The sequence below is a fragment of the Cnephaeus nilssonii genome (genome assembly GCF_951640355.1).
Source record: "Cnephaeus nilssonii genome assembly, chromosome: 10".
NCBI classification, from domain to species: domain Eukaryota; kingdom Metazoa; phylum Chordata; class Mammalia; order Chiroptera; family Vespertilionidae; genus Cnephaeus; species Cnephaeus nilssonii.
The window spans coordinates 14,404,966-14,692,396 of NC_137081.1; the positions used below are offsets into that span (position 1 = coordinate 14,404,966).

A 287,431-nucleotide genomic window follows, 5' to 3' on the forward strand; every position below is an offset into this window, starting at 1 on the left:
CATGGAGACTTTGCTGCAGACAACCTCAGGGTCCCGGGGCTGGGGTGGGTGGGGGAGGGCAGGGAAAGGTCCAATATTCCGTGAGTCTCTAAACCGAGGGGAACGTGGGAGAGGCTGGTGAGAAAGGGCTCTGAGAAAAAGGATGGTGGAAGGATGGTGGAAGGCCGGCACTGAGGTTCGTGAATCCCCATTTCAGCCACATTTCTGAGTGAGGGGGGAGGAACCCAGAGAGGGAGAAGGCTCGTCATTTGTGGTGTGGGGCGCATTAGACCTTCCGAGTCTGGGAGCCGCAGAAGGCGAGTCTGACCTTCCCAGTGGCCTTACAGGGGAGGTGGGCAGGACGGTGGAGAGAACACCATGGCAGACAGGTAATGTTGGGGGGCTCTCAGGGCCACGAGGATGCCCGAGGAACCCCAGAATGTCACCTGGGACCTACAGGGAGCTCAGAGCCACCTGGTCCGGCCTGTACTCTCCTTACATGGAATGACTACCTGCCCAGACCAACCCCAAATGAGCCCTCTGGCCTGGCCGGTGGCTCAGTGGTTGAGTGTTGACCTATGAACCAGGAGGTCACGGTTTGATTCCCGGTGAAGGGCACATGCCTGAATTGTGGGCTCGACCCCCAGTGTGCGGCTTGCAGGAGGCAGCTGATCAATCGTTCTCATCGTTGCTGTTTCTTTCTATCTCTCTCTCCCTCCCCCTTCCTCTCTGAAATCAATAAAAAAATATATTTTTTAAAAACAACAAAAAACCCCAATGAGCCCTCTCCCAGAAGCCTTTGCTGGTCAGGTGAGAGTGCACACCCTCTTTCGTCCTCCCCTCTGCACCCTTACCACAGCAGGACCTGACGCCGCCGCCCTGGGGGCCGGCCCGGTGCTCAGGGCCTTGTGCACATCACTCCAGTGCCATCTCGCAGCCCCTCCATGACCGGACAACTAGCACCATCCCCACAGAGACAGAACGGGGAAGCTGAGGCCTCTTCCTGTCTCTAAGCCAGGCGTCCTCAAACTGCGGCCCGCGGGCCACATGCGGGTGTTTTGACCGTTTTGTTTTTTTACTTCAAAATAAGATATGTGCAGTGTGCATAGGAATTTGTTCATAGTTTTGTTTTTTAAACTATAGTCCGGCCCTCCCACGGTCTGAGGGACAGTGAACTGGCCCCCTGTTTAAAAAGTTTGAGGACCCCTGGACTAAGAGGTTAAGAAACTTGCCCACGGGCACCCAGCAGGAAGGGGGGCCTGGGGGTCCGGGGAGGGAGGGAGACCTGGCGGCTGCAGCGCTGTCCCCGCTGCCCCTCCCTGTTCTCTGTCTGTGTTTCAGGGGCCGTGTCTTTGCTGTCGCTGCACCCCAGCACCCAGCAGAGTGCTTAGTGCCGCCTCCCCAAAATGCTTGCTGACTCAAGGGGGAGGCAGGGAGGGCTGAACCACAGGCAGTCCTCTTCTGTGACCCGTGGGCCCCCCGACTTCAGCCTGCCCCTGAATTCCCGGGGTGGGGAGGAGGAGGTGTTAGAACACAGACCCCTGGGCCCCTCCCCGGGTCGAGGTGGGACCCGAGAGTGTGCCCTTTTAACACCTTCCCAGCCGTTGCCGCTGCTCCGGGGACCACAGTTTGAGAACCGCTGTTCACAGTGCCGCAGGGAATTCCATTCCTTCCATGATCTCTGTCTCTTCATGGCCGGAGACCAGAAGTTTTATTAAGGAGAAATTAAAGTTGAAAGTTTTGACCATAATGAGAGATAATCTTAGGCTCCTGCCTGCATTAGATTACAATCTTAATCAAACAGTCATTAATATCTGATTAAAAAAGGGTGATCAACGATGTGCCCAGCTAACCACCCTGCACTCAACGGCATTTCCTAGACAATGTCTCGACAGCCTTTTATTTGGGAGGACTCTTAGGGAGAGCCCTTCTAGCTCACTGAATCTTGGGCTTTTAAATTTTAGTTAAAGAATATCTTAGACTTTAAAGTGAAATAGTCCTCCCACAAAAGAACTGAGTCAAGAATTCTAAAGTCTTGCCTGACTGGTGTGGCTCAGTGGTTAAGCATCAACCTGTGAACCAGGAGGTCACGGTTTGATTCCCCGTGAGGGCACGTGCCCGGGTTGCGGGCTCGATTCCCAGTGGGGGCATGCAGGAGGCAGCCAATCAATGGTTCTCTCTCATCATTGATGTTTCCATCCCTCTCTTCCTCCCTGAAATCAATAATCTATCTATCATCTATGTGTATGTACGAAGAATTCTAAAGTCTTTGGTGAGGGCCTCTTGGGGGACGGGTGAGGAATGGAGGGATCTGCCCACAAGGATGAGGGTGCTGGCTCAGGAACATGGACCCCTAGGAAGCCGACGGGACCTCTGTACCCGGGGGGGCAACTGCCGTGTCTGCAAATAAATGGTTCCCTCCACCCAGATCTGCAGGAACCAGTTGTTTCTGGAGCAAGTCATTTCAACAGTCAGGTATTCGCACCCTTGGCTACGCGGCGGCGGGGATGTGGCAAGCTCCTGCAGGACCTCTCCCAGCTGGGGTACTGCTTTCTGAACACGGCAGCCAGAACCGGCCGGCAGGCCTGCGCACGCGGCTGTCTGCTGGGTGCCCAGGTCAGGATGAGGTTGCAAATGCAGGGAGACGGGAGGAACTGCAGGGAGACGGGAGAAACTGCAGGGAGACGGGAGAAACTGCAGGGAGACGGGAGAAACTGCAGGGAGACGGGAGGAACTGCAGGGAGACGGGAGGAACTGCAGGGAGATGGGAGAAACTGCAGGGAGACGGGAGAAACTGCAGGGAGACGGGAGAAACTGCAGGGAGACGGGAGAAACTGCAGGGAGACGGGAGGAACTGCAGGGAGACGGGAGAAACTGCAGGGAGACGGGAGGAACTGCAGGGAGACGGGAGAAACTGCAGGGAGACGTTGCATGGGAAAGACGTTGTGTCAGAAAGCAGCTCTTAACTTGAGAGGAGCCATTGGCTGCCTCCTTCCTAGAATCGGAGCAATAAAGGCACAGGGCTCACAGGAACTAACGGACAGCCCTGCAGACGCTGCAATCAAGGTGTGTGCTCCCCTCTAGATTAAAATTCTTCCTGGCCCAGCTTCGGCTGTGGGTCCAAAAAGGAAGGGGGCTTGGATTGACAGCCCACCAGGTCCCCCTGGGATGGGGGGGTACTGTCCTCTGAAGGAAACGTGGGCACCTGTATACTAATGACGAGGGAGGGAAGCTGGGGAGGCACCAATTTATGTACAATTTATCAAGGCGGGGCACGCATATTCTCATATTTATTTTGTAAAAGTCCTACTGCGTGAACAAACACACAAAGAAGACCTTTTTAAGACAATGAGATCATTTTAATTTGGAACTGAGCATCGGACGATAACAAGGAATTGCTGTTACTTTTGTTAGGTGTGTAATGGCATTGTGACTAGGAACAAAAAAATAAACGTTTCTTTAGCTGCATACTGGAGCACGTGGGCATAAATGTCATGTCTGGGATTTGCTTTGTGATATTTCTGCAAAGTGAAACACTGACCAACGAGAGGAGGTGGAACAAACCAGGCAACATCTAGTCATGCTCATTGCAACCCCTCCCCCGCCCCCGGGGTGGGCTGTATGAGCTGACTCTCGGGTGCTGGGGGGCAGGTCTGGGGCAATTTGGGCAGGGCCGATGCCGGACCGCATGTCCACACGTGTTCACTACATGCACTGGCACTTGGCACACTCCATCGGCTGGTGCCTGCCCTCCCTTTCCCCTTGAACATGCAGGAGTGGGCGCTCCTTCCAGACACAGTGGTCAGGCGTCTCCGCTGGGCACTGGGGCTGTGAGGGCTGCTGCCTCAGGTGCCTCCCTCCTGGGTGGCAGCGAGAAAGCCCTTTGGGGAGGTTGACCCAGTTTAGAATTCTAATTCACTTCCCTGCCTGTGCAATTGGAATTTATCTCCTCTGCAAAAGGCTCGCATCTCAGAGCAAAATACCTCTGCTGGGCTTGCGCGCGCGAGCGGCGATCCTCGCGGAGAAAGCTTCTGGTCTCTTTTCCTGACGGCGTGCACCTCGCGTCCTCGCAACCTGACATGATTAAGAGGGTGTCATCACGATACCGCCTGGGAGCGCAGGCAATTTGGATGTCCTCGGGGCCCAAATTAATATGTGCTTTGTATAGTCTTGTAATTTGGAAGGCAATTTTCCATAACACAGTGAGAGATGTTCCTTTATGCGTTTGAGATAATTTAGCTCAATGTTCATTTGAAAAAATTACGGTGCTAATAGCAGCTTTTCAGCGGCAGAACAACAGACGGCGCAGGGAGAACATGGGGGTCCCTGAGAGTGGTTCTGTACCGGTCTGTCTGGGAGCGTGGGGACAAAAGCTGGAGGAATGTTCCCCGGCCCACAGCTGCCTGGGGGTGTATGGCAGCATCTGAAACAGTGTATGAACTCGTGAACTCTAGCTGATTTGCTTAAAATCAAAAGCCCTTAATGGAGGGGTGTGAAATAAAGGTGGAGGAGTCGTGGGTTTCCCTGTTGTCCAGGTAAATTGGAAGTCAGTGCACATAGATCGGAATGTCTGTATCCTCAGCCTGGGAACCGCGTGTTCTCCCGCTGGACTTCCCTGCCCAGGCTGTGAAGAAATGGGTGCAAGCGGGAGAATGAACGTGGTCTTGCTGCTGGGTGTGTTTGCCTGGGGCTTCCTGGGTGTGGCGCACCCAGCCTTTGTTCTCCTGGGGGAGGAGTTGTCCCCAATCAGAATTCAATCCTATGTAATAAAAGGGTAATATGCAAATTGACCCTAACGGCGGAACAACCAGGACGACCGGTCGCTATGACATGCACTGACCACCAAGGGGCAGATGCTCAACGCAGGAGCTGCCCCATGGTGGTCAGTGCACTCCCACCGGGGGGTCCCAGACTGGAGAGGGCACAGGCCAGGCTGAGGGACCCCTCCGAGTGCATGAATTTTCGAGCACTGGGTCTCTAGTGTAATAATAAAAAATATATGGAAAACTTTTTTTTTCCTAATCCAGGAGTGTAGTTTCTAATGATGATGCTTTAGAACAAGTTCAGGTGAGACCCTGGTAGACCCAAGGTCACGTCTAGTGCCTTCCTGCCCCTTGGCACTGCCAGCTTCCTGCAGTGATTTTGTTTGTTTGTTTATTTATTTATTCAAAATACATGCTTTGCTGCTGTGGTGTTCCCATGTGGTCACATCATTTCTAAGACTCTGAACCCTTTGGAAAAGCGTCCCATCAGTGAGGAGTACTGTCCTCCTTACGGCACTGACGTCATGAAGGAACGTGAGGGTGAGAACTGGCCTCGTTTCCATTCACCTGTAACTGGCAGTTGGGGTTGAAAATCATCAGTTCGGTAGGTGCCGGGTTTGGAATGGCTCTGGTTCACTGTGAAGTCCTTCTTCTACGGACCAAGGCCAATCTGCACACAGCTCCAGACTCCCGGAAGTTCCCAGACCTTTCTGGGCGAGAAGCACCTAGTGATTTTCCGTTCCTCCAGAGGGATGAGGTTCACGCTCATTGGCTGGGACTCTCCTGGGCATGCAGTTGAGGACAATTGCAGCCCAACCAGGAAGCATGGAGAAATGAAAGGGAGAGCGCAGACTCCCGTCGTAGGCCCGCGCAGTCACCTGTGGCCGTGACCTGGCCACGTCTGTTTACCAGGCTGTCTGGCGAAGGTATAGGCTGCTTAAATGGAAACTGACCACACCCTGGAAGAAAGTAAAAAGGATACAAAGGTAAGGTTTTATGGGAGCGATTGCAGTCTGGGAGCAGCAAGTTCCACAGGACGGTTCTGCTCAGAGGACGGGAAGGGGACAGCCAGAGCCACCCTCCCTCCACCCCCTTTGACGTCCTTCCCTCTGTGGGCGCCAGGGCGCCAGGCAGATGTCCACTCAGGGCACCTCGCTCCCTTTACCCTGGTGGGCCTTAACTTTCGGAACACACGGGCATCGCTCAGGGAGGTTTAAGAAGTACAGATACTCAGGCCTCCTCCAGAGAGATTCGGATTCAGTGGTCTGTGATGGGTTCCTGACGTTTGGCTTTTTTTTTTCTTGTGTTTCTAACGTGGGAACCACTGATTCAATCCACCACCTCGAGCCACTGTGGACAGGACAGGTGGGGCGGGGCAATGAAGGGAGATTGAAATCCCGTCTCCGGAGGGTGGGAGAGACCGTGGTATTTCTACCCCACCCCCCTCCACCCCCCGGAAACGCCTTTGCATGTCTCCTCTGTGATAATGCCCACACTTGCCGGAGTGACCCAGCCACTCCTTCCCACAACTGGGGCAAAGCAGACTCGCCCTGCAAACCAGATGAATCGGGGCTCTGACTACGTCGAGTGTCTAGCTCGGTTCAGTGAAACATTAACTCGCTTCTCTTTGTCGTGGGCTGTGTCAGGTTTCCTGGGAGGATGAAGTCCAGGTGCTCCTCGGACAGCCTGGGTGTGAGCCCCGGTCGGTTTCCGGCGGGGGGAGGCGGGGCGGCCGGGCACGAACGTGTCTAGGTGTGTCTTGGGGAGTGAGGCTCAGGGCTCACCTTGGGTAAATGGTTAACCAGCAGCACCTTGTCTGGTCTCGCCAATGTCTTTCTGGGAGAAAGCGAGTTTAAGTGGTGCTTTTGCAGGTTCCTCGTGGATAGCAGTTGCAACCACGGCCTTTCTGGTGGAGAGGGAGGGCCAGTCCAGGCAAGGCAGGGCGGACCTTTCTAATCGCGCCTCACCTCCCAGAGGGCCGCTCTCGCACACAAACTCCTCCTCTTTACTTTTCACTCTTGGCTCCCATGAGAGGGTCTGCCCGGCAGGCCCCTCTGATCTGGGAGTGCAGCGGCGAGAGGAAACCAGGGCAAGAGTCTGGGGACAGGGAGCTCCGGCAGCAGGACACATCACGCCTGAGCTTTGGCAGATTTGATCGGAAAATAAGGCCCGTGGCACAGTATCTGCATTTAAAACACGTCATGCTCTGGCTTCCGTAGACGTGGGAAGGGCTGGTGAGAACGTTATAGGTGGACGGATTTAGAAAAAACCCAAGTCTCTCTGTAAGAGCAATAGGAAGAGATATTTTAAAGTCCCAGTAGCTCACGTTCAATGAAGCTCAAATCTTGACTTTGACTAAACACCCAGGGCTCATCCTGGGCTTCCACCCCCCTGTCCCCCGGACAGCTCCCCCTTAAACACTAATTTAATGAAGTGGTTACGAGAAGACAAAGTCCTTCCTGCGTTGTTTATTGAGGGCGAGATAACTTTATACATTAGGAACTGGTGCACTTAAATTATATAACAGATAGCCATAAAAACGAGGGGTTTGGTCAATTATACAACTTCATTTCATATTATTACAGTTACTGATATTTAAAAAATGATGTAAACAAAAATATGGATAAGAGACACCAAAACAAAAGGCAATGAAATCCAGAAAGCAGAAACAACGCCTATGTAAGTTAGCACATCAGCTAGTCCACATCGCTCAGCACAGAGTGATACGCTAGCACAACCCCAACATTGTGGTCAGTTCTGTGGTGCCCGAGCAGAACCGAGGGGCAAGGACAGTTCTGACCCAGGAGCGAGACAGCCAGCGTGCAGGCCCTCCGCGCCGTGCTCGGCGCTCCTGCTCTGCAGCCCTGCGTTTCCCTTCTCACCCTCCCTGCAAGGCAGGTTTTTTCTCGTACATTTTCTGCGGCAGGCCACTGGCTGTCCACAATAGGATGCTGATAGATGACCAAAAGCAGCACCGAGGCCTCCAGCAGAGAAAGCCCAATGTAACAATAGCTCAGTGGCCTGCCTGACCCACACAGACACATTTTTATCACCATTTCCCCGAGAGGCTTCCCACTTCTCACTGGAAAACGGGTGGCAAAAGAACCAACCTCTATATAAAGAAAAAAAATCCTCATGTTTATGTAACTTCTTAACCTGGAAAAGGCCAAGTTCACTGACTTCCCAGATTCAAATCTGGATCACTGGTTTGATTCCTCTCCCCACTGGCCTTGGTGACATGGTGACGTTCCCCTGAGTTTGGTTAATGAGAGCAAGCAAGCAAACAAACAGAGCGATTTAAGCAGCAGCATCAGATAACGTGAAAACACTATGTGGTTTGTGTCTCTTGTGTTTCCTGGTCGAGCAGAGCTAAGAAGCCAACGTTTCTGCCGTTCTGCTGTAACCGTGTGTTTCCGGCAGGAATCCTTTTCACTGTGAGCATAAGGCACCAGGTTAGCGAAGGTGAAAGGTCAGACGTGCGATGGCGTGTGCAGGCTCTGAGGGATCTGTGTGAAGAGCAGCCAGCAGGGCAGAGCAACGGGATCCATGTTCAGGCAGAGGGCCCTGCAGGCTTCCCGGGGTCAGATGGGCCAGAAGCACTGGGGGTTCTCTAAGGCACTCCTACGGGGGAAGGAATGGGGTGGCCGGTGTGGAGGAGCCACGGGCCCAGCTGGGCACTAGCTGGGGTACTAGCCATGAGGCCGAATCTAGGCTGGGGCTCAGGATGGGGGGCAGGAGGGTCAGGGCAGGGAGGGTGGCTGGTCTGCAGCTCTAGCGCCAGCAGGAAGGACGCTGCTCTGGGCTGAGCTGCTGGGGCACCTGACCTTCTACCTGCAACTACTGGCTTCCCTCCCGGTCTTTCTAACGAGACGGCTTCCTTCCTTCCTTCCTTCCTTCCTTCCTTCCTTCCTTCCTTCCTTCCTTCCTTCCTTCCTTCCTCCCTCCCTCCCTCCCTCCCTCCCTCCCTCCCTCCCTTCCTTCCTCCCTTCCTCCTTTCCTTCCTTCCTTTCTTTCTAATATATCTTTGTTGATTTCAGAGAGGGAGAGGGAGAGATAGAAATATCAATGATGAGAGGATCACTGATCAGCTGCCTCCTGCACGCCCCCTACTGGGGATCGAGCCTGCAACCCGGGCATGTGCCCTTGACTGGAATTGAACACGGGACCCTTCAGTCTTTGGGCCAACGCTCGGCTAGGGTGAGACAGCTCTCTTTCCAAAGGGAGGAACCAAAGTGAAATGGCAGCTGTTTCCTTGGTTGAGCTTAGCAGCAGTTTAGCAATGCCTCCTCCCACACCCAGGCCACTTCATCAGGCAAAAGCCACGATCATGGTCTCTTGGAACCCATTTTAAATAAAACCCCTGACAACAACTACAGGGGTGCTGAGGGGTGGGGTATTTCACACATTTCTTTTGACGTTTACCTAGAGTTTAACAGTGACTTGGATTTTACCTGCTAAGGTAAAATCTCACTAACACACATGAAACCCCCCAAGTTAGAGACAGTTGAATACAATGAAATTAGAATTACCAGTAAGAAGGCTGCTGGGCGCTGGACTAACTGTCCATGTACCACCCCGCACGAGAGCAATCACAGTTGTCTGTTTCGATGAACTGCGTCGGGCTTGTTCACCCATCACTGGGTTCAACCCCGAGCAGTTAGTTCCGCTTGACTGGGGTGAGGGGCACGGGCCGAGGAGCGCTCGGGCAGCTCCTAACGCCCGGCTTGAGCGCGTACCACGGAGAGGAAAGGAGTGCGTACTTCTGACGACGATCCACGCCACGGAGGGAGGTGTTCGCTTCTGTCCGCCTTGCCCCCAAACCTCTACTTCTTCACATTATCTTAGAGCCGTGGTCGGCAAACTGCGGCTCGCGAGCCACATGCGGCTCTTTGGCCCCTTGAGTGTGGCTCTTCCACAAAATACCACGGCCTGGGCGAGTCTATTTTGAAGAAGTGGCGTTAGAAGAAGTTTAAGTTTAAAAATTTGGCTCTCAAAAGAAATTTCAATCGTTGTATTGTTGATGTTGGCTCTGTTGACTAATGAGTTTGCCGACCACTGTCTTCGAGTAAGAAAAGTAGTGAGACGGGAGACTCCAGGAAGAGAGGGGGGAACGGCGTGCATGGCTCTTCCCTGGGAGAAGGAAAGGACGAAGAAAGGAGCCTTTGTGCGGACTCCAGGAGTGGAAGGGTTACTTCATATCCGGCTACTCCCGTGGAGTGGGCAGCTCAGGGCCATGAGTCACTCGGCCTGACGCGAACAGCAGCAGCAGCTTTAGCCAAACCAGGGCCGAATGCACCTGGGCTTCCCCGGGGGGCGCTCTTTGCAGAGCAGCCCGCGTGGCATCTCGGTTCCCACCCTGACAGCGGTTCCCACGGCCTTTCCGGCCGGGCTGGGCTGGGGGGTGGGGGGTGGTGGTGCAGAGAACAAACCCAGAGGTGTGGAAGCCCAGCCTCTTCCAGGCGGCCCGGGAAGGAACTCTCCGGTGAGACTGTTCAGTGCGGGCACACAGAGACAAGCACAGAGGCCGGCCCCGTCCCGGGCCCCCTCCAGCTGAGCAAAGGCTGCTCGCAACAGCCAGCGATGCCAGGGCCTCGGTCCGCACGCAGCGGGAGGACACCCGGGCGCACGCCGCCCCTTTGCCGGAGGCTGAAGGGCACCACTGAGCTGGTTGGGAGCCACACATCCCAGGTGCCAGCACCGGCCTTTCTGGGGGAGGCCTGGCCTAGAACAATCAAAGGGTGTTCCCGTCTCAGCTAATCAAATAGTACAGCTCCCGGGAAGACGGGCCGTCAGCGCCGCAGACATGAAAAGGCCTGTGACACGGGCCCCGGAAGGCAGCGGAGCACGGGGAGACGCGTGTTTACGTGGTTTTCATATAAAGAGGCTTTGAAATGTGGGGAAAGGCAGGCCTGGAAAGAACACGCGTCGCATTCCAGTTGACTGCTTTTTAAGCGCCGCGTGGCCTTGTGCAGCCGTGCAGCGCGGGCTATTTTGGGAGCTGGCTCCTGCGCTGCAGGGGTAGGTGCCAGCCTTCCCCAGGGTTGGACGGGCTCACACTGGGCTTCTGGCGCCGGGATGGGCCTTTCCAGCGAAAAGAGGTTCCCGAGGGGGCCCCCAGCTCTGGGAGGCTCACTGCCGTCTTCTCTTGGGCTTGATGTGCGAGAGGCGGGCGTCGGCTGGGGGTGCGAGGTGGTGATCACAGGCCTGCGTTTGTGTCCACGGTTTCTAAGCAGCGGAACAAGGCCCGGGCCGGCCACCCGGCGGCTTGGGAGAGCCGGGAACAGCCGGGGCGTTCATGTGGGCGAAGGCGTTCTGGGCCGAAAACAGCAATTTTGAATTTTCGGGGCAGACCCGGTGCCCAAGCCGGCTCGGCGCTGGCCTGGCAGGCGTGGTGGTGGTGGTGGCTGCGAGCATCGTGCAGGCCCACGCGGGCACCGGCCAGGCTGTCAGAGCCGCACAGAACGGAGAGAAAACAGAGCGCCTGGGAGGCGGTGCCAGTTCTGGGTGGCGATAGCACATCTATTTTTTTTTTCCTTTTGAAAATAAGCAGAAAGCTCCCCAGTTCACAGGGGCTGCGGACGTTGAGCAGGGCCCTCCAAGCTGGCCCTGCAGCAACAAAGGCCTTTAGAACGGGGACCCAGGGTTTTACCCCGACGCGCCTGGCGCCTGGCGGCAGGTCTGACCCCGGTGCTGGGAGGTGGGACAGGAAGTGCTGTGCGCGGGGCCAACGCTCGGAGGGAGGAGCGGCCCTCACTCAGGTCTCCAAGCGCAGAGTGCGGGTCGCCCGCTGACAGCTGGAGTCGCAGATGCATTAATTACGGCTGAGGCGGGAGGAGCTGCAGGGACAGGACAGGCGAGGGCGAGGGAAAAGGCACTTTGCCACGGAGCACATCTGCTTTGTAATAAGCAGGCCCATAATTCTCCTGTGAAAGGTCCTGATGGGCTATCTTCTTTGAGCTGAAAAATAGAAACTCTGTCTCACGAAGGGGAGGAGGCAAGAGGAGACGATCGGATGTGCTGGCCTGTTGGCCAAGCGCTTGCTGAGATTCCCACCCGTTTTCTTCCTCCGTGACGGCGGTGGGGGAGCCAAGCTGCTTTTCAAGAGTAAAAGGCACCGCCAGGCGTCTCGTGCAGGGGCCCCGCCTCTTAACACGTCTCCTGCCTTGGATCCAGCTACTGTGTGATCAGAGAGCAAACGCGTGCGGAGCGCTGAGCTGTGAAGGGGAAATGTGGGGTCCGGGGCCGAGGGGACCGGCACGGGTCGGGAGGCGAGATGCTGACACCTAACAGACTGCACCCGAGTCAGTGGGAGCAGCACGTCCTGAACCGGGCAGAGGGGTCCTGGGCTGGGCCTGGGGGGAGCAAGGCGGTGGGGTTCCACGTACCATCGTTTCGATATAAGCGTGTTTTTCTGTCCTGGGAAGAGGTGAGGCGGAAGGAAGGGAGCCACGGTTTCCAGGGCCCTCGTGCCCGCCGTTTCGGGCACAGCGCTGCCCACGAGGGCACAGCAGTGGGAGGACTCTCCCCGGCCAGGCGGCCAAGCGACGTTATAGTCCTTCTTCCTATCGTTTCATTGTAGCACTTTTCGTTTTACTTTAAGATGGCAATTATATACATACATATGTGTGCATTTAAATGACATTAGACTGAATTCGTTCATTATATTTATAAGTTTGGTATTTTCTTAATAGTCTAAGGTTGGTATTTTGAAGTTCCAGGTTCCTGTGAATTTTTTTTTAAGATTAAGAAAAGATGAAAGTAGAAGTGGTTAACTTGACAAAGGTCAAAATGAGTGCAATGAAGAACAAGGAGAAACAAAGCATTTACAAGGAACAGGGAGGAGTTGCCCACCCAGGATTCTGTGGAAAGAAACTGCGGACGGTCTGCTGGAATGCATGCACTCTCCATCTACCAGTCTACACACCGACGGACCGACAGCCCTCGGAGGTTTCCCCAGCCAGCTCCATTCCCGTGTCATACACGTCACCCCCGAGCCCGGAGAGCTGCTCACGGGAGAGCCGCGGGGACAACCTGGGACTGTGGCGGCCGCTGCCTCACTCGGCGAGGCGGGTTCGTACCAGCAAACAGAGCAACCACGGCAGTAATTGGCTGTCGAGGTCTCTTCTTTGTCAAGGAAAAGACTTTTCTGACATGGACTTCCAAACCAGGATTAGCTCTCCAATCACGTAGGGGTGCATGTTTTCTCTCAGGGGGAGCTTGCACTCCTGATTTCCAAGCCTTTTGGCTCAGCAGAGGGGACCCCCACCTCTGGGGAAGCGCCGAGGCTAGGATGCCGGGTCCTGGAAGGATCCAAAGTCACTCCTGGGTTTAGAAGCCTATCTTGGGAAACAGGGGCTGCCGGGTGCCTGCCCCATCGGCTATGAAGGCTAAAAATAAATAACACAAAAGTGGCCCAAGCCTGCTGTTCTGTGTAATAATACTTCCTTCTGGGCCCTGTGTAATAATGTGGCCCCGACAGCCAAAAGAACAAGAAAAACAAACAAAACAAAACAAAGAAAACAGCCCCCAACATAAAGCATTGCGTGTAAACCACGTTTTGCCTGGGAGCGAGCAGCTGAAGTTCATGGCTGAGTGTAAGTGGCTGTTGGTAGCTTTCTGAGCCACAGGGGCTCCATGGACCTTTCAGACATGGGCGTACACAGAACATCCATACGGGTGTGTGTGTGCATGTAGACGTGTAAGTATGTATCTATGTCCAGCTGGAGACGAGACGCACTCTTCTTTGCAAGGGGCCTGACTGGCTCCCAGGAAGCCTCTGGGCCAGTGGATCACTGAGAGGTCACCCTGACCTTGGGCCCCGCCCGGTCAGGTGTTCGGGTAGGACAGCTCGAACATGCTGCAGGCCTCCTCCAGGCTCTCGTCCACGTTCAGCCTCCGCCAGAAGGACTTCTGCTTCTTCTGCAGCTCCCGGCGGACACACCTCGGGCAGGGCACCGACTTCTCTTTGCACTCGGAATGGAACACGGCGCCACAACTGTCACACCTGCAAGAGCCAACCAGGGACACGATGAGCAAGACACACATGCCGGAGACCCCGGGGCCTGCGCGCCGCTCGGGACACAAGATGCGCTTCCAGACAGCCCTGCCGCTGGGAAGAGGAATGACTCATGGAAACGGGCGCTTCCGTTTTCCCAGTGTTCCAGGTTGAACTGCACTTGAACATGTTTGTGTGTGATTAGAACTAGCTGGGGAAGACGCCTGGGGCTTCCCTGGACGGGAGCCAGCAGGCAGCTGACTCTGTGGCCCCCGGGACCACGCACAGACCTCTGGAAGCTCCGTGTCAGTTTCCCCTCCACCCGAGCGAAGGGTGTTAGTAACTCTCGGGCGAAGTGACAGAAAGCGAGAGGGGAGGGCCCCCGCGAGAGAAAACACTCCCAGCACCGGGACAGCCCCCGTTACCGCAATGAAAGCCAGTCCCCTGCAGGCACCGTGAGCTGGGCGGTTCCCCACGAACCCCACCTTTATTGGACGGTATCGGGAGGTAAAACTGAAAGGAGTTTTAGGGATAAAATAGGCAGGTTTAGTGGGTTACCCCCTGGGGACCCCCTCCCTACCTGGGAGTCTGCATTTGCTTCCAATAAATTTCCACCCTTTTCATCTACCACCTCTTGTCTGTGGCTTCATTCTTCGAATCCATCTGGACAAGGACCCGGGAAAGAAATCACCCTTGCATCCTGCTCAGGAAAACAACCTGGCTCAAAATGACACATTTTCATTTTTGAATGCTCTCTGTGGTCTGTTGTTGTTCTTAGTTTTGTTTTTTAATTAGGGGACTCCCCCTTTAAGTCTACCTTTAGAAAGCAAGTGGGAACAGTAAGGATGAGAGCGCGAGGAAGAGAACAATGTCAAGCAGCACACAGATACTCTGATTTGTGAGGAGACATTCCGGGGGGATGCCTGTCTGCGGCTTGGCTCGGTGCTGGAAGCCTGAGCAGGCGTCTACGCGGCTGTTTTTACTGCAGAATCTTTAATAATGAGGAACCGACGGGCACAGCGATGGCTGGCTCAGTGGGTGGCTTGCCCATGTGCATTAACTTCTCATCCCTCCACGCACGCGCAACAGGCGACTATTACCTTGCCCCTGGAGCCCAGGAATTGGGCCCACATGACTGTGTTCAACCAGCAACACCAGGGAGGGGCCAGCCCTGGGCCTGGTACAGAGCCGCTGTGGCTACAAGCGGACAGCCCTCAGGGCTCAGCCTTGTGCTTCTTTTGCTTTTCCTACAGTAGCCTGAGTTTTGTTCCTGGGATCCGGATGGTCTTTAAAAAAAAATTACCAATGAGAGGAAGAGAGAGAGAGAGAGAGAGAGAGAGAGAGAGAGAGAGAGAGAGAGAGAGAGAGAAATGAATCATTAGTCGGACGCCTCCCACACATGCCCCAGTCAGGGTTGGAACCTGTGACCTTGGTTGGGGTTGACGCTCCAACCAACTGGAACATGGCCAGGACCAGGATGGGCTTCCAAGCGCCTTCCCTAGCCTGCACCGACTTACCCCGGCCCCAATCAGGAGCCAGAACGTTTGTCAAAGGAGGATCTTCCTAGCCAGGCCTGTACCCAGGAGGGAAGGCAGCAAGTTGGAAGGAGAGACACTGGGGAGGGTCCGCGTCAGTGATGGAGAGAAGCTCCACGGACCCGCGGAATCTGCCCAGCCGCACTCTCTGGCCCAGGGAGCCTCATGGCCAGGAGAGCCAGCAGTGGGTGAGGTGGCTGACCCCAATGCCACCCCGAAAGCTCTGAACTGTGCCCGGCCCCAGCCCCTCAATTCCCATGTTGAAGCCCTAACCCTCAATGTCACTGCAAGGAGATAGGGCCTTTGGGAAGTAATTAAGGTTAAACCCATGGTAAGGGTGGGCCCTGCACTGACAGATTCGTGCCCTACAGGAAGGGACCACAGGACCCGGAGGAAAGGCCTGCAACCCGGCGGCCTCCACAAGCCAGGAAGAGGGCTCTACCGGGCCCAGGCCCTGCTGGACCCGGCCCGGGCCCCAGCCTCCAGAACCGAGAGAAAGGAACACGGTGGGACTGCGTCTGACAGCTGGGCAGACGGAGACATGGCCTTGAGCAAGTTACATCTCTGAGCTTCGTCGGTGTCCTTATCTGCTAGGCAGCGTTCCCATGACCATGCACTCACAGGGGTGCGGGGAGGCTCAGATGAAGTCATGAAGAAAGCACTTAGCACAGCCAGCCCCTGGCGGGTGGAAAGTGCTTCCTGTGAGTGACCTGAGCCGGGGACTCCCTTCCTTGGTGCTGGGCTTCCTCATTTGTAAAAGGCTGCTCCCCGTGACCGGGGTCTGCGAGACCGAAATGGGTGAATGTGAGGAGGCACCTGGGAAGGGCCAGGGCTCTAGGAGCAGGCGAGTGTGACACCGGCTCTCACGGGGACTCCAGTCTTCCTCACACCGGCGCTGCCCTGCCCCGGGCAGCTGACATCCGGGTCATCGCTAGCATCTCCGCCCCAGCCCCTCCCTCCTTGCGGGGAGGGGTGGGGGGAGAAGGTCGGCCCAGGTCCGCCTGGAGCCTCTCTCGTTCCTCCCAGTGGCAGTGGCTTTGTCCCCACGGGGTCAGACCTCGGTGGAACCCCTATCAGTGAAGTGACACTAATGGTAGCTTTATCAAATAAATTTCCTCCTTCCTGCCCCTTGCCCTGCGGGTCAGTCAGCGATTTATACACTGAGGGATGTTGCCCCAGGGCAGTGATTGATAAGGAGGGAGCCGCTGGGTTCCTTCAGTGCCACCCCTTATCTCTGCTGACACCAGTCCCCCCACCCCACCCCACCCCACCCCACCCCGTGGTCGAGGTTGAGTCTTATCAAATGTTTGTGGGGCAGCAAACACCCACGGGTGATGGAGGGACGGGCGCACCTGCTCTTTCTAGCCAAAGGTCAGTAACTGAAGAAAAAAAAAAGGTGAGATAAAAAAATTAATGATTTCAAAATGGAACCAAGTCCTATTTTCTAACAATTTGTAACTCAGCAGGCGTCTTTTGAACTGTATAATGGCTAGACTGATCAATGACCTTCCTAAATTCAGAGACTCTATTGTTAATTTCTCCTGGTTTTTCCTTTAAAGGGAAAGAATAGGGGCAGGAAAAGGAAGGAGGAAGAGAAACTGTTCTCTTATATCATTTTTATGGAGCTCTGAGATAGAAATGTAATGCACAGGAAAAATAAAGTATTTGCATTAAAAATGCAACCTATAGGGATGCTCCTCTTTGAGAATAGGACTTTATTTAAAAGGACCTTTCACTTTAAAAAGTCACTATTTACTGAATGTCCTGACTGTACTTAAAATATGATTTAACGAACGCAACTTTTCAGGAACGTGTCTTTTATATAAGGCAAATCTACTAGTGCAATCATCTGTGCAGAAAATTGCCACAGATAATGAAAGAGAAACGGCCCTTTGGAGTCCTGAGGGATAAATCAAAGGCAGGCCAGCCCCTTCGCGTCGGAGCCATCCAGTCCCGCCATCAGCGGTTTCCTTGCTGTCGCGTACGGCTGTCCAGCCCAGAGAACAAAGACCCGTGGCCTCCCTCTCCGGTGCCACGGAGAATGCCACTGCAGGGACACACCGGCTGCACAGCCTCCAGCGGGTTTTTCCTGAAAGCATCCACGGCTCCACTTCATCCAGGCATCTCCGCCTCAGCACGTCTCACATTTGGGCCGGATCGTTCTTTGTTGTGGGGAGGCTGTCCTGTGCATTGTGGGATGTTTAGCAGCATCGCCGGCTTCTACCCACCGGATGCTGGTACCCTTCCTCCATTCCCTCCATTTGTGACAACCAACAACGTCTCCATTCACTGCCAAACGTCCAAACGTCTCCGGGGGTGGAGGTCATCCCAGCTGAGAACCACTGACCGAATCTATCTGGAGAAGGCATCCCAGAGGAGGTGCCAGGGGCTAAAACAGCCCCATTCTCCCCGTTATACTCACACTAATCAATAAAGCCCACTATATATATATGTTTTTATTGATTTCAGAGAGAAAGGAAGAGGGAGAGAGAGAAAAAAACATCAATGATGAGAGATTAGTTGATGGGCTGCCTCCTGCACGCCCCCTACTGGGAATGGAGCCAGCAACCTGGAGATGTGCCCTGCCCGGGAATCAAATCATGACCTCCTGGTTCATGAGTCAATGCTCAACCACTGAGCTACACTAGCTGGGCACAAATATATATTTTTAATACATCAACTGATTAAAATAGCTGAAACTCACTAGCAGTAACCACCCTGTGGTTGCTAAAAATAATTTTCTCTTGTTGCTCAGGAACCCAACTTTCTCTCGGCTCACTCTGATTTTTAGTCCTCCCAAAGCCCTCTCGGTGGCTGGCCCTGGGTCGCCCAGATCCTTGGGGCGGTTTCTCCGCGGCACCCTTTGCTTCTTCAGGCTTGTCTGGGCATCTAGTGAATCAAAACCAAAAAGCTCTGTATTTGCTTCATAAAATAAGTTGCTTTTATGCACCCGAAGCAGCTAGGCTTCAGCAGCCACGGTAGAGAAGGGGAGGCCAGTGAGTACCAGCAAGGCCACGGACTGCCGCGGGAGAGCTGGGCTGCACGGAGGTGCCCCGAGTTCTTGGCCCGGGTTGGCCTAGCATCACTGCGGTCTCTGCACCTCGCTCTCCACAAAAACAAAGGGGAAGGTTGGATGAGAGAGGAGCCAAGCTGCCTTCACCTTGTAGATTTTTACAGGAGGGAAAGGGGCTACTCTGGGTTTTGTCCTCCTCTTTCCAAATGTCCCGGCCCCACGGCCGGTGGATGACAGAGGGCATGTAGCCCTGCTGGCCGCTCGGGGGAGAGCCCCCGCTGGAGGCGACGGGCCTGCATGTGAAAAGCGCTACTTTAAATTGCATTTATTTGCACTGATTAAGCACAAGCTATGAAATAGTTTAAATTAATCAGTACATGCAGCTCTGACTATCAGGAAGTTGGCCCAAAGGAGCGGACGCTGCCCCTACCCCATGAGATTACGAAATATTAAGGGTTTCTCTCGAAGCCTCTCCCACCCTCATCACACCAGCTCTCTCCAAGGGGCGGGGGGGAGAAGTGTCTGCAATCCCGGGGCAACGCGAATCTCCCTCTGTGTCTTAGTGAAGGCACCTTGGCACGAGACTATACACGTTATGAACAGTCGTTCACCTAAAAATGAGCTTCCTGACTGACCGGCGGCCAGTGAGGGAGAAGTTCATGACCCGGAAATCCAATAAGCGAATTGCCAAGAGATGGGACAGACACGATGTCCTTCTCACAGCCCTCAAAGCCCAGGAGACCCACCTGCTGCAAACCAACAGCAGCAGATAGATGCAGGGGAAAGGGTCACTTCTCCAATATTATGGCACAGAAGCAAGACTTCCCGGCTGCAGACAGTTTCCTGTTCTGGAATGCTGATGATGTGAGAGCAATCAGAGCCAGGCACGAGGTGCTGTCTGCCCCCTTCCAGATTCTAGCTGCTCCGGGGTCACAGGAAACTGCTCCGGGCCGCTGCCCCAGGCTGAGGTCACCGTCCGCTCCGCTCTGTCGACGCTGGGTCCTACTCCTGCTGCATTTTTATTTTTGGCTCCGGCAGTGACCTCGGATATTAAGCTGGGATTCAGATTCAGGCTGGAGTTTGGCTGGACCTCTGACAAGCGAAAGGACAGGCCCGCGGCGCGGGGTAGCGCTGTGGCTGCTTCCCCCGCAGAGCCCGCGGCGAGCAGGGCGGTGCAGAAGAGGGCCCACGTTATTAGGCCCGCGAGTGTGGTTTGGTAGACAGCGCTATGGAAGGCGCCCCACAGGACCACGAGCCGTTATTGGTTTTTCCAAGAAACCAGGATGATGATTTAAATCTCTTAGCTAAGGAAGGTAGTTATTGGGGCCTGGTTATTTTAATGTTTTGGGTTGGTGTTTTCTTCTGTTATTAGGTAAGTAAATGACATCAGCAAACAACTTATAATTTGCTTGAATAGGAAATCAGCCAATAGTACCTACGCTGTGTGCCTGTGTAGGTACGTATGTGGTATATATGTACTTACTTTACATACATGTCTGCTGTTTGGAAGAATACACAGACATGTTACTAAATATCCTAAGATAAAATGAATTCGATATGATTAAACAAATGTTATAATGTAACAGATTCACTTTATTGGGGGGGGGGGAAGGAATAGCTGGGTTAAGATAAAGACAGATTAACACACAATTTCAATAAGAAACTGATTATGACCCGGTTGGTGTGGCTTGGTGGTTGAACATTGACCTATGAACCAGAAGGTCATGGTTTGATTCCTGGTCAGGACACATGCCCAGGTTGACACTGCAGGCTCAATCCCCAGTGTGGGGTGTGCAGGAGGCAGCCAATCAACGATTCTCTCTCATCATTGATGTTTCTGTCTCTCTCTCTCCCGTCCTCTCTGAAATCAATAAAAATATATTTTTTAAAAAAGAAACTGATTTGGTTGGTGCTGATGGTGAGGAGGGCCCAGGTTCACGCCTCCCCCTGCAGCCCAGTCTGCGCCAGGATGACCAGAGGCCCCTCACGCCGCCACAGCAGCAGCGAGGTGGGGAAAAGAGCTGTCTGGAAACACTGGATTCCAGAACGATCGTGGCTCCTTGTAGAGTGGGAAATAGATACACTTGGGCCTGTCACATTTAGGAGTGTTCCTTGTAATTTGTTTTCTTTTTTTGGCTCAGGATAGGGATATGGGGGCTAAGCAGGTATCCATCTGGTTTGACTAGAATTGTAAGAGACTGGAAAAGATCCAGCTCCTTTGGCCAAATGTCTGGCCGATTAAGGCGTTTCTGTGCTAGCTAATAAAGCGAATGCAATAGTTCTGTATGGTAAACGCAAATACAGCATGATCAAGATTAGACATCTAAATTAGGCAGTTTCTGTATGGCCCTCTGCCCCCGTTTTTGCATAAATTATCCTTACATTAGCTCTCTGAGCTAGGCACTATTTGTTTTCCTATTTTTAACAAGTCGGTCAGTAAACAGATAAAATGAAGTGAAAGAATAAAACAACTGGTGGCTTATCTGGCCCCAGAACTAGTAAGTGATCAGCTGTGGACTAGATTCCAGTCTTCTGACTTGAAACCTGGCCCTTTTCCCTGTTACTGGCCACATGCTCCTTTAAGTTATTCAAAACATCCCTCAAGACCTGCGAGGACTCAAATCTGAGAAGAACAATTGGGATGTCCTGCAATGATCTTTTTATTTACCTCCTAATCCCCAGAGTTAATTAAGGAAGCTTTTCCCCTGTTTGTACCCACAAAGCATTTGGCTTTCACAGGTCTTGCACTTTTAGTTTGTAAACCCAGCTCAGCTAATACCTTTGACAAAAGCTCTACTTAAAATCTTGGCTCTGAAATAGAATGTAAACAAGGGTTAATGAATTCATTTGCTAATTTTGCTACCCTACTGGGGACAGTAACTCCCCGTTACCTTTAGTGCAAACGCTTAATAAATGCTTCTTGGTGATTTGTAGACGGTGACAGCTTCTCAGCAATAGTCTGTGGCTGTACAAAGCCATAACAGCTTTGACCTGAATGAAATAATTTGGGGGGGATAGGGAAAAACTGATATTTCTGACACTTCTAAGTTTTGTTTTGTTTTATGGTTCACCTGGCAGTTAATACAATTCTCAACAATTAAATATCCATCTTTTGGGGGGACTACTTTAAGAAAATATTATTTAATATTAGAAAAGTAAAGGAGCTGCAGGAGGATTTTAAAATGTTCTACAATTTCTGTCAAAAACTAGAATCAACTATAATTGTGCCATAGAGAACCATAACTAAGAGCAATGGCTTTCTGCAGGAATTTCTAAGGTAGTTCAACACCTAAGGGCCCAAGAGATGTTCAGAAATGCCCTGCTACATCTAAGACAAAGGGCGTGAATATGAGAGTATTACCAGGCTAATGCAGATTAAAAAACAATAATCTTGAATAATCTCGGCTTACATATGAATTCCACTGATTCACCAGTCTACTTTCTGTATGTAAAAATGAAAACTTTAACTGTCAAGTTTTGAAGTAAGCCTCTTTAAAAGAAATAATAATTTATAGGGATGATAGGTATCTAAGACTCTGAATAGGATTTACTTCTATTAACATATTATATTTCAATTCCTCAAAGTACTAAGACATTTACTGGAGCAAAAAAACCCCCAACATTTTCAAGCATGAGTACATTAGAAAAATGTAAAAAAGTTTAGAAGGTAAACCAAATCTAATTTTATGAGCAGCATGATTGGTTGCTTAGGAATGAGGTAGTGATGTAAATTTAGAAGGAGAAATGCTTTCAAAGGAACAACTCAAAGTGTTTTGTCATAACTTTGGACTAATCCTGTCTGTCTCTTCTCACCAATACAATTCTCTTAATGAGATGGCATTACATGATTTTCTAATACTCCGTGTGTTCTAAGCCAGAGACTCTCAAAGTGTGGTCCCTGGACCCGCCAAACCAGCATCACCAGGGAATTTGTGAGAAATGCAAAATATCGGGACCCAATCCAGACTTACTGAATCATAAACTCAGGGGTGGAGCCCAGCAGTCTGTGTTTTAACAAGCCCTCCAGGGAATTTTATGAACGTGAAAGTTTGAAAACCACTGTTCTAGGCCAATCATTTCCAAAGACAACAGGCTAATAGAGCTGTTCTAAATGTTTAAAACAAAAATATGGACTTTGCAAAATGAAATCAGAAAATTATTAATGTTTTTATATAAGGCTTTACATTTTGTATCTATTATTTTCTCAAAGCTAATAGACAAATCTCATTTTATTTAATTCCAAATAATATGTAGTAGTTTCTGTATTTACTGGCCACTTGCATATTTTTTCCAGAATTAGTTAATGCCCCTTGCCTGTTTTATATCGACTTTCACTTACTGACTTTTAAAGATTTTTTACATCCAGGACATTAGTACTTTGTCACATCTGTTGAAAATGTTCCTCCAAGTTTACTGGTTAGCTTTGTCTTTATCTAGAATTTTTAAAGTTTAATATTTTTTGTGTTTTTAAAAGCATTTAACTTTCATGGCTTCTGGGTTTGTGTTAGGCTTAGAAAGACCTTCCCCATTTAAGATCATATAAATGTTCATCCATCTTTTATTTTAGTACTTTATGGGTTTAAATGTTTTTCATGAAAATATTTGATCAACTAGATATATTTTGATGAAAGGAGAATGGTAAAATCCAGCACTTTTCTTCCTACAAAAGCCTATCTAGCCCCCAGCTCCTTTTGTGGAATGATGCATATTTTGTTTCACTAATTTGCTGTGACACCTTTCTCATATACTGAATTCCCATTTTTCTTGGGTCTATTTCTGTACTCTTGAAATCATGTCCCATTGATCTGTGTGTTCTGACGCCTACATTATGCTGTGTATTTTATAACATACTAGAGGCCCGATGCACGAAATTCATGCAAGAGTAGGCCTTCCTTCCCCAGCAGGCACCGGGACCCGAGCTTCCCTCACAGACCCAGCTTCGTCCAAGGATGTCCAGTCTAATTAGCATATTATGCTTTTATTATTATAGATTTTTATATCTGGTAAAAATAGTCTCCTCTTATGTAAACAACTTTAGAAATCAATTCTATATTGAATATAATAGGAAAGTTTACTGGTGTCCATATTTATATTAAATGAAAAATATTTGGAATGTATATAATCAATCAACTATTTAAAATTTATATTATATAGTTTTATTTATAAGGCTTATTTAAAATGAGATGCAGATGCACTGGTATAAACATCTCAGGTGGTCAAAGATTAATCCTTGCTTAGATATTTAATGTATTGAACATCTCAGATTTTTTTCATCTTTATATAGTGATAAAGGTGTTGTGCAAATTTGGTGAGTTAAATTAATAGCCTGATTGTTTACATGTTTATAAATTAAGAAACACGGTTCAATTGTGTAATGATGTATAAATATTTACTCATTAACATTATCCTACTGTGCATAATCCAAGAATGTATTACCTTGGACAAATACTGCAATAAAGCGTAAAAGCAGGTAAATGTTAACAGTGAATGAGGGAAGGGGACGTGAGCAACCGTGCTTGCTTTAGCAGCCCCTTTCGCTGAGTTAGAACACTCTGTGGAACTTGGGTTTCCACTCTGCATATTAGTAAAGTTGGATGGAACTGATAATCACAGTAATAAAAATAGTTTTGCTATGTAAAGCAATAAACAGGTAAGACACCTCAAAGTCACTGATCATGTTATTTCTTTCAACACGATATTTACTCATAAGACAGGAAAAGGAGGAAGGCTGGATGATGGTATCTCAGCAAAGGAAAGTCAGAGGCGACGGCACAGTCGCTCACGGAGGAAATCCAATGAGAGCCTGCGGCTTAGGTCTGGTGAGCAGTGAGCTGTGCTGACCAATAACGAAGCCTTTTCTCTTTCACTGTCTCTGGGCAAACTCTAGATTTTCAGTGAGAAAAGCTGAGTTAAGAAACTTTCAGGTGGAGCTAGGCGTGGGGAAGAAGGGTTAAGTACCACTCCTAGGTACTTTCTAAGTATTAAGGTCTCTCTCTTTTAAACAGTAGACCTTACGTGTGCTCTCAGGGCAGTCAGAGGAAGGGAAAAGCCATCTTTCTAGCTTGCTGCTTTGACATTCACATCACTCCCCATCACTCCACTCTGTCCTCCTCCTCCGCCCCAGTTTTCCCTACCGCCAAGGATTTCTTGCTTCTCTTTTCATTCTCAATTCTGAACTTTTTCTTCCACATCATTGATGCACACTGCTTTCCAGCTTTTAATTTAAATTTTCTTTCCCTTCACCAAGGATTCTCTTTCTAGCAAAAAAGTATTAACATCTCTCTTAGAGAAAGGCTGTAAGATCCTTCCAAGTCCTAACCGTCAAGGCCAAATCAGATCTTTGAGTTAGAGTTAAATCAGTTCAAATTAGTGGTTTCCAGTGTTCCCACTGCAGTCTGTGGAAACCATCAACCATCACCAGCAGTGCCCGAGACTAGTGAAGGGTAGGCAGTGGAGTCTTTTGCCCTCCTAAGATGGTTTGTGGGTCCCTCAAATTTCAGGCTAGTGTTCTGACAAAAAGAGTGAGACGGAAAGAGTATTACACTGGATTCAGCCGCCTGAATCTTCCTCTAGCGATGGCTATGGTTTTGGGTGGGGATGCTGACCTTGATGGGGGTTAAGGGTTGGAAATGGGGTTGGGGGAGGGGAGGGTGTTACAGGGAATGAGAGAATGATTGCTAAGTTCCCTCTGACTCTACAAAGGGTCTGTGCTCTGATATAAATTCAGTCCAAATGCCAACTTTTGTACAGAGTGTGAACATCTCGGGGCTGGGCCTTTATCTACATTTTAAGTGATTCGAAAGGCATCCCGAACTGAACAGATGTTTATTAATGGTAGCTATTGGTAGCACATGCAGATGCTTCCTGGTGCAACATTGAGTGTTTTAATATTCAGAATGCTAAGGGGTTTAATAAAATTACGATAACGTACACTAGATATTACAATAAAACCAAAAAGGATTTTTTAAAAAACAACTTTAAGAAGATATTACTACCTGTACTCCCATAATTAGTTGGATGAAAAAAGTCTCAAAATATCATAAACATACACTGACAAAACCAAGATACGATTGTACCTTTTGTAGTTCTACAGCATAAAACAGTTCATTTCAGAACATATTGCTCAGTCTGAAAAGTCAACATTTTTTGTATGCAAAGGTAAATACTCCTTCTCTTGCCTATTGTGTATTTCGGGTTACTTATTTACAGTCCCATAGGGCAGGAAAAAGCACACACTAAAAAATGACCTAAGAGATGTTCTGAAAATTAAATTATCTGAGTAGCTTAGCAAAGCTCATATTTTTGGCATTAAAGTTTCCACTGGGCCAGTAAAACACATCTGTCCCTAACATGCTGCATTATCACTCATTCAATAAAGTCACATTACCTTGGTAATGTCTACACTGAAGTAGACAGTTTCCCTGGAGTTAGTTTAAAGGCTATTTTAAAATAAAAGAAAACATGTGAAGTACAGATTCGAAGAACTAAAAGCAAATTCTTCATTTATTCATGGGATATTTATTGAGCATTTACTATGTGGTATTCTAGATGAAGAGATGGGGCAGTGAGCAAAACAGACAAAGTCAGTTTCCTCAGGAGGCTTATATTATTTCCAAATGGACTGAATCGCAATTTCAATTTCGATCTTACTCTCTCTGGGTGAATTCTGGCAAAATCAGTCAACTTTACTGAAAACACTACGACAAACTATCAAAAACACTAATACAAAATGCTAAGCAATAAAACTGAAGTAAAGCTCTTACTCCTTTTGTCAGTTGGGGCTTAAATCAGTGCCATAACCCTGGGGTGTAGACCCTGTGGGGGTGGCTCATCAGAGGTCACACAGCAAGTTAGTGGCAGCGTCAGGAGTGACATGCAGACTTCTTCATTCCTAGGCCAATGAGCTTCCTGTGGACTAGCCTGCCTCTATTTATTAAAAGAACCTTAATGATTTTAGAGCCAATTAAATGTATTCTTTCCAGTAAAATAAAATTTATAAATGAAATGTGAGTATTTTCCTGGATCTGATATGATGTGACAAAAAAGCTGGATATACAATTATGTATTCAATATGATTTCAAGTTGACTAAACAAAATACATATATATGTGTGTGTGTATATATATATATACACATATATATATATATGCGTATACATATATTTGAGAAACTTTCTTTATACTCTTGTGTACTTTTCAAAATTTTTATAATGAACATCAGTTAATTTTGTAGTTAGAAAGTTGAAATACGAGTTAAACAATGGTGAACATTTTCCCCTCCAACAAAAAATTAGGTTGTCTAAAATGTTTAGAGGTAAGATGACGAACACAATATTAACCAGACACGTAATGAGATGCCTGGTAAGTAATGTGTCTAGGTGGAGATGACAGCCATCTATTCAAGTGACCAAATGGTTTCAAAAAACAATGGTGGCCTCGCCAGCTAAGACCGCGTTTATAAACGCACCGTATTTATCAAGGGGCTTAATGGCATAAAAGGTCAGGTCAGTCCCGCGGGTTTCACAAAAGTCTTGTCTGTGTGAGACATTCCGAGACATTTTGACACGTGAATATAGGAGCCACCAGGCCAAGGTGAAATGTTATTTACCAAGTTACTCTGTGACCAAAGTTTAAAAGCCAAAAAAAAACTAGCATTGTGCTAGAGTTTTTATCCCAGAAGACCTTCACCGACACGAATACCCAGAGTCGAATTCCATCCTGGTCAGTCACCAGCCTGCTCGGCCACTCACCACCTCTGGGAGCTCTCGGCCTCAGCTTCTCTCCTCTCCACATGCCTAGCTGCTCTCCACACTCCCCTCGGTCTCTGCCGCTTTCTGATTCTAGAACGCAGGCAGGCGTCCTGTCTCCACCACTAGTGTCAGAGGGCCCTGGGGAAACTCCTCCATGTGCGCCCCTTCAAACCAGAGAGGAAAGAGCGAGGGGATGGAGACTCCTGCTGCCTCCGCCCGGCCCCACTCCCTCTAGCTGCTTCGCGGATCCCACACCTCATTACAACGCTCACCGAGTGGCTGCCTCCCAAGAAAAGCCACAGAAAGGAAATATCATTAAAAAAGTGTATATGCTTAAGGGAAGCCGTTCCCTCCCTTAAGCCGGGCCGAGCCAAGGCTGTTGTTCTCTATTGTTGAACAGGATGTGACAGGACTGCCAAGCTCTGCCCACAAACCTGCTAATTAGATGCCCTGACAGTGTTTGTTTTGGAACCTTTCCCAACAAAGGAATGTGTCAGGCTGATTAGTGAGAAAAGGGTATGTAATGTATGTGTACTCTAGTCCAGATGAGGGCATAATCCAGGTATTCAGTCTGTTTGCGCAAGGACTCACACAAAAACGGAGGCTGAGCAAATAGGAAGCCACAAGGACAGACCGGCTTCTGGGCAATGCTCTCTCCCCGCCTCGGGAGTTTTGTTTTACGGCCCCCGCCCCCACCGAAAACATTCCTGCCTAAACATGAAGCTCTAGTTCAAAAAATGACAAACTATAACTGGCTCCCCAGAAAAATGGGAGAGCCTTTGTGAGGTTGCTGGCAAATCTGGGGTTTGATGATTTTTCTAGGCACATAAATAAGCGACGACTTTAGGCAAAGCCACCTCCACAAAATTCAAGGGAATGAGGGCCACCGAAAACACAGCTCTGAGTGGACTGTTCAGGTTGAGCTGAGAAAACTGCGTCTCAGCATCTGCTATGGGAAGAAGTAATCCTATCCTTTACAATAAAGCAGTTTCTTCCTCTTTTGAAACACACCTTTACAAGGTTTGACTACAATTAGCTGCCGGAAGCTTCGTGTGTACATGAAGCTTAGAGGAGGGCAGAAAGTGCCAAGGCGAAGAACAAAGTCCGTGCCCCAACAAGCCCAGGTCCGCAGGGGCAGGGGGCAGGGGCTGCAGTGAAACGCACAATGACAAAGACCGATTCACAAGGTCAGGTGTGTTGGGACGAATCCCCACGTTCTTCGGTGCAAGGTGGACGTTTCCGGAGCTGCCAGTTCTTTGGAGGCCTTCTTTCTCTGTCAGCTAACCTGACAACGTAGGTTTTAAAAAGAACACAGAGGATAAGCCCTGTGGGAAACGCACTTGCTATGGACGTTTCCATGAGGCCAGTGTCCCTGCTCACCCGAGAGGTGTAGGGAATGTTCTTGAAATGTGTGCAGGTTTGATATGGTGTCAGAGTATGTGAACTCAATTGGGAAGAGTCTGGTGCCGATAAGTTTAAGGTCCCGTGAGCAATCGCTATTTCTGGGAGGCAGGGAGGGCGTGGCCAAGTATTGTGCGCAAAGAAAAACTGGCAGGTGATGCTCAATCTGCTTCTCTAAAACCCAGTGCTTTAAGAACTTATAGGCATAACCCATGGGCACAGACAATGGTGTGGTGAAGGCCTGGGACGGGAGGAGGGAATGGGCTAGAAGGGGTCAATGGGGAAAAAGGGGTACATCTGTATTACTTTCAGCAATAGAGATAAATTTTTAAAAAACCCACATAACCCTTTCAGAAGAGTGGCCCCTGAGCTGCAGATGCCCCCAACACTGGGGGAACCCTCCGAGGATGCCTTCCCTCGGGCAAGTGAGTGTGGCTGACCTGGGCAGCTGAGGCTGGTGCCGAGAAATACTTTAATGGTAGATTAGTTGCTCCAGCCTTCTGGGTAAAGCTGTAGTGTTGCTTCGGACTTTTACTATGCTCCTCTATCTTTGCAAGTATTTTTCCCCCCATTTGTACTGAGATAAAATTGACATATAACATTGCACTAGTTTCAGATAAACAAGCATAATGATTTGATATGTGTGTATATTGTGAAATGATCACCACAGTAAGTTTAGTTTACATCTATCACCACACAGTAGTTACACATTTCTTTTTCTTATGATGAGACCTTCTAAAATCTACTCTCTTAGCAACTTTCAGATCTGGTACAATATTGTTATCTTTAGTCTCTGTGCTGTACATTGCATCCCAGAACTTATCTTACAGCTGGAAGTTTGTACCTATTGACCATTTACACCCGTTTCGCCCACCCCCTGCCTCTGGCAACCACCAATCTTTTCTCTGTATCTGAGGTTGTTTCTTTGGTGTGTGTGTTGTTGTTTTAGATTTCACGTATAAGTGAGATCATTTAGTATTTGTCTTTCTCTGATTTACTGCACTTAATGCAAGCATTTTAAATGCTAACTCATCAGTTTTTTTAAAAAGTTTTGTCAATGTTCTTAATGAGTGCTCACAATATATTTGGGAGAGCTGAACCAAACAGTACATTTTAATGGGATGCCTATCATATATGTAACACACCAAATTCCATGTTAAGCATGACCACATTCAAATACAGCCGACGACGCACAGGGCTCAGAGAGTCTTGGGTGTTTTCCCTGTTGGGAAACCTGGAGGGATGATTTGTATGTCACATGAAAAAGTCAACAAAGCGAATGCGTCAGACAGAAAGGATGGCACCGATCCGCGGGAGCCGGCACATTCTGTAAGTCCCGTGTTAAAATGCGCTCTGGGTGTTTTTAAGAGGAAGTCTTTATGTACTTGGGATCTGGACGCATTTCAAGATTCAGGAATGGCATCTTCCCAGGGACGTGTGAAGCAGCATTACGTTCTCAATAACGAGAGAAGACTGGTGATCTGTAGAGGTGTCAGAAACGAAGCTGCTGGATGGGAGGCAATTTAAGGATTAAAAGAAGTCTATGTTCTGGGTCATTTTGTGGATTTATGCGACTTTCTTGCTTTTCATCGTTCTCCCTTACATCTTAGAGCAGTATCAGCCTAACCTTCTGGTTCAGAATCATGGAAAGTTAGAGGTCTGGTTTCTTATTCTCAACCAGGGAGGGCCCGTGTTGTCATTTCTGTTTCGTGAGGACGTGGAACTTTCTCCCTGTGTTCGCAGAATGCTTCTCTCTCCTAACGCTGGATTTTGGCCTTCGTCCTCTAGGAGGGCAAATGCTGGATGAGTTTTAACTCAGTCTGCTGCTCTGGATCTTCCTATTGCATTTAAATCCTTGAGATTTGGCTTTTAGAGTTTTCCTACTTAATTTGAGAGGTATGTATTTAACTTACACTTGAGAAGAACGAACATCCCCGGGGACACTGTCAATGTTACCTTCTCAACGGAGGGGAGGTGGAAGCCCTGACTAAGGCAGCCCCCGGGCTCCCAGGCCCACCCTCGCCAGCCGCCAGCGGAGCCGCCGGGGAGGCTTGCTGGGGTCTCCTTCCCCACCCAACCTGACGGGCTCAGGGCTCGAAGTGTAAAAACTCCCACGGTGCCAAATAAAAGAAAACTCAAAGTAACAGTTTTGGGGGAAGCTTCTTTCATGAGAGGCACACGGTCCCATTCCTTCCCACCCCCCAATTTCTTTACGGGGTAAGCTTGCACAAATGGTTTGAAGACTACAGGTCCAGAAGAAACAGTGATGTATAATGAAAAAAGCCTGGGTTTTAAAGTTCTATATGTTTGGGTTCAAGTTTTGGCCTTATCTCTTGGGCCAAGGTTAATCGCCTTCTCTGAACCTGCATTTCCCTGTTACTAAAATGAAGGTCAAACTTCCCTCAGACCGCTGGCATGAAATTAAGTGAGAGATGTAAATTGCTAGCATTGGTACCAGTGAGTATTGGAGCCATGCCCCCTACAATCCCCGAACAGTCTCTCCGTTTGCTGGAGATGGTGTTCTGAAAATTACTAAGGTTCTATTTTTAAATTACACATTTATGACGTTTCCTCCTGTATAACAATTAATTTGACAAGGAAAAAAGTCTGAAGAGTTGACCCATGTTTGCTAGATGGTCTTAGTCAAATAAGCATGTTAAAACCAAGTATAGTGGAATTCTAAATACCTAAATCAGTGCTTGAGAGTCAGAGAGAGAGAGCCCTCTAACGCTCTGGTGGAACTTCTTTTTCATCTGCAGTGTACATCATTCCTGTTGATGACACACCACCTGTGGGAGCTTCGGGTTCACACCCCGGCTGTGGCTTCTCCCACACTCCCATCAACCTCCTCATGGCTTGGCGAGCGTCTCTCCGGCCGGAGGCTGCCAACTATTCATGAGCAAGGAGCACGCCATGTTCACGAGCCTAGCCCAACGCACAAACACAGCCGACTCAATAAATCGCGTCCTGAAAGAATCCAATAGTTCTAATGCTTGTAGAATTTTTAAAAACTGACTTATGCTATTCAATGATATCTGAATCTCAAAGGATGTTGAGTATAATTCTGAGGACACGGAGGGGCTGAATTTATCAAGCTGGGCAAGGATATGTGTGGTAAGAAATTCACTACATACTCCATTTCTGCGATTTTTTAAAAATCCTCACCCGAGGATATTTTTCCATTGGTTTTTAGAGAGAAGGGAAGAGAGAGGGAGAGACAGAGAGAAATATCAATGTGAGCGAAACACATCGATGGGTTGCCTTCTGCACTTGCCCCGACCAGGGCCCGCACGAGGGTTGGGGGAGCGGAGCCTGCAACCGAGTTATGTGCCCTTGACCAAATGGAACCTGGACCCTTCAGTCTGCAGGCTGACACTCTATCCACTGAGCCAAACCGGCTAGGGCCATTTCTGAGATTTTTACACATAGCTGTTTAAACATGTTTTATTATGGAAAATTTCAGACATACTCAGAAGTAGAGAGAAGAGTATAATACACTTTTGTATACCTATCACCTAGCTTCAACAATGATCAATCTTTCATCCATATCTGTTCCCTCTCTCCCACTGTCAGACTATTATGAAGCATATCCCAGATACCATCCAACTTCATCCATAAAGATTTCAGTTACATATAGATTTAAAATTTAACCCCCTTACTCAAATTTATTTTTACTTATCACATTTATTAACTTAGCACATCTTTATGAACATGTTTTACATCTGCAATTCTATTTCTGGTTAAAGTTTCTTTTACTAAATCATTTATTAGTGTTTCTTTCTATCCTTTCCTATAGACTTGTATAAACCGCTCCCAGTGTTTAACTGGAAACTGAACATCAAGAAATAGTTCAACAGGTTCCTGAAAAGCATTATCATCCTGGAAGTCCAGGGAGGCGACTCAGATGGTTGTGCAAGCTTAGAGAGGTGCATTGGAGCAAGGGAGAAAGAGAGGGTCCAAAACAGCATGAATTCTTTTTTCCTGGGTAAAGGCTCCCAGGAGCCCACAGGCATTTGCACTGATGTCATTTTGGCTTTGAGAAACCAGCAACCCTGACTACGACCACAGCTACTTTAGAGGAGGTCTACCTTCGGGCTGTGATACAGAACCAATCACCTGGGGAGCCTTTGAAGGTAGAGAGTCTCAGGGTTAAAAACAACCAACAGGTCTCCCGGGAGATTTTTATGTGCAGCCCCTTAACCCCTGTGCTGTCTAAGGACCAACTGTACCACATTTTATTTACCCATCCACCCACCAAAGAACATTTTGTTTGTTTCCAGTTCAGGATGATTATTTAAAGCTGCTATAAATATCCATGTGCAGGTTTTTTTGTGGATATAAGTTATCAATTTGTGTTATTTAGAAGTACATTGTTTACTCCCCAAATATTTTGGAGTTTTCCAGGCATCTTTTTATTATTGATTACCAGTTTAATTTCATTGTGGTCTGAGAGCATACTTTGCATGATGCTTTTAAGCTTGTTCAGATGTGTTTTAAGCCCAGAAAGTGATCTCTCTTGGTAAATGTGAGCTTGAGAAGAATGTGTGTTCTGTTGTTGTTGATGAACCACATGAATTGACAAAGATGTCAATTGGATCCTGTTGATTGATAATGCTTTGCAGTTTAGCTATATGCTTACTGATTTTCTGTCTGCTGGTTCTGCCAGTACTGATAGAGGGGTATTGAAGTCTCTAACTATAAATAGTGAAGATATAATTGCATTGAATCTAGATTGCTTTGGATAGTATGGACATTTTAATGATGTTAATTCTTCTTATCCAGGAACACGGTATATGCTTCCACTTATTTGTAGGGGAGATAAATGATGATGGAAGGAGACTTGACTTGGGGTAGTGAATACACAATATAATATATGCAAATGATGTATTGTAGAATTGTACACCTGAAAACTATATAATTTTACTAGAGGCCCAATGCACGAAATTTGTGCAAAGGGCTCGGCCCTTGCAGCTGCAGCAGCTTGCCTCGGCCCTCGCAGTCCCGGCTTTGTCTGGAAGGATGTCCGGAAGGTTGTTTGGCTGTCTGGTCTAATTAGCATATTATGCTTTTTTTTAACTATAGATTAGCCAATGTCACCCCAATAAAATCAATTAAAAAATAATGGGGATATATATATATATATATATATATGATTCATATGTGTCTCCTTGCAGTTTTTTCAGTTTTTGCCTCATGTGTTATGTCTTTTTGGGTAATGTCAATTACCCTTTATCATTACATAATGCCCCTCTTTATCCTTGTATGAAAGATTGGTATTTTTTCTTTAAATATTCAACAAAACTCACTGGTAAAACCATTTGCCTTTTTTATGGGAAGATTTAAAATTTACTAATTCAATTTCTTTACTTGCTATATGTCTATTCATATTTCTATTCTTGAGTCACTTTTGGTAATTTGTCTTTTTAGAAATTTATCCATTTCATCTAAGTTGTACAGCTTATTGATATGAAGTCGTTGATATGGTACTTCCTTATAATTCTTTTAATTGCTGTACCCTTTTAAATTCCTGATTTGGGCAAAAAAGAAAGTATACAATTCACTGATTTTCAGTGTATTCACAAGACCATGTAACTATAATCATAATCTAATTGCAAAACATTTTTACCATCTCCCAAAAATATCCATATCCATTAGTAGTCCCTATTCTCCTTCCCCCAAACCCTAGGCAACCACTAACCTATTTTGTCTCTGTGTATTTGCTTATTTGGGACATTTCATATAATTAGAACATACAATTTATGGTCTTTCACTTAGCATAATATTTTCAAGATTCATCCATATGGCAGCATGTATCAGAACCTCATTCCTTTTTAGGCTGAATAATATTCATTACATGGACATACCACATTTTGTTTATCCCCTCATCAGTTGATGGACATTTATGTTGTTTCTACTTTTTGGCTATTATGAATACTGCTGTTATGAACATTTCTGTTTAAGTTTTTGTGTGGTGCACCTTTTTAATTAGCATATAATCTCAAGGTTATGAGCTAAGTACCTAGCCACTCAGGAAACTGGAGGCTGGAGAGTATGTTTTTTATCTGTGTGTTTATATGTCTGTCTTTCTATGTGTGGGAACAACCCAAGTTCCTGGATGTTTACAAAGAGTCGTTGGGTTTAAGAAGAAGCCAGAAGGGCTGAGTCAACTCGTAATATCTTAACTCTGCCCTACATGCTTCAGCTCTCCCTGGCTCCATCCTCACCTTCTGTTCTGAACCACAATGTAAGTGAGGCCTGCAGGGTGGGAAATGGGCCATGACATTCATGCCCAAAAAAGCCAGTGTACACACACACACACACACACACATACAAATGTATATTTCTATCATGCTTTTCAGATAAAGGGAAAAGTGGTATGTATCATTTTGTTATTCAAGAAAAGCCATGGTTAAAAGCCCTGCTCTCAAGTTAGTGGGAGGGAAAAATCATCTGTCAATCAATAGATGTGATGATGCCCAAATATTACTTTGGTTAGAAGAATAATCCCACATAAACTCCCACTTTTCTCTCTTTTGGTCCTGAAACTTTCATCACTGTACTGCAGTGCATCTGTGGATAAGAGCGTGTGGTGAGCCAGGCAGCTGTTCACCAGGGTCCTCTCGCTTGAGTCCTCGTAATCCATCCAGTTTTGGCCTTCCTCCGAGACTATTCCCCATCATCTATCACTTGGCCCTGAAATGGTTGTGAGGATTCCTCCTCCCCAGTCTTTGTTCTAAAATTGAATCTGAACACTCTTTGTTACCTAATAAGGCAGAGCCAGGCGATGTTTCTTTGCAACTCTGTTATCTCATTCTGGATAAAGGTAGTGAGGTGAGTTACAAATAAATATAGAAAACCAAAGGGTAAAAAATGTTCTCTAAGAATAAGGGAAATCTGATTCAGGATAAGACAAGAGATACAGTACTTGACTGAAAGTTGGTCTGATCTGGCCAAATAAGACTGCATGTGACACATTCAGGTGTACGTTTATAAGACGAGATTCCGTACCTGCTTGTTGAAATATCCTCAAAAGGGTAGAGGATCTCTCCATTGTTGCAGATTTCACAGATGAACCCCTTCTGGCTGCAAAGACTGCAGCTGTACACGTGAGCGCTGGCAAATTTAATGACCTTGCCCAGGAATGGAGCCAGCTTTCCCTCTATTACCTGCAGAAAGAGAAATGGAACAGGGAAAGTCATTGAGCACAGAAATCTTGCAGATGAGGAGAACTGGAATTCCTTTCCTTTACACAACAGGAAAACCTCTAATTATAATTTCTCAGCAACTCTGAGAAAGAAAAGACATAGTATTTTCGCTCCAAAAGAACCCTCTGGTTTAAACCACTGGAGGTTGGAAAATGAAGATGTTGAAACTTCTTTTGTATTCTTCTTTCTTTGTAGTGGGGTGTAGGGGATTGAAGACCAACAAACGGGGAGCCCCACTTGCATGGACCAACTCACAGTTATGGTGTGGTGTAAGAGGAATGCGGTGGGGTTCCCGAAATAGACTGAAAACATCCAGGGTAAGTATGAATGTAGACCTTCATACTTTATGTTGTCTATTCAACAATTCCCTTTCTCTGATGAATTAATAGGATAGTTTTTTTCGCTATTTCCACCAAGAACACAGAACAAATGTGGAAAAATGGTTTCTTTTGCTGGCAAGTATATTAATATAAAGAGGTTGCAAATTTGGCAGGCAGAGGGTCATATTCAGCCTGAAGAGTTTTTAAAAAAAATCTCTTAGTGTTTTAAAGAATGAGCCATTTTAATAATTGGGAGCCTGGCTGGCGTGGCTCAGTGGTTGAGCATCGACCTATGAACTAGGACAGTAGTTGGCAAACCGCGGCTCGCGAGCCACATGCGGCTCTTTGGCCCCTTGAGTGTGGCTCTTCCACAAAATATCACGTACCCTAATTAAGTTAATAACAATGTACCTACCTATATAGTTTAAGTTTAAAAAATTTGGCTCTCAAAAGAAATTTCAATCGTTGTACTGTTGATATTTGGCTCTGTTGACTAATGAGTTTGCCGAACACTGAACTAGGAGGTCACGGTTGGATTCCTGGTCTGGGCACATGCCCTGGTTGTGGGCTTGATCCCTAGTATGGGATGTGCAGGAGGCAGCCGATCAATAATTCTCTTTCATCATTGATGTTAGGGTTAGGATAAGGGTTTGGGCTAGCTAGGGTTCAAGCTCAGGTTAGGGCTAGGTTTAGGGTTAGGGTTAGAGGGTTAGGGTCAGGGTGTAGTAACATTGGGTATTCACAATGAATGAGCTTCAATCACTGGACAAATTGGACGGTAGCACTGAGAATCCCTCTCCCTTTCTCTCTGAAATAAATAAAAATCTATTTAAAAATAAATAAAATAATTGGAATATTTCACATAAAAATGAGTATTTGGGGTTTCTTTTGAAAAATCATTAGATCTAGCAGAGCTAGGCCTGAACTCTAGCATGGTGATATCCTGCCTGCCACAGGCAGCTTGCTCCCCCCGGGGCACGTGCCTCCTGTCGATAGCTGCTCCCACCAGGCCCTCATGTCCTGCATCTGCCTGCCTCCCACAGGTACCACACCTGCACACAATCTGGCTTTTGGAACCAATGGTTAGTCTGATCTCTCCTCACTTCACTAAAATGATGGGCTTCAAAGTGTTCAGCAGTTCGTGTACCAACAAGATAAAACCTGCCTTTATTTCTCTCTATTAGTGCAAATATATATACATGCTGATTTTAATAAGAAGAAAAAAAGAAAGATAAAATTTAATTTGAAAATAGTTAACAATATTTGGAAATAGCTGTATGCTTTCAAATGAATTTATAGTTTAAGTGACAATTTTACATAAAAATAAGATCCAAGGGCCATGCAAATCATACCTAAATGGAAATTACAATGCCAAGGTGAATAAATTAGTAGTAACTAACATTACAGAAATGTAAGTCTGTAAGGAATGTAACAATGTATTTTGCTAAAAATGAAGCTATGCATAATACTGGAGATAAAAACTTAAGTGATTTTAAAATATATATATATTTTTTTTCAAATTTTTTTTTATTGATTTCAGAGAGGAAGGGAGAGGGAAAGATAGAAGCATCAATGATGAGAGAGAATCATTGATCTGCTGCCTCCTGCACACCCCCTACTGGGGATTGAAACCACAACCTGGGCATGGTTGTGCCATGTGCCATTGACTGAAATCGAACCGGGACACTTCAGTCCGCAGGCCTATGTTCTATCCACTGAGCCAAACCGTCTAGGGCTGAAGTGGTTTTAAAGGTCACAGTATAATCTCATGATGTTTTCAAAATAACAGTGGTTAACTTTAGGGAAGGGAAGAAATGGGAAAAGCAAATCTTTCACTTTGTATACAGTTGTCTTTTTTGCATTTTTAAAAACAATGTATATCATGTTGCATCAAGGTACAGAAAGTGAACAGAAAAATCAGGTTTACTGCTTTATAAAAGTGGATTTTTTTTTCTTAATATAAGAGGGTAGAAATTATGCTGGCTGTTTTTCTGTCAAGCAAGTCCGTTTTCCACCATTTTAAACTTATTTCCTCTTTAGAAAGCTATAGATAGAGCTCTTTTTATTTTTATTTTCTCAAGGACCATTAACTTCGATAAACCCCAGTAAAGCGTACTCCTAATACCAACACATGACACACTTTCTAAGAAATAACCACTACCAAATCATATACCCAACCACCAGTAAACACTTTCCAATGTGTCATAGGGTTATTTCTAAATTGTGGTGACAATACTTTAGTTCCACTTGGTTTTGCTTACATTACTCTTTCCTAAACAACCAAGATTAATGACACATTTAAAGAGAGGCGCAAACTATAGTCCACTCAGGGGAAAACATCAGGATGTAGAACAGTTCTGGACAGCAGGTGAGTAAAGGCTGCTTGAAGGAACCGAGGGTGAGAAGAGAAAACCTTGAGGAAGGACCTGACAGTTATCACCTGGGATCTACAGGAGCAGCCTGGGCATCTTGTGCATAAAGCTTTCCCCATTTTATTTATTTATTTATTTATTTATTTATTTATTTATTTAAAGTGAAATCCCCAGTTTAAAAAAAGAAGGGAGAGAGATACAGAGTTAGAAACATTGATGAGAGAGAAACATTGATCAGATGCCTCCTGCACATACTGGGGATGTGCCTGCAACTAAGGTACATGCCCTTGACCGGAATCAAACCTGGGACCCTTCAGTCCATAGGCCGATGCTCTATCCTCTTAGCCAAACCAGTTAGGACAAGCTTTCCCCATTTTAGATGATCTCCTTGAGGCAAAGGGTATGAGAATTTTGCAGGCTTTTGAAATATCTCACCAAACTTATTTAATAAGCTTTAAAAAATTAATTTGGGGACTGATAGCTTTATAATAGTTAGTCTTCCTATCAAAGAACCTGATATAGATCTCCATTTTATTACATTTTCATTTATTATAGTTTTAATAAAAATTTGTTTTCTTTCCTTGTATATGCCACTCACATCCTATCTAATAAAAAGAGCAATATGCAAATTAACCATCACTCTGCTACACCCATAAGCCACACCCACCAGCCAATCAGTAGTGAGTATGCAAATTAATCCAACCAAGATGGCTGCAGCCACAGAGCAAGCAGGAGGCTTGGGTTTCCCCGGCAATGGAGGAAGCCAAGCTTTCTGCACACCCTGGCCAGCCCAGGCCTCCACTCAAGGCTACAAAGTTTCAATTATAGAAGATAAATAAATCCCAGATACCAGGGCCTCACCTTGGGTCGCTGGGGTCGTGACCGGCCTGCAAACCACCACAGGCCCCTCACCCAGGCCACCCCACGCCCCAAGAGAACCCCCACCCTGATCCAGGACACCCTTCAGGGCAAACCAGCTGGCCCCCACCCATGCACCAGGCCTCTATCCTGTCTAATAAAAGAGTAATATGCAAATTGACCATCACTCCAACACACAAGATGGCTGTCCCCATGTGGTCAAAGATGGATGCCCCCATGTGTACACAAGATGGCCGCCACAAGATGGCCAGCAGGGGAGGGCAGTTGGGAGGGACCATGCCTGCAAGGGAGGGCAGTTGTGGGTGATCAGGCCAGCAGGGGAGGGCAGTTAGGGGTGACCAGGTCGGCAGAGGAGGGAAATTGGCCTGCAGGGAAGGGCAGTTGGGGGGGACCTGGCCTGCAGGGGAGAGCAGTTGGGGGGGACCAGGCCTGTAGGGGAGAGCAGTTGGGGGGGACCAGGCCTGCAGGGGAGGGCAGTTAGGGGTGACCAGGCCTGCAGGGGAGGGCAGTTAGGGGCAAACAGGCTGGCAGGGGAGCAGTTAGGCATCAATCAGGCTGGCAGGGGAGTGGTTAGGGGGTGATCAGGCTGGCAGGCAGAAGCAGTTAGGGCAACCAGGAAGGCAGGCAGGCAGGCAAGCAGTTGGGAGACAGCAGTCCTGGATTGTGAGAGGGATGTCCAACTGCCCGTTTAGGCCCAATCCTACCGGGATCGGGCCTAAACGGGCAGTCGGACATCCCCTGAGGGGTCCCAGATTGGAGAGGGTGCAGGCTGGGCTAAGGGACACTCCCGCCCCCCCCCCCCCCCGTGCACAAATTTCGTGCACCGGGCCTCTAGTTTATTATATTTAGGTTATTTCAAAATTGCATTTTGTGTAAAATTTTTTTCTTATTAGCCATTGCTGATATATTAGAATATATTGACATTTGTGTATACCTTATATATGACTATAATTTTACTGTATTTTCAGGGATGCAAAGCATTTTTAGGGGATTCTTTTGGGTTTTCTGAAAGTAATAAACTGGTCCCTTCCTTTCTAATATTATACCTCCTATTTACGTTTCATGTCTTATTGCATCACTCAGTGCTCCTAACATAATATTAAGAAATAATGGTGTTAGAATCAAACTGGAAATTATGGAGTTAGTGAGTGGCTCATTTTCTCCATGAGGAACATATATATTGTCATTCACCACATTTTATTGATTTCCTCTGTTTTCAAATTACAGCTTTAGTGAGATATAATTCACATACCATGTAATACACCTATTTAAAGTCTACAATTAAATGGCATTTAGTTTATTCACGGAGTTGTATACTATCACCACCATCAATTTTTGAGCATCTCTTCAATTCTTCCAAAAAACCTTGTACCCATTAGCAATTACTCCCTTTCCCCTAAACTGCTCCCCAAGCCCTAACCAAGCACCAGTCTAGTTTCTGTCTCTATAGATTTACCTATTTGGGGCATTTCATATAAATGGAATGATACAATATGTGGCTTCTTTCACTTAGCTTAATGTTTTCAAGGTTCAAGTTGATTCTCTTCTAAATATCTCTAGTATAAGTCTCCTTTTTCCATCCTGCCCCACACTCTTATCTCTCCTGTCAATCTTCTAGTTTTATTTCCAGATGCCTGTCTTTTTCCTTTGATCTGACCAAATATATATACTAATCAGTTTTAGATACCACTTTTATCATGTATCATCTCTTCCCTCAAACCTTGGTGAATTATTATTTTAACATTATTAAAAACTCTTCACTCATTCATTTCAGAGAATTATATTGAATTACTATGTCCCACATTCTCCATACAAGAGTGAACTGGGCCAAACTGGAGCTTACATTTTGCCTGGTGTGCAGGTAGTCCATAAGCTGATTCCACACTACCTATCCAAATTCATTTTCCATTTCTTATGATGTAACTTCTGTTGTGAGCAAATGTTTCCTCATGTAGAATATGCTTACTCTTGTTCTTGTGCCTTCACCCATGTCATTTCCTCTGTCTGAAGTTTTGCTTCTCTTCTTAAACACTTTTTTGACTTCACCTAGGCTTCATGGCTCCGATCTATTCTGGCTTGATCTGGAAAGCCATCTTTGGCAACTTCACTGTTTGGATCTCTTGTGCTTCACATAAATTACTTTTACATCATGCACACCATGTAATTTAATATAAAACTTGATGCTGTTTTGTACTCTTTACTAATGCTTAACATGTGATTGTTTTGCTTATCCAACTGTTGACTGAATATCTTGAAATGGTGATCCTAACTATAAAATGGTGATTTTACTTAAAAAATGTAAATTTTATATGGAGTAACCTAAGAGAATGTAAATTGCTTGGAGGCAAGACTGAGTCTCATACTTGTCTTAAATATCCCATTTCTGCCAGGCACCTAAGTTCTTGTTGATTGACCAAGGATGCTTTCTCGTCTTTTTCCTTGGCTGCAGTGGTTATATCTTAGGGCTGTTTTTGTGTCACAAATATTTTCAGTCATTGTGCTGGGTGATTTAGGGAGGAGCATAAAGAGTGCATGGCCCTGGTGGAAGCTCAGCTATTCAGGGACTCCTTTGGCTTCTTTTCATTTGATTAATTGCTCTTCCTATTTGTCAGCTTAAGTTCATGGCCATGTTCCAAAGGGCTAAAGCTGCTGAAAGATTTCCTTCCAGAAAGTGAGGTAATAGTCTATGTTTTAGAATTTACAAACATATCTTTAATATTTCAGAAAGGAAAAGTTTATACTTATAATTGTCCAGGGATAAAGATATATTTAGAAGGTTTAAATCTTATCTTTGACTACAACTACTAGCAGCACTGGGAACAGGATCCAACTATTCTGGCTTCTTGTCTAGAGGTTTCATCACAACAAAGTAGTAGGTTCCAAATGTGACATCTCTAAGGGTTCTTTTAAAAAATCAAATATATTAATACAAATTTAAAAAAAAGAAAAATCAGATAATATCTTTACTTTGGATAATTGTTTAAAAACAAAATCAAGTGACCTGCCTCCCATCATCTGCTCCTGCCCCCGAGTCTTACAACTTCTAATCCCATTTCCTAGCCATCTTGGTGGGGGCTTAGGGTTAATGCCATATTCCACAAACACCAGGAAGATGGCAGCCTTAAAGAAGACCAAAGCCCAAGGAGCTCCTACCCTTAGTTTCTAAATGAGAATGAAAAGTACAAAAGAACTATTAGAATGCCAATGGACCTGGAAAATGACTATGGGTTGGGCAAGGTCAAATGGCCAACAAGTGAACAAGTACACAGCCTGAGGGAAGTCAGATTTGAGAACCCTAACCTGGAGTGCATCCCTAGAGTGACAATAGTCCTCAGTGAGGCCCAGCATGGGGAACAGTCCTACAACAAAAAGAAAACAGATTCCAAAAAAATTGAGAATAGTGTAAAGAGCCTCTGGGGCAACTTCAAGCATACCAACATTCATATCATGTGGATCCAGTAGGAGAAGAAAGAGCACAAGAAATTGAAGACCTATTTGAAAAATTAATGACAGAAAACTTTCCTAACTTGGTGAAGGAAATAGACATACAAGTTCAAGATGCACAGAGATTCCCAAACAAGATAAACCCAAAGAGGCCCACACCAGGACACATCATAATTAAAATGCAAAAGGTTAAAGACAAAGAGAGAATCTTAAAAGCAGCAAAAGAAAAGCAGTTAGTTACCTATAAGGGAGCTCCATAAGATTGTCAGTTGATTTCTGAACAGAAACTTTTCAGGCCAGAAGAGATTGGCAAGAAATATTTAAGGTGATGAAAAGCAAGGACATACACTAAGATTACTCTACCTAGCAAAGCTATCATTTAGAATAGGACCGATAAAGAGCTTCCCAGACAAGAAAAAGCTAAAGGAGTTCATCACCACCAAACCAGTATTACATGAAATGTTAACCTTTTGCACTCAGATGTCGAGTGTGACTTGACATGGTTAGCATTAGAATAAAGGAATCGAGAAAAAAGCAAGCGAGTGCAAAGGGTTAAAGGGTCTTCTTTAAGAAGTAGAACAAACAAAAGATAAAAAATATGAACAATAAAAGGGCAATAGATACATATCTATAAACAATTGAATCTAAAAAACAAACTAGCCCTGGCTGGTGTGGCTCAGTTGGTTGGAGCATTGTCCCATACACTGAAAGGTTGGGGGTTCAATCCCTGGTCAGGGCACATGCAGTTGATGTTACTCACATCAATGTTTCATTCTCCCCATCCCCCTCTCTCTGTCTCTTTCTTTCTCTCTCTAAATCAATAAAAACATATATATTCTCCAGTGAGGACTAATACAATAATCTATAATAATAAAAGCATAATATGCTAATTAGACCAGACAACTGAACGACCTTCTGGACGTCATTCCACACAAAGCTGCAGTGGCAGGGCCGAGGCAGAGGAAGTTAGGGGCGATCAGGCAGGCAGGGGGGGCAGTTAGGGGTGATCAGGCAGGCAAGCAAATGGTTAGGGGTGATCAGGCAGGCAGGCAGAGTGGTTAGGGGCAATCAGGCAGGCAGGTGAATGGTTAGGGGCAATCAGGCAGGCAGGTGAGCAGTTAGGGGTTATCAGGCAGGCAGGTGAGTGGTTAGGGGTGATCAGGTAGGCAGGCGAGCAGTTAGGGGGGATCAGGCAGGCGAGCGGTTAGGAGCCAGAGGTCCCAGATTGTGAGAGGGATGTCTAACTGCCAGTTTAGGCCTGACTGGGCCTAAACCGGCAGTTGGACATCCCCTGAGGGGTCCCAGATTGCGAGCAGGTGCAGGCTGGGCTAAGGGGACCCCCCCCCCACCACCCTGTGCATGAATTTCTTAATAAAATAAAAATAAAATAAAGGAATAAGCAGAACAGAAACAGACTCACAGATACAGAGAACATTTTGATGGTTGCCAGATGGGAGGGGGTTTTGGGGGGATGGGAGTAAAAGGTGAAGGGATTAAGAAGTACAAATTAGTTGTTACAGAATAGTCATGGGGATGTACAGTACAGCATAGGGAATATCCTATATAATAAAGAGCTAATATGCTATTTAGACCGGATGGCAGAACGACCTTCCGGAATGACCTTCTGGAATGACCAGTGGGCAGCGGGTGGGGCTGTGGGGCCATGAGGCAGCCGGGGCCATGAGGGCCGAGGCAGCCAGGGCTGTGAAGGCCTACTCTTGCAGGAATTTTGTGCATCGGGCCTCTAGTAGTCAATAATATTCTAATATGTATGGTGTTGAATGGGTATGAGATTTATCAGTATGATTGCTTAATACGTTATGTAATGTCTAATCGTTGAGATGTACACCTGAAACTAATATAATAATGCATGTCAATTGTAATTTAAAAATAATGAAAATGATTTTTTAAAAAGTCACAAGACCATTAACCAGGTGGTCATTTGGATATGTCATAAGTGATTGCAAAATAGGCCTCTGGATGAGGTTTAGTTACCGCCCTATTATTTTTCCCCAAAGTGCCTGCCTCCATGAGCAAAATCATGACAAAGTAGTTAGCAGAAAGCTTCCTCCTCTTCCTCCATCTCCTTAACCCCCTGCACTCACCCTCCTTCACCTTCTCCATATACCAAGTTGCCCTGTCTTCTTGAGAAAAGGCAGATGTCTGAAACAGGGCAAAAGAGTTTGTTTCTGTTTTCCATTCAGCTTAATTTCTTGTACTAAAGAAGGGACCGGTCTGATTTTATTTACTTGGAGAGCATGCATAAATGAATATGTCAGAGGTATTTTCCTGACCGGGTATTCAAAGAATACACACTTCCATTTGTAACTTAGAATGATTTGTCCTCTTATTGCAAGTAGGATAAGGACAAACTGCAGCATCACACTGATACCTTCTTCTTCTTCCTGATTTTGCTATTTTTCACTTTTGTGGTCTCTCTCCAATTCTGTTCACTCTATCATTTCAGGTACTTCTTCAGGAACCATCAAATATTACTTTCCATGCTCCAGTTAGCTGACAGATACACCCACTATGCTTCCCATGGACGCTGCCTGGTTGAACTTCCAGTTCAGGGATACACACATTCATTCTCTCCCTCCCCCTCTTCTATTCTGGTCAAGATGGTCAGCATTGGAATTTGAGGCCTATGGCTTTCTTGCAGACTAAGACAACAGACTTTATTTGATTTGCTTTCTTGCAGACCAATCAAAAATTACAATTAAGTTAAAAAATAACCTAGTGCTGCCTTCTCCAAACCACAGTTTCAGAAACAGCTGCTTATTACTCATGTGTGGCACCAGGAAATTGCAGTGTCATGTTCAAGGCCTGCAGCCAATAGAGATCTGTGGGATTGGGAAATGGGCACAAATGATTCTTTTATGTCCGTTACCTTCACTCCCTTGGCACCACCACGGAATTCAAAATCTACAGGGGGAGAGGGACAGGGCACTAGTAACTTGGACAAGGAAAAAAACAAAAACAAAAAAAAGCTCTTTCTCATTGCATTCCTGTATGCATTGGCTAATTCCTTCCCCCCGATTTGTCATTTACCTTCCATGCGCATGCGAGCATTCCTCGGCCATTGTGCAGCAGTTAGAATCTGGGCGACTGTTGGGGAGACTTTGATGAAGAGGCTGCTGCACTTGACAAATGGCCCCTCCTCTAAAAGTCCAACCAAAAGACCCCATTCACCGAACACAAAGCCACCTGCCACTCACTAGTAACAAGCTCGCTGATGACATGGAAGAATCAAAATGGTCACACATTGTGAAATGATGTCCAGTATGATTTGGTTTGCATTTGCTTGGCCAGAGGCCTGTGGAAGTTGGCCCTCACTATTTTCTCTGCTTGTCATGTCTCCGCATCGACAGGTGGGTACAGTGAAATCTAGGGATCTGGGCTGTGCAAGTACACGGAGAGTGAAGGAAAAACAGTCTGTGGATTCTGCTCAAGTTTGAAAACCCCAGCACTCAGTGAGGATATTCTGAGTTCTCATTCAATTATAAATAGTACTCATCGTAATCATAGGTCCTTGAAATTGGAAAATAAAAAGCATAGGGGATTTTCCTATTTCAAAAAGTTTTGCTAAAACCTCATTTTCCCATAATTAACCTTTGAGCTCCTTATCGCGGCTCAATGCTGGGATGTTTGTATATAAACAGAAAACTGTCTTCTCTAATTAGCTGCTCCCCACCCCTCTTTACCCATCATGGAGCTGCTCTAACACTGCTGGGCTTCTGGCTAAGCAAGCACTTCTCTGAGGGTGGATTATGATGTCACCAATTAGCTCTTATCTGATCCTTTCCCAAAGGTGACAATTTCTACTTAGACTTAGGAAACTATGTGATAATTGAATTTTGAGTTGATGTAATTGGGTAGATTTGTGAGTGGTCATCAAATTACATTTTGCCTCCTGCTGGAAACTAAGTCTTAGGGAATACAAGATAAAATAATTTCAATTTTCTTCAGTTGTTGAATGGCAAAGATGAACCCAAGAACATAAATTTCTTCTTTATTTTTTAAATCCTCATCCAAGAATATGTTTATTGATTTCAGAGAGGGAGGAAGGAAAGAAGGGAGGGAGGGAGGGAGGGAGAGGGAGAGAGAGAAAGAGAGAGAGAGAGAGGGAGAGAGAGAGAGAGAGAGAGAGAGAGAGAGAGAGAGAGAGAGAGAGAGAGAGGGAGAGAGAGAGAGAGAAACATTGATGTAAGAGAAACATGGATTGATTGCCTCCTGTATGCCCCCTGACCAGGGGTCAAACCTGTAGCCTAGGTATGTGCCCCGACCAGGAATTAAATCCACAACCTTTTGGTATACGGAATGACACCCCAACCAACTGAGCCACCTGGCCAGGGTGAACATAAATCTCTTATTCAGAAGAATATATGGGATGGGGGCCACTTCATCCAGTTTTTCTGTACTACAGAAAGTGCCTCAAGGGGTGTGGACTTGTCAAGACACAGCCTCATGGAACTTCTGTGGGAGCATTTGCAGAGAGTAAAGTACAGTTACGTGATCCACCATGTGCTGAGCTCCCAAACAGACCACATAGTCTGACATGGTACATCTGGATTATCTGGGAGAGAAATGATTAAATCATTTTCAATTGAGACAGTTCCAGAAAATCCTCATGGCATGGTCAACAGGATTGTACTTCTCTGTTGAATTCATTGGTTATATACCTGAAGTAAATGTGATTTAGGTCTCTATTCATTTTGGTCCTAGTTATGACATTATTGACGCATCAAATAGTAAACAAGGAAAGGCCCCAAGTGGTCTTTTAAACTCAGCTTCCTTACTTCATAGGTTCTGAGGAATCTGAGGCCCAGAGCAGTCATGTGAGCGGCCTAAGATCACCCAGCGGATTAGTGACAGACCCCGACTCCCCTCTTCAACAGCCTTCACTGCTACAGGGAGAGGACTTTCCGAGGGCATCTGGGGTCAGAGGCAGCTCTAGGGTTTTGGCCTGAGAATCCTGACCCACCATATAGAAATGGAAGATTTCTAAAACGGCCTCAGTCCCTAAATGGAAGCAAGATGTGCAGTCTAGATCGACCCAGGTTTACACCCATAGCTTTGATCTGAACTGGATCTGCCTTTGGCTTATAGGAAGATTTATTGTCCAACCTATTTACTTCTAGTACGAAAATTCTCTTAAATGGTCATATCTTGTGTAAATTTCTAAATATGAAGATTTTGAAGAGCATTGGTCAAATGACTGGGAAATTTATAAAGTAACAAAATCGTGACAAAAATGGACTTACTATCCACATAAACACTATTCTATTTACCAAAACTAGAGAAGCAACTCTAGTTATATAGAGAAGCAACTACAACTTGAAAAAATTAAGGCAAAACAAACAACTGCCTGGATGCATGTATGTGGGAGAAATGGAAGAAATATGGCTTTTCAGAGAAGACCTGAGCAGAGGCCAATGTAAGACACATTAACCGAAAAACAACAAAGACCCCAGGTTTAAAAGGGACAGAAAAATAGAGGAGAAATAAAAGCAACATTCCCTGATCATGTCAGATGACCCATTAGGAGAGGCAGAAAGCAAAGGAAAGGAGAAGGAGGAAAAAGATGGAAGCAAAAAATAAATAAATAAAAAGGTTAAGGAAAAGAAGGGGAAGGCAAGTCAGAAGCTCACGAAGAGGGAAAAACCAGGATGCAGCTGACCGAGACCTGGAATGGTCATTAGAAACCTAGGTTTCTATCCCCTGAAAGCTGTGTAAGTCACTTCACTTCTCCGGGCCTCAGTTTCCTCATCTACGAAATCAAGTGATTGCACCAGGTCATTCACAACTAGATGACCAGTAAGGATCCCTCTCTGTTTGAAAACTCTATGATTTTGTGATTAATGAACAGGGGAAACATCAAAAGAAGCTCGTTGAATACCCCCAGGAATGAAGAAAGGGAATATCTGGGGAGACAGATAAAAGGTGAGTTTAGCCAGACTAATTAGAAGATACCCAAGGACATTTTCAAAAGGAGTGAAATAATGTCAGCAGCTTTCTATGCCTCTGCTTGCTGAGTGCCATTCAAAGAGGACTTAATGCTTTTTAGGAATTGTCCCCTCACAGGTGTGCAACCAGACACCGGTTTTCCTGAAGAAGCTGGAAATCCCTTCCTTTCATTAATGCATTTAATTAGTTATCATATTTAGATAGCACTTAGGGATGAAAAGTACAATGTAAGTGCTCAACATTATTATTACTTAATCACTTTTATGAGACTAGCAATGCCAAAGATTAAATGGGAAAACAAAGTAAGTTCCTGGCTAGAATGCTGTGATCTAATAAATAGCTGGGTCGCTGATGTGAGAAAAAGCAAATCCTGCATATAAAGTGAGAGAGGCGCTCTTTATTAGCTTGCATGCCATTGTGTTAAGGTTGTCGGTAATTTGTATTCTTTGCCTTCAGGTATCAACAAGCAGTAAACCACCACTTACACACAGCACTGATTATGATTTCACACATCCTGTTTTTCAAGAATATCATCTGCTGTGTTTGTGGCGTCTGTATGCTGGGCAGCTGTATGTCCAGGATATGGACTGGAATACACGTGGGAATTTAGTATACAATAAAAGTGGGGAAATAAGTTATTTAATAAATGATGGTGGGGCAGCTGGTTCACCATCGGGGGGGAAAGAAAGCTGAATCTCCAACTCATTCCATAAAAAATGTAATTCCAGATAAATCAAAGATTTAAATATAAAAAGAAAATCATTTACAAAGTATTTTTAAAACGATAGAAAAGTATTAGAGAAAAATGTCAGAGAAATATTTACATGGGAGTAAATATTTTATTATCCTAGAAACCATAAGAGAGTCTGAATATATAAAATTTAAAATTTAGTACAATACAAAATACCATTTGTAAAGTCATGTGATAGGAAACTGGGGAAAATATTTCCTATTTATGTGAAAAAGTGCTAATTTCCTTAATAGAAAAAGAGCTCTTTCAAATTAATAAGAAAAAGATCAACAATATAATTTCAAGACAGGTTAATGAAATTAACAGACAATTCACAAAAGCTACAAATGGCCAATAAACATAGAAAAAAAGATGCTCAACCTTACTTACAATGGGAAAAAATACAAATTAGAGTAACCGTATGAGGTTATATTTTATATTTTAGATTGGCTAAGATTAAAAATATTGCCAGTACGGAAAGTTAATGTGGGTGTGGGGAAACAGGCATTCCCAAGACACTCAATGAAAGTAGAAATTGGTCCTTCCTTTTTAGAAGGCAAGTGGCAATAGTATCAAACTGCAGAGCAGGCATAGCCTTTGACCCGGCATTCTCATGTTAATGCTTTTACACTACAGATACATTTACACACGTGCACAGGAAATGGCCAAGGGTGTTCACTGCAAGACTGGTTCTAATAGAGAAAACGGCACAGGTTAAACATTAAGGGAACTCTCAACTCTGCAGCCGATAAAAGCAAGGGGTAAGCTTTTATGTGTACTGAACACGCTCATGGACCCACAAGTCCACTGTTTACTGTCCACTGGAAAAGGCAAGATGCAGAAAGATAGTATAGTTTGATCCTTTATGCAAAGGGAAAGAAAGAAAAAACAAACAAACACCCAAAAAACAAAAAACAACCACACTTAGAAATGTGTAGAAATGTATAGAAGAAGACAGCAAGCTGGCTAGAGTTAATAGAAGCTACCTCTGCAAAGTGGAATGTGGGAGAGAGAAGGGAAGACTTTAAAAATAGATTTCTGTAATAAACTGGATAAGAAATTAAGACAAACAATTTTATTTACAATTGCATAAAAAAGTAAAATAAAAATTCCTAGGAATAAATTTAACCCCAAGGAGGTGAAAGACCTGTACACTGAAAACTATGATATTGATGAAAAAAAATTGAAGACTATGCAAATAAATGGAGAAGATATTCCATGATCATAGATTGGAAGAATTAATATTGTTAAGTGTCCATACTACTGCAAAGCAATCTATATATTTAATGTAATCCCTATCAAAATAGCAAAACAAACTAAAACCAACAACAACAAAACAAAATCTGATTAAAAAGTGGGAAGCAGATCTAAAGAGACATATTTTTCCCCAAAAAGACATACAGATGGCCAACAGGTACATAAAAAGGTGCTCGATGTCACCAATCACCAGGGAAATGCAAATCAAAACTACTGTGAGAAATCACCTTGCACCTGTTGCAATGGCTATTGTAAAAAGTTGAGTGTAGGTGAGGATGTGGAGAAAAGGGACCTCTTGTGCACTGTTGGTAGGAATGTAAATTGGTGAAGCCACTCTGAAAACAGTATGAAGTTTCCTCAAAAAATCAAAAATAGAACTACCATATGATCCAGCAATCCCACTTCTGGGTATTTATCTGAAGAAAAGGAAAACACTAACTCAAAAAAGGTTTATGCATCCTCATGTTCACTGTAGCATTATTTACAACTAGAGGCCCAGCGCACGATTAAATCGTGCACGTGTAGGGTCCCCTAGGCCTAGCCTGCCATCAGGGCCATGTCCGCCGCCCTGTGACACCTCGCATGCTCTGTGGACGCTGCCGGCACCCCACCCCATGACGCCTCACACACTCCACAGATGCTGCCGGCACCCCGCCCCGCCTGCTGCGAGGGCTGCTGCTCGTTTGGTTGTGATGCCATAACGGGGTCACGACCACAGGCCTTTTATGATATAGATAGCCAAGATATGGGAACAACCCAATGTCCATGCTGGATAGTAGATGAAGACAATGTGGTATATTATGCAGTGGACTATTATTCAGCCATAAAAAGAAGAAAATCTTGCCATTTGCTACCACATATGCAGATCTTGAGGGCATGATGCTAAGTGGAATACATCAGACTGAGGAAGACAAACACTGATCTCACTTACTGGTATATGTGGAATTTAAACACACACACACACCCAACCAAGCTCACAGATACAGAGAACAGATTGGTGGTTGCCAGAGGCATCCGGGGGTGGGAGTGGGGGGTTGAAAAGGGTGAGGCTGGTCAAAAGATATAAACTTCTGGCTATAAAATAGATAAGTCATAGGGATGTAATATACCGCATGCTGGCTACGGTTAATATTGTATTGCATATTTAAATGTTGGTAAGGGATCTTAAAAGTTCTCACCATAAGAAAAAAATTACTGTGTGGTGATGGATGTTCAGTAGACATGTGGTGATCATTTTGCAACATATAAAACTATTGAATCAGCTTTTCCCTGTGGGAGCCACGGGCCTGAGAGGAGTGTGGCCTTCTCTCCGCACCATGGCGTGCTCATCCACTGGCACCGTGTGCTCCGTAAAGGGGAGTCATCTGGCAAAATGTCACTGTGCCTGCTGTGTTCAAGGATCCCATTCAACCAGATACTGGGAAGTTTGTTCACACAACTTGCGTAAAAACACCAGGCAGCTCTATGCTGTCAGTGAACTGGGAGGTCATCAAACCAGTGCTGAGTCTGGGGGTGCTGGCAGAGCTGTGCCTCGAGTTCCCGGAGTTCGAGGAGGTGGGACTCACCGTTCTGGCCAGGTGCTTTTGGAAATATGAGTCTTGAGGGGGGAGGGGCGTGTTTGCATAAACCAACATCTGGCGCCATTGGCACCGTAGAGTGAACACAACACAACATCAATGTGCCATCGGCTTTGCCCTGGCTGCCCTGGCCTTCCCAACGTTGGTCATGTCTAAAGGACATCGTATTGAGGAAGTTCCTGAGCTTCCTTGGGTGGCGGAAGATAACACTGAAGGCCACAGGAAGACCCAGGAGGCTGCTTTGCTTCTTAAGAAACGTCTAAGGCCTGGAATGATAGCAAAAAGGTCTATGCCTCTCAGTGAATGAGAGCTGGTAAGGGCAAAATGAGAAACTGTCACCGTATCCAGCACCGGGACCTTGCATCATCTCTAATGAGGACAACGGTGTCATCAAAGCCTTCAGAAACATCCCTGGAATTCCTCTGCTTAATGGAAGCAAACTGAACATTCTGAAACTTGCTCCTGGTGGGCAGGTGGGCCGTGCCTGCATTTGGACTGAAAGTGCTTTCCGAAAGTTAGATGATCTGTCTGGCCCTGCAGAGTAACTGCACCTTCCCATGCACACGATGCTCAGGTCAGACCTGAGCAGAATCTTGAAAAGCCCAGAGATCCCAAGAGCCCTCCAGCACCACGCAAGAAGATTCATGGCGGAGACCTGAAGAAGAATCCCCTGAAAAACCTGAAAATCATGTTGAAGCTAAACCCCTATGCAAAGACCATGCACGGAATCACCATTCTCTCCAGGCCAAGAACCACGAGCTCCGGGTGGATAAGGCAGCAGCAGCGCTAGAAGCTAAATCAGATGAGAAGGGGGTTCCAGGCAAGAAGCCTGTGGTAGGGAAGGAAGGGGAGGGGGTTGTTGACGCTACGAAGCAGAAGCCTTGGTGGAAAAAAAGGCTGCAGCTACCAAGAACCCAGCAGCCGAGAAGGCTGCAGGGGGGGAAAACCCACCATGGAAGAAAAGATATCTGCGGCATAAACTTAAATGTGTTTATTCTCTAAAGGTCAAATCACTTTGAATAGCCAATTTTATTTATTTTATTTTTTAAAATACATTTTTATTGATTTCAGAGAGGAAGAGAGAGGGAGAGAGAGTTAGAAACATCAATGAAGAGAGAGAATCATTGGTTGGCTGCCTCCTGCACGCCCCCTACTGGGGATCGAGCCCACAACCTGAGCATGTGCCCTTGACCGGAATCGAACCCGGGACCCTTCAGTCCGCAGGCCAACGCTCTATCCACTGAGCCAAACCAGCTAGGGCTGGACAGCAAATTTTAAATAAAGACCTGATCAAAGGTAGTGAGAAACATGAAAAAAAAATTGAATTATTATGTTGTACACCTGCAATTAATACAATGTTATATGTCAATTATACCTCAATTAAATATATCATTCACAGGAATTCAAAGATGACAACTTCTTAAAATGAAAACAGGATAGTAAGAGTGGAGAGGGAAGAAACATCTGGGTGGTAACAGTGGGAGACCATGGTGATTGTGTGGATAATGTCGGTGGTGGTAGAGTTAAACCCTATTTTGCGGTTTGACTGCAAACAGCTGTGAAGGCTCACACCTGCCTCTCCTTGCCCCACACCTGGGCAGGCTGCTAGGAAGCCAAGTGTTCCCCCTTCAGCACCTCAAGGAGATCAAACCACCAATCTCCTGTCTACCTATGGGAATCCTTACCCAGAAACCCCACCCCAACCACATAAAAGCTCACGAGAGGCTGCTTTCCTCTCTCCAGGCATTGGGGATCTGCGAGAAGATCTCAGCTCCACCCCAGGGACCTCAATTAGGTAAGTCATAAACCTTTTTGTAGCTTCAAAAAGGTCTGTGCTTTTTTGGATATTTAAATAAGGAATACAAATTGCCACTTTTATAATAAATGTTTAAATTCTTTAAAAAACCAATGACGGCTTGATAAAGAATGGCTTTAGAACTATATACATGTAATTTGATTATGCGTGTGTAAGCATTCTAAAAATGTAGAAAAGCCTTCATGTTTTTGGTTTTATATGACTTGTGCTTTCACTCGTCCACAACATGTTTATTTGCACAAAAGTTCTTTGGAAGTTGCCTATCAGTGAACATATCGCGCCTGCATCAGACTCAATGCTTGTATCCAAGGAGACCTGTGTGTCTAATCGAATGTTTCCTGACTTACGGTTTTTTTAGGTTTTGGAAGGGAACATTGCCCCAATTAGAATGACTTATAAGATATGCAGAGTGTCAACAGCCGTATCTAATGCCAGGCAATTTAAGGTGGTTTTTGTTTACATAATTATCACTGAATTCTAGACATTTAATCTTATCTCTTTAAATACCTAACTGGGAGTTAGTGAGTAAGCAATCAGCTAGAATGCACGTTTCGTTTTTCTATGAATCTCACCTAAACGTTTTCAATGCCTCTTCCCAGCTCTGCTGGGCCGGGCCTTTCTCCTTCCGGCCTCTAAGGAGTGACTTACCCGCCCGGCTCCATCCCCGCAGGCACATTACTTGATCTCCGTCACCTGGTTGGTCTGGAAATTCCAACAGTTTTAGATTGTGTTTTGTAGTCCACAGGAGGAGAAACAGTATTGGTATCAGATTTTAAAAAGTCCCTTCCCCATCTGTTCAAAGGTCTCAACCATTTCACGTCACTGTGCAGAGGAAGGATGCTACCCAACCTGCATGTCTTTAACCACTCAGTTTGGTGTCACTCCAAAGGAAAGTCTATGAACTGACTGACCTGCCTTAGACTTGGCCTTAAGAAAGAAATGGAAACTGGTTTTACAACAGGACATTCAAATGTAATCAAAGAGAAACGAGTTTGGAATAGTATGTCCACCTGTGAGTGACATGTCAGAGGCTTGGTAAAACCTAAATGGAAAAGTGCCCCAAGAAAGGAAGCCCCGTAAGCAGCCAGCTCCCAGGGGGCTAAGGACAGAGGGTCTGTGATCTGGCCCAGCATCTAACGTCCTTCTCTGTGCCACCCCGATGGCCGGCCTTTCTCCCTTCTGCCGTCTGTGTACGCCAGGCCAGAAAGACGCTCATCAGCATTCATTCGCTACTGCTGGGAGCTCTGGTAAAGGGAAAGCTTTCAAACGGGTCAGAACTTTGTATGAGTGTAGAGCAGGCGTCCTCAAACTACGGCCCGCGGGCCACATGCCGGTGTTTTTGCCGTTTTGTTTTTTTTACTTCAAAATAAGATATGTGCAGTGTGCATAGGAATTTGTTCATAGTTTTTTTTTTTAAACTATAGTCCGGCCCTCCAATGGTCTGAGGGACGGTGAACTGGCCCCCTGTTTAAAAAGTTTGAGGACCCCTGGTGTAGAGGTTTCAGTTGTCTTTGGGCACCCTGTCCTTCAGGAGCATGGGTAACTGAAAAGAATCAGTCCCTCACAATCGTGTGTGTGGAGAGAGAAAGAGAGAGAGCGAGAGAGCGAGAGAGCGAGAGCTCGGCTAACTGAAACTCGAAGCAGTTGTAGAGTAGCTTACGAAAACTGGGAGAAGAGGTTTCATTGGTCTCTTTTATTGTATTTCCTTAAATTGAGGTATAAGATACATAGGTGAAGTGCACAGATCTCAAGTGCACAACTCAGTGAATTTTAAACATGTATGTGAAACGACTATTGCCCCATGTGTGCTCTTGGCCTCCAGCTCCAACCGCTCCAACCCGTGCTCTATGCTACCACCAGCGGATCTTAGAAAATACAGATTTGACCAAACAGTAAGAATAATGGCATCAGCTGTTACATATCCCCCACAGCAGTGACTGACTGTTTAATATGTGCCAGTTGCTGCCCTGAGCTCTTTAATGCCTTATCTCCTTTAAGATAAGACAAGTCATGCACTTAGCACATTGCCAGTCATACAGTGAGCATTAAATAGTAACTGTTACTATTATTATTTATTCACAGGAGCCAAAGAGGTCAGTATTTTTATCATTACCAATTTATAGGTGAAAAACTGAGTCTTACAAGGCTTGAGTCCTTTGCCCAAGGTTGCACTTAAACGTGCAGAGGAGGGAGCTGGACTCCCGAGCCTAGGGCTAACCACTAGGCTTCCGTGCCATCCTAGAGCTGGCATTTCTTCAATGAAGCCCCTGAAGCCTCTTCAGCTGCTATAGGATAAGGTCTCAACTCCTTCGTGTGCCCTGCCCCGCCAAGTCTTCCCACAAGCCTGTCTTCCCACACTTGCTTCCAGTTTCTGTCTACCACCTGTTCATCTGCTCTGCGGATGGCTGTGTACTCATTATTCCCTGGAAAAGTTTTGATCTTAGTAAATATCATTCACTGCTATCATCCTGCATGAGTTCTGAAAGCTTTCTGTTTTTATTTCTAATTCTTACTGCAACTACCCAAAATAAGTAGTACATAGTCATTTTACAGCTAAACAAACGGAGACACAGAAAGATGAAGGTGAGAGCTAATACCCATCACAGCTGGAGTCTGAACCCAGGACACCTGATTCCAGGGCTCGGTCCTTCCCACACCACCACCCCCACCTTTCACTCCTGCCTCAAATGCCACTTACTTTCAAAGGCCTTTGGTACTTAGCCACCAGCTAGGCCCCTCTTGCTCTGTGCCGTCCACAGGTATAAACAGGCCACCAATTAAGGAGGAATGGCTCTTGCTTCATTTCCAACCTAGGCCCCTTCCGAGTGCATGCAACTTTTGCATTAAAAAAACCGAAACAGAATATTTCTCGAATATTCCCACTGCAGGCCCTAGAAACAAACATTTAAATTGCAACTTTGTCCAAGCAAAATGGCAAATCTTTGGTCAGATGGGGTTACGGTCTGATGGCATGAAGGCAGAGGGCAAAAGGAGAAGTTGCTGCCAGTTAAACACCACATACACTTTAGCAGAACCTCTAGGGGACGTGGGATTCACGAGCTCCTGGGACACTGTAATTCCTGAAGGATGAGCCGGCGGCTCTCCAAACATGAGGACAATGGAGGAAGACTCTGTGGGCAGCCAGAAAGGCCATGCCGGGCAATTTTTGAACTGATCTTGAAAAGCTTTTTATTATTGGAATAGCTAACATTCTTGTTGATGATGTAGGATAAAAAACCACCAAAGCATCTGAACATTTGGTATATGTTCAGCTTCTGTATCTCAGGAGTGAATGTTAACGTGCAATCTGTAAAGCCGCACAACTCGACAGGAAGTGGCTGGCTCTGCGATGGCCTCCCGACAAGATCTGGCAGCACTTGGTTGTGATTACCCAATCGTACTTGCATTTAAGATGGCTAAATGCCTTTTTGCAGATATTTAAACTCCACATGTATATTTTCAAGCTCCAAGCTAAAGAGTCTCATTGTTGAGGAAAAGAAGTACAAGTATCCAATTTGGAACAGCATAATTATTGAAATAATTTAAAAGGTAAATTGGGCTGACAGGGTGATTCCAAAGTCGATCTGGAGGAATAAAAGAGCAGGCCTAAGTCAGACAATTGTGTAAAACAATATGTGGCTGTATTTGGGCTATCAGACATTAAAATATATCATAATATTTAAGTAATTGGAACTGGCATTGGGATTGGGATTGAGGAAGTAGAAGTGATTGGTCAGAAGCAGACTCCAGGACACATATGTAATTAGATTATGATGAAATTGAAATCAAAAGTCAATACAGAAAGCACGGATCGTTAAAAAGTGGAGCAAAAATGACTAACAGTTTGGCGCAGGAATCAAGCTATAGCTTCACAAAGTAAAATAAATCCCAGAAATTTGTTATTAAATGTGTAAATAAACTGTTTTAAAAAATAAAAATATCATTTATCTGATCTGAACATGGGGAAGGCTATGCAAGTTTTAAAGCTACAGAAAAAAACCACACAAGGAAAAAGTGAACATATCTGAACACATACACGTTGTAAACTTCTGTTTATCAAAAAGAAGTCTATATATATATAAAAGCCTAAGCAACCGAAACAACCTAACAGATGACCGAACAGGCTGTGTGGGGCGACCAGGCCGGCAGGGGGTTTAGTGAGGGACGACCAAAATCCCTAGTTTGGCCTAAACTGGCAGTTGGACATCCCCCGAGGGGTCCTGGATTTCAGAGGGTGCAGGCTAGGCTGGGGGACCGCCTCTCCCCCCCCATGCACGAATTTTGTGCACCGTGCCTCTAGTCACATATAAAATCTAAGGGCAAACAATAAAACTAGTGAACATATCACACATAAAGTGTTGATAGCCTAATATATGAGGAACTTATATAAATTTACTGAAAAGATAGTTTGCCCTCAAATGGACAAAAGACATGATCAAACAATTCATAAAAAATAGCCCTAGCTGGTTTGGCTTAGTGCAGGTGTCCTCAAACTATGGCCCGAGGGCCACATGCCGGTGTTTTTGCCGTTTTTTTACTTCAAAATAAGATATGTGCAGTGTGCATAGGAATTTGTTCATAGTTTTTTTTAAACTATAGTCCGGCCCTCCAACGGTCTGTTTAAAAAGTTTGAGGACCCCTGGCTTAGTGGATAGAGCGTCAGCCCATGGACTGAAGGGTTTCGGGTTGGACTCCCGTCAGGGCCTCGGTTGCAGGCTCAATCCTCAGCCCTTGTCAGGGTGCAAGTGGCAACCAATCAATGTGTCTCTCTCACATGGATGTTTTTCTCTCCCCCTCCCTTCCACTCTCTTTAAAAATCAATGGAAAAATATCCTTAGGTGAGGATTAAAAAAAAGTAGTAACATAAAAAATATTTAGACAAGTAATAAAAAAATAGTCAAACAATGAGAAATCTTTTTTTTTTTTTTTTTGGTCTCTAAAATGACCAAAACTATGTGTGTGTATTTTTTTAAATGACATGGCTAATCGTTCAGTGATATGAGGGAGAACGTGTTTATACTGTTGGTGGGTATAAATATGGTAAATTGTATCCAGAACTTTTAAAAATTTCAAATCCTCTGACTATAGTAGTCCTTCTTCTGAATATATCTTAATCAGAAGCTAAAGTTTGTACAGGATGTATATCATCATGCTATTTATAATACGAAATCACCTAAATGTCCAACCAAAAGGAGAAGGTATTTAACTATAGCCGATGAGATCTTATACAGGAATTCAAAATAGCTAGTGCTTCTGAAAATTATTTAGCATGTTAAAAAAAAAGCTAAAAACTTACATGCTGTGAAGAATGAGCCACGTTTTATATCTAGACATGCACAGAAAAGAACTAGCGGATGGGTCCCTACCTACATGCTCACTGCGATGGTGGGCTGATAATAACACTGACACAGCAGCAGCGGCCAGCACTAGCCGGGTATGTCATCTGATTCAATCCTCTCATCCTCTATAAGGATCTCACTACCCTTGCCTTACAGATGAGGACGCTGGGAAGTGGGACTCAGACTCGGGTCTGCCAAGGGCTGGGATCTGAACCTCTCTGCCATGCTGCCTGATGACTATTTTCTCTTTAGCAATTTTCTCTACTTCCCCAATTCTCTGTAATGAGCATACATTTATAATCTGGAAAAACTTTCTAAAAATCGATTTGGGGCCAAGAGGGCCTGTGACTCTTGCCCTTGACAGTGGGTGGCTCTTCCATCTTCTTTCCCTTTCTCCTCCTCTCTCCACAGTGTAAACCATGGAGTCACTGGGCCTGGCCTGGTGAGGGGGGCAGGGAGGCCTCCGTGCAGGGCGGCGCCCTCCGATGTCCAAGGGCCGGTTTGGTCTGCTGGCTTTTCTTTCCTCTGCCTCCCTCTTTTCCTTCCCTCCCGCCAACCCTTGGGCTTTCTAGAACCCCTGGGAATAAGCCTGGTTCAAGGTTCTGGTTTAACAAAACAAAACAGGGCATCCTGGGGTTAACTCTGGGCTGGCCTTTCACAGTTCTATGATTAAATAGCATTTTTCAGTGGTTCTGCCTTTAAACTCAAACCCTTTTAAAGAGAAATTTAAGGAGAGCAAAACATAGGAAACAGTGCCAAATGCCAATAACATATTTTAGTCGTTTGGGGAACGGGCGGCTTTAGAAACCACAAATTCCCACTTATGCAAGGGCGGCTTGAGCTTTTTTCCTTATTGCTTAGTGACAGCAGCCTGGCTTCAGACCATGGTCAGAGCTGTTCTCTCTTGTTTTCTTTCTCTCTCTCTCTGAAAAACAGTTAGAAGAGGTCTCCGTTATCACAATGAGAGTTGGCTAATCAAGTAACAGAAATCATCTTCCGCTGATGATGTGGTTAGTTCAGGCTAAAAGGCAGATCCAAGTCTGTGTCTTGGTACCTGTTAGACCTGCTCAGCAAGCTCAGGTGTATTGAATCATGCACTACACCTGGGAGGCTCCCCATGTGACTTCAGTTGGCAAGCCTTTGGTAGCATGTGCTCAGCTGTGTGTTCTGGGTCCCTGCTTGCAAAGAAAGTGACTGAAAGGGGAAGATAAGATGTGTGTGCTGTTTTGTGACTGTGCTTTCCAAAACCATGGCCTACACAATAGAAAATGGAAAGAATCCCAGGGAGCTCTTTTCTGTAGCCTTAGATCTATTCTATCAGGGATTAGAAACCCAAATAACAGAGTCCAGAGTCTTCTCAGCGCCGCCCCCTCCCCCCCACCCCCGCCCCATCAGAGTTAGATTAAGGTGTGGCCGAGCAGTCCAGGGCATGAACTAACACACTGTACTACATCATAACCAAATAAACTGCAAATAAGGTGCCGGTGAGCTCAGGTTCCCACAGCCACTCCTGAAATTACCGGCAAATGAACTAGTCCCACCTGAAGGTAAGTAGATAGCAGTGAAAATTTAAAAAACCCACTGGCCTGGCCGATGTGGTTCAGTGGTTGAGCATCAACCCATGAATCAGGAGGTCACAGTTCGATTCCCAGTCAGGGCACATGCCCAGGATCTGGGCTCAATCCCCAGTGTGGGGCATGCAGGAGGCAGCTGATCAATGATTCTCTCTCATCATTGATATTTCTATCTCTCGCTCCCTGTCCTTTCTTCTCTCTGAAATCAATAAAAACATATTTTAAAAAACATAACTTAGCTATATATTGGGAACTAGCATTTTGGTGGTAAGCATGTGTAAGGTGCATAGAACAACTGTAGGCCATGGGAATAGTCCTGAAATGAAGCAGCTGACAGTCATCTGAGTAAGCAACCAACTAACATGGGTGCAAGAGAGTAATTTTATTACATAAAGGTTAAAGTGGTCTGATTTGGTAAAAATTGCAAACAAGAAACAAAGAGGTATACATGTATTTTTATTAATAGGAATTAGATTCCCTTCCCCTATCTACTAAATATATTACAAACTATTTTAGTACATATTTGAAAATATGTTTAAAGAGTATCTGTGAGTAGGATGCTAACCAATTAGCTTGCCTGGTGTCCACATACTTTATCTGGCCCTGCCTCTTGCAAGTACTCGAGGTCATGGCTCCTCCCAAGAAAACAAAGATCCAGGTCCCCTTGTACTAAGTCATGACAGACTTAGAGTCAGACCAGAAACAAGGCATTGGCATCTGCTATTGAAACAGGTCATTGGGTAGAAGAAGATGAGAACTTTTACAAAGAAAAGCCATGTAAGAGACACGGTTACTTGCCTTAGCCACCTACTTACACTTGCTAAGATATGTTTATTTCATTTTCACCTCCAACATGGAAAGCTCAGAGCACAATTTAGAAATACTTAAATAGTCACTTTGGATAAGAGTGTCAGCCCACAAACTGAAGGGTCCGGGTTCAATTCTGGTCAAGGGCATGTACCTCAGTTGCAGGCTTGATCCCTGGCCCTGCTTGGGGCCCATGCAGGAGGCAACCAATTGATGTGTCTCTCTCACATCGATGTTTCTCTCTCCTCCTTCCTTCCACTCTCTCTCAAAATCAATGGGAAAATATCCTCAGGTGAGGATTAACAACAACAAAAAAGAGACAAGGTTACTCATCTGTCTTAGAATTAGTAAAATAAAAGCTCCACGCAAGCCAGTAATATCCACTGAGTCTACGGAGTGACCCAGGTGCTTGGGAATATCTGGGTCTGAGAGCTAACTAGTTTTTACTTTCTTGCATTGAGCAGTGAATATGGCAATGATCTTGTTGCTTTGGGTTTGCTGGCCTTGAACTGCTAGATCTTCCATAGGTAACTCAGAAAAACCACCTTAAAACCTGCTAGAGTCTTTGAACTTTGCTTCTTGGTTGTGCTTTGGCCCTACAGTTAATCCTTCCGACTCTAGCCTCCTTGATATTGGGTACCTTGGGCCTCCTCCTCTTCCTTTTATACATATTTCTATGTCTCCAAATGGCCTCTTTCCAGACCAGCTCTGAAATATTATATGAAACAATGCTAGTCAAAGCAATGAAGAACAGAAAAAGTGACCTTCTATAATCTTTTAAAATATGTCCAAGATTTTTAATTTCTCTATTCTCCAGAGTCCCAGTATCAACAGCAGCAACATTAAAGAGGCGGGGGGTGGGGGGGGGTGCGGGGGTGGGGTAAGTGACTAAGTATTTCTAAATTGTGCTCTGAGCTTTTCATACTGGAAGTGAAAATGAAATAAACATAACCTAGCAAGTGTAAGTAGGTAAGTAAGGATTGGTTGCAATAACTAGGTATTTCAGAGATACTTCCTCTTTCAAAAATTATTTCATTAATAATTAGTATTGCAGTCCTGATAGGAAAACTACACACTTAAGAGAATTTCACAAGCAGGAACTCTTTAATAATTTCCCTGAAGAAAATGCTTAAATGCACTTTAGAACGAAAGATTGGTGTGGTTCCATATCACCCTTCCTGAAGTACTCAAGACTGCTAAGCAACTGAGAGGCCCCATACCATGAATATGGTACCCAATGGTACCCAAATTTCATGTTTTCTGGGTCACTATAACTTTTAACCCTTTGCACTCGCTTGCTTTTTTCTCGATTCCTTTATTATACTCGGGATTTAATGCTAACCGTGTCGAGTCACACTCGACATCCGAGTGCAAAAGGTTAAAAAGTTTACAATTTTTAACTTTGCCAAATAAGGACAATAAGAACAAAATCTATCATCTGTCACTGTCATTTCACAAGAAAGGAAGGAGATTTTAACACCAAAAAAAATAGAAACAGTATGCTTTCAGGAAAAAAAAATTTTTTAAACTGAATATATGTGGTGCTATTGAAAATTCACCGCATTATATTATTTTCCTCTGTTTGTATGACCTGGTGAAAACTCCATCCCAGATGAGCCCTTAACCCACAAGGGAAGTTGGGAAGGTCTGTGATAAGAGAACAAGAGACCTTATTGTTCGCTAAAACCACTGCTTTAAAGTGAATTTCAAAACAGAAGAATGAGGACAGTGTTTCCCAAACTTCAGGCATGTGAAAACACCTTCACAAATGTCACCTGTGTTATTATTTACTTAATTGCAATAGCATCATTTGTTAAGTTTATTTAAAAGTGAAAGGCTTCTATGAATACCGTAAGTGGAAAGCCAGTCTCTCTTGCCATGATATCAAGATAACACAACTGTGCGAAGGCCCGAGCTGGCAGCCAACTCTCTTTGGAAAGGAAGATTAGCAGGTGCTAGGAGTTCAAGTCATACCAGCCCCAGGATGAAACTTCCTGTTTGATTTCACCTGAAGGACAGAAAGAAGACTGAAGGGAATAACTTTCTCATTATGTGATTAAGTGTTATTTAATGCCATGACCATGTACAGCCTCCAAGCATCTCCTGTACAAACTCATAGCATTTTGGTAAGCATTTATGAACTCAGAGGTGTCCTCGAATAGTAATTGAAAGCACTGGCTAAATCAGTCTTCCTGAGTTCACTCTGAGACTTCTCCATGTACCAGCTAGCATATTATTTACGGTCTCTGCCTCAGGTTTTCATCTATGAAATGGGCATAACAGTAATACCCACTTCACAGGTTGGCTGTGAGGATCAATGAGTAGATACACATTAAGCTCTTAAAACCATAAGTGACACATTAGGAGTTTAAAAATGTGAGGTATACTTATTTTCTCATACTCTGGGGAGCATGAAAAGGGCTAGGCTTATGTTAGACTATGCCAGGCATACAGTAATACAGTAACACATTTCTGGGAAGAACATAACAGCTGGGGAGAAGAGTGACAATTTCTTTGCTAATGTGAGTTAAGGGAACTTGGTCCACACGCATTGGAGACAATTTATAGTTCATTTGGTTTACGTTTCCTTCCATGCCCCATTTTCTTGGGCAAGGGCAAGTCTGAATGATACGTTTTTGTTCTTTTATGGCACAGTAAACAATGCTTTTGACATAAAAAGGTCACACCGTAGAGAACAGCTTTCAGAACCTTAAAGTCACTCGTTGGGCAAACAATGCCACCCAAATACATTAGGTTTTAAAGTATGAAATCCATGATCCCTCTATTCAGAGCAAACAACAGAATTAATGTCAGACTTAACCCTCCGAGTGGCAACACATGTTATGATTTAATTTGTATTATGAAATACAGTAAGGGAGGACTTATCACCAAATCATCAAATAAATACGCTAACATCAAAAAGCAGTAGTTCTAGGGGGCTCCTGAGATGGATTAGCTGGTCTTGAACAAGAAAGACACATATTAACATATCCAAAGCTGCCGCCTTTCATGTGTCTCATCCCTTTTGTCCCTGGAACTATATTTAGAACAGAGAGAACAAGGGTGCTGCCAGGGCAGTCAAGCAGAAAGAGAGGGTATTAATTTAGTGGGTCTTGGTCAAGGTTAGGGCATGAGATAGTGGACAAGTACATATTTAGCTTATTAAAACAGAAGATAAGGTCATATTGGAAACTTAATCTCTAGAGCCTACACTGAGTCTACCTTGACGGTGGCCTGACTCCCAAGGACCTGGAGTTGAAGAATATCTGTCTTCTTCAGTCCCTGTCCACTTACGGTAGGACAGGGTCTTCTGTCTCTACAACATGCTTCTCGGTAGCATCTTGATCGCTTTCCTTTCCTTCCCCCTTTGGTTGTTCCTCCAGCGTGTCCCACTGAGCACTTCAGGTTTTCCTTACTGTTGTCAAGAATCCCTCATTTGTAACTTGTCTCCCTTTTCTCTACCAACCTCTTCATTGCCAGGCTGCTTCTCTTCTGAGTAGGCCAAGTTATGGTCCTCATTTGCTTTGCTCTTTCAGGCGGGTCTCTCAACTTTTCTATTGAATTCTGCTTCAAAGATTAACTATGCTTTTCTTGAAAATGTTACCTTTCCTTTCCTACTTCTCCTCTTCCTCCCACACTGTCAAGGACATGTAAAAAAAATTCCTTCACTCTACTCTTATTATATCTATAAGCAATAGAATGTTCCAGACCCTGAAAGTGGAATTGGGTCACATCTTTTAATTTTCCTTTGCGCCTTTTCCCCAGGACCTACTTCTTTTAGAAGGCTTACCTCGAGTACTTTCGGAGACCAAACAGAGGAGAATAAGAGCAGATGTGAGGCAGTGAAAACTCCTTTCCCCTTCCTTTACTGAATTTGCATTTGGTCTGGGAATCTAATCAAAAAGCGTGCCCAAGATTGGTGGTCAATAAATCTTAACTGCTAGGGGTGGCTCTAGCTTCTAGTGAGTTCTACACCCTACCTATAAATGGCCTCTATGTTCTGGGGTAAATTAACTCTCCTAGAGCTGTCTGATTGCTTTACAATGATCTGAATGGTTCATTGGTGAAGGTATAATAGTGAACCAGAAATGTCACTTCACCATCAAAATAAGGAGGAAAATCTCATATAGCCAGGGGGAGTCTGCAGTGGGTGTGGCACTATTCCAGGTACTGGGGGTACGGTGGACAGCTCAGACAAGGACCCCCTCTCCTGGAGCGATGACTTCTGAGAGTATTTGAAGGCCAAGGAGAATGACCCCAGTCACATGGTCAAGGAAACCAGGTTAAAGCCATCCCATGAAGGAAGAGGGGGATCAATTCGTCGGTGGATGAGGCACTAGGCTAGCCAATGCACCACCTCCCTGAACTAGGATACACATTTACAAGTGGGCAGGAGGTTAAAAAAAATCCTAACCCAACCCAAAAGATAATGGGAATCATCTGTGCTGCTCTCATGTGCAAACCTATAATTTATGGGAAGATGGGAAAGAGAAAGTCCCTGAGGAGGCCTAGCCAAGTTTTGTGGTGAAAACTCAACTGTACTCCAAGCTCAGACTGGAAGAGGTGGGGGTGGAGAGGAGCAAGAAGCCACAGCAAAAATAACATATCTTGAGGCAGCCAGCTCCCTCCCTTCTCCCCAGTTCCAATGCCATTCCTGGGCCAAGGCCTCCCTCCCTTCCTCCGGCCACCCTGGCCCTCCCCCACTCACAGGTTATAACTTTTTCCTCTTTGTTTTTCATTCATTACTTAAGAATCTCGAACTGGCTGTAGTACTCATACTCCCTGTCACAAGGTAGTGCCCGCAATATAAATTACAGGACATCCTCGGAAGCAGGTAGTTAGGATCAAGTGAGAATGTGTGCTTAATAAAATAAAATGGCCCTGGCTGGTTTGGCTCAGTGGATAGAGCATCGGCCTGCCGACAGAAGGGTCTCAGGTTCGATTCTGGTCAAGGGCACATGCCTGGGTTGTGGGCTTGATTCCCGGTGGGGGGCGTGCAGGAGGCAGCCGATCAATGATTCTCATTTATGTTTCTATCTCCCTTCCTCTGAAATCAATAAAAATATATATTTTTAAAAAAAGATAAAATGGAGTTACTGGGGAATTTTCAAATTACAGGAAGGAGACATTTCCTTAAATAAATGACAGTATATAATATGTATTTGCATTGTTTGTGCACACTGATATATAAAGTAATTTGCTACTAAGAATGTGCTATAAGACTTGATGATAGAAAAGGCCATCATTCTTAAATGCAATGTTACTAAGCAATATCACCCCAACCAGATTGATTTTTTAAGTGAACAGTTTATTAATTTTTAGAGAAAGAGGAAGGGAGAAGAAACATTGATGTGAGTGCTCAACACCCATCAGCTGCCTCCTGCACACCCGCTACCGGGGATCAAGCCCGCAACCTAGCATGTGCCCTGACCGGCAATCGAACCAGCAACTTTTGGTGCACAGAAGATGCCCAATCACCTGAGCCACACCGGCCAGGGCCAGACTCTGATTTTTGAGTGTCAGCTCTATATCATGGTGACTACATATTGTCTCTTCTGCTGCTTCTATTGGGTTGTCATCACTTAGCTTTATAATATGGCTTCTAAAGGGTATGATTACTAACAAGTCAACTACTGTTTTCAAAGTATTTTTTTAAATTTCTAGAATCAGTGCTTGCTGGGCCATTTGACAAAGCATTTTTACTACCCATTTTTAATAACTTGCTAACATACTTCAATAAAACTTCAATATATGGTTTACTCATTTCCTTATTAGTCATATAAAGTAAATTATTATCCATGTTAGAGATGGAGAAATTGAGGTCATCTAAACTAGAAAAGATTGGTAGAAATAGAAGCTGAAATAAATGTCCAATTGTCCAGGCAGGGAATCCCCTTTGTAACATATCTGAGTTTCTAGCGTCAGTTAAGGTGTCCTTGCTATTCATTGGTAGCTTTCACTGTTAGAAGAAAAAAAAAATAGAGAAAGGAAGCACCTGTGGTCATAGAGTACATGATAAAGCCACACTACAGTGTCATAAATCAGCTGCACCTTGTTAATATGACCGAGAGGACTTTGAACAACAGGCTCACAGAGCGTTCACTGTGTGCCTGGCGTTCTTCTGTGCACGTTACACATTTGTAACAACCTCACAACATTGTGGGGTATGTACTTTAACCCCATTTCACAGATAAGGAAACTGAGGCACAACAAGTTTAAGATGCAGCCGAGATGCAAACCCAGGCTGTCTGGCTCTCAACCATTCTGCTAGCCTGCCTTTCAGAGGGCCTGCCGGAGCTAAACAACAGACTGTGGTTAATTAAAGGTTTACTGGAAAGGCAGCCCTACAGAGAAAACAAGAGATAAACGTTAGTGAGGTCTTCAGTTCACAAACGCTCTCTTACGCAATAACAGAGCCAGAGTTAACAGCGTCTTTTGAGTTCATTCTCATTCTTGCCTTCCTCTTCCTGTAACTGCCACATCCACTTACCTCAGACTCAACGGGCACTTCTTGCCCAGGCCCTGCTCTTAGCGGTGGGGACCGGGATGAATAAGATAAAGACTTAAGGTTGCATCTTTCACTTATGGGTTATTTTAAAAGGCTCTTGGGAGCAGACCTGAGGCCAAGTAACACAGGTGGATAGTATTATGGGAATGAGTAACATAGTCTTGGCAAAAACCATAAAATCTTCCCCTTCTGCGCCCAGCCCGGAGCGGAGGACAGCCACGAGGGGGCTTTTCCAGCACTGCCCACTAGACGTGGAACTTATGCACCACCATGCGTAACGCCTAGCACTTAAACACTTGAGAGGCTGTAAAACACAGTCCGTCAGTCAAGGAGTGCCGGTAATTCCCTGGTGTGCTCATAACCATTCTTTAAGGTGATAGTATTCTTTTTCTTATTGTGGTAAATAGAGATAAAACTTACCATTTCCACCATTTTTAGGTAAATCTAATAATCCCTTTTGGTCACACTTCGCTGATTACTTTCCTAAGTACTATGGCTTCTTCTCTGCTTCTAGCCACTTCACGGGTAATAAAATTGTAATTCAAGCAATAAGCTGGTTTTCCCAACTGGCACCACTGGCCACGCTAGTATCTCAGAGACCCAGGTTGGGATGACTTCAGGCCTTGTGGTCCCCTTCCCTCCCCACCCTCGATAAATTCAGAAGCTACTCAGAGGTCTAAGGTTTCTCTGCCTCCCTCATCTGAAGCAGCTGAATCAACTTCTCTCTCCACCCCTTTCATTATCCCATTCCGTCCACCCCATTGCCATCAGTGGGGTGGAGACGCATCGCTTGTAAGCGTGCTGAAGAAAACCCCAGCAGCAAGAAACTAGAATAACTTGCTCCTGCTAACAAAACAAACCAGAAAACACAGTAGGGGCCAAGACCTCACAGTAGCTGAGTTCCAAATCCTTCCTTATCCTGAGGAGACAGACTGCCTGCCTCTCTATTCTAAGCGCAGGCACTGTGGCTTAAGCAAACTCATAGAAGGAATTCAAGCCTCAAGATCCATTTTCAGCTTTCCCCAGATCCCACGTGCTTTTCATCCTTCCCCCAGCCTGCCCGGCCAAACGTGAAAGCCCATGGAAAGACCATTACCTCTCGCTTTGAAAGGACTTGAATGTCCTTATGAACTGACTCCTGGCTGAAAATTCTGGACCCGTGGAGACAAAGAAAGCAGCAGCCAGTTGGAAAACAAAAAAAGAGTTGTTATCTCTATGTTAAATTAAACTCAGATCTGCTTAATACCTTGGCCAACTTATGCCACAACTATTTTGGCCCCTTCCATCACCCCAAAGCCGTCTGTGGCCAACATGTACCGCCGTGCTGCTGTTTGACACCGTGTGCCAGCAGGCCGCTGTGCCAAAGTCGAGTAACACCCTTCCTTCTTCGGGTTTTGGGGTAGCAGGGAGGACTGCTAATTCCTTTTGTGACCACTGGCTAAGAGCTGAGCGGCCAAGAGTTTGGTAAATTATATACACACCTAAAATGTCAGCCGCTCCAGAGATTTTTGCTCTGTGCTTCCAGGGGCTGGAGAGAAGCTTTAGGCTGAAGGCCGTTCCAGGAGAGTCGGGTTTTCTGACCACATTATGTGGGAGGGATGCTAGCAGGACTCCAGGCAGGCAGGGTCCTGGGCAGCAAGGCTTCATCTCTGATACGTGTGTATGCCAGTGATTGGAGCCAATGGGCAAGGAGGAGCATTAAAAATAGTCGCAGTTGTGAACACACACGCGCACGCTCACACACACATGAGCAGGGCGAGAGAGACGCTCTACCGCAAAGGTCTGTTTGGGACAGACTAGATAATACGTAAACATGCACTGACCCAGGTCAGCCTCGCTGTGAATATAGAATGTGCTCATTCTAAACTCCTGGAAACAAAACGAAAAGCAAATCCATGGTATCATAAACCCCACATAATTAGCCTGCTTTCCCTCTGGGACTATAAATGGGTATATGCTATGGGGTGTCTAGTTCTTTGTTCTAGAATTTTGCTGCTGTTGATGGCTGCAGGGCACTCACTGGGTTGGACTGAATGGAACTGCTCTGACCGCGTGGCAGTGGTGAAACTCGTCTGTACGAATTTCAGGAGCCGTGGCCTACTTAGGGCAGGTGGCTCCGGTCACATCGGCACCGAGTCTCTTGGGCATTAGGATCTTTAGCCCGAGGGGTGCTGACACTCTGGGGCTAGCGATGGGTGCATTTATCAGGTTCTGTTCCCCACTCTACCCTCTTATTCCCTCCTCCATCCATTTGGTGGGGCTTCAGCAATAGTGGGACCTGGCCCTGCTGCCTCCTGAGTCTTGGTACCAGTTTGCCTCTAGAAATGGAGAGTGTTGGTGCTGGAAGGAAACGGTACAAGGTGGCGGTTCAGAGTGTGCCACTGGAGAAGGGGACCCCTCAACTGCAGCTGACTGTATCCGTTATTCTTTATGTTTTAAGTCGGAAACACTGCATCCCAAATCGAAACAAAACAAGGGAGGGTGTGGGCTAGAATTGGACAGCCTGGGTTTAAACCCCAGCTCCTCCACTGTTGGCTAGATAGACAGCTTTGGGCAAGTCCATCTCGTTTGTAAAAGGTGGGTAATAATAGTACCTATCACAGAGGGCTGTGGTGAGGATCAAATGAGGTCATCTGTGCCCATTGCAAACAGGGTCTGGCCTAAAGATAAGCACTCAATAATAAAAGTAACACTTGGAGGCACATAATAAAAAGCAGATATTATTAATCTAATCACTAGGACAGCTTTTCCACTTTACGAAGATTTTAAGCACCAGAGAGATTATGTGACTTGCTAAAGGATAAGCTGTTGTCACCCTGGGTTGTGGGTTTTCTAAATGCTCCGCTCTCTCTCCTTGACTAAGTGATATGAAATGACCGTGAGACGAGCAAGCCCCTTGCCTTCAGTGAGTGTGCCTAGCTCAGGGACTGAAGAAAGCAGACCGAAAACCCAGGCCCTTTAGCTCCTCCTGCCTGTCAGAGGAACAGACCCTGCCCCCAGCAGGCAGTAGGCAGAGAAAGGAGAAAAAGATGAAACTCAAATCGGTAGTTTTATTACCTGCGATTGCCTAGCCTACTTTCTCTCTGCACCCTTGACCTCTGCTCTAGCCAAGAATCCACTCACAATACCCTTCCCCGACCCGCTTTATTCTTCAGCTCGAAACCTTCTCTTATGATGCCCCGTTTATTGTCCCTTGTGCACACCTGAGCTGCAGTGGGCTCTCGCTGTTAGCCCAACACAAACACCAACTCCTAGATAACCTGACTGATGTAGCAAACCCACCACATGGCATACCATCTTCTTATATTTTTATTGGCCAACTTGTGTGTGCTGGGTGTTATTCTAACTGCCACTGGATAATAAGGTACTGAGATAATTTGTCTTTAAGGACTATGGGAAATCAAAATATTTAACTTGTTTATATAAGCTGTCCTTCATAGCATATTTGTGAAAATGCTTGAAACAGCTATTTCATGACAAAAAAAGCAAATCATCAGTTGACCTTTGGCAAAGGAAAATCTTGACATTTGTCCCTGGGGACTGCAGGGGCTGAGATCTGGCTCCAGCTCCAGGTTCCTGGCTGTGCCCACAGCCTGGCTGCTTTGTGCAAACTGTCCGGGAAACCCCAGAGAGTAGGTGTAAGTAGAGTGGCTTCCACAACTTCACTGCTTCTCAAGTATCATAAAGTCATGGAACCCCAGTCCTGAAGCTGGAAGGGGCTGTAAAAATTGCTGATGCAACCTTTTACCTCACAAATGAGGACACTTCAGACTCAAGAGGTAAAGGGATGAAGGTGGTTTCTATCCAAATATGACCGTGACTCTCTTTTTGGGAACAGATATAGGACAGAACCAAAGCCTGGAAAAAAAAAAAAGTGGTCCAAATTTGGATGTACTGTATAAAATTGTCATTTAAAGATGCCATCTATCTTTAACTCACTGGTTAACAGGGCTAAGAAGAATCCCTATAAGGGTTAAGTTAAAATCTATTAGAAGAGAAAAGAAACCCAGCTTTTATAAAGCCCGAGAAGTGCTAGGGACGGGGACATTTTCAGAGGTAAGCCGTGTTTCCACTCCTGAGTGAGACTTAATGGAACACACGCATTCAGGGAGATGCGTGGAATTTAAACACAATTCAACACCGGTTAATTCTAAGAGTAAAGGCCCTTCAGTCCGAGCTGCCTTCCGCCTCAGCATTAAAGGAAGCTGGAAAGCCAATTACACTCACAGCGGGGCCTCCCCCCTACTGCAAGGGAGGAATGCACTGCAAATTCTGTGTGCTTTACAAGCTAGTACAACTGTAATTGCAGGTGGGAAGAAACATGGATTCTCTTTGTTTCTGCCAACATTTCAGTCTGGTAAGCTCCTCCCTTCTCTACCTGCAGAATTAGGGTGGACTCAATATTTTTTTAAGCACAGAAAATAGTCCATGATTCTGTAAAATTGAAAAGGTATCTGTGCACAGCCCACCAAAAGGGCATGCATCCTTCAAAGAGACAGGTGCTGAAGGTGCCTACCATTTGGGGGAAGCCCAAACCAACCTTCTGGTTCGAACTCTGAAGGCCCCTCAGCAAGACCAAAGAAAGGTGGTGAGGCTGGAGGGCCACACGTGAGTGCTCCAGCATAACCTCAGGGAGAGCTCCTAGCCTGGGCGTGGCTTCTCCAGGTGCAATTCCCCGTGCAGCCACTAGGGGAAGGCTAGCCTAGGACCACCCTGGAGGTGGGGGAAGCGTTCCCTACCCAGGTGCTGAGCCATATGGTGACACCTGCTGCTATGGCAAAATCCAGGCCTAGAAACACCTGCAGAACCCGAGGGGTCAAACTGGGTGTAGCAAACATTGTTTCTGTGGTGTCAGCTGGAGTCTGGTGTCCACAGATGCAGAGTCTTGGTGACGCTGGAGAATACTAGCTACAGGGAGCCATGGTGGAAAGGTCCACATCTCATAACAACACTAAGACCGGTACTTATACCACTAGGAAGGCTCATATACTTGACTCTGAAGTCAGCAGCAATTCAGGACATTGTCATATGCAGAATGAAGCAGGCATTGTCCACAGAACTTGCAAAGATCTGAGCCCTCGGGTCCTCAGTGGTCTTAAAATAATGTCCTGTCTCTAAGCTGGGGTCCCTTCTCCAGGTGTCCCCAGATTCTGCTCTCTAGTCTCTGATATCAGCCTCCAGCCTCCTCTCCAGGTAGGAGGCCAGGTCAGACATTGCACAGTCTCCTCACTCTGGAGCCCCCTATGCACCCTCCCCCCTCGCCATCCCCACTGCCAGGCCCCGGGGGCCCCAGCTGTCTTGCACGCTGGTGGAGTGGGACACGGAGATCCGGAAGCCCGAGGGCCCGATGCCTGCACAGACTCAGGCCGTGCTGCTGGCCAGTCCCTCGGAGCCCAGGGTGGCTGGAGAAGCTGGAGTGGGTGCTGAAGTTCATGTTGTTTGGGGAGCAAGCTGAGAGGCTGAGACTCAGGTTCAAGCCGCTCAAGCACAGTTCTAAGTGCCTGATAGATATTAACGCCTCTAAACCTCACAAAAACCTTTCGGGGAAGGTACTATATTCCCCACTTCAGAGATGAAGTGCCTCTTGGGGAAGAGAAGTGACTTGCCCAAGGTCACCTAGTGAGTCTGGCATGAGCTGGCATTTGAGCGTGGGCAGTCAGGCTCCAAGGCCCCAGCACATAACCACTGCACCATCCACCCGTCTGCGATGCCCAAGGTCAGGTATCATTACCGCTTTGGAGACCTTTGCTCCAGGCAGAAACTCCATCCCACGTTGGCCTCACGCTGGCCTGCTGGTCTCCTGACAGCCATCTTAATTTTGATTTCTATTTAATTTTCCACCTCACAAAGCAGCGCCGGGCAGAGGGAATCTGGGGATACCGTTTGAATATGATTTATTAACCGACAGCTCCAGGAAGTGGGGGGCTTCCTTGCTGCCACCTGACCTCCGAGTGTTTGCATTGCTGCCCTGACCTTGCAGAGTGACCTGGAATGGCTCGCCCGTTTCCTTGTGCGTGTCCACTCTCAGAGCCCTGCTGTCAGCCTGCGCACGTCTGTCAATTAGGACCTCGAGGGCTGGGGATGGGGTCTGCAGGCTTTTGAGGAGCACAATCTAACCCTAACCTCTGGATTCCTTCTCGTAATTGAGCATTCATTAGTTTGACGGAACAAAAGCAGGCATTCTCTAGTATAAAGCAGAGGTCAAAACCAGTGGCTGTGTTTTGTTTGGCCTGCAGAGTGTTTAAATATTGAGAAATTTCACATAAAAATACGGATTTCCGGCTTTTCTTGGAAAACGGGAAGGCATGACAACTGGGGCGACTTGAGTAGCAGCTGTCCCCGCAGAGGGGGGCACTCTCTGGTTTGTCATCACGGCCGCCGCACACCTCACCTTGGCCCTGCGTGGGCACAGATGCCACTTGCCTGGCCTCTGCAGTAATCCAAGTCTACTGAACCCCGTTCCAAAGCCCTACTTCCCTCCTTCAGCATGCGGACGGCGCTGCCCGGTGTGCCTGGGCCACCCCTACAGCTGCACCTTTCTATCCTGCCCCCGGCACCCGACACAGAAACGGGCACATCAGAGATCTTGCTTGCTTCTTATCTGAGTGAATAAATGAAGGACTTGCTCTCAGGAAGAAAGTGAATTTGAGGGACAAGAAAACTGACAGCTACGAAGCCCAGGCTTACTAATGCTTCGGCAGCTTTCCGAATGACCGAGGCCTTTGCATTGTTTGCTGTGCTGTAAGGATCTTCCCTGCTGTCACCGGTGACTCTGAATCTTGTTTAACATTCCAGGAGCAAATGTGTTGATGGTTTAACAGGATTTAGCCAGAAATGAAAAAAAAAACAAAAAACAAGTCATAATAGGAAGAGCTGTCCCAGTCAACCTTCTATTTTTTCCTCAGGAAAATGAGGGTGGTGATGTTGAAAGGCAGCAAGTTCCAAATGTGGATGGAACCGCAGGCTGCTGTCACAGCCAAGAGTCTTGGCTAAGACACACTTATCTGTGCTAATCTGTCTTTGGAGGCGAGCACACTTCCGGTTCCAGTTCTGGAGCATCGTCCAGTGCATGGACTTTGTGGAAGTGCTAGAACCTCCTAAGCCCTCAACACCTAACAAGAAAGAGCTTTCTCTCGTTGCCCCGGCCCCTGAAGAGCAGCAGCAAGTGTAGACTGTTGACAGGAGGCCCCAGGGGGTAAAGTCCCGCGGGTACCACTAGGTTGAGCAGAATCCTGGGCAGCCTCATACCAGAAGTTCTCGGCACACAGGCAGAGTACAGGAGTTTGACCACAATCAGTAAGAATCACTAGTCCTTTTCTGAGAAAACGAGCTCTCTCAACTTCAAGGTGACCATAGTATGGGCACATAGTATGTGCTTAGTAAATGTTTGCTAAATGAAGAGGGAGAAAACACCAACCCAGAGGTTTGGTGATAGCAAATAATCATGTTTCAGGTGCACAGGTGGGCTGGAACGGTTATAAACTCTACCCTCTGCATCTCTAGGCTGGGGAGACTTTCACAAACTCTTTAGAACAGACTTCAATTTCTCAGGAAAGCAGAGTGACCCCATCATACTCATTCCATGAACGTTTGTTGAGACAATTTATCAAAATAAGCCTGAAGCATGCAGACAAAGCGTTCTTCAGAAACGTCCAAGTCTGTAATGAAAACGTTCTCCTCATTTCCATCACAGAAACACTGTGATCGGTCACGAGGGGTTCAGGGATCCCGGGGCCCCAAAGTCCTCTGTCCCTCCCCTCGGCCTGGCCCACATCCCCGGGGCCTCACGTCTCCTTTAGAACCAAGCTTCTAGGAAGGCTTCCCTGACAGCTGAGTTCCTGGGTGTTTGTTCTGGTCACTACGGCTGAAAACAAGTTACTCCAAAACCCAGTGGTGTAAGACAGTCGTTTCATTATGCTTAGGTTCTACAGGCCCGAGTTCAAGCCGGACACAGTGAGATGGCCTGTCCGAGCTCCGTGATATCTGGAGCCTTCTCTGTAGCCTCCTTGCAAGCTAGGGGTGGGAGTCATTTGGAGGTATTTTCACTCAGGTATTTGGTGTGGATAATGGCGGTCAGCCAAGACTCCTCATGGGCTGGTTGACATAATGGCTGGTTAACAAGAGCGAACATCCCCACAGAGCACCAGGTTGAAGCTGTATCATTCTGTGACCCAGCCTTGGAGGTCACACAGCATCTCCTCCATGGTCACAGGCCCATCCAAATTCAAGGAGAGGGAACATAGACCCCGCCGCTGCCCTCTCGATGGGAGGAATGTCCAAGTCACAGTGTACGAAGGGTGTGTGGGATGAAAGCTACTGTTGTGTCCATCTTCACAAAACAGAATCGGCCACACTTAGTTAGATGTGTTTCCCAAGGGCCCTGTGTTCAAACCCATTGACTTAAAAGGTGCTCATCTGCCTCTTTCATTAGACTGTGAACTCGATGGGGAAAGGGACCGTGACTGCTCCCCTTCGTGCCCTGTTCCCAGCACAGTGCCTGGCACACAGAAGGCATTCAACACGTTTGTTAAACTGAACCGAACAGAAAGGAAGAACCGGAAGGGCCCTTTGCTGTTGGCTGTTGGTGGCCTAAGGGAAGTCTGACCAGGGAAGTAGAATTAGCGTGAGCGGGAAGGACCCAGACCCCTTTCTTGGGCCAAGGCTACTCGCTGTGAGTGTCTCATACATGAGAGGGAACGCTTGCTTCCTTTGGCCTCTCAGGCTGTTTGTAGAAAGTAACTGTAAAGAGTCGTTGCTGATTTCCTATTTCTCTTTTCTTGAGCTTTTTGAAAGTATTTCTCCCTTTGTATCTCTGTGTCTCAAGCATGGCAAGCATGAGATTACCCAAGAGGCTGCCTGTTTTTAATACTCAGACGCTCGCTCATGTTGCACAGCCGACGGACGCTGGACAAGGAGCCGGAAAACCCCGGCTTCCGTCTTGGTCCAGTCACTGGGTAGGAGCTGGGTAGCTCTGGCCAGCTGCTAACTTTCCATGTCTCAGTTTTCTTGCCTGTAAAGGGGTGTGTGAAAAAGGCAGACCTGCCTCTCTCTCAAAGTTATTTGGAAAAATGCTTTTTAAATGGTAAAGCAAAATACAAATACCAAATGCGATCGTTACAGGATACGGTGGTTTTAGGACACATTCGCATGTTCTTTGACAAGCCTGATTTTGGAAGGTGAAACTCTAATTCTCTTCCATAAATGTGGGCCCAACAATGTGACTTGTTTCAAATGAACAGAATGGGGCAGAAGTGATGCTAGCTGGCTTCCGGAGCCAGGTCCTGAGGAAGGACAGCTTCACCTGCTTCCACGCTCCAGGCCGCTGGCCAGCCAGCCGTCACATCCCGAGGACACGTGAGCAGCCCGTGGACAGGCCCGTGGGGAGGAGTGGAGGCCTCCCACCAACCACCAGCACCAACTCGCCAGCTGTGCGATTCGCACACCTTGGGAGGCAAAGGTGTCTTCGGTGACTGCGATCCTGACCAAATCTGGACTGCAAGCTCCTAACACCCTCCACACCCAAACCGCCCAACTAAACTGACCCAAATTCCTCACCCAAAGTAACGGGGGGAGACAATGAAGGCCAACTTTTAAGTGACTACGTTTTGGGGTAATTTATTACACAGCAGCTGCTAACTAATGCTAACCAGCCAGAGGTGTGGCAGACATTTCTGTTTCTCTAACCATGTGATGGCTGAGTTTTGATCCAAATCCTTTCCTGTCTATTCCTAGTGACTCATATCATTCATGTGTGAGGGTCCAATTCCACCGCCGGTCTGATCCAGATGGCTGGATGCCAGGAAACTGGATGCCCAGGAAAGCGATTTCAGCAATGACTACACAGTACTCAGTTCTGTGGTGTATCATCTATTACAATGTTGTTTACATTTGACGGGCTGAGGGTTGGCTTCTGGAATTCTCATCTCAACCTGGAGGACAAGGCTCTCTATCCAACATTCACAACACAGTCATCTTTCCCACCTGGTTCCCAGCGCAGCCACTGCGCCTGCCCGCCTGCCCCGCGCTCATTCACTGCTCTGAGGACCAGGTGTGTGGACACAGTTGGGTGTGGAGCCTGGGTCTGCAGACAGACAAAGTTTCCTCTAGGCAAAGACTAATCAGCTGGTATAAAGAGCAATCTGTATCACCACCTTGATCAACTACTGTAACTCGCTCAGAGAACTGGTCCCATCACGCAACCACCAAAACCCAGCAGTAAGATCACCAGGATTCCCAAGACGGAGGCCTTGGGGGAGCAGAGACCCAGTGCCCGCCCTGGCATGTGGCAGCACTGTCACTCCTCACTCCACCCAAGATCTGAACCCGAGGCAGGAACTGCTCGGCACCCACCGCTCCCCCGAGAAACTGCCTGTTTGCTCTGCTGCCAACTGCCCATCCTCACGGAACAGCATCCCATCCCTTCCTTCCCTCCTGAAAGATCGTCAAGGGAAACACACAGGCGCGCTTGTTAGAGATCCACTTATTTAAAAGGCATGACTTTTCCACAGATAACATATGGAAAACGAACTCATTAATTGGTTGGAGCAACCCCGGCTAAAGGAGCGAACAGAGGTTTAGTGATGTTTTCTTGAGGCCTCGCTCCTGCCTCACCCCACGTTAGGCTCGGGGGGGGTGGGGGCGTTTGAAGGCAGCGGGCAGTGGCGGGCACCGGCGCTGGCCACAGAGCAACACAGGCGAGCTGTCACACTTTGTTTTTCTGCTTGTTAAATCCGAATGCTCCTAATTAGTTATCCTGCCCGCTAACGCCTGGGCGGACAATGGCGTGGGGATCAGGGGTGCTGAGAGGCTGTGAATACGAGTTCCTCGGCTCCTGAGGCTGGGGGACTGCTGACTTGGCTGTGGTACTGAGGCGCCGTGTTCCTCTCGGCTGTGAATTGAAAGACGGCAGCCCCGTGTGAATAAAGGTCATCACCTGTTACTTCTCCGGTGAAAGGGCAGCTGCGCTGGGTGCCCACTTAGGCTCGGCCTTTGTCTGCTGGCTCTGAATAGCGCCCACAGACAATAACATTCTCTGAGTCTGTGTTTGCTTGGCGGGGCAGGGCCATGCGAAATTACTTGCATAACTTCCTGGGAGAAGAATTCAGTAAAGTGTGTTTTTAACAAGTGGCCTTGAAATGCCTTAAACATGGCCTTTTGGTGATCACGCTCACTAGCTAGACAACACGAGAAAATCTTCAAGCTGGGACCACCGTCCGCATTATTTCTCCCGAGGCCAGTTCTGACATATGTTGAGGGCACGCAGATGACAATTCCTAAGCTCCATGGGTACGGAAGACTAGCAGAAAAGTTCACTGAAAAGGTAGCGAGCTGTTCAGGGATGTTTAATGTTCAGAAAGTTGGTCACATCGAACAACTCACCATTATTCTGACATATAAAAAGCAGAGATTGTCATTTGGTTTTAGAGATCAGCATTTCTAATATTGTTTTGTTTCAGGGCTAACATGAAAATGATTAGTTTGGTTTTCTGTTGGGAAGAGAGCTAGCGAGTTTAGGCTAGTGTATGTATGTGTGTGTATTCATCCATCCATCCATTCATTGAAAGTATATGCCCAGCTGCTTAGAATAAGTGTTACTGTGTCAGCATAAAACAAACCAGGCAGACCCTTAGGCCACTGCAGAAAGGCAGTCTGCACTCGATTTACATCTCTCTGCCTGGCTCTTGAGGGCTAGGGGCCCCCCTCTCTGGCATCCTGTCCATTTCACATCTCTTTAGTGAGTACTCCAAAGTCCAGACTTCTCCATCTTTTTCATCATTAAAACTTCTCTGTTCAAATCTCTCTCCCCTCAAATATCATGCTATGTTTTCAACTGATTAATAAGACAAACGAATTGGTGCCAAAATAATTTATTCTTCTTAGGTAATATATTTCGTATTAACTAGAACCTAAATTGCCTTAACCTGCAGGTAGAGTCTGGTTTGGAAATTTAGGGAAGGTGAACCATGGGGAGGTCAGTTCTTCAGACGGTCCCACAAGAGGAGTGTGTGTGTTGGGCGGTGAGTGGGGCGGTGCAGGGAGTGGGTGGGGAGGGGCCCCCTCTAACCGGCCGCCTCACCCATGGGACCCTCCAGTATCCTTTCTCATGAATCATGGACAAACAGAATCATTTAGTGCTTAGCTTACACATGCCCCAAAGGTGAGTAACACCAGAAGAGTTAGTCATTAATATACATTTTGGGTTTTTGTCACAAGAGCGTGAGTAGCCAAAATTTAGAAGTTAAACCTGACCTTTCCTTTCAGCAGGTAGCGGGAACCTGAGAAGAATTCTCCTATCACTTACTCAGTCCGAGGAGTGACACATTAAACCCGGGGTCTGATTTGCTCCTTAGGAGCAGCTACACTCTCTTGAACATTAACTTACATAGACTAATGTATTCTACTGGTAAAATGTGGAACCTTCTCAGTGTTAAAATAGCTGAGGGGACGGGGTAAGGGGATGGTTTGCCCCGTGGTTCCCAGGGAAAGGGGAGAACTATGCACGCAGAGTTAGGGCGTCTCCCTGCTGTCTCTCACAGGAGCGTCTCTTTTTATTGTATCCCCATCTTGAAGCTTTTCCATGGATTGTGATAGTGATGGATAGACTGAAAATAACCAAACACAAATTCTATTCTGCTTCCCATTCTCAAAGTATCAAACCAGGAGAAAGCCCTTAAAAAGTAGTGCCTCCGTTTCAGAACATGCACCAACAGTAATGGAAATATCGGGAGTGTGGGGGGGCGGGGGGAGGAACACACTGTAAAGTCACTCCCATGCTGTACACTGAAACCAATACAAAATAATATTGAAAGTAAACTGTAATTGAAACAGACAAATTAAAAAAAAGAAATGTTGAGATTTATAGATTTTAAAGCACTAATACTTGTCCATTGGTTCACATATGCTTAGTCATTGCCTGCCAAATCCTTATAAGAACCACCTGTCGGTTCCAAAACACCACTGTGCATTCTCACTTCCTGAAAGGACGCTTCTGTTCATAAGATTTTATTTTCTGTTAGATTTATAGGCAAAGAGCACAGACTTAATAGGGTTTTCTAGAAATTTTTACTTTGCTGATCAGAAACTCATCTGAAATTCCAAACGTAAGGAATGAGTAACTCCAGCCTCTGCCCCATCTCCTCCCTCCGTTGGCCCTGCTACTAGGCCAGGAGGGGCCCTTGGCTCCTGTCTTTCATGTTGCATGTTACAGCGCTGCTGCCGATTACAGTCGGGTAGTGACTTGTTGTTTAGCTGCTGCTTCCATGATAGTGCTAGTAAAATCCAGTGAGTAACTTAATCACTGGGGAAATAGACAGACAATTAGGGACTCAATAGCAGCATAAGCTATGAATGTGGCCAACAAATGGCACCCACTGGCCAGTGGGCAGGTGACACCAGCTCCCAGAACAACTTGAGGGAGATCCCTTCGTTCAGCAGGGTCCGTCTGTGCCGTGTATTTTCCAACATCCAAGTGTATGATCATAGGGGAGAATGCAGGCAAAGAGGCCAGGACATTCAAATAATGAGAAGGGGGGAAATGGCCTTGAATTCAAGCTGCATTAGTAGCTTGAATTCTTCAGCCAAATTGTTGAACTGCGTCTATTGGCTAAAACTTTAGGGATTGTTACTTATGAAAATGAAAACAGACACAGAGAGAGAGATAAGAAGATAGTAAATATTTTTGTACCAGAATTCATTCTTTCAGCGCTGTAATTTTTATATTATTAGTGTTTTGTGTACTGTATTATTTTAAGATTGTATATACTTAAATTATAAATCCTCCTTTACAATGTTTATTAAATTCTTACCTTTTTTTTTCTTTCTGGAGAGAAAGATGTCTGTATTTTGTGTTTTTAAAATAAAAACTACTGAAAAATAATCAAATTCTTAAGAGTAATTTGGAGAAAGAAATCTGCCTTTAGGAAGGATATTTGTATTATTACTGAGATCTATAACTCTTTAGCTATTTGCTTTAGTTTATCTTCCTCTCCCCTGAAAACCTTATAAACTGAAATGCATGCCTCTATAGCTGTTTTCTATAACAGAAAGATCTGTGTTTAGAAAGAACTTTGTTTCAGGGGTGAGGGGAGAAATGACTGACTGTGAAACTCCTTAGCTGACATGAAACAGGATGACGATAAGCCAGACAGAGGCCAAATGGCACAGGACAAATGGGGCTGGCCAGCTGGGGCAGGTAGGCCGGCCACCTGCCACCACTAATATGCTCTGCCCCAAAGCAACAGTATTTTTTTCCTCTGTGTGTTCCCTTCCCTCACCTGTTTATTTGCAAGAACAATTCAGATCCAGAAAAAGGGGATGAAATTTACTCAGAAGCCAAGGTTAGAGGAGGTGGAGGTGCCCTTCAGTATTGATAGCCTAGATGCAGACAGATCAAAAGCTAAATCCAATTTAACCCACCCCAGGCAGGAAAAGTAATTGAATTAAACCTCTTCTAAATATGATAAGTTTGGGGGTTTTAAAGCCAGGCACAAAGAGCTAGGTTGGAGTAAATGGATGCAGGGAGCTCGAGCCACCCCGCCCACAGGGAGTTTGATGAGCTGTTGCTTTGCCTCTATCATTTTACTACTGAGGCTGAAAACTGATTAAGCTGCTTATGGGGCTCCGGGGGCTAATGGTCTGGCCCACCAAGATTTATGTAAGCGGCTTGGCATGTATGGTTTGATTATTACAAGGAAAAGAAAAGGAGATGGGGGGAGATAACAGGGTATAGGAAAGCTTTAAAAAGCAGGCTTTATTATGTCAAATAGATGTACTACGTTGGCGCTGTAAAATGAATATGGAATTACTCTGATTCTCTTCATCTGGTATCAAAACTCATTTATGAAAGGCGTCCTCAAAGAGGACTCACTTTGGAGACCACCTGTTTTATTTCCAGCCACCTCTACAAGAATACACTGGTGCCTTTAAACATACTTCTCAAGTGACAGTCTGGTCCTCAGATACTACGATCAGGTAAAGTCCTAGAAAATAGATAAATGCATAATGGGTATTTTCATCATGATTCCCCTTGAACACCACTGGGAAATCACAACTAAAAATACATTGCTGCCCTGGCCAGGTGGCTCAGGTGGCTGGAGCATCATCCCGTACAGGGTCGATCCCCAGTGGGGATATGTTCAGGAGGCAACAGATCGATGTTTCTCACATCAGTCTTTTTCTCTCTCCCTCTCTCTCCCATCTTCTCCCTCTAAAATCAATAAAAACATATTCTCAGGTGAGGATTAAAAATAATAATAATAAATAAAAATCTATCCCTTTCCACCCCAGCCAGCAGACTGCTCGCTGCAGCTCGATCATGCAGCGATGGGCAGGCAGACCTGGAGGAGTGGAGGGAGCTGATAGGTGCAAATAGGCTTCAACTCAATACCCAAGTGAAATTAAAACTCTAGTGTTCTCTCAGACCTCTCCCATTAAATGCTCTAAAAGTATTTCTTTCATTTAAAACAAATTTCCTACCTTTTAAGGGACAAAGAGAACACGAAACTCTTAAGTTTAAACTACAATTAAGATTTTTTTTTTGTCTTGAAAAATGACTTAAGATCTGTAGTTTTCCAGTTGACCTCATTCCTTCTGGACGAAACAACCAGAGAGGAAAACAACCAACAAAAGAGCAAAATCACAGCAGTTGGAGATGTTCTGGAAGTTGTCATAATTACTTTTTAAAATTAACTCTTGAGAGAATTAATAGATATGCCTTCATTTAATGTCTTCTTAGGGAGGAAGTTACTGATTTAAAGGATTAAAACAAAGCTTAACATATTCAGAACTTTGGGTTGAACAGACAAATGTCAGTTTTCTTCCTGGCTGCTAACCTGTCAATCATTAAAAGAACATACACTAACAAAAGTATAAAAAGATTATTTTGATTCTTATATACTTTGTTTTATTAAAATTTACAGTCACCCAACTGTGTGGCTTGAGCACAAAGAGTTTAATAGTCACTGCTTTTATATCTTTTCTCCTCGTTTTTTACTGAGATATAATTCACACACCATAAGACTTACTCTTCTGAAGTATTCAATTCACTGGTCTCTAGCATATTCACAAGGTTGTGCAACCACCACCACTATGTAATTCCAGAATATTTTCAACATTCCCAAAGGAAATCCCAGATATTAGCAGTCCCCCCTCATTCCCCTATTCTCCCAGGCCCTGGCAACCACTCATCTACTTTCCAATTCCAGGGATTTGCCTGTTTGGGACATTTCATTTAAATAGATCATAAAATATGTGTTCTCTTCTGTCTGGCTTCTTTCAGCACGATGTTTTCTAGGTGCATTCATATTGTAGCATGTATCAGTACTGTACTTTTTATGGCCAAATAATATTCCATTGTATGGATATAAAATTGTGTTTATTCATTAGTTGATGCATATTTGGGTTGTTTCCATTCTTTGGTTATTATGAATATGCATGTACAAGTAAGTGTTAAAGTGAACATATGTTTTCAATTCTGTTGGTGCATATCTAGGAATGAGATTGCTGGGTCATATGGTAGCTGTTTAATTCTTTGAGGGGCTGCCAGACTGTTTTCCACAGTGGCTGCACCACTCTGCATTCCCACCAGCAGTGTATGAGAGCTCCAATTTCTCTACGCCCTTGCCAACATTTGTTACTATCCTGGAATATCTTTTTATACTAAGTTTATTTTTTCCATTATGAATAGAAATTAACCGATTATCAGGGCTTACAAAGAGAACTACCCCAAAGATGGCAGAATTCAATGCCAAGACCACAATAAACAAAGGCACTCCCCCAGGGAGAAAAGAGAAATGAAATGGCTCCTCTGAGTACCTACCTGCTGCAGATCGGCGAGGGAATACAGGTGGATCTGTTGAAGGAGGTATTCTCTGGGGAAAATTCTGAAAACAAGGACAGAAACACACATGACCTGTGGTGCTGCCACAAAACACCCTTGTTCTGTTAAGTTTCAAAGTCTCATTCAAGATCCCTTTCGTCTGCCTGCTCCCCTGTCCACCTGTACTCCTCCTCACACCTTCTGAGAAGTCAGTAATAATCCCTTTGTTCAGATCTTTTTCTTCCTAACACGGAGAGCAAGATGGAGGTAAACGTTTGATCTTGGATTTCTTCTGTAACCCGAGGTGCTAGCAGTACCATGTAGTGGTCCAGGCCTGAGGGCCGCAGCACCAGGTTCTTCTACCAGCCAGATCCCTAACAAGCTGTGTCATCTCAGGCAAGTCGCAAAACCTTCTTCAGCTTCTTCACTGTGGAATGAAGTAGACTGAACTCCATCCTCTAAGTATCTTTCCAGCTCCATTATTCTATGTCTAAATTAATAGATTTGAGTTGAGGAAATCAGTGGAGTGGCAACTTGTGTGTCTTTTGTCTACAGACGCCTATGGATTTCATCAGTAGGGACAGTAGTGCTCAATATCACATCAATGAACTATCCTCTTACATGTATAGTAATAGTAAGTGTTAAAACCTAGGCACAAAGGGGAGTAATGGAACAAAACAGTTCAAACTGGGACTCGCTGGCAAGGTCCAATATCTTTGGCTGCTGTCAGTTCATAGCATCTGGATAAATGACAGTGAGTGAACTTAAAAAAATACAAACACATCCAGTAGAGTATGGATAAGGATACAGGTACCAAGGTATAGGTGGTTAGAAACTACCTCCCCACCACCACCACCACACACACAAATAAAAACAAAACTCATGGTTCTCACATTTTCTGTCTTTTAATGGTACTATGCAATTTTTGTGTGTCCTCAATGAAAGAAACCACCAATTTATTTAACATTTATAACTGTCCACTATGTGCCAAGCACTAGGAAGATAATTATGAATAAGACAATCATAGTGTTTGAGTTCAAGAAGCATAAAGTCAAGTTAGGGAGAGGTACAAACACTGGTAATTACAATATGTGTGGTTATTGAAAAGAAAGTTATGCGTTGGGTATTTATTTCTGGAATAGTCTAACATGGTGGGTCCCAAATCTGGCCATCTATTAGAATCACTTGGGGAGCCTTTAGAAAATCATAGGGCATAAGCCTGGGTAGAACCCAGAAATCAGTGTTAAACAAAACAAAATATCTCCTGATAATTAGGGCAGCCAAAGTTTACAACCACTGCCCTAATATTCATCCAGCTCACTGGGAAATTCATTATTCAATCTTTCTATTAAGTATGCACTACTTGACAAATCCTAGAGATTAAATCATTTATCCCTTCACCTGGCTTCCCCTAATATTAACATTTTACTCAACCAAGTACATTGATCAAAACTAAAAAAACACCCACCTATTATGTAAATTATACTTTATTCAGATTTCACCAATGATTTCACTAATGTCCTTTTTCTGTTCAAAGATACAATCCAGAATATAGCATTGCACTTATAGATTTAAAAAAACAACAACACAGTAGTCTACCCCAACCCCATCCATGGTTTCACTTCCTATGGTTTCAGTTACCCCAGGTCCAAAAATATTACATGGAACATTCCAGAAATAATTCATAAGTTTTAAATTGGGCACTGTTCTAAGTAGTGTGGTGAAATCTCATACTGTCTTGCTGTCCCACCTGGGATGTGAATCATCCCTCTGTCCAGTGTGTCCATGCTGTATGTGCTGACCATCCTTTAGTCATTTAGTAGCTGTCTCAGTTGTCAGATCGACTGTGGCGGTGTTACAGTGCTTGTGTTCAAGTCACCTTATTATTATAATTGTTCGATTTTATTATTGTTGATCTCTTTCTATGCCTAATTTATAAATTAGATGATCGTAGGTATGTATGTATAGGGAAAAACATCGTGTGTGTGTGTGTGTGTGTGTGTGTGTGTGTGTGTATTTATGCATTTGCAAGAAGACTGGAGACCCAAACATATGTGCAAAAAAGGAAACGCAGGACACAGTCTTTCAGTGGGACTACGAGGACAGCAATGTGCCAAAATCTAATAAGGGATGGAGGGTGTTTGAGCACAGTTGAATGGAAGGCATAATCTTTGTCAAAGGCGACTGCTTATTAACAAAATCCCTTCAATAAGGTAAAATGAAAACAATGTGGCAGCAAAACTGATAAATGGAGACAGAGTGAGCCAAGTGAGTAGGCTGGAAAATCATTTCAAAATTAGCTTCTGCTGCTTCCATTGGTTTGTACCAAGCTGGGTCAGCTACAGGAAGAGTCAGAAGAAGGCAGGCAACTGAAATGAACGGCAGCAGGGACAAGTGCAGGGTAGCATATCTATAATGTTTTGCTACTTAAAGTTTCTTCTGCTCCAAAACCCAAACATTCTATAACTGAGAGCACACAGGATATAAGAATTATTTATACATTTACAAACCCAATCATACTTACTCCCTTACTAAGGTACTACAGCCAGTCAAGTATCTAGTCAACAAACACTTAGCGAGGGCCGAAAATAAGCCAGGTGTCATGCTAACTGCTGATATGTCAGTGACCACAGTTGATGAGCAATAAAGACAATGTCCAGCTTTTTAAAAAAAAATTTATTAAGGCACTAGAGGCCCGATGCACAAAATTTGTGCCAAGGGGCTCGGACCTCGCAGCCCTGACTTTGTCCAGGTCATCCGGAAGGATGTCCAGAAGGTAGTTCGGCTGTCGGTCTAATTAGCATATTACACTTTTATTATTACAGGAGATAATTGACATATACCATTACATTATACAGGGTGGGGCAAAAGTAGGTTTATAGTTGTTCACATGGAAAATAATAAAATAATTAATAAATAATACAAGAATGAACTCTATTTCACATATTCACAACTGTAACCCTACCTTTGTCCCACCCTGTATAAGTTTTAGGTGTATAATACTGATTTGATATTTGTACACATTGTGAAATAATCACCACCAGAAGTCTATTTAACATCCGTCACATATGCAACACAGCATTATTAACGATAGTCTCATGCTGTACATTACATCCCTATGACTTACTAATTTTATAACTGGAAGTTCATACCTTTTGACCCCTTCACCCATCCCTACACACACACATTTGGCAACCACCAATGTGTTCTCTGTATCTATGAGTTTGGTTTCTTTGGTTTTTGTTTTTCGTTTTGTTTTTAGATTCCACATATAAATGAGATCATATGGTATCTGCCTTTCTCAGCCTGACTTATTTCATTTAGCATAAACCCCTCAAGGTCCATCCATGTTGTTGCAAATGGCAAGTTTTCATTCTTTTTTATGGCTGAACTAGAGGTCCGGTGCACAAATTCATGCACCAGTGGGGTCCCTAGGCCTGGCCTGTGGGATTGGGCCAAAACCGGCTTTCCTACATCCCCCTAGGGATCCCGGATTGCAAGAAGGTGTACACCAGGCTGAAGGACCCTACTGGTGTGTGACCAGGGCCAGGAGAGACGCAGGAGGTTGGCCAGCCGGGGAAGGACTGTGGGAGGGCTCCAGTCCCGATTGGCTGAACCCCAGCAGCAAGCTAACCTACCAGTTGGAGTGTCTGCCCCCTGGTGGTCAGTGCATGTCATAGTGAGCGGTTGAGTGGTCTTAGCATATCATTAGCTTATTATGCTTTGATTGTTTGAATGGTCGACTGGACACTTAGCATATTAGGCTTTTATTATATAGGATAGGATAATATTCCATGTATATATACACCACATTTTCTAGTTGTTTCCATAACCGGCTATTGTAAATAGTGCTGCAATGAACATGGGGTGCATATATCTTTTCGTTTTTCTTCAGATAAATATCCAGAAGTGAACTTGTTGGATTGTATGGTAGTTTTATTTTTAGTTTTTTAAGGAACCTCCAAACTGTTTTCCCTAGTGGCTACACCAACTTACATTCCCACCAACAGTACACAAGAGTTCCCTTTTTTCCACATCCTCACCAACACTTTTTTTTCCTTTTTTCTTCTTTTTATTGTATTTATATGATAAGATGTATGTTAGCTGAACCTACTGTGGTAATCACAGTACATATAAATCAAATCATCAAGCAGTATACCTTAAACTTACAGTGATGTATGTCAATTACTTTTCTTTTTTCAGAATTGTTGACAGTATTACAGATGTCTCCCATTCCCCCCACCCCTTTACCCACCTCCGCCCAGCCCCTAACCTCCCCCCACCCTAGGTATTTTTATTTTTATTTTTAACAATGGCCATTCTGACAGGTGTGAGGCAATATCTTATTGTGGTTTTGACTGAATTTCCCTGGTGATTAGTGATCTTGAGCATCTTTTCATGTAACTGTTGGCCACTTGTATGCCTTCTTTGGAAAATGTCTATTTAGATCTTCTGCCCATTTTTAAATAAGATGGTTTGTTGTTATTGCTGTTTGCTATTGGGTTGTATGAGTTCTTTATATACTTTGGATATTAACCCCTTACCACCTATATGATTTGCAGTCATTTTCTCCTATTCAGTAAGTTGCCTTTCATTTTGTTGATGGTTTGCTGTGCAGAAGCTTTTTAGTTTGATGTAGTGCCACGTACTTATTTTGGCTTTTGGTGTCAGATTCAAAAAAACCATTGCCAAGACCTATGTCAAGAAGCTTATCGCCTAGGTCAGTGGTCGGCAAACTCATTAGTCAACAGAGCCAAATATCAACAGTATAATTGAAATTCCTTTTGAGAGCCAAATTTTTTAAACTTAAACTTCTTCTAACGCCACTTCTTCAAAATAGACTCACCCAGGCCGTGGTATTTTGTGCAAGAGCCACACTCAAGGGGCCAAAGAGCCGCATGTGGCTCGCGAGCCGCAGTTTGCCGACCACTGGCCTAGGTTATCTTCTAGGATTTTTATGGTTTCACATCTTATGTTCAAGTGTTCAATCCCTTTTGAGCTAACTTTGGGTATGGTGTTAGGTACTGGTCCAGTTTTCCCAACACCATTTATTCCACAGACTGTCCTTTCCCCATTGTGTTTTCTTGGTCCAATGTCATAATTTACCATATGTGCATGGGTTTATTTCTGAGCTTTTCCTCACTAGCCTAGGTCCTTCTTGCTTCCAAACAGTTCATGCTTCTTCTCACAATAATTAACCAACTTGGGGCACAGTCATCCCTAGTATTCCTCCTCCTTCCTTTGGTACAGCTCAGGTGGGCTGTGCATTTGTTTGGTGGTCCTATGCATGTAAATGTGTTTCACAAGTGTTTTAGTTTCTCTCTCCCTTTAGGAGACACGCGGAGCCCCTCTGGCCACACCTTATCTACTGCGTCCTCTATCACTCTGCGGTGTCTAACACTAGAGAGGTCATAACAGACGTAAAGACCTGGAAAATGCAACATATGCAGACAAGATAAAGGGACTGAGCTTATTGTGTCTGGAAAAGATGTTGTGTCCAGATTTAGTGGAGGCCATAAAAAAAAAAAAAATAGAGACTTTTAGTACAGATAATGCCCATCAGCTTTTTTTCTCCCTGGAGGACGGATATTGCAGCATGAAAGCACCGAAGTAATATGTGAGAATAAATTTCCTGAGGGAAGATGGAGAAGTATCATAGTGATGCCTTTTACTGTAATTAAAATTAGAAAAAGAGATTTTGTAGCTATTTAGAGGTTGGTACACACTCTTCTGCTTAGAGGAGGGGAGGGGTTCGAAGGCAGGGTTAGGTAACTTCAGGCTCACTCCTGCTTCAGCTTCTTCTTCTTTCCCAGGCCTCGTCTTCAAGGCAGACTTATTTCCCCCGACATTCTCGGAATATCTCCCTCAGGCAGACATCCACAGGGATGCGCAGGGTAGATAATGGCATGAGCCAAGCCCAGAGAAGCCTCACCATCGGGGGACGCCAGGGATCTTCCCTGCTGTGGCTTCGAGGTACAAGCCGGCCCTTCTCCCGGAGCTCTTGAGGAAAGCGAAGGACAGCGGGGACTCCCAGGGCCAGCCCCCTTAAACTCTGCGTGGTGGCAGGGGTTGTGGAGACCCCGCAGGCCTAAGGCACGCTCAGGCAGCCTGAAGCTGCCCGGGGCGGATCTGACCAGGAGAGGCCGAAGCTCCGCAGGAGATGCAGATATAAACTTGCAGCCACTTCAGGGACTGCCTGGGGAGCCGTTCATGCCGGGAGGCAATGCTCCCGTCCCCTTAAGAAAGTCAGCTGGGCATTGATTTTTACTATCAATATAGTCAAGGAAGAATGGATGATCATTTACATTGTTTGTCAGAAAACACGACGTGTGATCAGATCTCCCATGAATTTAATGCAAATCAAGTCCAGCCTTATGACCTCTATGACGTCACTATGGTGAAAACTTAAAACCAGCACATACGTGTTTCATGGCAGTAAGTTAGATGCTGGGGACGTGACATGCGACAAGCATCGTGCTAGGCCCTGGAGATGTGGAGTCCCGGTGGAGCTTTTCTACCACCAGGAATGTGCAGACCGGCGGGGCCAGCAGACGGAAGCCGACAGTTCCAGGCCACAACGGGGAGGGCTGCGCTGAGTCGCGCCTGCAGGGCTGGGGGGCGGACGCCGGCAGAAACCTGGTCAGGAAGGGCCTCCGACAACCAGCCAGTCTCCGCTTGTTCAGAGGACAGTTCGTCTAACAAGTGGAGGGACGGGCATTCCAGGTAGAGGCGGGGAAGAGCCGAGAGGCCGCGGGAGCACACTGCTCTCAGGGAACCGCCCTGTGAGATGGAGCTGTGCCTGGGTACATGTCAGGGCGGGGGGGGGGAGGGGGGGGCAGGGTATGAGCTTAGACAGACAGGAGGTAGCTAGACACGAGACGCCTTGAATGCCCTAAAAGAGGGTGCCAGAGAAGTGCCTCAAGCAGGAGAAAGGCATGGTTAGATTTGTGCCTCCAAAAGATCACCTACGGCCCTGGCCGGAGGCTCAGTGGTTAGAGTGTCGGCCTGTGGACCAAAGGATCCTGGGTTCGATTCCCAGTCATACCTCGGTTGCAAGTTCCACAGCCCCAGTGGGGTCGAGTGTGGGAGTCAACCAATCGATGTGTCTCTCTCACGTCGATATTTCCCTCTCTCCCCCCCTACTCCTCCCTCTCACTCTCTCTTGAAATCAATGGAAAAACTATCCTCGGGTGAGAATTTAAAAAAAAAATCATCGGCAGAACGGGATGCAGGAGGAGTGAAGGGATGGATAATTTCTTTGGTAACCTAGGTGAGAAATGATGGAGGCCTGCAGAGAATTTAAATGGTTGCCTGGGGTCTGAGAGAAACCTCCAGAAAGATGTTTCTGTAGCAGCATCCACAGGTCACGATGACTGACGGGAAGCGAAGGCCAGGAAGGAGTGGGGGTTGGTCACGGTTTTGCAGCAAGGTCCAGCAGGTCAATGGCAGCTCCACTGGCTGGGAACAAAGACGAGCCGTTGTGTTTGGGGAGAAAGGGAAGCTCATTTCGGGGCCGGGGGCTGGACCTGGCTGTGCAATGGTGGGAGCTGTGGGTGCCCCCGCCCACAGGTGTTAGGTGAAGCCCTGAGAATGAACGACAGCCCGACGGCGCCTGTGAGGGAAACAGAAACGCGGGCCCTGGCAAAGCAGCGCTATTGAAGGAGCGGCCGCAGGAAGACGCCCGGGAAGCGGCGGCCTGACAAGAGGAGAAAGAGCAGAAGAGCCAAGGAAGGGAGAACTTCAGGAAGGAAGAAGAGGGTCAAGGGCAGCAGAGGCCACGGAGAGGTCAAATAATAGGAAGACCCCCACGAGGCCCGAAAGTGCTGGATTTGGCAAGCGGGATTCATGAGTGACCTCAGACAGACCGGTTTCGGGGAGGAGAGGGGAGCCAGACTGCGAGGGTGAAGGGCTATTACTCGTGTAAGAAGCTGACTTTACAGAAGAGAACCGGCCGGAGCTGAAGACGGCTGTAGGACTGAGAAAGGCTTCTTCCCTACAGATGGAGAGACTCGGCGTATTTATATGATAAAATGCAGAAGCGAGTGCAGAAGCTACAGATACAGGAGTTGGGGTAACTGACGGAGCCTGGCCCTGGGGAGGCCTGGAGGAAACGGGGTGTGGACCCCGCTGGAAGCTCTTTCAAATACACCGTCCCCGCCCACCCCCCCGAGTTTTCTTAATTGAAATGCTTCAAGTTTTTGCTAATATGTTAAAAGGTAATTACTAATTTATCCAACGTTCCCTCCAAACGTCAGTGTTTAGGAACCAAAGCTACAGACGCACTGACGCCACCTGACTCGGCGTCCCTTGGGGAGCAGGTGTCTGCCGCAGTGGGTGCTGCCTTTGCTTCCTGATGAGACGGCCGTGTTTCGGGTGTTCTGTCCATGAAGTGACCTCGCTGCACCGCAGGCCTGTTCGTCATCAGGGCTGCCAGGCTCTCCAGCAGGCCAGCCCCGAGGACAGCCCTGCTCCTGCCGATGCCAGTTCATCTGCTCGGTCCTGACACCAGACGAACTTGAGGAGAGCCGGCTCTGCACTTCACTCGCCCATCACTGGCAGGGGCACGGTCAGGGCCTCTGACACCGAAGAACCAGGAAGAAAGCTGCTAAAGGACCCTGAGACGCACAATCACTTCCAGGGCCAACACTTTCTATTTCAATATCTTTAGGATTGCCTGGCACACCGAGATAGCAACGTAGGCTTCATTATAGATTGCTCTAATGAGAAAGGTGAGAGAACATAAAAACTGAGGGAAAAGATCATATATGATTCAGACCCCTTATATTAACGCAGTTGGCACTTGAGGTTAAAAATGCAGAGATAATTGCCTATGAAATCAAAGGCAGGAGTCTTTACAAAAGAGGTAGGGGGTTCCTCCTTCCATTTTGTACCAGGACACTGAGTCAAACGCATCAAGACTCATTTAACCTTGACTAATTTCTGAGGACTTCAACTCGGCTCCCACAAGCCTGATGCTCACGAGAGAAAAGGAACTACTAGTAAGTGGGCTCTGAAGTAGGCAGACCGTTTGCAGGATTTTGATGGATTTAATGACATCGCCATTTCCCTGGAGCTCAGCTCTTAGAGTTGCACAGCTGGCATGTAAAAACCCACCGATTACCTGGAGAGCATTATGCTGAGTGAAATAAGTCAGTCAGAGAAAGACAAGTACCATATGATTTCATGAATATGTGGGATATAATGAACAAAATCAACTAACAAAGAGCAGACTGATAGCTGTCTGCAGGCTGGGTGAGAAAGGTGAAGGGATTAAGGAAGAAAAAAAAGAAAGACAGACTCAAGGACACAGACAACAATATGGTGATTGCCAGAGGGAAAGGGGGGTCAATGGTGATGGAAGGGACTTGACTTGGTTGGTAAACACACAGTACAATATGCAGATGATGTGTTGTAGAATGTGCACCTGAAGCACACATACTTTTATTAACCAATGCCAAATAGATAACCCAATGATTAAAATGAAGAAAAAAAAAGAGTTCATAATGGAAATATCACAACACATGTGATAGGCTATAGGCTTTAAAGAACACACACACACCTCTCTCTCTCTCTCTCTCTCTTACACACACACACACACACGCAATATAACACATCAAAGGAAAATCTCCAATTTTGATTCTAAATCATAAGGATCTATAGGAAGACTACGGGTAGAGGTGATAAGGAATAATACAGAAAGGAAAATCGTTTGTTCATGTATTATTACTGTGTTTTCCAGGAAGATGTGCTCCAGGGAAGGTAATTTGTACCGAGTTGAGAGCTTCGGTGTCTTTCCTTTGCAGGGCACACGCACCCACACCGAAAGCACAAAAACCACTGCGAAGCATCCCCAGCGAGATGCAATTTGGTGTTCTTGATATGAGCTGTAAGTCTTCCTGAAATAGTTACATTAGGCTGGATGTGTACAGGACTCATATGCCCAGCCGTGCTCCCAGCTAATGGAAAAACAATTTGAAATCAAAGGCAGATATTTCGATAGCAACCCTTGTGGAAGAAACAAACTTCAATCATTTTTTTCCTAGATAACTCATTTTGCTAATCTCATTGGCTGAAAAAGTGGCAAGATCGCATCAGATATTACATCTTGGTAGATGATTATGGGAAATAAGGGTCTCTTTTACCCGCTCATTCAGAAATTGTGCTTAAGTTTCTTAGCAACAATCTCCCTGGAGTAGAGATACTTGGGAAGTCATTTTGGTTGTGATTATTCTGGGGTCTGGTGATAACGGTGACAGATTATAGGACAGTTAGTATAGATCCTAGCTCAAATTCTTACAGTATTTTTTAACAGTTCCTGCAATAAGTTTTATTTTTTTGTTGTCTTTTAGAAAACAATGTTAGATAACTTATGTATATTTAATCTCAGAATAAGATAAAAGCACTTTCTAACTTTCTGAAGGATTTCTCAGTAACTAAAAAGCTCTGTGTATATTACAGTAAAATTAATATATAATTTGTCAGTTCTTTTTCAAAGTTTATCTGTTTAGTTGAGTGACACTGTCTTTTTTGGAGTCTGTAGGTCCCTTTTAGAGTGTTGATGTTGGTATGTATATAACTTGCTGAGAGAGATCTCTACAGAACATGGAGAGGAGCTATGAGGAGATCAGGAGGTTGGATGACTTGAAAACTTTAGTTCTAGAGTCATCCAAGGAAAAGGAATTCTTGAGTGAGAATGACTGCTTTCAAAACTATCAAAACACCATTTTCACTCAGTGATTCATGATGCTTTAGGCAAATAGTAACTGGCAAAAAAGACACAGTATACTAGGTGAAGGGTTTGGGTTAAAAGTAGCAAGTACAGTATGAAGTTTAGAGAAAACATCTGGAAGGATATGCACCAAAGTGGTAGAATAATGCGTGGCTTTCTTATTTTAGTTTTCTATAATGAACAGTATTTTTCTTTTTTGTAATAAGAAAAAAAATAAGTTTGGCCAAATTAAGTGGGTGGATCTTGCTGATAGTACTTTATTCATTTAATTTATTCAACAAATATTGATTAGCCCTCACTATATGTCAGGTATGGTCTAGGCCCTGGGGAGACAGCAGTGAACAAAACAGATAAAAAGCCATGCCCTTTTGCAGCTTACATCTGGAGGGAAGAGAGGAAGACAGACAAAATACCATGCTATGTGGTAGTAAGCAGAAGGAAATAAGCACAGTGGTTACAAATTAAATTTTTTTTTCAGATTAATGTTCCTTTTAAAATTTTTTCAATTACAGTTGACATACATTATATTACTTTTAGGTGTACAGCATAGTGATTAAGCATTTATATACCTTACAAAGTGATCACTCCGTAAGTCTTGTACCCATTTGACACCATACATAGTTATTACATATTATTGACTGTTCCCTATGCCGTACTTTACTATTCATTGGTTTCGATTTTAAATAGAGTGGCCAAGGATGCTTCATTAAGGTGAGCTGAGTAAAGACATGAAGGAGGTAAGGAACAAGCTATGCAGTTATCTGGGCGGGGACAGGGGACGCGAGGGACAAGTGAGCCAGCTTGGTGTGCTCAACAGAAAGCCTGGTGTGACTGGGACAGAGTCGATGAGAGGCCGTGGGGGACAGGACCACATAGGACCTTGGCTTTTACTTGGAGGAAGAGGTGAAGCTATCAGATCATTAGGATCAGGGGTGGCATCATCTAGTACTCTAGCTGTGGTCTTAACACATTGCGGACGGATCATGAGAATTCTCGCTTCATATTACACAGTGTTTTACAAAGTATCATACTTTAAAAAGATATCAGCTGGTAAGAACATGTAATAAATAACTTCAAAATGCAATGGGTATTTAATTTTAAAGCGTGCCTTTAACATTTATATAAAACGTTTTTTGTACTCGTTCAATAGAAACTTATCTGGCCACTGAGTAAAGCTAAAAATGAAACTACAGTTTAAGAGCAGACTGAAGGGGGAGACCAGTACTGCCACAATTCAGGGGCAAGACTGGCTTGGACTGGGGTGGTAGCAGTGGAGGTGGGGACGAGGGGAAACTGACAGGATTTGCTGAGGGGTTGGGTGTAGAATGTGAGAGAGAGGATTCAGCCTGTACACCTGGGTGGATGGAGGTGCCAGTATGCCGAGGGGAAAGCCTGCAAGAGGAACAGTTAGCAATGGGAATGGGGGCAGGGATATCGGGAGCTCAGGTTTGGACACATTGATAGGCAGCCAAAGGACACATCAACCTTTGAACTTAGCCTCCCTCCAGTGAACTCTAGAGAAAGACAGCTCTCCCTGGGGTAACAAGGGAAAGGGGATCTTGGTAAATCAGGTGACATTTATGGGGACTCCTCTAAGAACTTAGCAAGCTGCTAAATTTTGCTTGAAGGAAGCATTGAGATTCTGACAACCCCCGTGCACACTCGTCTTTTTTCTGGTACCTACCATGATATGTAATGTTAATAACAATGACAATCTTTATGATAGATACTTCTCATCATTTGGTAAAGCTGATATGTCATTGAGAACTAATGCTGCATATAAGTATAATTTCAAATAAAATGTGAAATCAAAGACAGAAGTGGTGGTTTAGGAGGTAGAAGATCACTTTTCATACTCTGTTGAGACTCCCAATTAAGCTGTTAAGTTGTTTCCGAATGGTCTAAGCCAAGGACTAAACTTGACAAATTGTGTGTGTCTGCTGGGGGCCTGATCCCAGCCGCACTATGGAGGCTCGGAGCAGGCGCCCCTGTGTGTTGTTCTCTCAGGCTCGGGGCTGCGCCCGGCCCCTCCTCCTGTCCAGTCGTCCCATTAAGGCGTCCTGGCCTAATTTGCATATTACCTCTTTATATATTAAGATAGTGAGAAACCGGTGACAATGTTTGTTTTGGCTACAGACATTTATATACGACAACCCTATAGATACCTCCACATTTTTGTTTTAAATGTACAGGTCTGTGAAACGCAAAGGTCTGGTCAACACTGACTAGAGAGACCGTGCTGAGCCATGGTCATGCCTACCTTGCAGGACTGGCTGAGTTCGGCAGTGAGCACAGGGGTGCCATCAGCCAGCCCACCTCCCACTCACAGGACAGTACTCCCTGGCCCTCCCTGCCTTCCCTCACACTCTCCCAGAGGACCTCAATCGAGGCTTCAGGAGAATTAAAAGCAGTTCCTCTTCAGGGTCTGGAGACCTCTGGACATCACCCTCACCAATGGCAAGCACGCCAGGGAAAGAAAGCAGCAGCGATGTGAACCTCAGAAAACCTGGTTCCGAGTGTGGACCCTCCTGCTCACCAGCCCCATCCCCTCAGGCAACTCATGTAGCATCTCCAAGTCAGTTCTTTCTCTTCTGTCTAAATACCATCCGTCCTACCCATTCAAGGGGGCTATTGTAAAGAACAAATAACATACTTATGGGGAAGCGCCTCTTCACGGATGAAATCGTGATTACGTCAGGCCCAGGTACCAACATAAATACCGGAAGCCGGCTGGCACAGGAAAGCCAGGGCAGCCGTGTATCTCACGGCGCATGGCACTGAGTCTGGGGAGACAGCGGGGCACAGAGACCACAGCGGAGTGGAGGGGCCGGGACCTCAAGCTGAGGGCTGCTCGCCAGACACGAGGGAGGCTGTGCAATCAGAGCTTCCGATTTCCTCAGAGAAACCGGACAGCCAGCTTCCCTTTGCCTGTTCATGAAAACTCCCGATTATTGAAATGTTAGCAACTGTTTTAACAACTTTTTAAAAAATATATTTTTATTGATTTCAGAGAGGAAGGGAGAGGAAGAGAGAGAAACATCAACGATGAGAGAGAATCAGTGATCAGCTGCCTCCTGCACGCCCCACACTGGGATCGAGCCGGCAACCCAGGCATGTGCCCTGACCAGGGATCAAACCATGACCTCCTGGTTCATAGGTCGATGCTCAACCTCTGAGCCACGCCGGTTGAGCTATTTCAACAATAGGGGCATCCCTGAAAGGCCAAACAAAAGGTGTCTGAGGGCCAAACTTGGCCCTGAGGCGCCCTTTGTGACTTGATGTGCACCTTTATCCCATGCTCCCGTGTTCAGTGGGACACTCAGGGCTGGGCCTTCCCAGAGACTCCGCTGATAGCAGCTGCCCCGAATGTGCCCTGACAGTGCTTCCATTTTCCTCAGTTCTTCATGCGCCTTCACGTGTGGACACTGTAAATAACCCTTCTCATGAAAAGTGAACTAGGCCTTGAACCGGTCCAGCAGGGTCGCCATCTGGGAGTCCTCAGAAACTCAACTGTCAGCACTGTAAACATTCTAGGCTTCATGGAAGACACTGACTTTTTCTAACTAATTACCTCTGCCAGTCAAGATTTGCAGTATGAGTTCAAGAACAAGGCGTTCATTTAACAACAATAACAAAAACAGTGAGGATGAAAACTGGCCGGCCCTCATAATGAAAGGCCTGAAAGCAAACTGTGACTTCCCTAATAAGGCGACGACCAAAGTTGGCTCCCTGGCGGTCGAACGCCAATACAATTAATCAGTCTGTTTTCAGTTTTCTCACGACAGCAATATTAACAGTTTGCTTTATTCTGTTTATATGGTGCTGACAAGTCTTCAGCATGTTGGGCCTACTTGCTGGAGATTAATGGCTACTCCTCTACCGAGGTAAAAACCAGGCAAGGAGAGAATGCCTTTTACGACCAGATAAGAGCTGGATTTTTCTTTGCTCTTTTCCGTTGCCCTGCCTATCAACTCCCCTCTCTTTTAATTTCTATCCAGGATATGTAAGAGCAGTAGGGCCCAGCGGTTCTTCTCACGGTGTAAACTCTTCCACTCTTGTTGTATCCCCAGGTGACACAAAAGGAACCTTGGAGATTGCTTTTGGGGAAGCTTCTCATCTCTAAAGGTACTGCCAGCTAATTGTTCTAAAAAGTCAGATGCCATATAAAAGTGAACGATAGGTAAGAGATGACCTCTGGGAACAGGATATTAGCATATTAGGTGGGCAATGGTTCTCCTTTGTATCTGTGGTTATTTTTGTAGACGCTGAAGTAGGCAGAATTGATATTAAGTATGGCCCAGCCCAGAAAATCTTAGACATCTTTCACTAAGTAGTCATATTTCAAAATTAATAAACATGACTTGAAATCATTCAAGAAGACAAATCCCCATACTTCTCTCCCCCTGACCTCCAAAGACTGTAGAAAAAATGCTTGTTACTTGTATATTTTGCTCTGTGCCAGGTTGGAAAGACATGGTAACCTCAAGCCTGTAAGTACAGAGAACCTACAAGAACAAAATTAATTACTTGTGTGTAAAGTGCAAGGTATTTGAGAATATCCTGTAGAGCATAATGAACCAGATTTGGGCAGATCCTGAATTCCATGCTTGTTCTTTAATAATTTGTCTTGTGCGAAGGTTCGGTTGGGAAGAAACAGATTAGACAGAAGGGTACTGCAGTATCCTGAGACTAAACCAGGTGCTGCCCTGGAAGTGAGGAGGAGAGGACAGATTTGAGACTTATCCCAGAAACAGAACCCACTAAATACATCTTTTTTGGCTGATTAGATTTGTTATTCAACTACTATTTTTAAGGGGTCTGGATGGGTCAGACGCTGTGCTAAGTAACATACAGGAAGTAAGGAAGAAAAGAATCTGAAGATGACTCCTTCCTCAAAATCAGGCTACTGGCCGCTGTTCAGTGGTCTGAAGTGGCACCATAATACCCATTCTTCCTCCCTCCTTCCTTCCACCTATCCAGCCAATATTTAGTAAGCACCCATCTTGTGCCAGGCACTGCACTACGGAATGGTCATGAACAAGTCCAGGGAAGAAAAATCAAGGGAAAGAAAAAAGTTACTGTATTCCTTCTCACAGGCTTGGGTGGGAGTGCCTTCTCTCTAGAACCTCCATTCCTTTCCTGGTGGCCTGGCCATGGGCGCAGTACAGGGTGGTAAACCACCGGACTGTGGGAACAGCATAGGTATTCTTAGTCATCCATATGGAGGGAGGATCTCCTATTTAATTTCTAAATGTGTGCCCTGATTTGACATATTTAACCAAAGTAAAACTATATCAGAAAGGTATCTAACATAATTCCCATGTGCAGATTTTAATATTACCTAAGCATATAGGCTCAAGAAAAATTAGCTCTGAGAAAAGCCCAAAAGTACTGAAAATACTTTGAATGTTAAAATTCTTGTATATAGTTTAGTTGGTAAATTGGTTTGAGACATATAATTCTACTGCCTTTCACGGAAAGCCCTGATATTTTAGAATTAAGATGTGCCTAGACTTTATAGGAACAAATCCTGACCACTTTCTAGTGCTTTCTAAAAAAAATAACTAGGTAGTAGAATGACTACCACTGAGAAATATTTTGCTTTATGGCAGCTGCCTTTTCATTATTATTTTATGAGAGCTTGTCTACATATTATGTATTCTTCACTATCTACATTTAGTTCTTTTAAAAATGTCTTCTTCGGATGCCTGGGGTTATGTCAGTGTCATTGGATCTAATTGGATCTCAAATAGCAAACTATATCACTTTTAATATTTCCAAAGGTACTTATGCACATAGGCGTACCTCCAAAATCCATGACTAATGTATGCTTTGGTCATTTCTATTAAAACAAAAAAAAAAAATTAAAAGGTATTTTTAGGGACTTATGAACACCATCAACAATTATGTCAAGTACAAGCTAGTCTGTATAAGCCAAGAGTGAAAATTTAAATGCCAATAAAAATCTCACTGTAAAAGAAGGAATTTGATGAGAGCAGGCACGTTTTCACTCTGATTTGATTTTGAGATCTGAGCCCAGTATGGACTTGTGTGTTCTCTGAACTCGGAGACAACAAGCTGTAGGAAGCCTGCACTATGGGAGCATGAAAAGGCCGAACCTGGGCCTGGGCGTTTCCGTCCCAGCCCTCCTGCCTGCATCACTGAGCAAGTTTCTCTCTCTCTGGAAAATAAGATTTGCATAACCACCTACCTACTTATTTCCCACTGAAAAATGTTTTTAAGTTGTGAAATATTTGAAACATGCTTATTTTTACTGATGATAAATAGGAGCTGAAAATGGAAAAAGTGTAAAACACCAAAGAAGTGATCCATGGAGAGACACTGCCACCATCACTGTCTCAAGTTAACCGACAGGTAAGAGAAGTCTTCACCCTCTTGGGAACTCGGGCCTTGGGTTCATCGCCCGCAGTTATGCTGAGATATTATTTCCATTTTGCTTGGCTCAATCTGATAGAGGACCTCAGAGGAAAATGTCCAAGATGAGCCCAGAGGCAGAACCACAGAATTCCAGCCGGTCTGTGCTGGAAAGGCCCTTAGAGATCATGTCACCACCCTCCCCGGGCAGGAAAGAAAAACAAACTGGAGCCATCTGACATTTATGACTCTTACCTGCGGCGCAGATCCTCGGCCACGGCTGCCCGGCAGCTGAACAAATACGCGCGCAGCGACTTGAGCCGCTGCCGCAGCCGCACCACGGTGGCCAGCGGCTCGGCGTGCAGGTACAGCATGGGGTTCTCCTGCTGGATGTCGATCAGGGGCTCTTCGTACACGTACTCCAGAAACTCTTTGGCCTGCTTAGACACCTACAAAATCAACGTCCTCGATCAGTTCTGCTGACTCGTCCGGCTTTCCACGCCGCCTCAAACTACGAACCACAGCTTAAGTATCCCAGCCAAGTGAAAAGCCCAAACTAAATATGAAGTTTGTCTTCCTTCTCTCTTCCAGAAACTCAACTGGCATTAATGAAAGAAATGCATTAATTCTATATCCCGATTACCTGCATGTACACACGTGATACAATGACACAGAACTACACAGACCCAGTATACCAAGGTCAGTTTTCTGTTGTGTTTTTTTTTAAAATATACTTTAATGATTTAGGATGTAACCAATGGGAAAACTAGGTGAAAGGGATACAGGGCCACTGTGTACTATCTATGCAACTATCTGTGACTCTATAATTATTTCCAGAAAAAGGCTAAAAAAAGGGGGGAGGGGAGATTAAGACTCCCTGATTTTAAAAATACATATATGTATATGTGTATGTATGTATGTCCTATACCACTTTTAAAAAATAGGTAAATTATGCACCTATTACAAAATTCAAAGAAATAACAATGTTTTAAAAAATAAATATGTGCAGAATAATTTCAATGCATAGAAAACAGACTCAAACACACACTTTTATTTTTGAACTATATATATATATATATATATTTTTTTTACAGAGAGGAAAGATAGAGAGGGAGAAAAATGAGAGAGAAACATTGATCAGCTGCCTCCTGCATGCCCCCTACTGGGGATTGAGCCCCCAACCAAGATACATGCCCTAGACCAGAATCAAACCTGGGACCCTTTAGTCCAGGCGTCCTCAAACTACGGTCCGCGGGCCACATGTGGGTGTTTTTGCCGTTTTGTTTTTTTACTTCAAAATAAGATATGTGCAGCGTGCATAGGAATTTGTTCATAGTTTTTTTTAAACTATAGTCCGGCCCTCCAACGGTCTGAGGGACAGTGAACTGGCCCCTGTTTAAAAAGTTTGAGGACCCCTGCTTTAGTCCGTGGGCCAATGCTCTATCCACTGAGACAAACCAGTTAGGGCTCAAATACACACTTTAGTGAGCAGAAAGGAGTTTTTCTTATTAGAACAACTTGGAACTTGGGCTGCCTCTAGCATATTCATCCAATTCTGTATCTACCTCTGGTAGTAAACAACGAAAGTTGACTATAAAATATCACTGTCATTAGTAGAAATAAGTAGTAGAAACATAACACATCCAAGAGAGAGAGGGGGTTGCTTAAATAATGCATGACACATGGGCAATCTGGGGGGCCTGTATGTTCTAATTCACTGAGACATGGACTCACTACTGATACATAGAATTGGCTTAGTTCTATTTATGAAAAGTAAAACTTCTTCACCAGGTTTCCTCCAAAACGTCTCTAGTACTGGGAGGAAGGCAGAAATTCGCCATAAAAACAAAACAAACAACTTTGCTTATGAAAAAGCAAATGGAAATCCACTATGTTTCACACTCTAGGTTAGAAGCTTACTAATGAAGTTAAATAGGATACAGTCCCTACCTTCAAGGGACTCACTGTTTAGTACAATAGACAAATATTTAAAACAAAATACACATGTAGCACATAGCCCGTCATCTACCACAAAAGAACTATGGGTGAGATCCACAGGTAACTGAAAGGAGGAAGAAATCAACTGTGCTGCGGGGGGAGGGGGGTTTTAGGAGCCAGGCAGGCCTGGCAAAACAGGTGACATTGGCTCGAGGTCTAGAAACAAACAGAAATTCACTTAGTGGGCAAGGATGGGGCAGAGGAGAGTACAACAAGCAGACACAGCCATGAAAACCCATCAATATGTACATGTGATAACTAAATGTATGGCTACTGCATGTTGATTAAAAACAGATGTTTATGAAATTCAATATTATCATTTTCTTTTATTGTACAGCTCATATAAAAGTTTATGATCCTTACAGAGATGCAAAATATGAATCATTTTTTTTCTATTAAAAGCATAATTTTTTCCCTTAAAAGCAATTATTTTTGAGGTACCTGCTGTGCTGTGTAATCCTCTGGGGTCCTGCAGAGTTAGAATTAATGAAGTTTACAGTCTCTGTAACTCCAGCTCCAAAGACGCACCTAGCATCTGCCAAAACCTGTGACTGTTTTACCAGACTGGAAAGAACAGTTGGCAGGACTACACAATGCCTCGCTCTGAGGCAGAGTCGCAGGTACATGCCAGACACTGCGGTAAGCACGAGGCACGGGGCGGAGAATAACCCAGGTGGGGCCTTCCTCCTGTAGCTCACAGCTCAGTGGGGAAAGACAGAACGGGGTTCAAATAGATTTTATTTATCCTAGTTCAATATTTGCAATATTTAAATACCTTAAAAGAGGGAAAAACGAACGGTGTTCTGGCAAATGAAGTACAACCCACTTGAAACTGTTGCTGAAAAATGATGTATTGTACAATTCAATTAGTCTTCCTGGCCCTACTGAGCAGTGTTTATACTGAGTCGGGGCCCTGCTGAATTAGGTTCACAATGCTACCTTTTAGTAGGTGAACAGAAGGACAAAGGGCACTGGCCAGTCTCCCAGGCCTTAAAAGGCTTCTCTCTTCAGGTGGCACTTAAGCCCGAAAGGGGGAAAAAAAAAAAAAAGTCTTTTACAGAGACAGTAAAAGCAGCAAGACAAATGGGACAGCAGCTACTGACGTCAGCATTCATAAACTGAAATTACTAAAAACAAAAACAGAGCTAGTTTCAATCACGTCCGAGGCGCTGCTTCACGGGTTATTAACGAGTGTTAGGAATACAGAGCGTGTTGTGACCGCGGCTGCAGGGTGTGTGAACGGATCCCTGCAGGCTGAGCCGTGTTTGGCAGCCAGGCTGAGCACATGCTTGCCTTTGAGAATCAATCACTTACTCTGGTGAGGAAATTTCTGAGAGGGCTCCAAATTCAGCAGGAAATGCCATTTTTGCAAAATAGAGCACTTTCCCCCCTAAGTTCTAAATGGGCCTGCATGCTGGTATGAGGATTCCACTTTCAAACTCAACTGTAATTTAAAAGCTTTTTAAAAAAGAAAATGTTTAAAAATATAGAGTTACTTAGGGAAGGAAGCCAATGACATTCTTAGGTGATAAAGTTTATGTGACGGAGTTTCTTTCTTGTTAATATAAATATTGCATGAGTTATATGTGAATGCCGAATATATTTCACCTAAAAGCTACTGTCCTACTTCTTGCCAACCAAATTTGTGGAAAGTCAGAGTGAAAACTCGGCTCACAAGTGCAGATGGATGAACCCAATACTCTTGCTTTTTAAAAAATGAATGGTTTTACTTGGCATTCTTTCCATGACCCCATTCCATTCACATTAGAAACAATTTTACAGGGTCAACAGTTCATTGACCTATTAGTATTTTACTAAATAATACTTAGTGTTTATTACTAATGTAAATGAAATTTTTTCAAAGCTCTTTTACCTTAGAACAAAATAGTTTAAGCCAGGAGTGGGAAATCTTTTCCTGCCAAGGATCATTTGGATATTTATAACATCATTCGCTTAATATAATTCACTTAATATAAACTTATGTTGCTATGAAAAAAGCTCCTAGATTTATTGAATTTTAAATAAAAATTCAATAAGTGGTTGCCTTGGCAGGGCCAGACCAAGTGATTTCATAAGCTTTATTCAGCCCGCGGGCCAGACATTCCCCACCCCTGGTTTAAGCTATAAGGACTCAAATCTGGGACTGTGCTGCAATCTGTGAGGGGGTTCTTTTTCCACAGCCCTGCATCTACGTGATTCAGCTTATTTAGAGGAAATAAAGTGGGAAAGGACAGCTAGAGGCAGCACAGCGACAACAGATGTGACAGCCGACATCTGGTACTAAGGGAAGAAAGATACCTGCAAGAAGATAGAAGGTACAAGTATAGCACAGAACCCTGACTGAGGGCAGTATCTGAGGGCAATATCCTTCAAACTCACAAATATACATACCTACACCTAGGAAGTCTCACTCATAAATGAAAGAACTTATATTCAAAAGTATGCATAAAGCTATTCATTGAATCACTGTCTATAACAGCAAAAGATTAGAAAAACCTAATGTCCATAAAAAAAAAAAGTCAGGTTGGATAAATTGATGTGTGTAAAATTCATGATGGAATATGGAATGGCTATTTTAAAAAAAAGCCCAATGAAGAGTTTTATGATCTAAATGGAAAGTTCTCTAACAGCAGCTTGTGTACAATACTGCCTACTGCCATTTCTGTGTAAACACAGGTCTGAGAAATGACCTCTGGAAGGGTACATAAGAAAGGAGTAATTTGCTTGCCTGAGGGAAGAATCTTGAAATCTGTGAAAGTATATTCAAAAAAGAATAAAGACATAGCAGCACACAGCAATTTCTTTATGGAAAAACAGCCTCCCACACCACATTAAAGCACGTGGAAATTTTCTATCGCAGGACAGAATCATAATTCTAATTCTGAGGCATTAAAAAGAATACGTTTTAATTCATATTTTGTTAAAGTATATAGAACTAAGTCACAATTTACAAAATAATAAAAGTAATATAGTCACATTACTGAAAATTAGGAGAATAAAAATTGAAAAAGGGAAAAATAATTTTCCCACAAATAACCACTCATTGCTTTGGTATAAGGTTTTCTTCCCATCTCTGAAACATCATGGTGAAAGCCTTCCTTATTGAAATCAATCCCAATCATAACACTTCTTGGTCCTGTTAAAACAGGCACTGTGGTCTAATGGAGGAGGAATTAGGAGATCTTAAGTTTAATTACAATTTGTTCTCAAAATCTCCAAATGACTCCGAACAAGTGGTTTTCCCCATCAGCGCCTACTCTCCAGCTCTGCAAGGGCAATAGAGCCTGCTCTGAATGCCTCTCCAAGTATCAGAGATAGGAAATGGTTTACGTAACATGGAAAACCCCTAGCGAAATGGAATGTGACTGTTCTGGCTAGGATACAAAAATATTTTTAAAAAGTACAACACAGGGGAACTGTTAGGAAGAGTTGAGGCTAAATCTGAGTTCCTTACCGCTTCTTTCTCATGCTGGTATTTTTGAATGGGGGGTGGTGGTGGAGGGAAGTTATAGTCAAAGAGAATTTCATTAGAAAATTTGAGGATAGAGCTTAGCTGCAGGGTAATCCTGGAGATCAACTCAATTTGCAGGATGTACACCAGAAAACAGATGAAATCCTGCTTTAAAAATAATTAGGATGATTATTTCTCCAGAGGGCAGACAAGGAAACGCTTAAGATGACAGACTTCATCCTGCTCTGCAAAACCCTCTTTTCACTGGCTGAAACGGCCAGTCACGTACTTGCTATTAGAGAGAGCAGGCAGATCTCACAGAAAGATGTCTGGTTTTGGGAACTGATAGGTCTGCATTGATCCTCCCAATTAGGAATATTAAGTTAAATCTGCATCTAAGCAAAGATAGACAGACACTGCACTAAATGGAATATAGTTGCTTAATGCCTGTGAGAGCTGATCCAGATAAGATCGACCAGCTCTCTTCTTGCTTTAAACTCTCCTGTTGTTCACCGACACCCTGAGAAGGAATGGTCTGACACAGGAGATCCTCCTCACGTGCAACATGGAGGAAGGGAGGGTGCCCAACATCTCAATCAGTTACCTATCCTGGCAAAATCAAGCCCTGCCATTTGAATGACCACTGTGGCAAATGCCTGCTGCGTAGAGAGATGGCAAGTGTCAGCGATGGCTAAATGGATGGTTTGGGTGGCCTTCACAGCTCTCTGCAAACAGACCTGGATTTCCTCCTCCTTTCACATCTTCATAAACTATGCCTGAATTGCTCATTTTCCTCATTCAGTGGCACCTTTTCTGCTTTAGCTCAGCTGATTGGCATCTATTCCGCTGGCATGTGCCACAGCCTAAGCCCTCAATGATCACGGGGCTAGGACTGCCTCACTCACTTGCTCTCTACACACCTCTCTTGGCTGTCAAATCCCTGCTCCAAGCAGATTAATCTAAACTGTCTAAACCAAATTCAACTTAGTGTTCTTTCCTTCTAAGTAAGTTTTTATCTAATACACACATGGCAAATATATTTATAGCCTATATGCAGAGTGTCAAGTACAAGATGCAGAGGAGAGAATGATAACTGTCTGGGAGAGGGGAAGGAAAGAATCAGGAGAGGAAATGAGGTTTAAGCTGGGTTTAGGATTTGCTGTGCTGAGTGAGGGCAAGAGGTGTGAAACGGCAGGACTGGGGATAGGGAGGCGTGTGATCTTACTGAAGAGACTCGTGGAGGCAGGGACTAGAGGTCACAAAGGTCTCTATGTTAAGAGATTTTATTTACCTTATGTACAATCATGTAAAAGTTGCCATTAACTGGGCACTTATTATATGTACCAGGCATTGCACTAGGTGCTTTCTGTGAGTCATTTATTTAAGCAAAGAACCACCTTATGAAATAGGTACTATTATTATTATCTCCACTCTGAATGTGAAGAAACTGAGGAGAGTATAAAATTTACCCAAGGTGATATTAGGACTTTTTTTGAAATATTGCTGGGGTAAGACTTGAAAGCAGAAAGCACAGCTAGGAAGCTACTGAATTCCATCACATGAGTGACGCTGAGGGTTCAAGTTAGTGTGGTTGAGTGGAGAGCATGATCTCAAGAGCTATAATTCTGCACGTGATTTCTGCTAACTGATTGGGCGGGCGGGGGAGGGGCATAGGGGAGTCCAGTAGGTCTCCCAGCACTGGCAGTGGTGAGTGGTGGAGCCATGTGTACTTGGGGGGACATTTGGGAGGGTGATAAAGCCCACTTGGGGCGTTCTGAAGTGCCCACAGGACAGGCTAGTCAGACCAGGTAACAGACTTCTCTGCTATGTGGCAGGCACAGCACCATAAAAGAATCCTAAGCCTAAAGTGCCACTCCAGTGTGGGGCTGGATTCCTCGCCTTGCCAACTTCTAGTACTTGCTAGGAGGGTGGTCTATGGAAGGGTGGAGGAGCTGTACAATGTAGCTAACCAACCAGATGGCTCAAAGACAACTAGGTTTAAAACTAAAGCTGGGATGTCCATTAGGTAATTAATTCCACAGGCCTCACTTTCAATAGCAAACCTGGAGCTAGAAGTGGGAATCAGCATGTGAGTTCCGGTAGTTATGACCACAGAAGGAAGAGAGATGACACAGCAGAGTAGAAAGTGGGAGAAGATCTTGTAGCTTTTATAAAACTACCTCATCAAGTTCGCTTCAAATTCTCATGTCATTATCTTAATAATCCACGTGACAACATGAACAAGTTGCTGTCATGAAGTGCACAGAGTTTTTGCACCTACCTTGTATTTTGACGTATCCCAGTTGTGGACCACGCGTGCGGGGATGAGGAAACTGTCGTCCACGTGGCAGCTGCTGCAGTAATACCACCCGCTGTAATTGCACACCTTGGCTTTCCCATTGGAAAGGCCAATGGATCGCTGGCATCCTGTTCAAAACAAAAGCAAACGTCTATGATTATTGTACCTTTAACAGCACAGGACAAGGCTACACAACTCTCACCTCAAGTTAAACAAAATTCCACAACAGGACAGAAGTTGCAGAGAACCCATGTATACGCACGTGTCCTTCTTTCCAGCCCAAGAGCTCCCCCCCACCCCCACCCCCCACCCCCCGCTCCTGGAGGAGCACCGAAACTGGTCCATTTCTGGTCTGTTCTGATTCCAGCTCTTCAGCAGGTAAGCCTCCCTGTACCCCCACGTGTCCCTCCCTGCTTCCCTCTGAGACCCTGTTTTCACGAGGCTCTTTGCTGGGGCTTTTCATACAGGATCTTATACAAGCCACACCTTTCTATGAGAGAGAGAGATCAGCTCTATTGCACAGATGAATAAACTAAGGTTTTAGCCAGGTTATGTATTTTGTCTTGAAGTCACCCAGCTAATAAGAGGTGGAGTTGGATTTGGCTCTATGCTTGTCTGACTCTAAAATGATCCTAAAAACTGATAGGTAGAACCTTCCTTTGCTTCCAAAATAAATGAAAGGAATTTGTCCATTAATTGGCCTCCAACTCGCCTTTCCAACTACCTACTCCTATTGCTTACTCTCCAGTGGGAATATAACCTCTTTATTCCAGTCAGAGAACTCTCCACACTCTTCCCCAAATAGTGTGCCCTCTCCACCCTCTATATCTTGGTGCACATTATTTCTCCTTACACAAGGTCCTCTTCTCCGATCACTACTTTGCCAAATCCTGCCGATTACTCAAGGCCACTGGTTGCCTGCGAGCGATGGCTAAGGCCCTTTCATGTCCAAGGAAGTCCATGGTTCTGGGAGCACTGTCCTGGTACCGTCAGGGGCCTGGTAATAACCATGGCTCTGCCGTAGAGGATTGGTTTTTAGATGGAACTACCTTTTCCTGGCGAGTGTAGAGACTCTGTCACAGTCAATCCAATGGACAAAATCCAGAACAGGTAGTCATGATTACATCAACAGGAGCAGTTTTCTGACATTTTTTGATTTACAGCTTTCATTTTAGAACTCCTTCCATATGGCCCATATCATGGTTGGGTGCTAAGAACTACATTTTTCAAAGAAATCTCACATTAAGCCAATTTCATATATGGGTACAAAATAAAGTACTACTACTACTAATGATCAGTGTTGCACCCCATTTCCATTAGAAGGAGCTAAAACACATTTTAACAAATCCCCAACTAAAGAAGATACTGATTCACACGAATAGCCTGAATAAAAGGATCGCAAAGCTCACAGAACTTTCACTGTCATCACAAATAAAATGGCATCAGTATTTAAGCCATTCCACAGTGCGTGGGCCAGAGAGAGAGAGATCCTGCTTTTAACTAGAGGTATGGAAGACAGAAGTAAATGTGCTGGTGTTAGGCTTCAAGAGCTCACTACTCTTCCTTCCTAGAACAGCAACGAAATCCGCGCTCCTGCGGAATGAGGTATGTGTGAAAGATAAGGGAGAACCCCACACACGGGGTGCTTGTGTCGGACGGACGCGGCGCGCGGGAGGTGCCGTCACAATCACTAGCTCTGTGCGCTGGAATGCTGTCTGCTGCACTCCCCGACCACACTGCCTTCGACTCGGTGGCCTCTTGGTGCGCTGGGACAGCCAGAACCACACTGCCAAACTTCTCCCATCTATTTTTTATCCTCGGCACTTAACACGAGGCTTTGCACAAGCAGACCATCAAGACATGTTTATGTGGAAGGGATGAGAAACGGAATATTATTTAGCATTCGTACGGCCACATGCTTACATAGAGATTTTAATTTCCCATGGCTGTTCTAGAATTGATCCTGCTATCCTGGATCTGCCTCTTGAAGCAGGCTACTTTTGTTCATTTCCCTATGAAAACACGTTGCCTAGCCTAAGAATTCCACATTATGCACGTGCTCCTGTGTGGACTATGGGACAGAGTTGAGTGGACTGTGACATATTCTAGACACGGGCATTGCAGTTTCCAAAAATAGGCAGTCAACTGACTTAACGCTGAAGTGAGGCTGAATGGAACTCAGCCTTCCCTGATGACTTAGAAAGTGATCCTGATCTTGTAGAAATTCAGGATGATCTTCACAGTTGAAACTCTCACCACAGAATACCGTAAAAACAACTTTAGGTTATTTTATCTTTTCTGATTATTTGAATATAATAAACATCAGTAAGCATTTGCTGGATAGTCATATATGCTTCAGTAGGTAGTGCTGGGTTTTTCAGTCTGTACTTTTTAATGACTTTATTATAATTTTCTAGATGGAACATATGTAGGCAATATTAAAATACACACATGTGCACTCTAAGAAAGCATATAGCCTAAAGATGTGTATCTCAGCCAGGCACTCGTGTCCATGTGCTGGGGCTCAATTATATGAGCTAACAAATGAGCTAAACATCCTTACCTATTTGCATATGTCTCCAGGTTCATAGAAAAGAGAACAGACAACACGGCTCAGGTTCCTTCAGGTTTTAGTTCAGACTGAGGCCCCAGCACAAAACCTCTGCCCTCTAGTCCTTGGGTGTCTTCACCTTTATATCCTATTTGGAACCATTCTCTCCTAATCTCGGCGATGAAATCACCCCTCGTAACAGAAGCAGGTTTCAACCTACCCTAACAGTCCTGCTTCGGACTGTTTTGGATACATGGTGCAGAGACAGCACAAGTCTAGAGTCGGGAAGCTTGTTCTTGCCTCGGGTACAATGGACGCCTGACCCATCAACTCTCTGGGCCCGCCTTCCTCACTGCAGAATCGATGGTTAGCCTAAATCGGCAGTTTGCCAAATTTGCTGAGCATCAGCATTTTCTAGAAATGTTTGTGAACAGCGTAGACCCCGCCCCAGAGATTTTGATTCTGTAGACTGGAGCAGGGCCCGGAACGTGCATTTCTACCCAACCACACCCAGGAGCTGAGGTGGTAAAAACTGAGCGTTGCTCCCTGGTCCCTAGGTGACCGCCAAAGCCCTCCGAGCTCTAGAGTTCTAATTTGATTCAAGTAAAGTGCACTGTATCAGTGAAAAGCTCATAATCCGTCACACAGTTAGTTTACTTTCTAGGCTTCCAAAATCAACATTTCAGGTGCTCAGTCTATTTCCAAAACTTTGCGGCATAGGAACAACCTGAGTTCACTGTACTCACGTTGTTCCAGAGCTTCCCTAGTTCCCACTGAGAAGAATCTTAGTTGACTTAGAAAGAATTAAAACTTTCCATCTTCAAGTCCAATGAAAGAGCATAGGATGGTCGGGAAAGATTAGAAGCTAGTTGGTAGCCTGATGTAGATTCATTTTCTAAAACCAACACACACCATTTATTTGAAGAAGGAAACACCCATTCTTTCAATTAACTGCAAGATTTCCTTCTTCAGTATACTAGCAAATCATAGACTAAAAAATGTCTGAAACAATTCCTTATAAAGATACAGAATCTGGGATTTCACTATCATTATAAAGTTTTCAACAGAGGAAAAATGTGTTTTCTCAGTAATTCCTGTTAGGAAAGCACATTTTTTGGAGGGTGCCAAAGCTGGACTCTGACAAGCAACATTATGGGGAGAAAAATAGAGCTGGGAAGCAGAAACAAAAAATAATTAATTGAAATAACTAATTAGAGCTTATTTACATATTATATTTGTATGTACTTTCAAATAGACTTTTCAACAATGTTTCTAAATTAAAGGGCATTTATAGAGGGGAACACTCCACATGTTGGATCAAAGCAAATACATTCTTCCCAGTCTCTTTTTGAAACTTTTCAGTGTATTCAATTCATAGGAACAAAAAAACTATCTCACAAGAGAACCCACTGGCCTTTTTTTGTTTTTTATTGCTTCCCACCCCACTTCAAATCTTGAATGAACACATGCTCTGAAGAGTTTAGCTTCCCTCTGATGCACTCCGGGAAACAAATATAACCATTTAACCGAAGTCTTATTTGCTGCATGTAAGTCCATTTCCCAAATGGCCTTTTAAGACACCCCCAAAGAATCTGTTGCTGGGGGCTGGAGCAGAAATTTTGGCCTAACGCTCCACAAAGGCACAATCTTTCTTCTCACAAGTGCACCCAGCTAGCTCAATTGGCTGCGACGTGGCGTTACTGAGCTGAGCTCCGAGGAGGAGCCAGCCAGCTTTTCTCTATTGCACGGCTACCAGCTCAGGCCTGCAGCCCCTGGCCAGCAGCTGGAAAATTCATGGGCGTAAGAGAAAAGCAGCAAGGGCTCTGGCTGGACCCAGGTGAATCTCTCACTGAGGAAAGAACACACACAGCCATGCTACCTACCCCCTTTACCCAACTTGGTAAGGTAAACCCAGTGTTTTGTATTTGGACGGTAGAAAGCTTTAAGAAGAGAACAGGGACAAAGAAAAAAAAAAAAATGGGAGAAGGTACCTCTATAAAAGGGAGGAAAAAAGATAGAGAGTGCGAGGACAAATTTTCATTTGCTCCGTTAAAACAGAAAAAACAAACAAGCTGGCAAGTTGCTCACCCCCTTTCACTGTAGGCACACAGGGTAGGGAGAGGTGGCCCCAGGAGAGGGAAGGGGCCTGCCCTGTCCCTCCCTCCTCCGTCTGTCCAGGGTTCCGGCATGGGACAGTGAGCTGTGGTCAGCATTGTGCAAAATGTGGCTTGATCATGCTTTAGAGACCAGAATTGCCAAAAAGAAGAAAAACAGAAATAGGGGTTCAATGACTTGCTATTTTACAAGAATTAGCGGGGGGGGGGGGGGGGGGGCGGGGGGCGGGGGGGGGCAGAATCATAAAGAACATAGCCTTCCTAGCTTACAGTCTGTAATCATAGGCTCTTTAAGTAGTTAAGAGTTAAACATGTACTTTTAAAAAAAAGGTGTCACATTAGGTACACAATTGAAAATTATGTTTAGTGAGCCTGGCATCAGCACAAAGCTGGGCACAGCGCTGGACTGGTGGAGAGAGAGCAGAGGCACTTTTTTTGCCATGTGGTTCTGGTGTCCATTAAAGGAAGTGGAGACCAAGCAAAGCAGGGGCCGGCCTGCATCCTCCACTGCAGGAGGGGGCGGGGCTGGGATGTGTTCTCAAGGTTAGGGAACCCGTAGCCGTGGAACTGAGGCTACGGAATTCTACATAATGGTAATGAAAAGAGCCGGGGGAGGGACATCGAGAAGCACCTGTTTAGTCCCCGTCATCTGTGAGGGGTATGATCCAAGAACCCCAGGGGTGCCTAAGACTGCGGAGAGTACCAGACCCCATATATAATGTTACGTTTCCTAGACATAGTTACCTATGATAAAGTTAATTTATAAATTAGGCACAGTAAGAGATTAACAACAGTACCTAATAAGGAAATAGAACAATTACAACAATAAGATAAGGGTTACTCGAACACAAGCACTGCAATACCGCGACAGTTCATCTGATAATCTAGGCGGCTACTTAAGTGACTGCTCGGCGGGGAGGGATACACTGGACAAAGGGATGACTCATGTCCCTGGTGGGACGGAGCAGGATGGTGTGAAATTTCATTATGCTACTAAGAACAGCATGCAATTTAAAACGTATGAATTGTTTATTTCTGAAACTTTCCATTTAATATTTTCTTTCCAAGGTTGACCATGAGTAACTGAAACCCCAGAAAGCAGAACTGTGGATAAGGGGGGGACTACTGTAAGTGATCTAAAACTTTTCTCATATCAAATGGCTAAGTTACTCGGTCTGTGGGACAAGGTGGTGAGTGACCCACAAAGTAGGAGGCACCTACTTAGTCATTAAATCAATTACAACATGAAATATTTGGATGGAGAATCAGGCACATGAAAACAAATGCCTCTGAGTATGCATTTTGTCTGTTCCAAAGCAAATAGCACCCACAAGCATCTCAAGTGAAACGAAAGGAGCAAAAGGGGGAATCAAGAAAAACCCAAGTGTACTGTTTAGACTGCTAATGTGAATATAGGCATGGGCAAAAGTATGTTTACAGTTGTTCATAGGGAAATAATACAAATAAATAATACAATAATCCTATATAATAAAAGGCTAATATGCAAATTGACTGAATGGTGGAACAACCGGTCGCTATGACACGCGTTGACCACCAGGAGGCAAACGCTCAATGCAGGAGCTGCCCCCTGGTGGTCAGTGCGCTCCCACAGGGGGGAAGGCCGCTCAGCCAGAAGCTGGGCTCACCGCTGGTGAATGATCGCAGTGGCAGTGGTGGGAGCCTCTCCCACCCCCATAGCAGTCAGACATCCCCCGAGGGCTCCTGGACTGCAAGAGGGCACAGGCCGGGCTGAGGGACCACCCCCCACCCCCAGTGCATGAATTTTGTGCACTGGGCCTCTAGTTAATAAATAATAATACATTTCACATACTCACAACTGTACACCCACTTTTGCCCACTCTGTAGTATGGCAGACAGCTGGTAGTCCCTTTTTTTTTTTTTTTTTTACTTTATGGGCTCATGTTAAACTGCAGTATCTCAAAACTATTTCTCCATATGGGTTTAAGTCTTTTGATAGTGAATTCTCTTCCCAGGATGAAAATTCATGGCTGGAAGGGAATACACATATAGGCAGACCTCGGAAATATTGTGGGTTTGCTTCCAGACCACCCCAATAAATACAGTATTGCAATGAAGAGAGTAGTAATCGCTTTACTGGTGTAAGGTCTTGCCTTCAATTATGAAAAAACACAACATCTGTGAAGCACAATAAAGCAAAGCACAATCTTGAAATGCACTGACTGGTTCTTCCCAAAGCTATACTAAAGTTCATTTCTGTCAATCAGAAAAGTAATTATTTTCTGATGGGCTTCATTTTATGTTTGTCTATAAATGGCCTTTATAACAGTGAGAGAGTGTAAAAAAAATTGTCACTTATTGTTGGCCAAAACTTGGACTCAAAAGGTTGGACTGCACAGACAAAGGGCTGACATGTAAGAAGCATAAATAAAGCACTTGAAGGACACTTCCCACTGTGGCTGACACAGGTAGGGTAACTTGTTGGCACTTGTAGAATGGGCTGCGGCGGTTGCCAGGAGCACCTGACATTCCACACAGCAATATGGCGCATGTTATGCCTGTAACCTATTAGCACTGCCCCTGGACACAATGAGTGTTCAATCCACATTATATCTAGAGAAACAGACGGAGGCTGAGACCAACAGACATCAACTGACCAGGACAGAGGCCATCTAACAAGTATAATCCTGTGTTACTTGGATATACTTACAGGACTAAGGCAACCAAAAAAAAGATACTTTTAAAAATCCAATCTGAATAACAATTGGTTTAAAATTTAGAAGTATTCTACAAGTCTCAAGTAAGGTGTGTGTGGTTTTTTGGCAGTGACTATTTAAATGTACTATGTTTAAGAAGTGAAGTGAAAATCACATGCTGTGTAATTGCTGCTGATTGAAATTATAAGGCAGCATGTCAGGGGTCCCCTAAACCTATCTCTTGCTTCAACAGTGTTTGGAAAGAACAGACCTAGGGAGTCCCTCTTCTTCCACCCTCCGAACTCCTTTCCAGTCCCCGTCTCCAAAACCATCTTGTCAGCCATCCTCTGTCTCCAGGACCAACTGGCACAGACTTCTGTGATTAGCTCCTTATTATCGAACACCCATGAGCTCCCAGATTTAGCAGAATTATTCCACCCAGGTGGAGGCCACCACCAACCACCTGGTCAACCTGCATCTATGGGCCTCCTATGCCTACCTCTCTCTGGGCTTGTGTTTCCACCATGTGGCTCTGGAGGGCATGGGCCACTTCTGTGAGTTGGGCAAGGAGAAGCACAAAAGCATCCAGCCTCTTGTAAAAATGCAAAACGGCGGCCACATCCTCTTCCAGGACATGCAGAAGCCGTCCCAAGGTGAGTGGGGTAGAGCCAGGAACGCCATGAAGCCACCATGGCCCGGGAGAAAACGGAGGCTCGTGTTTTGGGATGTGTGCACCGGGGTTCTGCCCATACTGACCTCCATCTCTGTGACTTCCTGGAGAGTCACTTCCTACATGAGGAGGTGAACCTCATCAGGAAGGTGGGTGAGCATCTGACTAACCTGTGCAGGCTGGGCTGGGTGAATAGATCTTGGGAAGGCTCACCCTCAAGCAGGACTAGGAGCCTCCGGAGCCTAGTAGGGTTTGAGGGGCCTCTCTGGTGGCACCCCCTTGATGTCAGAGCTCCTGCCCCCTGCAGCCACTAGGCAGTGTTTACCACCCTGGAGCCCTCTCCCAAGCCGTGGACCAACTAAAAACAATAAAGCTTTCTTTCAGCAAAAGAGAAAAAGAAAAAAAAGGAAGAAAGAAAATATAAACTAAAGACTTTCTACTCTTGCTAAACTCTATAATGTTTGTTTGTTCAAGCTCACGGAATGTTAAGATTATAAATCTTATTAAATAAATTAATAAATACCAAGTAGACTCCAACTCAAGTTGAGAAGTGTCAAGATTTATTAGTCTTTCGGGTAAACAATGATTGAGAACCTAAAGTCAATATTTAGTCAAAATTTATCTTGAAAGGCAATAAATCTTGATTTTTGCTAAGGGAAGTAAGTAAATATGTTCACTGCTCTAGAGACTCCGACTGCTTTTCTACGTACTAAATAGCTACCTTCCTTGATTTATAAATATAACAATCTGTGACACATATTTTCACTTCCAAAGAAATAATTTGAGTTGTTTAGTTACTTTCAATTTTTCTTACGATCAGATGCTTCAATACTGGCATTTATAGCAGGGTAAGATAAGAAAAGCTTAATAATGAAATGCTACAAATTCACCATCTAGTATATTTAAATCAGTCTAAATTTAGTATTTTTTCATACTTGTTTTCCTCTCAGACTTTCTCATTAACTTCTGTCCCCATATGCTCTTTCCCCAAAGACTTTCAAGAAAATGGTAGGCAATTTAAAATGGAAATTATAAATAGGCAAAGGGCCAAATGTATTTCTACATAGTGCATACTATATGCCAGGCACTGTTATACACACTTCACACTCACACACACACACACACACACACACACACACACACACACACACTTCACCAATTCTATGAGGTAGGTATTATCCCTTTTTACAAGTGAAGAAACTAAAGCAGAAGGTGATAAACTCATTCTGTCCATGGGTGTACATCTGACAAAAAAGGCAGGGCCTCATGGAACTGGCTGGTGTGTGGCACTTTGTGAGTGAGCAACACAGTGAACTAATAGGTGAATTTCCACTTGGCTATCTCCTTTGGGGGATATTATAAAAACTGTCTGCTGTGGATGACAATATGACAAGCACAGAAAATATGAATCAATTATACAAAAATACATAATTTAGTTCATTAGTGACTCAGCCTTGGACCTCACAAGCAGTAGCATCATCTCTGAATATGAAGTTTGAGGGGAGGAGGCAAGAATACAAATCTATAAGGTGGGAAGCAGAAGATAAGAGAGGCACAAAGGAGAAAGCAGTCTGTCTAATTGTGGAGATAGGGGACGAGGACGGCTGTGTGGACACAGGGACATTCCAGCTGGGCCTTAAAGAAAAAAGATTTTGACAAATGAAAGTTCAAGTCAGAAAAATGGGAGCACGCTTGGAAAACACTGACTTTTCCAGTTGTCTAAAGCTCACTGTAGCCAGAGGGACGTGGGGAGAGCTTTGAAGGATGAACTGAGGCTAGAACCTAAGGATCTGGGATGCTCATGGGAAGGAGTCTGAACTAATCAATAAGATACAGGACCAGCTAGGGTGGTTTGAAGCAGAACAGCAACCTCAGCTTTGGAAAGATTAACTGGCAAGAAGACACTGGGAGCGGAGGAACAGTTGGTAAGTTAGTGCACCAGTCTGAGCTCGAGGAAGTGTGGGAGCCCCCAGGGGGAAAAGGAGGAAATACTATGGAGATAAAATGCAAACGATTGGCAGCTGGCAAGGGGCTCCTCAAAGATGCCCAGGATGTGCTGAGCTTGCGACTATTACTGAGAAATCTATCGGTCAGAAGAGAGCTTTGGGGGAGGAACTGTCGTTCGTTTGAAACATTCATTTAAAAAAATAGAGTTCAAAAATATGAGCTAGCAGATCAACTGATGCCTAAAGCTCCACTGATGGAAAACAATTCCCTTTTATTGTACAAATCAGTTTGAATTCGATTTCCTGTTACTTGTGACTGAAAGCATCTCACAGATTTACACTGAATGATGGCGGGTGAGGGTTCCATTTCTATAACCTACTTTTACTTAAAGCTACCCGTTACGACGCTGAGGTCTTATTATGAGCCATTAGGAGGTCTGAAATAACCAACATGCGTGTCAGGAAGAAGACACTTATTCATTCATACAGAAGTGCGGGAGAGCAGTGCGAGGAAGCGAAGACAGTTAGTCGGTCTTGTTTCCTGACAGCACAGTGTCACCACCAGGGGAGACTCCTGTCCCAACAGGGGACATCTGCAACATCAAGAGACATCTTTGGTTTCCACAAAGGGGCGAGTCAGGGTAGCTACTGGCACCTAATGGATAGAGACCAGAAATGTTTCTAAACATCCTCAATTCATAGGGCAGCCTCCCACGACAAAGAATTATCTGGTACAAAATGTCAACAGTGTCACTGTTGGAAAACCCCGAGACTGTACAAAGACGAGTGAGCAAAGTAAGTGATTACTTAAATCACTTTTCTCCACAAGCGAGGGATATACCATCCACTACGGGGAGGGAAAAAGCCCTTTCGCCAGCTCTGCCTCCTTCCCTCCAGAAGACCGGTCATGCTGCCAGGCTGGAGCAAAGAGGTGCCATCAGAGGGAGGCACCGCCCTCTGGACTACCTGCAGTAACACAGCGCCCAGCTCGAGGCTCTTCCCTTCACAAGTTGATCCTTCTGGTGAAACCCTTGCCTACGAATAACTCTTACTTGAAAAACAACTGCAGAATCAGAAGAGGCCAAACTAAGCTGATTATTTTAGACATGAAAACAGCCAGTGGTGGGACTAACGCTCCTCTACCACCAGGTACCCCTGCTCTCTCAGTTCTCCCTTAAACGTGGGAGCCCTGCAGTCCCGGACAGGAATGGCAGGTCAGCCTCACCATCCTTGTAACGAGGCAAATGCTGGGCCGGGCTACGTGGAACTTACACAGAGAGTTTTGGGGGGAAGTTGTCTCACTAAATAAACTCTTACTGGGTGTATCAGAGCCTGAGGCCAAAGGAAAAACCAGCCCTCCTGTCCTGTCTCTATTTAAAATTTTATCTTTTGTTCTTCGTGGATTTTTTTGGAATTATTTTTGATGGTTAAATAGTGTTACATTAAAATATGACTTATCTTGATGACTGAGGGTTTTGGGCATCCCCTTAAATTTTGTGCCCAAAGCGAGTGCCTCACTCCCCTCACCCTGGTCCCAGCCCTGCTCTGCACCCTTTTTTCTCACAGAGAATCCATTGTCTGCCCCAATTACGTTCTTGCTACACTGATTTTCCCTGGCATTTAACATTGTATTAAGCCTGCACTAACTCGTTAGTGATTCCCTCGTTACAGCTCGACCCTGGTTGCTTCAAAAGTCAATGACCACTTATTGCCTGGGAAATTCAGATTACCTTTCTGGTTTATCTGAAAAGCAACCTGTCTTTCCTTACTGTCTCCTTCCAGCCCGTGGTACACAGACATCCCTGCATAGCTCAGCCTCTTCCAGCTGGAGTTTCTGCCACATACACTGCCCCGCCACTTCTCTCTCACGTCACTCCCCATTCTTAATGCTTGTTTCTCTCTCCTGCTATTTTGTGAGTCTCATCTCTTTGAACTTGGCAGTATCTTTAAAACACAACCTTTCCTCTTTGCTAAAACCTCCATGACAGCATCTCTTAGAGTAATTTCCCCTTGAGCTATTTTAGTAATGACAACAATTTCATAAAATTAAAGTCATGAGAGTAGATGTGAATAGTGCTAGAAATAGTCTCAAAGTGAAAAGACCACTTTCATCAGCTTCCTTCAAATCCACGCTTGAATTTCTTCATTTTCAACCCAAACCGAATTCTTCGTGTTCTAGAAGACTTGAGGACTGCCTGGGTCCACTGTATTCCTTTTTCTTTTCCCTCATGCCTTCTTTGGCCTGCTTTCCACACTTTTCTGTCTCTCTAAAAACACAGGTTTGGCCCTGGCTGGGTTGTTCAGTGGTTACAGCTCCACCCTGTGGACTGAAGGGTCCAGGGTCCGATTCCTGGTCAAGGGCATGTTCCTCAGTTTCGGGTTTGACCCCAGTCAGGGAGTGTACGAGAGGCAACCAACCGATGTGTCTCTCTCATGTCGATGTTTCTCCTTCTCTCTCTCTTTCCCCCCTCTCACCTCCCTCCCTTCTACTCTATCTGAAAATCAATGGGAAAAAAATATCCTTGGGTGAGGATTAAAAAAACACACACAAAAAAAACCCCACACAGGTTTGCGATCACTTCCAAAGGTAATCTTTTAACCACAGATTTAGTATTTGAAGAAAGGCTGCTTATATCAGGATACTTAGAAGTGGTAGGCAGGACACCCTTATTTCCTGGTCCTCGTATTGCCACTCAAAAGGAATTTCCTAGAGTAATATACCCCCAGCTTCTCTCCCATCGCTTACCCAGCCTTCCTCACAAATGGAAAAGTAAGGTATCTGACTGGTGAGGTCGAAGGACCTGGCCTGCTCAGCCTCGCCTGCAGGAAGCAGGGCGTTGGGGACTGACTCCAGCTGTGAATAAGCCTATCAAATGTAAGGGTCTAGTATGTGATCCATACACAATCACGTGGCTAGCGTGGTCTCCATCTTCCTCACCCCTGGGAGCAGAAGGAAGAGGTAGGATTTTTAACCATGCAAAGCCCCTGGAAGGATGATGGCTCACACAGACAGCACCCAGGAACCCGTGGGGAAGTAAGGGGAAGGCAACCAGGCAACCGGAACCTGGGTGTCAGTGGGTGAAGATCCCCGAGATGAGGATCGTACCGGAAAACTGGGCTCAGGAGGATGCCAGGGCAACCCTCTGCATTACGGGGCACCTTCCACTCGGTTAAAATTCCTCATCCTACCATGGATGAGACACATAGTTTTCCTCAAGGTTTCCCATCCATTGTTAGACCACAATTAGACTTCTGATCATCTAAGAAATCGCTTGGGGAACCTCTCATATTTTCTGGGGGGGAATGCAGTGATGTACAATATTACTAAATTAAGATTGGGCACTTTTGGTTTGGCCAATACTTTGTAACATTGGAATGGTATTAAGGCAGTTTAATCTTCCCTCAAGTTATAGTGTCGAAGATGCTGACCCGTAAGACTGTGAAAAGGCTGGCTCGGGGCTGTGTAATCAACCAAGGCAGGGCTATAAGCGGAAGACCGAGCTTGTACTCCTAATGTGCTCCTTATCCCACTGAGAGTAGCTGCTTCCCAGCCACCAAGTCATGTGTGACTACTACTCTGTCTGGGCTAAAGTCTGGGGGCTGAAAAGAACATGTTTATTGGTAAAGATGGAGAAAGAGACCAAGACTTTCCAACTAAGTCTATCCTCTGCCAAAGGTAAGGGCTAGTGATTGGAAGGGGAAGTGATTTTCAGCAAAGCCTTTGATTCAGCCCCCACCTGATTTACTTTACTGAAAAAAATGAGGACACAACCTTGGTATATAACTGGCTAGAATGTGATTTTTAGCATGGTGACGACAGTCAGCAATATTGTATTATATACTTGAAAGTTTCTAAGACGGTAGATCTTAAAAATTCTCACCACACACACACACACACACACACACACACACACACGCACACACACAACTAAGTGAAGTGACGAGTGTGTTAACTAACCTTATTGTGGTATTCATTTTGCAGGATCTATGCTTAGCAAAGCATCACACTGCACACCTTACACATACACAATATTACATCAGTTATATCTCAATATACCTGGGGATCTAATGTACAGCATGATGACCACAGTTAACAATACTGTATTGTATATTTGACAGTTGATTATAGAATGTCTTATTCTCACAAAAAACAAAAAAATGTTCACTACGTGAGGTGATGTCTTAGCCAGCTTTAACATGGCAATCATCTCACAATATATATGTATATCAGATCACCACACTGTACACCTTAGAGATACACAATGTTATTTGTCAGTGATAACTCAATAAGGCTGGGGGAAAAGGAAAGAATGTGATTTTCAATCTTTTGAAAATTGATACAAGCCTGCATGTCTTTGGCTTTGGAATCCTAGTTCCCTTCTATAAGTGGTGTATAGCACACACTGAATCATTTTCAGTGAAAGCTAATACATAAAATTCATTTTGTCCGTCACCTTTATAATATCCTTTAAAAAAGAAAATGCTCGCTATTTTTAAGCCAAGATTTGAGAGTGGGGATCATAAAGTCACCGGATGTGCACATCATCCCACCGCCAGTGAGGGGGCTCTGGGAGGCTCCAGCCAAGACGGGCAGCCCAGAGCCAGCCAGATTCTTGGTTGCTTCTGAAGCTGCTTGGTCCCAGGAAGACCCAAAAAGATACCACTAGAAATCTTCCCTCCCCTGTGGGTGCAGTCAGTCTGGAGGGCACGCACCAGTGGCTGACTGGAAGGGAGGGAACCGGATGAGTGAGGGAGAGAGTGACCGGAAGACAAGAGTTGAACGTGAGTAGGGGACAGGAGTCAAATCATTCGGGGTAACTGTAAGGAGGCTCATCTTGCCAAAAGATGTGGGGAGCTGCTGAAGGACTGTAAAGAGAGGTCTACCAGGGTCCATCTGAATTTTAATAAGATCACATGCTCTGCAGTTAAGACAAGACTTGGGAAGGTTAGACTGGCAGCAGGAAGACTGGTTAGAAGACCACTGTAGTTGTCTTGGTGAAAGACGATCCAACTGGTAGCAAAGAGAGTGAGAGAGATCAAGGCTATCTCAAAATTCAAATGCTGCCCTAGCCAAAAGCTGCCCTAGCCGGCTTGGCTCAGTGAATAGAGTGTCGGCCTTCGAACTGAAGGGTCGTGGGTTTGATTCCGATCAAGGGCATATGCCTGGGTTTCGGGCTCAATCCCCAGTAGGGGGCGTGCAGGAGGCAGCTGATCAATGATTCTCTCTCATTGATGTTTCTATCTCTCTCTCTCCCTCTACCTTCCTCTCTGAAATCAATGAAAATATATATTTTTTAAATTAAATGCTTATCAAGCATAAAATAAAACTAATCGGAATATTAGGATGTATTAAAAAGGATGTGGGTAACGTCTTGAAATAATCTCTTCTTTCGTTTGTATGCACCGCTGGGTAGAACCCTATGAGAATATCATTGCAGTTTCCAGAATATAAGGAAGACATGGAAACCTGGAGATTATCAGCAAATGTTGGACATATGTAGAACAATTGAAGGAAGTGTGCTTAATAACCCAGAGAAAACTGAAGTATGACTTGGTTCATTCACTAAGAACATTCTATGGGACAGCTCGAACTTTGTATGCAATCAAATCAAGTTTGTTAAGTTTGTTAAAATCTCTAGGCCTGATCCCAGAGATCCTGACTTCAACAGGGAAGAGTCCAACCAAGGCTCCCCACGTCATCCTCATGAAACCGATACAAATGGTGCTCTGACCACACTTTGAAAAGTGCTGGGTCCTCCTCTCAAGTCAGACAAAAGTTATAGGCCCAGGACAGGAGTCCAGGAGAGCGGAGGGGGTGGGGTCATGCTAGAGGAATGCTCAATTCTACCTGGGGATTAGAGTAAGGTGGGGGCAGGGTAGTCAAGGGAGATTTGGAAGGAAGTCTTTAAGGGTGTAAAGGTTTTCCACACCTAGAAGTCTTCAACAAAGCATAATACAAAACTGTACCCAGAAGATTGCTTGTCTTCCCTCTGCTCAGTTCATTGCTTTGCAGGCCTGCTCCATTTTTTATCTGCAACATGTAAAGAACTTTCATGCTCTGTTTTTTATTAATGTGATTTAATTAAAACATTTTCTATGTTAACATATTTCAAAGCATAAAGACCAGTATACAGTCATATTTTCTGCTGCTAAAATTAACTTTTAGTTTACCCCAACACCTAAATTTCTGGGACTACATGTGACCCATGTTTGTTGAATGAATGAATGATTGGATGAAAACAGTAACTCGGAAGGTGGGTAGGTGAAAAGAGATCAACCAAACAACTTGTATGCATTTATGCATAACCCATGGACACAGACAATAAGGTGGTGAAGGCGGGACTGGTTACAAGAGGTCAATGAGGGGAAAAAGGGAGACATATATAATACTTCTGACAATAGAGATTAAAAATTAATAAAATATTTTATAATAAAAATTTAAAAAAGAAAATAGTAATGCGAGAAGTAAAATGGGCATCACTATATTATTAGATTTCCTTATTTAGAGCTGTATTTAAAAATTGCAAGTTTTTAGTATGTTTCTGCTTTTAGGCAGAAATGGATTTTAGAAAACCTCTCAAGTAGCTCTTACTCTTAGACGAGCCTGTGAAAGCTCAGTTTTTCAAGGAAATTAAGGAGAATATTGACATACCCCCAGATAAGATACCCCGATCTATTCTAAAACCACACCTAGATCAATTTCTCTCCTAATGAAAGGTCAATAGATAGAAACTTTTAACTCAATGTAGAGTCCAATAGTACATTAACACTTCCTTTAGAAGTTTAGCCAGAAATGAACACATGATGAGAACTATGTTAACCATAAAGGAAGCTACAAAAAGGCACAAGAACTTTCCAGACCAAAGTATAGCAACAAAGACTGAGAGAAATGAACAGCTTAAAAAAAAAAATGATAGCACAGTTATGGCCTATGAAGTTCAGGAAGGTCTATCAAAAGATCCATATCTTCTGAAATTCAAAATGATTTTATTCTTCTGAAACATATCAAAGACCAACATGTGGCTTCTATGATGAGAATACCAGAAATAAATCAAAAAAGCAAATTTATGTCCTATAAAATCAAAGAGCCTACTTATATAAAGTGATCAAATCTCTCTGAATTTTAGAATGTGAAATAGTTCAACCCAAATTATATAACATTGTTCTTCTCCCATTAAATCACATTATTTCAGTGTATATTTATATTCTTAATATACATTCATTTTTATTTAAAATGATTTTCTGGATCTAGAAACAAAACTGGAAAAAAAAAGGGGGGGGGTGTAAAAAGCAAAGTAATTTATCCAATGATAGACATCAGAGCCAGGAAAAAGATTTGTGTCTCCAGTCTTCTTACGCAAGTGATACTTCTACAGGTTTAAAATCTCTTCCCCAAGGAAAAAAAGGTATTACTTATTAAGTGAGGTTTAAATGGAGGACCACATTAATCTAATTCTCTCTAATCTTCTGTAGACATTCACAAATTCATAGAATGAGAGATAAAAGAGACCATATAATACAAGGCCATTCCCTCTAAAATATCCCAGAGAGATGGAAGTATTAGAAGAAAACTCACAAACCTTCAAGTTCAACTGTGTGCTATAGTAATTACTGGCTCGTCTGGCTTCCAATTTCCATGAGGAGACATAATAGGATTATCTTGTTCACTGTGCATCAAGTACAGGGCTTAGAACGTAGTAGGGCTTCAATAAACATTTTCAGAAGGGCTGAATTAATAAATCTGACATCTTGCAGATGAGAAAACTAGCTCAGACAAGTTAAGTGACTTGCCTTGACGTCAAAACTCGAGGTCTTCCAATCTCATTGGCCAGAGCTCTTGCCCTCTACTCATTTTCACCCATGACCATCAAATCTTAAGAAAAATCCATTCCACTCTGGACATTTCTATTACCTTGGTCCAAAGAAATGACACAGAGAAAGCCTATTTCCTAAGTGGAGACAACACTTACTCTCTCCCTATGCTAGGCCATGTTTGTACGGCATGTTATTTAGTGCCTTCACTATCCTATCACATGTCAACAGATGTGGCTGTTTGCTCTACAGGAGCAGCATCCATAACTGAAATGTCCAGGTCTGCCCCTGGCAGACACAATGAGAATGTGGTCTCTCCCAATTGACCTGCTGTGCATGCTTCTGATGTAACCACAGCAGCACAGATTTCTGCTTCCTGTTGCCTCGTTTGTATGCCCACACGAGCTGCTGTTAGATGGAGTGTCCTCTGCCTTATATCTTTGCAGTTAACTTTCTGATACAAGTATAGGAGTGTCTATTTATCCCTACTAAATCACATCTTGTTTGGTTCATTCCTCTTGCTTATGTTTCAGAATCTGGATTCTGTCATTAAGCATATTATTTGTCCAACATAGTTTTGGTAACGCTACAAATTTGATAAGTATGCCACTGATATCTTTATCGAGGTAATTATTGTCCTATCTGGGTAAATAATAAAAATAGCTAATCCTTATATAGCACTTACTATGTGCCAGGCACAGTTCCAAGCCCTGTTAACTCATTTTATTCTCACTAGAAACTTTTGAAGTAGATGTGATTCTTTTCTCACATGTGAGATTTCAAGACGGCGATACAGAGAGGTTAAGTAATTTACCCAGGGTCACACAGTTAGTGAGCAGCAGATCTGGAAACCCAGCCAGTCTGATTCCAAAGTCCTTGATCTTCATGACTAAGTTATGCTGCTTCTCACTATTATCATGCACCTTTCCTGACAGCCTTCTAGGCTGAAAGGGATCCATCCTTGGGTAAAGCTGCCGATCATTCACAAAATTATATAACTGTAATTTCTGAAAACACAAGTTTCTCTATCCTGAGGTTTTTGCCAAATGCTTTTTTTGAAAACTAAGTGCTATATAGCAGCAATTTTCAACCATTTTCATCTCATAGCACACAAAATAATTACTAAAATTCTGTGGCACATCTAATCTAACTAAAAAAAAATAGGTATAATTTTGATTCATTCACACTGGATAGCTATTGTTGTGTTGGCTGTTGTCACTTTTTATTTCACAATCTAAGGGAAAAGAGGTCAGGTGTTGCATGTTTTAAAAATTCTTGCGATATACCGGTTGAAAATCGCTGCTATATACCATAAACTGACCTGTCTAGTACTCCCTCATTTTCCTTTGTGCAGCCTCAACCAGACTATGAAGTCCTGGGATCCAGCTCCTATCTATGCTTCTCTTATGTCTCCCACAGCACCTCCTACATGAGCACACAAGAGAAGTTCAAGTTTTATCCTGGATAGACAGGTAGTAAACGCCAAGCAGAATTTCCCGAGTTTAATACTGCAGGAAATATAAGGACGAAGTTAAAATAGGGCAGTGGGGAGAGACACCACTTCAGCTCTTCAGGTTTCAAATTCTCTACCACAGGGATTCTCTGACATAAACAGAGCAGGATGTATTGATCTCCAAGCCAATGGCCATACAAGCTTAACCCCTTATCTCCCAGTCCCATTCTCCTGCTCACCCCTTTCAAGCCCCTCATATCCTCATGGAAGGGACTCTATAAATCTTTGAGAAGCACGGCCTGTACCTCACCTCACTTGCATTTGCCAAGGAGCCTGGCAGAGCATGTGTGTGGAGTTTAATAAATGCTTGTTGAAATGAACCCTCCACCAAACTCCACTTACAGATTTTACTATCAGCAGCCCCTTCACGGTCATATTCAAGGTTGGGGGGAAATAGCCCTGGCCAGTTTGGCTCAGTGGATAGAGCACTGGCCTGCAGACTGAGAGGTCCCGGGTTTGATGCCGGTCAAGGGCACGTGAAGGAGGCAGCTGATCAATGATTCTCTCTCATCCTTGATGTTTCCATCTCTCTCTCCCTCTCCCTTCGTCTCTGAAATCAATAAAAATATATTTAAAAAAATAAAAATACACACACACACACACACACACACACACACACACACACACATATATAAGGTTGGGGGAAATAAAACTTAGCCAATCAGGATGAATACGCACAAACTAGAACTTTCTCCTCTGGAAGATAACAATCCAACACATTGAAAAACAAAATGACTTAGACCTTACAAGGTGAGAAGACAATAGTGGACTAAACAGTTCTAAGCTGTTTATATGTTTGGGGGAGGGGGACATATCTAAGTTTTCCTTCATTGTCCTTTTCTCCTCTAATTGGCTACCTGTCTATTCCTTAACTCAAATTTTCATCTCACTACCATTCCTAGCAAGTGGGAGACAAATTTGAAAACAGCAGTAAAGATCAGAATTGGAGATACCAAGGAAAGTCTATTTCTCTTTATTTTTTTCTCTCATTTCCTTCAGAGACCTGGCACTTTTGCTGCTAGAGGATCTTCTGATTTTTCACATGGAATTCAAAACAGATTTTGGCTACATTAGAACATTTTTTTTTTCAAGAGCATAATATACAACTTTCCTTCTTAACACTTAAAAACCTACAGATCTTTATTTATCTAGACCATCATGCATAATCAGCTCCCACATTTAATTTCCCATTTTCTTAAGAATTGCTATTCTGCATGATTTACTCCAAGGCCAATAAGTAACTATGCCCAACTCAGAAATATTGCCTACCTCCAGACTGGCAGCCATTTAATGAATAATTAACCACTCCTTACTTTCTATCAGGGATGCTTGTATTACCAGGGTAAAGGTATCCTTTATGTCTAAACAATGTCATAAAACAGGCCTTTGCCAGAAAGACACCCTCATTTATCACACGAAATGCCATGTGGTATTAACAAGGTCGATACTGTTTGTTTAACATATTTTGCTTTCATAGGGGCTTGAAATGATTTGTTTTTGCAGCTGTAACAGAGTTAAATTAGGGATTTAGCTCCGGTTGAGCTAGTTGAGCATATATAACAAATAACAACCAGGAGCTATTACTTATCTGCCTGGAGGGCTTTGGTCATCTCCCCACAATTTACGGCATCCTTGGAGTACTGAGTTACCACAAGCAGCCAGATTCTATCCTTAAATAATCAATCCCCACTTCGCAGGAACTAAGGGGAGACTAAATAATTCAAATGTCTATTTCTTCCTCCACAACACCCACCCCCAACATATAAATGTTATTAGTGCACAGATTTTTTTTTTAAGTTGAGTAATGAATTTAAGAGAAAAATCTTAGTTCAAAGACAACTTTCAGACATCCGTTCCCACAAATGAGAAACTTAAAAAAAAACACTTTTTTTGACCTTAAAGCACCAATAATCAGCCCCCCTTCCTCTTTCTCTCTTCTCACACTGCTGTTTTGCCTTACATGGAGCCAGGGGGAGAGGAGGAAGTTGGCTCCAAAGATAAACTTGTCAAAAGCCTGGACTACAATACTAATGCCTCTCTACCTGTTTGTGAATGTCAGCTGGGAGCAAGCTCTGAAAAGCTTTGGGGGGAAAAAAGCAAGGGGAGGGGGGAGGGGGCAAAGAAAAACTAGAGGGCAATTCAAACAAAAATGAAATCTCTCTCTCTCTCTCTCTCTCACACACACACACACACACACACACACACACACACACACACTCAGACACACAAAGAGAGGGAAAAAGTGCTCCCCCAGCTCAGGTCCTAACAACATACTTCTTTATCAGAGGTTCATTGTCAATCAATTAGCCAAGGCAGCAGGGGTCTGTGAGGTGGGGGCTCCCGGGGAAACAATGGGCAGCCTGTTGTATTACTATTTAATCACTTTTGCTAAATAAATAGAGCAGCCCCGAGGTGCTGTCATGTCAAGGGAATTTATAACAAAAAAAAACTTCATTTTTCATTGGTCATTCCTTTTTTCCCCTCAGGACAAGAGAGGATTATTACTGTAGCCTTAAGTTCCATCTTTGTGTTTCTTGCCTTTGATTCCCACTCGGACCCTGCCACTTTCTGGCACTAATTTGTCAGGCTGAACAAAGAGAGGATTTGTACCTCCTGTAAGGTCTCAATTAGGAATGGCTTCTGCTGTATTATGTGCCATTCAGAGAGGACACAATGCCGGTAATTACAGGAATTTGCACTAAATGGCTGAAGAATTCACAGCAAAACTTCCCCCCACCCTCCCCACCTTGGGTTTACCCCTCCCAAAGGCTGGCGGGGGGCGGGGGGGGGGGCAGGCGGCAGGAGGAGGAAAGCAAAAAGCTCTTAAAGCCAGAGACGTAATTACCAACAGCAGCCCCAAGAGGTTAAACAGCAGCCGAAGAAGTAAACCCAGGAAAACTGACAGTGTGACAATGGCAAGGGATCCCCAGGGCTCACTCTTTCTTGCAGCCTCTTCCTTGTCAACTTCAGAATCGGGAACATTGCCCCACAGTGGGCCATCCGATTTCACTTCCAGATCGCAAAGCAGTAAGGAAAGGCACGCTCTAAAAGGCGAGCTTTGCGTCTCCCTGATGCAGCGTAAACGAGGCCCTGGGCCCTTTTATTTATGGTTCTGGACTCAATTGCTAGGTTTCTTGATTGCGGGGAAATTACAGGAAAAAATATCCGTGTGTACTAGTGCCAAGAAAACCTTATCTACTGAGGGGAAATCGGTGTGTGCACACGTCGGATTCCTGAGGAAAGCAGGGCTCTGCTGCCTCACATGACAGCGCTCGGTGAGCAGCCCAACTTAGAAGCACTTATAGGTACCTACTTTATAAATATTTTAATAAGCCGCATAATCATTTGCCTTAGCATTAATATTTTAATAGCACAGATTCCCCATTGCCAAACACAATTTTGCACCCCAACCGGCAACTTCACTAACAACGTAGACCTCGTCTTCTGCGGCAGCCGTGTTTCTGAAAAGCTGCACTGAAGCGCCACCAAATTGTCCCTGAACACGGCTGTCCTCACCTGCTCCTCTGCTCAGAGCCTCCTGCAGCTTCAGGGTCGGACATTAGGTTCAGCCTGGCCAAACTGCCCGGTTGTTGTAGGTCAACAATAACCCAGTATCTGCAATTTCCTACAGTCCACCTGGCATACCTCTGACAGGTCTCTAACCCCAGGTGGGCCCGCCTTCTAGAGCTCTTGTCTCATTGCCATTGGGCATTCACGAAGTGATTATATAAATAATGTCTGGCTTCCCTAGTGGAATGCAAGTTCCATGAGAGCAGGGGCCACATCCACTTTCTTGCGGCACTGACTTGCCCAGGTGCACCCATTTCAAGGCATGTGGTCAGAGACTTAAAACACAATAAATGACAGCATGGAAGAAGTTAATTTTCAAAGGCATATTTTCAGAAAGAGGGAAGAGCACGTGTAAAGGCTGTGGAGGCGGGACTGACCAAGGTAAGTTCCAGAACGGCGAGAAGACCACCGTGGCTGGGGCTGCCCAAGCAGAGGGCGGCCACGGAGCTGAGAGGAAGCCGTGGACCAAACCGCACATAATCAAATACAACTATAAAAAGTTCAAGCACATGCTAAGAAATATGCAGTCATGTATAAGCATGTATTTTCAAAACCATAACCTCAGACATTTTTGGATGGTTGTGATCCATTTTCTCTGCAGGGGCACTTTAAGTTTTGAAGAATATAGAAAATTCTTCACCTACAGAAAGAATTTAGTGCAATAAGGCCAACTGCACTATTTTGTAGATTTAAAAGCCAACGTTTGTGGCTCCCCGGAATAGCAACTGAATGACATCATTAATAAAGAGCTACTCAAGTGCAATCTTCCACTTTTAAGGCTTATTCATCAAAAATATTCACAGGGGGAGGGACTGCGTGGACGTAAAAACTTACAGTCTAAAGAGGCTCACTAAAACCATGAAATATTGTGAATTAGCTTCTCCTTAAAGTAACAGACAAAGCCAAGACTCAACTAAAAACAACTGACTGGACTTGTTGGCCTTCTGGAAGGTAAACACGCTATGGAACCAGCTTTTTCACCGAATGAGTGTTTTTATGAGAATGCAAAGCTGGGGGACACAAGTACTACACGGAGAAGCAGCTGGTTTAGATTAACTGTGTTTGTGAGAAACATAGATCAGTTTTTAAAGTTCCATCTGCTATAATAATCCCTGATATAATGAACAGCCTCCCAAGTAATTTAAAAAACATTCGGAGTTTTGCTTAACAAGTTTCTGCCTTTTTCTTTTGAGACTCTGCCCCCTGCAGGAGATGAGGTATTCCCACCTGAGGTAGGAAGCAAGTGTTCCATGCACAGGCCAAGAAGGAAAAGGAAAACCACTCGTATCACAAAGCAACTAAGCGTAGCAGTTTCCGATGGAAGAGAGAGCAAAGAAATGGAATGAAAATGTTGGACTTGGGGCCTGGCCACACTACACAGATTAGGATTGACGTCTCCCCACCCCAAATTAAAAACCCGCTTGCGCCCTATTAAAATGCCAAACCAAAACGTGAAGGTAAAAGCTGAGCAGAACAAATGAGTTTTAGACCACCTGACCCGTCTCCTGGATTCCTCACTGCCACCCATCCCACCTACGCTCCAACCAACCAACCTTAGTGAGCACAGCCAAGAGAGGCACCCCAAAACATGGCACCCACAGCAGCCGCCCCAAAGTTCCACCCCTACCCATTATCTAGTCCTTTTCCTGTTCTCTTCTACTTGGCACCTTCTCCGGCTTCTCCGCTCACCTTTGCCTTTTCCTGTTTCATTTATGCACTGCCTGTGGCATGTACCCTCCGCCGGCATCTCTCCTCCCTCAGTCTGAGTGCGAGGGCGCTGCTAATGCAGCACAAAACAGCGCTCACACCCCGGGAAGCAAACTCGGGAGAGGGAGGTGAATTAGGCAACAACCAGGTGACAATCCTTATGTTACACCTGCGGCTTTTCTTCCCCCTTTACTAGAAAGTTTCCAGTTCAGCTACTCACGTCTTGAGAGCTAACCTGAGCTGTTCTCCCTGATTGCAATAACAAGCACATTTGTTGAACCTGTCAGCGATCTAAAGCCGGAGAAGTGTACTGTAATTCCAGAATGTGCACAAAGCAAGCTCTCAGTAAATTACTGTCGCCTGTCGGGACTTTGAAATATACTCCATCAACTAGAATAATCAAATACCGAAGTATCAATCATCTGTAAGGAACTGCACTGAAACCACTGTCTCCTTATTTCAAAACCATTTTCCAGAGTCACTGGCTGGCTCACGACAGGCCTTCCCCGCCTGCGCCTGCGGGTGTATATGCTCGTCACCCAGTTCGTCTGAGTGTTTCCAACCTCTCCAACCCCACAGGCAAGCTTCTGCTTCCAGGCCTGAGGCCCTCCAGGCAAAGCAGGGACAGTTAAAGCTGCCTGCCTGGTACGTTTCTCGTCACCAATAGTGAGGTTTAGCCAAAGGTATACCGATTAGGTATACAGACCTGGTTTACTGCTTTGGGGAAGGCGAGAGGCCGGGGGAGTAGGGGAGAGAAGCAGGGACAGGGTTTTAAGAAACAACAGATGATTAGCTGTGACTCCACCGTCTCTCACCTTCCATGGCGGTTCCAGAGGCCCCACTTCCCCAGGATGAGGCACAGGCCCATCGTGACTCACAGGTCATCTGCTTAGTCACCACCCACCCTCCGCATTTCTGTCGAGGCTGACTCCGTAGGTTCCACCTTAACAGGATCTGACAAGGTCATGAGCCATGGCAATGACTGACCATGGACATGTTCCTTGCCTAAGAATGTCAGGCGTCAGCTCTGGGCCTGAAGGTCTCTTAGGAGACAGCCGTGGCCTCCACATTCAGTGACCCTGATTTAAGGAGGCAGAGGGTACAGAATCCCGCAGACGCAGGAGGCCTAGTCCAGTGAGGCAATGGTTTGGCCGAGCCATTGTGAGCCAATGGGGTCTCTCATCTCCGCTTCTATACTTACTTCACCAGCATGGCGTGCAGACAAACAGACGCTTAATGCAGCTTGTTCAACTGCAAGGAGCTGGGACTGGCCTACTGAGGGGATCTCTAAACCGAATTCTAATTGTGAGATTCAGCGCTGTGTAACGAGCTTTAGGCTAAAAGGCTGCTTCCTACCTGCACATTTGAAGCTCTGAGCAGTGAGTCCTCGTTCCAGAGACAGAGTCGTCAGGATGCTGAGGAAGCTGGTGGTCACCGACTGCCGCTTGCTCTTCCTGAGTTCGTGCCCCGCCATCGGCTCCTGGGGCTTGCTCCTCAGGGTGACTTGCAGGTTTTGCTCTGAACTCCTCGCCACGTTGGCAGCGGTTTTCAGGGCTTCCATCCACTCCTGAGCCCTCTGCCGCGTCTCTGCACGGAGGCGGAGGACATCTTGGGGGAAAATGACTTGAAAGCAAGAGTCACAGTCATCCAGGTTGTCCATCTGGACAGCCAGACACACGTCCACGTTGTAGCTTAGCAGGGGGTCCTCGTCCAGCTTGCCGGGCTGAAAAGCCATGAGGTAGGCCCTGCTCAGCACGAACGTGAACGCCTTCCAGCTGTTCTGCACGGTGAGCCTGTACAGCGTCCCGGACCTGAGGACGTCCTGGTGCTGTCTGGGGCCGTCCGCGACGGGGGACCGCGCGAGCAGCTCGCTGGGCTTCTGGAAACAATGGCTCTGTGTACAGTCAAAATGATAACCAGGCCCTGGTGAGTTTGCCAGCTCATCCTGCCGCCCCACGTCGCCAGGCACGGCGGCGTGCACGACCTCCCAGAGCTTCTGCCCCCAGTCCAAAGCCTCCCACGGGGACTCTGCCTTTAGCTGCAGCTGCGTGTTGTCATACAGAACAGTGTCCACCAGCCTGGCCTCGAGGTTGCCCAGGACAGATATGCTCTGGAAGTGGGAGAGCGGGTACGTGGCAGAGAGGCTCTGGTTCCCACTGCTGTCGCGGCTGTAGAAGCACAGGCTGTAAGGTGAGAGTTCTGCGTAGCAGCTTTGCCAGTAGCTGTCGTGGTCCTTCCTAATCTCCAGGTAACCTTTCTTCAGAATGTTTGGGAATGCCTGCTTGTGTTCTACAAAGAAAAAAACAAGACCAAGAGAGCATTGTATTCATTCATTCATCTGAATAAATCGAGTGAGATGAGAAGGCAGGTGCAAGGAGTCGATACCTTTCTGGTTCAAACTCAACACAGTGGAGGTAATAAAATTACAAGATAGTCTTGATGTAACTGGGGAAATCTCAGGTCCAAAAAACTTAACTAGGGTGGAATGAAAAGTACAAAAGTAAGAATCAGGGAGAGAATGTGACATGCAGAAGTCTGTGTGGAAAACAGAAATACTATGGGAACATGTGACTATCTGTGCCCCGGAGACCTGAGAAACAATTACACTGTGCCAGGATTTCTTGTTTTCTAGGAAACATTCTACAGAGTCCCAAATACACGAGACAGAATGTTCCTCCTGCCACCTGGCCTGACTCCCTGCTAATCCTCATCTTTCTTCGGGTGCTGAAGCCAGGCAGGGCCGACAGAAAGGACAGAGCAGGAGTGTGCTGCTCACTGATTCTGCTTCTCAGACGCCCCGTTAGTCCTCAAGGCAAGTTCATGAGCCTCCATCTTATAGCCGGTTCTCCAGACGTGACTCAACAAGCTCTCTCATTAGGTCTCTGCTTAGATAACAGTTCTCACCTCTGAGCTCAACTGTGCTTATGCTGTTCCCTCCGCTCACAATGCTCCTTCCCACCACTTCTACCAGCTCCCAGACACTTGCCCTCACTCAGCTACCCCCTCTTCCAGCAGGGGGATTTGTCCTCACCCCCCCCCCCCTCACAATTCCCACCCCCTGCCTGCCCACGCACACCCCTGGATCAGTATCAGTTATATATTTAAATCCTCTTCCATGGGCTCTTGTCAAGCTGTATTATAACCATTTATAATGCAACTAGAGGCCCGGTGCATGAAAATTCATGCACTGGAGGGGGGAGGTCCCTCAGCCCGGCCTGCCCCCTCTCACAGTCCAGGAGCCTCAGGGGTGGGAGGTGACCTGGCGATCAGGGGAAGGCAACACCCCATCACACCTCTGCTGCTGCCACTGCCGGCAGCACAAGCCTCGGCTGGCCTTGGTTACCTGAGCCTCAGGCGGCCCTGGGCGGCTGGGCAGCCGCCATCCGAGGCTTGCCTGCGCCTCGGGCCAGCGCTGGGTGGCTGGGTGGCTGAGGGGACTGAGGGACTCCGGAGGCAGGTGCACGGAGCAGACGAACCCGCCTCAGGACGGGCCCAGCCTTGCTGCGCCTGCTGCCCCGGCGATGAGGGGACTGGGCGCCGCCATCTTTGATGGCTTGGCAATCAATTAGCATATTCCCTCCTTATTGGCTATGGGTGCTGCCATCTTTGAGGGCAGGGCAGTCAATTAGCATATTCCCTCCTTATTGGCTGTGGGCATCCGCCATCTTTGAGGGCGGGGCAGTCAATTAGCATAATCCCTCCTTATTAGATAGGATACCTGGTACATAGTAGGTGCTTTAAAAGAACTTGTTGAATCAGAAATAAAGCTTTTAGCACAATGCCCAGCATATAGTAGGTATAATTCCCTTCCACACTGTTTCACAAGTTTATCTGGTCATGCCATCTCTAATCAAGGACTAAACACAAACAAGTTTGATACTTTAATAAAAGAGGACATCACTTGGGAGATTTCCTGGTACTTTGATCAGGCGTGGAAATGATAACCCTGCAAGAGGAAGCAGTCCTCCCTGGTAGAGACTTTATTTCTGACAGGTTTCTCAACCTCTTTGCTGACACACATTGGACACAGTCATGAGCTAACTGACTCATCCCCAAGAGAAGACAAATCACACTCCCAAAGGGCATGATTTCTGATCTTGGCTGAACAAAAGCCGAGAAACACAGATCTAGATCTTAAAATAGCAAACCAGAGAGAAAAGGAAAGAAATGAGGCAGAGAAGAGCCTGTTTAACTGCTTTACATCTCTGGTCCTGACATTCATTTGTATTTCTGTGGTTACGCAAAAGCCACTGGTGTCTTGCAACCCACACTAATCCCTTTGTAGAAAGGGATAATGGATGCCTATTCTCAGGTTACCTTTCTGCTCTGAGACTGCAATAAGGGCAGTGCTGTTAGACACTGCGGCCGCCTCTCCCCTCTCATCTCCACCAGCACTGATGAGAGCTCCACCTTTTCCATAAGACTCCTAACCAAGCGACCCTCCATCCCCGGCCCTCCTGCCCAGCGGCTCAGCTACGCAGCCCTGAGTACAATAAAAATCACCTCTGTCACCGCCGTTAGCTAGGAATTTTCCTCTCCTTTTCTTTCCTGCTCGAGAGCTTTTTACAACAACTACCATGAACTAGAAATTCTACACTAATTGGGTCCAAACCAGTAGCAAACCTGACAAAATCCTCACTTCTTTCTAACTGTACCAGCTAGGGTGGTAGATGAGAAGTCCTGGGGTGAACTAGATGGTAAGTCTTCTGAGGGAGTCTCAAAAGTTCCCTCACCTTCCTGATGCAGAATAAGGGGTAAGGAATGCATTGTTTCAATAATTTTCCCTACCCCGGCGCAGACCTTTCTAAATAGGTATAGTAACTGGAGACAGAAGAGGGGGCACAGGAAATGGCCCATACTTAAGGGCTGAGTTTGTAGTGTAATTTCTTGAAAAAGAAGAATCAAGAAAGCAAATGTGATCAGAAAACTATTCCCTGGGGTGTGTATTCCTCTCTGGAGTGCCTGTTTATATCAGACCTTATTAATATTTGGGGTGTGAAGTATTAATTATCTTTGATTGTAGAGCACTGGAGAACTACCATTTCTCTAACAACTGCTATTTCCTACTAGATCTGATGAAGTTTAATTTTTAATATTTTTTCTATTGACAAAGTAGAAGTTATATATTTAAATCTAAGCTTCATTAATTTATTATAGTTCAGCTTTTGTTTCCCCAGACCATTTCAACTCATTTAATTAACCCACACACATGATTGTAAAGTGTTCAATTTTACAAATTAATATAATATCGGTCTTAACTAATATCACAAATTATTAATATCACAAATTAACTAATGTCCCAACTTCAGATGGGACCGCTGACAAAGATTATAGTGATGGCCTCAATAAAATACAGAACAATGATCAAAATGAATTGCTGTGCCTATGAATTTGAAATTCCTCATTAAAAAATACACATACACACAAAGAAAAACAAAAACAACTCTTTGTTTACCCATTGCTTTCCACTTTCAACAGGGCTTTCAAGGGTGAAGACCCTTTTTCCTCTCCTCCTCGTCGGACGGTGGCCAGTGCTGTGCTTTCAGGACAGTAATTACTACCAGTTGAAGAGGAAGAGGGGCATTCCCCCCATGCACCTGAGTCATTTCTGTACTGCCCACTCACCAAAGATCTGTCTTCTTCAGGGAATGACTCAATTAGCTGATGACTGTCACCCAAGACTTCCCCTTTTGCGATTATTTCCTCTATCTGTTCTCAAAAAAAGTTTCCATTCTCATGGCCACCACCTTAATCAAACTCTCAAATAGGCTCCCACGTCTAGTCCGCCTCCTTCCTGGCCATTTCACAGTTACCAGTTTAACCTTTTTGGGTCACTTGATAAATCAAAACCCTTCACAAGTGTCCTGGTGCTACACAGTAAACTCCAAACTCCAGTTTGGCCTTATAGGATTTTATTATGGAAATTTTCAAACACACTCACGAACATGCAGATGAATAAAATGAACATCCCCGTGGAATCATCCCTCAGCTTCAAAAATCACCCAGTTTCTGCTATTCTTGTTTTATTTCTCCCACCCCACTTCTTTTTCATTATTATTTTTTACTGGAATATTTGAAAGCCAACTGCAGACATTTATCTATTCTAAATACTTCAGGGTGTATCTCTAACAAATAAGGCCCCAGCTCCTTATACCATCACTTTAGGTACCAGGAGTTTAAGATGTGAATTTTGGGGGTACTCAAATATTCACACTACAGCATCAACTTCTATCATATTTTTAATCCTGACGATTCATTCTTTTATTCATTTCAATGGATCCCAAATTTTCCACACCTTTACTCTCCCCAAACAGCTAGTTCCACTGTCTCTCTCTTCATGCACTGTAGGGAACTCCTTTACATACACTGTACTTGTCTTCCCTGAAACATTACACTAACCAACATCCTGTACAAGTCTCTAGAGCAGTGGTCGGCAAACTCATTAGTCAACAGAGCCAAATATCAACAGTACAACGATTGAAATTTCTTTTGAGAGTCAAATTTTTTAAACTTAAATTTCTTCTAACGCCACTTCTTCAAAATAGACTCGCCCAGGCCGTGGTATTTTGTGGAGGAGCCACACTCAAGGGGCCAAAGAGCTGCATGTGGCTCGCGAGCCGCAATTTGCTGACCACTGCTCTAGAGGACAGCGTTAAAGCCACAGGTGCTGAAGCCCAGTGGCTTAAGTTTAAATCATAGTTTGGGCCTTACTGGCTGTGTGGCCATGGACAAATTACTTTACCTGAGTCTCAGTTTTATCATCTTTAAAATGGAACCATAGTAACAGAACCTCCTTCACTGTACCATTGTGAGAAAGAAGTTAGTAGTTCTTAGAACAATGCTTGATACATCCTAAATAGTCAATAGATGTTTCCTATTTTAGTCTTCCAGTCTCAAAAGAAGAAACTTGTCTCCTTGTTTATGCCTTCCACCTCTACTCTGTACCTAATTCCTTCCCACTTCTTCAGAATCTCCTTTTCCATAACAGTTTAAATCATCCCTCGATTAATCTCTTTTCCTCCCGTCTTCCAAAATCCTAAGGCTTGATGTATCTATTTAAAAAATTATTCACGTGATCCTACCACCTCTTCTATGGCTCAATCTGTCTCTTTCCTTCAGATTGCAACTTGTTATAATGCCTCCACTTCCAATTGGCCTCTGATTGCTGCTCTGACTTCATCTCACATCGGCCCACATCCCTTCTCTCGCTCCAGCCACAACCCTCTTATGTTCTTTGATCAAGCCAAGCACACTCTAGCCTCAAGGCCTCTGGAGCTGCCATCTCCCCCCAGCTCCTCTGCCTTATTTGTCTCCTCAGTTTTCCACCTCAGGTGCCATTCTCAGTGAGGCCATCCCTCCCCACCCTGGTCCCTCTCTATCTTACTAACTTGCTTTATTTCTTTTCAAAGAACCCTCTCCTTCTCCTTGCAGGAGGTGGGAAGGAACTGATATCTCTCTTACCCCTGTGTACCCAGTGGCTGGCTCCATAAATACTTGTTTCCCCAGACCCGTGGTCAGCAAACTGCGGCTCGCGAGCCACATGTGGCTCTTTGGCCCCTTGAGTGTGGCTCTTCCACAAAATACCATGGCCTGGGAGAGTCTATTTTGAAGAAGTGGCATTAGAAGAAGTTTAAGTTTAAAAAATTTGGCTCTCAAAAGAAATTTCAATCGTTGTACTGTTGATATTTGGCTCTGTTGACTAATGAGTTTGCCGACCACTGCCCCAGACCATATCATTTCAACTCATTTAATTAACCCACACACATGTACGTACAAAGAACTACTCTGTTTATAGCCCAATTAGAGCCCTTCTTTTTCTTTTCACAAGTCCCACTTTCTCTTTTGCTAGTCACCCTAATTTGAGTCCTCATCGCCTCACATCATGATGACTGGCAGAGCCTTCTCACTGGCTTCCACCCCCTTCCATTCCTTCCACCTACCTATCCATCCCACGTACTGTTGGGGGCTAAGGAGAGCCAATCAATAGCGTCCCTGAGCCTCACCAGATTGCAAACCAACTGAGGTTAACAGAGGGTAGACAGGCTCGTGGAAACCAAAACATCAGCCAGTTGGAGGATGCAGCTTGGGGGTCCTCCTAACAAACTGAACCCCAGGATTATACAGACTTACCTCTGAGTCATGAGCAGCAGTTACTGGCCTAGGCTTCCCCCTCCTGGGGGACTGCCCATGACAGGCTGACGAATGGAGGAGCTCTTATGGAGAAGCAACCAGAATTAGTTCTCCTGTGAGAGGCCAAGTTCGAAATGCCTGGTTCCTCCTAAGTCTGCCCTTAAGTCACACCTCCCAGGGGTGAAGGGTGCAAAGGAGGGAGAGAGGCAAGAGTGTTAGTCTAATTGATGTCCCTTTACACGGGCACAAAATCTATAAGAAAGAAGGTTCCCTGCAACCCTCCCCCACACACATTACCCCTCAACCCTGCGACTTCCAGACTTCTTGTAATTACCCTTTTAATCTTCACTCTCAAGTAATTTTCAAGTGCTTCTTGCCAAACCTATCACATTAAGTCTAACTGTCTGGCTTTGAAGGAATTCCATAATCTCAGCCTACTACTGTACTCTCCCAAATGCAGACTTGTTCCAGATTAGCCTCCCGGCCACTCCACACATGTGCTATGTTCATCTCCACCATGACTTTGTGCTCAACCCTCCCAGCTCAGCTGCAACTTCCTTTCCCCAATGAAGACTTCTCTGACATTCTCCATCACAATCAACTCTCTTTTCTTTACAGTCCTGGTTATCAAAACAAAGCATTCCAAGTCTATTTGTATCATGTTATAGTATTCAACTGTGTTTAAGCCAGGAACTAGAGAAAAAAAATTTTTAACTAATTTTAGGTCTTTGTTCTCCTCACTAGAGGCACATGAGAGAAGTGAAATGAACAGGATCCATATTAATCATGACACTGCCACAAATGACCATAGCAAAGAACATGAGGAGAGTGATGCCGCAGGACCCAAAGAGGGGCTTTGTAAACATGGTCCACAGGCCATCGTAAAGTGCTGGTCACCCTGGTGCTCACGGATACTTGTTAAACTTATTCTGGTAGAAATGAACTAGGCTCAAGAACTATCTATCCTGTGAGCTACTCTGGATACCTTCCTTTACTGATAAAAAATAATGTCCCATTTTTTCTCCCTTCATAATAAACTTAGGGAAAAGACGTATTATCTGTGCAGACTCTCATAGAAATAGACCCATAGTATACCTGCTACATGTTAGCGAGAGACATCAATAGGGATCTTTTCCATCTAAGTTCTTTGCTATGGGAAGCAGGGAAAGAGCATCAGTCAATACAGTCCTGGCCAATTTCACTTCTCAAGTGTGAGCCTTGAGATTACACACCCAACCAACTTCTTAAAAGAGGCTTTCTGCCTTCTGTGACAAGGGTAATCTCTCATCTTATTAGAACTTTTGACCCAGAAAATTCCAAACATCAACTTTCAACTATGCTCAGTCATTGCCATAGTAAGCTTTCTACTCTTTTCCTCTAATCTATAGAAATTAAGTATAAAAGAATATCCTATACTTAGGCCAACAGATTTTAATATAAATGCATGTCATTACTATAGCTTGGGTATCATACAGAATCACAGAAACTTAGAGAAGTCTTTAGCCTATCCCCATCAGAGGCAGAAACTGTCATTTGCTTGCCCCATTGGCTAGGTTTCTCCCCCAACTTCTTTACCAACAGAACGCTATTTTGTTCAGGTATGGTGGCATATGCTTAGAGGAAATGGCCTCTCCCCAGCCCCATGAAAAGAATCATGATTTGTTTAATCCAAATCACAGTAATTCTATTTTCTTTTGCCAGAGATTGCTTTAGGTGTGGACATGTGACCCAGTTCTGGCTACCGAGAAGGTGTTATTGGGAAGAGACCCAGAGGAGGCTCCCTGCTTTCCCTTCCTGACTTTGGCTGTTGATGTGTAAGACAACGATCCTTTGGACTGCTATAGCCATCTTGTACGGGTGAGGGGAGAGAAGAGACATCACCGATACACGGAGAACAGCATAGCAAAAAGATGAAAAGTGCCTGGATCCTTGATGACCGTGGGACTACCTACACATGAACTTCTTGTTTATTGCATACAGTGCTTGACATTCCTTAAGTGCTCAATAGTCATCTGTTAGATAGATGAAAATATAATATGGTAAGTGGCCTTACTATTTCTGCCACTTTTGTTGAGTATGATATTACTTGCTTCTGAAAACATTCTAACCAATTTAACAGATTTGGAAAGAGATTCCAGGAAGAAAAATGACTTGGCCAAGGTTATACCACAAAGAGTGCAAGTTGAGAGCGGAACTCCAAAATCCAGACTTTCGATCTGGATCAAATTGGGTTTTGTTCGTGGTGAAAGAGGTAAGTCCTAAACTTCCTTGGGCTTGACAGAGAGTATTATTGAATGGTTATGTGTGGCCTCCAATGTCTGGCCTGGCTTGGGATGCTAGCCCCTAGCTGTATGGCCTGGTGTGAGGTCAACTTCTCTAAGGCTCTGCTTCCTCATTTTTAAAATCAGAACTGTATCACCTATCATATTAAACTATTATGACTAGTAAATAAGATAACCCTAGCTGGTTTGGCTCAGTGGATAAAGTGTCGGCCTGCGACTGAAGGGTCCGGGTTTGACTCTGGTCAAGGGCACATGCCCAGGTTGCTGGCTCAATCCCCAGTAGGGGGACATGCGGGAGGCAGCCAATCAATGATTCTCTCTCATCATTGATGTTTCTCTCTCTCTCTCTCTCTCTCTCTCTCTCTCTCTCTCTCTCTCTCTCTCCCTCCCTCCCTCCCTCCCTCCCTCCCTCCTTCTCCTTTCCTCTCTGAAATCAATGAATATATATTTTTAAAAAATATATTAAATAAGATAAATTATGAACAAGTCTTAGCACTCTTAAATGATAGTATATTAATAAATAACAAACTTCATTCAACTTGACTCAAACTATAGGTAAGGAAAATAGAAAGAGAGGCAATTTCCATTTTGGGGGGAAAAAACTAAACTACTGTCCTGATTTTCTAAGCACCAATACATAAAATTAAACCAGACACCTTGCATATGCTCATATTGGCACAATACAACGTTTTCTATAATATGGTTCATAGCATCAAAGAACTTCCAACCTAGTGTGGGAGATGGATGTTCAAGCAATTACTTATAATGAAAGCAGCATAAAATGTGCTGTAGAAACATAAGGTGAAAGAAAAAAGAGAATTTTAATTGAGAAAAAATATGGAAAGGTCTCAGGGAGGATGTGGCATTTGAATTGGCCCTTGAAAGATAATGGAGGATTTTGAAAACTAAAAAAGGCAGGAAAAGTATTCTGGGATGAAGAGACAGCATGAGCAAAGGCCCGGGAGCTTGAAAGCACATGGCACATTCAAAAAAGGGCACATAGATGGGCTGAAGAACGGTGTGGCGTGGGCGATAAAGTTAGAAATATATCTGGATGCTTTATAAAATTCATACTTGATTATATAAAAAAAATGGAGAAGCATGATTCAATTTTGAGAACCGAGTGGCCTGAAAAGATTTATGTTTTAAGAAGGTAACTTTAGCAGTTTGTCAAATTAGTAACTATAGTTCTTCTTAGCCAAGAGAGATAAAATACATTAACAGAAGAGCCACAAAAACGTCAGACACTTCATTTTCAGAGTTCCATATAGAAATGTTAGGAATCAGAATGCGGCTGTCGATGAGGCACGGTGGGTTTCCGAATAGCTGCCACCGGCCAACATTCAATAATGTAACCAATGGAAACTATACAACCATATAAAAATCAACTTTCTTTGACCTATTTTAGCAACTTCTTTGTACTGACTAATCTTGCTGAAGGGTGAATCATAAATTCAGCAAGAGACCATGTCCTGGTGACCTCACTTGTTCTAAGCCTGCAGGAATATTCCCACCTCTACTGGCTCCAAGGCTTTTGAGAAACATCATAATTGAAAAAGCAGTCATTTTAGTATAAGTTCCAAATTTGGCTTTTTTTTTTTTTTCTCCAAGTGAAAGATGGGGGAAAAGGGAATCGAAACAGAGTAACATAAAACTCAGGATAAAGAAACCAGACTGCATGGTTTTTCTAGCCCTAAAGAAAATCTCTGCTTGAGACCTTCTCCTAAAGCACTGAGAACAAGAAAATACAGGCATAGGAATGGTACCAGGTCACCAGAGAGTGAATCTGCCTGAAACAAAAGCCCAGCTGACCACTGCCCTTGCCAAGCAGATGAAAACGTGAACACAGTCAGGGAGAGAAAGTAAGTCAGATTCCAGCAGTCTATTGAGTTTCAGAGCTTCATAGCTAATGCAAAGAATGTCTTTAAAAATGTTTTGATTTTAAAAAGTACAACAGCAGTTCATCCAGAAGTAGAGTTACCAGGCACACACAAATCTCTCCGTGTTGAATAATTTCAAGCATACCTATATTTCCATCACCGATCTGAGTACAGTAATTAGCTCCCACACAACCATGAGTCAGGGTCAGTTCAAGTACATCCGAGAATGATGTCATTTTAGAGTTGGGAAGGACTGTAGAAATAATTTAACCTGCTTCACTAAGTTTATAAATCAAAGGCAACAGACAAGTGATTTTTCCAAACCTGGTGAGTTAGGATACTATACATTTGTGTCCCAGTTGAGTGTTCTTCCCATGAAGCCTCACCTCCTCTACTAAGTGTACACACTTAGAGGTATAAAATAACCTATTTTTCATAGTGGTAACATAGCTAATGTTCATAGGACCTTTTATGTTCCTAACTTAATATATGTTTATAGTGGGATTGTAATTCTATAATGCCAATACCCCGTCTTCTTCATCCTACAGGAAAGTCCCTGGTGCATACGGCTGAACCATTAGTCAGTGAACAAAAACAAGATGGCAGTGATGCAAAGGACTAACAGGACAAGTATGTATACTTGTCAAGAGCATGTTTGTATAGAGCTAAGGTTAGGGCTAAGACTAGAAATGAGCCGTTCCCTCAGGGCTAGTTCCCAGTCATATCTCACTCCAGCTGCCCGGGGCATGGCAGACACTGGGATGGCAACAAGGAAAGGAAGCTTTGGCCTCCACCTTGGATTCTTTAGAAATAACTACTTCTGTTGCCATTTTACCTTAGATCTATTCCTTCCTATGAATCTATAAGCTAATCGTTTTGACACTACTATCCAATCCCAAGGTACTGCAGATAGTGTGAACCAGGTTGGAGTCAAGCTACACACCATCAACCTGGTAGGACCCACTAGGAATATCTTTATCCTTTAGCACAGGCAATGTTCCATCTTAAGAAGCCTGTCCTAGGTCTGTCTCTGCCTGAGGCAATGCAATCTCTATAATGTATTTGCATGCTTCTAAGTAAGACTAAAAAGAGCAGCCAAAGATGGGGCAAAACCACAGCCATCTTTCCATGGTTACAAACCCACGGGAGTCGGTTCACTTAAGCTCTCTGCATAGCTAACATTCAAGAAAGTGAAAGACAAAGTTACAGTCTTCCTTTTGCAGATTCATTGGTCTCCTAAAGAACTGTGACCAGCTCTGACTGTCCATGTATTTTAGCAAATATGTTAAATGCTGAAAACAATCCTTGCTTTCAGCTAGACTGCTTTAGTGTGTCTCAGATTTTCCTAACCAATGATCTAATTTTAGTTCGATGAACATTATCCAGGTCTGTTTCTTCCACACTACTTCCCGCCTCTACCCCACAGAGATTGACGGCCAATAAGGCTTTCGAAGTGGAAGGTTCCAAAGTAAGGATACAGCCTAGCTTAGTGGTCAAGAGCACGGGCTGTGGGGGAAGACTACCTGGGTTCAAATCGAGGGGTCCCTGTTTACTAGCTGAGAGACTGAAAGCATGTTTGAGCAATACTATTTTGAGAGCACTATTTTAGGTACTGAGGATAAAACAATGAGTAAGAGACCATCCCTTCCTCAGCAATCAGAAACTCTGGTGTAGAAGAAAGCAAACAGTTGATCACAAGTCAGTAAGATAAAGGAAATGAATCGTCTATTTCCCGTTAACAAGTGGGACAGTTCATAGCTGTGAGAAGGTACACTTCAAGAAGGCCAATTCAAGAAATGTTTATTGTGGGGACATTTTATGAAATAGACTGTGCCAGGGAAAACTAGGAGTGATTGGTAATGTCACCTTGATTCTCACTGATGAGTTTCAAATTCGATTGATAATTAGTAAACATTTATTAAGTGTTTACTATGTGCCAAACATGGTTCTAAGAAGTATTTATTTATTTATTTATTATTTTTTTAATCCTCACCTGAGGGTATTTCTCCATTGATTTTTAGAGAGAGTGGAAGAGAGAGGGAAAGACAGAGAGAAATAGTGATGGGAGAGAAACACATCAATTAGTTGCCTCCTGCATGAACCCCCAACCAGGGCCTGGGCTGGGGAGGAGCCTGCAACCGAGGTACATGCCCTTGACCCTTGACCAGGGAACCTGCAACCAAGTTGCATGCCCTTGACTGCAATCAAACCTGGGACCCTTCAGTCCACAGGCTGATGCTCTATCCACTGAGCAAACTGGCTAGGGCAGAAGAAGTACTTTTAGATGTCTTACCCCATTTAATGCTCACAAGAAACTGAGGTGAATACTACTACTTTTCCATGTTTTATGACAAAATATAATAATAATTATAAAGACAGAGAGATTAAGAAACCTCTGTTACGAGCTAATAAGAACTGTAACAAGGAGTGAAACTCTAATAGCGTAGGGTAGAGTCAGTGTTTTTAACCAATATCTTGTTTGAATAGAAGGCCTTCTTCAGACAGGCTTGCCCATTAACAAAATAGCTGATGTTACACCCCCAGCTACCCACTGCCCTCATTATACCAGAACCCGATTTGCTTTATACCCAAAGCAGCAGTTATCCTCAGCAAGGCTCAAAAGCCCAGTTATTCGTCACTAAATGAGGCAGAAGATGCAGCAGTCCTACCTAATGAAGATCCTTGGGGTTGTTGCTATGAAAGGAAAAAGAGGGAATAAGGGGTGGGGGTGGGCAAAAGAGAAGGAAGGGGAGGACGAGTAGAACCATTCCTTGTAAGTCTTTAAGCTACTAAAGGTGAGCTCAGAATAGGAGCCAGAAAAAAAAAAATTAACTGGAGAAAACATACAATTTTGCAGTAATAAAGCCCTTAGGTAAGAGAGTGACACAGCTAGACACAAAACCAAGTTGACCTCATCAAAGAAAACCAATTTGACTAAATTTTATTTCTTCTGAAGAGCCCCAGCCTCTCATTAACCTGGTTAATTGTTAGACCAGCAGGAGTAGGAGATGGGAGGATGATGGGTCACTTTTGGTCACTCTGGATTTAAAGTGCCCGTGAGACATTCCAGCAGACATGCTCACCAGTCAGCCGGATGTGCACGTCTGGAGCTCACGGAAGAGGTCTGGCCTGACCCCAAATGTCCAGCTCTAGCCAAGATCTACACCCCTCCCTCTGCTTTTGGCATATTCTTTCAGGAGAAACAGTAAGCCTTTCTTCAGTTTGGATCACTAATTTCAAAGGTTTTAAAGTAAACTCAGCCCAGCCGGCGTGGCTCAGTGGTTGAGTGTCGACCTAGGAACCAGGAAGTTATGGTTTGATTCACAGTCAGGGCACATGCCCGGGTTGCAGGCTCGATCCCCAGTGTGGGGCATGCAGGAGGCAGCTGATCAATGATTCTCATCATTGATGTGGGTGTGTGTGTGTGTCTCTCTCTCCCACTTTCTTCCTCTCTGAAATAAATAAAAAATATATTATTTAAAGTAAACAACTCAAAGATCTTGGCTGATGTGACTAGAATGCACATGAATGTTGGCATATCCCTCCCAAAGGTGAGAATTGCAGTTGGCAGCCTACCCAGAACTCCTCTGTGGCTGTGGGCACTCACTGCTTGCCCCTGCCCTTTACCAGGTTAGTAATCAAAACATGACGTAGCCTGCTTGTCCTTCAGATGCCAGAAAGGAAAAGCATCAGAATTTGCCCAACTTCGCTACTGTCTGCTAAGATGTGTATCTCATGGATACCCAAAAGGTGGCCAGGTTATGTTATATCAATATCTGCAAAGGCCATTTGTTACAGTTCATTTTTCAGAACACAATTCAGTACTTATATTTCAACATCATTTAATATTCAACTTTTTAAAATTGAGAATTAAAAAAAATAATCATGATCACAACATACTAAAGAGAGAATCTAAAGCAGGTCTGGTTCTTGCATTTACAATCCGAACAAGATAGGGAAAATAAAACTGGAAATATGACACCTTTTAACCTTGGTTGTACCAGGGATTTAGAATGGTTGCGATGACATAGTCATAAAAATCTCTGTGAACTCGAAGAAACCAAAAACAACAGAGACTGACTGCTAATCAGGGAGCACACCTGCTTGTACTTGGGCTCAAGGCAGAGCTCTCCTTCTCCAGGCTCCGGGGTCCCAGAAACTTGTTTGTCCCTAACGTCCAATCAGTTACCACACGCTGTGCTTTACAATGTCCCTTTCTTCTTACTCCGATGGTCCCCACCCTTGGCTAGATGTTACAGAGGGCTGTTGAAAGTAGGAGAAATCACAAGTCATAAATTTGAGTGGAAAAAAGTATTTAAAAGGATGGATTTGAACTGGATATAAAAATAAGGCAGCACCTCACAGACGGGAATGCTGCCTTTCTTTAACAGACACTAAATTATATCCTTGCCTCAAGTTGTACTTACAAACTAAGTTTTATTATTACAATGTTAAATGTACCAACGGAATACCAAGCAATGGTAGAGGACTGAAGTAACACTAAAACAGCAAGTAAGTAGATAAATTAGTCTCCCCGGTTAACTGAGCAGAAGCTCAATCTAAATTAAGAGTTAAGCAAGGTAACTGAAGAATCATCAATAAAAATAAAAAAAATGGATATCCTACAAAAGAGGTTATCTTGAGAGAAAATGCTGAGGGAAACAGAGAGCTGGTTTGTCATGTCTCACAGAAGAGAGTCCATGTGTGAGTACCTGACTATATTTATATACAGTATATGGGTACATGTATGTGTATAAAGTCTGGGGGGGAAATAAATTCAAGGTGCTACACTAGGAGGTCTTAAGAAACCTCTCCAACCTTTTCCTCCCTCTGGCCGCCATGAGACCCTTTGCTCCTCTCACAAGGGTTGACTTGATGTCTCTGCACCTCCCATCTCTTCCCCTTTCTCATACCATAATCCTGACCAGCTGTCCTCTACTGAGACCCTTTCTGCATCTTCGTGTCCTTCACGGTCCAGCTCAAGTTCTATGCCTCTCACCAGCCCTTCCTGACAAGCCCAGCCTCGGGAGTTTTCTCCTTTCTCCATGCTCTTTCAGTCGCTGTCACTCACTCACCCAAAAAATCCCAACAACAGAGAGGAAAACAGAAGTTCCCTCGGAAACATTCCAGGGGACCATCTACTTTCTCTCACTACTGGGCGCCTTCCTGAGTCTTTGTGTCTGATCCCCTCCGCTAAAGGAGAAGCTCATGGCAGGGATTGTGTCTTCACACACCTTTAACCCTTTCACAGCACAAGGCTGTGCCCAATGTGTGATCTGATCAACATCTCCTGATGTGAAGAAACAGTATCTCATACAATGTTCAGAGGAAAAATGCTACATTCACTACGAGAGCTCTGATTCTCACATGCAAGACTAGAAAGGAAGAATTCACCAGAGTTGTCCTTTCGCTCAGTCCCTCCCATGAAGATAAGACTGTAGACTTGAAGTAGGATAAAGTGTGAACGTAAATGGAAAGAGAAACCTTAAGTAAGCATAGCCAGACATGGATACTGGAGAATAAGGTTCTCCTGAGGCAAATGGAAAAGACACAAAGGAAAATCAGCAGTTGTTCAACAGCAGTCAGATATAAAAACATACCAGTATTTCCTTGAGCATCTTCTATCTTATTTGGTGAGGGCGACAGGAACGACGGTCTGATGAAGTGAGGGCCCTGAAGAGATGGTTGTTGAGGCTGCTGCTGCAAAGGCGTGGTCTTGAGGATCACCCTCCAGTCCACCTGGGTAACATCTGACCTCGATCGCGCATGCCCTGGCTTAAAAGTCGTGGTCTCATCCAACAAGTCATTCACAGAACGAGGTCTGTCCCTGCGACGCTGACAGATGTTGAAAAAATTAAAGGTTGATGCTTCCTTTTGTTCCATCCAGGAAAGATTATCTGGGGCCGTCCCTTTCTGGACCATAAACTGTTCTTTGGCAGGGAAGACATTTTGAACTTTGGTTTCTAAGAACCTGGTCTGACAGTGGTCCCAAAGCATGCCCCCCTCGCCTAGGGAGGCAACATTTCTGATAGCACCATTGTCTGTGATGTTACTGAGTACCTCGTGCCCCACCAGTTCAGGGACTTCCTGGATCCCATAAACCTCTGCTTGCTGAACAGCCTTTTCTAGCTTGCTATCGAAAGTACTGAAGAAATCCTCAGTAACCTCCAGGGCGGGGCTGATGTCATCCACCTCCAGAGCTTCCATGTTGCAGGCTCTAGGAGGCCGCCGCCTCCCCAGCTGGCTCAGGAAACGGCTTCATGAGCATTCACCCAACAGAGAGATGCTCTGGGCAACAGAGTTCGGGGGACAACTGGAAGGAACCTCATTCGCTGCCTGGCACAGGCCAAGCATAAGGGTGGTTGGTGTCTTTCCAGCCACTAAAAGCTGAGGATGGCCATTAACAAAGGTGTCAGGAGACAAATGTTCCTTCGGGGTTATTCTTCAGTGAGATCTCTGTAAAGACAACAGGAAGTGCTTGTCAAAGTCAAAGCAATGCCATGGCAACCCTTAATCACCTGGAAGAAAATAATAAAAAGGACAACGCTGACACAATAGTTCATTGTACTCTGTAGTATACAAATCTGCCCAATTATTTCGCCATCTTTCCCGCCCAAAGGTGCACAACAGCTACACAGAAGTTCCACTGTCAAGTTCCACATCACTCCCTGCTTTGTATGAGAACTTACACAGAGCAGAGTGGAACTCCTGATAAGGGGAATTAAGGTCAATAGCTTTTACTCACACAGAGAAGCCTTTGAGAGCAATTGTGAAAAGACTGCCCTGGCAAATCTCTGTGATATGTTGACCTAAAATAGTAAGCAAAAAAGACTAGGAATTCTCTGACTGGGCCTCTATGGTAATCAGTCTGCAAGTCATAAATGCATGAGTCCTTTCACAAACCTTGAAAGCACTGATAATTTGTTAGGTTTAAAGGCACAAGAGGGAAGTAGAGAGGGAGAATCTGTCCTTTCATTAAACCTGAACGTACCTGCGCTGTGCTTCCTAGGTTTAGATGATGTAATACCTAATGATGACTCCGGACTTCAGGATTCCTCCAGTCCTCCTGGAAAGAGGCTGTGAGGATTGGCCTAGGACAGTGATGGCGAACCTATGACACGCGTGTCAGCACTGACACACGTAGCCATTTCTGATGACACGCGGCCGCATGCCGAGGATGAAACATTTGCTGCTCCTGAGGATGAAACATTTGCGACTAGAGTCTTGGAGTTAAGTTTTTTCCTCAAAGTGACACACTACCCGAGTTATGCTCAGTTTTTTGGCGAAGTTTGACACACCAAGCTCAAAAGGTTGCCCGTCACTGGCCTAGGAGGACAGGGCCAACCTCTGGGCTGAGCAGAATGAATCCGAGCACTAACCCACTCTCTCCGGGAAACCGTAGCCCTCCAGGACCAGGGCAAATCAGAGCAGACCTTGGCAGTAAGTCTGTCTTCTACAGTAGACACTAGCCATACATGGCTATTTAAACTTATTAAAACCAAATAAAGTGTCTCACTCAAACTAGCCACATTTCATGTACTCAAAAGCCACATATAAAAAAAAAAAGCCACATATACCTTTGTATTTTTGCCAAAAAACAACAAAGAGGCAAGAGCTTTTTTCCCCCCTCACCTACTTACAAATAGGTAAAATTAAGCAATTACAACTCCTTTACAAGCAGCTTCAGAAATACATAGATGTGGCCCTGGCTGATTTGGCTCAGTGGATAGAGTGTCAGCCTGCAGACTGAAGGTTCGATTCCAGTCAGGAGCACATGCCTGGGTTGCGGGCTAGATCCCCAGTGGGGGGTGTGCAGAAGGCAGCCAACCAGTGATTCTCTCTCATCATTGATGTTTCTAACTCTCTCTCCCTCTCCCTTCCTCTCTCTGAAATCAATAAAAATATATTTTAAAAAAATACATAGATGTGTTTTCTTTTTAAAAACGGCACCATTTTTATGGTTAATTAAAACCACTTTTAGCACTTAGGTCATTAAACGATTACATTTCAATCAACAGCACCAATCTACATTGCTTACTGGATGGAAATAAAACTAGTATTATAGCCCTTTATTTTAAATGTATCAAGGAGGTTTGGAGTTCACCGAACTCTGGTTAACCTTGTAAATCAATACTGACAGTGAATTTGTCTACTTCTATATTTTGATATGTATTTGCCATCACTCATGAAGCAAGGCACAGACTGAAGGTTTGGAGATGGAATCGGTTATAATGTTTTTCTAACGGCAGACACAGTTTTGCTTCCCATGTCTCCACGAGGACTGGGGCCCTGGAACTGTGCAACAGGGTTTCACTAACTCCGGTAATTTTGAAACTTGGGTTTTGTTTTCAGTTTTATCTTGTATGTGAGAGGCTAAAAAAAGAAATACATAATAAATCTTAAAGCTTTTAGTTCTTCCTTTACTATAATTTCAATGAATATAATAACAAACTATGTTTCCCATTTTATACAATAGGCACCAAAGTGCAGAGAGCACTAAGTTATTCATCTAAGATTATATTATGGATGCTCCTTTTCTTACCCAGTGCTTACAATTCAGTATCAAATTCTTTAATCACACTAGAGAGTAAATACTTCAAAGTAGTTCTTTTCCTTCCTTCCTTCCTTCCCTGTTCCCTTTCCTCCTCCCTTCCTCCCTTTCCTCCCTCCTTCCTTCCTTCCTTCCTTCCTTCCTTCCTTCCTTCCTTCCTTCCTTCCTTCCTTCCTTCCTTGTTTTAATCAAAATATCTAGGAGCATACTCTTTGTGTTCTTTGCTTGTGAGAAGAGCATTCACAGGCTGGTGAGAAGCAAAGAGCCACTGACACCCAGCACACCTGGGCTGTGGAACACTTCTATCCCACAAGTTCTAAATTAGTCATAGGCTCTTGAGATCATGCTTTCAACCCCAACCTTTCACAGGAGACACTGCGGTCCCGAGAGAGGGAGAGGTCCCATAGACACTTGTGTACGCATTGCCTCATTTAATCCTCATGGAAGGGTCGTAGCAATTCAACTTTAAATCATTTCAATAATGTGGTATTTAACAAGGCATTCTGGAAATCACTCATCTCTCCTTCCTTTCATCACTTAATAAGGTCACACCAGAATCAAGACACTAAAGATGGAAAGATGAATAAGACACAGCTCTCGTCCTAAAGAGGCTCAGTCTATCATGATGCACCTAAGGGGGCGGGGGGGGGGGGGGCGGGAAATGGTTCTAGTCGGTTTGGCTCAGTGAATAGAGCTTCGGCCTGCGAACTGAAGTGTCCCAGGTTCGATTCCAGTCAAGGGCACATGCCCGGGTTGTGGGCTCAATCTCCAGTGGAGGGTGTGCAGGAGGCAGCTAATTGATGATTCTCTCTCATCATTGGTGTTTCTATCTCTCTCTCTCCCTCTACCTTCCTCTTTGAAATCAATAAAAATATATTTTTTTAAAAATGCCTTGATAGGGGACAGAAATAGATAGTAGACACAGGCCACATAATAAAGCAGAGGCACCAGACACACGTGTGAAGAAACCATCTTGGATGAGAGCCCAGTGGGTTTTCCAAGAATTCCAGTATTTCCAAGGAATGTCAGTATCTATCTGTAACGCATAAGAAATCCCAAGTGAGGTTTTCCCAGCCGAGCCCAGTTAACCCAGAACCATGAGGGATGACAAATTGTGACACAAAGTTTGGGAGTAGTATGTCACACAGCAACCAATACTCAGGACTCATCACTTGCGCAGGGAGGCATTCTCTGGTGGCCCAGACCAGGTTTCCATGGCACCTGTACTTCCGTAAGTTACACACATCACAGTTTTAATGTCAACACCCACTCCGGCAGCAACTGTCTATTTTGTTCACCCGTGGACCCCCAGATCACAATTGCAGCTCAATAAATATTTGTTGAATGAATAAATTTTTTGAGTGGCTATTTTTAGAATCGTTTTGACATTGTTTTCTTTTTCTCCTTTTTCTTTGATGTCAGCACCTCTGATTTACAGCCCTCTCACCACATCACGATTATCTCCAGCAATAAACAATAAAGACAGCTACTGCTTTAACAACAGCTCTCCCCCCCCCAAAAAAAAAAATCAGTACTTAGTGTAATAAATGAATTAACAGACCAGTGTGACAAATCCAAGTCTTTGCCTGTATTTGCACAGTACAAATTAAATAGATAAAAAGAATTACTGAGAGTAGCAGTGATTCATTCAGTCCATAAATGTTTTCTGAAGCAGCAACTGTGTTCTAGGCATTGGTGATACAACAGTGAACAAGAGATGAAATTCCTTCCCCTGCGGGCTAGGCGATGTAGGCCAGCCTCCTAAGACGCAGAGGTCAGCAGTGACAACCCTTGGGGCTCAGGAGGAAGGGGACTTCAATAAGTTACCTCACCTTTCTGTTCTGTTTTCTCATTTGCAAAGTCAACAAATTAGTAATACCTTTCTCCTAGGACAGTTGAGAGAATTAAATAAGGCAATGCGTGGCATGGTTCTTGGCACAGGATATGTTACGAATAAAAAGCCTCTCCCTACCCCATCAGCACCATCATCTGTCCTCTATGACCTCATACTCTCTCTGCCCTCCACCTTCCCTCCCATCTGGACACACTGGCCTCCTGCTGGTTCTCAAACTTGCTGACACATCTTGCCTCAGGGTCTTTGCCTTGGCTGTTCCCCAGATGTCAACATGGCCAACTCTTTCCTTAATTGTTCATGTCACCTTTTCAATGAGGCCTACCCTGACCACCCTATTTAAAATTATAACACATATCTCTGCCCTGGCGTTCTCATTCCCCTTACTCTGCTTCTTTTTTTTTTTTGTAATAAACTTTTTAGAACAGTTTTAGATTTATGGAATTACTGCAAACATAGTACAATGCATTCCCATACACCCACATCCAGTTTCCTCCATGTAACACATTAGTCTGGTACATTTTATCACAATTAATGTACCAATGTTGATACATTGTTGTTAGCTAAAGTTCCTACTTTGTTGTGATTTCCTCCATTTTCCCCTACTATCTTTTTACTGTTCTAGGATCCCATCCAGGAAACCACATGACTTTCGGTTCTCATGTCTCTTTCGCCTCCTCTTGGCTATGACAAGAGACTTCCTTGTTTTTGATGACCTTACAGTTTTGATGAATACTGGTCAGGGGGGTTGTTTGATGTTTTTCTCCTGACTGGACTAGGGCTCCATGTTTTGAGAGGTAAAACCAGTCCCATCATATCCAGGTTGACACTGTCAACATGACTTACTGCTACTGTTCATGTTAATCACCTGGCTGGGCCCTTTTCCCCTATTCATTTACTGACCTAACACACCCCTTAGTTTATTATTTAGTGTTCAGGGTTTCTCTCTTCCAAGTAAAACGTAAGCTCCTCAAGGATAGGCATTTATGTTCATTTTGTTCACTAAAGTATCCCAAGTGCATAGAATAGTACCCAACACACAAAAAGGCACTACGCTGACCTGGTGGAATGAATGCATTGTTATTCCTCTGAGTGAAGTTCATGGCCCTTCATGACCTCTCCAGTTGGCAGTTCCTGACCAACGCTCACCTCGTGGTTTTATTCATCCACGCTTTGGTCCAAGTTGGGAGGCTTCCGAATTGCTCGGGCTCAGAGCACCCTGGGTTTGCCACATTGTACTCAATGGACAGTCTCTCTTGACCCCGCCCTGCACTCCAAGCTACTTGAGAGCAGGTACAATGCCTTCCTTATCCTCCGATAGAATCTCTACGTGTTCATCCCTTTGGGCTCATACCACCCTTACCTGTTCTGGAATTTCATCTTTTCCATATTTGTCAGTATTTTATTATGCTGTATTAGGATGAACAGCCCTTAAATTTGCTACAAGGGTCTAATGCCAAATTTAAAATCTATGAGTAAACACCTCCTACTAGCTTGCCTCATTTAGTTTTGAAATTAATTAATTAAAAAATAACAACATATTTGGACAAGGCAAAATATGAAGAGTACCTCCCTCTGACAAAGTGAATTGGGTAACACCAGTGTGTGGGTGCAGTGTGGTTTGCCTCAGCACAAAACTGGAAATCAGGAGCTAATTAGGACTGTGTTCCAAACCTGGCCCAACCAACCACACACACTGGGTGGCCTCGGGCAAACCATTAACCCCTGGGTGCCTCACTCAGCTACCTGTATTCAATACATTTGCTAATATCAAATTGCTTCACCTGTGGACCATTCACGAGGTAGCTGTCCAAACATGCCTTTAAAAACTGTAAACTGATGTATAATTATGACACCCGCCACTGGACCTCACCCATTCAACAACCAGGCGCTCCTCGTCTCTCCCTCCCGGGAAAGGTTCGTCAGCCCAATTAACGCAAAGTCAGCAACCAGCTACTGATGATACGCTGGTTTCAGCCCAACTCGAAGATCTATAGGTATTTTACCTTATTTTTGTATAGAATACTCTTTCTGTAAAAATGGTTATTTCCTCTATTTAATAGACTGAGGAGCTGAGGTCCATTGGTTAGGGTGGTAATCAAAGCTCAAACCCCAGAACCCATGCATGCATCAGAAGGCAACAGGATGGAGAATCAGTGAATTGCTATTTTCTGACCAGGAAATCTGCTGTCTACATGCTCATTGGTCAAGGCTAATCAACAGGATGAATCCAGCAGTCCTCCCACACAGAGGCAGAAGCAGAGATGCCATAGTCTCCCAAGTTGTTTGGTCAAAGTGCTGGCTCTCCCCCGGCCCCCCCGCCCCCAGGACTAAACGGCTTGTGATCAGAATTTAATGGGTGCTGAGAGGGTGTCTGGGGCCATGTAATTTCGAAGCAGCTGGACTATGGAGAACAACGCAATGCCCAGGACACCTAAGACAAACTGTCTCTGCCAGTCCTGTTCAAATCAAGGGTGACTGCAAGGATGGTCAGCACATGTGGCTCTCACATGTTCTTCCCTTTGGTTAAGGCTGTGGCTGACTGAGAATTTTCTAAGATTACATAATATGAAGGATCCACCACCAGTGAGATGACACTTCTGGACCATGAGGCTACAAGAGGTTATGATTTTTCATGGTGGTTTTTGTCATAAAGACAAAGTTAGCACGTTGGTAAGATACGGATAAGCCACAAGCAGCGGATAAGGAAATGGTACCAATGGAGACCTCATAAAAAGCATTCAGGGGTCTTTCAGAGAAGGACAACTAGAAACACAGGTGGGATGCCATTTTCATAGGCCTAGAGAGAACATTAAATGTCTACATTGTGCCCAGCCGGTGTGGCTCAGTGGTTGAGCATCAACCTATGAACCAGGAGGTTACGGTTAGATTACCAGACAGGGCACATGCCCAGGTTGGGGGCTTGATCCCCAGTGTGGGGTGTGCAGGAGGCAGCCGATCAATGATTATCTCTCATCATTGATGTTTCTATCTCTCTCTCCCTCTCCTTTCTTCTCTAAAATCAATGAAAATATGTTTTTAAAATGTGGCTACATTGTATACAAGTTTCAATAAATGAGATGTTTATTGTCATACAATGCATCAGGAGTATAACATTAAAAAAGAATTTGTACAGTGTTTTTTCCAGTTCTAAAAGTAACAAATACTCATAGAAACTCTGGCAAATACTGACAAATAAGGGAAAGAAAAGAAAAATCAGTCACGATCCAATAACTCAGAGAAAAAATCAATAGGTGTATTTTTGTCCAATATTTCATTGGAATCATATTATATACATAGTTTGGGCACGCTGTTAAATGTATGCTCAAAAAGCAAATACTGGCAAATACTAACCTTGACAAAAGAAACAAATGTCCCAGAGTGTGCTGTGCCACTTACACCTTACAACCTGACGCCACTTGACTGAACGTCCCTTCTCCAGCTACCCCGACCTCCTCCTTACACACCCACGGTTCTCCAAAGTCCTGACCCTCCTTGATGCTATTAACCTGCCTCTGCAAACATTTCCCCCTGGGTTTCAGAGACACCACACTCTCAGTTTCCCTCTCATTCTCAGTCTCCATCTTCCTCCTGTCCTTACCGGTCACCTCATCAAATGCGGACACTGCCTAAGCTCTCTTCTCCCACTACAGCTACATGTGGTTTTCCGGGTCAATTTACCCATACTTGTGACTTCAACAATACTTCTACGTTCAAGCCTCCCAAATAAATGTCCACCTTCACTCTCAATCTCAGGCCTGACCTCTGGCCCCACGATCCCAACTACTTGTGGGCAGATCTACCCTGGCATATCTCATGGCAAAATTAAGCTCAATTTGTCTAAAATCATACTCAGTTATTCATTCAATTAATATTTGCTGAGTGCTCTCGAAGGGCTGGACAAAGTACTAGACACTGGGAGACGGTAGCAAATAAAACCCTTTAATGAAGCTTCCATTGACCACAATGTCCAACGCTTTAACCTGCCGCTCTAGGCCTTTCACAATCCTGGCCTCGCTGGCCTGTACAACTTCCCACTTCTCGTCCATAAAATAAACTCTTTTCCTCCAAACTAGAATGCTATTTCCCAAGTGTCATGCTTTCTCAACTCCAAGACTTGGCTTACAGTCATCTCTGAGGTACCCTCTATCCACCTCTACCTACTGAAACTCTATCCACTCTTCAAGCTCCAATGCTATCCACTCTTCCTCAAACATTCGTTGATCCCTGATCCTAAAACAGTCTGCTCTCTCTTTAAACATCCACATGTCTTTGGTACTGCCCCCAACACATATACCACATGCTGCCTGTTCTTTCTGAAATGATGATGGTAACATTTACTATATAATTTATCAAAAGCCTATTTTGTGCCAGTTAGATCGCTTGATACTTTATATCTCTAACTCTCACAATGTTCAATGTGAGAACTGTTATCTGCATTTTACAGATGAAAAACTAAGGCCCAAATATATATAAACTGTCTAAAGTCACACACCTACCCTACTGTACTTACATCAACTTGAGAACAGCAGTTCTATCCTATTTCATTTTTATAATCCTCCATTGGGCCTAGAAGTATGGCCAGGACACAACGGGAGCTTGGTAAGTATTTGTTGAATGAACAACTGCATCGAGAGTGTGTTTGCACAGCACTGACATCTGTAAATATAAAGACCACTCTGGGTTTTCTGACAAAAGCATGTGTGAATTCATTATAAGCTCACTGAAGTAAAATTTGACATGCTTTCCAAAACATTATGTTGGCTTGAGCTTTTAAATGTTTTCTTGGTAGAGAAAGCTTGTAAGCTATTGAAACCAGGTTTAAAAATAACATGGCAAAGGTCAGGTAGCAAAAGACCTCACTCAGACCTTTCACAGAAACAAAAGCACCTAGGCTGCACTTGGGGATTATTTTGTAAACCACTCCACATCAGTAGCTTAGCAGGTCTCCTTTCCCAGTGACTTCGAGCTCTAGCTCTTTCTAATACCAGTAAGGAGATGTTCCTTTGAAATACCCCCAGACAATCCACTTAAAGCATTTTTCAGTACATCTCTGCGCTTGTTTATTGTTTGCCACTTGCAAAATCATTGAGGCATTTGATGCCCCAAGATGTTTTCCCAGAAACCAAACTAAATATAAGCCTGGCACTTCAAATCTCAGATTGCTTTGTTATTGAAGGCAGTAATGTTATTATGCCCCTAGGTCAACCGCGGATTGAAGAGCCAAGGCTTTTGATTGGGAAACCCATTTTGTAAAACCAACAAGTTCCAATGTCCTGCTTTTAGAAACAAGACAGACTTCAGTTATGTAAGTGTCCAAAAATGCAGACTCCATGTTTTCCACTTCCCTTTACCTCCATGGCAGGGAAGAGTGATTCAAAAACAAACCGAAATGCCATTCAAATTATCTTCTTCCCAGGACTGAGATGAAGACGGTGAAAATTTCCATCATAACAACCGCATGTTGCTGGAATCAGCCTCCAACTGCAACAGGGAGTAACTGACCAGTGTCCATGTAGGTGGCCCTGAGCACAGCCAGCTGGCCTGGGCTGAACATGTGACAGATGACAACAAAGGTAATGACACCGCCAAGAAGGTACACTGAGACGCAGATATGCAAAACACCCAAAAAGAGCTAGGGAAGTAGCTTTAGATTTAAAGATGTCATCAGCTCATATAACTACTTAGAATCTTCTACTTGAACCCGAGTAATGGTAGCTACATTTCCAAGCACAATACAGAACTGAATTTAATCCCATTTTCTCACAAACTCCTCAAATTCAGGTAACCTGAGCAAAAATCACTTGGCTTTACTGAGAATAACCACCTTCACATGCATGGCTTAGAGTACAGTTTATGCAATGCTTGATACGCTTCTTCTAAAAAATATTTTTATTGATTTCAGAGAGAGGAAGGGAGAGGGAGAGATAGAAACATCAATGACGAGAGAGAATCATTGATCGGCTGCCTCCTGCATGCGCCCTACTGGGGACAAGCCTGCAACCCAGGCAAGTGCCCTGACCTGGAATCGAACCATGACCTCTTGGTTCATAGTTGATGCTCAACCACTGAGCCACGCCAGCTGGGCATTGATATGCTTCTTGATAAATACATATAGTCATCTCACCAGAGAGAGGTGAATAAAGTAGCAGGACTATTTTAAAGATGATGAAAGAGAGATCAAGATGACTCATCTATTGTCAAGTGAAGTGCCTCTGGGGAAGAAAAAAGAGTTCCTGGAACCCCTGTCTAATTACCAAGTCCTGTGAGCCACCCAAGTTCAATTACCTTTTGAATCACTTTTGTTAGAAGGTCCACAAACAAGAAGTAAGGCTGAATCCAACCCATGTGTGAGCTTCCCAGTTTTGAGTTTATTCAGTGGGCAGAGGTGTAGTAATGGCAAGAACACAAATTTCTGACACCAGAAAAGGGTTCATGTCCTAGCATTGCCTTCTGAGCTGAATGACTTCCAGCAAGTCAGGCTGACTCAGTGCTTCTGGGCCCCTATTATCTGCAAAATGGAAATCCTGCCAAGGCCCGCCCACACCTACCTTAGAGAGCGGTGAAGCACAAATGTGGTAATGCACGTGGAGTTCTTTGTAAAATCAAAAACAAGTCCCATTCCTGTTAGAAGCCAGCCGAATCCTAACCACACAACCACTGACACTCAACAAGCATTTACAAGAGGATGGGCCAGGCCAAGTACCCAAACACTATGCTAGATGCTGGGAACACAAAACATAGCTCCCGCCCTTGGGTTAGCTAGTGGGAAAACAACACAAAACCAAGCGTAAAAACATGCTTCAACAGAAGTAAACAAAAGGTGTGATGGGAACATAAATAAGGAATCATTACTAATCAAGGGACAATAAAGGGTCTTAAGTAACAGAACACAATTAAATGACATAATAGTATGTCTTCATGTAGATGACTTCAGTTGAAAGAAACCAGAGACAAAGGAAACAAACATACAAACAGAACCCATGTACCTGCTCTAGGAATGGGGCTTCCGTCCTGAAGCTGTCCCAACAGGAATAGCTCCAGAGGTCCCACCCAGGAGCGAGCTCGAAGGGAACTAACAGCCACACAGATGGGAGGCAAGAGGCAGACGGCTACTTCACGAGCTGTCCAAGTCTTTCTGACCCACAGACACACCTGCTCAACAGAAGGCCTTTGCTGGGTGTTAGGAGAAATGAATCATTGCCTCACTTCCTGTTGTCTTCAATTCCTTAGGTCATTGCAGCTGGTTAGCAGGAGGAAGACTACTTACGACTCTAACCTTCAAACAACAACCAGCTTATAGGTTAGCACATATTCACAAAACTGCTTCCTGTGGGTATTCACGGTGAATGTACACGAGCGGTAATTAACTGATTTTTTTTTTCTTTCTTTCTCTGCTACACTGGAACCTGCTAAAAAAGTAAGCCTGGGTCTTTGTTAAATGGCACCTGGAGAGAAACAGCCCATGATGAGATCAAAAGGTGACTCACTTCTCCTTTGAAAGGACAGATACCCTCCGTGGTGATGGGCTGTATCCATGACCCTTCCCTTTTGGAATTAATCTGTGACAATAATGTTGGCTACAAAGGCAAAGCAAGGCTGGCCAAGGCAGACAAAATACTGTCTTTGACCCTCAGAGATAAGGACAAGGTAAGGCAGAATAGCAGGATGAGTCCTTGTTATTTTACTCTGTACAACATGAAGGCCAGAAAACCCTCAGCCCATCATACGGGATAAAGGAAAAGTTTACAAGGTATGAAGGAGAAGAACAGTAGAAACTACTTTTGTCTCCAAATCTGGGTCTAAGTCTCTTTTATTATGGACTATTATTAGTATGGAATGAATTTTTACAAAACCACCCTGCAGCGTGTAAGCATTCTGGAGTTGCGTTCTGGAACTCTGATTGGCCCATATTTCCTTGAGTGTTTTGATCTGACATTAGAATGATGGGCATATGATAGCTGGGACTCAAATAGCTGCCCAGCATCAGACACTACTACTAAATTAAACTCTAAAAATGTCCTGCAGAGGACTCCTTCAACGTGGACAGACACGTGTTAAATGTGGGATGATGTACTTAATAAAATATTTTAAGCAATAAAGATAGCTCTTAAATTCCTAAGCCAAGACCAAGATTGGAGAGTCACAGCGAATACTTACTGAGTACTTCCTGGAGGGCAGTCATTGTGGTAAGCCCTTTCTCTGCATTATTTTGGTAAATCCTCACAACAACCCTACTAGAGAGCCGCTATTATCATCACCGCTTTACAGATAAGGAAACCGAGACTTAGGAAGTAAAGTACATTGTTCAAGGTAATATGGCCAATAAGTGAGCGGAAGCAAGACTCTAACATGCACACATAGCCCTGGCCGGTGTGGCTCAATTGGGTTGGGTGTCATCCAGTACACCGAAAGGTTGCCGGTTCACTTCCCAGTTAGGGCACATGCCCAACTTGCAGGCTCCATCCCCAGGTTGCGAGCTCCATCCCCAATGGGGGGCATGCAAGAGGCAGATGATCGATGGATGTCTTGCTCTCACTTCCTCTCCCTCTCCCTTACTCTCTCTCTAAAAATAAATTTTTAAAAATCTTTAAAATGCACATACAGTCCTATGTCACAATTCATAGTAAATTAATTGCTTTGAGCCAAAACCGGTTTGGCTCAGTGGATAGAGCGTTGGCCTGCGGACTGAAGGGTCCCGGGTTCGATTCCGGTCAAGGGCATGTACCTTGGTTGCGGGCACATCCCCGGTAGGGGGTGTGCAGGAGGCAGCTGGTCGATGTTTCTCTCTCATCGATGTTTCTAGCTTTCTATCCCTCTCCCTTCCTCTCTGTAAAAAATCAATAAAATATATTTTTAAAAAAATTAATTGCTTTGAAATAATACAGCTAAAATTTTACACACATGATACTCTGAATTTTAGTGTCAAACACCAGCAACTTTAATGTTGATTTTTAAATATTACTGTTTGTTAATCCCACAACTCAGAAAGTTAATTGCTAAATGTCATCTTTATACCCAGGGAAATAGTTTACATTTAATTTACACACAAAAAATCACTTCTGTAATACTTCTGTGTCATTGGAATGGTGGATGAGAGGTCCCTGAACAAACAGAATAAAAGGCTGTTCTCTAAATAGCTAACCTCAATTCTCTTAGTGACCTTGGACACAATATTTGGAATGCCTGCAAGGGTATAATAACTGACTTCATTTAGGCCAAACAAGTGCTTTTGCAAATGTTTGCATAGTCCTAATTGCACAAACCTTTTACTAATGTTTCCCTAAGACATCATTTTTCATTTAGTCAATAAATACAAACACTTGTAAAAATGTTTGCTTTTTAAAAACCTGGAAATAAGTGTTTGTGTCAAAAGAATTAAAAGAAATAGTTTCAAATCAGATGTGACTATAGATAATTCAAACACATTTTGAGTATTAAGGCATGTCCAAGTAAACTGCCTCCTTCTAAAAACAACTTAACTTTTTTTTTTTGGGGGGGGGGGGTTGATAGGGGGTTAAATACTGGTGTGTAAACAAAATAACCAAGTTGACACACAACTTTCAGTCTTATTTCTTAAATGTACTAGAAGACAATAAGCCCAGGGTTTCATATGACCCCACTACAGGGAAAATATAGGCATCAGATCTAACCTTTCAATGAAGGGCAATTACTTTTGGATCAAAAGATCTGGAATTAGAACACCTGAGCTTGAACCTTCCATGCCCTAGTACCAGATGCAGAATTCTGGACAAGTCACTTGAGCCTGAATTTCAGGTTCTACCTTCTTCACAGGTCGTTTTGGGGTGTGGACCAAATGACAGGATGTAGTACTTGGTGAACGCCAAAGCAGGGTACAGAATGGTAATTGGGGTTGTCTGTATGGTTCCAGGGAAAGGGTCACCATATTCTCTTTCATTTCCTCCCATTATAAACCAACTAACTGGTGAAGAGAGTGGTGAGAGCAACGAGTTCAGGAAGCTCTGGGAAAAGGTTTTAATTCAGTCAAGGGTCCCTCCTGCACTGTTCAAGGCAGCATGCGTTGCTATGCATCGGCTTTTCTAGTGGTCCTGGAGTGAAGGGATTCCAAGGTGCAAGATGCAGGATGACTCAGAAGGAGTGTCTCTTCTTAAAGAAAAAATACGTAAGTAATACCCTCCCTTGTCCCCCAAGTTCCTCCACAGCTAGGACACTTCTCACTCCTCCCTTTTTCTTCCAAGTTTCTTGAAATTTAATCTTTATATTTTCTGACTCCACCTCTCACTACCCATTCATTCTCCCCTAGACGCAATCTGGTTCTGCCCGGCTGAAACCGCACAGGCAGGGGTTAACAATTTCCTTGTTGCTAAACCCAGGAGACTTTCCACTCCCCTCCTGACTGACCTCTCGGCAGTATTTGGCCTATTGAACACCCACTCTTTGCATTGCTCTCGTGAATTCACTGACACAGTCGGTCTGGTATTTCTCCTTGATCTCTGGGTGCTCCTTTCAGTCCCTTCTAGGAGCTCCTTCCTCTTCCCATATCATAAATGAAGGCGTTCCTCCATTCGCCCGTGACCCTCCTAATAAGTTCCTCTTCCTGAATGGTCTTCTCTACTCCTGTGGCTTCAGCTACAATGTACGTGGTAGATGAGGAACGGACTGTTCTGAGCTCTAGACTCACATAGGCAACTGCGTTTGGTTGTCTCCTAGTTCCTAACAGGCACAAAACCAAACTCCTCATCTCACCCTCAGCCTGCCCCTCCCCCTGGCATTCTCCACTATAGTGAAGGGCATCATCATCCACTCCAGAAAGATGAACATCACCTTTGACCCTTCCAGCTCCCTCACCCACAACCAGTCCAGATCAGCTGGTCATACTGATTCTGCCTCTACAAGATCTGCAGAATCTACCCATTGCTCTCCTTCGTTACTGACTTAGTTCAGGCACCACCATCGTCTTCTGCCAGTCAGTTCTGCCCTCCACGAATCCATTCGCCACACTGCAGCCATTTCTAAAATTAAAACCCTGTCATCTTCTGGATAAACCACACTCCTTAACATTGCCTATAGGAAGGAGCTCATGGCCACTTACTCTCCTGGGCTTATCTCTTTAATCTCCCTCTCCGCACACCTTCCTGCAACACACAGGCACACAACTTGGATGTCCATTTTGGTCGTCCCTCTTATGTGTTCCTGTAGCGCCCTGATGTCTCAATTATCATACTTCTCACTCTGTGTAAAATGGCCTGATTACTCGCCTGTCTGCCGCACTAGACGATAAGCTTCATGAAGGCAAGAATGTGCCTATTTTGTTCAATACTGTATTCCTAGCTTCAAGTACAAGAGCTCGGTGCCATGGCACAAAACAAGCGCTCCATTCTTAAGTGTTTAATCAATGAATCCCTAAAGGCACAAGAGAAATTGTTCCGGAAAAATTAAAGTGCTGATAAAAATGGACCAAGAACACCTGGGAGGAGATCATTTAGCTAATTTCCTGGAGCATAAAAAGTGCTGGTCACATTTCTGATGTTTTCTAACCTATATGTTCCTGCTCTGTGACTGAAAATCTACATTTATAATCACATCTACAGACCACAAGGTGAAGTGGATATTGAGCAAATTCCCAGTTAGATAAATGTCCAAATGCAAACCAGATAAGGCAGAACAGGCAGCTTTAGTTTGTATTGAATTATAAATTGGCTACGCTAATCAAGATAACTGAACAAATAAATCTCTACCACACTCAGGTGGCATATAACCTGGGAACCCAATTTGAAACACATAACTCAAATTAACAGTTAATGAGTATCTGAAAAACAAACAAAATGTTAATGAAAACAGCAAGCCTGATATCTCAATGCAATAGCCTCTATATTTTGACTTTGATTTCTGCTCATGACTCATGTTGCCATCAAGATTAATTACACTCATGGACCAAATAAAGTTCTTACCTTATTGTCAGTATGAAAATAAATTATGTGGACTTTTTATTGTCTGTTTGGTAATATCTACAGTGGCCAATGAAATAGAGCAAACATAATGCATGGAATTGACTACTGGTGGTCATTTTTATCACTTTCTTACTCTATTCTCAGTCCTCTGAGTTATTTATTGATCCTGAATTTCAGGTTCTACCTTCTTCACAGGTCGTTATTTAGCACCAGAAGCTCCAAACTAGCATATCATTTGGCTACTTATAAACCAAATACAAAATCTACCCTAATAGAAAAAGAAAAAAGCAACTCTCGCTCGATATCCCTCCAAATGGTTTAAGGCAGTGGTCGGCAAACTCATTAGTCAACAGAGCCAAATGTCAACAGTACAACGACTGAAATTTCTTTTGAGCGCCAAATTTTTAAAACTTAAACTTCTTCTAACGCCACTTCTTCAAAATAGACTCGCCCAGGCCGTGGTGTTTTGTGGAAGAGCCACACTCAAGGGGCCAAAGAGCCGCATGTGGCTCGCGAGCCGCAGTTTTCCGACCACAGGTTTAAGGGGTTAACATTTCCCATGCAGAAAACCAGCACTTGGTTAGCAGCTATAGGTGTGGGAGAGGAGGGTAAAGTGAAAACAGGAAAGGGAGCAGCCAGTGGGAAAAACGAAGGAGTAGCTGTGGTCTGGTGCTTCTGGAAACTGTCTAGAGACTCGAGAGCAGGCGTCCTCAAACTTTTTAAACAGGGGCCAGTTCACTGTCCCTCAGACCGTGGGAGGGCCGGACTATAGTTTAAAAAAACTATGAACAAATTCCTATGCACACTGCACATATCTTATTTTGAAGTAAAAAAACAAAACGGCAAAAACACCTGCATGTGGCCCGCGGGCCATAGTTTGAGGATGCCTGCTCTAGAGAGAAGGGTATTCTAAAAAACCTGCCCATGCTTTCTATTAAAATCAGGTGTTCTGAAGCTAGTAATTAGAGTAGCACCCATCTACCTGCCTTCTTCGTAATTGACTTCAAGTACTAGGCTACACACATGATTGAACTGGAATAGAGCATATCAAGTATCTGATAAAATACTAGCTTTGGATGTTTTGGGGGTTTTTAAATGTATTTTTATTGATTTCAGAGAGGAAGGGAGAGAGATAGAAACATCAATGATGAGAGAGAATCATTGATTGGCTGCCTCCTGCACACCCCACACTGGTGATCCAGCCAGTGCCCTGACCTGCCCTGACCTTCCCGGGAATCGAACTGTGACCTCCTGGTTCATAGGTCAATGCTCAACCACTGAGCCACACCAGCTGGGCTGCTTTGGATGTTTTTTAATGCAAATGTTAATAGCCTAGGTCCAGCTTGGTTTTCCTAGCCATAACATGCATAGTTTTCATTTTTTTCTTTTTGCAGAAGGTTACATATCCATCATAGTTCTTTATTTTCCACTTGTATAGGTAACCGAGGTCCATAGCCCAAAGCCTAAAATCCATCTATGAAAAAACAAAGACTTTAAAAAAAAAGATTTTTAATAAAAATTCAACCATGTACCTTCTTTCCTATTATTTCAGTATGATATTCAGCGATCATTCTACCACAAAGCTTTCACTGATCACTCTATTGAGAAATAAGTTAACCAACTTTATTTCCAAACTTCAACAATATTTATTATTTCCTATCTCATAGTTTTCCTTTTAAAAGAATCACTTTCTGTATATGGCCATACCACTGTGAATGTGCCCAATCTCGTCTGATCTCAGAAGAATCACTTTCTGCCATATATTTAAGTTACTTAATGGATTTTTATTTTCTCCATTATTTGAACTAGACAATGTTTTAGATGCATTGTATTCCCCACAGCACAGAGACTTAACAGTTTTCAAAATAATGTTTACGGACCATTGTGATCATAAAAAACTACTACATGTTCATCGTTCAACATTTTGAAAATACAGAAAAGTATAAAAGAGGAAATAAACGATGCCTATTCAATGGCCCCTTTCTGACGCAGGTAGATCTTTCTGGTTGTTTTTTCTTAAACATAGTTGAGAACATATTGTAATACAGTTCTCTATCCTATTTGTACCCCACTTAACAATAATTTGTAAACACCTTTCTATAGTTAAAATTCTGCATAAATATCCTTTTAAATGTCTGAATAACACCATATCTTTTCATGATACCATAATTTGTTTCAACTGTTCCCCTGCTGTTGGGCATTTAGACTCTTGCCAATATCTGACTTTTCTAACCGAAACGTTTCAAACATTTGTGAAAATTCATTTTAAAAACATTTATCATAAGTTCCTTTGGATAGATTGCCAGAAGTGGAATTACTGGATCAAGGGGTAGGAACATTGGTGAAGTTTTTCATACATTGAACCAACGACCTTTTCAGAAAGGTGATAAACCCCTCACAGCATCTGAGAGTGTCTGCACACTTACTGAAGTGGAGAGCTATAATTTTTAAAAATCTGTGTAAACACAAAAGCTGAAAAAAATGTACCTTGCTATTGCTTCAATTTCATTTCTTTGATTAATGGTAAGAGAATGCATGTTCATATGTCTCCGCACCGTTTCATTTTCTCTTCTAGGGATAGCCTGTTCCTGTCTTTCGCCCATGTTTCTGCTGGAGCCTGTATTTGTTTTCTATTGCTCCATAATTCATTTCCACAAACATAGTGGCTTCACACAACACCCATTTTCTGGAGGTCTGAGTCTAGGTGGGCTGGGCTGCATTCTCCTCTCAGGGTCTCCATCACAAGGCTGCAATCAAGGTGTTGGCCAGGCGGGGCCTTGAACTGAAGGCTCGGCCACAGAATCCAGTCCTGAGCTCAATCAGTTTGTTGGCAGACTCCAGTTACCTGTGGCCCTAGGTCTGAGGTTCCGGTTTCCATGCTGGGCGACCCTCAGTAACTCGAGGCCCCCCACTTTTCTCAAGGTAGCCCCCGTTCCTTCGCAAGTGTCCCTTCCATCTTCAAAAGAGAAACAGCAGGGTCAGTCCTTCTCAGATTCAAATCCCTCTGATTTGCCCAGGCAGAGAAAACTCTCTACTTTTATGGGCTCCTGTGATTACATTAGGCCAACCAGATAATTTCCCTTTCCTAAATTTAACTGTGCCATATAAAACACATTCAAGGGATATTTCATCAGATTTACAGGCTCCAGGGATTAGGGCATGCAATCTTGGAATGGGGGCATTTTTAGAACTGTGCCTGCCATAGACTCTTAGGTATTATTTTTTTTGTAAATTGTTTGTGCTCTTAATGATGTCTTAACTGCATACATTTGCCGAATAAACGAGTCTTACTGATGACTGCCAGAGTTGCATTTTCACGATGGCAAAGGCAACTGTGGACGGGGCTGCTGTGTGCGAATACATAACTTTGCTAACACGGGTGCTTTTTTTAAATTTGTAATTGTGGGGAAATGTTTACAATACACATTATAGGAAATTTGCCATCTAAATCCGCTTTAAGTGTACAGTTCAGTACCGTTAAGTACATTCACACTGTTGTGCAACCAATCTCTAGAACTCTTCATCTTACAAAAATGGAACTCCATACCAGTTTTGCTCCTCCCCCCCCCCCCCAGCTCCTGGCTACCACCATCTTCCCTTCAACACTGCTTTACTTTTATTTTATGTATTAACAAACACGCATGTAACAATTGCTACATACATTGTCGAAGTACTTTAAAGATATTAACGCATTTATTCCTCATAGCAACCCTATGAGATCAGTACTGTTCTTATCCCCATTCTACAGAGTAAGAAAAGTAGTAAGTAAATGGGTCCAAGATCACAAATGGGAAGTCACCAAGAAGGAATTCAAACCCAATCTGGCTTTATAGTTCCTGCTATAAACCACTACATTGTGAAAATATTCGTCGTAAAGACAACCTCTTCAGGCATCAACAGTATTTCCTTGATGTGTACATTTAAAACACTTCTCTATGTGCAATGTAACCTAATATTCTTCCACTAACTAAAAGTCACATTGTGTGACCAAAGAGCTACATGTCTGTCTACTGACCTTTTAGCCCAATGATGGTTCAGGCATTTTCATGAAGTTAACGAAACAAAAGCGATCTTGTATTTATTTTAGGTACTCCAATTATAACTTACATGTGGTAGTTTATGATAAAATAACTTACGAATGAATACCAATCACAATTCACTGTGACTGCTGAAATGAAAATATTACAGGGGAAAAAACATACACAGGTGTTTCTCTTTTGCAAGGAGGCGAAAAGAAAACGAGGACACAAACTTCCAAATAAGTTTACAACAGCACACAGCTCAATCTCAGTTTCACCTGGGAAATTCAAGTATGTCCTGCTTTGCAAGCTACAAACCTAGATCAGTCTGAGCTTGTCGTTCAGGTGTGTGTCTCGGTGGTAACCTGTCTCATTGGAGGAGTGGTCTGAAATTCCCTTACCCTGCTTTTTTCGCTTAGTAATTCTCTGACAGAAGACCAAGCCAGGCTTGTCATCGGTTACACGGTTGCACTTATGTTACATTAAAAGTGAGCGGAGTCGACAGAAGGAACAATACGTGTGTCTCCGGGAGCCCCGGCTTGATGTGAGTTCAGAGCTGTGCTGAGGGTGGGCTTCTGGGACCCGGGGGAGGCGGGTGGGGGCTAAAGACCACGCACCGAACAGGACCAGCGATTTCACTGCCTTCTGCTCATGCACCTAATCCATACTAATGAGCAGACACGGCAGCAGGGAATCTCCCCTCGCCCATCACCCCTTGCATTTTAGTGCAGCCTCCACAATGAAATAATAATAATAATAATAATAATAATAATAATAATAATAATAATAAAAACAGCGCACGGAAGAAACAGCGAAATCGCCGCTACCCGGGGGAGCGTCTCAGCTATTTGCAGCCCTGTCATCCCCACCCCCGCCCCAGCGGCCAGCCAGGCGGCACGGAAGCTGGCAGATGCTCACCTGGCCCCGCCGCTTCCTTCCCTTCACCGGCCGGGCCTGCCGTCTACTCCGGGCTCGGGCTGGGCTTCCAGACCCGCCGGACTCGCGGTGACAGCCAGCCGGTCTGGCCGCGAACCATCCCCGCCCGGCTCTCTGTTTACAAGCGCGGCTCACGGTCCCACCCGGAAAAGCTTCCCCCCAGCCGCCCGGGCGGCGCGACCCGCACGCACAAGGTTCCAGGCCGCGAAGCCCTCTTTCCTGCCCGAGGACCCAGCCGCCTCGGACCACACCCTCCAGCCGCCCACCTCTTTGTTTTCCTCCACAGTGTTCGTCGCACACATTTTGGAAGCGAAGTCAGGTGCCGCGGAGTCTCCTCATCGCTCCTCCCCACACCCAAATGAAGTCTTGCGATTGGAAAATTTCACTTGGAACCTACCAGGGCCTGGACCCATTTTTATTTATTTTTATCTTGATTGTTGAAAGTATTACAGATGTCCCCCCTTTTTCCCCCCATTGACCTCCTCCAGCCCGCCCCCGGCCTTCACCACCCTATTGTCTGTGTCCATGGGTTATGCATATATGCATACAAGTTCTTTGGTTGATCTCTTCCCACCCTCGCATGTTCCATGCTTGCATTGGACCCATTTTTAGCAGCTCCCTAGTGACTAGGGCCTAGTCGAAGAGAATTACTCAGAAAAGTTTTCTGAAACTAGGACTGTCAGAACCTGGAGACTGCTTCCCATTTCAAGTTGGAGTTGAAATGAAAATCAGTTTTCACTGGCCTTTCATGTTGCAGCCAGATGTTGAAAGGGGGTGGTTTTGAGGGGAGGTCTTCAACCCCCATTCACATTCGCAGCAAAACAGAAACACAGGCAGGTGAGCTAGGCGCTTCCTAGGGAGAGGCCCCATCTCCCCCCACCCATGGTGAGTGTGGCCACCTTGCAAGAGGATATGTTGATCTTTCTGGAAGACCTTCCTTGAAGTTTCCTACCTTTTTCAACAGTATAACACACTTCTTAGTCATTTTCTCAATTTATTCATTTACCTGTTTTATTGGCTTATTCACCATCATTCCAGCCTCACCTATAAACTCCCCCAGGGCAGGAACTATTTCAGTTTCACTCACCACCACATAATAGGCTCAAGCACAATGCCCAATCTATTTATTTGAATGAATGAATGAAGAAATGGATGCAAAAAAAAAAAAAAAAAAAAGGACAATGGAGGCCAGAGAAAGCAGTGTGATAGGAAGGGAAAAACCTAATTACCTCTCCCCCTTAAAAGAAAATAAGAAAATCCTTAACCATTGAATTTTTTTTTTAAGTATCTTCTTTGGTTGATGTTCAGAGTTTAAATACATTAAAAAGAAAACCCCGGCCCAGCCAGTGTGGCTCAGTGGTTGAGCTTCAACCTGTGAACCAGGAGGTCAGGATTTTTTTTTTAATTTCTTTATTGATTAAGGTGTCACATATTTGTCCTCATCCCCCCATTCCCATCCCACACCCCTCCCCACGGATGCCCCGACCCCCTGTTGAACTTAACCATTGGTTAGGCTCATATGCATGCACACAAGACCTTTGGTTGATCTCTCCCCCCTACCCCCACCCTCCCCTATCCTCCCTCTGAGGCCCGATAGTCCGATCGATGCCTCCTTGTTTCTGGTTCTGTTGTTGTTCATCAGTCTATGTTGTTCATGATTCCCCCTAGATGAGCTAAATCATGTGTCACTAGAGATATACTTATAAGAACTGAATGTGAGACGAGCAATAATAGTTATGCTGACAGGCAAATGAATCAGTCTGTAGTGAGTTTCTTTCTGGACCAACAGATCTTTTGTGACCCAATATCAATGTCCACCAGTTCCTTATGAGTACATGTCGGCATTGACCCCTCAGCTCTGGATGGTGGACAAATGGTGGTAATGCAGGTCCGACTCCCTCTGGTTTGGTCTCGGCCGGACCCAGGGGCACGGCTTCACCCGGACCTAGGGGCATGTGGCCTCACCCGGACCCAGGGGGTGTGCGGCCTCACCCAGACCCAGGGGCGCGTGGCTTCACCCGGACCCAGGACCCAGCCTCACCCGGATCTGGGGGCACACGGCCTCACCCGGACCCGGGATCCAGCTTCACCCGGACCCAGGGGCGCGTGGCCTCACCCAGACCCAGGGGCGTTTGGCCTCTCCTAGACCCAGGGTCGCGTGGCCTCACCCGGACCCGGGACCCAGCCTCACCCGGATCCAGGGGCACACGGCCTCACCTGGACCCGGGATCTAGCATCACCCGGACCCAGGGGCGCGTGGCATCACCCGGACCCAGGGGTGCGTGGCCTCTCCCAGACCCAGGGGCACGTGGCCTCACCCGGGCCCGGGACCCAGCCTCACCCGGATCCAGGGGCACACGGCCTCACCCGGACCCGGGATCTAGCTTCCCCCGGACCCAGGGGCCCGTGGCCTCTCCCAGACCCAGGGTCGCGTGGCCTCACAGGAGGTCAGGATTTGATTCCTGGTTGGGCCATATGCCCGGGTTGCTGGCTCGATTCCCCGGTTTGGGGCACACAGGAGGCAGCCAATTGATGATTCTCTCTCATCATTGATGTTTCTTTCTCTCTCTCCTTCTCACTTACTCTCTGAAATCAATTTTTAAAAAATGTATTTTTTAAAAAGAAAAAAAAATAATAAATAAATAAATAAAAATAAAACCGACACTGCAATTCAAGATGCATTTCTTTTTCCCTAAATATACAGTGTTCTCTTTTGCCTCAGGACTTGGGTACCTGTGGGTTTCTCTGATGAGAGCTCTCATCCCCTCTTCATCTCTTTAGCCTGGCCAACTTGCCCTTGCTCTTTAAGGAGCAGGTGACGTCACACCTCTCCTGGGAACCTCAGGCAGAGGAACCTGTTCCTTCTGTGCATGCCCATGGTTCCTAGTAAATGATCTCACTTTAAATGCATTAATCACATTGTATCCAGTTCCTCTATATGCTCATCAGTCTTCCTAGACCAGTGATTCTCAAACTTCAGTATCTTCTAGTGAGAAGGCTAAAGGCTAATTCTTCCTATAACACTTTAAGTTGAACGTTCCCAACATTTGGAGCCTTCCGCGAGAAGCAGAACCAAACTGTGTTGTCAACCTGAAGAATAGTTACCTCTATTTTGTAAAACTGCTGTTTGAATGGTACAATATCCGCAAATCAATAAACGTGATACATCACATAAACAAATGGAGGGAGAAAAAATCACATAATCATATCAATTGACACAGAAAAAGCATTTGACAAAATCCAACACCCTTTCTTGATAAAAACTCTTAGCAAGGTGGGAATAGAAGGATCCTACCTCAACATCATAAAAGCCATATATGATAAACCCACAGCCAGCATCACACTCAATGGACAAAAACTAAAACCATTTCCCCTAAGAACAGGAACAAGACAGGGATGCCCTCTCTCACCACTCCTGTTCGACATAGTACTGGAAGTACTAGCCATTGCCATCAGACAAGAAGAAGAAATAAAAAGCATCCAAATTGGAAAAGAAGAAGTAAAACTGTCCTTATTCGCAGACGACATGATACTGGACATAGAAAACCCTAAAGACTCCATCAAAAAATTATTAGACTTAATAAATGAATTCGGCAAGGTAGCAGGATACAAAATTAATGCCAAGAAATCTATGGCATTTCTATACACCAATAGTCAACTTACAGAAAGAGAGACTAAAAAAGCAATCCCATTTATCATCGTACCAAAAAAATTAAGATACCTAGGAATAAACTTAACTAAAGAGGTAAAAGACCTATGTGCAAAAAACTACAGAACACTGAAAAAAGAAATAGAGGAAGATATAAACAGATGGAAGAACATACCGTGTTCATGGATTGGTAGAATCAACATCATCAAAATGTCCATACTACCCAAAGCAATCTATAGATTCAATGCTATCCCCATTAAAATACCAACGGCATATTTCACAGACCTAGAACGAACTCTCCAAAAATTCATCTGGAATAAAAAAAGACCCCGAATAGCTGCAGCAATCCTGAGAAAGAAGAACAAAGTAGGTGGGATCTCAATACCAGACATCAAGCTGTATTACAAAGCCACTGTTCTCAAAACAGCCTGGTACTGGCACAAGAACAGACATATAGATCAATTGAATAGAATAGAGAACCCAGAAATCGACCCAAACCACTATGCCCAATTAATATTCGACAAAGGAGGCATGAACATACAATGGAATCAAGACAGTCTCTTCAATAAATGGTGTTGGGAAAATTGGACAGATACATGCAAAAAAATGAAACTAGACCACCAACTTACACCATACAGAAAAATAAACTCAAAATGGATAAAGGACTTAAACATAAGACGGGAATCTATAAAAATACTAGGGGAATCCACAGACAGCAAAATCTCAGACATATGCTGAAGGAACTTCTTCACTGACACTGCTCCTAGGGCAATGGAAAATAAAGAGAAAGTAAACAAATGGGACTACATCAAAATAAAAAGCTTTTGCACAGCGAAAGAAACCATCAACAAAACAACAAGAAAGACCACTACATGGGAGAACATATTTGCCAATGTTATCACTGATAAGGGTTTAATCTCCAACATTTACAGGGAACTCATACAACTCAACAAAAGGAAGATAAACAATCCAATCAAGAAATGGGCAACGGACCTAAATAGAAACTTTTCGAAAGAAGACAGAAGGAAGGCCAAGAGACATATGAAAACATAATCAAAGTCACTAATTATCCGAGAGATGCAAATCAAAACAACAATGCAGTACCATCTCGCACCTGTCAGAATGGCTATCATCAACAAATCAATAAACGACAAGTGCTGGTGAGGATGCGGAGAAAAAGGAACCCTCGTGCACTGCTGGTGGGAATGCAGACTGGTGCAGCCATTGTGGAGAACAGTATGGAGTTTCCTCAAAAAACTAAAAATGGAACTCCCATTTGACCCAGTAATACCACTTCTAGGAATATATCCCAAGAAGCTAGAAACATCAATCAGAAAGGATATATGCACCCCTATGTTCATAGCAGCACAATTCACCATAGCTAAGATTTGGAAACAGCCTAAGTGCCCATCAGCAGATGAGTGGATTAAAAAGCTGTGGTACATCTACACAATGGAATACTACGCTGCGCTAAAAAAGAAGGAATTCCTACCATTTGCAACAACATGGATGGAATTGAAGAGCATTATGCTAAGTGAAATAAGCCAGTCAGACAAAGATAAATATCACATGATCTCACTCATTTATGGAATATAATGAACAACATAAACTGATGAACAAAAACAGTTCCAGAGACAGAGAAACATCGATCAGACCATCAAATCTCAGAGGGAAGGTAGGGGAGGGTGGGGGTAAGCGGGAGAGATCAACCAAAGGACTTGTATGCATGCATATAAGCCTAACCAATGGACACAGACAACAGGGGGGTAAGGGCATGAGTGGGGGGGATGAGGGGGTAATGGGGGAATAAGGACACATATGTAACACCTTAATCAATAAAGAAATTAAAAAATAAAAACTGCTGTTTGAAATTCTCTGCTATTTAGATGGTCCCTTGTTCTGTGAGTCAACTCTGCTATTTTTAGATGATCTCTTGTTCTGTAAATTAACTTTGCTTTTTAGCTTCTAAGTGAATAATAGGGAAGATAAGCTTAGCTGTCTGACCTTGTAGGCTAGTCATCTAAGGTAAGGGACTGATACTCCCATGCTCCATGCTCTCATGCCAGGTGTTGTTTTTTGTTTTTTTTGTTTGTTTGTTTTATCTGAATAAAACTGTGTTGTACTCAAGGCTACAGGCTTCCTGCGAGATATCTACTAAGCATACATAGGGCTCTTTTGTAAAAAGAAAACTTCTTCCTTGTTGCTTTGCTCAGAATTTGAGAGACATATTCCTCTAAGCCTGCCGGCGTAATAAAGCAGTGTAACTCCATTTCTCTAAGCGTTCCTCTAAGCCCGCCGGCGTAATAAAGCAGTGTAACTCCATTTCTCCCGTCTTCTATAACACTAGAACAGTGCTTCTCACATTTTAATGTGTGTGGATCCTGTTAAAATGCAGATTACGATTCAGGAGGCCTGTGGTGGGGCGTCTGAACCTCTATTGAACTAACAGGAGATACCACACTTTGAGCAACAAGGCTCTTGGATGCTTATTAAAAATACAAATTTCTGGGACATCTCAGAATTTTTTTCTTTGGGAAAACGATACCAGTTTATGAAGTTTGAGGGCAGGGCTCATGCTTGGACATTGTTTCCCACTGTGCATGAAGCACTGGGTTTGGCACATAAAATGCATCAAGCCACATTTGCAGAATGACTGAATTCATGTACTATCACTGATACAGACCCTCAGCCCAGACCCAAGGGAGTGAGACCAGAAAAGGGATAAAAAGCAAAGACTGAGAACAGTTTCAGCAGGGCAGCTGTGGGCTCATAGGCCTCCATTTGATCAGAAGGGGACATTTTATTCCTCTAAATTCCAAGTATTTTAGTCCATGTCTCCATTCAAAAGGTTGTCTACTAACAGTAGCTCTACCTTAAAAAAAAAAAAATAGAGCTTATTTTGTAGAGCAGTTTTAGGTTCACAGCAAAATTGACCAGAAAGCCAAAGCTCCCATTTACTCCCTGCTTCCATTCATGCACAACCTCCCCCACTATCAACATCCTGCACCAGGGCGGTGTGTTTGTTACAGCTGATGAACTTACACTGATACATCATCATTACCCCAAATCCACAGAGCCACCTGTCTCTTGATACCTCTTAGGCCTCTCAGCTGATACTACCAATTAAATCCCTGTTTCCTCAAGGTAGTGTGAGTGTTTTCTGTCACTTACAACTGAAAGCATCTTGACTAACATTCCACCTTTCCAGACATCTCCGGAATAAACCTTTCCTCCCACTCTAATCTCCAGACTCACATTTTTACCACTCCTGGATACTCTTCCTTTCTCATTATCGAATTACATTGCCTTCTGCATCCCCTGAAGGGCAGGGACCTTGTCTCATTCACCTTTGCATTTCCCACAGTTCTTATCATGGTTCCTAGTAAATGATCTCAATTAACGTGCATTACAACAAAATAAAACACCAAATGACCTGTAAGGAGATTTTATTATATCCCTTCATCAATTTTTTTTCTTTTAGCGTTCACCTTCTAAAGTAATGATCAAGCCAGGATTCAATAAAGCAATGCTATCTTCCAAGAAACAAAAGTCTCATCAAAAAATGTTTTAAACTTAATCAGAAAAATTTTGGTGCTATTTATAACTTAACATTTGAAAGCCAAGTATGCCTCACTTCATCTCCCAAAATATGCTCAAGTAAATATGATTCAGCCCTAGCTGGTTTGGCTCAGTGGATAGAGCATCAGCCTGCAGACTGAAGGATCCTTGGTTTGATTCCAGTCAAGGGCCCATGCCGGGGTGCAGGCTCCATTCCTGGTATGGGGCATGTAGGAGGCAGCCGATTGATGATTCTCTCTCATCATTGATGTTTCCATCTTTCTCTCCCTCTCAATTTCTCTCTGAAATCAATAAAAAATATCTAAAAAAAAATATATGTGATTCAGATATTCATTGAGAGCAATCTATATATATAATAGAGAAATATGCTAATTAACCAGGATGCTATAACAGGTTGACTGGACAGGAGGAGGTTGCACGCTCAAGGCTACAAAGTTTCAGTTACAGAATATAAATAAATCCCAGATACCAGGGCCTCCTCTTGGGTTGCCGGGGGGCATGGCTGGCCTGCAAACCACCACAGGCCCCTCACCCAGGCTGCCCCATGCCCCAAGAGAACCCCCACCCTGATCCAGGACACCCTTCAGGGCAAACCAGCTGGCCCCCACCCATGCACCAGGCCTCTATCCTAGCTAATAAAAGAGTAATATGCAAATTGACTGTCACTCCAACATACAAGATGGCTGCCCCCATGTGGTCAAAGATGGCCACCACAAGATGGCCAGCAGGAGAGGGCAGTTGGGAGGGACCAGGCCTGCAAGGGAGGGCAGTTGGGGGCGATCAAGCAGGGGAGGGCAGTTAGGGGTGACCAGGCCGTCAGAGGAGGGAAGTCGGGTGAGACCAGGCCTGCAGGGGAGGGAAGTTGGGGGGGACCCAGGCCTGCAGGGGAGGCCAGTTAGGGGTGACCAGGCCTTCAGGGGAGGGCAGTTAGGGTCAATCAGGCTGGCAGGGGAGCAGTTAGGCATCAATCAGGCTGGCAGGGGAGTGGTTAGAGGGTGATCAGGCTGGCAGGCAGAAGCAGTTAGGGGCAATCAGGAAGGCAGGCAGGCGAGCAGTTGGGAGCCAGCAGTCCTGGGTTGTGAGAGGGATGTCCGACTGCCCGTTTAGGCCCGATCCTACCGGGCCTAAACGGGCAGTCGGACATCCCTTTCGGGGTCCCAGATTGGAAAGGGTGCAGGCTGGGCTAAGGGACACACACCCCCGTGTACGAATTTTGTGCACCGGGCCTCTAGTATAATATAATTTGTTTGTCCCCTTAGGTAAATTAAAAGCATTTGAGCCCAAGCCAGTTTGGCTCAGTGGATAGAGTGTCGGCCTGTAGAACAAAGAATCCCAGGTTTGATTCTAGTCAAAGGCATATACCTTGGTTGCAGGCTCCTCCCCGGCCCAGGCCCCGGTCAGGACTTTCCACCTTGGTGACCTTCCATACCTGGCCTACTGTCACTGCTCTGCTTGTGTCTAACTGCCTACCACATATTGGGTGACATCATATTCTTTGCATTATGTGGCTTAGGACTCAAAGTTCTTAGAGGATAGGCATAAGTTTAAAATCACATCCTACAGTGACATGACTAGTAAACAAGAATGCGAGGTTTCTTCTGCAAGCATTGGAGAGGGCCCCTGTCATTTTCAGGAAGAGATTTTCACCCAATAGAACACCCAGTGGACACAGTGATGCCTTTGATTTGTGGGGGAGGAACAAACTTTACCCTCAAGGTTTTTCTGGCTGGTCTAGTAATCAAATCGACATGAGACAAGAGAAAAATAACAAAATTTAATACCTACATATGTGTGGGAACCCTGCATACATGGCGAGTCAGAGACCCCACATGCAGGAGAGGTTCAGAGACAGAAAGGGGGATTGAGGTATACTAGTAAGACCTCCTGAGCTAGGGATGAGGTACTAGTAAGGTGCCATGGGGGCTGCAAAGGCTCACTGAAGGATGATAAGATGAGCAGATGCTTAGTAAGTACAAGTTTGTCCTGCCCTAGACAGGTCAAAAGAAGTTATCTCTGGTAATCTCTTACTATGGGCAAGTGAGGTCCCTGATTCAAGTTCTTCTAGGTGGTTAAAGGGAGGGGCAGAAGTTTCTCTTGAGCCTGAAGCTAAAATTGCCTTTGTTTTTTTAAATATGTTTTTATTGATTTTAGAGAGGAAGGGAGAGGGAGAGAAAAACATAGATGAGAGAGAATCATTGATCAGCTGCCTCCTGCATGCCCCCTACTGGGGATCGAGCCTGCAACCTGGGTATGTGCCCTGACCAGGAGTCAAAGCATAACCTCCTGGTTCATGGGTCGACGCTCAACCAGTGAACCACACTGGTCGAGTTAAAATTGCCTTTAGCTCAAAGTAATCTGCATACCACTGAGGCACATCTTGGGGCACATCTGAACCCCGAAAGATTCTTGGGAGAGATAGGTGAATAAAGCAAGGGAGAAAGAAGAGGAAGAAAGCAACATTTAAATGTGATCTCTCCCATAAGCTGAGCCTCTCAACACACAGATACACACTCACTAACACACTCACTCAGTCACTCACTCACTGGCACACAGACGCACACAGAGTTTGCTATTCTTCAGCTAATGGGATTGGCACTGCTTAAAGCAGACTGCTAGGTCATTGTCTGCTACCGAAGCAAGAGAAACATTATTTAAAGGCCATTCAGGCCGTAAAAGCAGCAGCTGAGCAGAGTAATTATCGGAGACTCTCCATTAACTAGGGCATCTTTGCTCTTTGTCTGAGTTGGTTTAATAAGGTCCGCTAATGGGGCTGTGGGGGAGGGGCGCGCTAATGGTCCTAAAAAAGCCCCTTCTTGGCCCCTGTATTTCTGGGGACTCCTCTTTAGAGATGCTGACGGTAAAGCCAGAAGTTACCATACTGCAAAATGCCCTTCACAAAAACTGGGTGGGGGACCCCTGCTGCTTAGGATTCAGGTTGTCAAAATTAGGAAACATCTTTGTCTTTTTCTCTCTTCTGTTCCAAGGTGGTTTCCCCCCACTTCCTCTGACTGGTCCTTGGCCCTTGGTGTTTGGGAAACTTGTGGTTGGAAACAGCATCACTCAGTGGCGATAAAGCAGAAAGACACGCCTGGGCAATGGCTCTTCACGCTTGCTGCTTCTGCTCATTTTCCAGTGGTCTGCTTCTCTAGAAAAACCGCCCGCCCCGTTATTCCCTTTAAAGTTTGAAGCTAGAAGTCAACCTCACGTTTACATGTTGAACTTGGAATGGCCACCTGAATTTAATCTACTGCGTTATTATCGGCCTGCTCTAGAACGGAGGCCTCACACACCCGGCGTTCCTGGAGGCTTGCATCTCCCAGGGGGACTCTCCTGCATTATTAGTTTTACCTAGGAAGTGGCCCGAGCTGTCCACTTCTCATTCCCTCTGCTCCAAGCCTACACCAAGCCTCCCTCTCCTCTCTTCTGGATGACTGCAATAGTCCCCTGGCTGGTCTCCCACCCCTCCCACCCCCACCCTGACATGGTGTGGCTCTTTCTTCCTCTCTAGCAACATCTTGCACCCTCCTCCCCGCAACTGTCTTGCAGGCACTGGGGCCTTTTTCTTTCTTTCTTTTTAATATATTTTTACTAGAGGCCTGGTGCACAGGATTCGTGTGCTAGTGGGGGGGCGTGGCCTGCGGGGATCGGCCAGCTGTGGGAGTGCCGCTCATCCCGGTCAGCCCAGCAGCACTCCCACTGTGGGAGTGCACTGACCACCAGGGGGAAGTTCCTGCGTTCAGTGTCTGTCCCCTGGTGGTCAATGCGTGTCATAGCGACTGGCTGACCAATCATTCTGGTCATTCCGCCATTTGGTTCCTGGGCTTTTATTATATAGAATAGATTTCAGAGAGGAAGGGGAAGAGAGAGAGAGAGATAGAAACATCAATGATGAGAGAGAATTATTGAATGGTTGCCTCCTGCACACCCTCCCCCCGCCCCGGGGGGAATTGAGCCCACAACTCTGGCATATGCCCTGACCTGAAATCAAACTGTGACCTCTTGACTCATAGGTCGACACTCAACCCCTGAGCCATGCCGGCCACGTCATGCTGATTTCTGCTGCAAGGCATTTGCATATCTTTCTGCCTGGAACACTCTTGGCACTGGTAGCCTCCACTCATCCTTCAGTGCTCAACTCAGTAGTCAGTTGTTCAGGAAAGCCTTCCCTTGCAGCCTTTCTAGGTCAACAACTTCTATGACATGCATTTATGGCGCCATACACTCCTCCTTCACAGCACTCCTGCAATTAAACTTTTATATTTGTTTGAATGGTCTTCTGTTCAGAACTACCTTCTCATGAGTAAGTGTCATGGGACAAAGCATGAGCTCCATAGGCAATGATTATGTCTGTGTTTGTGTATCTTTATGTCCTCAGTTCCCAGGACAATGTCTGTGACCTGAGTGCTTAGTAAATATTTGTCACATTTTAGACAGCAATTCAAAGGACTGCACCACCACCACCCCCTTCTTCATGCCTGCTTGCAATATTTCAACCAAGGTTTGTGTCCTGAGAGGTTCCCATGACTACTACATTTGGGAAACTACCTATAGCCCATATTTTCCCCTTTCAGTGTAGAGGGCCAGGTCTCCTTTCCTGTGGGATTAAAGACTAATTTTCTAGTTACTGGCGTAGAACTAAAAGCACATTCTTATTCCCCTGAGCGGACCTTTATGCAGTAACATAGATTCACGAGGCACAAATAAACACACCCAAGCTCCAATGGTGCCTCCTGGAAAAGGGAATGGGGTGTTTAGCCAAGAGGAAAATCAGGGATTGAGAGTCTCAGCACTCAGACATATGGGCATAGAGGCGGATGGTGGGATTGTTTCAATTGTCTATGCCCCCGCGACCCCCCCTCCCCAAAATGGATGTTTTCTACTGGTTGGAGAAAAGGCCAGTGGTCGGCAAACCGCGGCTCGCGAGCCACATGCAGCTCTTTGGCCCCTTGAGTGTTCTAACGCCACTTCTTCAAAATAGACTCGCCCAGGCCGAAAACCGACTTCTGCGCATGGGCCACGAAGTTTCAATCGCACTGTACGTGCGCGCCCGCACGTGGTATTTTGTGGAAGAGCCACACTCAAGGGGCCAAAGAGCTGCATGTGGCTCGCGAGCCGTGGTTTGCCGATCACTGGCTTAGGCTGTTCTGGCGAGGTGGGCACCAGACTGGCCTACCTGGGGCCAGCTGAGTGTACCCCGACTTGCACTGAGTGGGATCAGGCATTTGTACAGTGGACTGACCAAGCCCACATACCCCATCCCTCCTTTTACAAGATACAGCTAGAAGTCAATTGCATGCTTGCATTTCAGACTTAGTTACAGCCACTAAATTCAGGCTGCTCTATTATAATCAAGTTGTACAGCCAGCCTCAGGAGTCCACCACTTTAGGAACGGTCTGGAAATTTAAAAAAAAAAAAGTCTTATTATAAAGTCGTGTTTTCAGAGAATCTGAGAACAGAAGGAATTGTCCTCCTGAGGCCGGTCCGTACGTGGTCCCTTAACCTATGCAAAGTCACCCGGTCACACGCATGAATTCCAGATGCATTGAAGCTCAGAGACAGGGCTAGAAAAATGTTTTCTGGAGCTGGTGCTCGTGGAAGAGACTGCTGCAAACTCTTACTTAATCTTTACCCCTGTCTACATTCCTGGGAAACCTGCAAATCTCCCAGCCTCCGTCAGCAGGTGTTCTATGAACATCTCACGGCTCTCCAACTGCAGAGGACACCGAGAGTGCAAAACAAGGTCCCTAGCCATGAGGAACTGACAAGCTAATGAAAGAGGTATGTGGTTTATAAGATAAAGCAACAGAATATGCTGAGTCCTAAATTGTTAAGTTGTAGACCAGTGCATGTAAAAATCTACAACCCTCAGCATCAACCTCACTTCAGAGCACTGTTAGACATGACTTACCAATCTGTTAAAGTCCACCTTCTTTAAGGAATTTTGAAGAAGGTACATGGGTTGCATCCTTTCTGAGTGTTTGTGACTAGGAGATGCTTTATATCGCCATTCTCTGAATGAAAACATAGCTAAGTACTATTAGATTTGAACTTCATTCCTTAGCATTCTGTACGTGTTGGTTCATTGTCATTAGGAATTTTGTGTGGCCGAGAAAGATAAATTTGTAACAAGTCCTTTTTTTAAAAAGTATTTGTCTGTTTTTAGGTATGTTTTTGTTTTTTCTTTTAGGGGAGAAAATGGATGTGGTAGCATTTTCTCCCTTTAATCCTGTGGGTCAAAAATTTTGTCTGAATGTGTCTAAATGTGGGTTGTTCTCAATTGATTTCACATGGCACATGGTTTAGCAGATTTAGCACTTCTGATGTAGTTAAGTATCTGTTAATATTCATTCATACATTACCTTATCTGGGACCTATTCTTCCATGGTTCTGATTTGTTTGCTTTTTCTGATACAACTGAAGGACCCAACACAGCCCGACCCGCACTCACTCATCACTGCAGGTTCAAGCACAGGGCTCCTTTCTGGGCAGTTCTGGTCCTGAGACGACCAGGACTGCGTCAGCCATCCTCACCCTCACCCTCATGGAGATCACTCTTCCCTCAGATCGCTGGAGATTGTGTCTTCCCACTTGTTCTGGGTTCTTCTCAAGTAGCAGTTGACTTGCTCAGCATTGCTCTCTCTCCTTCATTTCTATCAGCTTCCCTCTTCACCTCCTTGTCCTTTTCTCTGTATTTTGGGAGTTATTTAACTTGCCCTCTGCATCACTGCAGCATCAATTTTGCTGTACCTCCAATGTAGTTGTTGTTAATCCTCACTGGAGAATATTCTCCCACTGATTTTTAGAGGAAGTAGAAGGGATATGGAGAGACACAGAGAGAGAAACATCAATGTGATAGAGACACATTGATTGGTTGCCTCCTGCATGCACCCCAACTGGGGCCAGGGATTGAGCCTGCAACCGAGGTACGTGCCCTTGACTGGAATTGAACCCTGGACCCTTCAGTCCTTGGGCTGATGCTCTAGCCACTGAGCCAAACAGATCAGGGCCCTCCAATGCAGTTTTTTAAAAATTCCATCTTTCCTGATCACATCATTCTTCCTTAAAAAGGAAAAATCTGGTTGCATTTTCATTTCATCCTAATGTCTTCTCATTTTATTTCATTCCTTTAACTCATAACCCTTCTATTTTAAAAAGCCCATCTTGGGCCCTGGCTGGTGGCTTAATTGGTTGGAGCATCATCTGGTACACCAAAAGGTGGCTGGTTCGGTCCCTGGTCAGGGCAAGTGCAGGAGGCAGCCAGTGTTTCTAACATTCTCTCTCTCTCTCTCTCTCTCTCTCTCTCTCTCTCTCTCTCTCTCTCTCTCTCTCTCTCCCCACCACCACTCTCTTTCTTGCTCTCTCTCCCCCTTTTCTCTTTTAAAGCAATAAAAAACAAAAAACCAATAAATAAATAAATAAAAGTTCCTGACGTTTTCTTCAGGATCCTACAGTAAACCAATTCCTGGGGCAAGCCCTTCCCTGGAGATGGTTTCTTTCCTCCTATTCCGCAAAAGTTCTTTCCTAGGCCGCTGTGTTTTCTTACTCATCCTCGAATCAAGTAAGCTATGTCCGGGCTGAAGCTTTATCAGTTGACATGCTCCTGATTCCATTCCCCGTCAGGTGGAATAATGCTCAAGTCCTCTTCTCTCTCAGGCACACCTGGAGAAGAGGTCACCCCCACAGCTGGCAGATCAGTCTCCAGGCTTCTGCTCGTTTTCACCGGGGCCACTGGTGCCCACTCCATGGTCATGCCTCAACCCCTCCCATTCCTGCCTTCCCCTGAGCACTAACACTCCACCAACATCTGTCATAATCATTTCCTTACTCTTCTTTCTATACTTTTACTGTCTACCTGGCAATGCATCCCTAAACTATTTAATTAGTATTGACTTTGGTTAACTTCATGTATATGGAAGTTTATATTTTGGGGGACTGGCTTTTTTCACTCAATTCAATGCATCTGGGACTGGGGCTTCCCTCCGGCCTCGGCTTCATCCGGAAGGATGTCCGGTCTAATTAGCATATTACCCTTTTATTATTATAGATGTTCCTATCTCTCTCTCCTTCCCCCTTTCTCTCTCTGAAATCAATAAAAATATATTTAACAAAGAAAGAAAAAAATATCCTCAGGTGAGGATTAAGAACAACAAAATTTTTTTAAAGTGTGGCACCCTGAAAGTTCAGGTCCCCCTAAGTTAAGTGCTGAGAGGGAACAGGGAGAAAAACCACGTAGCAGTGACTTCTGGAGCTTGCCGTTTTCATGGAGCTTGAGTCAAACAGGCACATTCTGCAGTTGGGCTTGTTACTCCTCCCGGTGAGACAGATTGCACACCTGGGGAACCAGGGCATCTCTGTAAGAAGGGGTTCACTTAAAAAAAAAATAAAAAAAATATATATATATATTGATGTCAGAGAGGAAGGGAGAGGGAGAGAGAGATAGATACATCAATGATGACAGAGAATCATTGATTGGCTGCCTCCTGCACAGCCCCCAGTGGGGATCAAGCCTGCAACCCCGAGCATGTGCCCTGACTGGGAATCGAACCCTGACCTCCTAGATCATAGGTGGACACTCAACCACGGAGCCACGCCATCTGGGCAAGAGGGTGTTCACATTTATTACAGGGTTTGGGCTTGTGTTGGGGACCCCTGGTCAGGAAGCGGAGGCGATCCTGTGGTTGGGTGTCACACTGTGTCCTACCTGGAAGGAGGAGGACGAGACAGAGGGAAGGAAGCAGCAGTCAGGTTACGTCAGGGGACATTTGGTCATTTTTGTGGTTTGGCAACAGCATTCATGTTCTGTCTGTGGTCAGGTCATCTTGTTTCTGTCTTGATCTGCGGTGGCCACAGACAGGCCTTGTCTGGATGTTCTATTGTGTGAACTCATTTATGCTCAGCCGAGCCCCCACCAGCCTGTGAGTGGCTGCTCCTGGCCTCCATGGGCTGCTTTTCTCTTTCTTGGTTGTTGACATGCTTCACCCATGTCACTCCATGCAGCCATAGTTCATTCATTGTCACCACTCCTGGTGTTCTCTTCCACGCTCACCATAATACACATATGTGCATCACGGTACAACTGTATTTTATTTATTCACTCTCCTGTTGATGGACATTTGACTTGCTTGCAGTTTGGGGCGACCCCACTCCACCAGCCTGCTGCTTGATTTTTCTGATGCCATAAGCTTAGGGCAGGGCATGGAAAACGGCAAGCTCCAGAAGTCACTGCTACGTGGTTTTCCTCTCTGTTCCCTCTCAGCACTTAACTTAGGGTAAGGTGACCAGATTTTAACATTGGTAAAGTGGGACACCATTGACCGGGGTGGGGGTTCTTGATTAAAAATTTGGTCTATACGGAGCAACAAAAATTTTCATAGAACGCAAAAATAGTATTGTAATATATATTTTTAAATTTCAACATAAGTACAATTTACAAATATAATAAATAAAAAATTATGTATAGTATTATTTTATTCTTTGGCATATTTCTTATTCGAGTGAATTTTTTTTAGTAGATTGCTGTCGTTGTTTAAAAGGTCATGAATTTGCCGTAACATAAGTCGTAAGTGTCACTTTCAAGGCCGGCGCTAGACTTTTTGCCGCCACTATAAAATATAAATAATACGAGTACTGTCTGCTAAATTCAAGAAAATTTATGTATTTATGAAATAAATAAATAAATTACTTACCTAAATTATCTGAATAGCTGATTTGTAATGACATCACTTGTTTAACTAGCTTACTAGCAAGCAGTACGATGTGTATCGTCTGAGAGACAGTTACAAAATGTTTTCGTCGTTGCCAATCCCAAAAAATGCCATTGTTCATTAAGTCCAAACAATGGTGGTCGAATTCTAACAACTGATCAACAATGCGAACTTTGATAAGCAGTTCTCGATAATCAGTTCTCAACAATTATTTGTTATTATTAAAGTTTAACATTATAAAATTAACAAAAATAATATAAAACTCATATCCTGGCTAAATAGACACATGGCCGCCGAAAACCGTATATTCCCTTCCCGTTCTCCCGCCGTTCCCTAGCTTGTCGTGCATTCTTTCCAAAAATCAGGACTTTTTTAAAATGCCGTGGGACACGGGACAAATTGTTAAAAATCAGGACTGCCCCGCCAAAAGTGGGACGTCTGGTCACCTTAACTTAGGGGGACCTGAACTTTCATGGTGCCACACTTTAAAAAAAAAATTTTTGTTAATCCTCACCTGAGGATAATTTTTCTTTCTTTTTAAAATATATTTTTATTGATTTCAGAGAGAGAAAAGGGGAAGGAGAGAGAGATAAAAACATCTATAATAATAAAAGGGCAATATGCTAATTAGACCTGACATCCTTCCGGATGAAGCTGGGGCCGGAGGGAAGCCCCGGTCCTAGGTGCCTGCGGGCGGCCAGAGGGAAGCCAGCCGGGTCCCAGGTGCCAGAGGGAAGCCGATGCCAGCAGCCGGGGGAAGGAAGGCCTACTCTTGCATGAATTTCGTGCATTGGGCCTCTAGTCTATATATATAAAAGGCTAATATACAAAGTGTTCCCTCAGGAGTTCGACCAGGAGACTTGGAGTTTGATCGCTTGCTATGACATGCGCTGATCACCAGGGGGCGGCACAGAACAAAGGAAGGTCCCAGCCAGCAGCCGGAAGGCCCCAATCGGCCCTGATCACCTGCCAGGCCTAGAGACCCTACCCATGCACTAATTCCGTGCACTGGGCCTCTAGTCAATGATGAGAGAGAATCATTGATCAGTCGCCTTCTGCACATTTCCCAGTGGGGAGCAAGTCCACAACCCAGGCATGTGCCCTGATCAGGAATCAAACCGTGAACTCCTGGTTCATAGGTCGACGCTCAAACACTGAGCTATACCTGCTGGGCAGGATATTTTTTCCCATTGATTTTTAGAGAGAGTGGGAGGGAGGGGGAGAGACAGAGAGAAAAACATTGATGTGAGAGAGACACATTGATAGGTTGCCTCCTGCATCCACCCAAACCAGAGCGAGGAATCAAGTCTGCAATGGAAGTACATGCTCTTGACTGGAATCGAACCCAGGACCCTTCAGTCTGCAGGCCGATTCTCCATCCACTGAGCCAACCTGGCTTGGACTGTGCCACACTTTCTGGGTCATTTATAAGGGGACACTCTTGAAAAGTTTTAAATGGAGATAGGAAGCAGCCAGTCCAGAGAGAGATTAATAATGGGGGGATGGGGAGAGAGGGGAAGAGGGAGAATTCTATAAAGACCCAGCCTCTGTGTGGAGGTGTTGGCACCTCTTCTATTGCAGAATGAACCCAACGAAGTGAATTGTTGGGTGAGCTTATGAGGAAGTAATTATCATTACTGCAGTGGGCTGGGGTGGAGGAACCTTTTTTCTGCCAAGGGCCATTTGGCTATTTATAACATCATTTGCAGGCCATGCAAAATTATCAGCTTAAAAATTAGCCTGCTATATTTGTTCAAACATTTAATTAACTCACCCCTAATGCCTTGGCAGGGCCAGACCAAATGATTTCTCAGGCCTTATACGGCCTGCGGGCCGGACATTCCCCACCCCTGCTCTAGGGAAAACGTGTGACTGAAGTCTCATCTTCAGCCTGACTGTGATAGAGATGGGCAGATAAGGCAAACAGTTTGTACATCAACTTGTAATGCTAGTGCAGAAGGTAAAATTGTGGGAGACAACACTGGGAAGAGATTTTTTTCTTCCTTTAAGACTTTAGGATTGTGTACCTTAGTTTTCGTATAACAAGATTATTCACCAAATGGAAATTCACCAAAGTCTGAACTACTAATATAATTTTTTCTTTTTTTAAAAATGTATTTTTATTGATTTCAGAGAGGAAGGGAGAGGGAGAGAGAGATAGAGATAGAAACATCAATGATAAGAATCATTGATCGGCTGCCTCCTGCATGCCCCACACTGGGGATTGAGCCCTAATCTGGGCATGTGTCCTGACCGGGAATTAAACCATGACTTTCTGGTTCATAGGTCGACACTCAACCACTGAGCCACACCAGCTGGGCATAATTTTATTTTTTACCTTTAAAACCTTTGAATATTCTGGAAAGTTTTGGATTTAAAAAATATGGTAAAGGACTCATTTTATTTTTTATTCCTATCCAGTTTACCCATTGCTATTTATTAATATATCTTGCCTCCTTCTTACCTCACATATATTTGACTCATCTACCTTTTTTACACATTCAATTCACATATGTAGTTGGGTTTATTTCTGATCATTCTATTCTAGTCTGTTCAACTATTTCCTTTCTAGTATAAAAAATTTTAATTATTATAACTTTATAATACATTTTAATATATGGTTTTATAAGTACATCCCCATTACTCTTTTTTCAGAATTTTTCTTATTCCTCATTTCCATTTCCTGATGAACTTTAGTATTATTTTTTCAAGTAAAAAAAAAAAATCACCTTAGTGCTTTTGTTTGGTTCTATATTGAATCTATAGATCAATTAAAGAAATGAATGTCTTAAAAAAGAAATTAATGTCTTTATAATTTGATTCTATAAGCAAAGAGAAGAAGTCTGAAGGGGGGGGAGAGGAAGAAGAGACATTTTCTCATAATTCACATTTTAAAATAAAGTGTAAAATGCATTTTCCTCTGAATAGCACAAAAGACTTTTAAAAACATCACCTCAATCTCTAACATATCCCCAAAGCATGAAATTACTATTTCTAATTTATAGACTGAAAGCCCAAGGCAGGATCTTGCCAAGTTTAACTTTCATATGTTTGTTCTTAAGTGATTTCTTTCTTTGGAGTATTTATGAAGAACTGAGTATAAGTCTTTTCTGCCTTTTGGCTTTTGGCAGCCTCTTCCAGAGTAAAATGAAATAACGAACGGAGTTAATAGAAAAGCTATATAAATACGAACAATCCACACGCAATCTTAGCCAAAAGGCCGAGAAGCGACAAAATATGAGCGGTCTAATTGATGGTGGTTTTACTCTGATATAAGCTACTTTCTGTAAAATTTAACTTGTATCCCAACTTTGACTCTTATCCCACTGTCAAAATGACTTCCAGATTATCCAGAGTGATAGGTAACAAACAGAAAAATAATGCTCATCCTTAGCTTCTCATACCTCTTAATTTTCAACAGTTTCCTTTGGAGAATCGTAAAATTAAAGGTTATTTTCCTGCAATTTTTCTCCTCCTAAATATTTGGATAGCACACTAGGGCGACTAAATGGGTCGTTCGACTCGGCCGCGAAGATGGCAATCAGGGAAGAAAAGCCGGGAGCACAGGGGGTCCAAGTGCACTTGGAGTACCTGAAATTACACCTGGCAGCCGGCAACCTTTTGTGCCTCTTTGTTGTACTGCTCCTGGCGGCGGGCTCTCAAGGGTACCTTTATTCCACTGATTACTAAATTAGTGTTGGATTTAATGAGAGAGATCTGTCCTTTTATTTGTGCCTTTTTCCCTTCTTCTTCTTCTTACTTAAAAAAAAGGATCAGCATCACAAAAGCTTTGTACATTTCTAGTTTGCTTTTGATGATGTGACCATTTGCTCCCATCTATCTCCATGGTAATAAGCTTCCTCCATCCCCCCCTTTTCGAAGCCTCAGACACTAGGAAGCTTCAGGAATGGAACAGAGTTACATGCTAAAATAATGCAGAGCCACAAATTGGTCTCTGTAAATAGGCCCCATCTTCAAAGCCTGGGGATAGTCTTCAAAAATGTGATCCATTTTTCTTTGCTTGAAAACAGGTGTATTTCAGATAAAATATTTGAAAGTAAAATTTGGCCTCTGAGGAAATGCATCTCAGTAAGTGCCCATATTCCAAAACAAGACTTGGACAGGATTTTATAGCTGAAAAGGCCTCAGACTTCATCTAGCCCCAAGATTTTCATTGTACATTTGAGGACACAGAGGCTTAATACAGTTCATTGTCTTTTGCCTGATCATAACTTTGGGCTGGGACTTATATCTCCCAGCGAACTATTCTTTCTTCTGTTACCACTATTTCAATACTCATTGTTATGAATTGTTAATAATATTGTTATTAGGGATGTTAATAATAGCTATTATTAGTGGTAAAAGAGTTAATGCACAGATTACTATGCAATGCAAATAACTTATTATATCTATGCTATGAAACTTTTCACTGTAACCTGAAGTCTTTGATAAATTGATATTTCAGTTTTCAAGCATGTTCTCCTAACGAGTATATGCACAAAATCAATATTCTTAAAAATGATTTATACATATATACACACACATACATATTTGTAGTATGTAAATAAAATATTAACAATGGTAATCTCTGAGTAGCAGTTATAGTTAACATAAGTTCTCTTTTTTATAATTTACTGTATTTTAAATTTTCTATATTAAATCTATGTTACTTTTCTTACAGGAAAAAATGGTTTCTACTTTTAGAAAAAATGTGCACATTTATTTTGTTGTTGATGGTTGTTTTTTACAATATGTTTTTATTGATTTGAGAGAGAGAGGAAGGGAGAGGGAGAGAGATTGAAACATCGATTATAGAGAAACTTCCATCCGCTGCTTCCTGCATGTCCCCCACTGGGGACGGGGACGGGGGGTCAAGCCTGCAAACCAGTCGTGTGCCCTGACCAGGAATTGAACTGGTGACCTCTTGGTGCGTGAAGCAATGTTCAACCACTGAGCCACACCAGCTGGGCAAAATGTGCACATTTGGTGCTTGAGATGTAAATCATTCATACATGGTCCAAACCCATTGCTGTTGCTTTTAAATTACTGGGGTTGCATTCGTGAACAAAAGTGTATAGGTTTCAAGTGTACAATTCTGAAATACATCATCTGTATGCTGTATCATGTGTTCAACATCCAAAGTCTAGTCTCCTTCTGTCACATCCCACTCTTCTTTTCCCACCAAATGCACAATGATATATGGTCCACAATGGCTGCGGGCATTCTGCTCTGCTCTCCCTGCTCATAAATCGTGCTGGGCCTGGAACGACCAGGCTTCCCCATCACTCACAGGAACCAGCAGTGCTCAGCCAGGAGAGCACTGACTGCAGAACCCAAGGTTTTGGTAGAAACCTTTGCAGCTATTTTCGACCGACATTTTGCTTCTCGTTTTGTTTAAGAGTTAATTTCACGGGGAAAATACTAATTGGTACTTCCTCATCCTTTCCATACCGGAACACCTTGAAGTACTTCACATGCCTGAACCCATTTATGTTCTCATCGAAGTAGGTGCTTGGGCTTGCCGATTCGTTAGAGTGCAGCAAACAAAACCCAAGCGATCAGTGGCATCTAGGAAATCATGGGAAACCCTCTGGGAATCAAAGGGTGTCCAAGAGTAACAACCGCAGTGGCCCGGAATCCCACACGGTGATATGGCCCATGTGTGGCAGATGCTGAGAAAATGCTCTGTGACTAGGAGACTCCGATTCCGAGATGACACCAGGACGTGGTCACCTCTTCTGCCCCCAGGTAACCAATGCACCAGTGGCCTGAACCAGTTGAAAACTATCAATTCATCACTGCTTCTGACCAGGTACAGCGTTGTAAGCAACTGAGTTTAACCTCCACTAATTCTCTCCTGTTTGATTACAATTGTAATAAACTGGACCTATCTAGCTCTTATTATCAACAATAATATTGATTTAATCCACATTATAGGAGAATAATGTACGTGACCTCGAGAAGTGACCAGATGACCACTGACCATATCTTCTCTTACATATGGCTTCAACATTCCTGGAAACAAGTCTAATTGGAGACTAGAGAAAAATGGAAAAGGAACATGGAATTTATTCCCAGATATTAAAAATTAATGGGAAGTAACCAAGTACCTTGAAATAATGTGTCCAAAACAAATCTCTAGATTTTTGCCCCAAATCTGTTCTCTCTCCAGCAGTCCCCCCCCTTCAATATACAGTACTGGTATTCGCCCAGTTGCTCAAGCCAAAAACCACAGTGCTGTCCTTGGCTCCTGTCTTCCCTTCACTCCCAAATTTAGTCCCTCAGCAAGTTCTGTTAGCTCGACTTCCAAAAAACCCCCACATTCCTCCTCTTTCCCACTTCTTTCCCTCTCCACAGCAGTCCCCAGGGATCCAAGCCCCCTTCACCTCTCACACGAACAACACAAGGACTCCCACCCAGCCCCTCACTTTTGACCCTCACTGCCATTCATTCTCCCCCTGGCAGCCAGATTTAACACATAAATAGATCATGCATACCATGCCCCTGCCAAAAGCATCCCTTCTCACAGAACAAAAGCCAAACTCCTTTTGCCTAGAGTTTCCACATGATCTTGTCTACCTCCAGCCTTTCCTCCTAGTCTCTTCCTTGCTCTCTCCTCCAGCTCTTTTGGTCTCCACGGCCGGCCGGCCCTAGCTCCGCAGACGCCCCCCTGTGCTTGGAAGGCTATTCTCCAAGGACCGGTTCCTTGGTTTACCCTTTTATTCCATTCAAATCTCTGCCCAAAGGTTTTCTCCCCAGGGGAGAGAGGCTATCTCCCTCGGTATCTCCTCTCCTTACTCTTCCTCCTAGCTCTTATCACTACTTGAAATGATGTTATATCTTAAATATCTTAAATGCTTGTTTTCTGTCTCTGTCCCTAGAATGCGACCATCACAAGGACACACGTGGTCTTTCTTGTATCTACTGTGATCTCAGCTCCAAGAGCAGTTCCTCACATACAGCAGGCAGTCCATAAGTATTTGTTGAATGCATGCATGGCCTCATCTTAATCCTTTCTTCTCCTTTGAAAGAGACCATTTAAGGGGTAGTCAGGATACCTGGAGAATAATAAATCAGCATGCAACCTATACAATAGTAAACAAATTACATTTCTACCACCGATCACCATAGATCTATGTAAGCGCTTCATGCGAATATTTGGGCTGCAGATTTCTGTGGCTCAGTGAGATGCTAACCCAATAGATATATGCTAGGCAAGGCACACTGCAGTCATTTATGTGAGTGCCTATGGCCCTCTTCAGGTTATCTTCCTGAGGGTAGAGACAATGGCTTGCTCATCTCCTATAGTTTTTAGTTTGTTTTGTTTTAATCCTCACCCAAGGATATGCCCCCATTGATTTTATTGTTTAAGAGGGAAAAGGATTGAGAGAGAGAAACATCAATCGGTTGCCTCCCACATACCCAACAAGGGATCGAAACAAACCTTTTTGGTGCACAGGACGACAATCCAACCAACTGAACCACCCAGTCGGGGCTCATCTCCTATATTTTACTAGAGGCCTGGTGCATGAAAATCATGCACTGGGGGAGGGGGGGCGGACTCTCAGCCAGGCCTGCGCCCTCTCACAGCCCAGGAGGGGTTGACTGACAGTGAGCGGGCCTAAGCTGGCAGTCAGACATCCTTGGTGCTGCTGTAGAGGCGGGAGAGGCTCCTGCCATTGCCCCTGCACTCGCCAGCCGTGAGCCCCACTTCTGGCTGAGCGGTTCTCCCCCTGTAGGAGCACACTGACCACCAGGGGGCAGCTCCTGCATTGAGCGTCTGCCCCCTGGTGGTCAGTGTGCATCATAGCGACCCGTCATTCTGCCGTTCAGTCAATTTGCATATTAGCCTTTTATTATATACTAGAGGCCTGGTGCATGAAATTCATGCATGGGGGGGTGTCCCTCAACCCAGCCTGCACCCTCTCTAATCTGGCATCCCTCTCACAATCCAGGACTGCTGGCTCCCAACCGCTCGTCTGCCTGCCAGCCTGATCACCCCCTAACCACTCCCCTGCCTGCCTGATCAACGCCTAACTGCTCCCCTGCCAGCCCGATTGCCCCCAACTGCCCTCCCCTGCCAGCCTGGTCGTCCCCAACTGCCCTCCCCTGAGGCCTCCCCCCCCCCAACTGCCCTCCCCTGCAGGCCTGGTCACCCCCAACTGCCCACCCCTGCAGGCCTGGTCACCCGCATCTGCCCTCCCCTGCATGCCCAGTCCCTCCCAACTGCCCTCCCCTGCAAGCCTGGTCCCCCCAACTGCCCTCACCTGCAGGCCTTCTTCCTCCTAACTGCCCTCCCCTGCAGACCTGGTCCCCCCTCAACTGCCCTCCCCTGCAGGCCTGGTCCCCCCGCAACTGCCCTCCCCTGTAGGCCTGGTCTCTCCCAACTGCCCTCCCCTGCTGGCCATCTTGTGGCAGCCATCTTGTGTCCACATGGGGCAACCATCTTTGACCACATGGGGTGGCCATCTTGTGTGTTGCAGTGATAGTCAATTTGCATATAACCTCTTTATTATATAGGATGATGACAGCAACTTATCAGTAATATGTAGTATGTAAATATTTTATGAATTGAATTAAACTGGTTCTTTTCACACCTGGCATGAATTTTTAGATTCTGGTGTGTGTGTTTGTGTGTTGTGTGTGTGTGTGTGTGTGTGTGTGTGTGTGTGTGTGTGTATTCAAACCAAAATTATCTATTTTGAAGTGATCAAACTTGGGAGACATGTAAGTTTGCCCTAATTCAACATATTAGTTATCACAACCCCAATAAAAAATACCAACAAAGTTTTTTTATGCAGCCAAATAAGTTGATACTGAGCTTATATGAAAAAATAAATAGTCAAGGACAGTCAGGGGGAAAAAGTTAAAAACTTTGAGTGGGAACTAGCCTTGCCAGATATTATAATCCTATATAATAAGAGGCTAATGTGCAAATTGTCCCCTCAACTGGGAGTTTGACTGAGAGTTCAACTAGGAGGTGGGGCCAGCCTGCCAACCACCCGTGGCCCCTCCCCCCATCTGCCTGCCCCCACCGCCCCCCCCATGAGGGGTGGGGCATCCAGCCAGCCAACCGCCTGTGGCCCAGCCCAATCAGCCCTGACTGGGGCAGGCCGGCCGGACCCCACCGGTGCATGAATTCGTGCACCAGGCCTCTAGTATTCTATAAAGCTGTTGGATGGAATAACTAAACATCACAGAGATGCCAGTTGTCCTCAAGTCAATTTATTAATTATCACGATCCTAATAAAAAGAACAAGCTTTTCTGTACAGCCAGACAACTTAATTCTAAAGTTTATATGGGAAAGACATGTAACAATAGTCAGGAAAACAATTTTTAAAATTGAGAGGGGCATTAGCCCTATCAGATATTAAAACATACTGTACAGTGTGGTACAGAACCATGGCTAAACAAACAGACTAATAGAATTAAAAACCCAGAAATAGAACCAAAAACATATGGACATTGACTGGAGCCCTGAGCTGCCATGGAAGAAGGCAAACTACCCAGAGGCTGTCATCAAATAAGGACGCCTAAGCAGCCACATGAGGAAACCCCATGGGGAGAGAGAGGGACCAAGAGAAAGGGATGCCCCGCCAGCCCCAGTGGCTCTCGGCTCCGGGACATTCATTCATCTCATTGCCGGCAGGGCCCCAGGCATTCTGTCGCAGAAATGGGCTGTGCCCTGTCCAGATGTAGTAATAACAAGTTGTTGTTTGAAGCCACTAAGTTTATTGTGCACAACAGATAACTTGAACAGAATTTGGTACTTGGAAGTGGGGTGCTGTCCTAACAGACACCTAAACCGTGTGACATTGGCCATGGCTTTGGGATGGGGTGACAGGGAGAAGCAGAAGAGGCCGTGAGGAGACTGTTGGTGGGGGTATGAAGGACATGGAGAGAAATGTTACCAGAGTCTGAAAAACAGGACTCTTTTCATGCAGAGGCAGAAAGTGTGGCAACGCTGTCATCTGTAAACAACGTGGAAGATGGGAAGGCTACTCATGACTCTGGGGTTGTCTGGGGAGATGCCCAAGCATAGGAGAGGAGGTGCCAACTGGCTGGTTCCAGTTGCCAATGATAAAATATGAAACCCGAGAGGTAATCTAACAAAGAAATTGTTCAAGGTTTTAGCAGAATTGGATTTACTGGGTTCTAAAATAAAACTTGCTTGTCCAGTCTCTCCCATTAAAGGACTTCCAGACGAGAACTGGCTTCAGGGCTAAGACCAAATCCAGGATGTGGCTTGGAGAGGCTTTGTCAGAAGAATTTCAGGAAGGCCCATGAGGACTTCCAAGAACCTTGTGACTCGTGGGCCAAGGAGGCCCAGGGTCTGTAATGCACAGGTTGGGCACATTCACATCCATGTCCTGGGACTTAGGCAACTAAACAAAACAACGTCCATTCATTCTGAACACATGCTGATATCTGCTTGGTGCCAGGCACTAGACTAGTGCTTGCAAATTCCTGATGGACACTAACCTTCAGGATTCTGGAACAAAGAATTGGGATTCCTAGGGAGTCTTGGGAATTGTCGAAATCATAAGTTATTCTGGATGTTCTAGAATACCTTCTTCACATGTTTTTAAACAGTGACTGGCATAATAAACAGTGAACCATCTTCCTGTGATAGGATTATACTAAAAGTTTCTGAAATTTACTGTGAAAAAAAATAAATGCATGGTTCATTATTATTATGTACATATCTACTGATATAGGATTATATTACATTTCAATTACATGTAAAAATGATCTCTACCTGATATAGACATTTGATAATAGAAAATATTAAAAGAAGGAAGTAGTAACAAAACAAATATCAAATAAAGTGATTTAAAAAATTAAAAAATAATACATTTATATTTTGAAAGTTATAATTCTATTTTTAAAATATATTTTATTGATTTTTTACAGAGAGGAAGGGAGAGGGATAGAGAGTTAGAAACATCCATGAGAGAGAAATGATCAGCTGCCTCCCGCACACCCCCCACTGGGGATGTGCCCTTGACCAGAATCGAACCTGGGACCTTTAAATCCGCAGGCTGACGCTCTATCCACTGAGCCAAGCCGGTTTCGGCCAGTTATAATTCTTAAAATGAAATTTAAAAACACATCAAACATGGATTGACTTATCTGATTGTCATGATCTCTGTTTTATGATAAATACTAGCAGCCCCTTTGCACAAAGATTCGTGCAATAGACCTTCATTCACATGGCTGCCTGCACCAGTTTTCTGCCGGCACCAGGGACCCCGGCCTTGGGCTCCGCCACACCCAGCGTCCCTGCTAAGGATCGTAGGAGCCGACCCCCGTGGTTGCCTGCAATCCATGCAGGCTCCCCGCTGGTGCCCAAGGCCGGGAAAGCCTCCGCCCCAGGCTTTCCCGGCCTTGTGCTCCGCCACACCCCAACGTCCCTGCAACGGTTTCCTGGTGGGCGTGGTTGGTGGGCGTGGCTTGTGGGTGTAGCGAAAGTATGGTCAATTTGCATATTACTCTATTATTAGGTAGGATTCCAGATACTGAGTGTTCTTTCATCTTGTGTCGACAGTAGTTGAATTGTTGAGAGTGTGTCTAGAAGTATGGATGAAAAAGGGGCTCTATAATAAATCTGAGAAGTCCAGTGACCAAATTCCTACTGGGCACGCCCTGTGGGTAGCCCCAGGCACATTACTTCTTTAGTAAAAGGTTATCTTTACTGTAAGCAAGCCCTGCCTATTCCTTTTGTGCCTCTAGGTCAGCGGTGGGGAACATCCACGGTGGGCCATATCTTTTGGTCGGGCCCTGGCCAAGGCAACCACAGGCAGGACTGGAACTTTGATAAATCTAGGAGCTGTTTTTCATAGCAACATAATTTCTACGTTGATAATTTTGTACGATCCGCGCGTGATGTTATAAATAGCCAAATGGCCCTTGGCAGGAAAAGGTTCCCCACCCCTGATGTAGGTTAACACACCTTTGAGATAATGTCCTCAAGAGAGCACATTATCTTGTTCACTGTCCTGTAATCCAGTCCCCACTTCAGTTTGGTTCAAAACACTCAAAAGTTCTCCACAGGTTTGGGCATTTCTTACCTTGACAGAAGTATCTTCAGGTTGGTCATTAGGTGCATGTTGCTTCTTATAAACTCTTTACCTCTTTTTAAGGATTAAAATACTGTCTTTCTCTGATTTTGATTTTGCCCGTGAAGTCCACATTATTTTTGCTAATTCAGATTTTAGAAAAGTTTTGGGCTTTACAAAGAATAGCCCTCTGGTGTTTCTTCTGATAAAGCATGTTTCTCTTCACAAAAGTCTTTCCAGGCTGGGGGAGCGGAGGGGGGTGGGGTGGGGTGTAGGGGGGGGGGAGGAGACATATGTAAAACTTTAGATAATAAAAAAAAAGTCTTTCCATTAATGATGTTGCAAATTCAGCTATTTCACTCTTGTTTGCCAAAGCAAAAAAACTGTCCACTTCATATAAACTACTGATGTTGCCTAAATATTTAATGAAGGATATTAGATCTTTTCCCTGCAAAAGCCATTTGACTCTAATTCTTTTAAAAGCATCCCACTTGAAGCAGAATTCTGTTTTTGCTTAGAAGATCTGCATCATGGTTGCTTAATGCTGATCACCAGTTTTAAGCAATGTGATTTCTCTCACACAATTTCATAATATTCCTCTTTCCATCGTGTGCTAGCTTCAGTGGGCACAAAATCATTTTTATCAGACTTAGGAGCTTTAAGAATCTTCCAACCATTTTTTCTGGTGTGTTTCAAAGTGTTTTGCAGTCCAACGTGACCTCTGAGGTCCCCTCCCCGCCAATTTTTCAAAAAATATATTTTTATTGATTTCAGAGACGAAGGGAGAGGGAGAGAGAGAAACATCAGTGATGAGAGAGAATCACTGCCTCCTGCACACCCCCCACTGGGAATCAAGCCTGCAACCCGGGCATGTGCCCTGACTGGTAATGGAATCCTGACCTCCTGGTTCATAGGTTGACACTCAACCATGGAGCCACACTGACCAGGCTGAAATGTCTTGGTTTTAATCCTGATTTCCACCGTGATCATTTCATAGGATGTGACAAATTATTGATTCTCCCGCCTTTTGTCTGCAAGCAACATGTAAAATTATAATTGCTCATTAGCTGGCTCCGTGAGAAACAGATACTATTATGTGGCGGATCCACAGTGAATACTTTCTGTAGGGGGTGATGGGTGCAGCAGATATGAGAGACTTGGGCATGGGGGGGGGGGCATTAATAAATCATAAATAGTAATAGCTTATCTGTAACTTGTGATCAGCCCTTTCAGGATGTGTAAAAGCCAAGAAAGATTGTTTCAAACATTCCTTTTCAACTTTTTATCTTTTTTCTTTTTAAGGTCATTAGGTATTTGGTAGGAATCTGCATTATACTATTGAGAAAGACTATAAAGCAACATTTACATGTAACTTTACACTTGACTTTCAGTTTTTCCTGGGTATTTTGTGCTCCTCTAACACTGTCAACCAGAGTTCAACTAAGCAAAAGCTGCGGGAACTTGCAGCCTTAGTTTCTTGACCGGTTTTGGACTTGCCACAAACGCCTGTCTGTGGTCGCCCTCTAGTGGATTAGTTAAGTATAACATGTAAACGCCACCAGACAACCATTCTTTTCTAATATTCTCATCTGCCAACAGGTACTCACCCTTCAGGTGTGAGAGAGGCCTTTCCGGGGAATTCCTCTGCCTCCTCACCATCTCATATATTGATTTGGGTGATTGTTTGATTGACATCCATTTCCAACTCCTCTAACTTGATTGTATTCTGACATCATTTTTCAATAAACGTGTTAAATAAATGAATAACTGAGCAATGAAGGCCTTGGATGTCAACTGTTCATACCTCTTTACTCCAGCTGACTGCAGCAAGTAGGAGAAAATATAAGGTCAAGGCAACTGCACTCAACATTTTCTTAAAGTAACTGATGCTACTTACATTGTTTAAATTAAAGTATTACATTACAGGAAAATGTACACATTGTGAGGGTACAATGACATGATTTTTCACAAACAATCATACCACATAACCTGTTCCAAGATCAAGTAATAGTGCGTTACCAGAACCCACCTTTTCCCTACCCCGCCCCAAGGGTAACACTACCCTGACTTTTAACAGCATAGATTCACTTGGCCTGTTTTTATATTTTATAAAAATGGAATCATATAGCATGCACTCTTCTTTTATCCTCACTCAAAGATAGTTTTAAAATTTTATTTTAGAGAGAGAGGAAGGGAGAGAGAGAAGCATCGATGTAAGAGAGAAACATCAACCAGTTGCCTTCTATAGGCACCCTGACCGGGAATTGAACCTGCAACCTTTTGGTGTATGCGGCGATGCTTCAGCCAACTGAGTAACCCAGCCGGGGCCAGCGTGTACTCTTTTACATCTGGCTTCTTCTGCAAATAGCACATTTATGAGTTTCGTTCATGTTGTTGTATACATTACTTTTTGAAAAATGAATGCAAAGGCCAAAATCTACATTTACTTAAAACCATAAGAGGCTGCTTAAGTTATCTAAAGTAGCAACACAGCAGTGTCTCCTACACTGAGCACAATCTTCCATATCCGTGGGCGGCTAAAGAAACAAGCTGTTAAAGAGGAGCTCTAGGCTTCTTAGGCGAGGACTCACAACCCCTTCTCCTCCCCTCAATTCATTTTATTCCACACGGTTTGGCAATGTCTCTCCTTGTCCAAATGCTTGAAATTCTACCCAACTGTCCACACCCTTCTCTGGGTCCCCTAAATTTTGCCTTTTTCCTAATTTTCTTTCTGTCTTTTGACCGTGTGTTTCTTCTGTGTGTGTGTGTGCGTGTGTGTGTGTGTGTGTGTGTGTGTGTGTGTGTGCCACGTGTCATTTCCTGCCTGAAGGGGTGGGGGATTGAGGTGGGGAGTGTGAAGTTGAGCGTGTCGGGTATGAGGGGAAAAAATGGAAAGGGATCCAAGATAGGAAAATGTCAGCCAGAAATAACATACAGATGAAAAAATATATATATTGTCTCCAGAAACACTTCCATACTCTAAAGGTAAAAAAATAGATTAATTACAAAGAAAGAAATGAAAATACACTAATTCATGTGTAACTTGTTAAAGGAGAAAATATGGTTTTGTTTCCCTAAAAGGAAGGCAAGCAAGCTAAGCTTTAAATGGATGTCTCGCCACATTTACTAAAATATTCGAATATGAACAGCTGCCCACTTGGGAGAGTCGAGGAATGTGTTGGAAGTCGAGAGGCTCTCTAACAGCAGCTTTACGATAGAATAACCCCACGTGTCCACCCTATAATTAAGTAGAACGTGTTCTAGTTTAAATACTGGCTTCCTGAACATTATCAGATTTGCTTCTCATAAAAGGCCAGTGAGGTCGACAGGGCAGGAGTTCCTGTTGGAGTCTGATGGAAAAGGAACCTGAGGCTCAGAGAGTTGCGACAAGGAGCACATTTTATGGGGATGTCATGCACACCTGGTGCCTGTCGTTAACAATACTGGCGGGTATATTGGAAAGTTGCTAAGAGTAGATCTTAAAAGTTGTCATCACAAAAAATAAAATTGTAACTCTGTGTGGGGGTGGATGTTAACTATACATATCGAGGTGGTCATTTTCCGATATATGCAAATATCGAATCATTGTGTTGTACACCTGGAACTAACATCGTGTTATATGTCAATTGTATCTCTGTCAAAGAAAAAGCACAAATTAGACATAAAAGAGAAGCACAGTGGAGACTTGAATTCAAAGCCGGTGACCCCAAAATCAAAACCTCTTCTTGATGCACAATCCTGCCGTAAGATGTTATAAGTGAGGGCTTTACAAAGCCCTGGTTTCAGAAATTGTCAGAAGTTCAAGGTCTGGTTTTCCACATGAGATAATAGATTAAAGGACCACACTAGTTAGAGAGTTGTGGGGAGACTTGGCCATACAAAGAGCTGGGATCATTTTGTAGGTCACCCCCAGACTTGCCTTGAAGAGATCAGCAAGTTCCTTGGACCCGTGTTGCAGACCGTTCATGGCAGAACAATCCTACAACTTAGCGCAGTAATTCCATCCCAGGGTCTACTCACTGTTCCTGAAGTCCTGACCAAACCCTAAATCCTTCCAGTAACATGGTTTTTTAAAAAGCATTCTAACTCCAAGGAAGAAGAAACCACATTCTGCTTTGAAGTTGACAGGGTGCTGACCTGAGAAATCAAAGGTGCTACCAATAGGCCGCACTCTCGGCTTCTGAGTCCCCGGTAGTGATGGAGCCGGTAGCGCCTGCTGAATGGCAGCGGTGCTTGCTACATGCAGTGCACATGGGGGCATCACCTGGGTGCAGGCAGCTGGGAATTTTTTCCGGCTTGGAATCTATTCCGTGTTCTTAAACCCCCTTCTCCCTCAAGTAAACACCTCTTCCTCATTCTCGTTCCACGCGGCTTAGGTCTCATGACTCTGTGCTGCAATTCCAGCGTTTAGGCCAAACTTCCATCTCAGCCATTTGTTAGTATTCGATTCTACTGGTCGCAGTGACTGGCTCCGGAAAAGGGAAATTCACTCCAACGAGGCCAATGAGACTCACTGCCAAGACTTTATTAGAGCTCTCCGTGGGGATTCTAGAATGCTGAGAGCCTGGAGCTGTTGAGGTCCACCACGTGGGAAGAGCCTGTGGAGAGGAAAGCCAACACGGGCGAGCAGAGCTGAGGAGGACGGAGGGTCCAGAGAGGGACTGCTTGAACCCCTGCCTCCAGGCATGCCTGAAGCCCTTCGATTACCTGGGCCAATAAATTCTCTTTTTGTTTAACCTCGTGTGAGTTAGTTTTCAGTCACTTGCTATTGGAAGAGTCCTGCCCAGTATGACAGTGGTCTCAGTTCAGGGTTATGTACATTCTGACCCCATGATCTTACCTTTCCTATTGTGCTAGAAGGCAGAAATGAACCCAGTATAGCTCAAACCTAATAGCTACTGCTAATCTACCGAATGCCCTCTGAGCCAAGTTGGACCCAAAATCTTTGCGGGATTAGTATAAAGCAGGGGTGGGGAACATCCGGCCCCCTGGCCATGTAAGTCCCACAAAAGCATTTGGTCTGGCCCTGCCAAGGCATTAGGGGTGAGTTAATTAAATGTTTGACCAAATAGAGCAGGCTGATTTTTAAGTTGATAATTTCGTATGGCCCGAGAATGATATTATAACTACCCACATGGCCCTTGGCAGAAAAAAGGCTCCCCACCCCCGGTGGAAAGCATTGAACACCTAGCTCTTGCCCATGGGAGAGTTGTTCCCTCAGGGTCCTTTAAGCGGTCAGCTTTGCCTTTAATTTTAAATTTAGGTTAGGGTATTTAAAATGTCTACCAAACTCCATTATTGTTGAGAAAGCAAGCTGGAAAATTTCTTCTGAGTTAAAAACTTATTTGCAAGACTTCGAAAAAAGTGAGAGAAAAAGGAGGCTCATTAAACAATGTAATTAGCACATACTCTTGAGAGAAAGATTTGATGATTTCAGGTTTATGTTTTCTGGAAGATAAATAACGCCAGCTACCTTACTTTCTTACTTTTTTTTACTACTACTTTTTTTTTTCTTTTTTTGGTACTCTATAGGTACCAAAACTAGGGAAAGATGAGGTGGGGTTTTTTTTTAAAGGTTGTAGTGGTTATTTGTGGTGCTTTAAATCTTATAAAAAACAACCTTAACTCTAACTTATGAAAAGGAGAATAATGCATTGACTACCCGGTAAGACAATACACAATGCGCAGTAATAATAATGCAATAGCTATATCAACAACAGAAGCTTACACAGATTAAAACCTGATTATATGCCAGGTCCTGTGCTAAATGCTTAACATGCACTACTTACCCCTCACAACAACCCTGCCAATCACCTTGCTTAATGAGGCTCAGAGAAGCTACAGACCTTACCCGGGGCCTCCTGATGGCTTAGTTGGAAAAACCAGAATTCAAACACAGGTCTGTCTAATTTCAGGGCTTAATTACCAAATGATACTCTCTGGAGTTTCCATCCTTCCTTTGTTCCTAATTGTACAGAAATTTGACTGAGGATGTTTTGCTTGCCCTATGTGATGATTTTTTTTAATAAATATATATATATTTTTTAAAATAGATTTTTATTGATTTCAGAGAGGAAAGGAGAGGGAGAGAGAGAGAAACATCAATGATGAGAAGAGTATCATTGATCAGCTGCCTCCTGCATGCCCCCTACTGGGGATCGAGCCTGCAACCCCCGCACATGCCCTTGACTGGGAATCAAACCGTGACCTCCTGGTTCATAGGTCAACGCTCAACCATTGAACCACGCTGGCGGGGCAGATTTTTAAAACTTTAAGCCATTATTAAAAATGAGGGTGGTGGGGGGATAGTTAACGTCAGAAGGTACAATTCTAGATTTTCATGAAAAGTTGGAAGATCCTGACACCCTGGGCCCTCCTTTCCCCCAGGAGGCGGGGGGGGGGGGGGGGGGGGTGGTGGTGTACGGCCAGCTGCCCCGGATGGGGCAGGGCCACCTGTAGTTAGTTGGCCCAGTTCCCTGCAGATGCTCTTGGGGTTCTCTGGGTTCCCTGCATGCGTCCCTCCGCCCACTTGTCTGTCCTTTGTCTTTAAGGAAACAGGTCCAATGGCACCAGCCTGCTGAATGCCTTCCCTGGTCCCCTGGGACCTGCAAGTCCCCCTGCCCTGCTCCACCCACCTTCCCAGTGTCTTCTCTGGCTCTGCGCCTCCCCCACTCCTGATCCCCGCTCCTCCAGCCGTGCTGGCTCCCTCTCTGCCCGCCCAGGCACCAGGCCCGGCCATACCTCCGCGTTCACCCTGCCGCAGGCTGTTCTGGTGCTATCAGCGTCCTTCCGCTTTCTCAATCGTTAAGTTCTCACTCATAATTTAAAATCCTTCTCCAAGGTCAGTGCCCCGGGGAAAGAGAAACCCCCGCTCTGGGGTTCTCCTTACTTACCCAGGAAGAGTTCGCGTGTTTCTTCTGCGCCTCAAAGCCCTTGACGGCTCCAGCGCCTCCCAGTTAAGCGCATTTTACCTCCAGTGAATTGTGGGTCTGGCCCTCCGGCTGGACTCAGCTCCTAAAGGCGAAAGGCCCTGTTCCTCCGAGCATTCCCAGAACCTGCTATGGTGACTGGCAGGTAAGGGCTCCATCAACGTCAGCTCCTTCCCCATCGCTTCAATGGCAGTACTATCTCCCCGTCTCTGGAATTCCTCTGCTTAACTCAGCAGCACTGGGACCTGGGATATAGTAGGTGCTCCACGAACCCGTGCTGAACTACTGCTTGAGTGAATGGGTGGCTGGCAGAGCCGGCCTTCACCTGTGACTGGGCCCAGTCCCGACTTGCTCAGGTGTCCCAGCTGCCAGTTGTACCCATTGCCTGCAGGCTCTGCTCTTCTAATTATCAAGCCAAGGAGAAAGTGGGCTCGCCAAGATACTGAAAAGGTTGGTCACTTAGGAACCAGCATAGGGTACCGCCAGCGATCCCAGAAGCAATGGAGGCGAGCTCTGACCACTGTGGCTCGGTGGTTGGAGCATTAGCCCGCACACTGAAGGGTCTCGGGTTTGATTCCCAGTGAAGGTTTGACCCCCAGCCCCAGTCGGGGGCATGTGCAGGAGGCAATCAATCAATGTTTCTCTCTCGCATCGGCGTTTCTCTCTCCCCCCTCCCTCCCACCCTCTCTAAAAATCAGTGAGCCCTAGCCAGGTTGGCGCAGTTAAAAGAGCATCGGCCTGTGGGCTGAAGGGGCCCAGGTTCAATTCCAGTCAAGGGCTTGTACCTCGGTTGCAGAGTGATCAGGGCATATGTGAAGGCAACCCATTGATGTGTCTCTTTCACATCAATGTGTCTCTCTCTGTCTCTCTCCCTTCTACTCCCTCTAAAAATCAATGGAAAAATATACTCGGTGAGGATTGACAACAATAAAAAGAAGCCACGGAGGTGAACAAAATCCCACATCTTCACCGGACACCAAGCTCTCGGCCCACAGGCCTCCTCTCCCTCTAGCAGGGGTGACATTTGACTGGCGTCCCCTTCTCGCCTGAGTTCCCTGCGGGGCCGGCAGCCCGGACTGGAGCAGCAGCCTAGCGGGCGTGCTCCTGGCACCTGGCCTGGTTCTCCGTGCCCCTCGTTCCCCAGCTCCTGTTATCCCTTTGACTGACGCAGCACGAGGTGCTGCTGGGAAGTTGTGCTGCCACGTCCTGTCTGGTCTTGAACACTGTGAGGCTCAGACCCACTAGCCGGTGTGCTTCTCCCTGGACCTCGGCGGTTCACACAGTCAGTGCTCGTCGGAGGAGGAGCTCTTCTCTGCTCCGGTCCCAGGTACCGACGGCCAGCTCCACGCCGCCCCTTCCGCCAGGAACCCCGCGCCTCCCAGGCTGTGCTCACGTTTTCCTGACTCTTCTCAGCTTCTGCTTCCAGCTGAAGTTTTCTCTTTGTTTTGTCTTCTAAGATCTCAGGCCTCCCAGTCCTGCAAGGAATGAAACTTGCCCTTTTACAAAAAAAAAAAAAAAAAAAAACACAAACAAAAAGTCCATAACATTTTCAACTGAAGATAATTAACAGTAATCATATGATACCCACATGGGTTTCTCATTCTTGGCTGACACAATATTTTTTTTCTTTTTTAAAAAATTTAACAGAGATACAGAGAACGGATTGATGGTTGCCAGAGGGGAGGGAGGTTGGGAAACTGGTGAAAAGGTAAAGGGATTGAGAGTTACAAAATAGTCACAAGAATGTACAGTACTGCATAGGGAATATAGTCAATGATATTGTAGCCCTCGCCAGTTTGGCTCAGTGGATAGAGCATCGGCCTGCAGATGGAAGGGTCCCGGGTTCGATTCCGGTCAAGGGTACATACCTCAGTTGCAGGCTCTTCCCTGGCCGGGGCCTGGTCGGGGCACATGCAGGAGGCAACCAATCAATGAGTTTCTCTCACATCAATATTTCTCTTTGTCTTTCCCTCTCTCTAAAAATCAATGGAAAAATATTCTCAGATGAGGATTAAATAAAAATATATATTGTCATAACTATGTACGTCCCAGGTGGGTACTGGAAATATCGGGGTAAACACTTTGTAAAGTATATGATTATCTAACCACTCTGCTGTATACCTGAAACTAATACAAAATAATACTGAATGTAAACTGTTATTGAAAAATAAAATTTTTTTAAATTTTCAACAGGGAGCCCATGTCTAAATCCCCATGTCATAGGAGGGGTCCCTGGCCTGCTCTCACAGACTCGAGTTAGCCCCTCCTCCGAAGGGGGCAGGGTGGCCCAGCTCCCTCCTGATTAACCAGACAGTTGGTCGTGGCCCAGCTGCACTGTCCTCTCCCATCAGGAGCACAGAGACCCGTTCCTGTTCCTTGGAAAGCGTCCTTAACGCTTCCTGGCCGAGGGCAGCTCCCTGGGACACTTCTTCGTGCTCTTCCCTGGGTGACGGTGCAGGTGATCTTTTGAGAGGACCCTGCCGATGCCTGATGGTGGCATGGCGCGCCCTGGAACATGAGCGATGGTTTATCAAACCCTTTCCTCCCAGGCCCGTGGTCCGAAAACTGCGGCTCTCGAGCCACATGTGGCTCTTTGGCCCCTTGAGTGTGGCTCTTCCACAAAATACCACGGCCTGGGCGAGTCTATTTTGAAGAAGTGGCGTTAGAAGAAGTTTAAGTTTAAAAAATGTGGCTCTCAAAAGAAATGTCAATCGTTGTACTGTTGATATTTGGCTCTGTGGACTAATGAGTTTGCCGACCACTGTCCCAGGCAAAGGCAGGATTGCCACGAGGGGCGGTGGGGGCGGCGGGGGGGGGGGGTGCTCCCTGCTGCCTCCAGGCCTGCAAATGTGCTACAAGAATGTTTTTTGGACGCAGGACCCCAGCTAGCCACACCTTTTATCCTCTTGCTGATGATCTCTAAGACGACAGAAATGACAAATCCAGCCTGATTTCTTGAGTCTTACAGGCCTGACCTCTCCCGAGCAGCTGTTTCTCGTCTCAAAGACCCCTCCCTTCCGTTTCCAGTCCTCTAGGTGGGGCACTTTCTCTGCCTCTCGCTCTGCCCCTTTCCTTCTGGCAAATCACCGCCGGACAGGCCACCTCCAGGGAATATACCCGTTCCTGTCCCCCACCCCGTCTTCCTGTGCTAACCCGCGTCCTGACCCCGCACGGAGGGAGGGGCTGAGAAATGCGAGGATTCTGCCGTCAGAGAACCCTGGCCCCGAATCCGGGCTCAGCTCCTGCCCGCCCGTGGCCCCGGATCCCTCACTCCCAGTTCTGAACTCACATCCTCGTGGAAGGCAGCCGCGCCAGGACCTACCTCCTGCGGTGGCTGGGGAAGGACGGAACAAGCAAAGGGGCGTGAATGATTGGCGCCGCTGGGAACACTGTAACTGCGGACGATGATGATTATTATTGGCTGCGCGGCAGCAGGAAACACTGTGGGAACAGCAGGCCAGCCTGCCGGGCTGCTGTGCTTTCGGCAGCTGCTCGGCCCCTGCTCACCGCGGCGCCGTCCAGGCCACGCGCCAGCGAGGCGGCCGTCCTGTCTGCCAATAGACTCCAGATGCTGAAAGAATCCCCGTGTTTCCCCCGTGCCAGAAGCCTCGGCGGAGCATCGCCTCGGCAGCGACTGGCACTCAACGGTGCCAATTAGGTTTTATCTCTGCAATTACACTGGTGTGTGTTATACCGCATGGGGCATTTTTTTTGTTTGCCCCCGAGCCAATAGAGATGTTAAAATGGACGGCTCCGATGAGGAGGGGGTAGGAAGGCGGTCTCTTCCCACCGTGTCCCGGTTTTAAAAAGCTCCCCGGAGGGTGGCAGTTATGCTGAACCCTCATTAGCCCGGGGCAAGCTGCGAGACAGCAGTTCCGCGGTCCCAGCTTTTGTCATTAGGCGCGCACCTGCTAGCTTCCTGCGTCTCTCCCCTCCTCGCCCCCTCCCTTGGAGCGTTTTTTCTTACCTCCTGGTACCACGAGGGGTTCCAGACCCATCTTGTCTTTTCCTCTGCTCCTGCCCCGGAATGAATCACTTCTCCTTAGGAGCCCTGGTTTCTTTTATTGGAGAATGATGCTCGGATTAAAGAAGAAAACACACGACTGTTTTCCTTGTCACTACATACAATCCCTCTGAACACGTCTATTTTCTGGCCATCAAATGTGTGGAGGTTTTTCTATGCCTCAAGCAATTCTTCTTCTTTTTTAAAAAAATGTTTTTATTGATTTGAGGAAGGGAGAGAGAGAGAGAGAACATAAATCAGCTGCCTCCTGCAACCTGAGCATGTGCTCTGACCGGGAATCGAACTGGTGACCTCTCGGTGCATGGGATGGCGTACAACCAACGGAGCCACAGCAGCCAGGGCTACGCCTCAAGCAATTCTGTGCTGGTTCATGGAGACTCTGATGGTAAGACAGTTTAGTTTGATTTCATGGAATGAAAGATGTTGAGATTAAGACGGGATTTATCTTATTTTCTAAGCCAGGACCCTGAGAGGGTGAGGCAGGTGGCCACTGAGTCAGAGGGGGAGGGAGAGGGTACATTTCAAAGCTGGATGTCGAGGGGTTCTGGGACCTGGGCTGCCTTGCAGCGCTCCCCTTCCAGGCGGGACACATGGCCGAGGTGTTCTGGAATGCCTAGCCGAGCCCAGAGGACAGAAGGACATGAACTATATTTGCTGAGCTACGTCAACCGCTCCCAATTCTCACCTTTCAGACCAGAGTACGCTGGGAGCAGGAGCGTTCAGGCAGAGACAAACATCACTTGGAGGATACTGTTCAAGGCACCCTCAAGACACACCGCTTGGGGCTTATTCTAAAGAGCCAAGGTTGTGGCTTTGATTTATTTATTTATTTTTTATTATCCTCATCGGAGGGTATTTTTTCCATTGATTTTTAGAGAGAGTGGGAGGGAGAGGGAGAGACAGAGAGAAACACCGATGTGAAAGAGACGCATGGATTGGTTGTGGCTTTTAAATGCAACGATGGGCAGTGGAAGAGGCACTGTTATTACCGGCATACTGCTTGTCATCTCCGAGTACGCTCAGATTGATTTGGGATATTTTAAGACCAGTGAGGTGAGAGAGGGGTAGAGGAACACCGGAAGTTAGCCAATGCGATTTGGAATAGGTATCCTTTGGTTTTCTGAAGGATATTAATGAAGACGTCTGTAAAGCAATTCATATCCTGTACATACAACGGTAAGAAAAATGTGGAGTGTCTAAAAAAGAGTTGGAATCACAAGTGAACAGGAGTTGAGCTAGAAGGTGACGTAGAGGAAATATTTGAACAAGAGCGGGATCCATCTTACTCATGAACTCAAAGGCTCCCACCTCAGAAGTGGGTCTGCCAGGTGCTGGGATGGAGGAGGAAGGCAGGAGGCTCTGCGAAAGGCCCAGCCGCTCGAAAGGGCCACGCCTGCCGGTGAACACTGACCAGCTGCCAGGCCTCTCTTCAGCTTCTTGGATGAAATGCTTGTGATGTGTCACGACGCCCTCAAAATAGTATTTACACTTGCTCAGTGGGCGCCTTGGCTAAATTATAGGTCTGCTCTGAGTACACTGCATAGCAAACTGTATTTAAAGGTGCAAAATAACCTCTTACCATTCATGATTTTGGAAAAGGCTTTTAAACCATTCTTGCCTTCCTTCTGGGTGGGGCGCTTATCTGGATTAAGTCAAGGAGTTATCTAAGAAGAAAAGGAAGCTACTTTAAAGAGTGTGCATTTGTGGAATTCTCTCTCTGGCACAAAAGTCTTGCAACTTTTCACTAAAAACAAAAAAAGGAGGAAGAAAATAATTGCAGGAACCATAAATCAGCAATAAAGGAAGATGTGAGAAGCAGGGTACAAAGAGAAGAGGTGAGCATTTGTGAATGGAGAGCTGTCTTGTTAGTAATAAATTCAGTTGAGAGTGAATTTAAGCATAACTGGGTTCTAAAGCCTTCTTCATATTTTATTTTATTCTTAATCCTCACCCAAGGAATATGCTTTCATTGATTTTCTCTGATTTTAAGAGAGAAAGGAAGGGAGAGAGAGAGAGAGAGAGAGAGAGAGAGAGAGAGAGAGAGAGAAGCATCCACGTGAGAAACATAGATCGGCTGCCTCCCGCATGCACCGTGACCGGGAATTGAACCTACAAGCTACATACGTGCCCTGACCAGGACTTGAACCTGCCACTTTTTGGTGTAAGGGATGATGCTCCCACCAACTGAACTGCACCGAACAGGGCTGTTACCCCACATTTTCCAGATTAGGAAGTGGAGGCACAGAAATGCTAAGTAGCTTGCCCGGTCACCTATAGCTGGGAAGTGGACCCGACCCAGGCATTCTGGCCCCAGGGGCTGCGCCTTTAACCGCTCCCCACACCACCCTTTCCTCTCATACATGTAAGAAAGTGCACATGATTCCAGCTGGACTTGTGCAGAGCCCTTCCAAGGAGCCTGAAAAGAAAACAGGACTGCGTGGCTGCAGGAAACACACAGGAAATAGTTTATTAGCTTCCAGATGGAGGACAGGGTAGAGGAAAAGCCTTTCAGTAGGAATCCGCGGCCCTCCTCAGGGAGCCCACCCGGGCGCTGGCGGCCCCCCAGTCGTGGGAGCGCCGGTAGTCCCCCGGCCGCAGCAGGTACTGCCGCCCCCGGTAGCCGGGCATCTCGTAGAGCACCCAGCAGCCCTCCAGCACGCTGAGCGAGTGCACCTCCTGGAAGTGGAGGCGGTCCTGGAGAGAGGAGCAGTCCTCCGTGGTCTCCACCATCTGGCCCCTGCAGTCTTCCCTCTCGTACAGCCTGATCCTGTGGGAGCTGCTCTGTGGATTCAGCCATCAGCCGACAAGGAAAAGTCAGAAAACCCAGCCGGTAGCAACCAATCCCACACAGCTCTGGGGGGTGGACATTTCTCTATCTTTTCTGTATCAAAGGTGAATATGCTAAAGAAAGAGACTTCCAGCCGAAACCGGTTTGGCTCAGTGGATAGAGCGTCGGTCTGCGGACTGAAAGGTCCCAGGTTCGATTTCGGTCAAGGGCATGTACCTTGGTTGCGGGCACATCCCCAGTAGGGGGTGTGCAGGAGGCAGCTGGTCGATGTTTCTCTCTCATCGATGTTTCTAACTCTCTATCCCTCTCGCTTCCTCTCTGTAAAAAATCAATAAAATATATTTAAAAAAGAAAAAGAAAGAAAGAGACTTCCAATACCAGGGCTGCTGTGTGCAGTTGGAGAGGTTGTACCCTCTAAAACTCAAAAAGTCATTATCCATGGAGACCTTGATATGAATGGTGCTCCCTAGAGTTTTTTGGGTCACAACCTATATCGACCATACATGCTGGCTCTATTTAGTACCATCCTTTTTTTAAAATTTCACCTAAGGATATATTTAGAGGGAGGAAGCAAGGAGAGAGAGGAAAACATCAATGTACGGAATGACATTCCAACCAACTGAATCATTCGACCAGAGCTTTAGTACCATTTTTAAAGAACAATTTTATATATTTGGTTTGCTCTCTCCCTCATAGACTTATGGTCTTCTGGGGCTCTGCATACTGGATGATATAAAATAATAAAAAATAAAAAGACAAATGTATCACTGCCAGATGGCATTATTTTGACTCTTTTTAAAAAAGAGTTCATTAGATTTATTTTTTAAAATATGTTTTTATTGGTTTCAGAGAGAGGAAGGGGGAGGGGGAGGGGAATAGACACATCAATGATGAGAGAGAATCATTGATGGGCTGCCTCCTGCACAACCCCTGCGGGGGATCAAGCCCGCAACCGGGGCATGTGCCCAGACTGGGAATCGAACCGTGATTTCTGAGTTCATAGGTTGATGCTCAACCATTGAGCCACACCAGCCAGGCATTATTTTGACTCTTGACAGTATTATAAGAGGCTAGGGACAGAAAAAGCCAAATTGCTTTCCCCAAAGTCAGGCACAAGCTGGTGGCAATTATGCATAGGCAATTCCTTAATATCTTCCTTTCTACTTTTTAAGTCCTGTTACTGTAAAATTTTGACAAGTGGGCACCATCATAAAGATTAGGTTTCTATTCTCAGCTCTAATATATGTTCCGGCAAAACAGTTTTAGGTAATTAATACAAATGGAAGCTCAAGATCATGAAAGAGGCCTTTACAGATCAAGAGATGATAAAACCTTTGGAGAAATGGAAAGGTAAGCGGTTAGTGCTGCCTATCCTGTGTCTTTCCTGGAGCCCTTGTTCTTTTATCTGCTTGTTCCTACCCAGCAGGTACCCATTCAGTGTCTTCCTTCTTCCGCCATGAAATCCTCTTTGCCACGGAAGGCTCTCATAAGCAATTCATTCTGCCGAATAAAAGACTTGCGATAATGCATCTTCCGTGGTCCGTAAAGGACTCGCAGGTAGGTCTCCTAATTTGATCTCCGGGCCAGCCCGGCACCTGTGGAGCAGCATTATCAGCCTTTTCCTTTTTTATGAGAAACGAAGGCCAGAGCTTGCAGCCCGTGATCAGAAGAGCCAGGGCTGCAGAGGGGATGCCCCGATTTCCAGGCTCCTAATGGCAGCCTGGGTCCTATCAAGGCATTAAACCCGCGGAGGGGCTTTCAGACTTCACAGAAGTGGCACATTTCCCCCAAGACTCGGTCATCGTCCAATCAGAGGATCCCTAAGGGTGGAATTCAGGCTGCTGGGGCGTTGTTTGGGTAAGAGAGGGCTTTGCAGGAGCTGTTGGCATCACGTTGTTGGTACCATTTTTACCTGTTTTGCCCAATCAAAAGGCAGGACTTGAGGGGCCCTTGACGTTCATCACAATAGTTTGTATTTGGGGGGAGGAGTGGCTTGACATGTGTGAGATAAGTTCCTTTCATCCTCATGAGAACTGCAGGAATTAGCTACTCCCCTTGGCCCCACTTTACAGATGAGGGAAAAAGAGAAACGGTCCCAGTCGCTATCCTAAGGCCAGCTGATAGTCAGGAGCTGCTCGGTCCCCACCTGTGGCCTTGACACTCGGAACAACAGGGTGCAGCACTTTTGCCCAGTGGAGGTCAGTTTAATTTTCACGAAGTAAAATAAAATTTCCAATTAAAAGCCATCCATCACAGCCCAGCCAGCGTGGTTCAGTGGTTGAGCACTGACCTAGGAACCAGGAGGTCTCCGTTTGATTACTGGTCATGGCACATGCCGGGCTTGGGGGCTCGATCCCCAGTGGGGGGGCGTGCAGGAGGCAGCCCATCAAGGATTCTCTCTCATCATTGATGTTCCTATTCCTCTCCCCCTCTCCCTTCCTCTCTCTGAAATCAATAAAAAAAATTTTTTTTGAAAAAAAAGCATTGCATCACATACTTTTCCAATGGAAGAAACCTTAAAGATATTAAGAAAGGGAAAGAGAACATTAGAGCCAGAAAAAGCAGACTAGGGCCCTGCAGGGTGAGTGAGCGGAGGTGGGGGGTGGGGGGGACTGGAGGGCGCCTAGGGACCAGGGGGACGGACTCACCTGGGGGATGAGGCGGCAGGAGCGGACCGCGTCGCTGAGGCCCAGCCAGTGCTGGGGGTCGGGGTAGTCGCCGCGCCGCAGGAAGTACTGGGGGCCCTGGTAGTCGGGGCGCTCGTAGAGCATCCAGCAGCCGCTGTCCACGCGGACGGAGTTGCAGCGGCTGAGGTAGGGCTGCAGGTTGGGGTGGTCGCTGCTGCAGTCGTAGCGGCGGCCCTGGAAGCCGCGGTCCTCGTAGAAGGTGATCTGCAAAGGAAGGGAAGGAGAGGCTCAGCGGCCTGGGCCCCGCCGGGGTCTGCAGGGGCCCCTGCCGGCCTGCGCGCCCGCCTCACCTTCCCCATGGCCGGTGGATGGACGGGCGGGTCCGTGCATGGGCGGCAGGGCAGCGGCCGGCCTATATAGCAGCCGGCTGCTGCGTTGGCAGGAACAGCACAAAAGGGGCCCCGGGTGAGGAGGGGAATTTCGTGTTCCCTTTCTTTTCTCTTTGCTGTCATAGCCCCAGGGCCTTATTGTGGGTGTTGGTCTCATTCTCTCTGGAGTATTCGGGTTGCTATTATGGGTTGATGCTGTGGAGCGTATTTGGAAAAAAAAAAGTCTTAGGGGCATTGTCTATTTAATAATAGAAGTAGAGCTTCAGCCTTTTCGTATATAGTCTACCCTGTTATTTGTATAGGTTGGGGGAAAACAAAAAAAAATTACAGGGCCTTCGTATGGTAAATGTGAAGTAATCTGCATGAATGATCAGACTGCTTATGCGCAACATCGAATACTGATTGCTACCAGGAAGAAAATGACTTTAACTGGAAGTTGAATTTCAAATTAGTCCTTTAAGACAACTTCCTCACTGAAGAGGGTAGGAAATTGGGATGCTGACCAAGGGAGTTCGCAGGATTTCACGCTTTCCGTTTGGTAAGCAAACAAACAGAACCCCACGAACGCAGCAGGCCCAGAGCTTCGGGGTTCGGTCTGGTTTTAATTTTGTTGCAGCCACACAGGGAACTAGATGAGGATTGCATGTTCTATCTGGACCAATTGTGAGTCCAAAGGGAGTAAGCTTTAAAATGCTTAACCTCTAAAAGGGACATTTCTAAGTTTTTAAAAAAATGAATATGTTTAAAACAAAACAAAAAATAGATGGCCTACTAGAGCCTTCTAAAATAAAACCAATTTCCCATGAAACGCTTTCTGGAAGGATCTAGATACACCTCTGTTCTCTGGGGGTCTCGAGGGCAGGAAGTGAGTGACATGAAGACCCAGAGCCCCAGCTGGAATGGGTGGGCGGTGGAATGAAGATCTAGAGCTGGGAGCTGGGAAGACTTGAGGACGTATTTCTCGGCCTGGAAGTGAATGGTTCCATGGACGAGAAAGAGCACTGGAGTGGAAGATGCCCGGTGCCTTTAGCCTCTTTCATGCTCAATGAATTACCCACAATCCTATGTGGTCTCTTGGAAATGCTTTGTCCTGACTTGGGTCATCACTCTTTGTAAGTCGAGATTTATTCATTAAACACCAACTGTGTACAATATGATGAGTTCCGTACTTGTTATTCCCTACATTTTAAAGGCATGTGTTTCTGAAGTCACTTATGTTTCCATAGTGAAAAACAAGCAGCCAGAATCTAAAGAATAAAAATCATCATTTTAATTAAAAATTTAAAAAATAGAATAATTTTTAAAAATTTTTTAAATTATCATTTTGCTGAGAACTGTTTCTGTGGGGAGAGTGTTGACAGATGAAAACAGTAAAATATGAGAGAGAACCAAATGCGAAGAGTCCCAGAGAGCTTACAGAGGAGAGTGGGGGACAGACTGTGGGGACCACCACCTCCCCTGACCAGTTACAACTGAAATTTAAGATACATTTGGGGGACCGAAGCAAGGGACTTTGAGCTTGTTTTTTCATAAACTAGGAAGGGAGAAGGTTTTATTTCAGCCTGGGGGGAGAAATGGGGAAAACCCTACCCTTCTCATAGAACTGAAAAGTGAATGGCTTGGGCCAAGCTGTGGCTTGATTTCAGTGCTCTCCAGAAAATTTTGTGAGTGACAAATGTGAGTTAGACCTAAGCTCCAGGCTGTACTTCGTGTGCTGAGTGAACGTACGTCAAGCCCTGAGAATCCTTACACCTGCAGCACAGGAGCAGTGCTCTGTGCAAGTTGCCGGGAATGACTGATGGGGACTGTCTTTGGAGGGAGAACAGGAGATAAGGAACAGGATCCCTGTTGTCCGAGCTCCAGTCCAGGAAGTAAGTAACCCTTTGTCACTCCCTAAACATTCAGGTGGTTTCAAACAAAAGTGAAGGAAAAAGGCCAAAACCAGTTTGGCTCAATGGATAGAGCGTCGGTCTGCGGACTGAAAGGTCCCAGGTTCGATTCTGGTCAAGGGCATGTACCTTGGCTGCGGGCACATCCCTGGTAGGTCGATGATTCTCTCTCATCGATGTTTCTAGGTCTCTATCCCTCTCCCTTCCTCTCTGTAAAAAATCAATAAAATATATTTTTTAAAAAAGTGAAGGAAAAAGGAACTAGTTCAGGTTAGGAGTTTGCAGCATGCAGGGCAATGGTTCATGTAGCTAGAGTAAATAATCTACAAAATGCCATATCTGAGAAATAGCACTTTCTAATTTTCTATAACTCAAAATAGTATATGAATCTAAGTCTTATTTATTCCACTGGGATGGAGAGAAATTTTAATTTTAGTCATTGTTGGGTTTCTTCTTCTCTCTTTCCAAGCTTCAGGCTTCATGGCTGGGTTCTGTGGGCTTACAGGCAACCAGGGAATTTCATGGGGTTAGACTTAGAGGATTTGTGGGAGACTACTGTGATGTTCATTGTTTGTGGCTCTTCCCAGTTTTCACACCAGCGTGGAAATGAGACACGGTAACTCCGAGGGCTGTGGACCTGGAGATATGTTTTACTTAGTTGGCACAGTGTTTAGATGTTTTGTTTTTGTAATGTTTTTTTAAAAATATATGTTTGTTTATTTCAGAGAGGAAGGGAGAGGGAGAGAGAGATAGAAATATCAATTATAGAAATCACAGAGAGAATCACTGATCGGTTGCCTCCTGCATGACCCACACTGAGGATCAAGCCCACAACCCGGGCATGTGACCTCCTGGTTCATAGGTCGATGCTCAACCACTGAGCCATGCCGGCCGGGCTGTTTCTGTAATGTTTTAGGTTAGTCCACACTTTGCCTTCACTCCCCATCACTCCTTGCTGTCTTATAGGAGGCTGTTTCGCTTATTTACATCTTCTCCCTGGCCCCTGAAGGTATTGAGAGGCAACCGCAAACAAGAGTTTTTAAACTCTACTCAGTTTCTATCAGTTTTTACCAAATGAAAACAAAAAACTATACATCAAAATTCTCAAGCATTCTCTCTTGGTCTGAACCATACTTTATTAGCAACTTATGTGTTTTGGGGTTAAAAATCTCCTTTTGTAAATGTTTTTTTTCCCCCCATTTATAAAAGGATGTACAAATAATAGGTGGTGCTTAGTTTTACATTTGTGTTGTTTTGTTTTTAATTTTAAATGACCTTGGATCATTAAAATTGGTGATCCTATGTTGGTCCCCAGGGGTCTGGGAAATCTAAAATACTGATTTAAAGAATATGAAAAATATAGCAAACATTTTTATGGGGGGGTCTGTTTGTTATAATGCTTCAAAATCCTATCCTAGGGTTATTTCAGAAATTATTCCTCCATTGAACTCCCCACTTAGGGCCAGTGTAGCAGTTGAGAACCTTAAACAAACCTGAGCTACAGACTCATCCTTGCCTCTTCTAACTGTGGGGCCCTGGCCATGTTACTTAATTTAACTTAATCTCAGATTTTTCACAGGTATTGTAAATAATAGGTTTAATTTGTCTAGTGTATAAGCTACTTGGATCAAGCTAATTTTTTCACTTTCAAGATAATGTTTCTTATATATAAGCCAAGTCATTATGCTGTACATTTAAAACTTTTACAGTGCTGTATGTCAGTTGTATCTCAAAACTGGAAAATCTATAGTGTTCTTCATTAAATAGTTTTACAACTGTTGTACTCTTCTTTGTCACATGACATTTCCATTTTAACTGAAGTAGTATGACTCAAGCTTCTTCATCCTTATCTGCCACCGCTGTCATTAACTATCATCCATCGTTATTATTCTCAAAACCCTTTACTGAAGTAAAGGCACAAACTGACCTGAAAAAATGTGGTTGGAGGCTGGTTTCTCACATTCCTCTTTTGGAATTCTAAAGAAGAAAACGGCCATTGCATGCTGGGTTGCAAGCTCATTGTAATTTTGCATGAGAGAAGGAGAGAAAATAAGTCATTTACAAAATGCTTGTATTGTTATTAGAATTTCTCTTCCTTAGAAGATTTATATGTGAATCCCAAGCCCTTTTAGCTCAGAAACTTTTGTAGTTCTGGGTCAGTGGTCGGCAAACTCATTAGTCAACAGAGCCAAATATCAACAGTACAACGATTGAAATTTCTTTTGAGAGCTAAATATTTTAAACTTAAACTTCTTTTAACGCCACTTCTTCAAAATAGACTCGCCCAGGCCATGGTATTTTGTGGAAGAGCCACACTCAAGGGGCCAAAGAGCTGCATGTGGCTCGCGAGCCGCAGTTTGCTGACTACGGTTCTGGGTCATTGTTAAAATGTCTCCCAAAGCATGGGAGGGACATTGTAGAATTCATTTTGCTAGTCCCCTAAGACCAGTGGGCTAGACAGAAAAATAAAGGGGCAGAAAGACAGGAGATAGAGGTGGTGCTGAAAGGAGGGGCAAAAAGAAAGGAGGACGGTGAGAGGAGGAAGGGGTAGAGAATTGGTGACCAGCTTTTTTCTGGCCTCCAGTTCCCCAGCCGAAAGGACAAAGGCAGAGTGGCTGCTCCTGTGTGACCCTTTGTCTCTTGTGGCAAGGACAGCTTTTATTTCTATTCACAGGAAACCATTTTCATTAGAAATGTTTTTCCAAAGCAGGAAAAAAAAGTGTCACCCAAAAGTTAGGTGTGTAAGGATAAATGTGTATGTCCTACCAAAAAAACACTTGTCCCCCCCAAAATGTTAAGGAATAAAAACATATATTATGTGGAATATGTAAATAAATATTGCTCCATTCATTTCCTCTAGTAGGTTATTACAGGATGACTTATAAGTTCTAAGTAAAAGTACTTGATAAACAAAAGTGATTGCCTATGTATTAAGTAGTACTTGGGCAGGACTTGATTCTAACATGTGATTATATACTTATTATTTAGTGTTCATACTTAGTATTTTTTATAGAGCTCTGTGGTGGTAGGGACAATGCCTTTCATTTCTTTGTTTTGGTTGTTTTTTCATCCCCAGTGCCACATCTGGCAGGCCCATGGCAGGTGCTCAATAAATGGTGAAGACTCTAACTCAAAGAAGTTATGATTTCTGGTGGCTAGTAATTGGGCAGAATTATTTATTTATTTATTTATTTATTTGGCATGTTTTTATTGATTTCAGAGAGGAAGGGAGAGGGAGAGAGAAATAGAAACATCAATGATGAGAGAGACTCATTGATCGGCTGCCTCCTGCATGCTCCACACTGGGGATCGAGTCCACAATCTGGGCATGTGCCCTGACTGGGAATCAAACCATGACTTCCTAGTTCATGGGTCCATGCTCAATCACTGAGCAACACTGGCCAGGTTGGGCAGAGTCTTTTAAACAAAAAATACCATGCCCTAACTGGTTTGGCTCAGTGGATAGAGCGTCGGCCTGAGGACTGAAGGGTCCCAGGTTCGATTCTGGTCAAGGGCATGTACCTTGGTTGTGGGCATATCCCCAGTAGGAGGTGTGCAAGAGGCAGCTGATCCATGTTTCTCTCTCTCATCGATGTTTCTAACTCTCTATCTCTCTCCCTTCCTCTCTGTAAAAAATCAATAAAATATATTTAACAAAATACCTTGTGCTCTGAGCAGGCAGTCTCACTTCTAGGTCTCCATCCTCCAAAAATTATGACATGCGTGGATAAAGGTATATGTACAATATTCTTTGCAGCCTTGTTTGTAAAACCAACATTAGAAAAGCCGGTCACCAGCAGATAAATGGTGAGATAATCTAGGGGCCCCCCAAACAATGGAATGCAATGCTTCTGCTTAACGGAGTAAGGGACTGACCTAGATTTATGTCCATATCATATCACATGTTAAAAGCAAGTTACAGAATAATATACACAGTATGATTCCACTTTTGTGTGGGGGGAGGGAGCATGTGTTTTATGAGATAGCTACAAAATGAGGGGAAACTTTGCAAAGGGTGTCCACCATGTAAACAAGTGTTAGCAATGAAGGACTCCCTCCACTTCTTTAAACATAGAATCTGTAAAGTAGTAAGGTTATGGGACATTTTTGCTTTGGAGAGAAAATTTCAACTTAAAAATAACTAAATTCTCTACTGATGAAAAGAATGGAAAATATTTTTAATATGCAGCGCTTTGCTTGTGAGCAAGGAGATTTCACTTCAATCAAAGGGCTCCCGAAATGATGGCTTTCTTCAATGTGCCTTTCGATTTGAGATTGTTCTTTTATAGTAAAAGAATTTTTATGTTTTATGGCACACTATATTATCTACTTGAAATAGTAATGTGGCCCTAGCGGATATAGTGTCAGCCTGTGGACCACAGGGTCCTGGGTTTGACTCCAGTCAAGGGCATGGACCTTGGTTGCAGGCTCCTCTCCAGCCCGGGCCCTCGTCAGGGCTCATCATGCAGGAGGCAACCGATTGATGTGTTTCTCTCACATCGATGTTTCTCTCTCTGTCTTTCCCTCTCTCTGTCTTCCACCCTCCCTAAAAATCAATGGGAAAATATCCTCGGGTGAGGATAGATAATAAACAGAAATAGTAACGTGTATCTCATCCATTTATTTGTATTAGCTGCTGTCACGTACAGCTATGCAGTGTCTGCCCTTCACGCAGTATTTGGCCCAGCTGCTGTACTGGCCAAGAGGTGCATCCCGATCTGAAGCCATTTTAGACTAGGAAGGAGGTTCTGCAACTGAGTCCAAAAGTTTGGCAATGGCCAGTGTCAGCCCTGGCATCAGTTACGTAGTACCGTGCTTGAGAGTGAACAAACCACAAGTCCTTATGTAGTATAATCGGGCTTTTTGCCACATGGGCTTTTCTTCACCACTCATCGCTGACCCTCTGTGGCCTCCAACCATGTCTTGGGTCAAAAAGAACGTTGTTCCTCAAAGCGGAGGCTGAAGGCTCCATTCTTCCCAGTCACCCTTCCTGATTCTCTACGTTGACCTGCCCTCCATTCTCAGGCAAGCTACCTCCTCTCTCCACCCCCACTTCTGAACCTGTTCAAGACTTACTCTACCTTGAAGCTCTTGTAGAGCCCCTTCCTATGTATTCACTCCTTAGCCCTACCAGACTGCTGTACCGATTTTTCGGTGATTTCCGAATCTCTGGTGACTCCTAATTTTCGGTACTTTGCCTAGACCTATTTTCTACAATGTCTCCAAGTTCCATCTTATTCTAACCACTTGCTTGCATGTAACTAACATTTTTCTATATCATGTTGATTTTTTCTCTTTAATGATCAGGAGCCCAGGTATAGGGGACAGTTAGGTTCAGGGCCTCAGGTCTGGTAGGGTTAAAGGCCTTTAGAAATGCTTCTTTATCAGGGACCATGGACCGGAGATTTAATTGGCACACAACGAAAGAAAAACAGAAGCCAGCAATTGCCAACAATACAGACGAAGTACTTTATTAGGTTCCAAAATGAGAAAATGGTGGTATGAACCGATTTCAGTATAAGTCCACCACCCTCCTCAGAGAGCCAGCCTTTGCATCCATGGCCCCCCAGTCGTGGGAGCTTCTGTACTCCTGGGGCCTCAGCAGGTACTGCCGTCCCCGGTAGTTGGGCATCTCGTAGAGGACCCAGCAGCCCTCCAGCACGTGGAGGGAGCGGACCTCACCCCGGTGGAAGCGGTCCTGGATGCAGGAGCAGTCCTCGCTCAGCTCCGTCATGTGGCCTTCGTGGTCCTCTCTCTCATACAGCCGCAGGCGGTGCGAGCCCGTCTGCTCCACCCACAGAGAGAAGAAGCAACCAGACAACAGATGAACTTGGCGGGCTGGGGTGTGGGATTGTCCATGTGAAACCTGAGACGCTAAGATTGCTGTGAATGCTGCGTATGGGTTTGTGTCCTACTCACATTAACAAATATTTGCATGCCTGTTCTCTATTTCAGATCTAGGAGACGAAATTCTTAAGAGATCCAAGGTTGGGTTAGAATCTATCAAGAGCTCAAAGATCTTGTTTTCTTAACTCCTAATTACCTAATTCCTTGATTCCTAGTGTTAAACCAATATTAGGGGGATAATGTAAAGTATTTGACTAGTATTCTTTTAACATGAGTGTCATCTCCCAAATTTATATACATATAAGTTTACCACTAAAGTAGGATTTTAAAAATCACATACTTCATTGAAAATTGGTTTGGTCGCTTGAATCCTAACTCAACTGATTTCCCAAATTAAGAGCAATTACTTTCCCCAAAGTTGAACATTACCTTTGAATAGCCTACACTATCAATAGAGTTTTCCATTTCTACTCGTCTACTAGTACAGTGGAAACTATTTCGTTCCTAGTCAATTCCCTTACTACTTACTATAGGTATAAATTAATTTGTTAGAAATACTGCCTTCTCTGTCCAACCAATTTCCCATTTGCAAGCTTTGCTTTATATCCCACTATGTTATTACATTTGTTACAGACAACTTTTGATTGACCTATTGGTAACAAACAAAACAGACTCTTTCCCTAAGTGAATTCTTCCCCATAGTCTGTGCTGTTTTTGTGCAAGTATCTATTTGAGCTTAGGCAAGTATCTAAAGCCCATTTAATCCTTGGGTGCTTTTATTTTTAAAAAAATAATTTTTTACTTATTTATTTAAGAGAAAGAGAGAGAGAGAGAGAGAGAGATCGGTTTGTGCCCTGACTAGAGATCAAACCTGCAACCTTAACTGTTGGAATGATGCTCCTACCAACTGAGCTATCTGGCCAGGGTAATCCTGGGGTGCTTTTAAAGGAAACCTCCTTCACCCCAACACCCCTCAATAATACTGTGAGGCCCCTCAGGCAGCGCGATCGCCATCAGGCCACACTCACCTGGGGGATGAGGCGGCAGGAGCGGACCGCGTCGCTGAGGCCCAGCCAGTGCTGGGGGTCGGGGTAGTCGCCGCGCCGCAGGAAGTACTGGGGGCCCTGGTAGTCGGGGCGCTCGTAGAGCATCCAGCAGCCGCTGTCCACGCGGACGGAGTTGCAGCGGCTGAGGTAGGGCTGCAGGTTGGGGTGGTCGCTGCTGCACTCGTAGCGGCGGCCCTGGAAGCCGCGGTCCTCGTAGAAGGTGATCTGCAAAGGAAGAATAACCCCCAGTGAAATCCTGTGCCCCCAGCAGATCTTGTGCAGAGGGTTTTATGGCCTCTTATTTCATCGGCGTCCCGCTCACCTTCCCCATGGCTGGCTGGCAGGCAGGGTCCGTGCATGGGCGCAGGGGCAGCGGCGGGTCTATATAGGGGCGGGCGGCTGCTGCGTTGGCAGGAACAGCACAAAGGGGCCCCGGGTGAGGAGGGGATTCCATGGATCCCTGTGCCATGCTGCGTCCAGGGGAAATGCCTGTGGAGTTCGCCCCCATTCTCTGGCATCTTCTAACGCTGTCCTGTACGTGTCCTATTGAGCCCCTACAGTTGCTTTTATTCGGATTCCCAGTGTTTTCTAAACTTACCAGCGCATCAGTCTGAACTTTTGACCTGAAATGCTTGTGTCTACACACATAATTCAGTTACGCCCCATGTATTTTCTGGGGGAAATCTACACCTTTCTAGAAGAGCCGCAGAATTCCAGAGGGGCCGTGGGGAAGCAGAAGGCCACAGCACCAATTTCCCTTGACGACAGAGACCCTCTAACTTACATTCTCTCTTTGTCCACGGCTTGCCAGTCTAGTACACGACACGAATCTGGATTCTGGTCTTTGCTAGTTTTGACAGATGCTTTAAGGCGGAGCGACTAACTTCCCTTTTGTACTTCATTTAACTAGAAATCAGCGGCTGGTAGTTACCTTGTGATAAGGATCAAGGGAAAGGCTTTTCGGGTCATTGGGTCCAAGACTAGGAAGTTTGTTGCTTTATTGCTTCCCAGGGCCGGGGGAGGGAACAAAGTTTCACGGACTGAGAATGTCTATTTAGTAGCCACATAAGCTCTCAGAACATGAGTTATTCCATAGTACTTATCTCATAGTACATAGTATGAAGGACAAGAAAGAAATAAAGAAGCGAAATAAAGAAAGAGGCCGGCTGGTGTGGCTCAGTGGTTGAGCGTCGGCCTATGAACCAGGAGGTCATGATTCCATTCCCGGTCGGGGCACATGCCCAGTGTGGGGCATGCAGGAGGCAGCCAATCAATGGTTCTCATCATCGATGTTTCTATCTCTCTCTTCCTCTCCCTTCCTCTCTGAAATCAACAAAAATATATTAAAAAAATAAAAAGTGACAGGGGAGAGCTTGCCTCCTCTCTCTCTTGGCCAGGAGACAATACAAAAAGAAGTCTGCAAACCAGGAAGTGGGCTCTCACCAGACACTGGGTCTGCCTGTACCCTGATGTTGGACATCCCAACCCCCAGAACTGTGAGAAATAAATGTTGGCTGTTAAGCCACCCAGCCTATGATATTTTTGTTATAGTAGACAGAATTAAGACAGCCACTCGCCTGTTTGAAACACTTCACTGACGCCCTTTGCCCTCAGAATCAAGTACCAGTTCCTTAGCACGGCACACCAGACCTGCCATCCTCCCTCTGTCCCCACACTTCCTGTCCGATCACACCCAACCACGTATAGCTTCCCAAATGCACAGTTATTTTTGTACCTCTCTTGTTTTTGAATGTATTGATCCTTTGCCTTGAGACACCAGTCCCACATTTTTCACCCAGAGAAATTTTACCCTTTCCTCAAGGCTCAGCTCAAGTATCAGTTCCTCTGCAAAGATTTCCTTGAACCCTTCATCTTCCAGGCTGATAAATCAAATTTAATACTGCTTATTTGATTCCCCAAGCATCTTGTTCATGCCACTGTAATGGTAATTACCATTTATGTAATGATTTTGTTTAGATATCTGTTCCTTGAAATAAATGGGGAGAGCCCAATAAGGGCAATGATAATTCTATCTTTAGTTTTGCATTCTCACTAACTGGCAAAACGAACTGGTATATTAAAGTTACTCAATAAATGCCTGGGGGATATAAACGTTACTCCCTAGTCTGGAGTTCATTGTTGTAATAGTCCACAGGACCAATTTCAAATGCTCAGCACACACTGGCATGCACACTCACATCAAAGTTCAGCATTTGCAACTTTCAATGTGTAAGATGACATAAGCACCCTGCATTTGATCTATCAAAGGGCCTTTATAACAGGGCAGATGACTCAGCAAAAACAGGGATGAGGTGTTGTTCCCCGGACCCTTGGCTCCTCACTAATTCTAATTTTTATGCCTTCCGGGTTGTCAAATTAATGCTACAACAGCAGCAGCTAATTCCAGAGTTTTGCCAGTGTCTGAGATCCAGCCAGCAGTTGACCTTACCACCCACCTTCTTGCTTCCTAGCAATTCATATGGAATTTATATCGCATACATGCTTGCTTACATGAGCAGAGATCATTTGATTGGCAGCCATGTAGACCAAACTATGCCAAACAAAGAGCCTGGGTAAAGGACCAAAGACTACCATCATAGAAACAACCGCTGGTTCCCTTTCTCAGCTAATCTTTGATGACCACTCAAATAGATGACGAGGAGACAGAGAGCAAACATGTCCCACCTCTGTTTAACTTCTATGGCATGTCTCTTTGAACACGTTAGCATTTGTGTTAAAAACAATACATTTCTCCTTGTTTAAGCAACAGGTGGTTGCTGGAAACCAATTACTGTTTCACTAATAGATGTGGACAGGAAGCCAGGAAGGCTGTCAACAACATTAAATTGCTCTAACCACTCACCCTTTAGTTGAGACATTGTTAGCTGAAGCAGCCTCCACCTCTGTTTACCTTGTGTAAATTTCTGTTATTTCCTCCCTACGGTGTTTTCCCCATAGCCTCAATAAAAGGGATGGCAGGGCCAGAGCAGGTAGTAGTTCTCCCGCTAGAGTTGGACTACTGCCTGGCCCCTCATATCGCCAAATTAAATGTCTTCTAGTCTCTTTTCATTTGTGTGCGGCCCTTCTCCAGAACGCGAACCCGGAACCGGAACCCTGGACCACGCGGGACGTGGAAAGGGGATGCCACAGGTGGTTCTGGGTGTCACTTTTGCTTTGACAAACCCACAAAGGAGAAAATTTGAACTCCCGAAGTCTGGAGGAGAGAGAATAAGACACATGCTAGCATCAGGACCTAACCCCATGGCAGCAGAGCAGGACGGTGGGAGAGGGAACCCATACAGAGGAGGGCCCTTTGAGGGTGTAACTCAATACAGCAGTTCTTGGAACTCCTTTATGGAATAGCTGCCATTTCAGTTTCAGAGACATATGTGGCAGGCCTTTTATCAAGTTGTTAAATAGGCCAGAAGCCATTGTGGATTCCAAAGGAAAAAGAGGAAGAAAACTATTTAAATTATAGGCTTTGTATTACAAATTAGGATGTGCAGGAAACAATGGTGTGTGTTGGGGATGTACTTTGACATGGGAATTATCTCAAATTGTTGATTCATCTCAACGGGGAAAAAGTTAGTGGGATCTTACAGGCTATCCCTTCTTCCATTCCACTTTTTCTGGCTGTCTTCCCCTCAGACCCTTTCAGTTTTTTGAGATCCCAACATCTACTTTAGAGAGAGTAGAGAGAGGAGAAAAGGTAGATTTAGGAGTTAGTTTGGGCATTATCACTTCCCATGACCACTCCTTACTGTTGACTTTTCTTTCTGTTGAGATTAGAGGGAGGATACCATTCTCTTTGCCTGTGCCCCAGTGATGGAAGCAACTGATTTTTCAAGAACAACTTAATCAATGAGATCCAGGGACTCTAATTTTCTGAGCTTCCAATGCAGGTGTTTCAGGATAATTTCCATGTCTGAAATCTGTGATATGACTACTTGGCAAATAGTGTAAAATTCAGCACTCCAAGAAATTTTGGGTTTCTAATTCATGTTTGATATATTATTATTGACCAACAGAGGACTGTCCAGGAAGCCAACACTAGAGTTGAAGAACTGAGATTTAGGAACAGTGAATTCCAAATAATTCAATAATCTATTTTCCAGGGAAGAAAACTTTATAAGTAGCCAAACCATGTGCTCCAGTTCCCCTGGAAAAGTACTGATTCATGCCTCTTGCCCCAGATTAGTACACCCCTTTACTCTAAAAAATGACTCAGGCCTGGCTGGCATGGCTCAGTGGTCAACCTATGAACCAGGAGATCATGGTTTAATTCCGGGTCAGATCATATGCCCAGGTTGTGGGCTCTATCCCCAGTGTGGGGTGTGCAGGAAGCAGCCAATCAATAATTCTCTTTAGTCATTGATGTTTCTATCTCTCTCCCCCTCTTCCTTCTGCTCTGAAATAAATAAAATTCTATTTAAAAAAATGATAGGAAGCTGACTTTTCATGTGTGCATGTGGTTTTGGTAAAAATCCTAAAATTCTTTTGCAAAGCACATAGAATTATATTTGGACTGGAAATCTCATGGAGGAATGGGGTATTGAAAATGGAATTGGGAGAAAAGGAACAGTGGCTGTTAGGATATGCATACAATAGGTGGGAGAGACCAGTTTATTTGTTTATGGAGCTACAGTAAGAGTCTAGATGCTAAGAATGAATTTCCTCATCAGCTAAGACTTGAATTATATAAAAGGAAGATGGTGGGAACAGCCAGAAAGGACAACCTGAGGTCTTTCAATACATACTTTGTAGCTGCAAAAATATCCTAGTAACATCAACTACAAATGGCTTGAGCCCAATTGAATTGAGCTTTCTTTGAACTTACATGGTTTAGTCTTTAAAATAATGCTGACAACAATGTCCTTTATCCCCCTTATTAGATGTTGTTTCCCCATTTTGAAAACACATGTCATTATTTTTGCCAAGTGCCAAAATTGCAAATGAATGTTTAGTAGATTGAAAGAAAGGCAGAACTCTATTAGTGCCAGAAACACAAGCTAAATACACACACACACACACACACACACACACACACACACACACACACATATATATATATATATATATATATATATATATATATATATATATATATAATTGATTTCAGAGAGGAAGGGAGAGAGAGATAGAAACATCAATGATGAGAGAGAATCATTGATCGGCTGCCTCCTGCATGCCCCACACTGGGGATTGCTCCTACAACCTGGGCATATGCCCTGACCGAGAACCGAACTGTGATCTCCTGGTTCATAAATCGATGCTCAACCACTGAGCCATGCCAGCCAGGCTTAATTTTCTATTATAAATAAATATTACTTTCGTGAATTGAACAAAACACAATTTTTAAATATATACATTTAAGTTGATGGAGAAAGCAGAAACTTTGGGAAATAGGCCTATTTTGCCATGTGATTATACTCTTCTCCTTGGGGTAAAATAGAGACCTCCTAAATGAGTGTCATGATGTGCCTGAGAGTTCCATCCCTGAAGTGTCACTGTTTCATAGAACCCAGGTGACTGCCTGCAAAGCTCGCTCCATTGCTGCCAACCTATTGATTTAGAAGCCACCCCCAGATATGCAGGCATAGAGGATGACTCTAACCCCCACTCACCTTTGTCATCCCATGTGTATGCAGAAAGATGATACCAAACACCTTTGTGCTTCATGACCCAGAAGGGGCTCTAAAAGGATCACCAAACACAACGAGCAATATTACACCATGCCAACTGTGAAAGTCCCCAGGCAGCATGCAAAGCAAAGGGAGAGACAGCAATAGCCACAACATAAAAATGTACCCTCACACGAGCAGCACCAGACAGACAAACAAACAAACAAACAAAACAAAGTCCCACGAAGCTAGACACCTGGCAGCATACCCAGAGACCACAGGTCACCGATACACTTCTCTGTCTCCCACCCAATGCTGCAGGTCTACTGGTAAACCTCAGGTACAGTTTTAGTAGCTGTAACCTCAGTGACAGCTACCAAAATCAGCATGAAAAAGGCTGCATTGGTCTCCCAGATACAGACTCACATCCGAATACATCACCATTTTCAGCAGAAGTCAACAAACCACATACGTGTTTTTGTGCATGTCAAACACACACACACACACACACACACACACACACACACACACACACACACACTGTTCTGCAAAGATAGCACATCAAAACCTTAAGAAAACACATTCATTTGGTCAAATTGTTACTACACATATTTACAAGCTAAGCCATATGCCTAATCAGCATTTTGGAAAGGTACTGAAAGACCAAAATATTTTCTTTTCCTCCTAATCATGATATTTTATTAAAAGAAAGCCTACACGCATTTTCTTGTAATGCTTTATTGAAAGGATTTCAAATGTTTCCATGTGACAACATAATAAAGGCAAATGATAGATTAATTTTATTTTGGATTGAAACTTTGGAAAACTGCCTCTTACTCCACCATTCTGCACTATTCAATGCTACACATTTGCAAAATGTGCTAAAAGCCAGCCTGCTCTGACATAGAAATACTATATATTCTTGGAATTCTCCAACCACAGTCTTCCACTCACAATGAAGTAGCATAAAATACACACATTTTTAAGACCCAAATGTAGCCGTATAATATGATTCTAAGAAAAGAACGTTCAACATCCAAAAATAACACTTCAATGCAGTTTGCATCAAAGCTAACTGTAAAGAAAAATATGCTGGCAAGAGTTGCAGTGTTGAGATGATGTTTCTTTTCCTCTCCCAGAGACTTTATTGTGAAGTCCCAGGGTGCAAGTCCAAGTTTCTAAGTGACCTGCAGAATAAAAGGATGATTCTGGTATCAGGCATGGTCACAGACATTAGCATTCAATCTATAGGGAGTTAAGATCAAATATCAGATACTAAGTTATTGACCATGATGGGTTAAGATGAATGTAGGTACAAAAGAATTTCCATGGAACTGTTCTGAGACATTTGGAAATTGAGTTATACTTTTCAACTAAATACAATATATGATCCCACATTGGATCCTCTACAGAAGGAAAAAATGTTTTAAAAAACATTATTGGGTCAATTGACAAAATTGTATATAGACAGTAGATTGGATCAAAGTATTAATGTTAGATTTTTCTGAAGTTGATAACTATACTATGGTTATTCAAGAGAATGACTTTGTTCTTAGGATGTACACACTAAAATATATGGGGTTAAAATGAGATGGTGATGTAACTGCAAATAGATCAAAAAATATGTATCTATATCTATATACAAAGAGAAAGAGACAGGAACAGAGGAAGAGAGAGAGGCAGAGAGAAAAATGATATAGCTAATAGAGCAAAACAGTAACAACTGGTGAATGTGAGTCAAATGTACACACAGGTTCTTTGTCGTACTCTAGCAACTTTTCTCTAAGCTCAAAATTATTTCCAAAGAAAATAAAATAGTAAAAGTAATACTTCGTTTGATGAACCACACCCACAGCCCATCATTTCTTTGCCCTTTAGCGGTTGTGTATTATGCTTACAGCATGTTGCTTTGAATTTCTTGTATATTGGTTTGAATTTAAACTAAAATGGCTCTCTCTCCATTTTGGATAGGGGGTGTTGACGTCTCCAATGAGGACAGTGAAGACCTCTGCTTCTCCGGCAGTTCTATGAGTTTTCACCTCATGGAGTTCGATGCTCTGTTGTTCAGTGACTACTTAAGGAATGTTATGTCTTTCCTGTATCATCATGCACTCCCCTTCTTTATCCCTGATAACGTTCCTTGCTTTGAAGTCAGCTCTGTCTGAAATTAATAGAGTTACTTTTGCCTTTTTTTTAATTAGTGTTAGCTTGGCATATTTTTATCTATCCATTTACTTTTCATCTATATGTGTCTTTATATTTCAAGTAGGTTTCTTATAGACACCATATAATTGGGTCTTGTTTTTTGATCCACTCTGACAATCTCTGTCTCTTTTCTTCTTCATAAATTTCATTATGAAATATTTCATACAGAAAAGTTGAAAGAATTGTACCATGAGATACATAGGCCCATACCCTGCTAATTCTGTAAACAGTTTTCCGTGTTTGCTTTAACATCCATCAGGGCAATTCTCTCTCCCTCTCCCCATCCATCGGTCCTCCTTCCTCTTGGGGGCAGCAGTGTACCCTGTGCCTTCCCCTTTCTTTCATTTCCAAGAAGAGTTGCTGATTTTTCAGTCTGTTCAGCTTTTTACTTGTTAGAGTGGAGTGTCGCTATCCAAGCCCCTTCTGCGTGGAAATGGAAACCAGGTCCCACAGACTGTCACTCACCTTCCTTCTTCCCTCCCACGATGCTGTGAGTTCCTCCGGAGTGGTAATAAGGGGGCACGTGCGTTACTGCCTGTGATAGTCCTGGCACTTTCTAAGCCCTTCCATGTCTATTAACAGTCCCTGTAACAACCCCATGAGGTACGTACTGTTATCATCCACTTTTTATAGAGGAGGCCAAGAGATTCACTTAGTAATTCACCCAAGTTATTAAATGGAGGAACCAGGTTTCAAACCTAGTTATCTGACTCCGGAATCCACACTCTTAATCACTAGAGTATGCTGTTTTCTGGCTCTTTGGTCTGATCCTATCCATTCCAAATTCATTTCCTAGAACTCTGCCCAATATTGACACTTTCCCAAGACATGATGTTGCTCATACCCATTTCTATTAGTAAATGAGGTACTAATACCAATACAGTCTAAAAGAAATATTTAAAACTGTTTTCCAGAATACCTGGATTTTTAACAAATAATTTCTCCTTTTCCCTTACTTTATGAAAAAAAAAAAAAAGGCTGGAAATATATAGAAAATCCTGACTAAGACATTGTTTCATCTTGAGGTTATAAAATTGTTTATCAGTTAAAATACGTGATATAATATCAATAAGCTATAAAGAAAAAGACTAAGAAGTTCAAATATATAAGATGAAAAACTTCTTTAAACAATAAACCGTGAAAGTATATTTCTCATACATTTATAAAAGAATGATTTCTTTAATAAAGATATTTGTTTATTTAATTTATTTCTTGGCTATTTCTAAAAAAAATCAATGTATAGCAATATTTGAATATCACAAGAAATATTAACAGTGGTTATTTCTAAGGAGAGGAAAGGGTGTGGATTTCACTTGTAATTTTTGTATTGTTTGAAATTTTTACTATACGCACATACACACTTATTTAAACCCACAGTATAACAGCTGGTTAACTTGTGAGTAGCATTTCTCAAAAGCTAAAAGATAATAGTGGTTAATATTTATTTAGGGTTACTCTATACAAGCACTGTTCTAACCTCTTAATATGTATAATCTCAGATAATCACCCCAAAAGCGTAGAGAGAGATACCATCATTCTTCCCATTTTGCAGAAGAGAAAACTAAGGAACAGAGAGGCTAAGTCACTTACCCGAAGTCACACAGTTGGTAAGTAGTAAGCTTTAGATTCAAACCCAGAAAATCTCATTCTAAAGGCTAGACTTTTAACTACAATATAAATAAAGTACTCCCCAACATCTGGTATCATTTTGGTCCAATTTGTGTTTTTAGACCTACTTTGCTCTTTGGCTGTGTGTCCAAAGGTAACTTTTTTGATGATTTCTGTCCCAGGGCATTCGCTTTCCTTGTAGAGCTGCTGGTGGCATTTTTATTAGTTGCTCCCCTTCTTAGCTTGACACCTAGAGACACATGTAGGAACAACAACAAAAACACCTTTTCAAAAACGAGTCCACCCACAGTTTTAGATCTTTCCCTTCATGAGTGCTTTGCTCCCATTACCAAGGAGTCTACGAAATACTTCCCTGGTTTCGATAGTAGAGGGAAATCAAGCCATACATACTCCTGGTTCTTGGGCATTCACCCAGAGAGATGTTCTTACCAAACCACCTTGGACCTGACGTGGTGAGAGCCCCTCCTGCGTTACATTTCTCTAACGGGTGGAAGTCAGCAGGCTTACTCTGTTTGCGGGCATATTCTGCTGCTTTGGGTGCTGTTAACACGGCCAAAGGGTGCAGGGAGAGGCGGAAAGGTGGAGCTCGGGGAACCTGAAAGGAAAACGGTCCTCCTTGGACACACTGCACACACTGTGCCGCTAACACCTGCTGCTGTGGCACTCGGCCTGCTTACCCAACCCCCCGTCCCAGACATTCCTAAGGGCCCCTGTGCAGCTCGGGTTTCATTTCATGCACCTTCACACCTTGTCTTCTACTCCCGCGCTTGGTTCCTCCTGCCTAGAATACCTCTTCACACACTGCTACTCCCCAGAGAGTTCCCTTTACCTGGAATGGCTGCTTCCTTCCTTTCCGCCCAGGGGCTCTTTTCCTGAAGGCCCCGACTTTTCCTTTGAGATGGGGCTCCAATATCACCTTTTCTGAGAAACGTGCCCAATGTCTCCACACCTTCACTCCCCTATGCTGGCCTTCCGCCCACTCCTCCACGCCAAGGCAGAATGACCGACTCTCATCTGTGAACTCCAAGCGTGTTGTCACATAGAACAAACCCAGTGTGTTGTGATTGTAACCCGCTGTCTGCTGCACGGCGCTGGCAACGTATTCAAGGCTACAACTGTCCATTCATTCATTCAACAAGTTTTCAGCGAGCACCTCCTGTGGTCCAGGCTCTGCTTTAGGAGCTGGGTGAGGAGAGACACTAACCTATTAGGCAACCAGGGTAATTATACAGCATGATAAGTTTAACAAATAAACTAAACAGATGATGTGCTAGCGAGTAACTGGACAGCCCCCACGTCAGACAGAAGGGACAGAGGCAGCAAGGGAAGCCACTGAGATATTTTTAAGCAGTAGGGTTACAAGGTCTGGCTCAGGTTTTTAAAAAGATCAGTCTGGCCCAGCTGTGTGGCTTAGTGGTTGAGTGTTGACACATGAACCAGAGGTCACGGTTCAATTCCCTGTCAGCGCACATGCCCAGGTTGTGGGCTTGATCCCCAGTAGGGGTCGTGCAGGAGGCAGCTAATCAATGATTCTCTCTCATCATTGAGTTTTTATCTCCCTCTCCCTTCCTCTCTCTGAAATCAATAGAGAATATATATAAATAGAGAATATAAATCAATAGAGAATATATATATCTATAAATCAATAGAGAATATATATATAAATCAATAGGGAATATATATATAATCACTCTGGCTGCTTTGTGGAGAATGGATTAAAGTATGGAAGGAGAGAGGCTGATTAACTAATTTAACCTTTTATCTCTAGTGCCTTAGAGAGTGCCTAGCACATAGTAGGCACTCAAATGTTATTCACTAGTTGAACTATAATTCTAGTCAAGGTAATAAGTGGTTGACAGCATGGACTTTGATGTCAAACTGGATGTATCAGAATGCAGGCTGAACCGTGTATAAGACATGTGACCTTGGGCGTGTCTTTTAACTTCTCTGTGCCTGTTTCTTCATGTGATAATAATGATACTGGTACCTACCTTATAGAATTGTGGTAGGGATGAAAGCGTTAGTGTATATAAAGTATTTAGAGTAGTGTTTGGCACATAGTACAATACTGTATAGTAGCTTTAAAATTAATAATAATAATAATAAATATTTACATTTATCAGCATCATCATTTCTCTCCCTGACTCAGTTCTCTTTTTTGTGTAGAACTACCCATGGCAACAGCTTGGCCACCAACTCCTTTAGGGAATCCTGCCTCATCTACCAGAAAAAGGTTGAGTAATTGCTGACAAATGACGTATCAGAGCCAGGAGGCCTGAAATGATTAACACCCCCCACAAGATCAACAACTTTCTGCTTTCTCACTGATAGAGATTCGGGTTTTAGGTTTACAGGAGTAAATCTAAGGAGTAAAAGTTGATGACACAAGTCTTTTTACGCACGTCAACAAAGATGCCATCTCATCAACAGGACACCCTTGCATGATGTATAACGGAGGCAAAAACAAAAAGACAAGGACAACAAAACAAATAATCAGTTTTAGATTTCCAGGTCAGTGGAAAATATTCTGCTCTATCTTTGTCATCCAAAACTCTTAATGACCACACTCCTAATGAGCAAGTTCCCACGTAATTGGTATCATCTTCGAAGTAGGTAGAAATTGAACTCCAAGATAATTGTGTGGTTTATATATAGGTGGGGTATTTTTTTTTGGGGGGGGGATGTCTTTTTTTTTTTTTTTTAAAGAAAGGGACTACATTTATATATTATTTTGTCTTTTTCAACAGGAATGACTGAGCAGAGAGCTGGAAGAAGCCTGCTTCCTGACCATTGGGTGGAACTGTGGTACCAGCCCTGGTCTGCCCACCTCCAGACTCCATTCACCTGAGAAGTAAACTTCTGTTTTTCACTATTATTATGGGCTTTTGGTTTCCCACAGGAAACCAGTATTAAACAATAAATGAGGACGTGTTCTCTTTACCGATGGAACAGTTTAGAGCCACCTCAGCAGGGGCACTTTTATTTTTGACCTCAGTCTTCTATTCAAATGGCAAAGATATTGATTGAGAGTTCACTTCATATCCAGCATTGTAAAGAATTAAACATAAATTATGGCCTCTAACCTCAGAAGCAAATCATCTATTCAGAAAGGTGACCCTAAAACAGTGGTCGGCAAACTCATTAGTCAACAGTACAACGATTGAAATTTCTTTTGAGAGCTGAAAACTGACTTCTGCGCATGGGCCACGAAGTTTCAGTCGCACTGTACGTGTGCGCCCACACGTGGTATTTTGTGGAAGAGCCACACTCAACGGGCCAAAGAGCCGCATGTGGCTCACGAGCCGCGGTTTGCCGACCACTGCCCTAAAACACTGAAAGTAATTGAAAGGAGGCTTTATATAAGTATGGGGCAATTGCAACTATAATAGCAATAGCCCTTCAGGTTAATGTATGCCAGGCACACAAAAAAGAGAGAGAGAGAGAGAGAGAGAGAGAGAGAGAGAGAGAGAGAGAGAGGGGGAGAAAGATTGGCTCATGTTTGTTTGTTTTTAGTGGTTAGACACCTATATAACTTATGAAGTGATCCCCTTGACAAGTTTAGCCATACATCACTCTTTTAAAAAATATATATTTTTATTGGTTTCAGAGAAGAAGGGAGAGGGAGAGAGAGATAGAAACATCAATGATGAGAGAGAATCTTTGACTGGCTGCCTCCTGCATGCCCCCTACTGGGGATCCAGCCCACAACCCGGGCATGTGCCCTTGACCGGAATCGAACCTGGGACCCTTTAGTCCGCAGGCTGATGCTCTATCCACTGAGCAAAACTGGCTAGGGCAGTGGTCGGTGAACTCATTACTCAACAGAGCCAAATATCAACAGTACAACGATTGAAATTTATTTTGAGAGCCAAATTTTTTAAACTTAAACTTCTTCTAACGCCACTTGTTCAAAATAGACTCGCCCAGGCCGTGGTATTTTGTGGAAGAGCCACACTCAAGGGGCCAAAGAGCCGCATGTGGCTCGCGAACCGCAGTTTGCTGACCACGGGGCTAGGGCAAGACATACATCATTCTTGGCGCACTTAGAAGATACAAGACGGATGCTTTTCAAGCTCCAATTGCCCTATTTACTGGGGCAGATCGAACCTGATGATTTTAAAGGTCACTTCCAGCTCAGATATTCTCTGAGTCCCGATAATCTGATGACTCATGCAAGCCATTAATGTAGCTTTTAAATATAGAATGAAATTCAAATCCTAAATCTAGAGTTAATCATATCTTTTTTACTTTAATGCTACTTATTAATAGCTTCATCGTGGCATAGTAACAGTATTGTTATGATTGTTATTTCTCGATTCAAGTACTTCTTGAGTGCCAAATTATGTCCAAAGCACATTCAACAAAAATTTCTTCCAATAGAAAGGGGGAGGGGGCGAAAAGAAGGCAGATGTGTGTAAGGGCCTCTCTTTTCTTTTTTCCCCTTTCTCCATCAAATGGAGTTGAAGAATATTTGTATGGCTTGCTTTATTTGTTGAAGGAAGACCTGTGCTCCTTTTTCTCCAGTTTAAACTTGAGCAGGACAGTTTGTATTTGTCTGAAGCTATTTCAGTAACCCTCACTTACTTGGCCCTTGGTTGACTTCTATGGGTCCAAGGTCCTGAGCAGAAAAATGGTTCCCCATCAGCAAAAACAGCTCCCTATCAGGAGAAAAACCTGAAGCTATTAAAATTGGCGGGCCCATGATGCCTTTCTGTCACCAGGTGGCAGCAAAGAGTCCTGGAGAAAGCCATCCGGCCTGTGCACAGTACTCACATGGTATCATGTGGGCAGTTCTGGAGGCTGGAAATTCGACATAATCTGATTAGTATTCAGCAGGGCTTTAAAAGCTCTTGCTTGGGAAGGATGTTAGCTGTGGCTTAGGTCCTAAGCAACAGGAGATATTTTATCTGAAGGAGTCAAAGGTCATTCAGATATATGCAGCAATTAGAGAGGAACTTTTGGCAATAACTTTTTTTTTTATAGCAACCCATCTCCTAGTTAAATTTTTTAGGTCCTAAGCCTTAGGAGATATTTTATCTGAAGGAATCAAAGGTCATTCAGATATATGCAGAAATTAGAGAGGGACTTTTGGCAATAACTTTTTTTTTTATAGCAACCCATCTCCTAGTTAAATTTTTTAGGTCCTAAGCCTTAGGAGATATTTTATCTGAAGGAATTAAAGGTCATTCAGGTATATGCAGCAATTAGAGAGGAACTTTTGGCAATAACTTTTTTTTTTATAGCAACCCATCTCCTAGTTAAATTTTTTGAAATTATTAAGCCCCAAGGAGCGTTTTAAAATAGCTCCTACAATTTTACTTTATTTGAAGTGCTATATGTCCATTGGGAGGTTTTGCTAATTCCCTTATTTAAGATGCGGAGGGAGTCCTCACGGCAGCTGACCTGCCCACAAGAGAAAGGCCTGAGCAGGGAGGATCTTCGGAGGCCCACAGGGGGTAGGCGATCCTCAGAATCTTGTATTTGCAGCTCAAAGCATATCATACCTTTTGTGACATCTCATGGTTTGAAATAGGCACAGTGTTGCCCAGCCAGTGTGGCTCAGTGGTTGAGGGTCTACCTCTGAGCCTCCAGGTCAGGAAAGCATTTTACAAACATTTATTACCCAAGTAAGATATGGCTACATCTGGTTTTGTACATTTTGATATAAAACTGTTATTGGATGCCTAAAAGTACAACATTATAAATGTGTCAAATAAATTTTTTTCTTAAAATCCCCCGAATTGATAGACTCAGGTCACCCCTACCTTGGTAGCACCAGAATTGGCAGAAGAATCCGCCCCGTAAATTTTAAAGACTTCCTCGATTGGGGTGCTGTTCTGTTAAACAACAACAAAATGTATTATCATATGGCTTTTGTTTGGGCACAAGACAAAGCTGTTATAGCTCCAGGATGCCCAGCACTGTGCCTGTGTGGCACGGGCACTAAATAAACAACTTCTGAATAAGTTGATAAATCAGAATATGCCGAATCCAATTAGTTATGCATTTCATTCTGGGGTCTTTTGCCCCTTAAATAAATGTTTTCACAATACAACATAGAAGCAAAAATCTTTTTGTTATAACTTTAAAAAATGAAACATTTAATATCAGTACATCTTACACATTTATAAGCATTGGTGAAAGAGAAAGTAAATATGCATTAATATCAAAATGTGCATAGAAAATATAGCATCTTCATGTATACAAATAGTGTTTTTTTTCCTTACCATTAAGATTCCAGCATAAGATGATAAGATCATTGCTTCTCTTTCTCTGTGGTTTGGGTAAATGGGTCGGCCACGAAAGGGCCTTTTCCTAAGGGGGAACATGAATAAATAGAATGGAGGGTTTATTCTTATTGTTTTTGACACCTGCTAAGGTTGTGATAATAATCCATAAGTAATCTCCAATGGCCACGTGCTATGTGCTATGCACTTGTTCACAAAACTGATATGATGAACCCACCACCTTTGAATTTTGAATCTTCCAGCAGTGGTGATGAATTTGCCCTCATCTATCCAAGTTTTCACAGCTATCAGACATGGGCTGACTGGTCACTATGGTGGACAATTATGGATTTGCCAACCAGGATCTTTTCCCTTCTTGTGGCAATTTGCTTGGGGGAACTGCCTTACTCCACTGTAAGCCTAAGTGCTTCGAGGGGAGGTGAAAACACCCCCGGATCCCAAAGATTGGAAAACACACTGTGGACTAAGCTAGTCACGGTCTTCCATCCCCCACTCCACCCCCAGACAAGTCAGGGTTAACAGAGCTATTGAGACACAATTCTGTGACTTTTAGGAATGCATTTTTCCCTGGACTGAATTTTGCAATAAAGTAGACTGAAACTAAGAACAGTGTCTAGCCAGAGGAAATAGTCAAGAGGTAGGTCTTGATGACATGGTTGCAGTTTGAATTAAGTCCTGCCTCAGACAGAGCTACTCATGGATATTCAAATACAGAAGCAATAAATCTCCTCCCCCCCCCTCCTTTTCTCTCTCTCTCTCTCTCTCTTTTTTTTTTTTTTTTTTGCTTAAGTCTGCTCAAACTGGATTTTCTGCTTATTATAACTGCACGCTAACTGATACAGCCATCCAGGGCCAGGTGTGTGTTCTAAGGCCATGGAACGGAGAAAAATAATGCCTCTGGAATAAGCTGTTCAATCCTGGTCTCATTAGTTCCATGTTCTTGCCAATTGAGTGTGTCTGCCTGGCACACAGGGAGAAAATGCTGATAATCCTGGAAAGAAAATTATTCTACAATTCAAACAGCTCAACTCAGGTACCTATCTGGTCAAATGCTTAAGAAGTTGCGTTCGACGGTCCTTATGAAAAGATCACAGCCTTTGCCCACAGAATTGGCCATCTGAACAATCCTGGCCTGTGCACAATAAAGCACCATCTTATTGTAAGGGAGAACATTCTATGCAAGAAAGATTTTCATGTGATAGAAACCAATTAGGCCCTAGCTGGTTTGGCTCAGTGGATAGAGCGTCAGCCTGTGGACTAAAGGGTCCTGAGTTTGATTAAGGTCAAGGGCACATGCCTGGGTTGCGGGCTCCATCCCATGTGGGGTGTTCAAGAGGCAGCCGATCAATGATTCTCTTTCATCATTGATGTTTCTATTTCTCTCTCCCTCTCCCTTCCTCTCTGAAATCAATAAAAAAAAATATATATATATTTTTAAAAAGGAAACCGATTAGCAGAGATGTAACAAATGTAAACACTATGTGACTTCCCCAAGTTGACAGCTGTGGGGTTTCTTCAGATTTCTGGTTGCAGAGGGATACTCCCCTGCAGTGCTTTCACATCAGAGCTCACGGTGGAAGACACCAGTTAGAACTTCCTCTTTCATTTCTCATAGTCACACATTAAAAAAACAATAACTATTTCAACTTACACTTTCTCCCACTCCAGCCAAGTTAAGTCTTCTGAGCGATCCAGCCACTGCAAAGCAACACTGATGGCCAAGTCATAGTGTGCCTGGAAGCAGGAAGCACAGAGAGCAAAGGAACAGGCTTAGACATTGGCCAAAGCCCTCCCTGGGCCCAATGACAATGGCTCTGCTAAACCTGTTCTACTGTTTTGTCCGCAATGCTGAGGACCATTAGCTCTGTCCAGTAACCTGATGCTCAGACAGAAATCATAGCGATCTTCAGGCATTGCCTTCACCTCCCACTAGAGCAGGGGTTTTTGTTGATTTTATTTTATTGTCTTTTTGTTTTGTTTTGTTTTGTTTTGTTTTGTTTTGTTTTGTTTTGTTTTGGCTTCTGTGGATCAAAACAGAAAAGAGAGATTATTGGAAAGAATATTACACTGGGAATCAGCGAATCTGGACTCACATCTAGGTATGGCCAATAATTGGTAGTGTATCCTTAGGTGAGCAATTGATGTTCTGTGGGCCTCAGTTTTAAGTTTTGTTGGTTGTTTTTTTTTTTTACTTTTAAAAAAATTATTTTCATTACCATTTATCCCCCCCCCCATACCTTCTTCCACCTCCACCCACTCCCCTCCTCCCTTCACAATCACCATACTCTTGTCCCTGCTCATGAGTTCTCTTTTTTCCCCTTTTTGTCTCAATCCCACCACCCCCTAGCCCTCACCCCTTAAAATTTTGAAGTAGAGAAAGGTGCAGGTGGAGGAAGAGGGACCCAGAGAACAGTTTCTAATTCTGTAAGTAGAATGACAGAAATGTGTTCCCGGGACACAGGGCAACTGATGTGTCCACTGGGAAATCCTGGGAGGCTTCAGAGAGGAGGCTGTGGTGGAACTGGGGCTTGGAGGGGAGGGTTTATGGAGGTGGTGAAGGACCTCCAGGTGAAGGGGTGAGCATGAGCAAAAGGCTGAGGTAGACCTGATTAAGTGACCTGCTAAGAGACTCATACAGAAAGCTGAGGACCAATTCCAGTGAAGGTCAGTTTGACTTGGGCATTTTCAGATGGGTTCTAAGGTTTTATCTCGCTCCCATATTTTCTAAAACAATGTGATTATTTCTATTTCTTCCAGGGGCTGAACCAGACTGAAAGTGAATTAAAAGAAGAAGGAAAAAAAAAAAAAGAAAGAAAGGAAAGAAATGGACCGTGATCAGTTGTTGAAACTTAATCCAAAGACTGAAGGGTGGACTGGTAACACTGGCATCATTTATTAGAAATGCAAATTCCCAGCCCCACCCCCGACTTCCTGAATCACCACGGCCTTGTAATAAGACCTCATTAAAGTTTGAGAAGCAATTATCTAATTGACTTAATTTCTCCATCTAATACGTGCACTGAGAAGCACTTAAGAAAACCAAGGCCTGACCGCTTACTCAGCCCCAGGGAAGTCAGATAGAGAGAAGGGGAGGAGGGAGGGATCCTTTCTTCCCTACTAGTGCAAGGACAGTAAATGGGAGGATAAAGAAGCTGAGGGTTTACTAGTTTCTTTTGAATTAGATCTTCACACAGTTTCTTTCTTAACTTACGGGAAGTGAACTTTTATTACATAACATGAACCCAAGGTTCAACACAAATAATAATAGAAAGGATTTTAGGATTATTCAATTATTTGGTTTTCTCCATTAATGCACATAGTAAAAAACAAAACAAATAAACAAACAACAACAACAAAAAACACACCCAGTATTGCCCTAGCTGGTTTGGTTCAATAGAGCATCAGCCTGCAGACTGAAGGGTCCTGAGTTTGATTAAGGTCAAGGGCACATGTCCAGGTTGTGGGCTCCATCCCATGTGAGGCATTCAAGAGGCAGCTGATCAATGATTCTCTTTCATCATTGATGTTTCTATCTCTCTCTCTCCCTCTCTAAAATCAATAAAATATATATATTTTAAAAATCACCCAGTATTATATTTGAGAACTACAGGATAGCTAATTTTGTCCAAAAAATGTTAACATCATATGTAATATTTGCCCTTGCATCCATTTTGCTTTATAATCTTTTCTAATGCAAATAGCAAAAGTCACATGACTTTTATTTTCTCATTCTTCTTGCTTTCAGTTTAATGAGTTGAAAAGACCATGTGGAGAATGCTAGGATGAGATGAGAAAGAGGCCATTCTAGAGGACCAGGGTCAGCCTTGTTTATTATATACATTATGTACATTATGTCCCCTTCATTAACATGTAACACAGATGTGACTTCCACCCGCATGCCTTTCTTTACCATATCATCTAGAAAGGTGAGTTGCCTTCTTCCTTTTGGGTCAAATTCCTTTTCTCGAAGTCTGATGCCAATATAATCTCCCCTTAAAAGCAAGAGAGCAGGATTGAACCACTGGGAATGACACGGGAGTTCCATCTGCAGATGGGGGTTCCTGCCCAGCCCCTCCCGCCCGCCCAACACAAGAGCAGTCACTGACAGCTGTGGGAGCCGGGCTCATAATTCCTCCTTTTTATCTGGAGAATTATTTGGCTACTTTATTACCCAAATAACACTATTTTGATTTAAAAGGCAATTCTGCAATGCTGTAGGCTTAAAATGTCTCACCATAATGAAATTAAACCACATTTATCTAAAAACTAAACGCACATAGCGGGCCCAGGATTTATAGGAAAGCAGGGAGTAGGATAAATCCCCACATGCAGAAAAGGTTCACAAAAATGAAAGGATTGAGACCCACTGTTTACAATAAAGATTCCCTTGCTAACCATGTTAAATTCGGGCAAAATGTCAAAGAGGTTGATACATTTCGGTCCAGATGTATTCTTTTGCTTTTCCTCGTTGGAATGCAAATACCCTCAGGAGGAGTTAGACATAAAAATGTGCTAGTAAGTCCAGATCCTTCCAGAGGACAGAATGAGGGCCCTGGGAGGAGAACAGAGGGGCTGTTCTGAGAAGTCAGGAAGAGGACTGGATGCAGGATAAGGGGCCCTGGGATCCATCTCCACACTCCTCTGGTCTTCCCAGGAGGCCACACTTCCGGTCGTCAAGGTCTTTGGCACACACTTTGGGCAAGTAACCTTGCGAGGGGTAAGTCTGTTTCTGCCTTCTCAAACGCTTCTGGTTTATTACACTTAGATTGATAAAAATCCTCCATTTTTTTCTCTGTAATTCCAAGGTACTTTATTTCGAGTGCCCTAAATGTATTCTTTGGCTATAACTTTATGTTGACATCCCTTTTGAAATTCCAGTTCTAGGTGGAGGAATTGGCATTCCTGATTATGGTTTGTTCTTGATTACAGTTTGGCCTCCAAACACGTACCTGTAAACATCTGTGAATTCACACATAGTTTACTCCAGCGTTCCTTAAGGACTTCTTCCGAGATCATTATCTTAGCAGCCGAGAGAGCACATTGGATGGGGATTGTGACAAAGTCTTTGATGAAAAGGGTATTATCATTGTGCCTATAATTCAGATGAAATAGGACATAGCTGCCCCTCCACCCCCGGCCTTTTTATATCGTCTGTTATTTTCACCAACCTCTTAACAAAACACCAAGCCAAAGAAAAGCTAGCACAGGAGAAAAACATGTTTCCATGGGGAGACTTAATATTTTCTTTTGTTTGTTTAAAAATAAAAGTTCCGATGGCAAGAAACAGGAGATGAATTATTGAGTTGATCGGACTGACCATAAAGAGAGGCAGAGGCTGCAATTTCAATGCTGGGCCCTTGGGCACATTTTTCAGAAATCTCCCCTCTGTCTTTTCCAGCAGATCCCTCTCAAAGGCACACCCTGCCCAGCCCAGCTGACAGGGCTGCGGTCCCGGATCTTAGGCTCCGGAACAGGGGTGCCTCGGATGAGCATGCTGCTGGCAGAAGCAACCTCCCAAGAGATTCAGCATCGGGCTTTGCACCACGTGTGAGGCCTCTGTGTGAGACAGAGGCCAGATTGTCTGGCTTTTTTTCCGATGGTGCAGGAATAAAATCTTCCTGAGATTTTTACCCTCCTGCCAATGTCAGACCATCCATGACAGGAAACCCACCCAATGCTGAGTGTGGTAAGTGAAAGTGAGTCTCAGTCTTACTTACAGGAGCCTTTTCATTTCCTTCTTTAGGAGCCTTCTTTCCATGATGAGAGGCTGACCCAGCTGCGCAGGTATCTGCAGCTTACACTGCACCTGGTGTCTGTTAGGAAGATGCAGTCTCTCTGAGCCAAGGAGCTACAGCAGCAAATCAGAGAGAATTGGAGTTAGGGACGCTATCACTCCAAATACCAGTCATGGAGTCCCAGGCTCTGGAAGGGATCTGAGAATGTGCAGGGCTCAGGCCTCTGATCCAGCAGGTTCCTGGGCAGAGAGCTGTCTGGCGGCCAGTGCACTGTACCTTGAGTGTACCCGGCACTTCTCATTCCCTGCGAGTTTTTTCAGCATTCAGCATTTACCTACCCCTGCAATAAACTAGCAAGTAAACAGGCAAGGCTTGTGTAATAGTGGATGAGACTATTTGGGGAGAACCATCCAAATGGGGATGGCTTGTGTTCTGAATATTTTTGAGCTCTGAGCACATTCGACCTAGCGACTCCCAGTGAATTTGCCCTGGTGCAATGGCTCATGATAGAGTTTTCTATAGAATCCATGCACAACTTCTGCTTTTTTTTTCCCCCCATGCACAACTTCTATGGCCAGAAGGTCCTTGAAAGAACATGTGGTTATGGCAAATGTGAGGCCATGTCTTCAGTTCCTACCCCAACACTGAACCGGAAATTGGAGTTTAGGTGATAGAGTCAAAAGGGTTCTGAAGTCACAAAAAAAGTTTACAAAAAAAATTATCAGTGTCAATTGATAATAGCTAAGATTTGGAAACAGCCTAAGTGCCCGTCAGCAGATGAGTGGATTAGAAAACTGTGGTACATCTACACAATGGAATACCACGCTGCTATGAAAAGGAAGTCCTACCATTTGCAACAGCATGGATGGACCTGGATAGCATTATGCTAAGCGAAATAAGTCAGTCAGAGAAAGATAAATATCACATGATCTCACTCATTTGTGGAATATAATGAACAACATAAACTGATGAATAAAAAACAGATCCAGAGACAGAGAAGCATCGATCAGACCATCAAACCTCAGAGGGAAGGCAGGGGAGGGTGGGGAGAGACCAACCAAAGGAGTTGTAACCAATGGACACAGACACTAGGGGTGAGGGCAGGAGTGGGGGGGGGGCATGGAGGGATAAAGACCTTAATAAAGAAAAATACATATTAAAAAAAATCAGTGTTGAATGGGTGCCCAGGGAACAGTATAAATGGCATATCAACTATCTGCACCTGATATCTGTTAGGAAGATACAGTCTTCAGTTTTATTTCTTAGTTTTATTTCTTAAACAAGATTTAAAGCAAATTGTGATGATCAATTTAATATAGCAACCTGGCTGGGCCATTGTGCTCAGATATTCGGTCAAACATTATTCTGGGTGTTTCTATGAAGGTGCTTTATGGATATTAACATTTAAGTCAGTGGACTTGAGTGACGCAGATTACTCTCCATTATGTGGGTGGGCCGAAATCAATCAGTTGAAGGCCTTAAAAAAAACAAAGACTGACCTCTCCCAAGCAAGAAGGAATTTTGCCAGCAGACAGCCTTTGGACTTGAATTGCAACTCCTCCCTAGTCTTCAGCCTGCTAGCCTCACAAACAGTGAGGCCAGAGAACAGCCCTTCACCATTAAGCCTCCAGGACAATGAGATTCTGACCTGCACCAACTACACGTGGTCCTCGGTTGTATTTCAGCTCCAGAAGAGGTGCCTTCTTTTGCCTCTGTAATTTGTTTCCTGGGCCCATTTCTTCTACAGCTCACTTATTCTACCTCTGTTACTTTCTAAATAAACTTTCTCTTATCGTTTGAGTCTTGGCTCTGAATTCTTTCTTAACTAGTTCTCAAGTACGGAGATCTCGCTGAAGCGAGATCGAGATCAAACTGCCGATGACATTCTGGTGCGGTTTGGCTGCTAACGTCAACATTAAGCTTCACTGGACTCAGCTTTTCGGCAACAAGCAGAAAGGAAACAGGATGCCCCTGGTTTAAATGAGTTCTTCACCAGACCAATTCAATTCTTTCGGACCATTCTTGCTGCTGCCACACCTGCCTTGGATGAGATGTGGAGAAGGTGAAAGGGGCGAAGAAAGGAGCAGTCCATTGGAGATGAATTAATGATGAAGACAGTAATGTCATCTCTGCAGGAGAGTACATCCAGAGAGGACGCTGCAAGCCAGAGAGGTGGCCTCAGGGCCTAGAGAAAGGAAAGCTCTGGACCTGGGCCGGCCAGACGCTGGGATGTAGTGTCTCCTGCACCACCGACTGGTGTGGCCATGGCCAAGCTTCTTGGCTCTTCAGCACCCCAGGCTCAGGTGTTGTCTGAAAAAATGATGAGCCTGGTTAACATCACCAAGAGCGCCTTTTGCCCTACGTTGTACAACTCCTCAAAGACTAGCATTCTTCTAATTCAATAAGTTGTGAAAACACTGTCCTACCTCAGTTCCTTGAGTGTGTGTGTGTGTGTGTGTGTGTGTGTGTGTGTGTGTGTGGTATAGGAGGTAGGGATGGGGTGGGTAGGGTGGGATGACTTAGCTTCCACAACTTTTTAAAAAATATATATATTTTTTATTGATTTCAGAGAGGAAGGGAGAGGGAGAGGGAGAGAGATAGAAACATCAATGAATCATTGATTGGCTGCCTCCTGCACACCCCCTACTGGGGATTAAGCCTGCAACCCGGTCATGTGCCCTTGACCAGAATTGAACCTGGGACTCTTCAGTCCTCAGGCCGAGGCTCTATTCACTGAGCCAAACCAGCTAGGGCTGTGCCTTTTTAAAAAGCAAAAGACTTAGCATTTGTTTTAACCTATTTTGTTTTGTCATTCTGAGCCAGTCCTTTGAATTTCAGACTTACAAATTATAGATTTGCATCTCTTAGTTGCTGTGACAGCAGAGTATGTGGTCCCTTAGACCTACCTTCCACTGCCATTCAATGTGGCATACTATGCAAAGGTATAAATCTTTAAAATATGAGCATCTCCCACTGCGGAGACCTGGGAGGCCTCCAGCTAACTGTGTCAACTTGGGTTCGTGGACTCTCCTCCCTGTGTCTGAGCTTCCTCCTCCATAAGAGAAGCAGGAATGGTCAGAGAGGGCCCTTCCAGCTGCAGAGTCCAGTGACTGACGTGCGTGGAGCAGCTACGCCTGGTTGAAAGAGGGACATTTGTAGAGACCCTATTCAGTTCAGATTTGAATTCACCCTTCTTATCTGTCCGTAGAGCTTTAACAAAAATAACGCTGGAAACACACACAGAAGAGCTACTGGAAAGATGTCAGGGGTCTCAGGCGTTAGCTGCTTCATTAAAACCCCCCGAAGGCACAGCCCCCATATTCTCTAGAAATACCATGCCCCGAAGAACATCTGCACACTCCCTTCAGGCCCCCCCTCTGCACCCCTACAGCGATGGTCCGGGTTTCTCAGAGTGCGTTCTATGAGATGCCGGGCTCTTAACAAAGTCCCCTTTCAGAGTCTCTCACCGAAGGAGACCGATTCCTTTGCTTTTGTTCTCTCCCTGCTTCAGGCGGCATCTGCTCAGACTGGTGCGCTCCCATGCAGGAAAGCAGATTTTTTGTGTGTGTGTGTGGTTGCTAGGAAACAGTGACTGAATGAAAATAATTTGTTTTTTTAAAATACACCCCCAATGCCCCAACCAGGAGGGGGAAAAAGTCATATATTTGGGACAAGATTGTGATTCTGACCTGGAGTTCACTTTTTTTTTTTTTTTTTAAAACCTGAGTAGGATTCAGTTTCCCATCTAAATGATTAATCAGAAAGCAGAGAGGATATGAGAAATCCACCTCCCGTGGGGTTTTTTATAGCACTTGGCTGCAGACCTAGGGGTCAACTGGCCAAGCAAGGATTTCTGGGGAAGCCAGTGAACCTCTGACCCCTTACACACTTAGGGTGATTCTACTTGATGTCTGTGGACACAGTGGAAACCCTGAAGAACCATCATCTTGGTGAAAGCAACCCCCATTCAGGCACTGGCCTCCTCATCATAGTAGTAAACGCTTCCTCTTTTGCTTAAAGCTTGCTGGTGGTTTCCAGTTGCTCTTAGAAAAACGTCTAGACTCCTAACCATAGCCTGTAAGTGGGTCTCCTCCATGCCCCTGGACAGAGGCAGTTTGTTATTCTGGCCCATCTAGGCCTGGGTATCTGTTATCAATACCACTTTGGCTTCATTTCCCCTCCTTTCCATCCACCAAATCTCTTGGGGACTTGATGTCTCAGCTGGTCTATGAGTGACAGCAAAACTCTAGATTTGGATTTTTATAGATGAGTTGTTCCCTCCACATTGAATTTATATTGCACCCAGGAGGTTCCACCAGGTTTTGTTGAGCCTGAAGTTTATACAAATTGAATTTTATAAAATTTAAGAAAAAGAACGCAACATTGTGAATGCAGCATTAAGTGTTTGCTTAGAACCATTGATCACCACAAGTGATTGGAGTGATGTATCTATAAGCCATGGAAACTGCCCACGTCCAGGATCACTGCTGGCCTACTCTCTCTTTTCACCCTCTATTCCCTTGGCTAAGTCCTGTTTGCCAAGGACTTAATCAAATAACATCTGCATAGTTGCATGGATCTAAAGGGCACTTTGTGTAGTGAAAAAAAGCCAATCTCAAAAGGTTACATACTATGTATGACTCTGTTTATATAACATTCTAGAAATAATAAAATATAGAGATGGAGAACAGGTCAGTGGTTGTCAGGGGACAGGCATGGGGGTAGGGAAGGTGGGTGTCACTATTAAAGGGTAGCACAAGGGAGTCACTTTATGGGACAGTTTTGTCTGATGATTGTGGGGGTGATTACATGCATCTTAACATGGAATCAAATTGCATAGAATACACACACACACAAATGAGTGCGTGTAAAACCCCGTAAAACAGAGTAAGTTCATAGTGTAGTTACCAGTGTTATGCAAATGTCAATTTCTGGTATGATATTGGTCGACAGTTATATTGATCTCACCATTGGGAGAAGCTGAGTGAAGGGTTCTATTTCTATATTAGCAATTTCCTGTTAGTCTATAATGAACTTGAAGTGAAATTTGTTTTGTTTTTTAAAAGGTGATACAGCTTTTACCTGTTCCTGGGATGCCTGCTTGTGGAGTCCAGCTGTGATGCAATGAAGTCCAGGCCACATGGAGAGGTCATGTGTGGGGTTCTGGGTGACAGTGCCACGGGGGGCCCCAGCCAGCCGATATATGAGTGAGGAAGCATTCGAGATGACTCCAGCCATAGCCATGATCTGACTGTGAGAATCACTATGTGAGAACTGCCTAGATGAGCCCAATGTCAAGAACCATAAAGTAATTATTGCTGTTTGAAGCCCTTAAGCCATTAAGCAACAACCGATGACCAGAGCACCATCAGTGTGATCTGGGTACCTCTGTTCCCCACTTCATATATGAGATGAAAGAAATAATGGAACTGGCACCCCAAGGTGCAAGCATGAAGTAAGCCATCAAGTAAAAAATCTAGGTCAGTGTTTATATGAGGCTAATAAACGTTAGCTACAATTATAATTATTGATTTTTTTTTTTTTTTTTAGAGAGAGAGAGAAACACCGATTGGTTGCCTCCCGCACGCACCCTGACCAGGAATCGAACCTGAAACTTTTTGGTGTATGGGATGATGCTTCAACCAACTGAGCCACATCAGCCAGGGCAGCTGCAATTATTATTATTGTGTATCTAAACTATAATCAAAGGACAAACAAGATATGGAATAGCCCATTTAGCTCTGGGTCAATTCCAAAATGTCACTAAGTGACTCATCTCTTCTTATCCCCAGACACTGGGAGTGAGCACTAGAACTTGACAACAGAGTGACTTCTATATTGAGCACATCCTTGGGTGACCTCTGTCCTCTGGTTTGCCTGTGGGGTAAATGTACATTCTAAATATAAATGACGGTTCTACTAAGTTATCCCCTCCCTCTCAACCCCAGAGGGAGTAACTGTTTTCTCCTGTGTGGGTAAAAGCCTTCAGAGCTAAAGGTATTTGTGGGTACTAATCTGCTGCTTGCAGTCAAAGAACATTCTTTTATGGGAAACATCTGTTGTTCAAACAACACTTGAGCTCTTTTGGAAGTCTATTGTGTAATACATAGCTTTATAAAAGACATTATTTTTTTTCTAGTGTTAGTACAAAGTGCACTAAATCAAATTAAGGCCCCCTTTTTACTATACCAGTTATTTATATATTTTAAATTATCCTTTATCACCCTACTCTTTTTAAAAATATATTTTTATCGATTTCAGAGAGGAACAGAGATGGAGAGAGAGATAGAAACATCAATGATGAGAGAGAATCATTGATCAGCTGCCTCCTGCACGCCCCACACTGGGGATCGAGGCCACAACCCAGGCATGTGCCCTGACCGGGAATCGATCCGTGACTTCCTGGTTCATAGATCAATGCTCAACCACTGAGCCATGCTGGCCCAGCTATCACCCTACTCTTAACCTCTGGACCACATAGTTATCGTCAGCGTCCCTATGGGTTGGGCCAGCAGACCATCTTTGGAAGGAAGAATCTGCGGGAGGAAAGCAGAATTGCTGAGGAGGAGCCTGGGGTCCTGAGACCACCCCCAGGGGGTGTGAATTTCCCTCAAGGACCAGTGCCTCATCAGAGGCCTAGGGGTAGGTGCTCGTGTGGCTGCCTGGCTGCCCGGCAGGCCAGGGATGTGCTGCTGCAATAGAAGCCCCCAGGCAGTGCTGGAAAAACACTTAGAACTTCAGACTTTGGAAGAGGCCCAATCATTAACCCTTAGGTTCCAGTTCTTGCCCCGGATCTGTATGTTTCCTTTGGAGGTTGCCTTGGAATCTGGATTCACAATGGCTAACTCAGCACAGTCAACCTTGTCTGTAATAATCCCTAGACAAAAAGAAACGAGAGAAAATTGATGTGTGGGATGGGGGTGGGGATGCTGAGGGAAAAAGCAGAGGCCTAAACACACACACACACACACACACACACACACACACACACACACACACACACGATGAAACAATTTCTGCATCATCAATGTGAACTCTGAGTTATCATAAAAAAACATTAAAACATAACCTGGCTCACTACGTCTTCCTGCTGCAGCTGTGATAATATTATGATGGCATATTTCCTGATGGCCTTTATTATTAAGGTCTTCACATCCAAAGTGGCTTTGAGTGAAAATATACATTTTATCCAATAGATTCTGGGGAAAATATCATGGAGTTGCCTGAAAACTAGGACAAATATCGCAGCAGCTAGAGAATCAAGAATTCCTGACTTGCAAATGACCCCAGCTTACAAAGGGTCACAGCTGGCCTTGCCCCTCTCCTGACCCCACTACTGCAGTGTCTAAAGAATGACAGCAACAACAAGCCCCTTTTAAGTATTTGAGAGAGTCTATGGGTTCAGAATTGGGAGAAAGAATGTTGTGGGGGAAAAACACACATTCTTGCATATAGATTCAACTAAGTGTTTCTGGGCTGTTCTACCCCCAACCTCTCCCCCCATCCCTGCCCCCCCCCCCCCCCCCCCCCCGTCTTGCCTAGCAATATGAATATATCAACCCACTGCTTCATGGACTCCATGGTTTCTGATGAGACATCAGCAGTTAATTTTATTGAGGATCTCTTATACATGATAAGTAGCTTCTCTCTTGCTGCTTTCAAGATTTTCTTCTCATCACTGGCTTTTTTTTTAAATATATTTTTTAATTGATTTTACAGAGAAGAAGGGAAAGGGATAGAGACTTAGAAACATCAATGAGGGAGAAACATTGATCAGCTGCCTCCTGCATGCCCCCTACTGGGGATGTGCCTGCAACCAAGGTACATGCCCTTGAACGGAATCGAACCTGGGACCCTTCAGTCCACAGGCCAACGCTCTATCCACTGAACCAAACCAGTTAGGACTCATCACTGGCTTTTGACAGATTTTTCTTAGTAGTGTATGATAACATCTATTGCAAGATCAGATTACCTCATGGTTAAAGCAATGGCTTCATAGTTTTATTCCATGGCTTTGAACCCAGTGAAGTTTATCAAAGAAAACACATGATATTAGCTACATAAAAGATAAACCCATTGACTTGATTTCTACTATGCCATTCATAGGCAAAACTAGAGGCTCTTTGCATGAAATTCGTGCACTGGATGGGTGGGGGTGGGGGCGGGGAGGGTTTCCTCGGCCCGGCCTGCGCCCTCTCACAGTCCAGGAGCCCTTGGGGGATGTCCGACAGATGTTTGATGTCCGGGGAGCGGGCCTAAGCCATCAGTTGGATATCCTTAGCGCTGCCATGGAGGCAGGAGAGGCTCCCACCACCACCGCTGTGCTCGCCAGCCGTGAACCTGGCTTCTGGCTGAGCAGTGCTCTCCCTGTGGGAGCACACTGACCACCAGGGGGCAGCTCCTGCATTGAGTGTGATCAGGCCGAAACCAGCTCTCCAACATCCCCAGAGGGGTCCCGGATTGCGATAGGGTGCAGGCTAGGCCGAAGGACCCCACAGATGCACGATTGGGGCCGGGGAGGGACACGGGAGGTTGGCCAGCTGGGGAGGGACTGTGGGAGGGCTCCAGGGCATGTCCAGCCCATCTTGCTCAGTCCCAATTGGTCAGACCCCAGCAGCAAGCTAACCTACCAGTCGGAATGTCTGCCCCCTGCTGATCAGAGCAAGCAGTTGAGCGGCCTTAGTATATCATTAGCATATTACGCTTTGATTGATTGAACGAACGACTGGATGACCGGACACTTAGCATATTAGGCTTTTATTATATAGGATAGAGGCCTGCTATACCTTGAAGGTTTCTGACACTTTATGCAATTAAAATAACCACCTGCAAACTATTTCAAGTGTAAAGGTTTATATCATCTTGACTCTGAGAAGGTATCATAAGCATGTCTTTGTTTCTTATGGGAAGCTTTGAAAACATTCCAAATGCAATTGAGAATCTAAATGGGTTAATGCTTCATGTACAATGCAAATGATAAAATTTGCATACACAATCACTAGTGAATCCATTGCTGGAGAAAAACAAAGTTGTGAGCTCAAACTACTTCCCAAATGGAGAATTGGACTGGGAAAAAATATGTGACTAGGAAAATTCCATCCTCTAATTTATCTTAAATTTCCTCCTGTGCTTTGCTGGGAGTTTGTGAAGCAGTCACACCAGACTTGATACTTTTCCAGCAACTATCTGAGGGCAGGGATTAAAGCACTCGTTGTACAGATAAAGATGTTGCTTATCTTGCCATAGCTGTAGGACATTTGAAGAATGTATTCATGCCCTAGCTGGTTTGGCTCAGTGGATAGAGCATTGGCCTATGGACTCAAGGGTCCTGGGTTCGATTCCAGTCAAAGGCATATGCCCAGGTTGCGGGCTCAATCCCCAATAGGAGGTGTGCAGGAGGCAGCCAATCAATGATTCTCTCTCATCATTGATGTTTCTATCTCTATCTCCCTCTCCCTTCCTCTCTGATATCAATAAAAATATATTTAAAAAAATAAAAACATTAAAAAAAATAATGTATTCATGGCCCAGCTGGTGTTGCTCAGTGGTTGAGCATTGACCTATGTAGCAGGAGGTCATGGTTCGATTCCTGGTCAGAGCACATGTCTGGGTTGGGGGCTCAATCCCCAGCGGGGGTGGGGTGCAGGAGGCAGCTGATCAGTGATTCCCTCTCATCATTTGAGGTTTCTATCTCTCTCCCCCTTTCCCTTCCTCTCTGAAATTAATAAAAATATTTTTTCCAAAAGAATTTTTTTTAAAAAAAGGATGTATTCACGGAAAATGAGACCCAAGCTAACTCCAAAGGAATTCTGAAAGGCATTTCCATCATAATAGTAAAGAATCTTATAGAACACTGTAACAGACCCAATGACTCAGAACCCAAGCTGTCTGGCTCTTAGGACTGGTACAATTCCAGTTCCTGGTGTAGCTGACTTGTAAGGGAAGCACCCGCATCTACAGGTTGGGGGTCTTATGGAACACTGATATCCCCAAGAAGTGTCAGGATTAGAGGACATGCTCAAATCTATTTATTGGGTAAAGTATGTTCAAAGTTATAAGAAAAAAATCCCCTCATATAAAGAATTTGATCCAGCTGGAAAAAACAGATTAAAAACTGTGGCTAAGATCCAAGTTGTAGGTTTTCATGGAATAGTACCATGTGTGGTAATTAATTTGCAGGAAAAAACAAGTCACCAACTATTTCAAACAATAAAAATAGAAACATGTTTGAAAAAAAAACTTCATTGAGTAATTCTAGTAAATGGAGTAACTATAACTAGAAAATATGGACATTTTAAAGTACGTGAGAGTAACTCTAAAATATTAGAATAAAAATTCAAAGTTTTCAGTTTCTATCATGTACTTTAAACATTTTACTTGGGAAAATTTCAGTATCAAAACCTTGTAGGGAAATGCTCCTGAAGTAAAAAAAAAAAAGTAGGAGGAAAATTTTGTAGCTTGAAAAGAGGAAAATGTGATTAAGTTAGAAAATATCTTGAAGCGTAGTCTCTGAACATATAAAAATGCACAAGGCAAAACAAAGCAAGGCCAACTAGGAATAGAATAAGTCCCAGGCAAAAATCAAATGAAAGCTTTAAACAACCCAAATTCTCCTAAAAATAAAGTGTCATGGGTTCATCAAGGGAGAGAGGAAGGTCCCAAAAGCTAACTAAAGACCTTCAGGCATCTCTACTCATAATTCTTTGTGTACAATCCAGGTGAAACCACAGGAACATTTCAGAGAGACACTTTCTCGCTTGTATTTGAAAAAGTGAAAGACCACGTGACTGGAATTGGGTCCCACTATCCAAGGTAAACCACAAGGCTTTCAGGAGGGTAGGCCAACGCTGGAGAGAAGTTCCTTGGATTTCATCCAGAAGAATGTGATTGGCCCAAAGGAATCCAAACAGATTTCCTAATATATTTCTAATCTTTTTATTGTAAAGTAACATGGATACAGTAAACTAGACAAAACCAGAGGTAGATCTATTCATCTCTCCAAGGGATCAGTAACTGGTGATCCGAACACTCCAGAACCTTCACTGGCTTCTAACTCAGAACTGTCCTTGAAGGCCAGCACTGCCTTGTTACATAAGCCCCCAGTCTCTTATGGCATCCTCCAGCACTTTCTGCTGAGCCACCTGGGGGTCTAATCTGGAAAGGAAGGCAAGCAGGAATTTGTTCTATTGGTAGAAAAGGAAGACTGAGCGTAAAGCTCCTTCTCAGAGGAAACCTCACTTAAAAATTGTCTTGCTACTAGGCAGCCTAAGATACAAGATAGTATCTCTCTTTACCCAATTAACTGCTTGCAAAATACTCATGTTTCGATGCTGACAGGACCCAGCTTGATGGCTTCCCACGGGTGAAATTTGAGGCAATTTGAGCATCAAAATGCATGATAGTATAATTCATTGAATAAAGCAAGAAACCTTAAATCCATACTAACATAAATGAGTAAATAAATGCAGAGATGGGAAAGTGGTTCTCTACAACTAGGAAGAGAATAATTCCCACTCAGAAATTAAATGAAAGCTTTAAATCCAAATACATCTAAAAATAGACGATAAATACACAATATACTTAAATATACATATATGTATATAATAACTATAGAAGGCATGATGGCATTATAAAATCACCAATGAATGTTAAAACTATGGGTGAATTTTGGTGACTGTACAGTATATTTTTACAGCATCCCCCCACGTTACTTAAGTTTACAGACGGGAAAATGGTAAATGCGCAGTGGAGAAGCAAGGCAGCTACTATCTCAACCAAAGGAGCAAAGCTGACTTCACCAGTATTGAGACAAACCATCATTCTAGGACCTTGCCTCTTCCCACTATTATACACTGAGGACACTGTATCACTTCATAGTATTCCTGCCAAAAAATGCAAAACTTGAAATATAATTGCAAGGAAACACCAGACATGCGGGGAACGGGCTGTAAGCTGACACGGTCCTTGCACCTGTAGGGGCTAGCAAGGCTGGCACCCTACCCGCACAGATTTCCCAGGCCTGTTTGGATGGCAACTAATCAGTATAACGAGAGCAGCCCCTGCCTACAGAGCTTTCCCAGGGTTTGTTTATATGACTGCTATCAGTAGGATAAGAGCTACTTTCATGGCTTACCAAGAAATATGTATCCAACTAGTGAGATTTATTGTAACAAGAAACCTGTCCTTCAACTTATCCCTCCAGTAGTGATTTTAGAGAAACAAAGAATGTTTTCCTTGTGATTCCCTGCTTAGTGTCTTATGTATAAAAAGCACTGTATTACTAATAAAAGTTGCCAGAGCTTCTCGAGAGCTGTGGACCTCCTGACCCCGCTGTCCTGTCTTTCTTTCTCTTCTCAAATCCCACCTCCCTACCTCAGCCCGGTTCAATCGTCAGGCTGGACCTGACACCGACAAACCCAAGTTGAGGGACTTCTACAAAATAACCAGCCTGTATTCTTCAAAAATACCAAGGTCTAGAAAGACAAAGAAAGGCTTGGGAACTGTATCAGACACAAGGAGACTTCAGAGATATAGACAACGAAATGCAGCATATGACTCTAGATTGGGTCTTGGAAGAGAAGCTGTAGAGATGATTGGAGCAGCTGTCATGTGAATAGGAACTGTATTGTAGTGTATGGATTCAGTTTCCTCATTTTGGTAACTATGTTATGGTCATATAAGAGAATGTCATTGTTCTTCTTGGGAAATACACACTGGATTATCTAGGGGTAAAGGGTACACTGTCTTCAAATTACTCTGAAATAGTTCAGGGAAGAGAGGAAAACAGAAAAGAATATAGCAATGGTGTAAAAGTTTAAAAAAATGATAAAGGATTTTTCCATACTATTCTTACAATTTTTCTATAAATTTAAAATATCAAATTTAATGTTACAGACAATGCTGCAATGTTTGCAAAATTCACCTCTTTCAGAGTCTGAGATACCATCCAAATTCAGTTGTTCAAGTTTCTTGTGCCAGAGCAACTAACAATTTGAAAGCTACATTCTCCCTAATATTAAAAATAGGAACTATGAAATAAAACCTCTAATAGGGACGTGATAAAAGTACAAGTTTTAAATCAATATTTATCTAAATACTAACTTCCTTGGTATTTTTCTATTAGTTCCTCATCTCCTTCTTAACAGGAAGAGACAAGACCCTTAATTTGGGGGAAACTCTTATTATAGAAATATTCAAATGGAGGATGGGAAATCACTTGTCAGGAGCCTCTCAGAAGGATTGTATGAATTAGGCAAAGTACAGCAAAGCTGTGACTCTAACTGCTAAGATGAAATTTTAAATATTCTGTTAAAAATTCCACTTAAGTAAGAGTGCTAGCAATTTAGAGAATTTCAAAGTCTAGAACTCTCATCTTCTCTGTCCCCAGATCCTGCTGTCTTCAGGGATGTGCTGAGCATCAGTCATTTTCCGGGTCAACAGCTCTGATCCTGAAGCTGTTACAAAATAAACCATCCGTCTCTGGGTGCATTGGTCAGCATCTGTTCATTTGCTGATCATTTCAGAACATTGGTTGTTGGGAAAATTCTGAATCCGATATTGGAGCAGGGCTTTGCTGCCACAAAAACGCATCTGATCAACTCCCAGGGCATTTGTGATCCTACTGAAGGATCACCCAATCCAATGCAGTCATTCTGTTTCATGTGATACTTTCTTCTTCCAATACCACCTGAAAATGTGCAGGTGTAGTAGAAGAGCCCTAGCTCAGCTATCAGAACCCCTGGGTTCTAGGCCAGGACTCATGTGTTGTGGAAGCTGGAAGAGAGCCTCTCAATGCCTCAACTTCCTTCCCCAGAACACACCAATACTGCTGGGTGCGGACCAGTCTTTCTCCAGGCCTGCAGCTGGACAGGGGAAACCAGACTTGTTCCCTTCTCTGCATCCCATCTCCGGGGACCCACCAATCCCACTGAGTCAATTTTCTTTTCTCAGGATCTACCCCATTCTCTCCATTCTCAGGGCCACTGTGAGTTCAGTTCGGATCTTCATCATTTCCCACCTGAAATACTACAATAGCCTCTCATTAACTGGTCTTCCTTCCCCAACCACTCCCCTCTCCCTCCCTCCACTACTGTTCTTCTTAAAAGCTGCCCAGAGGGCTATTTTTCAAAATGAAAATCTGATCACGGCCCTCCCTTCTTAAGCCTTCCCTGGCTCCCTATTAACTTACACAATAATGATACCATAATGCCTTAGCATGTGCATAGGATTGACTCCCTCATATTCGTTACCCCTTTTGTCCTATCTTTGATCTTCTTTCCTTTTCACTGTAAGATCCACATCTTACTGTCTGTTTACTTATCCCTTTTTCCCCACAGTAAAATGGATAAGGGCAGAGATTTTTCAAAATCCAATTCCTATGGCTAGTACCTGGCATGGTGCCTGGCAGCTGAAGTACACTGGAGACATAGAAACCCGATTAGTCATTAGCATTTAATTTTAATTAACAGTTCAGAGGAAGAACAGACTAGAATAGTGTTTACAATCAACTTCTGAAAAATCACATTTACATAAAGGAAATAAAACAGGCCAGAAATCCCCAAAAGGTGCAGCTCGTATTATTGCACTTGAATAAAAGGCGCTGTTCGGGGCAGCCTAACACGTAGGCCCCGAAGGCCAGGAGGAGGAGACAAGCACAGAGGACAAGCCCCCGGGTAGTATTTATGCTGGATTCTGAACTCTCTAGTGGCCTCAAAAACATTTAACATTTCGAAACATTCCGTTGGAGCTCTTTACACAAGTGACTGCTATGTCTTCAACACGCGTTAGCTGCACCCACGCTCTTCGTTACAATTCTTGCGCAAGTTTGAAAGTTTGAGGTACGGCTGGACCTCACATGCTGGGACACCTGTTATACCACCAGCACCCGGAGCCCAGGCCGTGGAGAGTGGGGTAGGGAGAGAATTTCGACTTTACACACTTTTAGGGACCAAAACTGTGGCTATCGTTTAATTCAAGCACTCTTCATTTTGGTCATTTATTTCGGAACATGAGAAAAAGTGACGGGGTATGAATCAATGCTAAAGTAATTCCTAAGCTATTAGTAGAAAATAAATTTTAAATTTAAAAAGTCCCAGCCACATTCTTGAAGTGGCATAACTGGATGTGTAAGAAAAAGGCTGTAAACTTATAGAAAAGATAAACTCTGACTTCTAAACAAATTACAAAATTGATTTTGCCCTTCCCTTGAGTGTTATACGGAAAAATGTAAACCAGTGGACCTAGTTACCAAAAAAACACTTGTCCTCCTAAGCCGAGGAACAACCTTAAAGTTTGGCCTGAGCTAGTTTTATCTTCAAGTTTTCTCCGAGTTTGTCCATGAACTCAAACGTATTCAAGTAGTCAGAACGCTGCACGCTGATAGAGGGAGAAAAAGAAAAGACAATTTAGTCTCTGATCTGTAGCAGGCAGAGGAAACGTCCTAGGAATGCTAAAGTAGCATTCTGTTTACTTCTAGAAGAAAACGGATTAACGCTAACAAGCTACAAGTTTGGGGCTGATGACTGTAACCCAGGCTACAGGCAGCTTGAGTCTGGGCCACACATACATCCTCAGGAGACTCCTGCCATGTGGCTTTGAGGGGAAACGATCACAGAGCTTTAGCTCAGACTAATGCCTTAATGCCTGGGAGAATGAAGCCATTCTGGGCATTGCCATGCTTTCACCCACATCCCCACAAGCTGTCATATGTCCTTTAAAAAAAGTTTTAATGATCTTATTTCTGTGTCTTACTTAAAAACAAAAAAAGAGCCTGGCTGGTGTAGCTCAATGGTTGAGTGTCAACCTATGAACCAGGAGGTCACAGTTTGATTCCCGGTCAGGACACATGCCCGGGTTGTGGGCTTGGTCCCCAGTGGGGGGCATGCAGGAGGCAGCCAATCAATGGTACTCTCTCATCATTGATGTTTCTCTTTCTTTCTCCCTCTCCCTTCCTCTCTCTGAAATCAATAAAAATGTTTTAAAAAAAACCCACCCAAAAATAAACACAAAAAGACAACAAAATACTGCTGATAGGTGCCTATTTAAATAGGCTACAAAGGTACCATACCAATAAGGACATGTCAAGCGCTGTACTTTTGCTGCAACTTTAAGATAAGAAAGATGGAGTGACTAAGTAAATCCTGGGGCACACTGACCCTAACTGAGATCTCCGAAGACACAGAGTTGGGACATGGGATTGATGTTAAACTTAGTGTTTCTGGAGGTGAATCAGAGTAAACAACTCTGACTTTGAGGACAAAGTCTCTGATGAGCAGCTAATCCGGCTGGGATACGGGTTACCATGATCTCAGACAAATACATGGGCCCTCGACCATGTGACTGCTGGTTACAGATACCTAAGGAAGAGACTCTGACCAACTCAGCATCTAACGCCTGTGCTCCTTACTGTTCTCATCTGTAAAGTGAAAAAACAGAGGGTGGACTAAAATAGCCACAGGGGTCCCTTTGTTTCTGTCTGTAATTTTCTGGTTAAACTAAATGGAACCTTGCCCCCAATGGCTGTCCACTGGATCAGGGGTCAGCAGACTACACTGGCCCCTGGACCCAATCCAGGCTGCAGCCTAGTTTTGTACATAGTTTGATTGAAACGTTGCCACACCCACTCTAGAGGCTAATTATCTTCGACTGCTCTCAGGCCACAGAGACAAAGTTCAATAGCTGCTTAGCTTTGAAAAGGCTGTATATTCACAAAGCCTGAAATGTTTATTGTCTGACAATTTAGATAGTATCTGCTGACCCCTGAACTAGATGATAAGTAATGAATTCATATACCTCCAAAAAGCACTGATGTTTTGAGCCCAGCGGGGATAAGTGGTCATTTGACCACAGAGCCCACGGCATCTTATACCTACTTGGGTAAACCTTTAATACAAGCAGCCAGGTCCTTGGTCATGAAGCCAGCCTCGATGGTCTCAACACAGACGTCTTCCAAAGCCTTTGCGAAGAAGCCGAGCTCTTTGTTGTTATCAAGCTTAGCTCTGTGGGCTAACCCTCTGGTCCAGGCAAAAATGGAAGCTGAGAGAGAAAAAAGCAAACACACACACTTCAGTCATACCAGCTAGACATATCCCCAAATGTTTCAGTTCCCAAAGATAGAATTGTTTTTTGTTTTTGTTTTTTAAATTTAGGTGACTGACTTCATCAGATGCTCTCCTCAAGCACTCTAAATTTTAGGAGAGTTAGAAATATTTTACTGAACAGAAACTTTTAAAAATCTGCATGTTTGTAGGAGAAATGCTTTGGGTTTGTTAGAGCTGCAAGGAAGCACATTTTCTTTGTGTGGAAGTAGCTTGAAGCTTAAGGCACTTACTAATTTGCAGAAGGTCACAATCTCTTCCATCTCTTGTCTATATTGGTCTCCCCTCCCCTTTCCCTATCTCTCTCTCTCTCTCTCTCTCTCTCTCTCTCTCTCTCTCTCTTATCCTCACCCGAGGGTATGTTTAGAGAGAGGAAGGGAGAGAGAGAGAAACATTGATTGGTTGCCTCCTGTTCGTGCCCTGACTTGGGATCAAACCCCCAACCTGTAATCTCTTTTGAATGTGTGCTATCCTTGAAGCTGGGTTAGAAGGATCTATTTGTGTGGCTCTTAGATTCTCAGCCACGTGTGACATTCCAATGCACCAGAGGAAAAGGAAAATGGGAAAATGCAGTTGATAGCATTCTCCTCTATGATGTGTACTGTCCCTCCAGATGAAAAAGCATGTATTGCGTGTATTTTAAGAAGCACATTAAAGCAGCTCTCGTCAGGGGAACAAGTCAGCCGTGTGGTGGTGATTTTACACACAAAGCATCTGGCGGCCAAAGGAACACGTCGGAGTCCCTTTTGGATCTCCACTCTCTGGCTGTCAGTGCAGCAGTGAATCACTGTCTTACCAATGGGATTGGTAGACGTCTCCTGCCCCTTCTGGTGCATGCGGTAGTGACGTGTCACTGTCCCGTGGGCAGCCTCTGCTTCCACCGTCTTGCCATCTGGACAAATCAGCACGCTGGTCATCATGCCAAGAGAGCCATAACCTGTAAGTGGCAGAGCATGAAGTACCGGCTTCAACTGCATGGAGAGCCCTGGGTCGCTCAGGGACGAGAGCAAATGACCTCATCTTCACAGGTCCCGGTAAGCCCAACAAACATCATAGTCCTTTTCCCTCACTTACTGATCTCGGAGGCACCTGCTCCAGGGCTCAGGGTCTGACTGCCTGCATTCCACCCTAGTTCTGTGACTTTCTAGCTACTGTGGCTGTTTTCTAACCTATAAAATGGGAATAATAAAACACCGACTTAATTGGCTTATTGTACGAATTAGATAAATACACCTATGTGCAGGAATAAACATGAAATTTATTTATTCCTGAGGATGGCACCTGCCACAGAGTAAGAGCCCAGCACATTACTGCTCTTCTTACATGCAGATGCCCCCTGTTCTGGGAGAATAAACACCAGTGAGCTGTCTTGTGCCATCACGCTGCTCACAGACTCCCTGGGTTTGGTAAGAAAAGGCAGGTAAAGAGAGGATGGGATGGATCCAAGAGCATTCCTCTCATCCTTACTCTCTCTAGCAGCCCCACCAAAATATTATACTCTGTGGTTTCCTATTCTGGGAACCATATTATAACTTTTAAGTCTATGCAACTGATTTTTCTTCTTGTATCACTCTTTTACACTTGATTTCAAAGAACACATTTCTCCACTTTTGCTATTTCCCCAAAGCACCTGAGAAGTTAATGCAAATTTATAATGGGCCGTTACTTTATTTTTTCTAAATCTGAGAATAAGTAAACAAACGTAAATAATTCCTGAAGCTCATCTTTGACACAGTTAGGAATTCCTGTGTGGGGGTCACGAGTTCCTTTCATGTCCCTGTGTTGGTCTGAGGCTTCAGCAAATTCTCAAACACTTACTGACTGGAGAAGTGCGTGCAGGACACTTCACTCTCCATGGTGAGTTTGCCTGTGCAGCACTGCTAGGAGACACCAGTTGGTATCACTGTCAAAATAGAAGCTGTCAGTGAAATGTTTGGTGTGAGGCCAAAGTAGTTCATTCCCCCAGAGGAGAATAACGTGAAGACAGCCCGGCTGCCTTTTAATCTGTTTAGCTGCCTTGAGGTCACACTTATCTAGGGCCTCTGCCCAGACAGCCCTGGTTCCAGGCATCCTATCAGTGTGCTCCTGGCCACTGCCCTTCAGAACTCCTATTTCAGCCTTTTGAGCCTCTGTAACTGACATTTACCGTTGAGATTTCACCCTCAATTCGCTCTCCTGGTTGCCAGGAAGGCTACGTAGAAACGATGGAATGATCTGGGTCCCTTATGGAGAACGCCGAGGACAAGGACGTTCCCCTTACCCACCACGGAGGCATCACAAAGCACCACTCCTTCCTCTCCTGCAGCCCGAGGATTGGAGCTACAGGGGAGCAAAGGGTGTGCACCTCAGTCATCTGACGTCACAGTGGCCTTTAACTGCGTTGACCTACTGATTTTAAAACGGATAGGAGATGTTTAACTTTTTCATAAGGGAAAGGAAAAGCAGTACTTCCTGGGAAAAGCAAACATAATTCAAGTCGACACAAACATTCACCAGGGGAGTGTCAAGCTGACACTGGAACGGAAGGGCAACGTGGTGCTGAGGCAATCAAGGGAAGGAGGGTCTGCTGGTTACACCCGACGCGTTTCTGAATTTCTATGAACCTGACTTCGCTGCTCAGTTCCTCTGTGTGTCAAGCTAAGCAGTGAAGGCGCAGAGCAGCCTTCAGCGCTGGCTGGAAGGGCCTGAGTGGCTCCCGTTGCCGGAAGAGTGAGCCCTTGGATTCCTTTTCAACCCTTTGTTCCCTGCTGTGCTAGCTGATGCCAATCCAGGGTCAAGAAATGAGGAATGGTGGCGAGTGTCTGTTTCCCCTCTAGTGGTCTTACGCACCCTCAATACCTTCACCTTAATAATAGTTGTTATTGCAGCAAGACCACGTGGTTCAAGCTCAGCGAGTGCAGTGAACAGGGAAGGGTCCTAGGAAAGCAACGGGAAGACCTGGATCTCACACCCGGCTGTTTCTCACGGGATGTGTCCTACAATGACCTCACCTCCGGCCTCAGTTTCTTCATTTGTGAAAGGAGGAAGAGAAAGAGAAAGAGAAAGAAGAGGAAGAAATAAAGAGGAAGGGAGGGAAGGAAATAGACAGGGGGAAAAAGAAAGAGAGAAAGAGGTTGGACTAGGTAGAAGATTTCAAAATTCCCTTCTAGCTTCCAGCTTCATGTATTTCGAGGCTATGTTCTTAGGGGAATAAACATTTAGAATTGTTTAAAAAAATAAAAAAAGAACAGTGAGCTCTTGGAGAGACCCCCCCCCTTGGTTATTAGACAGCCCAGGCCCCTCACTTTACCCCTCCCTGCCAAGTGGCCTAGCTTTTCACGTTCTCAGAGGGGAAATAAAGGCAGGAAAGGGAGTGATGACTTCAAGTGGGGAAACTGTGTTAACACATCCAAGGCTGGAGCCCAGGGTCTCAACCACTGAGCTACTTCCGGGGCGACCCTGAGGAGTAGCTTCCCCAGTCGGAGCCCAACTTCCTCTTCGGTCGGCGGAGCAGAGGGGCCTGGGTGCCGGGCAGCACTCACATGTCATGGTGTTTACAGACAAGGGCTACAGAACCCTTCTTCCTAAACGGGAAGACGACCGTGGCATCGCCCACCTGCCGCAGGACCCGCTCCACCTCTCCGTGGTGCCCCCGCTCCTTACCTTGGGCCACGGAGTCAGACTGCACGTCGCCATCGTAGTTTTTACAGGCCCAGATGAAGCCTCCCTCTGACTTCATGGCTTGGGCCACCATGTCATCGATGAGCCTGTGCTCATACCAGATCTTCTGGGCCTCAAACTGGGATTTGTACTGACTGAGAAAGAAGAGAGACAAGGAACACAAAAGGAGGAAAATTGGTTTTGTGAGGGATGTCAGGTGCTTCTCCGAAGGGGGGCTGAAGGGTGGGGCTGGAAGCAGCATTTTCAGTGGCAGCAGCACAAGCGTAGGAACCTGACACATGGGCTCAAACTCCTGCCCAATCATTGTCAAGCTGTGCAACCACTCTGGAGAGATGTGAGAATTAAGCAAGCCAGGGGTTTCCCAAGCACTACTTTCACAGTTTTCAATACGCTGCTGGTCAGATTCTTGGGATTCGGCTTACTTTAAGAATGTAAGGGACGGGGGGTCGGGGGGAGACCATTCTACTGCTTGATATCATTCAGGAAACTAAGACAGCTTTCAGGCTTAGGACATGGGCAGCAGGAAGAGGGATTAAAACGTCTCATGAAGGAGATGTCCAATTTGTGCCCTGGCCTGAACACTTGCACCTAAAAGGGAGTTGAAATTTAACCCATGCTCACATGCTGTTGAATCTACAGCTGTTATAAATGTAGACGTCAGCCCACGAGGCTACACTAAAGCAGAGTTTTCAATCACGGCAATGGGTTTCAGACAGAATAGAAATGGGCCCAACTCAGAAACTCATGCTCGAAAAATCAGAACTCTATCAGGAACAGGGCACCTTTCTTCAAACAATACATAATTCTGGCTCTGAAAAAAAATGTGGGACCCGGATTTGAGAACATATTTATCTTCGAAAAGCAATCTAGAGTGATTTTGTTTCACTCCTATTAAATCTGTTTCACTCTTGTCTTTAAGGGATAGTGATGGTTTTCACTCAGTTTTCCCCAGAACCAAAAGGACAAGCATGCAAATTCTATACTACAGATGCCAGCTTGAGAAAAAGGAAGGAAAAAAGAACTGTAGTTACTTGTCATAGATCTCCTGAAAGATGTCTTTAAAACGCCCATCATATTTCTTCAGAATAGTGTTTTTGGTGCTCAGGTACAAAGGCCAACTCTTGGACAAAGCCATCTGGAAAGAACTGTGTGCAAACTCTTTGATTGACTTATCTTGATTGTACATCCCCATGGCAACACCACCACCCTCTGTGGGGGGACACCAAGGAGAGAAAAAAAGAGAAATGGGGTACAGTTGTAACAAGTTTAAATCCACCCACAACCACAAATCACCCAATTCCCAGCTCCCATGTCTAAGCCCTGGCTTCAAAAAGTCCCAGCCAGGCTCCCAACTTGAATATCCCATGAGCTCCTGAGGCACAGAATAGGCGGGAAATCACGCATAGTTAAGGACATTCTAAGTTATTTTAAAAGGGCAATAGAGATGATATAAAGAGATACGGTTTTTAGGATGCTGAAGATACTGAAATACGAAAATCCACTGATATGAACCAGAACTATACTCAAGAAAGGATGAATAATTTTTAAACTGTCCTTTCATACTTTTAAATTTTCAAACCTGTATTCTAAACTCTAAGTGTGCATTCAATCCTCAGCCAGAGAATGAAAATTCTCGTAATTCCCTGGACGATACGGACAGTTCACACCGTCATTGGTAGAAAAAGTTAGGCTACATGTAATCACTGGTGTTTCACAACTCTTGTTAGTTGAACTTTGTTATTGCTGAAAGACAGAACTTGAATTCATTCCACTGTCCAGGGCCAACTTGGGCACAGACTGTGAAAGGTGCTGAAAGCAGCAGAGCTAGATTCCATGAAAATGACAAGACCCATGGATACAGAGAACAGACTGACAGCTGTTGGAGGGCAGGGGGTTGGGGGCTGAGTGAAGGGATTAAGCAAAGAAAAAAAAAGAAAAACTCATGGACACAGACAACAGTATGGTTACCGCCAGAAGGAAGGGGGCAGGTAGAAGAAAGTAAAGTGGGGGATGAACAGTGATGGAAGGAGACTTGACTTGGGGTGGTAAATACACAACATACAGATGATGTATTGTTAAATTGTACACCTGAAATCTGTATAATTTTATTAACCAATGTCACCTCAATAAATTCAATTAAAAAGTATTATTATTTAGAGGAAGCAAGGAAAACAAAAGCTAGGTAACTTTTGCATTTTTGTTTGTGTGAATGCTTTTAATAACTTCAATAATGGAGAAAGAGGGTCCCCTGTTTTTAGTGGAATTCACCATAATGGACCTTTGGAAGCAGGAGAATGTTGGGCAAGAAAAGGCAAAAAACAAATGTTCTACTCCCATAGAATAAATACGCAGATGGGCAAGAAGAACATTTCAATGGTTATATAACATAACCATTTTTTAATACAAACCCTACCAGAGCAAATGGTAGGATTACTTGACAGGTGAGTTGGAGATATTCACATATTTTTGTCTTTTTTTTTTTTTTTTTCCAGAGAGAAAGGAGGAGAGAGAGAGATAGAAACATCATTGATGAGAGAGAATCATTGATCGGCTGCCTCCTGCACACCCCTCCTGGGAATCAAGCCCACAACCCAGGCATGTGCCCTTGACCGGAATCGAACCTGGGACTTTGGTCCACAGGCCGACGCTTTATCCGCTGAGCCAAACCAGCTAGGGCTATTCACGTTTAATTTATATAATTTGTGAACAATAGACTCCTGCCAACTTCCCTTCGTGATTTAAGAGAAATGCCTATTTATCAACCTGTCTTTGCCTATAAGCATTTCCAATTGGGTGGCTCATCCCTTTTGGGCCCTTATCCAGGCCACAAGAAGGCGTGGAAGCCAATTACTTTTTTATTCAGATTTAAGGTCCCGTAGTCATGTTGTAGATTCAGGTTGCACTTTTAGGCAGCCACACAACAAACTTTAAACAACCAGAAATAATGCTGCCTAAACCATCTGTGAAAATATGACCATGATGAACTTTAATTGCATACCTTCAAAGTTATGTACCACGTATGTCTTTTTTGGGGATCCATCACTTGGCGTGTAGGTTATCTCTACTTTTCCAGGCCCGGGAACAACAAAATCAGTTGCTCTGTACTGTGTAGGGGGCAGAGAGGGAGAGGTATTAAAACAACGACAACTATTCCAACAAGTGTTACAAAGAATGGGGAAAAACATCAGAGGACAGAGCTGGAAGACACCTAGACAAATAGCACAGTGCAGATCAACCTTCTTTTATTTTAGAGATGGGGACGAAGAGGTCCAGAGAGTCCCTGAAGCTAATCAGTGGTAGCACACATTAAAGATCAGTATTTATTGGGTGCCTACCAGGCACAGGGCAGTTTTCTGAGCACTGGTATGGAGAGGAGTGAGAATTAGCCTTAAGTATTTTCCCTTACCAAAGTGGGCATAGACAAAGAGTGCTATAGGATGGCAGAGGAAGAGAAATGACATGACCTGGAGGTTAGGGAAGTCTTCCTATAGGGGGTGATGTATACTAGTTGTGGTACTGAAGATGATCAAGAGCGAATGCCTTGTCCTCGCTATAGGACAGATGCTTTAAGTGAGGAACCACCAGTTCATCTTATTATCTCATTTGATTCTTCCATCACTCTTACAAGGAAGGGACTGTGGTGTTGGGGAAATACGCATCTAGGGTCAAAAGACTTGGGATCTGGTCCTTGGACCTTCAGAGCTGTCTCTTCATGATTAACGTCACTGCTAATGCCTAGCCCAGAGCTTGTCCCTATGAAGCAACCTCTTGGAAGGAGGTGCGAAGGCTGGTGGTCCTTAGAAAAGGGCCGTCTGAGGAAAGCCATCTCTCTCACGGGCATGAAGCTACGCTAGTGGGAAAATGTGCGCAGCCTGCACTAGGCACCTGTTAAATCTTGGCTGCATTGTGCCTTCTTCAATGACAGAGACTAGTTTCAGAGTCAGGTGTCAGCATCCTTTGGTTGTTTGCAGAGAGCGATACTAGTGACAGCTGGTAAAAGCTGTCAGGTAACGATGCAGGCTCACTATCTGGAACACTCTGACATATAAAATCCTCTACTATGGTCCTTTATTCCATTCTCAAAAGGAAGAAACCAAGGCTCCAAAGCATCATACATGCTTTGTAGATGTTTATGCACATTCACACGATCAGGGAATCGACCAGAGGTTTAGAGTTTTCAATCTGGACTTTAACAAATAGGATGATCAATCATTCTTCCAAGTGATTGATACCAAAGTAGTAGTAATAACAACAACAGACAAAAATGACACCACTGGACTCAAAAGAGCTTAGAGAGGTGTTCCCAGAATTAGGACATGTGTAGCACTCGCATCCACACGCCTTCTCCTGGCCTCTGGGAGGTCCCTGTGAAGGGACAGGCCAGGCTGGAGGCACAGTTTGAGCCACAAGATAGAACAAAGGGAACGACCCATCAAGGAGTGACCTGGTGACCATGTCCCAGGAACAGAGGGAGGTCTGCCCCGGCCAGACTGCTTTCAAGGACAGCTGTGTACACCAAAGCCTCTGGATTTCAGAATTAGGGACGCTTGTTTTCAGGGTCTTGTAAGACACACATGACTTTCTATGAAACTCGGCATACCTCAGTTTCAACATGAAATTTTGATTTTGTTTGGTTGGCTGGTTTTCTGTGTAATTTGGCAGCCAGCCTACTTGTACAGAAGTACAGAAATGAAACTTTCTTTTCCAAGTAGGAAAAAAAACTGTCTTAAAGGGACTGTTTTCAACTACTGGGTCAGTTTTTTCCTTTTATGTATGAAACGACCACGTTTCATGTAATCTCTGGTGGTTCCCAACCCTGCCTGCACTTAGGATCACTTGGGGAGCTTAAAATGCCTGAATCCCATCGGATTCAGATTCATCGGATCTCAAGTATTGGAATTAAAACAGAACAGCACATTTTTTTTAAATGCAAAATAAAACAAACACCACGAAAACCTATAAAAGGATCATTTTAGAGCCAAGGTTGAGGATTACTGATTTGGTTGAAGCACAGGAAATTATCCATACAAAAAATGTCAATATTATCTGGTTTAAATTAACAAAAAGATAAAGAAAAAAAATACTTCTGAAAAAAATCATGTATGTTGAGACAGATGCCTGTGAGTCTTTCTGTATTTACTTCTACCTAAATGTGTAAATAGACAGATATACATATATACACTTCTCAATTGTGCGCTTTGTTTAATGGAAGTAGTCACCAAAAGATAAGCATAAAACACATGTAATTCAGAACTGCTGGGCAGCCAAAGGCCATGAAGAAAGAATGGAAAATCAAGTTATGCCACATGACTTACCTGATCCCCATACGCATGACGACCTATGATGATGGGTTTCACCCAGCCGCTCACAAGCCGGGGGATGTTTTTGCAGATAATAGCTTCCCTGAAGACAGTACCACCCAGAATATTTCGGATGGTGCCATTGGGCGACTTCCACATTTGTTTCAACTTGAACTCCTCAACCCTCTTCTCATCGGGGGTGATGGTGGCACACTTGACGCCAACGTTGTACTTCTTTATAGCTTCTGCGGCATCCTTGGTGACCTGGTCATCGGTGGCATCACGATTCTCTATGCCTAAATCATAGCTGGGAGGAAAAAACCCAGACAGAGTGATGGGTGACGGAGGGTGCTACCATTCTGTCTGTCTCTGCATGGTGCTGGCACGCAGAGCTTGCCCTGCAGAAAGTGAAGGCTCTCAGTATACCTACACCTGCCACGTTTCACCATTAATGTACCCTTGACACGGAAGATGGTGCCAACTGAACACAGCACTGAGAGGCTGCACTGCTGGGCCCTGGCTCCCTGTGCTGCAGTGGGAAGCTGTCTGGAAGGAAACTGAATGGAAACCATGGTGCTTTGCACCTTTGCTAGCTTTCACCATATAGAGGCAATAACAGCGCGGGAGCAACCCTTTGGCAGACTTCCATATAATTAACATAAAAATGCAACACGAAGCACCACCTTAGCAAACTTTTCCTTAGTAAATATTGTGCTCTAAAAATAAAGGGGTCAGAGGGTTAAAATTTTTGTTTCTTGTATTTGATATTCAAGTAGTGGGATTTATAAATGTGACATTTAGTGACAAAAATCGAATGACTCCTTCATTAATGCCAGGTAATTATAGGATGGACCTTTCCCTAATTCTTGGGTAAGTTTCTCTGTTCTGGACACAAGCCTGCAGTTTACTGGATAAGCAATGGAATCAAGCAATGGTTTTATATACCCCAGAGAGCTAGCGTTTGGTACCCCAACACCCAGACTGCCACTGATTCAGAGCTGAAAAGGATTGGTTGTGCACAGAGTACAGACAATGACTGTAAAGTTTTATCTAAAGTATGGAATAGTTTGTCCAAAATAGGAAAAACAAAACAGCAATGCGATTATTTTGTTCTCCAAGGTTTTAAAGTTCTTTAGCTTTCATAACATGCTGAACCAAGAAGCCTCTAGATTTCTTTTTAGTTCTTTTTTAAAATTTATTTTTATTTACGTACTGTCTAAAGTTTTACATATGTCTCCTTTTTCCCCGATTGTCCCCTCCCCCACAGCCATTCCCACCCCGGGCAAGCCCCCACCACCCCAGTGTCTGTGTCCATTGGTTATGCTAATATGCATGCATACAAGACCTTTGGTTGCTCTCTAACCACCCCCTCCCCTGCCATTTGTCTCTGGATCTATTCTTGTTCATCAAATTATGTTGATCATTATATCCCACATATGAGTGAGATCATGTGATATTTATCTTTCCCCGACTGGCTTATTTCGCTTAGCATAATGCTCTCCAGTTCCATCCATGCTACTGCAAATGGAAAAGTTCCTTCTTTTTTATAGCAGCATAGCATTCCATTGTGTAGATGTGCCACAGTTTTCTAATCCACTCATCTGCTGATGGGCACTTAGGTTTCCAAATCTTAGCTATTGTAAATTGTGCTGCTATGAACATAGGGGTGCATATATCCTTTCTGATTGGTCTTTTTAGTTCTTGTATTTCCTTTCCTTAGTTATCCCAACTCATGATGCAAATGCAGAGGCAACAATCTTAAATTTCCAAATAAAAACAATTCCAGCTCTGGCTGGTGCTGCTCAGTGGTTAAGAGTGTTGGCCTGTGCACCGAAGGGTCTCAGGTTCAATTCCTGGTCAAGGGCATGTACCCCTGGGTTTTGGGCTCACTCCCTGCTCTGGGTCAGGTGCGTGTGGGAGGCAACCAATAGCTGTGTCACATTGATGTTTCTCTCTCTCTCTCCCCCACTTCCCCTCTCCCTTCCACCCTCTGAAAAGCAATGGAAAAAATATCCTTGGGTGAGGATTAACAACAACAACAACAAAAACTCCAGACTGCTTTGACCTTAGCTAATTCATATAAATGTAACAACAGAGCACAAACTCTCTTATCTCCTGGCACAGGAAGTGCTGAGTATGTGCAAACGTCTACTCCTAACTCAAACAAGAAATGCAGTCAGCAGTGCTCATGTTCAGAGGAACCCCAAGAGAGACCAGCAGTACATGCCTGCAATTTTTGTTTCTCTTCTTAACATTTCTGTGTGTGTGTGTGTGTGTGTGTGTGTGAGAGAGAGAGAGAGAGAGAGAGAGAGAGAGAGAGAGAGAGAGAAAAGAATGGCCTGAACCACAGTCCAGCCTGCAGAAAACAAAACAAATTCCTCCACTCCCCTCAAAAAAGAACCAGTCGTGTAATCATAGCAATTTTAGAACAACTTACAACTTGTTTAAGCCTCTAAACATTCTTTGGTCGATAGCCAGTGACAGTTTTTTCTGGGCCTAAGGAGTATCCTTTAAAACGCCTTATGTCTCTAGGCTAAAGAGGCTCAAAGCATCTTTGTAACTATTCTACTGGCAAGAGCTCTGCACACTCACCCATTGGCTTGTGAAGCTCTGAAACAGGACAGTGCCGGTAAAAATGCTTCTTTAACCTACTTGGATGATGCTTTTTAGGCTTCATTTCCTGCATGTTTTGTTGACCTCTGCCGGTATTTGCTCCATCTTGTGGTGGCAACCGTGATATTATCAACAGCTTAAGCTTAGAATAATTAAAAAGGGTGTCTAAGGATTCCATGCAAATTAAATGTCTGCACCCAAGCAAATAAAACAGGTCCTCGGGACATAGTCTCATGCATAATTCTGGGTCAAGGCATATACACTTCCAGGTGCCACTAGTTTGGCTAACATGGGAGTCTTCAGCCACTGCACCCTTGTAAAAATTCTGTCTCTACCTAGTTCAGATGCTCAAAAAGCATGAGCAAGTTTATGAAAAACACAGGGGAAAAAATGAGGGCATTCCATAGAGACTTTCATATCTGTCTCTGAACAATTTAAACACAGGCAAAGGTTCAAGTCTTTAGGACACAAATGTTTAAGGGCGCTTGTGACACAGGTCGGTGTTTTATTAAAATAACTTCAGGGGTTCTTTCTGTACTGTAACTGTATGAAAAGGGCAAAGGCAAGGAATAAAAAGGGGGAAAGGTCCACTGGCTAGTTAAATAGAAGGATAGAAAATAGGGCATGGCTCGGTGGTTGAGCATCGACCTATGAACCAGGAGGTCATGGTTTAATTCCTGGTCAGGGCACATGCCTGGGTTGCAGGCTCGATCCCCAGTAGGGGGCTTGCAGGAGGCAGCCAGTCAATGATTCTCTCTCATCATTGATGTTTCTATCTCTCTCTCCCTCTTTGAAATCAATAAAAATATATTTAAAAAATAATAAGATTCATTGGCATATATTCAGGCACTCTTCCCAGGCTTTATTCACAGGATTTAGCTGTATCATTGTAAAAAAGCTAGTTATATCCCGAAATCACTTAAGATTATATTTTCTGAGTTTGCTATGGGGAGGAATAGTCATGGGCCACATATCCAGCAATGGTCCCATAAAATTATAATAGAGATGAAAAATTCCTGTCATCTAATGATGTCATAGCAGTGGTATGTTGTAGTGCAACACACATAACGTACCATTGTTACAACTGCCTTCAGTAGTCAGGACAGGTGTGTGGCAGGGGAACAGAATTGTCTCCCCAAAATATGTCTCTTTGGCCTAAGGCAGTGGTTCTCAACCTTTCTAATGCCGCGACCCTTTAATACAGTTCCTCATGTTGTGGTGACCCCCAACCATAAAATTATTTTCGTTGCTACTTCATAACTGTAATTTTGCTACTGTTATGAATCGTAATGTAAATATGTGTTTTCCGATGGTCTTAGGCGACCCTGCTAGCGGTTCTCAACCTGTGGGTCACAACAGGTTGAGAACCACTGCTGTAGAGCCTAAGACCATCGGAAAACACAGATATTTACATTACGATTCATTAACAGTAGCAAAATTACAGTTATGAAGTAGCAACGAAAATAATTTTATGGTTGGGGGTCACCACAACATGAGGAACTGTGTTAAAGGGTCGCGGCATTAGGAAGGTTGAGGACCACTGGCCTAAGGATTATTTTAGGCTGATTGATGTTCGCACGACAGAACTGCTTAACCACACATTTCTCAGAATGTAACCCTGTCATTAAGTTGCACACGACTGTAATTCATTTACCTGTGCAGGTCCAGTTCCACATAAGGAAAAATGAGTTTTTCTTTAATCAACTCCCAAATGATTCGTGTCATTTCATCTCCTTGCATCTCTACCACTGAACCACCATGGATTTTTTGAGACATTTTGACTTCACTAAACCTTTAAAAAGAAAAAAAAAAAAAAGATAAGATACATATCTAGTCATTTATTTCATTATAGTGTTACCAGACTAAAGGATCCCTTTGTCTGCGTGCGCAAAGCCCAATAAGAAGCGAACAGGAGTTTGCAGCCAAGAAAGTAAGGGTTTATTACTTGAGGAAGTGGCCCACACCGGGAGTCACAGGTGAGCTAATGCTTAAAGACCCAGAACCCACATGTACTTCAGGGGGTGGATTATATAGGGGGAAAATCATTCATCACAGTGACTAAGGCAGTCAGGGTCATGGTCAAGGTTGTGGTCTCTACTGATTGGTCGGCGCTAGGGTAGAGGGTGGTGATCAGTGCATCTGGTCCTGATGTCAGCTATGGTGTTTATTCATCTGGTTTCACCACTTTTCTGGGTCTAGAGCTAAAACACAACTGAGGCCTAGATGCCATCTTTAGTTTAATTGAAACTCTGTCTCTGTGGTCAAAAGACCCGAGGCTTTGTTCTTAAGATTATTTGATGTTGACCAGAACCTCATTGTCCTGAGGGCTTAATGCTTAAGGGAGTGGACATGTAAGGGAGAAGGTGAGTCAGGTGCTGGATGGGGTCAGTTTGAATGAAAAGGAAAGAAAGAAGGAACGACCATAGTAAAGAAATGAAGTTTCTGCACAGTATCACTAGCATAAAAACAAAATAGAAACATTTGGTGACTACTAAAAGAATAATTCATAGTAGCATGACTGCACGAAAAGCTAATAATAATTGCAGTTACCATTAGAATTGAGCACATTCTCTACATGAAGCATTGTGTTACATGCTTCATGTGTGGTTTGAGTTAGCTCTTGCAACAACCCCGAAAGACGGAATTATTTCCTTATTTTACGTTGATATAAGAGAAGTAGCTTTCCCAAGGCCAACTGCTAGAGCATCTGGAACCTGCTCCTGTGACATGCCCTCAATAATGTAATCATTATTCGTGACTATCAGTTTGTCCTAGAAAATAAGATTATTTCCACAATATCATGCTTATTTGAACACTTCTATTCAACTCCTCACTATACTGTGCCCTCAAGATGAGCAGAATGATGAGAGCTAATATTCCCCCTCTTTTATGAGGCTGTTTTGGTTCAAATAACTACCTTCGAGGAGATGTGACAAGTTCTTATGACTTATGTTAAAAGAACTTTAAGTCTAAAAGTGAAAGATGAAGAATTCCTGGTGGAACTGTTTTCCTAAAGACAATCTATATATATAAAAGCCTAAGCGACCATTTGACAGGTAGCTGTGATGCACACTGACCACCAGGGGCAGATGCTCAACGCGGAGGCATGGAAACATGGAACAGACTGATGAATCTCAAAGGGAAGAGGAGAGTTGGGAGGGTGGGAAGAGATTAACCAAAGATCTTATATGTACACTAGAGGCCTGATGCATGGATTCGTGCACCGGTGGATCCCTCAGCCTGGCCTCTAGTATTAAATACTAAGGATGTGGAGCTAAATACAAGAGTGATTTCTCAATCAGAGAAATCTGTTTATACAAGGTCACTACTCAGGACCTAAGCATATCCCTGTCTTCTTCCTCAGTAACCCAACTCCGGTACTGTTCTGCTGGCTGTTCATGGGCAAAGATAAGCTGTCAGTGTGTGGTATAGGGAAGCAGAATTGTTCCAGGAAGAGATGCCATTTTGAGGAACAGGGTGTAGGGGTGCATGCTTTGGAAAAGCAAGACTATGAGGCTTAAAGGAAGGCCCTGTCCTATGCGTGTTCTCTGAGAGGCAGAGGACGCCCTGAGCCTGCTCAAGGTATCTGTTCCTTTTCATGATGCTCTAATGGGAAGTTCCCCTCCCCCAGCAACACAACTGCAAATTGCTTTTCTTCCCCTGAATGTATAGCTGACTTTAAAAATTATTAGGTAAAAGGCCTGTAAACAGTCTCTCTTGAAAAGTTGAGCTCAAGTCACTTGGCCTTTAAATGAAAGAATGTCATGATCAGTAGGTGGTAAGCCTCAGTTTGTGTGACAAGCCAGGATATCATTCTACCCCCAGCCCCATTTTCACTTCCCAGGTTTGCAATTCTAGAATCCTGCTGATGTTACTGTTACTGGGGAACTATCTGGAACTCAAGTAGAATAAAAGAAATGAACAAACTGATGTGGATGAGTCAATTACTTCCCACTTGTAATTTGAAGTATGATTTACAGTACAGCTTAGCTCAGGCGTCCTCAAACTACGGCCCGCGGGCCACATGTGGGTGTTTTTGCCGTTTTGTTTTTTTACTTCAAAATAAGATATGTGCAGTGTGCATAGGAATTTGTTCATAGTTTTTTTTAAACTATAGTCTGGCCCTCCAACGGTCTGAGGGACAGTGAACTGGCCCCCTGTTTAAAAAGTTTGAGGACCCCTGGCTTAGAGTATATGATTCAGTCACACTGACCCCACTGTGACACCTGTTCTTGCATTTACTACAAAACAAAAAAGAGGCAGCAAACTTATCTTCGTCTTAATACTACATTTCCACGGCCATATTTCTATATGGTATTATGCAAGAGTTATTACTTGGCTATTTTTTTCCTTGCTGGCAAATACAATTAATAGAAGGTCATACTCTATACTTGAAATTTCAATACTGAGTGACAGTATTTTTTTAGTTAATTATTTCCTTCTCAGTTGAAGTAAATGTTTTGAGCAGTGATTGTTCTATATTCATGATGCATAATTGAAGTGTTTCAGGTTTTCCTCACATTACTTAACTAAAATTTTATCACCTGTTAACTAAACAACGGAAGCTTTATTGAAGACCCTGGCTTACTACAATGTAGGACATTATTTTATTTCTTTTAGACTTGAATTCCATGAGGTGGGCCTTAGGCCCCAGGGGATTCACTTGTCTACCCTTGCCTCTAAGATTTTCTATCTCCGCCCAAACCCCAACTTCAGAAGGCAGGACTTTCCCACAGGTTGGTTCTTTTGTCTGAAAGCAGCCTAATTCTGATCTGACACACTTGTGTAACTCCGGAAAACAAACCTGGACTCATGTCGACTAGTGTAAGAAAGAAAAAAGCTGCTCACCCCGTTTAATTTTTCATAAACCCCAAGTTTTTAAGCCATTTTTTTTAAAAAAAGCTGCTTTCACGAACTACAATCACCTCTGGGCAAAAATAAATAAATAAATAAATAAATAAATAAATAAATAAATAAATAAATAAATAAATAATAGTCTCCTGCAGTGAAGACGCTAGACTGAAAGAAATACGGAAGCAGTTGCAATTTATTATTGAAAATATTCCTGACTCACTCCCTCGCAGTGCCTGCCTCGAAGATCACCAAGACCAATTAAAAGCAGTATTGCCACATCAAAGAAAATACGTAAGGGGAGAAATTGCTACTTCTTACCTTTACAAGTGAATCAATTTCTAATCACTCCAACTCCTCTCAGTCTTGGGAACTCAGCTGAGTGCCGTTTATCTCCTAAAAAACAACAACCCCACAAACCGAACAGGGAATGAAAACGACAGCACACAAACCCCTCTTGCCAGGAGGATTTAGACAGCCCGGTTTATCTGGTTTAAAGTACAGTGCGGAGTGAACCCGGAGGGGCGAAGGGCAGGTGCGGGTCTGCAGACACCGCACAAATAAAGGTTAGGGGAGCACCGATCTCTATGCCTGTACACACCGGAGGGTGCGTCCGGGGTTCGCCGTCCCTTTGCTGGTCTTGAGGTTTGGGGGTCGCCGTCCCTTAGCTGGTCTAGGGGCTTGTACGTCCTTAAGTGACGCAGCGACCAGCAGGTTCTCGGCCTGCCCACGTCCTTGTGGCGCTTGTGCAAGAGGCTTGCAGCGGCAGCTGGCCCCGACGCTCCTTCCTGGTCTCCACGCCCACGCCTTCCCTCCCGGGTGCCGGACCTTTAAGCGGGCGCCGGGAACCGGCCAGGGAACGCCTACCCCAGAACTTGAGATCCCTCCATCCCCCACGCCGCCCGCCCGCCCGCCCCGCAAACCGGGGCCGGGGCTCCTCCCACTCCACGCCCCACAAGCGGGGGGCATTCTCCCTGCCGTCTGAGTTCGCAGCACACGCGCCCTAGTCCTCGGGTCCCATCTTTCTTTGTATTCAGTGCCCACGGCCGCGCGTTTTCTTTCCCCCTAAACCCAAGACTCAGTCTTTTCTATGTGTCTTTGCAGTTTCCCATCGCTCGGGTTGCCTTTCTGCATGCAGACCTGGGCTTCCATGGTCTGGGCTTCCACTGCAGACAACTTTCCGCCGCCCCATTCCACCCTCCGGTGCCCGAGAGCCACATCCAGGCACCTGGCACCCACTTCCCTTTCCCACGTGCAATACCTGGATTGTCCCCCCCGGCCCCCTTCTTTGCGACCAGAACTCGCCGCTAAGTTCCTTCCTCCAAACCTAAGATCTTCTCTTGCTTCCTTCTCCCCACTCCAGCCGTGGGCGGACTCCGAGCCTCCCCCAAAGCCAGGGCCCGGCCGCCCCTCGCAGCCTGCGGTTACCTGCAGGCTAGGGACGCCGGCGATGCACCGGGGCGGGGGCGGCGCCACAGCCGCTCACGACCCAACTCACCAGCGCAAACACTGGCAATCCCAGCCGGGTCCCAGCTGCTCCGGCGTCTGACACAGCCTCCAAGACGCCCAGGCACCGACCAGCCAGCAGGCGGGGCCGCTTTTCCTCTTCCCGGCTTTGTCCCCTCCCGGCCCGGCCCCCTCGGCCCACCTCGGAGCCCCGCCCCCGCCCCGCCACCAATCGCCGCGCGCTGAGCCCTCCGAGGTGGGCGTGGCCAGGGGTCCGGGCCGATCCCGGACCGTAGAGGGGAGCGATCTGCAGAGCGTGCTTCTTGGCGCCGGGGCCGGGAGAGGGGCTGCAGCGCCCCCGCAACTTGGCTGCGGCTTTTCCTGATGGGAGGACGCGAATGCCACCTGCAGGCCGGGGAGCAGGGCGCGCTGGGGCTGGTGTTCTGAGACCCACGCCGCCCGAGAGCACCCTGGGCTGCTTTGTGACAACCTAGGGGCAGGAAGCGTGTTTCCAGGGCCACAGGAAAGGCAGGCGGGGAGCCGGAGAGCCTGGCCTCGTCTCCTTCCCGGCGTGCCCCGAGGTGCGGTAGTCTGGCACCGCCTTTGGCCCAGAGAAGAGTGGTCCAGGCGATGAGCGCGGGTTGCTTTTGGGGGCTACTCCACCCACAGCTAGAATGCAAAGGACTGGCCGGTTGCCCAGGCAGGCATGCCACAGGACATATTTTCCGCCGCCACCAATGACTAGGTCTTTAGAGCGTCTGTACCTATATAGTAACACCCACCCCCCCACCCCCCCCTGACCCGCGGTTTCACTTTTTTTGGGTGGTTTCAGCTACCTTTGGTCAATTGCAGTCCCGAAAACATTACATGGAAAATTCCAGAAAAACACAGTTCAAAAGTTTTAAATTGCGAACTGTTCTGAATAGCATGATGAAACCTCTACTCCTCCGGCTCTGTTCCTCCTGAGAAGTGAATTATCCCTTTGTCCAGCATATACGTGCTGTATCTGCACAGCTACCCACTCCTTAGTTACTTAGTGGCCTGCTGCTCAATGATCAGATCGACTATCTGATGCTCCATCATCCCAGTGCCTGTGTTCAAGTAACTCTTATCTCTAATAATCTATAATAATAAAAGCATAATATGCAAATCGACCAAAAGGCCGAACTGCAGAACGACTGTCCAGATGACCACGCTATGACACGCCCTGGCGCCAGGCCAGCCAAGGCGAGTGCTATGCGATTGGTGAGGGTGGCAGGGGGCGCCATTGCCCTACGATCACCCCGCAGAGGGAGGCCTGTGGGGCGCCGCTACAGTGTTTGGACAGGTTCACGCCTCGGATTAATGAGAGGGCACAGTCCTCTCGTGACCACGTGCAAGTCCCAGTTTGGAGGGGAGAGCCCTCCTAGCACAATTATAGCCAACAGCTGTAGCTGTAAGCTTGAGCCTATGGTCCAAACACGTGGCCCCACGTGCCTGAGTGATAGAGGCTGCAAGTAAACAAAGCTTGATCAGGTGCATGTAGTTGAGTAGGACTGAAACCCACGAGAATGTTGTGAACGTCTTGATCACGCCCTTACTTTGCCTCGTGGCATCTGTTATAAAATAAAGACACGGCTTGTGGGGTGCGGCGCTGTGTCTCAGGAAGCAGCGACCCCCGGAGACCCAGCTTTCATTCTCTTGTCTGTCGTTTCTAAGCCTTTCAGCCGCCCCCACTCAGGTTCACCCTTGGCCATGCCTGCGCGGCACAGAGGCCCAGGTGGAACCAGGGAACAGGGGTGTGTGGCGGTGGATGCGGGCAGAGCCAGGGCAAGGTGGGTGCGGTCAGGTGACGGGGCCGCGAAGCTGGCAGCCAGGGCTGTGAAGCCAGCAGCCGGGGGAAGGAAGGCCTACCCTTGCATGAATTTTGTGCATTGGGCCTCTAGTTTATGTAATAATGCCCCCAAAGTCATCCGCTTTGGGGGCATTATTACATAGTATATTGTTATTGTTCTATTTTATTATTAGTTGCTGTCAATCTCTTACTGTGTCTGATTTATAAATTAAACTTTATCATAGGTATGGCTGTTTAGGAAAAATGTTTGGTATAATCTACGGTTTCAGACATCCATAGGGGGTCTTGGAATTTGTCTCTTCTCCTCCCATAAAAGGAACTACTGTAATTATAATTACTATTACATTACTAGAGGCCCATTGCACGATATTCGTGCAAGAATAGGCCTTCCTTCCCCTGGCTTCGCTCCCGGTTGCCAGGGAGCCTGCAAGTCCTCACTCCCGGCCAGAGCACTGCTCCTGTAGCTCCCTCTGCCGCCCACCTCCCCCTCATAGCAGGCCCCACCTCCCCCTCATAGCAGGTGTCCCACCCCTCTCGGCCACTCTGTGCCTGTATATGCAAATTAACCTGCCATACTTGTTAGGTTAATTTGCATATCACTCCTGATTGGCTGTGGGCATACA

General features: G+C 44.5%; 5 protein-coding genes and 1 pseudogene across 13 annotated transcripts; 1 reads left to right on the forward strand and 5 right to left on the reverse strand.

The window, feature by feature from the left end:
- Positions 1 to 8,735: 8,735 nt before the first annotated feature.
- Positions 8,736 to 174,163, reverse strand: PLEKHM3 (pleckstrin homology domain containing M3). 6 transcript variants are annotated; one of them, XM_079781997.1, is made up of 8 exons: positions 174,021 to 174,163; positions 152,348 to 153,203; positions 135,812 to 136,744; positions 109,880 to 110,025; positions 102,405 to 102,598; positions 85,046 to 85,109; positions 35,443 to 35,600; positions 8,736 to 13,746 (listed from the first exon to the last, which is right to left on the reverse strand). In XM_079781997.1, the coding sequence occupies exons 2-8, from the start codon at positions 152,952 to 152,954 to the stop codon at positions 13,569 to 13,571; spliced, it is 2,280 nt and encodes a 759-aa protein (XP_079638123.1). In that variant the 5' UTR covers positions 152,955 to 153,203; positions 174,021 to 174,163; the 3' UTR covers positions 8,736 to 13,568. The 6 variants fall into 6 exon arrangements, with proteins under 6 accessions (XP_079638123.1, XP_079638124.1, XP_079638126.1 ...); XM_079781998.1 differs by lacking the exon at positions 174,021 to 174,163 and adding an exon at positions 164,140 to 164,277; XM_079782000.1 differs by lacking the exon at positions 8,736 to 13,746 and adding an exon at positions 26,479 to 29,938.
- On the forward strand, positions 48,897 to 53,204 carry LOC307106493 (large ribosomal subunit protein uL4-like; annotated as a pseudogene). The gene is made up of 3 exons: positions 48,897 to 48,923; positions 49,078 to 49,219; positions 51,871 to 53,204. The product of its transcript is annotated as a large ribosomal subunit protein uL4-like (transcript).
- Positions 174,164 to 216,492: 42,329 nt separating the features above from the next.
- Positions 216,493 to 219,543, reverse strand: LOC307106012 (gamma-crystallin F-like; the record flags this gene model as incomplete). The annotated part of the gene is made up of 2 exons (XM_079782072.1): positions 216,493 to 216,765; positions 219,421 to 219,543. The coding sequence occupies 2 exons, from the start codon at positions 219,541 to 219,543 to the stop codon at positions 216,493 to 216,495; spliced, it is 396 nt and encodes a 131-aa protein (XP_079638198.1).
- A 7,646-nt stretch (positions 219,544 to 227,189) lies between these two features.
- Positions 227,190 to 229,039, reverse strand: LOC307106538 (gamma-crystallin C-like; the record flags this gene model as incomplete). The annotated part of the gene is made up of 3 exons (XM_079783101.1): positions 227,190 to 227,462; positions 228,553 to 228,795; positions 228,893 to 229,039. The coding sequence occupies 3 exons, from the start codon at positions 229,037 to 229,039 to the stop codon at positions 227,190 to 227,192; spliced, it is 663 nt and encodes a 220-aa protein (XP_079639227.1).
- Positions 229,040 to 235,285: 6,246 nt separating this feature from the next.
- Positions 235,286 to 250,033, reverse strand: LOC307106202 (uncharacterized protein C2orf80). The gene is made up of 8 exons (XM_079782476.1): positions 249,991 to 250,033; positions 248,184 to 248,265; positions 245,925 to 246,007; positions 244,253 to 244,340; positions 243,791 to 243,862; positions 238,533 to 238,620; positions 238,133 to 238,254; positions 235,286 to 235,378 (listed from the first exon to the last, which is right to left on the reverse strand). The coding sequence occupies exons 1-8, from the start codon at positions 250,029 to 250,031 to the stop codon at positions 235,370 to 235,372; spliced, it is 585 nt and encodes a 194-aa protein (XP_079638602.1). The 5' UTR covers positions 250,032 to 250,033; the 3' UTR covers positions 235,286 to 235,369.
- Positions 250,034 to 264,445: 14,412 nt separating this feature from the next.
- IDH1 (isocitrate dehydrogenase (NADP(+)) 1) lies at positions 264,446 to 285,141 on the reverse strand. Of its 3 annotated transcripts, none has more exons than XM_079782778.1 (10): positions 285,027 to 285,141; positions 283,850 to 283,924; positions 280,332 to 280,469; positions 276,080 to 276,371; positions 273,763 to 273,868; positions 271,796 to 271,973; positions 270,747 to 270,898; positions 267,901 to 268,041; positions 266,880 to 267,042; positions 264,446 to 265,383 (listed from the first exon to the last, which is right to left on the reverse strand). In XM_079782778.1, the coding sequence occupies exons 3-10, from the start codon at positions 280,451 to 280,453 to the stop codon at positions 265,293 to 265,295; spliced, it is 1,245 nt and encodes a 414-aa protein (XP_079638904.1). In that variant the 5' UTR covers positions 280,454 to 280,469; positions 283,850 to 283,924; positions 285,027 to 285,141; the 3' UTR covers positions 264,446 to 265,292. The 3 variants fall into 3 exon arrangements, with proteins under 3 accessions (XP_079638904.1, XP_079638905.1, XP_079638906.1); XM_079782779.1 differs by having other exon boundaries at positions 284,957 to 285,102; XM_079782780.1 differs by lacking the exon at positions 285,027 to 285,141 and adding an exon at positions 284,130 to 284,391.
- Between the last annotated feature and the right edge of the window lie 2,290 nt (positions 285,142 to 287,431).

What these genes read in the sequence shown, in the direction of transcription:
- IDH1 (XM_079782778.1), bottom strand. Translation starts at nt 280,453, where the DNA reads ATGTCTCAAAAAATCCATGGTGGTTCAGTGGTAGAGATGCAAGGAGAT. An exon ending in CGTGGTACATAACTTTGAAG is followed by an intron (nt 271,974 to 273,762) that starts GTATGCAATTAA and finishes GTCCCCCCACAG; the next exon opens with AGGGTGGTGGTGTTGCCATG. An exon ending in GACGTCTACCAATCCCATTG is followed by an intron (nt 267,043 to 267,900) that starts GTAAGACAGTGA and finishes TTTCTCTCTCAG; the next exon opens with CTTCCATTTTTGCCTGGACC.
- PLEKHM3 (XM_079781997.1), bottom strand. Translation starts at nt 152,954, where the DNA reads ATGGAAGCTCTGGAGGTGGATGACATCAGCCCCGCCCTGGAGGTTACT. An exon ending in GGGATACGTCAAAATACAAG is followed by an intron (nt 102,599 to 109,879) that starts GTAGGTGCAAAA and finishes TTGATTTTGTAG; the next exon opens with GTGTCTAAGCAGGCCAAAGA. An exon ending in GCCGAGGATCTGCGCCGCAG is followed by an intron (nt 85,110 to 102,404) that starts GTAAGAGTCATA and finishes CCTTGTTTTCAG; the next exon opens with AATTTTCCCCAGAGAATACC.
- LOC307106202 (XM_079782476.1), bottom strand. Translation starts at nt 250,031, where the DNA reads ATGGAAAGAAGGCTCCTAAAGAAGGAAATGAAAAGGCTCCT. An exon ending in AAGGAAATGAAAAGGCTCCT is followed by an intron (nt 248,266 to 249,990) that starts GTAAGTAAGACT and finishes CTTGCTTTTAAG; the next exon opens with GGGAGATTATATTGGCATCA. An exon ending in TGGCTGGAGTGGGAGAAAGT is followed by an intron (nt 244,341 to 245,924) that starts GTAAGTTGAAAT and finishes GTTCCCCCTTAG; the next exon opens with GAAAAGGCCCTTTCGTGGCC.